At 43.1% G+C, this 288,358-nt stretch overlaps 1 protein-coding gene and 1 pseudogene across 4 annotated transcripts; one reads left to right on the forward strand and one right to left on the reverse strand.

Annotated features, from left to right (window-relative positions):
- The first annotated feature begins 6,342 nt into the window (after positions 1-6,342).
- Positions 6,343-6,460, forward strand: LOC126458995 (5S ribosomal RNA; annotated as a pseudogene).
- A 20,394-nt stretch (positions 6,461-26,854) lies between these two features.
- Positions 26,855-233,178, reverse strand: LOC126458540 (serpin B8-like). 4 transcript variants are annotated; one of them, XM_050095653.1, is made up of 8 exons: positions 117,792-117,851; positions 106,291-106,380; positions 95,599-95,778; positions 92,329-92,533; positions 79,002-79,216; positions 73,779-73,964; positions 61,972-62,110; positions 26,855-27,176 (listed from the first exon to the last, which is right to left on the reverse strand). In XM_050095653.1, exons 2-8 carry the CDS (start codon positions 106,366-106,368, stop codon positions 27,025-27,027), a joined length of 1,155 nt encoding a protein of 384 aa, XP_049951610.1. In that variant the 5' UTR covers positions 106,369-106,380; positions 117,792-117,851; the 3' UTR covers positions 26,855-27,024. The 4 variants fall into 4 exon arrangements, with proteins under 4 accessions (XP_049951610.1, XP_049951613.1, XP_049951612.1 ...); XM_050095655.1 differs by lacking the exons at positions 26,855-27,176; positions 92,329-92,533; positions 95,599-95,778; positions 106,291-106,380; positions 117,792-117,851 and adding exons at positions 35,091-35,446; positions 212,638-212,842; positions 217,425-217,604; positions 225,624-225,713; positions 233,069-233,178; XM_050095654.1 differs by lacking the exons at positions 26,855-27,176; positions 61,972-62,110; positions 73,779-73,964; ... (3 more) ...; positions 106,291-106,380; positions 117,792-117,851 and adding exons at positions 173,589-174,022; positions 180,257-180,395; positions 199,036-199,221; ... (3 more) ...; positions 225,624-225,713; positions 233,069-233,136.
- Positions 233,179-288,358: the final 55,180 nt, after the last annotated feature.

The raw sequence follows: 288,358 nt of genomic DNA on the forward strand, positions 1-288,358 counted from the left end.
TGCTGGTGTTTATTAATATGACTAGAGCATGTTTCTTGTTCTCTATGCTCTGTGAATTCTTGTTTTTCAGTCTATTTGCTATTCTGCGTATTCATTTGTGTGTGAATGCTCAAATGTGTCATTTCTTCACATTAATCATGTAATGATTGCTTCTGTTGTGTGTGTTAGCATTTTCGTTCTACAAGTCTCTCATAAGACTTTAACTGACTGCGCATGAAATGTATTCGCATTCGCTAACATGGACAACCTTCAGTTGTGTAATGGCATGACGACACTGAAAATTTGTGCTGGGGCGGGTCTGGAACCCGGATTTCTCACTTGTCACAAGCAGTCGCCTTCAACACTTTTTTATAACCTGTCAATGTTCTGTTCTGTTTAGTTGGATCTTATCAAAAGTATTTAACCTTAGTACAGAACGAAGAAGACTCAATTTTCATTTTGCAAATTTATCCAAAAATTTTGGCAACCTTTTCGCGGGTCAGCGATCTTGTAAGCTATTTAAAATGAGTGAAAACAGTCTATATCGCAATGGTTATTTCATTTAAAATGACTGGTTTCGGTCTAGTCTTACGCCATCTTCAGAACAGCACCATCACCTGAAGTTGACGATGTCCAGAACAGTCAGAAGACTGATGCCTACTAACTTTTCTGGACATTGTATTGTGAAATAATACTCGATGGTATGTCAGTGCCATTGCATGTTTTCATGGGTACTACCGGGGCGTCGAAGGACATGCTGAAGGGCGTCTCCCGCAGATGTTACAAGTGGTCTCAACGAGCTGTTTGCATTCTAGATGCTGGAGATGTGCGACATTCAGCCTCCATGTGCCACATTCTCTGTTGCTGGAGGGGAACAGTGCAAATATAAGCGATACGATCAGAGAAGACTGCAGGCCATAACTCAGAGTCAAGTGTGGCAGCTGTGGGCCCTGAGAAAACATAGGCACAGAGAAGACGACTCGTTAAATGACTGCTGACTTACTTAAAGCCAGGCCGATAAACATACATTCAGTCCCAAGTGCTGGAAAGGTTTAGTTCGTGCACTAGCATCTTGAGTTCCTGACATGTGGTGAAATGGGGATGTTGGTTGTTCGGGAATAATACGCAACTGAAGTCGCCACCAAAAATAATATCCACGCGGTCTCAGGCGTCTTGTCACGGTCCGTGCGGCTCCCCCCGTCGGAGGTTCGAGTCCTCCCTCGGCCATGGGTGTGTGTGTCGTCCTTAGCGTAAATTAGTTTAAGTTAGATTAAGGAGTGTGTAAGCTTAGGGACCGATGACCTCAGCAGTTTGGTCCCATAAGATCTTACCACAAATTTCCAAAAATAATAAGGTCGTAACGGCCCAGAAACAAAGTAGCGATTTCTACTGAAGAGAATCGTGACCGTTCCCGCCGTCTAGCCATGCCCATGCAAGCGTAAACATAGATGATTCAGACATCTAGCTGAACCGAGCAAGGTGCGCAGTGGTCAGCACAATGGATTCGCATTCGGGTGGACGACGGTTCCGGCCATCCAGATTTAGATTTTCCGTGAGTTCCCTAAATTGCTCCAGGAAAAAGCCAGGATGGTTCCTTTGAAAGGTAATGGCCGATTTCCTACCCCATCCTTGACCCATCCGCACTTGTACTCCGTCCCTAATGGCCTCGATGTCGAAAGGATGTTTATCCCCAATCTTCATTCCTTTCCTTTGTTCCAGAGTAACGACAAGCGCCGGCACGACGGTGAGGAATGGAAGAGCAGAGAGAGCTGTGAGACGACCGTCAACCAATGCTACGCTCCCTAGGACAACACTGAGAGGGGAGCGGCCTCTACACGGAAAGAATATAAGCGCCGCGCCACCTAGGCGTGGCCGGAGTGGAAGAAGAGCAGTCATACAAACGCTACAGTAGTGACTTATAAACTGTATTGTTTTGCTTGTCTTGAAATTTTATGTACCGAACGACACTGATTATTTGCATGCTGCCATTTGCTTGTGACACGTCTTTGCGAATATGCAGTGGTAAGTATTGTCAATTTAACTTTCTGTAATGAGTTCCATTAATGTGATTTGCTTGAATTGTTGTCTAGCGATCAGAGAAACCAGCTTCCTAGGCACCCTGTATTAAACGAGTGGGCAGTGAGCCGCGCACAGCTCACTAACTTCCTGCCTTTCTTGCCCGTGAGCGGCAGCAGCGGCGCGTATCGATAAGTGCACTGTCGTACCATCTCTGGAACGACCGATAGTATTTCCGGGTCGTCGTGTGTCTGGCAGTCAGTTGGAGACGGACCAGCAGTGCAGCTGGCATGCAGCAGCAGTGAAGCGCCGACAGCCAGTGCTCGCCGACCGCTGGCGACACACATGAACTGTCCGACAGAGGGAAATTGGAGCGGGACTTCCGTTGGTTGGTCGTTCGGTTGGTCATCTCATCGGCCGACGTATATCTGGTCCTTTCACTGTTTCCGGGCCTGGCAGTTGGTCGGTTGGCGTGGAGCAGCGAGGAAATCTCCGTGGTGCGTATTTTGGCCGAGGCCGCTGGCAGCGTCCACGCTCGGTCGGAGTGTGTGGTGCTGTTCCCATTGCTACAAGGTCGGTGGCTCACCGATCCTGGACACGAAAGTTGAGTTTTGACTTAATCCATCAGCAAGTCACGACTGTTCACACTGTGTCGTTTGGAATTCGTTGTCAGCTGTTGGGACATTCCCGCGAGCAACAATGTGTGTTTTCAAGCTGGCAAGTTTATACACCCTCCGGTGGACTTTAACTGTACTTGGTTATTTCGAAATGAAGTGCACCAGCGGAATCTGGCTTATGGCCGTTAACGTCCCAGTTACCTGCCCTGGCCGTTGACGTAAATTCAGGCAGTGTATTTTCCTCATTGTGTTGTCGCTATGCAGCACGGTGTGTAGTTTGATAGCTCAATGTATAATTGATTGTGGGTGCCAATACCTTCTACGTTGTTCCATTGAACTCCGTGTTGTGTGCTGGTTGGGTGGGTTCATTGACTGTCTGGCGGTTGGGTTGTCGTCAGATCGAGAATGGTCGGACCGACTGCCTGTCTCACCTAAGCAAGCGTTAGTGTTTGAATTCCAGGCCTACCCTCAGAAACTTCTGAGCGCCGTTGCGTGTACTGCCTTTTCTTATTTGTCCTTTTTGTTTGTATTTGTATGGCTTCTAGCTGATTTTTAAATTAAGGCTGTTTTGTCCTTAAGGCATAAGAATGTTTGGGCCTTCAGCTTAATTAAAGAACTGTTCTAAGATAAGGCCTTTTAAAAATTTATTTTCGTTTGAGTCTTAAGAGATGGGCCTTCAGCCCATTTTTTTTTTTTTTTTTTTAAATTAAAGTTGTTTTGCTCTTAAGGTGCGAGATTGTTTGGGTCTTCGGCCTAATTGAAAGAACTTAGGCCTTCTGCCTATTAAATTTCTGATTTTGGTTTGAGTCTTATGTTATTGGCTGTCAGCCGATTTTAAATTAAAGTGATCTTGCCCTAAGGCAAGATTGTATGGCGCATTCAACCAGTAAATTAATGCTGTGTTTGTTTGTTTTTTTAATTTTCTGGGCTCTTGTAATGTTTGGTCAAATAAATAAAGCTGTATGTTCGAGTGTAACTGACAGCCACTAATTTTGGCCTCTTTCCACAATTTAAACTACCTGTCCTTCCTGCGGGTTTAGCATGGCGTCTCAGGCAGGATACAAACTCCTTATCTCTAGCCGAAAGTATATGAGTCACTTTGCTAACCAAAATGACTTCTTTTAGGATTAGATCCATTCCAGCACCATTGTCAGCACACAGCATAGCCAAGGTAGCCGGAAACATCAGTGGATGAATTTCTTCCAGGAGGGCAACATCAAGGTCCGACACACGCAACATTTTGCGGAGCAACTGTAGTGTGACAGGTTTCCCAATGGTGTTTTTTGTGGAATTGTGACTACTGGGACAGTCATTGAGGCAGGAACAGCTGCGTCGAATACAAGTGTCGTTCCAGCAGGAGGCACATCTCCATAAAGTACTCAGTCGAAAAGCAGTCGTGGGTTGGAGCAGTAATGAAACCTGGTAGTCAAGGGAAGGCAGGATTCGGTTACGATTGTGGACTGGGCTGTAATTAGTTAGTATTTGTTGCCTTTTACAGTTTCACACAATTTATTTTAAACCAGTCATTCCAGACTCAACAATAAATAAAAAATACTACATGTAATTTAATGAAGGAATAAACAAGTTTGTAAATAATAGTGATTTCAGTGAGTTACAATTTAGCAAGTCACCATTAAATACAGATAAAACAGATAATGTTTTGAAAGCAAGCCACTGTGATCTGGGCAGAAGGCCTTACACGCCAGGAATGGCAATAAATTAAGAATTGTTTAAAACTCGCTGCAACTTACAAATTACAGGTATTGAAATATTAAAGGCAAGTCGCCACAAACACAGCAGACAGCATCAGATCCCAGGAAAGGCAGTAAATAAGGTTTTAAGGCTTACTGCTAAAATACAAATACCAAATTAGAATTTTAAGACAAATGACCACAATCACGGCTGAAGACCTTACACGCCACAAACGGCAATAATATAAAAAAAATTTGAAACCTTCTGTAAAACAGCAAATATAATAGCAAAAGTTAATTAAAAAAACAAGCAACTGATCCAGACGGTGCTCCAGGAACCGACCTCTGAGAAGGTCCCGAAACAAACACTTTCGCGAGCGATGAGATAGGCAGCCAAGAGTTGCATTTACTTCACAGAATGGTAACTCAGACTAGTAGCAGTCTAGCGAATGACTAATTGTAATCTTGCTGAAGCTACCTGGCGTCCGATAAACCAAATGCAACGATGAAACAACACGCCAAAGCCGTGACCGGCGGTCTGCACTACGTCCCCAGAATACTGTGCTTAGAGTGCGCGGAACGAGAAAGCAATCACTACCACCAGAGTAGAAGACTCACCAACCGGACCCCAGAGAAGGTAGCTGGGGCATTATCGGCCACCAGGCAAGAAAAATTACCGCTGGTTGTACTCAACAAATATTTCTAAGAGTTCGTGAACTAGTGTTACACAAGATAGGGCATTGTGATAGAACTGTTCGTGGTGTAATAGGATGACTGGAGTGGGTGACGTGGCCGGGGCTGTAGGGTGTGGCACACTAAATTACAGTTTCGCACCACATTTCCTAACAATAACCCCTTGTCCTCTACAGTGGCATCAGAGTCTGTATCCATCAATGGGCTGAACTTTTACGATAAGCATTTCATCTCATTGGGGAAATTCTTCACTTATGACGCAGGTGATGACTTGCATATTGAAACCTATTAGACAGTCTACAGACAGCCTGATGAATTTCGTGTTAATATAAAGGAAGTTGGAATTAATGAGTAGCCATATGAGCAGGGACGTAATCGAAAAACTTTCAGCAGTCACAAGACATTGTACGATCCTTACATAATCTGGAATTATGAAATTGCACTAGTCTGTATCACAAAAGCTGCGCCAATAGGAGCAACATGCTTCCAATCTTATTCAATGTAACAAGTTCCTTGTAGTGGTTCCTTTTGTAAAAGCTGCATATAAATTGCAGTAGTTAAGAACAAAAACGCCTTTTCCGTGCTGAACATGAGCTTTTTCTTTATTTTACTTGTGCACCCAGGCATGTTTCGCCTCATTTACAATGCATCCCCAGTGGGTGCCATATCATCGTCTAATTCATTATTTGTAAGTAATTGGTTGAAAGCTTATAGTTTTTCTTGTGGTCGCTCTGTTTCACTGTAACTGCCATTACCTTTGTCTAGAGACCCTAGACACAGAAAATGGGAGTTACAGCGATATGTTGCGAAAATAGGGTGACCACAAGGAAAACTGCAAACAACTTTCAACCTGTTTTCCACATGAGAGTAAGCTCTTTGGCTTACGAATAATGAATTAGACGCTGAACTGACTAAAGGCGCTGCAGTCTGGAACTGTAAGACCGCTGCGGTCGCAGGTTCGAATCCTGCCTCGGGCATCGATGTTTGCGATGTCTTTAGGTTAGTTAGGTTTAACTAGTTCTAAGTTCTAGGGGACTAATGACCTCAGCAGTTGAGTCCCATAGTGCTCAGAGCCATTTGAACCATTTGAACGCTGAACTGACATCCACTGAAGATGCGTTGTAAATAAGGGGAAACGTGTCTAGGTGCACAAGTAAAGAAAACAAAAAAGAAAAGTTAACCTACAGCATGCAAAATATTTTTCTCTTTTAAACTGCTGCAACTTATTCAATGTTTTTCGACAAGATGCTAAAACAAAATTAGTATCTTGCTGTAGGTTTTGGTCCTGGGGACACTTTGTCTTCCATGGTCCCCATGACCGAAAATAGTACAGCCAATATCCTAGGGGCAACGGCCTTGCCGCAGTGGATACACCGGTTCCCGTGAGATCACCGAAGTTAAGCGCTGTCGGGCGTGGCCGGCACTTGGATGGGTGATCATCCAGGCCGTCATGCGCTGTTGCCATTTTTCGGGGTGCACTCAGCCTCGTGATGGCAATTGAGGAGCTACTCGACCGAATAGCAGCGGCTTCGGTCAAGAATACCACATAACGACCGGGAGAGCGGTGTGCTGACCCCTCGCCCCTTCTATCCGCATCCTCCCCTGAGGATGACACGGCGGTCGGCTGGTCCCGGTAGGCCACTCGTGGCCTGACGGCGGAGTGCAACATCTTGGGGCACGGTCAGTATTTGCGTCAGTGCTCTGACCACTAAGGGTCATTTTATTCTGAGTGGAAACATTCCAGCAATCAGAATCCCATTCTGGAACCAACATCCCTGCTACATTGTCATCCGCATCAACTTTACTATCCGTCAGCAGCCAGTGTGGCCTCTACAAGGAGGAAACGTGTACCCAACGTCAATTGAACTTGGTAATGTTTTTATCGTTCTTGTCATCGGCTATGCCAAACTTAATTTCTTGTGCTCTCGGGACTATAACGTTGAAGTGTCCCTTCCAGACTCTAGTTATAACAAACTTAGTGCAGGAACCATAGTGTTTGGAGGTTTAATGTACTGCGACATTATCAGGTCTTCTACCTCAGATACTATTTTATTGTTGCTTATTGTGACGTTCCCTTTCCCCTTTTGTTGTCGCTGTTGATGTTGAGCCGCTATTGCTACAGCTCGGTCGGTGGACGCGACGCGCAGTGATGGTTGTCCCCGTCGGATAACGTGGAACAGCACCTGAAAATCTCTAAAGAAAATTGTTCCTCGCGTAATGTATGAAAGTCCGTTTGCGAGTCCGCACAGTCTTCTCAGCGATGCGAACTGCTGATTTTAATTGTCTGTTATGGTTTTATGATGATTTGCCATGCCCGGTTAGTTGGTTATTGCAGTATTGAGTGAATCACTCATCACCGGCGTCGTTTCACAGCACTGAAGCGAGGAAAAATTCATTTGCGGTTCAGTATTAGTAGTTGTTACTTTGCTATGCAGAACTGTTCACTACGGCACGACGCATATCCTGAGATAATCTATAATGCTATCTTGCTTTCGTGCGTCGTGATATTATTTCGGCAAAACACTTCTTTCAATGCTCAATATTCATCAAGTCACTCCTTCAATTAAAATGTTCACAGTTAATTAATTTTGATCATCAACTATCACACAGGTCAATTAATGATGGAGCCAACACGTGAGATTTTCAGTTCGGTGATCGTGAGAATTACAACTTTTACAATCGGCGTATTCGTATTATCTTCGTGTCGTCGTATCAATGTTTCCTACTCCAGGCTAATCAGGTATTGCAGTCTTCGATTCTATGTCCATTCTTCGTTGTAAATGTTCACTTTGATGAAGGTTGTGTCCAACAATAATATCTCCAATAATTAAAGTTCATTAACTAGTCGTAGATTATCAGAATATCACTTAAGTTCAAGTTCTCAAGTCAGAATAACTGACAACAAAGTCTGTGCATCTCTATCACACAATATTACTTTTTTTAAAAAAAGAAACAGTCTCGTAGCGTTCCGTTTGTAGTACTATAACAAACGGTGCTCTCTCTCGACTTGATAGCAAGTAAGCTAGCAAGCGACTAACTTTTCCATGTTCGAGCATTGTAGACGCATTGAATTTCCTTTTCACCGCGTTTACAACTCTCTTTCACAATAAATGTTATCTCTGACCAACATATTACTTTGGACATAACTTTCGTCGTACTAATTTGCAGTTATAGCTAAGATGTTTGATTGCTAATTAAAAAAACCTTTCTTTCTGTCTAGCTTTATATCATGACATACTCATTAATTACTGAAATTGGTATTCATCAAAACTTTAAGGTGTTATATTATTGTCAAAGTTGTCGTTCCTGTCAGGATAACACTGTTCCCTTCTTCAAATTATCATGACATTCTTATTTGGGTTTTCGGGTTTCTTGGGGTGTTACAATGTTCAATTTTTATCTGAACTCCCGTTGGAAAAGTCTAGTTTTTTGTGATGCAATAAACTTCACTTTCATTGTATACCTTGAAACTTCCCTTTGAACAATTTATACACGACTGTGCTTAAACTGACACACAATATTTTGTTAGCGCAACGCAATCTGACTTTCAAAATTCCCTACAAAAGAATGGCCCTGACTAACATTAAACTATACCTTTCACAAATCACTTACCTCACAAAAATCTTCGCTGCTCAAGCTACTGCAATACAGCGAGCGCCACTACTGCCAGCTAAATAAAAGATTCAAACTATGGAAGGCACTAACTACTGATAGGGATAGTTAGCAAATGAAAGATATTAATAGAGAACAAACAATGTATTTACCTTGGTACCATCATATATAAATATAGCAGTTCATGACAAATTTCAAAACTCCGCCCTCTCTCTCCCCACATCCACCACTGCTGGCGGCTCACCTCCAACTGCGCAACGCTACGCGCTGTTCACATCCAGCTGCCTAACACTACAATGGCGAGTATTACAACAATGCAAAGCAGCCACAGACTGCACACAGCACAGCCAGTGATTTTCATACAGAGGTGGTGTTACCAATAAAAAAACCTAAACAGCCTAACAGCCTACTTACAACCTGAGTATTTTTCCTGTGGCGTTTTAGATGGACATATTAAAAAGGGCATTAAAGATCTCTGCTCTGTGTTGAAAATAGTAACCTGGACGCAAACAAACTAATTCTGCCAGATTTCTACGTGTACGTGCAAGAAGATAGGAGAGTTAGTGTCACAACAGGAAAATATCAGTGCAGTAACTCACAAGAGAATCAGTGCACTTATCGTAATGTAGTTGGAAGTAACAACAGCAGCTGGTGTCAAAATCAGAGAACTAATTGGTGAAATGAAAAACCCAGACATTACGATGAGAGTTCCCAGCCAGGAAATGGAGTGCAAGGTCAATCAAGGGAGGAGGAAAATGGAGCAGTGGAAATAATCGAAATTCCATATCCAGCCCCAGGCTCTAGTCAACTGTCGTGGCTCAAGAATATATAGAACGCGAGGGCAGACTGAGGACAGTCCTACACTAAAGTATGACGATGTCAGAGACGACTTGGCCGGGATGGGGAACGCTGAAGAAGCGGTGTGTTCCGTCACAGCTTTTAAAATGTTATGTTCTCCTACCTGGAAGTTCTCACTTTCTTTTTCAGGCAGCTATCAACAACAGTACTATGTTTTGAAAATGCATGACACAGTGCTGTACTGTATTCATTTACCTTTACTATCACTTTCCGTCACAACACATCATCTTGGCATGAAAGAATAAATAACACTGCTCAAATGTCTCACTAACTGAGAAATGTAAACCGATTTACTGGTATATCCATTAGACGTGCAATGAATATACCAGTAAATGTGTCTCTGTGTCTCAATGAGGTATTTTTCATTCTTTCATACCAAGATGGTCGCTTATAGCCGTATCTGGTAGCGACAACAAATGAATCCAGTACAGCTCTGTCTCATCCATTTTTCAAACCATAAGTTTTTGTTTGTGTCATATTCCTTTTAATACCTGTGGTTTCCACAGTTTGCACGTATATCATTTTTGAGGATCGATTATGCGTTTCGTTAAGCTGTCCTGCAGCCATCAGTTAATCAATAAAATGTGTGTAATGTGGTGTCACCGCCAGACACCACACTTGCTAGGTGGTAGCTTAAATCGGCCGCGGTCCATTTAGTACATGTCGGACCCGCGTGTCGCCACTGTGTGATCGCAGACCTAGCGCCACCACAAGGCAGGTCTCGAGATACGATATGGCACTCGCCCCAGTTGTACGACGACCTTGCTAGCGACAATACGAACGAAGCCTTCCTCTCATTTGCCGAGAGACAGTTAGAATAGCCTTCTGCTAAGTCCATGGCTACGACCTAGCAAGGCGCCATTAGCCTTACCTACTTTGAGAGTTATAGTATAAATGTCTCAAGAAGAACGCTGTATTCATCACATAATAAAAGTTAAGTATAAAGCAGCTACGTACTTTTCTTGCTACCATTCAATAGTTATCCTGTTCCAGACTTGACGCCCGTCGGCGTGTGTGTACGCGTGCCTTTCTTTCAATCGGCTACCTCAAGTGGCGTAACAGTCTTGTTACGTCACTACATGTAAAACAAAGTCAGTAGTAAAATTATGCGTAGAGCGTTGGGACTTGACGGACTGGCCAATCATTTTGTGGATGTATGTACGCCCATGTTTCCCTATCTCACAATTACGTGGCACAGTAATCCCATACTGCATGTTTTACAAATTTTTTAGATAATGAAATGCTGTCGAAGTGTGTTTTTATTCTCATTGGCGAGCGTTAAGAAAGCAATATGTATTGATCCTCCAAAAAGGTGCTTTACCCACGATACCCCACCTCATTTTCTTTTAACAGCGTTTAACCTAACGTAAGCAAACCTAACCTTCCGTACGTTGCGTGAAACAAGTTTCTTTTTGTTGTTAGCTGACAATTTATTTTTTTTTTTGCAAAAACCATTAATTTCTGCCATTTGTATTAGAGTTTTGAAGGGTGTAACGAATTATGACGTTGGAGATGACTCTAGCATGTGCGGCATGGGGGGAGAGGATTTATGGCTTTTATGTTCTGCGTGGTCACAGATTGCACTAAAGGCGATATTATGAGGTTTTTGGCCCACCGCAAGCTGCAAATTATGCCCTGGGGCTGAGGTGTTTAGAGTTCTTGTCAGATACAGGTTTTTCCAATAGAGCGAGGAGCGATCTTGATCGTATTTATGTTAGGAAGTTTGTTTGCTTCTGTGTCACTTTCGTATTGGCACAGGCCTGTGTTGCTAGAATGTGTCGTATAGTTTGGAAAACGTCACTCTTTCTGAATTTGCTATGCATAGTGCACATGTCGCTTAGAACATCATAATTGCAGGTTCGAATACTGCCTCGGGCATGGATGTGTGTGATGTCCTTAGATTAGTTAGGTTTAAGTAGTTCTAAGTTCTAGGGGACTGATGACCTTAGAAGTTAAGTCCCATAGTGCTCAGAGCCATTTGAACCATTTGAACCATCATACTTGCAGACCTATGATCGAGTACAGGACGATTTTTAAAAATAAACTTTTTGGGGGAACGAGGTTTGTTTAAATTATGTTTAACGAGATTGTTTGGGTCAGTGTCAGCACTTAACGTTTGTAGTGGAGATCGTGTTTTGCTTTGCCTTGATTTGTGATGAAGTAAATTGAGGACAGACATCAAGCTAAAGACCTTTTTATTAAATATTTCACAGTTGCACATCAGCATTAATTTTAATTTTCGATATTTTTGCTTGTGCCTTTGCCCCGCAATGATGCAGGGTCACTATGGTGAATCGGATTTGGCATGGTTAATGTTTAAGGGGTGGCCGGATGCCCTTCCTGCCCCCAGCCCATACCCACCAGGACGGAATTAGTGTACCCCAAATGTCTGTGTCTAGTGTAATCCATGGAATAGTGCGAATGTGTTCAGACGTCTGCGAGCCGTGTAACTGAGGCGGGACGTGGGAACCAGCCCGATATTCACCTAGTGGAATGTGGAAGACCGCCTAAAAACCACATCCAGGCTGGCTGGCATACCAGCCTCAGCCGTTAAGCTGCCAGGCGGATTCGATCCGGGGCCGACACGCCTACCCGTGTCCAGGAAGCAGCGCTTTAGCGCTCTCGCTTAACCTGGCGGGTCATTAATTTTAATTTTCGATGATGGGAAAGATTTAATGTCAAGATTGCCGTGTACCGTTGTGATGTTGTGTACAGTGCAAAACTTGCTAATTTAATCTTATGGCTGTTACTTAAGCGGATGCTCCGTATAGCAAGACATAGAAGAGCCTCGTCCAACGCTTTGAGTAACGGGCCTCCACCCCTTGGAATGACACAGATTTGCGACTGCCTCACATGCTCCACCACAAAGCACAAAGAGCCACTCGCATGCACCTGTTGTCGTCACCACGTATTACTGCCCATTCTGCATGTATGAACAGTTTGTGAGATAATTCTCTAAATAATGCACCTGTGCTCTTACTTTAAATTTGCGAATTTACGTGAGTGTATCGACTCCTAAGACCTCCTATCTAATCGCTGGATTAATTTCGTTCGTCTAACATTTTTGTATTTCGGTATTTTGTTATTCCTTGTGAATTTTATCTTTCGTTGTCTCGTCTCACTAGATACCGAAGCCATTCTGCTGTGTGCATTGTCAATACTGTTGTATTAAGTTTCCTTAATATAATACAGGGTGTTTTCCACATATCCACCATGCGTAGCAATAATATGGCGTAGTCTCTGAATGAAATTACCCGAAACCCTTGACAACGTGTCTGGCGGAATGGCTTCACATGCAGATGAGATGTACTTCTTCAGCTGTTCAATTGTTTCTGGATTCTGGCGGTACACCTGGTCTTTCAAGTGTCCCCACAGAAAGAAGTCACAGGGGTTCATGTCTGGCGAATAGGGAGGCCAATCCACGCCGCCTCCTGTATGTTTCGGATAGCCCAAAGCAATCACACGATCATCGAAATATTCATTCAGGAAATTAAAGACGTCGGCCGTGCGATGTGGCCAGGCACCATCTTGCATAAACCACGAGGTGTTCGCAGTGTCGTCTAAGGCAGTTTGTACCGCCACAAATTCACGAAGAATGTCCAGATAGCGTGATGCAGTAATCGTTTCGGATCTGAAAAATGGGCCAATGATTCCTTTGGAAGAAATGGCGGCCCAGACCAGTATTTTTTGAGGATGTAGGGACGATGGGACTGCAACATGGGGCTTTTCGGTTCCCCATATGCGCCAGTTCTGTTTATTGACGAAGCCGTCCAGGTAAAAATAAGCTTCGTCAGTAAACCAAATGCTGCCCACATGCATATCGCCGTCATCAATCCTGTGCACTATATTGTTAGCGAATGTCTCTCGTGCAGCAACGGTAGCGGCGCTGAGGGGTTGCCGCGTTTGAATTTTGTATGGATAGAGGTGTAAACTCTGGTGCATGAGACGATACGTGGACGTTGGTGTCATTTGGACCGCAGCTGCAACACGGCGAACGGAAACCCGAGGCCGCTGTTGGATCACCTGCTGCACTAGCTGCGCGTTGCCCTCTGTGGTTGCCGTACGCGGTCGCCCTACCTTTCCAGCACGTTCATCCGTGACGTTCCCAGTCCGTTGAAATTTTTCAAACAGATCCTTTATTGTATCGCTTTTCGGTCCTTTGGTTACATTAAACCTCCGTTGAAAACTTCGTCTTGTTGCAACAACACTGTGTTCTAGGCGGTGGAATTCCAACACCAGAAAAATCCTCTGTTCTAAGGAATAAACCATGTTGTCTACAGCACACTTGCACGTTGTGAACAGCACACGCTAACAGCAGAAAGACGACGTACAGAATGGCGCACCCACAGACTGCGTTGTCTTCTATATCTTTCACATCACTTGCAGCGCCATCTGTTGTTGAAAATTGTAACTACTGTAATTTCGAAAGTTTGTCCGCCTGAAAATGTACTGTTGTCCCAAGCATATTGCAACAAACGGTGTATTTCTATCGCTGCTCGTTTAGTTTTTATTGGCGTTTAAAATATACCGGTCATTTTTGAAACACCCTGTACGAACTTAAAGTTATTCTGCCTTTCATTTCTAACGAAAATCACCTCACTTTCATGTGATTTTTAATTTGTGTGACGTATTTTCGGAGTATCGCGGCTGGAACAGATGAGTCGACGGCACATTGTTAGTAGATGTCAACGACCAAATGGTTTCGAATTCAATCATTACTTTGCACTGCGTCTTACCCTATACGTCCCTGAGATTCTTGGACAGGTCATTTTATGTGATTCTTCACACAAGCTACGCAAAGAATGATTCAGCCATTCGTCTACTAACAACGACGTCGTTGCGCGGTCTGCACCAGTAGGATACAGGCCCCACGAATATTGAAAAGTTTGTGATGGTGGTTAATTTCCCCTATATGTTGCATTCTCAGCTTCATGCCGAACAGGGTACGAAACATTGGCTGTATTACCGTGCTGAGCCGTACGTACTGCGGAAGACAATACGCGCAACCACCATCTGGCGGCACCTGCCCTTTTTTAAAACTTATGTTAAATCATTGAAATTACTACTCTTGAATCTATTTAGTATCAGTAACGTGTCAACCCTGTCAGCAAGCACAGTACAGGTAACGACAAACATGAGCCTTTGGCGAATATAAAGCCACAAAGGCAACCATCCTTTCAAGTGAGCATAGTTTTGCACTACAAAAATATGTAATTGAACCGTACTCCGGAAGCGAAAAAGTTTTTACTCTTATTCTGCACATTAGGCCAGAATAAAAACAACACATATTCGTGTAGAACAATTTTACATACAGACATAATTAGTTTATTTTCGAAAACTTGGGACCCACCGAACTGCAAATAATTATTCACACCCATATATTTTGCAATATAAACAAGTGCTATTAATTTTTGTGCCATTCTGTACTCAATACGATAAATAACTCGAAAATAGTTAGAACACATAAAAAGGGCTTTTCTAGAGTAACGGACATAGTACAATATGTTAGAGGACGTTAGTAGATAGTTTATCACGAATCATCACGTTCACAAAGTGTCCTTGTGACACAAATTTCCAGAGATAAGTCTTCCATGTGCCAGATTTGTGCAAACAACCAACATTATTACAGAAACCATGTTATTCTCATGTGGGAGAACATTAGTTTATGAGATCTGATCACGAACACAATAGCAAAGTAGGCTCATAGTCATCCAGTGGAGTGCTTTATATAATCGTTTAAATGATATGAACTCAGTGTAGACTCGTTGTTGATATTTTCATTCCACACAGCAGCAAAAGAGCATTCATTGTAAGAAAGGGAGGGGGGGGGGGAGATCAGGCCATCCCTTCTGGTTGAAGTCTGCACGCAGCGTCAGGGGCCACGAGTCCCAGAGCGCAGGCGCGCACTGGTAGGCTCCCGAGTGTTGCCAACTGTTTGCTCAGTACTCAACAAGAATCATGAAACAAAGTCAAATCTCAACATCAGTGCTTAATAAAGACTCGTTCACACACTGCTGCCAACACCATGTTCTGAACTGACTGCCTGATGCACTTCCTGGTTTTATGCAGAACTTTGATCATGACCCACTTTGCTTTGGACTCGCTTTTTATACACTGTCTGCAATGTCTGTAAGTTGCTGCTACACGTCCTCTGTGTAGGCTCAACGTTTACTAGTCTTCAAAATATGTAATCCTAAGCAAACAACAGTCGTGGACTGTGCGTCTGGTCGCGGCGGAGGTTCGAGTCCTCCCTCGGGCATGGGCGTGTGTGTGTTTGTCCTTAGGATAATTTAGGTTAAGTAGTGTGTAAGCCCGCATCTCGTGGTCGTGCGGTAGCGTTCTCGCTTCCCACGCCCGAGTTCCCGGGTTCGATTCCCGGCGGGGTCAGGGATTTTCTCTGCCTCGTGATGGCTGGGTGTTGTGTGCTGTCCTTAGGTTAGTTAGGTTTAAGTAGTTCTAAGTTCTAGGGGGCTGATGACCGTAGCAGTTAAGTCCCATGGTGTTCAGAGCCATTTTTAGTGTGTAAGCTTAGGGACTGATGACCTTAGCAGTTAAGTCCCATAAGATTTCACACACATTTTGAACTAAGCAAACAACACTGCCTGAGAGAGCGGAAATGCCTCTTTAATTTTAAAGAAAATTATTTACAAATTGAAATTCACTTGCATCTTGAGCAAAGTATTTAACCGTCAAACATTTTTAAAAAAGGGTGTTGTGATAATCACGTTGCATAAAATTAAGCCTGGTGGTCAATGGTCCATGCATATATCTGATTAATGACGTAGATGGTTACTACAACCCTGGTAACTAGCCTGCACTTCCAATCCATACTAAAAATTACCTCTTTGTTTGATTAATATCATGTGGCACAGAGATTCCTGGTGTTATATTTCCATATTATTATTACATTTAACTACTTGTAAGCTTGAGGTGCCATACGAATTCTCATATCATGATATTCTTAAAACCATGATGTTTTGCACATTTTCTGTACCATCGTGATGCAAGACTGTTAAGAGCTGTAAAATGCAGATAAAATACGTTCTGAACCATCCAAAGCTTTTCGCCATTTGATATTCGTTGATAACTAGTATTATACTGCCAATTCTGAATCTTTAGGCTTTATTACAGAGACTATATTTAATATATAATGGATGTAATTGTGTAATTATTTGTAAACGTATACAGCTAAATGTAATTAGATAATGTACAAGATGTCCAACTTTGCTTCCGCCGTTTGCCGATAGGTGGCGACAACAGTAAGTAGCGGCCGAAAGAAACAGATCGCAGACGTCAGGCAGTTAGCTTGGACCTCGGTCGACATGACCTCATTCAAATATTAGTCGACTTGTGTCTGCATCATAAAGTTGTTCTTGACTGAAAATGGCAGTTTACGAGCCTAATTCTCGTCATTTGCGGGAGGTGTTACTGTTTTGTTTCAATATGAACAAAACAGCGGCTGAGTCTCATCGAATGCTCTCAAGTACGTATAGTAAGGTCGCTAATAGTGAAAGAACGTGCCTTGAGTGGTTTCAACGGTTCAAGAACGGTGATTTTAACGTCGTAGACCGGCATAGTGGTGGAAGAGAGAATGTTTTCGAAGATGCAGAATTGGGCACATTGCTGAGTGAAGACTCGCGTCAAACTCAAGAAGAATTGCACGATTAGAGGGATGACACAGCAAGCCATTTCAAAACGTCTCAGGGCTATGGCCATGATTCAGAAAGAAGGAACTTGGGTCCCATGAGAGCTGAAACCAAGAGACGTTGAACGGCGTTTGTGTGCTTGTGTACAGTTGCTTCAGAGGCAAAATCGGAAGGGATTTCTGCATCGCATTGTGACCGGGGACGAAAAATCGGTTCATTACGATAACCCTAAACGCAAAAAATCATGGGGATATTCGGCCAAACCGAATATTCACGGTTCCAAGATCATGCTCTGCATTTTATGGGACCAACTCGGCGTCGTGTACTATGAAGTGTTAAAACCAAGTGAAACACTCGCTGGTGCTCATTGTCGATCGCAATTAAGGCGTTTGAGCAGAGCATTAAAAGACAAACGGTCGCAATACAGCGAGAGGCACGATAAAGTGATTTTGCAGCACGACAACGCTCGGCCCCACGTTGCAAAGGAGGTCAAAACGTACTTGGAAACGTTAAAATGGGAAGTCCTGCCCCACCCGCCGTATTCTCCAGACATTGCTCCCTCTGACTATCACCTCTTTAGATCAATGGCGCACGGCCTGGCTGACCAACACTTCCGATCTCATGACAAAGTCACAAATTAGATCGATTCGTGGATCGCTTCAAAAGATGAACAATTTTTTCGACGCGGTATTCGTGCACTGCCTGAAAGATGGGAGAAAGTAGTGGCCAGCGATGGAAAACACTTTGAATGATACATGTGTAATCAATTTGGCGGGATTAGCCGAGCGGTCATGGACTGTGCGGCTGATCCCGGCGGCGGTTAGAGCCCTCCCTCGGGCATGGGTGTGTGTGTTTGTCCTTAGGATAATTTAGGTTAAGTAGCGTGTGAGCTCAGGGACTGATGACCTTAGCAGTCAAGTCCCATAAGATTTCACTCACATTTGATTTTTTTGTAACCAATTTGCTCCATTAAAGCCTCAAATGTCGGGGAAAAACGGCTGAAGCAAAGTTTTACACTTTGTAGATATTTTAAATTTCTGGATAATCGTCAAGGAAACTTTGTTGGAATGTACCGACAGCAATGACAGCAATGACATTACCTGTGCAGTTGTATATTTTTGCGTAAGGAGAGTCTCAATTGCGGTGCGAGCATCGAGGAAACACAGCAGCTTGAGTCTTGAAAGAGTGTGGAAGAGCTTGTTGGGCGCTCCCGCGGACGAGGTTGTGGAGTTACGAAATGGTTCAAATGGCTCTGAGCACAATGGGACTTAACAGCTGTGGTCATCAGTCCCCTAGAACTTAGAACTACTTAAACCTAACTAACCTAAGGAGATCACACACATCCATGCCCGAGGCCGGATTAGAACCTGCGACCGCAGCGGTCGCGCGGTTCCAGACTGAAGCGCCTAGAACCGCTCGGCCACAACAGCCGGCTTGTGCAGTTACGATGGCTCCAGTGGAGGCGCATCTACTTTATTAACCAGCAAGTATTTGGAGCACGGTCGGAGTGGACAGGCGGAGAAAGCTGTAATTCTAATTGTTTCGTGTCCCATAATTATCCGTGGCTCTGGAGACGACTTGTTCTCAACCAGCAGCAGCAACAGCGGCAGCTGAGCGTTGTCGTTGGCTACATCCTTCGTCGTCCGCATAGCTACGACTTCGTAAGACTGTTAACTGACAGAATATAACTAATATGGTACAGGCATTACGGAGTGGCCTTTCTTTAACAAACTTTAATGACTAACATTCCTGAATAATAACCTGTAATTCTTAATACTTGTAGGACACCTCTTTTGGCATTGTCCTCAGACATAATTACCAAGCAGTGTCCCTTTCCTTTCCATGCAGTCACCGAGTATCGTAGTAGTAGTAGTAGTTTATTCGTCCATGGATCTCTTCTTACAAGGATATAGGACATGTCAAAGTATTTACAAGTTTAGACCAATTTAAAATAAGCTAATTCGTATACACATATATTTACAGACTTCTAGTTAGACATAATCATTAGATTTACTCCTGGTGTACAATATTTTTTTTACAAACAACTTATTAAATAACGTAATGCCACACCGTTCACTCATATCTTACTATCAGTCACTGCACACACTATATGCACATCGTTTCATAACACTTCACTCACTACACACACACACACACACACACACACACACACACACACACTGGTGATCTCTGTGTCATTTTCTGTACTGCAACTTCCCACTTGCTATCCTGAACAACTGAGTCAGCATCCCTCCATAATGAGTGAGATGTTGAGTTCAGAAGGAGGAAGAGGTCTTAGTATTGTGCCATGCATAGCTTGGGGGTAAGTATTTCTAGAAAGGAAAAAAGAAGGAAAAAAACAAAAAGTGAAGGTGTTATGTGGAATGTTGGACGTTTTATAATCATTATTATTATTAGTCATTTGTACAACATTTTTTTATCAAGCCCCTACTCTGTTTTATCTAAATAATCCTTCAATGTATGAAATGTATTGCATAATAGGTACTTTTTAGCTGCCTCTTTAAATAAGCGTATTTTTGCAATTTCTTTAATCTCTTTTGGTAATTTATTGTACAGTTTTATTCCTTGGTAGAAAATGCTGTTAAAACCCCCAGTGTTTTGAACAGATCTTTACAATGAGGTCGACTAGTATTTTTGGTTTCCTTATGGCTCTTTTCTGGAGTTTGAAAATTGTGTTCATATTTTGTGCGTTTGTTCCCCAAAAAAGAATTCCATAGCTATGAATTGAGTGTACATGTGAATAATATGTAACTAAAAGACACTGCATGCTACATACTGATGATAGGATTCTAAGGGCATTGCATGCTGAGGACATTCTGTTTGCAAGTACCTTTGTATGTTCACACTACTTCAACTGCGATTCAATATTCATTCCTAGAAATTTTGCTTTTGTTACGCAGTCTACAGAGGTGCCATCTACATTTCATTTAACATTGTCATTTTTCCTCTTAAAACTGAAGTTCATGGGATTAGTAATTGATGTATATCAGGAATAGTATTGGTCCTAATATGCTACCTTGCAGAACACCTATATTAATGTATTTTTGTTCCGATAAGTGTTTTACTAAATGTTTGCATCTGTTTGAAGTATGTGTTATCTCTACTCTTTGTATTCTACCTGCTATGTATGATTGAAACCTCATTAGCTACCCCTCTTATTCCTAACGCTTCTAATTTATTTAATAGAATCTTGTGGTCGACTGTATCAGATGCCTTAGAAAGATCCAAAAACATGTCTGTGACACACTCATCTTTATCAAGAGAATCAAGTACTACTTTTGTGAATTCTACTATGGCTGACTCCGTATTTTTGCCACGTAAAAATATGAAAACTGACTAACTATTTACTGTCTGTTTTGTTTGTTTGCTAATGACAAGTTTCAATCTAAGTTTTGCTGCCTCAGTAACTGTTGATTCATGTACTTCATAACAGATGTTTAGCTAATTTGCAACTTTGATTGTTAACTTCACTTACTTAAAGTAACGTTTTCACTGGCATAACTAATAACTAAAGATACATCCCTAATTAAGGGTGCGCAATTTCCTTTATTCCGTATTTAGCTTAGCGAGTGACTTCTGCTTACTTGGTCCATATTTACTGTTCTTATGTTAAAATGAAATTAGTTGCTCATTTGCTTAAACTAAATCCAATCCAGTCTGTCAATAATTAAAAGTATCTAGTCCTTTTCCAGTTTTTGCATTACGTTAGGCTTTTATTTTTTTTTTATTTTTTTGCTAATCAGTATTTTTCCTTTTAAATACTAGGTGGTATACCAGTGATTATATGCTTAAATTTCTTTGCCATTACCTTTCCTAGGATTCTGGAGCCCTAGTGAGTTGGTGACCGTTAAATTATCCTTTTTTCTCTTTTGCTAATCAGTATTTTTCCTTTTAAATACTAGGTGGTATCCTTTTCCCTCTGTGCCGTTCGTGAGCAATTGCACTAAATTCCACACGTTTCAAAATTGTTATCAGTATTTAAATTTGGTTTACAATACATTCTTCCTTCAGAAGGGTTTGTTGTACCCTTTCCTCCTACTAATGGGCATAATTCGCCCTCCATAACGACAACCTTACTCACTGTAAAATTTCATTAGGCGTAGGAGATCAAGGTCATTTATATCGCAATCTAATAGACCGATTAGGAAGGCGGAAGTTGCAAAGTCCTTTCCTGGTTGAGTTAGTTACTTTCTGGGATGCCTAAGCCAGGTGATGAACGAATATTGCAATTTTCAGAGGTTTTTATTCTTTGTTGAAAGAGGGATGAAGGTCTAACATGGCTACGCAATATTATTTCATTTCTCTGCCACCATTTCGTGGTTGTTTTATTCACAGGACATATTTGCTTGGGAGGAAATATAAGCGTTTTTCTGACTGGGAATGTGCGCTCCCAAAACGGTCACTAGTTGCTGTTTGTGGCAGTAGGTCGTCAGAGTCTTATCATGTCATCGCAGGAGAGTTGAGCAATTTGATGGAAGTGCGACTGCAGCGCGCTCAGTGCTTTCCTTAGCTAGAGTTAAGGTCTGTCCTCAATGAAGGAAGAGACAAGGATTTCCACTTCTGCCATCCACTGAGAACAATTGAGTACGGCAGGTTTGCCTTTTCTGTACACACGCCAAAGCACGAGACGCCGTGGCAGCACCTGAGCAGCACGAGAAAGTCAGTTGCTTTCGCTCCAAATTTTTGGTGCCTTTATTTAATTAAGTCACCTCTGCCACCGTCTTGGAGTGAAGAGAATGACCAGTCGATGGGATAATGTTACACATCTGTAAAAACCTTCTTTTGTTAATATGAGTTTTGTACACCAAGAGTGGAAAGTTTCTACTGCCTTCCCCTGCTGTTTTCTGAAAGAAGATCCCTTAATGTCCCACAGCTTTTCCATAGTTAGACGACCGACAAATGACATATATAACCTTTTGTATACCTAAGTTGTTGCTCTCACTGTGACAGTGTTTTCGTTGCTTATAGTGGCCAGCTACAACCAACTGTTGGTTGAAGTTAAATAGAGAGCCTCACTATCAGCTTTTTGCAATTATCTCAGTTCCTGAGTTTACATTAGTAAAACACGTGCAGGAGACGACCTGCCATTCGTGAATGTGTACCAGGAGAGTACTTGTCAAGTAAGATGTGAAATTTCGACTGGACTCCTGATGTGTGCACAGGAAGAGCATGCCACCTTCCTGACGCAGTGTTCTACAGTTGTGACAGTTTCCGCTTAGTTTTGATGAGTTCATGTAAAAATTAATATTTTTTATTTACTTGTAAAGTGCTCCAGAGGAACACCGTACCATGAAAAACATTGTACGCAAAAATTAAATAGTTTAGTTAATAAGAAACTGATTATTATAGCGCATTTCTCCATCAGATGGTGTATGATGAATACATGATCATTATCTGTTTAGGTTCTTTTATACTCTTAAATAATTTAATTACCAATACCGTTTTCTAATCATGTTTTCAGAAGACCCCAGTAATTTCTAGAAATCACAGTCCAAGCTTTTTAGGTTGGTGTGCACCTAGTATACACAGTAAAACATTGATAATACCCACAAGAACGCATAAGGTGGAATCTGATCAGAGGTACTCGCCTGCTGTTGTAGTTTCTCCCGTTAGCAATGTCTGACATACACTGAAGTAACAAAAAACGTGGGATAGCGATATGCGCGTATACAAGTGGCGGCAGCATCGTCTGCACGAGGCATAAAGTGGCAGTTCATTCGCAGAGTTGTCATTTGTGCTCAGGTGATTCATGTGAAAATGTTTCCGATGTGATTATGGCCGCACGCTTGGAATTACCAGACTTCGAACGCTGAACGCTGGTTGGAGGTACAAGGGTGGTACATTCCATTTCAAAAATCGTTAGGGAATTCGGTATTCCAAGATCCATACTGTCAACAGTGTGCCGAGAGTACCACCTTTTAGGAAATACAGGGGATAGGCAAAAAAAAAAAATGTAAACACCTGAACTTACTTGGGAACGATTTATTAATAAGGGGTTGGACCTCCATTTTCCCATAATACAGCTGCCATTCTTCTTGGAATACTGGCACAAAATGATTGTATAGTCCCCAGTGGACTGTTACGCCACTCTTCGATCAAAAACTCTTCGCACTCCTGTAGTGGCGAGGGAGGTGGAAATCTGCTGCGGAGTATGCACTCCATTACCGACCAGAAGAGTTTGATAATGTCCAAGTACAGGGATTGTGCCCTGGCTGTGTGAATGGGTGGTGCAAATGATCACCTAAAATGCTCACGCAATCGTTGGCTGTTACACGGCTACTGAGAGTAATGATGGGACCCGCAGAATATCATGATATGGCTGCCCACACCATCACACTTCCACATCCATGCTTATCCGTTGGAATCAAGCAACCAGGATTGTGGGCTTCTTTTGGCGGTCTCCCGACGTAAACTCGGCTTAATGTTCGGAATAACGAAAACACTGACTCGACGGACCATACGACGTGTTTTTATTGATGAGCCGTTCAGGATTTATGCTCCTAACTCCATGTTTTAGGCTTCTTCGCGCTGGCTGTCATCACTTATGGTTTCAATATAGCAGCTCGTCCTTGAATATTCGCTTTATTTAGTTCTCGGCGGACAGTGTCGATAGGTGCGGGTCTCGAAAATGGCTATTGAGCTCTGCAGTCACTTAAGCCGTCGTAGTTTTGTGTTGTTTTGACACAATTTGTGTTAGCGTACGACGATCTCTGCAATTTAGTTTTGATTTATGCCCACTGTTACGTCTACACGATGATGTTTTGTGTAAGCTGTCATGACTGTTGAAACAATTGCTCTCGGAACGTTCAATAAGTTGGCTGTCTTGGTTACTGATGCTCCAGCTAATAGGAACCCCCACAAGCTGCCCTCTTTGGAACTCTGTTACGTCTTTCATTGCACGTCGATCTCGACCTCGGAATGCAAATACGAAGTGTTCACTACTCGTAAACAACCTGTACCCAACGCCTAGTCCGTACTGAACACGCGCAGTCCAGCGCGACACGTGCCTTACCTGCATTGTTGACCGTCAAACACAACCGTCCCAGTACTACCACTGTTCACATTATTTTGCCGGTCCCCTGTACCTGTCACCACGGACAATGCAGTGGCCAACGGCCTTCACTTAACTCCCGAGAGAAGCGGCGTTTGTGTAGAGTTGTCAGTGCTAACAGACAAGCAACACTTCACGAAATAACAGCAGAAATCAGAGTAGGACGTACGGCGAACATATCCGTTAGGACAGTGCAGCGAAATATGGCATTAATGGGCTATGGCAGCAGACGACCGACGCGAGTGCCTCTACTAACAGCACAACAACGCCAGCAATGTCTGTCCTGAACTCGAGACCATATCGGTTGGACCATTGAGAATTGGAAAACTGTGGCCTGATTAAATGAGTCCCGATTTCACTTGGTAAGAACTGATGGCAGAGTTCGAGTGTGCCGCAGTCCCCACGAAGCCATAGATCTACACTCCTGGAAATGGAAAAAAGAACACATTGACACCGGTATGTCAGACCCACCATACTTGCTCCGGACACTGCGAGAGGGCTGTACAAGCAATGTTCACACGCACGGCACAGCGGACACACCAGGAACCGCGGTATTGGCCGTCGAATGGCGCTAGCTGCGCAGCATTTGTGCACCGCCGCCGTCAGTTCAAAATGTTTCAAATGGCTCTGAGCACTATGGGACTTAACATCTATGGTCATCAGTCCCCTAGAACTTAGAACTACTTAAATCTAACTAACCTAAGGACAGCACACAACACCCAGCCATCACGAGGCAGAGATAATCCCTGACCCCGCCGGGAATCGAACCCGGGAACCCGGGTGTGGGAAGCGAGAACGCTACCACACGACCACGAGATGCGGGCGCCGCCGTCAGTGTCAGCCAGTTTTCCGTGGCATACGGAGCTCCATCGCAGTCTTTAACACTGGTAGCATGCCGCGACAGCGTGGACGTGAACCGTATGTGCAGTTGACGGACTTTGAGCGAGGGCGTATAGTGGGCATGCGGGAGGCCGGGTGGACGTACCGCCGAATTGCTCAACACGTGGGGCGTGAGGTCTCCACAGTACATCGATGTTGTCCCCAGTGGTCGGCGGAAGGTGCACGTGCCCGTCGACCTGGGACCGGACCGCAGCGACGCACGGATGCACGCCAAGACCGTAGGATCCTACGCAGTGCCGTAGGGGACCGCACCGCCACTTCCCAGCAAATTAGGGACACTGTTGCTCCTGGGGTATCGGCGAGGACCATTCGCAACCGTCTCCATGAAGCTGGGCTACGGTCCCGCACACCGTTAGGCCGTCTTCCGCTCACGCCCCAACATCGTGCAGCCCGCCTCCAGTGGTGTCGCGACAGGCGTGAATGGAGGGACGAATGGAGACGTGTCGTCTTCAGCGATGAGAGTCGCTTCTGCCTTGGTGCCAATGATGGTCGTATGCGTGTTTGGCGCCGTGCAGGTGAGCGCCACAATCAGGACTGCATACGACCGAGGCACACAGGGCCAACACCCGGCATCATGGTGTGGGGAGCGATCTCCCACACTGGCCGTACACCACTGGTGATCGTCGAGGGGACACTGAATAGTGCACGGTACATCCAAACCGTCATCGAACCCATCGTTCTACCATTCCTAGACCGGCAAGGGAACTTGCTGTTCCAACAGGACAATGCACGTCCGCATGTATCCCGTGCCACCCAACGTGCTCTAGAAGGTGTAAGTCAACTACCCTGGCCAGCAAGATCTCCGGATCTGTCCCCCATTGAGCATGTTTGGGACTGGATGAAGCGTCGTCTCACGCGGTCTGCACGTCCAGCACGAACGCTGGTCCAACTGAGGCGCCAGGTGGAAATGGCATGGCAAGGCGTTCCACAGGACTACATCCAGCATCTCTACGATCGTCTCCATGGGAGAATAGCAGCCTGCATTGCTGCGAAAGGTGGATATACACTGTACTAGTGCCGACATTGTGCATGCTCTGTTGCCTGTGTCTATGTGCCTGTGGTTCTGTCAGTGTGATCATGTGATGTATCTGACCCCAGGAATGTGTTAATAAAGGTTCCCCTTCCTGGGACAATGAATTCACGGTGTTCTTATTTCAATTACCAGGAGTGTATGTTGTCAACAAGGCATTGTGCAAGCAGGTGGTAGCTTCATAATGGTGTCCGCTGTGTTTGTATGAAATGGAGTGGGTCCTCTGGATATTTGACAACTTGGAGACCATTTGCAGCCATGCTGGGACGTCGTGTTCCCAAACAACAATGGAACTTTTTTGGATGACAATGCGCATGTCATCGGACCACAATTCTTAGCGATCAGTTTGAAGAACCTTCTGGACAATTCGAGTTAATGACGTGGTCACTGAGATCGCTCGACATGAATCCCATCGAACATTCATGGGAAGTAATCTGCACAAAGCCCTGCACTGCAACAGTTTCGTCATTATGGACGGCTATAGAATAGCATGTCTCAATATTTCCGCAGGGGACCTCCAACACTTGTTGAGTCTATGACATGTCGAATTGTTGCACTGCGCCGGGGAAAAAGAGGTCCCGCACGGTATTAGGAGTTATCCAATGACTGTCATCATCTCAGTGTAAGGTGCAGAATACTAGATTGAATTTAAGAGCAGAGTTTCTTACTTTTTAGGGAATGCTATTACCTTAACAAGATTCCATAAGATGTTTTGCTACTTTCTCTTTATTACGAGGTTTGATACAATGTTGTACTTAAGTACGTTATCTAAAATAAAATTCAAGGTTACATAAATTTCTGACTGTATGATACATCATATTGAGTGCAATTATTAGAAATATATTAGAAGCACAGAGAATTTAGGTTTCAGCAGCAGGCAAACTCGTGACGTTGAACCAGAGCAGCCTTCTTATGATGGAGGATCGGAGATGCGTCCCGCGAAGAGCACTGCCCTCGTCTTTTGATCCAATATGAAGAACAGGAAGGGATGGTCTGCCTTGAAAACTATTGGAGGCGGAGGTGTCCGGCGTACAGGCGATGGGGGTAATGTAACGACAACGGCTGCAACAGATAAATAGGCGTATCAGATTGCGCCTTACGCAATAAATCATCACAGCTTGTTTTCACTCATGGCTCCAAATCTTTCGTTTTCCTGTGCTAGCCGCTTTCATTCTGTACGAACGTGCTCAGATCTAAAAAATAACTGAAAAAAAGACGGGGTAAAAGATATATTTTATAAGAATTGTGGTCTTCAGTCCGAAAACCAGTTTGCTCCTACTGTACAAGTTAGGCTGTCCTGTGGGATCCTCTTCATGCCTTCATAACTAGTATAACTTACAACCAACGGGCTTACAAACCTGCATCTCCGACTGCAGTTTTAGCCTCATCCTCTCAGTTCCATTAGAAATTTGATTCCCCCGATTCCTCAACAAGTGTCCTGTCAACTATCTCCTGTTTTCAGTCAAGTTGTGAAACGAATTTCTTTGCTTTCCCAATTCTATTCAGTATTTCCTCGATAGTTGTTCTATACGCGCATTTAATGGTTCAAATTGCTCTGAGCACTGTGGGACTTAACATCTGTGGTAATCAGTCCCCTAGAACTTAGAACTACTTAAACCTAACTAACCTAAGGACATCACACACATCCATGCCCGAGGCAGGATTCGAACCTGCGACCGTAGCGGTCACGCAGTTCCAGACTGAAGCGCGTAGAACCGCACGGCCACACCGGCTGGCCACGCATCTAATCTTCAGCATTTTCCTGTAATACCGCATTTCAAAAGCTACCAGTCTTTTCTTGTCTAGACTATCTATCTTCCAAGTTTACTCCCATACAAGCCTACACTCCAGATAAATAGCTTCATAAAGGAATTCAAAACACTCAAATTTTTATAAGTTGTTAACAAATTACTTTCTTCAGAAAAATGTTTCTTGTTATATCCAGCTTGCATGTTATATCCTCTGCACTTCGGCCGAAGTCGCTTATTTTTCTGCCCACATATCAAAGCTCTTCTAGTATTTTTAGTGTCTCACACACCAGTGTTCCTATAATTAAAAGATAACAAACCTCCGGTACATAAACAATGGGCTATCGACGGGACGTTAAACTCTAATCTTCCTTCCTTTTGCAAGTAGTCGCCACAATCAAAGGCTTGATTTAAAATTTGTGGAAACGAACGTTTTCAGTGTGCATCACGATTCAGTCATACAGTCAGACTCAAACACTTTTAATCACAATTTCGAGTTTACAATTAAACTGCATTACCAACAGCTTTTTTGTGTTTCTTAAACAACATGTACGCAACTTCCTCCAAATGGCAGTCTCGTAAACCGTAACATCATTCTGTTACTTAGTTGCAATGTACACTACTGGCCATTGAAATTGCTACACCAAGAAGAAATGCAGATGATAAACGGGTATTCATTGGACAAATATATTATACTAGAACTGACATGTGATTACATTTTCACGCAATTTGGGTGGTAGATCCTGAGTAATCAGTACCCAGAACAACCACCTCTGGCCGTAATAACGGCCTTGATACGCCTGGGCATTGAGTCAAACAGAGCTTGGTGGCGTGTACAGGTACAGCTGCCCATGCAACTTCAACACGATACCACAGTTCATCAAGAGTAGTGACTGGGGTATTGTGACGAGCCAGTTGCTTGTCCACCATTGACCAGAAGTTTTCAATTGGTGAGAGATCTGGAGAATGTGCTAGCCAAGGGTAGCAGTCGAACATTTTCTGTATCCATAAAGGCCATCACAGGAGCTGGAACATGCGGTCGTGCATTATCCTGCTGAAATCTAGGGTTTCGCAGGGATCGAATGAAGGGTAGAGCCACGGGTCGTAACACGTCTGAAATGTAACGTCCACTGTTCAAAGTGCCGTCAATGCGAACAAGAGGTAACCGAGACGTGTAACCAATGGCACCCCACACCATCACGCCGGGTGATACGCCAGTGTGGCGGTGACGAATACACGCTTCCAATGTGCGTTCACCGCGATGTCGCCAAACACGGCTGCGACCATCATGATGTTGTAAACAGAACCTGGATTCATCCGAAAAAATGACGTTTTGCCTTTCGTGCACCCAGGTTCGTCGTTGAGTACACCATCGCAGGCGCTCCTGTCTGTGATGCAGCGTCAAGTGTAACCGCAGCCGTGGTCTCCGAGCTGATAGTCCATGCTGCAGCAAACGTCGTCGAACTGTTCGTGCAGATGGTTGTTGTCTTGTAAACGTCCCCATCTGTTGACTCAGAGATCGAGAAGTGGCTGCACGATCCGTTACAGCCATGCGGATAAGATGCATGTCATCTCGACTGCTAGTGATACGAGGCCGTTGGGATCCAGCACGGCGTTCCGTATTACCCTCCCGAACCCATCGATTCCATATTCTGCTAACAGTCATTGGATCTCGACCAACGCGAGCAGCAATGTCTCGATACGATAAACCGCAATCGCGATAGGCTGCAATCCGACCTTTATCAAAGTCGGAAACGTGATGGTACGCATTTCTCCTCCTTACAGGAGGCATCACAACAACGTTTCACCAGGCAACGCCGGTCAACTGCTGTTTGTGTATGAGAAATCGGTTGGAAACTTACCTCATGTCAGGACTTTGTGTGAATGCTCTGAAAAACTATTCGTTTGCATGTCACAGCATCTTCTTCCTGTCGGTTAAATTTCGCGTCCTTAGCACGTCATCTTCGTGGTGTAGCAATTTCTGTCACACGCGCTTATGCTGCTTCCTAAACCTCATTCCAAGCTTAGGAGACTGCTGTGTTCTAGTTACAGAGGTCGAACAAGAATATGGAAAACAGCGACAAGTGCATATTTGAATATAAACGGAGATGCCAGCCAAGTAAGCAGGTTGTGCTGTTATAATTGACAACGAACGGCAGCTGTACAGAGTCCTCAGTATGTTGCAAGTGTCTGCCGTGGACACAACAGTGTTCTGTGCAGTCGTGAGTGCGTTAGGTCGGAGCTGAGTGCATTCAAGCGTGGGCGGATTATTGGTGCCCGGGCAGTGGGTGCTCCCGTAACCGAGGGAGCAAAGTGTTTCTAGTGTCAAGAGTCACCGTAGCGAAGACTTACGTCTCATACAACTACAGCGGAAAAACATCATCCGTTAGGTCACAGCGCGGACGAAAGTGCATGTTAAGTGATCGTTATGGACGGTCATTGAAGAGGATTTTGACGGAAAGTAAGACGACGACAGCTGGAAAAGCCACTCCAGAACTAACCATCGCACTCAGCTCCAGCTCCAAAAAACACGAAGGGGGCTCCTGTAGCAGGGAATTTCAGAGCGATCTCCAATTTCAAAACCACTCATCAGTGACTCAAATCCCCATAACAGGTAAACGTGGTGCCGAACTCTTCAAATCTGGACTGCGGCACAATGGAAGGACGTCATTTGGTCAGACGAGTATTGCTTCACACTATTTCCAGATTCGGCCGAGTTTACGACCCAAGAGTGAATCGTGGCGTGGTTTTGTTGCTGACTGGGACAGCTATATCGTAGTATTCCACGATCCCCATGGCTACTATGCAAGGTAGCATTACTGCTAAGGATTATGTGACCGTCCAACCCCTGGTAGAGTGTTTTTTCCCCAATGGTGATGATCTGGACGAGGCAACACTACCCCTGATCGCACAGCTCCCATAATCCAGGTCTAGTTTTGTGAGCATCAGGATTAACTGTCGCCTCTTTCCTGGTCATCACAGTTGCCAGATCTCAATATTACTGAGCCCTTGTGGTCTGCTTTGGAGAGAAATGTGCGTTATCGCCGTTACTCTCCAACAACTGAACTAGTCACTGTTTTGCTGGAAAAATGGAATAAGATTACCTTAAAAGCCCTACAGGCTCTGTATGTATCCATTCCGTGACGCCTGGAAGTTGGTTCAAATGCCAAAGGTCTATCTACACCACCTTAGGCAAGGTAATGTGTTGTGCTTATGGTGTTTCCATATTTTGGTCCGCCGCCTGTACATACAGAAACCTCATGCATTGTCACCAACAAGAAGATGGTGCGAAGTGGAACCTCGTGAAAGGGGCTTGTCTGCTGACGTACATTCACCTGTACACATGGACGCCACAAAGTGTGATATACTTGAATACACTAGGCTTTTCATTGTACCTGGTGATCAAAAAGTCAGTATAAATTTGAAAACTGAATAAATCATGGAATAATGTATATAGAGAGGTACAAATTCACACACATGCTTGGAATGACATGGGGTTTCATTAGATCCAAAAAATACAAAAGTTCAAAAAATGTCCGACAGATGGCGCTTCATCTGATCAGACTAGCAATAATTAGCATAACAAAGTAATACAAAGCAAAGATGATGTTCTTTACAGGAAATGCTCAATATGTCCACCATCATTCCTCAACAATAGCTGTAGTTGAGGAATAATGTTGTGAACAGCACTGTAAAGCATGTCCGCAGTTATTGTGAGGCATTGGCGTCGGATGTTGTCTTTCAGCATCCCTAGAGATGTCGGTCGATCACGATACACTTGCGACTTCAGGTAACCCCAAAGCCAATAATCACACGGACTGAGGTCTGGGGACCTGGGACGCCAAGCATGACGAAAGTGGCGGCTGAGCACGCGATCATCACCAAACGACGCGCGCAAGAGATCTTTCACGCGTCTAGCAATATGGGGTGAAGCGCCATCCTGCATAAACATCGCACGTTCCAGCAGGTGTTTATCAGCCAGGCTGGGGATGATGCGATTCTGTAACATATCGGCGTACCTGTTACCCGTCACGGTAGCAGTTCCAAAACCAGAATCACGCATTTCCTCGAAGAAAAAAGGCCCGATATCGGTAGATGTGGTAAATCCAACCCATACCGTGACTTTCTCGTCGTGCAATGGAGTTTCCACGACAGTTCTAGGATTATTTTCGGTAGCCCAAATTCTGCAGTTGTGGGCGTTGACAGACCCTCGGAGCGTGAAATGAGCTTCGTCGGTCCACAACACGTTACTCAACCAATGCTCATCTTCCGCCATCTTTTTAAACGCCCACATCGCAAATGCCCTCCGCCACTAAATCGCCAGGTAACAGTTCGTGATGCCGATGGATTCTGTACGGATAGCATCGGAGGTTACGCCCCAGTGCCAACCAAACAGTAGTGTATGGAATGCCGGTGCGACGTGCGACTGTACGAGCGCTGACTTTCCCGTGCATATACGAACCCGCTACAGTCTCCATTTCTTCCTGAACTGTCTCAGCAGCATTACGCCTTGTGCTCGGTCGGCCACTACGGGGTCTATCGTCTAAACAACCCGTGGCTTCGAACTTCGAAATCACTCTCGCCACAGCTGCATTTGTCAACGGACCTTTACCCGTTTGAATCCCCTTCCTATGGCGATAGGATCGTAACGCTGAACTAGCACATTCCCCATTCTGATAAAACAGTTTCACTAAAAGCGTCTTTTCAGGTAACGTCAACATGCTGCGATTGTTGGCGCATCTGATTCTCTCTCTCTTTTTTTTCCTTCTTTATTGTTATTTTGAAACCTGTAGTACAGGCAGGCCTTCAGCAGCGTACGACGCCGCTCTTTGCCCGCATAGAAACACAGCTATACAAATGAAGACATTTAGAGGAAATTCATGGTGGACATATAGACGGAGACAACAAGATAAAATTGTTCAGACACTTGGACACAGACAGAAACGAAAATTGTCACACGTGAACGAAGGTGCACAAAACGAATAACAGTGAACCACTTAAGCACAAAACGACGGCACACACAGAACACGAGGCGTTGATCTCCGGCGCGTGAATGTTCACTATCCGTGTACGAGTCCGGGGACCTGCCAAGAGAGGAGGAGGGGGGCTGGGAGAGGGAGAGGGGAGAGCAGATGCCATGGGCAGGGGAAATAGGGGGAGCGGAAGCCCGGGGGAAGAGGGAAGGAGGGAGGGGATGGGGAAAAAGGAATGAGAAGGGAGGGAGGGTGACTAATGGAAAGGACACAGGATGTGGGGGGGGAGGATCAAAGTTGATAGGAGGGGTAGATGGAGGGGAGGAGGACATCATCAGGGAGGGGGAGCTGGCGGAAGCCACCTTGGGAGAGGGTGAGGAGGGTGGAGAGATGGAGACCGGGTGGGACGTGGGAATACAGGCGCGGCAGTGGGTGGGGGTGGGAGAGGATGGGTGAGACAAGCGGGTGAGGAGGATCGAGTTTGCGGGAGGTGTACAGGATCCAGATCCTTTCAAGGAAAAGGAGGAGGTGGGGGAAGGGGATGAGATCATACAGGATCCACGTGGGGGAGGGGAGACGGATGCGATAGGCGACGCAGAGAGCATGGCGTTCAAGGATTTGGAGGGATTTATAAAAGGTAGGGGGGCGGAGATCCAGGCCGGATGGGCGTAACAAAGGATAGGGCGGATGAGGGATTTATAGGTGTGGAGGATTGTGGAGGGGTCGAGACCCCACGTACGGCCGGAAAGGAGCTTGAGGAGACGGAGTCGGGAGTGTGCCTTGGCTTGGACTGTCCGGAGATGGGGAGTCCAGGAGAGGTGACGGTCGAGGGTGACGCCAAGGTACTTAAGGGTGGGAGTGAGGGCGATAGGACAGCCATAGATGGTGAGATAGAAATCAAGGAGGCGGAAGGAAGGGGTGGTTTTGCCTACAATGATCGCCTGGGTTTTGAAGGGATTGACCTTGAGCAACCACTGGTTGCACCAAGCAGTGAACCGGTCAAGATGGGATTGGAGAAGGTGTTGGGAGCGCTGCAGGTTGGGGGCAAGGGCAAGGAAGGCGGTGTCATCGGCAAACTGGAGAAGGTGGACGGGGGGTGACGGCGGCAGCATGTCCGCCGTATACAAAAGGTGCAGAAGGAGGGAGAGGACGGAGCCTTGGGGCACACTGGCGGAGGGAAAAAAGGTGTAGGAATCCGTGTTATGGATGGTGACATAGGAAGGACGGCGGGAGAGAAAGGAGCCGATCAGACGAACGTAGTTAATGGGAAGGGCGAAGGTTTGGAGCTTGAAGAGGAGACCGTAATGCCATACGCGGTCATAAGCGCGTTTGAGATCCAGGGAGAGGAAGATTGCGGAGCGACGGGAATTGAGCTGTTCGGCAAGGAGATGAGTGAGGTGAAGGAGAAGGTCGTCGGAAGAGAAGGACGGCCGAAAGCCACACTGGGTAATGGGAAGGAGGAGGTGCTGGCGGAGATGCTGGTGGATGCGGCGGGTGAGGATAGATTCCAGGACCTTGCTGAAGACCGAGGTAAGGCTGATGGGACGGTAGGAGGAGACGGCGGACGGCGGTTTGCCAGGTTTAAGGAACATCAGAATACGGGAGGTTTCCACAGGTCAGGGTAGTAACCGGTGGACAGGAGTACATTATAGAGCCTGGCCAGGGTGGAGAGGAAGAGACAGGAGCTTCACGAAGGTGACGGTAGGTGACACGATCGTGACCAGGAGCGGTGTTGCATTTCGTGCGGAGTGTAGCAATGAGATCCTGTGTAGTGATAGGGGCATTGAGTTCCGTGTGTGCAATGTTGTCCAAGTACTGGAAACAAGGAGCGAGGAGAGGGACAGAGGTGTCAGTTCGATCGCGGATATCCGGGAAGAGGGAGTAATCGAACTGGGGATCATCGGGGATGGAAAACACATCGGAGAGGTGGGAGGCAAAGTGATTGGCCTTACTAAGGGTGTCAGGGAAGGGGTGATCATCATGGAGATTCTCTCTCTCATTACAGCTCCTTTTATACACGTTTGTGATGCGTAGTCATTGACGTTGTGCTGTCCAGCGCCATCTGTCGGACATTTTGTGAACAATGTTTTTTTTTGTTCTAATAAAACGCCATGTCATTCCAAGCATGTGTGTCAATTTTTACCTCCCTATCTACATTATTCCGTGGTTTATTAAGTTTTCAAATTTATACTGACTTTTTGATCGGCCGGTATTTTGTTGTCTTACAAATATGGTGAAAAATTTTAACAAGATACTCCCATTGATCATTCCCCTTTATTCTGAGCCTCGAAACAGTGTTGAACTGAACTATAATTTTTCTTGAATACAATGCAAGGTTACATAAATTTATGATAAACTGATAGATCGTGCTGAGCACAGTTATCAGAAAAAAATCGATGAGTTGCAGAAACCTGACGCGGACTCAGTGGACAAGGTATTAATACTGAACCAGAGTGGGCTTCTTAATGTGAGGGATCGGATATGCGTCCGGCGAAGAGCACCACCCTCGTCTTTTGATCCAGTATGTAGAAGAGAAAGGGATGGTCTGCCTTGAAAACGATTGGTGGTGGAGGCGTGTAGAATACACCTGGCGCTGGAATAAATTCCAGAGCTGCAACAGATAAATCAACCTTTCAGACTAAGCGTAACACAATAATTTAACACAGCTAATTTACAGACATTGTTGAAAATTTTAGTTTTGCATACAGGTTCAACCTATACGAACGTCTACACCTCTGTAATAGAATTGGTGTTAAACTAAAAGAAGACAGTTACACTTTATGAAACTTATAAATAATCGACATTGTTAAATATCTTCAGCTACTACAAAGTGATCCCTTGTATAAAAGCACCATAGCATTTGACCGCAACCGTTTGTATCCAAACAAGCGTTTTCCAAAACTTTGCATTGCCATTATCTACCATATAAACAGGTGTTACTGAGTGCAAGGTGCGCTCGGCTGGTGATATTTCAGCAGGAGACGTTTGTATTTCATGGCACGACAATCCCTGAGAACGTCCGCTTAGTCCGGAAGCAGACCCCAATTCCCCATGTTGGTCGAGCAGAGCGGCTCTCGCATCAACATTCTGTGTTCCCCAAATGAGCACAGCCTTGTTCTTGATGATTATGGATGAATTTTAGTAGTTATGAAAACTATGACATTACAAAGCCAAATATGTCAGTGTACAATTACGGTTAATGATCGATAATGGCCAAGTTACGTTGTACAGTATGAATAACGCCAGAGGAACGGCAATGACACAACGGCGTTTTGGTCTCCTGCCACGGACGTATTGGACTTACGTAGCCTGGCGTTCTTTTAACAGTAATGATTCCAGGGGATGCCAGCAAAAGTTCCGATACAACGGTACACTGCTAGCTTGTGTTCTTGTAGCAATCAATACAGCGTGTGTGCTGTCGGATGCTACTCGTTTAACTCGCCAACATGTATCCGTCACACTAAGCAGAAATTAAAATTAGTAGGCGGACTTTCCTTAACTCCTGTCGGCATGTTTCCAAAATTGGTGGCTGAAGTGCAGTGGCCGTTGCTAATTTGTCGAGCGGCAGCTAAAAATACGACACGACCTACTAACGATAGAAACCCGTCCAGGAGACAGCTGCGTCGCCCGACTGTTCAGACACATGCACAGTGCATGTAATACCATTGAGCGTGGTGCGGAAGACAAGCAATCTATTTGAGTTTGACTGAGGCCAGACTGTGATAGTTAGAAGGCTCGGCAAGAGCATTTCGGAAGCTGAACTTGCCGGATGTTCGAGGAGTGACGTGGGAGTGTCTTCAACACGTGGCGAAACCAAGATGAAACGATATCAAGATGTGAAATTGGGTCGTCACCCGTCATTACAAATGTTGGGCGTCGTAGGCTGGGCAGACTGGTAAAACGGACACGCGGCAAACTGTTGCGGAGGTAACATCAGACTTTAATGCTGGGCAGAGCACAAGTATGTCTGAATACACACAGAACACTGTAACACCTACAGCGCCTCTCGGTGTTGAAAAAACAAAAATAGCTCCCAAATTAGCTCCCATGTCGTTAAAATATCAATTCACAAAATGACCCAAGTCCCTCCAAAAGTAGTAATTACGAAAAATAAATAAAAAACAAATAGATGGAAATATCTAGTATAGAAAGCAAAAGAAAAGAAAAGGAAAATTTAATTATAAATTTTAGAAACATGGGAAGGGGGAAAAACAGTAGAAAATATTAAAATATTAGTTATTCCAATACGTAAGAAAATCAATATTATATTCATATAACGTAGGTCTGGGTCACCAAAGATAGTGTTTATTAAAGTATAAATAGCCGTACGTTGTAATTACGATACTCCAGTCTCTAGTCTGTTCTAGTTCGGAAGTTATTTAGGACGTACAGCTTTAGAGAACAACAATTGGGACTTTAATGGGGATCAAGAATAGATCGTGACGAGATTGTTTTTGAGGATTGTCAATTCAAGACTTTAATTTGGACATTTATCAGATTAGATAAACGGGAAGCTGAATAGTAATCTCTTTGGATTTAATTTCAATTCGTGTGAATATTTGAACGCCTGACTGAATTGAGACTTTTAACCAGATTCGGACTTTGAATTGTGATAGTGGGAAACTTTAACTTCACGCGACTAGTGATTATAGTTAATGACAGTTTGCGGATATTAAATAGAAATAACTTATTTACCGAAAGTGACAGGACATTATCTAACATCTAGCGGGAATCCTACTTAGACATCTAATTAAAGAACTTCTTTGAATGAGATCGTATCAGTGAACCTATTTATTAATAATTCTTGTCAATAAACTGATGTTGTTAATTTGAAACATAATACAAGTCTTGAACATTAATTTAACTTAGATTAATAAACGTTATGCCAAGAACAAACTAGCGATCCGTAACTAAAACAACTGAACGAAAGGTTAAAGTATCGTCGTCTGTAAACATTGGTAGTGAAGCTACTAAAGTTTTTTCTCTCAAAGTTGGGAAGACTATATGTGTAGTGACCCACGTTTAACATTAGGTTTTAAAAGTAATCAAACTGATACTTAGCCGGGACAATATTAAATAAAAGTAAAACCCTTCAATGACAGTCAATGCGTAAAAAATAAAATCAAACTTTCAGCTATTAGACGGAAAAGCGAAAACAGAAAAAGGGCTGCTACAACACTCCCAATGACGGGCCTCCGCTGCTGATGACCCATGCATGTCCCAGTGTTAACACCACGACATCAGCAAATATGGCTGAAACGCGCACGTGACCATCGGCACTGGACGTTCTTCATCAAGTAGATGGGAGGGTGTGAGTTCGTACTCTTCTAGGGGAACAGCTCCTTGACACCTGTACTGCAGGACAGAGACAAGCTGGTGGCTGCTCCTTTACGCTCTGGGGAGCATTCACGTGGGCATCCTTGGTTCACACGGAGCTCGTGCAAGCCAGCAAGGAGTATCACGCAGTGGTTGCAGACCACCTACACCCCTTCATATCGATCATGTATCCTGACGGCAGTGGCATTTTTCAGCAAGATAATTCGCCATGTCACAAGGTCAAGAGTGTGATGGAGTGGTTCGAGGAACGCAGTGCCCATTTCCAATTGATGCCCCCCCCCCCCACACCCCACACCCCCAAACTCGCCAGATCTGAACCCAATCGAACACATCTGGAATGCGATTCAACATCACTTCAGAACTCACCGCCCCCTACCTGGAATTCATTGGAATTAGGTGACACGTGTGCCAACACTCTCCAGCGACCGACCAACGCCTCACTGCTTCCATGCCACGATGCGTCGTCGGTGATATCCGCGCCAAAGGTGGATATATCGGCTATTAGGTAAGTGCTCGTAATGTTCTGGTTGATCAGTGTAGATTACTGTGCAAAATCGAGTGACACTGATAAAGAACTTGGTAGTATGAGCCCACTTATCAGCATGACGACGCACATCCTCCAGCCTCGATGCATGCACTAATTGGGTGAGGTAGGGTATCATAAAATCGTTGTAGCTTCTCCCGCGGCAATCTGGACCACAGCTGTCGCAACTGGTCCTCTATATCCTAGGTATTGGGACAAAACTGACGTCTGACCTGGTCTCAAATGTATTCCATCAGGGACAGATCTGGAGGTCTTGTTGGCTATGGGAGTACTTCAGTATCACACAGGCAGTTTGTAAGTAGGCTGTTTAGCTTTTTTTAATGGTAACGCCACGTAACGCTGTGTATGAAAGTCACTGGCTGTGCTGTGTGCAGTCTGTGGCTGGGTGGCATTGTTGGAATTTGCCATTGTAGTGTTGGGCAGTTGGCTGTTAACAGCGCGTAGCGGTGCGCAGTTGGAGGTGAGCCGCCAGCAGTGGTGGATGTGGGGAGAGAAATAGCGGAGTTTTGAAATTTGTAAGACTGCATGTCATGAACTGCTATATATATATTATGACTTTTGAACAATATTAAGGTAAATACATTGTTTTTTCTCTATCAAAATCTTTCATTTGCTAACTATGCCTATCAGTAGTTAGAGCATTCAGTAGTTTGAATCTTTTATTTAGCTGGCAGTAGTGGCGCTCGCTGTATTGCAGTAGCTTGAGTAACGAAGATTTTTGTGAGATAAGTGATTTGTGAAAGGTATAGTTTAATGTTAGTCAGGGCCATTCTTTCGTAGGGATTATTGAAAGTCAGATTGCGTTGCGCTAAAAAAAATATTTTGTGTCAGTTTAAGCACAGTCATTCATTAATTTTTCTAAGGAGACATCACATAAGTTGACAGACACGTGACACACATGGACGAGCACTGTCCTGTTGAAAAATGGCACCACGATATTGTCGCATGAGGGACAACACACAAGGACGCAGGATATCCACAGTGCACCATTATGACATCAGAGTTCCCTGAGTCACTATGAACTGGCTGCCCACGTCATGATGCTATGAGTAACACGGCAGTGCCTTTTGAAAAACGTTGGTAGAATGGGACTCTCGCCAGCTCACCACCATATTCGCCGACGTTGGTCATCTTGGGTAGCGTCAAACCGCAATTCGTCGCAGAACACGATGTGACGTCATTCACCAGCAGTGAACGCTTGCCGGTTACGGCACCACTGCAAAAGCAGTTGTTTGTGTGTGGCATTAAACGGCAGCCTACGCGTGGGACGTAAATTCCCTAGTCCTTCTACTGACAGTCTCTTACCAATGGTGCATGACGATTCAGAATGTTACAGTGAGTCCATTACTGGTAGCAGGATGGCGTTACGATATGCTTGGTGAACAATATAGCGATCCTACTTTGTGGTGGTCAGACGTAGTCTATCCGAAACTTGACCACGAGAATGGCTGACAACACATTACTATGCTTCCAACACGGGATAACTGTCACACACGAATGCCCCACAAATCTGGGTGTTGGAGGATTCGACCAGCTGGCAAAATCGAGTCCCACACTGAGGCCCTTTTCATACTCTGTCAGGTGTTCATAATTCTGTCTCATACGAGTATATGGCATCTCTGTGTCTTTTACAGTGAACCTTCAACATGAGGTGCTGTTCACTCAGCTTATACACCCTGCCAGGATTAGTAACAACACAAAACACGAACGACACTAATGTTGTCTGATGGCAGCTGTACCTGTCGCAGAGAATTGCTCCTCTAATCATTAACATACCCATTGGTGCTATGTACGTGTATGAACTTACGTCACCATCTGGCTATGAGTCCTGGATGCTGCTTTTTTTGTCAGGCGGCGTACATAAACAACGAGAGACAATCAGTAGTCATCTTGATGAAGGCTCTCATCAAAAGTTTTCAAAACGAACTTTTTCCATTGTGTGTACACCGGCGCTCGGTTATACATGCAGAAGTAAATTACTGAAGCACAGTTTCGAGAATCCAGCTTAGCTTCACCAGAAACTTCTGCGCAGCATTTAAATAAGGCTCAGCTACCAGCCGTTGATGGTTTTCAACGGTGTATCTGGGGTGTCAACGTTCGACACCACGCTAGAGGTTTCGATAATCGACAGCGGTCCAGCACTTGCAACCTCTCTGGACCGGCTGGCGCTTGCACCGCCGCCGTATGGCACGGACAGGGCCTTGCGGATCGCACCGGCCGAGTCAGCTACAGGTCGTTAGCGAAGTCAGATTAGAATAGCCTTCACCTCACTAGGTTCGCGCATGCATTACGCACGTAAAACCGGAATTGTGTTGTCTTGCTTGTTGTATAATCCAGTTAATGTTTGTTAATGAGTCATTTTACTCAAGAAATATAGTTCTTGTTAGTTACGTTCCTGGAGCGCAGTAGCAGGACAAAGTTAAGCAAAAGTTATTTACTAAAGTATTCCAGTACTAATTTTTATAGAATGTTCCAGATTCCTACAGCCACCCCACTCGTGCTAGCCTCTATCATCCCACTACAAATCCCAGGGGTACCGATCGAAAATCATCCTGCATTTGTGTGAGCTCATGACATGCTGCTATCGACCTTCACATCAGTGTCATCCTTCCCTCACTCAAGTCTGTGTGGACTACTGTCGTAAGAGTGTAGTATCACATCCTCCCCAACAGGAGCGGGAGTCCTTTTAATAAATACGAGATAACTTCATTAAGTAAGATGGACATTGTTATTGCAGGCCAAGTAAGTTTAGTTGAATGCTGCATTACGCTGACAAGAGACACAGATACGTGACACTATTTTTGAACATAGTCATTAGGTCTCTCTAAACATCGTCCAGGACTTTCTGCCAATTGTTCAACTCTTCGACGACGGAAATCCGCCACTTGGTGGCGAAGACGTTCCAGAACTGCTTTGTAAACTTCCTCATGAATGGAAAATCTGCGATTGCTGCGAACCAGTACCTGAATTGTCTGGATGTTGTCGTCTGTAGTTCTTCCAAACGGACATCACACTCATCACTTAACACTTCCGGGCTGAGATGCCGTGATCCATACATAGATCTCTCCCCTGACGTTTCGCCTTCGACTGCGGAAGGCGTCCTCAGAGGACAATCGGCGAACTGCAACGAGAACGCGAATGGACTCCGTATATATAAGCCATCCAGGGGGTGCCGCTGTCAATCACATGACGTCGGCTGTGCTATGATCTCTGATATTGCCAACTTTCTCAATTGAAAGTAATCTGCAGAAAGATTCTAACCTCCACCCAAGACATAAAAGAGGAGTGAATAAAACATTGACAGGGCGCACAAAATGTGTGAACCAGCTCACTTGGATGATGAGACTGAACACCTTAGACCGACCTTCAAGAAGAATGGGTATTCCAACAGAGAGATAGATCGTGCACTACACCCTAGACTGACAACCAGGACGGACGAGGATCGGCACCGACCCAAGGGGAAAGTGTTCTTATCATTCATCAGTAAGGTCACTGATCGCATTGGAAAAATCTTAAGCAAGTACGATGTGGAAACTGTTTTCAGACCCACCATCAAAATAAGATAAACGACAACCTCTAGCTACACCAGGTGTCTATAAAATACCGTGCCGTTGTTGAAAGGTCTATATAGGCACAACAAAAAGAAGCGTTAGCAACCGTCTGAGACATATTGATAAATCGGCTGTAGCGGAACATGTGTTTCAGGAAGGTGATCATGAAATAAAGTTTAGTGAGACGACCGTCATAGCAAAGACGTCGCATTATTATGCGCGAATGTTCAGAGAGGCTATTGAGATTGCCAAACACTGCAATAATTTTAATAGAAAAGATGAAGGCATTAAGCTGGATAACATATGAATGTCAACATTGCAGCAACAGCGTGACAATCGATTACTTTCAATTGAGAAAGTTGGCAATATCAGAGATCATAGCACAGCCGACGTCACGTGATTGACAGCGGAGCCCTCTGGATGGATTATACACTACTGGCCATTAAAATTGCTACACCACGAAGGTGACGCGCTATAAAATCTAAATTTAACCGACAGAAAGAAGATGCTGTGATATGTAAATGATTAGCTTTTCAGAGCATTCACACAACGTTGGCACCGGTGGCGACACCTACAACATGAGGAAAGTTTCCAACCGATTTCTCATACACAAACAGCAGTTGACCGGCGTTGCCTGGTGAAACGTTGTGGTGATGCCTCGTGTAAGGAGGAGAAATGCGTACCATCACGTTTCCGACATTGATACAGTTCGGATTGTAGCCTTTCGCGATTCCGCTTTATCGTATCGCCACATTGCTGCTCTCGTTGGTCGAGATCCAATGACTGTTAGCAGAATATGGAATCGGTGGGTTCAGGAGGGTAATACGGAACGCCGTGCTGGATCCCAACGGCCTCGTATCACTAGCAGTCGAGATGACAGGCATCTTATCCGCATGGCTGTAACGGATCGTGCAGCCACGTCTCGATCCCTGAGTCAACAGATTGGGACGTTGGAAAGACAACCACCATCTGCACGAACAGTTCGACGACGTTTCCAGCAGCATAGACTATCAGCTCGGAGACCACGGCTGCGGTTACCCGTGACGCTGCATCACAGGCAGGAGCACCTGCCATGGTGTACTCAACGATGAACCTGGGTGCACGAATGGCATAACGTCATTTCTTCGGATGAATCCAGGCTCTGTTTACAGCATCATGATGGTCGCTTCCGTGTTTGGCGACATCGCGGTGAACGCTCATTGGAAGCGCGTATTCGTCATCACCATACTGGCTTATCACCCGGCGTGATGGTATGGGGTGCCCTTGGTTACACGTCTCGGTCACCTCTTGTTCACATTGACGGGACTTTGAACAGTGGACGTTACATTTCAGATGTGTTACGACCCGTGGCTCTACCATTCATTCGATCCCTGCGAAACCGTACATTTCGGCATGATAATGCATGACCGCATGTTGCAGGTCCTGTACGGGCCTTTCTGGATACAGAAAATGTCGAACTGCTGCCCTGACCAGCACATTCTCCAGATCTCTCACCTATTGAAAACGTCTGGTCAATGGTGGCCGAGCAACTGGCTCGTCACAATACGCCACTCACTACTCTCGATGAACTGTGGTATCGTGTTGAATCTGCATGGGTAGGCCGTTATTAGGGCTAGAGGTGGTTGTTCTGGGTACTGATTTCTCAGGATCTATGCACCCAACTAGCGTGAAAATGTAATCACATGTCAGTTCTAGTATAATATATTTGTCCAATGAATACCCGTTTATCGTCTGCATTTCTTCTTGATGTAGCAGTTTTAATGGCCAGTAGTGTATATACGGCTTTCACTCGCGCTCTCGTTGCAGTTCGCCTATTGTCCTCGGAGGATGCCTTCCGCAGTCGAAGGCGAAACGTCAGGGGAGAGTTCTATGTATGGACCACGGAATCTCAGCCCGGAAGTGTTAAGTGATGACAACACCTGCCATGAAAGCGTTCATTCTATGAACATCACACTCATCTGTGCAGCCTTGGTCACATTGGTTGCACCATCTCACTACGGCTGGAAGCATCGTTGCATTTGGTCCACATACCGCCTAATTTTTGCAAATAGATCTGTTTACAGTTTAGACGTTCTGCCAGCAAGAATCGTAGTGTCCTGTGTACTTCTACTTTTTAATACGTTTCCAGTTGCCACGCCACTTTGGTCGCCTACTGTGACACACCTGTTATCTGTACCGCAGCGGGACTGCGTCTGCAGGAAACCCAGAACATGTAATCCCTTCTGACAATGCATCATTCCTGTTGCGCAGTGGTCTTAGCGTGCAGTGACACATGTAACTTACTTTCTCAAGTCCTCTCGTAATACTGTTTCAGTCCATCCGCATAACTGTTTTTGCATTTACAGCTAGTGATATGGCAGAGATATTGTTTGTGCTGGCTCCCATCTTTAGTGTACAGGGTGAAAAGTATTTAAACCGACAAAATCTGGGAGGTTGTAGGGGACATCAAAACAAATATTTTTCCCTAATGTCATTTTTCCTATGAGGAGTATTATACCAGTAGAGGAAGATTTCTCTGGCGGCAAACCAATTAAACCAACAAACACTTTTCCATTTTTTTATGACCAAGAGACAACAGATTAGCACAACCCAATTTCAATTACAGTAGATTTTCAAAAATGCCTCCATTGACACGTAAACAAAGGTTACACCGTCGGATCATGTTCTGTCTCACACGGGCAAAAATCCCGGGAGTATCCTGAATTGTTCCTACTGCTGCTACTATCCGGGCCACCAGATCCTCTTCTGATGCAACAAGAGTTGCGTAAACTGGGGTTGCGCATCTCTCCCCACACAAAAAAGTCCAGAGGGGACATTTCTGGGGATCGAGCAGGCCATGCTACAGGACCACCTCTTCAAATCCACGTTTCTGGGAACCGTCGGTCCAGGAATCGACGCTCACGACGGCTGAAATGTGCCGGCGGCCCGTCATGTTGGAACCACATGCGTTGTCTTGTAGGGAGCGGGACGTCTTCCAAAAATTCTGGCAATGCTCTGCCGAGAAAATTGTAATGGTGCCTGCCATTTAATGGCCTAGGTAGCTGATACGGCCCAATTAAACAGTCCCCAGCAACACCATTCCAAACATTAACGAAGAACCGCACTAGATGAGCGCTAGTATCTGTGGCATGTGGGTTATCCGCACTCCAAACATGGGAATTGTGAGTGTTGAAGACTCCATCACGCCCGAACTTTGCTTCATCGGTAAACAACACAGAGGATGGAAATGTAGGATGCATTTCACACTGTTCCAGGTACCACTGCGAAAACTGTGCTCTGGGTGGATAATCAACTGGTTCCAGGTTGTGGACACACTGTAAGTGAAATGTACGTTACAACTGCTCTCGAAGCACTGTTCTTACATTCGTCTGATTCGTCCCCATGTTACGTGCAGTTGCACGAGTGCTGATTGAAGGCTCCCACTCCACATGTTGCAAGGCAGCTTCCTCAAATTGCAGCGTTCTTACCGTGCGACGGCGTCTCTGTCCAGGTAATCTGCTAAATGACCCGGTCTCACGCAGACGTTGGTACATAGCAGCAAAGGTCGTATGACGCGGGATACGGTGATTAGGATATTTTTGTTGATAAACCCGCTGTGCAGCTCGTCCGTTGTGGTGCGTTACGTAGCACGCACCAACCATATCAGCGTACTCACTCAAGGTGTTTCGCTCCACTAGTAAACAGAGACAGTGCACTACTGCACTGGTGGACAGCAGATGCCTACAACTGAAGAGCGTAGTATGATCTCTAACAACTGAAGAGCGTAATACGGCCTCCACCGGTTTAAATAATCCTCATAGGGAAAAATGACATTAGGGGAAAATATTTGTTTTGATGTCCCCTACAACCTCCCAGAGTTTGTCGGTTTACATACTGTTCACCTTGTATATCGTTTAAAGAAAGAAACAAAATTAAAAGCAACTAACGTAAACGATGTGTGGCTTGAAATCTCACAGAAAGCGCACGTTTTTTTTCTGTAACGTCCGTTTACACCCGTACATGTTTTGTTATTATACAGTCAATTCAAAATCGTGCACCGCCAGGGCCAAACGGGGAGCCAAAGACCACCGATGCGCCGCCGCCTTCGCCCTCACCGCTGCCCGGGACGCAAGAGATAGCTCCCCTGCGCCCGGCAGTCGCGCCTTCACCGATGGTAGAAGTTGTTCCGTTTCCAGGCGTGGATGCCCACTCTGTGGCTGGTTTTTCAGCCGGTGTTACCGACCATTATCAAGACGGATGTCGGAGCGCGGCACGAGCTCGGCATAGGCTGCAGATGCGGCCCCTGCCTTTTCACTGGCACCTGCGGCTCTACCTCCCCCCCCCCCACCCCCCACCCCTCCATCAAAACGCGTCCCGAGGTTGACAATAATAGAAGTAACAGTCTTGTCAACCTGTGGCCGGTTCGAGTACACACTTTTATCGCACGCACAAATAGCGCCACCAGTCAGCTGGCGTAACATGTCGCAACGACGCCACCGCAGTCATCTACCGGAATCAGCCGGAGCCTCTGGAGTGTTTATAGTAGTTACTCTGTATTTTGATTGTTATGACGAGTAGGCTCTGATTAACTGAATGCACTGTAAATGTTCATAGCATATTTTCGACATCTTCGGAAATGTCATTTTCGGCTTTGTTACGATTATTTTCGTGGTGTCACCGCCAGACACCACACTTGCTAGGTGGTAGCTTAAATCGGCCGCGGTCCATTTAGTACATGTCGGACCCGCGTGTCGCCACTGTGTGATCGCAGACCTAGCGCCACCACAAGGCAGGTCTCGAGATACGGACGAGCACTCGCCCCAGTTGTACGACGACATTGCTAGCGACAATACGGACAAAGCCTTCCTCTCATTTGCCGAGAGTCAGTTAGAATAGCCTTCTGCTAAGTCCATGGCTACGACCTAGCAAGGCGCCAATTGTAACAGTGCATGTATCTTACGAGTCTCATTTGTATAGTCCAGAGAGATGTATCACAAGGAGTAAATAAAGTTAAGTATATTCCAAAGCTACGTATTTTCTTGATAGCAGTCATAACGTATCTTGTTCCAGACTTGACGCCAGTCGGCGTGTGTGTACGCGTGCCTTTCTTTCGGCTACTTCAGTGTGGCGTAAGTCTTGTTACGTCACAACAGATTGGCGACGAGTAAAGAGTTCTTTCTAATTGCTTACATTTACTTGTGTCATGGCTTCGCCAGATGTACTGTCCGAATTTTATCGCTTGCAGAATCAGCAGACGCAGGCGTTATTGGATGCCCTTGGACAGCTCGTCCAGGGTCAACGTGCCATTCACACCGATGCGGCAGCCGCCGCTTCACCGCTACCGCAGCCACAACTCGCAGTTGCACCGCCTTTTAGGAACTACGACCCGGCGCACGAGTCGTGGACCGAGTGGTCCCGACAGTTCGCCTTCCATCTAGCCGCCTACAGAATTCAAGGTAATGAGCGGCAGCCGTTTTTGCTTTCTTGTGTTGGTGTGTCCACCTACCGTGTGATAGTGAAATTGTTTCCCTGACGCGACGTAGCAACTCTGTCCTACGAGGAAATTTTGTCTGCATTAGATGCCTATTTCAAAGAAACAGTTAATGTGGTTGCAAAAAGGTATACGTTCTTTCGTACAAAACGTACGGCCGGTCAAACTAATAGGGAGTGGGTATCAACATTGCAAGGACTTACTAGGGAGTGTTCTTTTGACTGTGACTGTGGCCTTTCTTATTCAGATACAATGGTGCGTGATGCAATTGCACAGCACATTTCTGATGTTCGCATACAGGAGCAAATTTTGAAACTAGTAAATCCCTCCCTTCAACAAGTGATAGACATATTGGATAGACAAGACACACTTGACTGTGCTCAGGAATCTTTTGAAACTTCGCCAGCCGTGTGTAACATTAACCGGCCCGCTGGATGCGCTGCGCGGCCTGGTAACCGGGCCTCGCGCACTTCGACACAGCTGCCGCCGCGCTCTAAGCCAGGTGTGCCGTGCCAGCACACAAATGCGGTGAAATCATGCCCGCGGTGTGCTACTAGACATTCGCGTGAACATTGCCCGTCACGCCAAGCTATTTGCTTTTTCTGCAATAAGAAAGGACATGTTCAAAGTGTTTGCCAGAAAAAGCTCAGATCAGACAATCACAACCATTCCAGGCCCTTTGCTTCGCGCCAGACTCGAACCAAGGACGCTCAGGCTCGTGGACCTTCGCCCATGGACATTCATGTCGTTAATTCCACTTCGTCCAGTGACACTTTCTCTAACAGTGACTGTGTTCGTCCCACAAACACTGTGCGTCGACGTCGCCGGAAATCACGTCAATTAGCAAGTGATTCTGTACCAGTGTCTGTTCAAATTGCACGAGACAGTCGCTCTTGTCGTCAGCAGGACAATAAACTTTTTGTAGATTTGGACTTTCATGGCAAGGTCATACCATTCCAGCTCGATACCGGAGCTGCTGTTTCATTGCTCAATCACGACACGTACAAACAACTGGGCAAACCTCTGTTGCGTGCCGCTAATGTTAAGCTAACAACATATTCAGGACAGAAAATTCCTGTGTTAGGACAGTGCAGCCTTCTTGCAACATACAAGGGACAAACAAAACTTGTGTCGTTTTACGTTCTTCGTTCTTCTACTGCAGTGAACTTGTTTGGTTTAGACTTATTTCCGTTGTTTAACATGTCTATTGTAAATCAGGTCCTATCAGTGAATCAAACTGTGCCTTCAGACAGTGTTTCTCGTCTATGTGACGAATTTGCAGACATTTTTGCACCGGGCTTAGGTTGCGCTAAAAACTATGAAGCACATTTGGAACTGAAAGTAAACGCGCAACCGAAATTTTTCAGAGCGCGCAATGTTCCCCACGCATTGCGTGATGAGGTCGCAAGAACGTTAAACGATCTCGAATCACAAGGTGTAATTGAACGTGTGCAAGCTTCTCTCTGGGCCTCACCCTTAGTAATTTTGCCAAAACCTTCCGGAAAATTGAGACTTTGCGTGGACTTCAAGGCCACAGTGAATCCACAACTAGTGACTGCTACTTTTCCTTTGCCCCGCCCGGCAGATCTTTTTGCTAAACTGTGCCCGGGAAAATATTTTTCAAAGTTGGACCTAGCCGATGCATACTTGCCAATACCGGTGGACGACGAATCCCAGCGCGTATTGGTGGTTAACACGCATCTTGGATTGTACCGCTTCAAAAGACTGCCATTCGGGTGTGCATCCGCCCCTGCATTGTTTCAGCAATATTTACAAACTATTTGTGCGTCGGTCCCTACTGCAGCAAACTATCTGGACGATATAGTGATCTCCGGACAGACAGAAGAAGATCATCTTGCGAACCTACGAACATTATTTCAGGTCTTGCGACAAAATGGTCTTCGCTTGAGGAAGGACAAATGTGTGTTTTTTGCTCGTGACTTACCATACCTGGGACATGTCATTAATGCCCAAGGCATACATCCGAGTCCAGAGCACCTCCGTGCCATACAAGAATTGCCTTCCCCTCAAAATGTGAAGCAGCTACAGAGTGTGTTGGGTAAAATTAACTATTATCATAAATATGTGCGCAATGCCTCTTCCATTTCAGCTCCGCTTCATCGCTTACTCCGTAAAGGTGTTCCGTTCGTCTGGACGACGGAATGCGAACGCGCCTTTCGCCAGTTGAAATCGGCGTTGCTTTCTAATACTTGCCTCACGCCTTTCGATCCCCAGAAACCCCTTTTGTTGATGGTAGATGCATCGGATTTCGGGATCGGTGCTGTGCTTGCGCACAAAGTTGGCTCGCACGATCGCCCTATTGCCTTTGCGTCAAAATTGCTCTCGTCTGCGCAAAGAAATTATTCCCAGATAGAGAAAGAAGCTTTGGCTCTCGTGTTTGGTGTTACTAAGTTCCATGATTTCTTGTATGGTCGTCACTTCACCATCATCACCGACCACAAACCTTTGACATCGCTTTTTCATCCGACCAAGCCTGTACCTCCACGTACAGCGCAGAAATTCATTCGCTGGTCTATTTTCCTCTCGCAGTACCACTACGATGTCTTGTATCGGTCCACTGCTAAGCACGGCAACGCCGATGCGTTGTCCCGTTTGCCTGTTGCTGAGGATAGAGCATTCGATTCTTCCGAACTTGCTTGCCTGTTCATTGATTCGGAAACCGATGAAGTGATCGAATCGTTTCCGATTGATTTTCGTCGTGTCGCTACAGCCACAGCTGCTGACCCTGTCCTTGCTACCGTTTTGCGTTTTGTTGCTACGCAATGGCCTTTGTCAAAGTCTCGGATCGAGGATCCGTTGGTTCGCCGATTTTTTGCTCACAAGGAGAGACTTTTTGTTCGACGTGGTGTTTTGTTGTTGCGTTCTGATAATGATCAGTCCAGAGTCGTGGTCCCACGTTCGTTACAGTCCTCTGTTTTACGGCTTCTTCACCAAGGACATTGGGGTATAGTGCGAACGAAACAACTTGCTCGTCAGCACTGTACTTGGTTCGGAATCGATGCTGCGATTACGAATATGTGTTCTTGCATGGCGTGTGCCGAACAACAATCCGCACCGCCGCGGAAAGTCTTTGCATGGCCAAAAGCCACTTCCCCTTGGCAACGCTTGCACATTGATTTTGCTGGTCCATTCTGGAATGCTCGATGGTTGGTTCTGGTAGATGCTTTCAGTAATTTTCCTTTTGTTGTCCGGATGTCTTCCACGACGTCCTCCGCCACCATCCAAGCGTTGTCTGCTATCTTTTGCATTGAAGGTCTTCCGCAGACTATTGTTTCCGACAATGGCCCACAATTCCTGTCCGCAGAATTTAGTCATTCTGCCAGGCCAATGGTATTAAACATCTGACTTCCGCGCCGTTTTCGCCTCAGTCAAACGGTGCCGCTGAACGATTGGTCCGGACTTTCAAGTCACAGATGTTGAAGTTGAAAGAGTCGCATTCTCGGGAGGAGGCGTTACTGCTCTTTTTGTCCTCGTCTCGCTCTCAGCCCCGAGATGGTCGCTCGCCGGCTGAGTTGCTCCACGGTCGTCCTCATCGCACCTTGATGTCTTTGCTGCATCCGCCGCATCAGGTTCCTGTGCAGCGGCAGACTCCTGCTTTTGCTCCAGGCGACGTTGTATTTTATCGTAACTATCGAGGTTCACGGCGTTGGCTCGCAGGGCGCATTCTTCGCTGCCTCGGCCGCGCGATGTATTTGGTTTTGGGGGCCTCTGGTGAGGTGCGTCGGCATCTCAATCAGCTGCGCCTCTGTCGTCGCACGGGTTCTGCCGCTCCCCGTCTGCTTTCAGCGACGGTGCCGTCCGGTCAGCGCCCTGGGGACCCATCTACTGGCGCGCCTCATCCCCAGGTGTTACCGACGATGCCTTCCAAATAGCCCCATGGCGACGCGCCGCCGCAGCCGCAGCCGCCGCCGGCGCCGCCCGCATTCGACGCTTCGCTGCAGCCGCCAAGCGCCTCCCTGGGTCACGCGCCGCCGATCGCTTCCAGTGACCAGCCGTCCTCCGCCATGGACCTCTTGCCCGCTCCGGACCACATGACGTCATCGCGCGTCGGGTACCCTGACGCAATGGAGGTCGACCCTTCGGCCCCTCCTGTCTCATTACGGGCGCCTACACCGCATGTTGACGTGCACCCTGGACTAGGTTTTCAGGCGTTTCCTAGCTCCCCTCGGACCGAATGGCCGGGTGCGGGTGGCACAGCCTCGCCTGTTGTTAGGCTCCCCACCTCATCGCATACGTCAACATGGGGTCCTCCCCACGGCGGGCGGAAGCTCTATCTCACGACCGTTCGCCGATTTGCGGGGGAGGAATGTGGTGTCACCGCCAGACACCACACTTGCTAGGTGGTAGCTTAAATCGGCCGCGGTCCATTTAGTACATGTCGGACCCGCGTGTCGCCACTGTGTGATCGCAGACCTAGCGCCACCACAAGGCAGGTCTTGATATACGATAGAGCACTCGCCCCAGTTGTACGACGACGTTGCTAGCGACAATACGGACAAAGCCTTCCTCTCATTTGCCGAGAGTCAGTTAGAGTAGCCTTCTGCTAAGTCCATGGCTACGACCTAGCAAGGCGCCAATTGTAACAGTGCATGTATCTTACGAGTCTCATTTGTATAGTCCAGAGAGATGTATCACAAGGAGTAAATAAAGTTAAGTATATTCCAAAGCTACGTATTTTCTTGATAGCAGTCATAACGTATCTTGTTCCAGACTTGACGCCAGTCGGCGTGTGTGTACGCGTGCCTTTCTTTCGGCTACTTCAGTGTGGCGTAAGTCTTGTTACGTCACAACAATTTTAAAATCGGTCTCGGCCAGAAACTAGTCGTCAAATGAATGAAAAGTATAAATTTCGAACTTTGACTGGTTTTACGTTCTACTAAAAGTGATTGAAATAATTAGTGCTAATAATAGACTGACATTGGTAAATAGACCAGAACAATTTAAAAGTATTCACCTAGATCATTTGTTACTAAACCGCTTGTAATGTGACAACGTGCTGTCTAGTGAATGCCAGGCATAGTCAAGGCGCAACGGCAGAGAAAGTGGACGCTTATGCCATCTGTGGGCCAGAATCGAAGACAAAGCGGACGTGCTTCCGCCTGGTGGCAGCTAAATTAAAGAACGCTATGCGGGAGACAGAGTCTGGCCTGTGCTGCGCTCTGACAGCGAAATAACAAAAGAATTAAACTAAATACACTACTGGCCATTAAAAATGCTACACCAAGAAGAAACGCAGATGATAAACGGGTATTCATTGGACAAATATATTATACTAGAACTGACATGTGATTACATTTTCACGCAATTTGGGTGCATAGATCCAGAGAAATCAGTACACAGAACAACCATCTATGGCCGTAATAACGGTCTTGATACGCCTGGGCATTGAGCCAAACAGAGCTTGGATGACGTGTACAGGTACAGCTGCCCATGCAGCTTCAACACGATGCCACAGTTCATCAAGAGTAGTGACTGACGTATTGTGACGAGCCAGTTGCTCGGTCACCACTGACCAGACGTGTTCAATTGGTGAGAGATCTGGAGAATGCGCTGGCCAGGGCAAGCAGTCGAACATTTTCTGTATCCAGAAAGGCCCGTAAAGGACCTGTAACATGCGGTCGTGCATTACCCTGCTGAAATGTAGGGTTTCGCAGGGATCGAATGAAGGTTCAAAAATGTTCAAATGTGTGTGAAATCTTATGGGACTTAACGCTAAGGTCATCAGTCCCTAACCTTACACACTACTTAACCTAAATTATCCTAAGGACAAAAACACACCCATTCCTGAGGAGGACTCGAACCTCCACCGGGGCCAGCCGCACAGTCCATGACTGCAGCGCCTTAGACCTCTCGGGATTGAATGAAGGGTAGAGCCACGGGTCGTACCACATCTGAAATCTAACGTCCACTGTGCAAAGTGCCGTCAATGAGAACAAACACTGTCTCCACATACTCGTACACTATAATTACTCTACCATGCAAACGCTTGGGGTCACACTCATCTGGTATGAGACGTTCCCAGTGGGGTGTCCACTGGGGTTGGGTTGGGTTGTTCGGGGGAGGACACCAGACCGCGAGGTCATCGGTCTCATCAGATTAGGGAAGGATGGGAAAGGAAGTTGGCTGTGCCCTTTCAAAGGAACCATCCCGGCATTTGCCTTGGCGATTTAGGGAAATCACGGAAAACCTAAATCAGTACGACCAGATGCAGGATTGAACCATCGTCCTCCCGAATGCGAATTCAGTGTGCTAACCACTGCGTCACCTCGCTCGGTGTCGACTGGGGGCCAAACCACACAATAACCATGAGTTCGGTGTGGGGCAGCGGTGGGCTGGGTGGCCTGCTGTCGCCTGTTGTGGGGATGTGAACCACTTGGTGCTACGGTGGGACGAAGACTGTCTGTCGTTTCTTGGTCCCTGGTTTAGTAAACATACATGCACACATAAATTTAATTATTATGACGTTAATAAGTCTCCAAGAAAATTATAAACTGTTGAACGTCTTAAAAGGGAACCGTTTTGCAACCGTTTGTGGCGGAAACTAGAAATAATCTGATGAGTCAAAATTCACCAAAAGCTCTATCATAGACATTACGCTGTTGTTTCCACTTTCTGCACAACATTTCGACGACCGACTCAACCGTCTTATCCAGATGCTGTGAGTTTTGCTGTCTAGACCCCAACCAGCCTGTGAGCTGTTACGGCAGAGAATAGTAAGGGGTTGAAAATTAGAAAATTTAATTAAAAGTCATTAACTTGCCACAGTCACAGTGTGGTATCAACGATGCCACGGCATAGTTTCAAAGGTTGGTACTACCATGAGACACCGACGGCAGCACCCTCTAGCTGGTGCTGTGCAGCTCTACAAACATCCCTACAGAGTCAGCCCATTTCATCAGGTGCAGCCAGCCAGGACACTTCGCTTCAACTTCGCACGACCTTGCAAGTTATGTATTCTTGTTGCTTGAGTAAAGGGGATTTAAATTCATACTGCAGTACCGACGTGTTTTACCTTTTCCTGATCCAACCCACGCGCTGCCTTCTAGGCGGGTTACAAAACAGTTATCACGCCAGAGGTAGAAACGGAACCAGGAGATAAGTGGTATGTCACAAATGGGTCCAGCCTCATCACCTTACAACATCCCACCAAGCGAGAAGAGGACGAGCTCAGCAGAAAACAGCAGGGAACAGCAAACCAACGGAAATGTGACATGCATATTCGTTAGCTCACGCATATCCTGTAGCTATTATCAGGGAAGCTGCACAGCAGTTAAGAGCCTGTTAAGCGAATATAGCAGAATGACACATGCAGTCATTATGACCCGAGGATTACGTCATAGCCTCAAGTTAGATCCCTTTAAATACTTGAGCTTTCCAGCTCTCAAGGAGTTGATCACTCGGAACGATGGCGTTCACAGTAACAGCAGTCGATTCCATGATTTCGACACTGTAGCGTATCCATGTCCTAGATACTCTGTTATAGTGTACGAACCCGCCGAAGATGTACTGAGATGACGGTCTTCACCTGATGAACTTCATACCGCTCACCGCCTACCATTGCCGATGGAGAAGAAGACTGTCTTCCAACAACACCATATCTCGGAGTGCGGAAAGCGGCGGCAGGGCCTCGTGGGGTCCACGTTACTGTTCAACACTCGGGCGCCTCCGGTGCTGAAACCTACCCGGCCAGTAGGAAGGAGACCGATGGACAACACGACTTCCAACAACACCACATCGCGGATGGGTCATCGGAGGTCAACAAAGAGTTCGCAGTGGGATCGAACACACTCCGGCAGCTAGTACGACACCATTCGTGCTGGACCGTAGCCGCGTGGGCAGCGCGAGGTCACTCACCCTTCGCCTGGGCCTGCAGACGAGGAGCTGACTCGACAGCCGTCAGTGGGAACCCAACACGTAGCTGAATGAGGCATCAGCTACAAGGCCGGTGTGGAGCTGACTCGACAGCCGTCAGTGGGAACCCAACACGTAGCTGAATGAGGCATCAGCTACAAGGCCGGTGTGGAACAACACAATTGTAAACATGGTTAATAAATAATTGAACTTCGAGAATAATTTACTAGCGTCAGAGACGGTTCACAGGTACCCAGCTGCTATCCTGACTTCACGCAGTGGGAGTCTCCCCTCGCCCCCACACCCCCCCCCCCCCCCCCCCCGGGTAGACCTATTGTTGGTCTCACGTCACTATAGAGAAGTTTGCTTCCTGACGTCCACTGCGCCCTTTGAAGTTCTTTTGTTTCACAGGACACAAACTGATAATCCGTGAAACGCAACTTCCCTCAGCGCTTTCCAACTCTGATGTAAGTGATGTGCGAGATTTCAATAAATTGAGTGCCGAACCCCAATCCTTATTTAAAGTGAAACCTCCATTCCTGTTTATTAGGTTTCCTGATAGACTCTGTATGGAAGCAGCCTACTCACGCCATATAGATTTCATATGCTTTCCATTGTGTGTCAGACCAGACCCCTGAGGGACTGATGACCACAGATGTTAAGTCCCATAGTGCTCAGAGCCATTTGAGCCAGACCCCTGAAACTAGCAATGACGTCACGAATGCTGCGCAATACCTTAAAAGTAAAGAAAATAATCTGAAAAGTTAATAGCATGTCAGGAATGATGCTAAGATGATAATGTGTTAAGTTTCAGTTTAGTAACCTCAACAGTTTTCGAAATTTGGACGTTTTACGTAAAAATCATTGGCGCAACAGGAAGGAGCTAGAAACTTCAAAATTTATATTCGAATTCTTTTTTATTGTTATTTAATGGAAACAGCATGCTGGATCTCACAAAGTAATATTTTGATTAAAATTCATGATTTTCTGCTTTTGTGTCCTAAGAGTATGGAAGCAAGATAGATTAAGTAAGTGATTAAAGCTAGGATGTTTAGATGTAGGTAAAATGGAGATACGCTATAATAACAAAGATGTGAGAAGTTTCAAAAAGGTAGCTATAGAACTATAGCTGTAGCGTCTCTCCAAAGGGCAAGTTCAGAGCTCATCTATTGCGTGCAGTAGAACTAAAATAATTCTCTCGCCAAAAGTATTTAACATAACCACGTCCGAATGAACAGATACTTACCTGTGTGTTGATTGTACAATTAAATTGAGAGCTTCATTGGCCTTCAGCAAATGAAGCAATTAATTATTTAGTAACTTGAAGTGGTGCTTTACTAGCCGAGTGGCTATGTAGGAAGGCAAATGTTGTCGGTTGCGCCTTCGGCGGTCCGCACTGCGGCTATATAAATAAGAGCGCTGGGAGCTAGTCAGGCCCCAGTTCTCCTCTAGATTCGTATCAGCGCGCACTCCGTGTCGGAAGCCGCGTCGCGTCTGTGCAGTCACAAGCAGCAACCTTGCATGCCGTATTATGTAACTCGGTATGCACGTAACAATGAGTTGGCATTGGGGTAAAGTGTTAATTGCGGAACGACTCCAGTGATTTATTCGCAGTTTGCGTATGTCGTATTTTCACGTGTCGCCGCAGGACAGACCTTCTACCATTACTAGCGTGGCGGTTGATGAGTATTAACATCAAATTTTGGCGAGCATTCACTTAGAACATTTACGTCGATAACGGTTATTGAACAATTTCGTTATCTAGGGATAAAAGGATCCGCACAATATATTCTGAACAGCTCTGATACTCCAATAGCTGATAGTAGCATTACTTGGTTAAATATTTATTTGGAACTTTACGCTTTATCGTTTTCAGAATATAGTGAAAATTGTTATAGTAAACTGCATTTTCTGTGAATCCCAGACATCATCCTAAGTCCTCAGAGTAATGAACTTCAATGATCAATAACTTTATTTCTCCATCAGAGTGAGCACAGTGAAATTCAGTTGCAGGCATCACGTTTTTGCTAATCATGTTCTGGACGCCAACATTGTAGTTAGAGAGCCTGTGTTCAGAACGGCAACAATAGAAACTAAATTTTCCATCCGCCACCCCACAACTCCTTAATTATGTTGTCCCTGAAACTTGGAGTCTGCAGCACCACATTAGCCTCATCATATTTCATTTCATGATTATATTCGAGGCAGTGGTCGGCGACAGCTGATTTGCTTCGTTGTTTGAGTCTGGTGGGCCACTGACGTTCCTTGCATCTCCCCTCGACTCATCTGATCGTCGGCCCAACATAAGACATGACAGATTCGCATTGCTTTCAAAGACCTAGTTATAAAGAATGCTTTTTATATAAGTTGAAAGGAGCTAAATACACTGGATTCCACGTTTTCAGAGTATAGCGATCTTTCCGGATATTGGACCACCCTAAGGCAGATAAATAATTTTTGGTTTCTCTTCCTCGCACTGCCTCAATCCCTTTCTCATGTACACTACTGCCCTTTAAAATTGCCCCACCAAGAAGTAATGCAGATGATAAACAGGTATTTATTGGACAAATATATTATCCTAAAACTGATATGTGATTACATTTTCACGCAATTTGGGTGCATAGATCCTGAGAAATCAGTACCCAGAACAACCACCTCGGGCTGTAATAACGGCCTTGATACATCTGGAAATTGAGTCAAACAGAGCTTGGATGGCGTGTACAGGTATAGCTGCCCATGCAACTTCAACACGATACCACAGTTCATCAAGAGTAGTGACTGGCGTATTGTGACGAACCAGTTGCTCGGCCACCATTGACCAGACGTTTTCCGTTGGTGAGAGATCTGGAGAATGCGCTGGCCAGGGCAGCAGTCGAATATTTTCTGTATACAGAAAGGCTCCTACAGGACCTGCAATATGAGGTCGTGCATATCCTGCTGAAATGTAGCGTTTTGCAGGGATCGAACGAAGGGTACACCCACGGGTCGTAACACATCTGAAATGTAACGTCCACTGTTCAAAATGCCGTCTATGCGAACAAGGGGTGACCGAGACGTGTAACCAATGGCACCCCATACCATCACGCCAGGCGATACGCTAGTATGATGTCGCCAAACACGGATGCGACCATCATGATGCTGTAAACAGAACCTGGATTCATCCGAAAAAAAGGCGTTTTGCCATTCGTGCTCCCAGGTTCGTCGTTGAGTACACCATGGCAGCCGCTCCTGTCTGTGATGCAGCGTCAAGGGTAATCGCAGCCGTGGTCCCCGAGCTGATAGTCCATGCTGCTGCTAACGTCGTCGAACTGTTCGTGCAGATGGTTGTTGTCTTGCAAATGTCCCCATCTGTTGACTCAGGGATCGAGACATGGCTGCACGATCCGTTACAGCCATGCGTGTAAGATGCCTGTCATCTCGACTGCTACGAGGCCGTTGGGATCCAGCATGGCGTTCCGTATTACCCTCCTGAACCCACCGATTCCATATTCTGCTAACAGTCATTGGATCTCAACCAACGCGAGCAGCAATGTCGCGATACGATAAACCGCAATCGCGATAGGCTACAATCCGACCTTTATCAAAGTCGGAAACGTGATGGTACACATTTCTCCTCCTTACACGAGGCATCACAACAATGTTTCGCCAGGCAACGCCGCTCACCTGCTGTTTATGTATGAGAAATAGGTTGGAAACTTTCCTCATGTCAGCACGTTGTAGGTGTCACCACCGGCGCCAACCTTGTGTGAATGCTCTGAAAAGCTAATCATATGCGTATCACAGCATCTTCTTCCTGTCGGTTAAATTTCGCGTCTGTAGAACGTCATCTTCGTGGTGTAGCAATTTTAATGGCCAGTAGTGTATTGTTGATTTTTCACTGCATCAGCCTCTCCGTTTGATGCTCTGACAACCTATTGCTTCAGAACGCCCTTCGTTGGTGTTGCAGTTCTGCGGTAAGGCTACCCTTGCCTGAAAACGTTCGATCCGTATGGAGCAGTCTTCTGCATCGACTTTCTTTGTGACGGGTGGTGATGGCTCGAGGCGTGGAGATGCAGGTCAGTGGTCAGAATGTTTAGCTTCTCTGTTTACACGGACCCACGGATCCGTCCAGTCTTAACTAAAACGTCGAGTAAAGGTACTTCGCCCTCTTTTTCAAGTCGCGCCGTAAATTTTATACTAAAATGCACAGAGTTTAAATGTTCCCGGAAGTCTTCGAGCTTTTCCGCACCATGTGGCCTCACGACAAAACTGTCGTTCACATACCAATAGAAACCCGTGGGTTTCAACTTGGTGAATTCTAGTTCAAAATGGTTCAAATGGCTCTGAGCACTATGCGACTTAACTTCTGAGGTCATCAGTCGCCTAGAACGTAGAACTAATTAAACCTAACTAACCTAAGGACATCACACACATCCATGCCCGAGGCAGGATTCGAACCTGCGACCGTAGCGGTCGCTCGGTTGCAGACTGTAGCGCCCAGAACCGCACGGCCACTCCGGCCGGCTGGTGAATTCTAGTGCCATTGCTTCAAAAGCGAAAATGTACTACCTATCGCCATGCCGTCTGTTTGTACATAATATTTCCTCCCGAACAGGAAATAAGTTGTCAGAACGTGCCTAAAGATTCCTGTGAAACAATCGTCTAATTCTTCCGCCTTGAGTTCCGAGGAACCAGAAAGTAAAGAGGGAGACTACATCGAAACTGAGCATTACATCCGCATCCTGGAGCTGCAATAGACTGAGGCGCTGTAAAAATCGGCGGAGTTGTCAATGTGTGTTCGCACTTCCACACATATTTGCTAAGAACGCGTTTCAGGTATCTTACCAACTGCTGTCCAGGTGCACCAGTTTTACTAAGTATTGTGTATCAGTATATCATCATAGGCTATAAGCAGTATCCCTTAAACATTTCTAATGTTTACTTTCTCTTGTTCGTATTTCACTTCCATTAATCGTTACCGGTTTTTGTTAATTGTAACAACTGAGACTTTCTTATCTTTCTATACTTCATTTCTAACATCTTATTACACTATAAACCGTGGATGACCTCTCCTAAAGCCGACCGCGGTGGCCGAGCGATTGTAGGCGCTTCAGTCTGGAACCGCGCGACTGCTACGGTCGCAGGTTCGAATCCTGCCTCGGGCATGGATGTGTGTGATGTCCTTAGGTTAGTTAGGTTTAAGTAGTTCTAGGTTCTAGGGGATTGATGACCTCCGTTGTTAAGTCCCAGAGTGCTCAGAGCCATTTGAACCTCTTCTAAGACCATGCACACAATAAAGTTACACTTTATTTCCTTTACTCTTGCATTATTAAGTGTAAGATCGAAATTTTTTCCCTCTTGTATTTACTTCCCCCGATTTATCGCCCACAATCACTCGAAATATCCTTTCTGTTTTCTGCAAATTATTCTAGTCGGTAGATCTCATGTCTGAGATGTAAAACTTACTGTCTGACATTCCTCTTATTAATGCGAATGTACCTACTTCTTCCTGATAATTCCTTTCTCTAAATTTATCTCCACACTTGTCGGTGAGTCCTGTTTAATATACCTGGGTCACTAGAGAAAGAAAGTCGTCGGTAACGTTGCCCCATCGCCTGTTACTGACTTGTTTTACTTTTCATAATTTATTGCTCAGTTAATCTGAGACGGTACTACTTGGCTCAGGTTTCTTCCATGTCAATAATTAACGTAGTGTTAGTGTGACCTCGTTACGTTATTGCGATCTGTGTAATACGTTTTCTCAATAGACATTCCGGCAGCCAGAAGCAAACTAGTCGCGTTGTCCGTACACAGGAGTAAGAATTCCCTTAACCATATACCTTCCCCATACTATTAGTAATCTCCAAGCCTATGCTATTCTCTAAGCGTTTCCTGGCCACAGAATGTCTTCAGTATATTACTATGTGATAATAAGCTGTATAAAACAGTTCATTCGCTCTCTCGTTCCCAGTATGGGATCCAATAGTGCTTATAACGCTTCTCGTCCATCTCTTTATGTACAATTATAATTAAAGAAACACATTCTCGCATTGCCATTTGGCTGCCTGAAATATGAAACTTAAATTAAATAATTATAGTGAGTAGTTGATAAATTTTAACGATACACAATCCATAACTTGCCATTTGAATTGTAATATTAGCATGTAACTACAACATAATTGTCTGTGTATGTTGGGAAATGTCCACCTAAAAGATAGACAGATAAAATCATAATTACGTTTCAATGAGTAGAAGTCCCAATTTTCTTACCATTTCTTTCTTTTCTGGGTTAGAGAAAAAAGACGTAAGGGAAACGAGACAGTTTCAAAACATAAATATTACGAGAGCTTTTCTGGTTTCTTCTTGGGCAGCAGGTGACTTACCAGTTGCCGCAGCAGCCTCTGTGCCCTCTTCGTTAATCTCTATGAAAGCTTTGTGGTATACTGCATTCACTTTAAGCCGTTTCTTGCTAATTCCAGAAAAATCAGCATCCTCCTCACTGAACATTTCAGTCATTCCAAGCTGAAATTGAAAAGATCATTATTTCAGAGCACGATTTTCGTGTACATTCGTCGTCGCCTCCTTGGATAAGACATGTTATCTGAAATGACAATAAAAGTTGTAAGTGCACTGAAAAATAAGATTAACAAATTTCTGACAATGGCAGATTGTTCAGCAGAGAATACGTCAAACGTTTGCATGAAATGAAAGGATGATATCACTACAATTATGTTCTACTTGCTTAGCAGCGTATTTAGTATATCTGAACCACATCTGCTCGTAGCTTTCACGTGACCAAAGTGGCCATAAATTACCTGTAACTTTTATTGGAATGAGACGTTACGAATGTGGACAATTTTGGCTGTACCGGCGTAGGATTTAAATCCCTCTCTTATCTCATTTTCACAGCACCAGTATTACATACGGAACAGCACTTCACATTGAATGTAATTGAGGAAGAAATTCCTTCTGGGTTGTCAAGCAAACGCCAAGGGGTTACTCAGTCATTCGTGTAGTAGAAAGTATTTCCACATGCAAATCTGCTAATAATCTTTAGGTAAAAGAAATGATAAATGTACAGTACAATAGCTCCGTAGCATTACTTCAAACCAATGCAGACGCCACGGTTCCTTCTCGTAACAGATTCACGTTCACCTTTCCTTTCTTTGAGTAGACATGAACATCATGCCTTGTTGTTGTTGTTGATGATGATGATGATTTTGAATTGGCCTTCAGTCCGAAGACTAATTTGATTCAGCTCTCCATGCTACTCTACACTGTGCAAGCCACCATCTCCAAATAACTACTGCAACCTACATCCTTCTGAAAATCTCTTGATCTCCATCTACGATTTTTACCCCCCATAATTCCCTCCAACACTTTGCTGCTGATGCCTTCATGTTTCCTATTAACTGATTCCTTCCTCTAGTCAAGTTTCTTTTACCCCCAATCTGCTCAGTTACATGATCACATGATTGTACGAGTATTTTCTACGTTCTTCTGTAGTACCACATTGTATTCTCTTCTTGTCTGAACTGTTTATCGTCCACGTTTCACTTTCATGGGAGGTGACACTCAAAACAAATACTTTCAGAAAAGACTGCCCGGCAAATCTATATTCGTTGTTAACAAATTTCTCTTCTTCAGAAACGCTTTTCTTGCTATTGCCAGTCTACATTTTACATCCTCCGTACTTCGGCCATCATCAGTTATTTTCTGCCCAAACAGCAAAACTCATCTACTACTTTTAGAGTCTCGTTTTATAATCTGATTCCTGATTTAATTCTGCTACATTCCATTATGCTTGTTTTGCTTTTGTTGATATTCATCTTATAGCCTCCTTTCAAGATACTGTCCATTCCGTTAAACTGCGCTTCCACGTCCTTTGCTGTCTCTCGTAAAATCACAATGTTATCGACAAACCTCAAAGTTTTTATGAACTTTCATTCATTCTCAAAATTTTTCATTGGCTTCCATTACTGCTCGCTCAATGTACAGCTGAAAAACTTCGGGTCTAGATTACTATCCCACTCCCTTCCCAACCACCACTTCTCTTTCAACCTCTCGACTCTTATAACTGCCGTCTGCTTTATGTACAAGATACATAACTTTTCGCTCTCTGCTACCTTCAGAATTTCAAAGTGTATGTTCCAGCCAACACTGTCAAATCTACAAAAGTTACAAAAATAGATTTGCCTTTCCTTAATCTGTCTTCGAAGACATGTCGTAAGGTCATTATTGCCTCGAGTGTTCTACATTTCTCCGGTACCCAAACTAATCTTCCCCCTAGGATGGCTTCTACCATTTTTCCATCCTTCAGTAAATAATTCGCGTTAGTACGTATTTTACAACCACGATTTTACTAAACTGATGGTTCATTCACACCTGTCATGACGTGTTTTCCTTGGAAATGGAATTATTATTATTATTATTATTTTAAGTCTGAGGAAATTTCTACTGTTTCTTACATGTTGCAAATCAGATGGAACAGTTCTGTAATGGTTAGTTCTCCGAAGGATATAAGTATTTCTGGCTCAGGTCTTTCACTGCTCTGACAAATTTTTCTCGCCGTATCATTTCCCCCGTCTCATCTTCATTTACGTTCTCTTCCCTTTCTATAATACTGTCTTCAGTTTCATCTCCACTGTACAGTCTGTATATATATTCCTCCCACCTTTCAGCTTTCCCTTCTTTGCTCAGTATTCGTACAGCTGCTCCTATTTTTCGAAAGGTCTCATTAGTTTTCCTATCGGCAGTATCTATCTTTCCTTCAGTTTTATGCTTATATGTCTTTACATTTGTCTACTAGCCACTCCTGCTTAGCCAGTTTTCACTTCCCATCAGTCTCATTTATTAGATCTTTGTATTCCCTATCGCCTGCTTTATTTGTCACATTTTTAAATTTCCTCTTTTCTTCAATTAATTTCAATATCTCTTGTGCTACCGAAGAATTTCTACAAGACCCTATTGTTTTACTTGTTTCAGTCTCTGCTGCCTTCACCATTTCAACTCTTAAAGATATCCATTCGTATCCTACTACACTTCTGGCCATTAAAATTGCTACAACAAGAAGAAATGCAGATGATAAACGGATATTCATTGGACAAATATATGATATTAGAACTGACATGTGATTACATTTTCATGCAGTTTGGGTGCATAGATCCTGAGAAATCAGTACCCTGAACAACCACCTCTGGCCGTAATAACGGTCTTGGTACACCTGGGCATTGAGTTAAACAGAGCTTGGGTGGCATGTACAGGTACAGCTACCCATGCAGCTTCAACACGATACCACAGTTCATCAAGAGTAGTGACTAACGTTTTGTGACGAGGCAGTTGCTCGGCCACCATTGACCAGACGTTTTCAATTGGTGAGAGATCTGGAGAATGTGCTGGCAAGGGCAGCAGTCGAACATTTTCTGTATCTAGAAAGGCCCGTACAGGACCAGCAACATGCGGTCGTGCATTATCCTGCTGAAATGTAGGGTTTCGCAGGGATCGAATGAAGGATAGAGCCACGGGTCGTAACACACCTGAAATGTAACGTCCACTGTTCAAAGTGCCGTCAATGTGAACAAGAGGTGACCGAGACGTGTAACCAATGGCACCCAATACAAACACACCGGATGATACGCGAGTATGGCGATGGCGAATACACGCTTCCAATGTGCGTTCACCGCGATGTCGCCAAACACGGATGCGACCATCATGATGCTGTAAACAGAACCTGGATTCATCCGAAAAAATGACGTTTTGCCATTCGTGCACCCAGGTTCGTCGTTGAGTACACCATTGCAGGCGCTCCTGCCTGTGATGCAGCGTCATGGGTAACCGCAGCCATGCTTTTCGAGTTGATAGTCCATGCTGCTGCAAACGTCGTCGAACTGTTCGCACAGATGGTTGTTGTCTTGCAATCGTCCCCATCTGTTGACTCAGGGATCGAGATGTGGCTGCACGATCCGTTACAGCCATGTGGGTAAGATGCCTGTCATCTCGACTGCTACGAGACCGTTGGGATCCAGCACGGCGTTCCGTATTACCCTCCTAAACCCACCGATTCCATAATCTGCTATCAGTCATTGGATCTCTACCAACGCGGGCAGCAATGTCGTGATACGATATACCGCAATCGCGATAGGCTACAATCCGACCTTTATCAATGTCGGAAACGTGATGGTACGCATTTCTCCTCCTTACACGAGGCATCACAAAAACGTTTCACCAGTCAACTCCGGTTAACTGCTGTTTGTGTATGAGAAATCGGTTGGAAACTTTCCTCATGTCAGCACGTTGTAGGTGTCGCCACCGGTGCCAACCTTGTGTGAATGCTCTGAAAAGCTGATCATTTGCATATCATCACAGCATCTTCTCCCTGTCGGTTAAATTTCGCTTCTGTAGCATGTCATCTTCGTGGTGTAGCAATTTTAATGGCCAGTAGTGTATATTCCTTTACCTTGTTGCAGATAATCTTTGCCTAAAGTCCCATCTGAAACTATCAACAATCTCCGATTCTTATCTAGGTCCCATCTCCTTAACGTACTAGATTTTTGGAATTTCTTCAGTTTTAATCTATAATTCATAGCTAATAAATTGTTGTCAGAGTCCCCATATGCCCCTAGAAATTTGTTACACACTAGAATCTGGTTCCAAAATCTGTGTCTCGCTACTAAATAATCTTAAATCTTCCAGTTTCTCCTAGTCTCTTCCTCGTACGCAGCCTTCTTTCATGATTCATGAATGAAGTGTTAGCGATGATCAAATTATGCTTTGTGCAAAATTCTACTAGACGGCTTCCTCTTTCATTCTTCATTTACCTACTATTTTTCCTAGTCTTCCTTTTCTTTCTATCAGATTCCAGCTCTCCATCACAATTACATTTTTGTCTCCCTTGACTACATAAATAATTTCTGTTATCTCATCATACATTTCTTCAATCTCTTCATCATCTGCAGAGCTCGTTGGCATAGAAACTCGTACGATTGTGGAGGGTATTGCCTTCGTGTCAGTCTTTGCTACGATAAGGCAGTCACTTTGCTGTTCATATTAGCATACCCACATTTCTATTTTTTTTATTCATTATTATACCTACTCCTGAATCACCCCTACATGATTTTGTATCTACACCCATGTACTCAGCTGACCACAAGTCCTGTTTTTCCTGCCATTGAACTTAGTAATTCCCCCAAAATGTGGAGTGTCTGTAATCTACGAGGGCGTTCTGAAAAGTAATGTCTCCAAATTTTTTATTCTGTTCTCAATATCGATTGAGGTATTACATGCCATGCATAATACTCGGTTGACGGCCTTCCTTTAGCTGACGTCCGCAGCTCGTGGTCTCGCGGTAGCGTTCTCGCTTCCCGAGCACGGGGCCCCGGGTTCGATTCCCGGCGGGGTCAGGGATTTTCATCTGCCTCGAGATGCCTGCGTGTTTGTGTTGTCATCATTTGATCATCATTTATGAAAGTGCCGAGATTGGCCATTTGTATGGGCTCTGATAACCGTGTGGTTGAGCGCCCCACAAGCCAAACATCATCATCATCAACATGATCCTTCGCTGACGTTAGTTGCTACTCTCTGCCGCTAGAGGACTCCGAATTGTACCGTGTTACACGGCGGTGTGTAACGTAACTGTGTCGGTGCGTGAGAAACAGCGAGCTGTAATCGAGTTTCTAACCGCAGAAAAGTTCTTACTTAGGTGATGTACCCTCCCCTTCAGCACTACAATGACAGAACACACAAGGTTTGCGACGTCTGCAACAATCTGACGCCTTGGGTTTACTGTCGTCGATCATCCTTCATGTGATCATCCTCATCTTTACAGAAATTGAAAAACACCTTCAACGACTCGACTATGATAGTGATGAAGCAGAGGTGAGGTTGTGGCTCCGTCAACAGAGTCAAACATTCAGTGAATGTGTCCAGAAATGAATATGTAAACTTGAAGAATAAAGATGTAGAATGTTACTAAAGTTTATTTTATTTAAACAGCTTGAAGAGTTATCACATAGAAAATTCGGATGCATTACTTTTCAGCACGTCCTCGTAGTACTGTTAATAAAAATAAAATTCTACCAATTTCATTTGAGGGTATAGAAAAAAAATTATAAAATAAATATTAATCGAACCACTAAACTATAGTGTAGTCATAAGAACGCTAGTTTGCAACGTTGACTGACTGAATGCAGATCCCCTGCAAGCGTTTCTTGGATAAGTTTACGGTTACAAGGAGCGATCAAAAAATTTCCGTCTGACAGTGTTTCTGCTCGAATATGCAACTTAGTGCGAATCCGAAGTGGGTTTATAAGCACCGACATGTAAACAATGGATTTAGTGTGGCATTCGTGCCTTCCCAATGTACATGAAGTAATTGAGGAAATGACGTGAATTTTGGCGACGTTATTACCAAATGCGCCCATTCAGGACCAACGTATTGTTATTGTTTTCTTGGCCGGCGAAGGCCAAACACCGGCAGACATCTATAGGGGAATGAAGAACGTGTACGGAGCAGCACGTACGTCGAAAATCAACTTCGACAAGGGACGCTGCTCTTTGATTATTACTGACGTCCTCGTAACGTAAATCTCGTAATGCAGATGTTATGCCAACTTACGTGGGAGACATTCGAGCACCCGTCCTATAGGCCTGATCTCTCCCCATGACGGCTCCGGAGACCTCCAAGGATTGGTTCAACCTGGTGAGTCGGTGCAATGGTTGCCTCAATTCTCACGGCGATTTTGCATGATTGCATTATAGATTCTGAACTGTACGGGTTTCGAACGGAAAATTTTTAATAGCCCCTTATATACGGCTATCAATGAGGAGTTCAACTAGCAATGGAATCGAATGTACGTAAAAGAGAAAATTTTATTTGTGGTCCCCGTTAGATAGCGCTACAGAGATGAAGGACATGAAATCGGTAGCTGAGAAGGGAACGAGACAGAGTTATAGCCTATTCCCTACGTTATTAGGTCTGTACACAGAGCAAGAGAAGAAATAAAAGCTTTAACATTTTAAACATGGCGGCTTGGTTCAGTGACCGCTTATAAATTAAAGTGGCCTATAACATAATTACTAATTCATGGGAAAAGAGAATTTTTATATAAAAGTTTAAGTACTGATTAACAATAAAAGAAAGAGACAGCACTTACATGTCACGTATAAAATAAATAACAGGCCAGAAGGACTTTTGTCACAATTTTTTTTAAAAAGAATGCATGAAGGCGAGCCACTATGGTCTGCTCATATCTATAAAGCCACGGGTAGCATATAGCACAGGTGGAATGGAATGGATACTGTCCTCGTACGAGGCTATAAATTGAGCATCAACAGTGGTAAAACTAATGTGGTGCAATGTAGTCGAATCAAGTGAGGGAATGCTGGCTGTATTGGTTAGGAAATGAGACAAAAAATAATATATCAGTTCACTATTTGGACAGCCAAATAATGGAAGAAAGCTGATACAAACGGGGTTTAATATACACACTCACAACAGCAACAAAACCGTTTCTGAATAAAGATAAATCCATTAAAATCAAGTATAAAAAGTATTTTCTAGAAGTATTTGTCTGGATTGTAGCCTATTAAGAAGTGAATCGTGGACTACCAACAGTAGAGACAAGAGGAGAATAGCAGCTTTTGCAAAGGTTGTTACAAGTAATTCTGAAGATTACATCGATAGATCGAGTAGATAATTAACAAGTGCTGCAAATAATAAGAAGTAAAAGAGATTTCACGATACAGCCCGACTAAAAAAAAAAAAGGAATACGTGGATAGGATACATTCTGAGGCATTGAAGAACGGTTGATCTGGTAATGAAGAGGAGTGCGAGGGATAAAAATTGTGGAGTGGGATCAAGTACCGATTATAAAAAGCGGGTTCCAGTCGACCAGAAAAGTGAAGCGCGAAGAACGGGAGCAGGAAACTGAATGAAACTGTTTGAAGATATGTCATTAAAAAATCTGGAGACATTTATAAATAATTTGGCAGTCTGAACCCATTCATCACTACGACATTGCAACCCTCCTGTCTGGATCAGCTAATGGTAGAGAAATTTTTATGTGATAGACGTGTTCAGTTGTATGTCCACATTCCAAAAATTTTTCAGTGATGTCTGATTTATTAATCACCTGACAGTACTTCCCCCTTGGCTGAAATGTACGCGTTCTACTGATACGTCGTGCAACCACTCAGGTCGTAAAACTGGTTTTCTTCCCACACTCCTGCAGCAGAAATATGGCAGCTTTTTTTTATTTTAAGTAATCTGTTTATATATATATATAATCCCGAAAGAATGTATCACTCCGCAGCGATGTGCTCACTGCTTTAGAACGCGGCCGATTAAAACTGTATCCTGGGTGGGACGCTAACCTCTAACCAACCATACCTTCTGCTGGCAAGTTCTTACTAATAGAGCCAATCGGGCTTGACTCACAACCTGCCTTCACACCTCAGTTTTGCCAGGACCTCTCTCCTACTATCTAGATTTCACAGATGCTTTTTCATAGCTCAGTCTGCCCACACAGTTCCCATGAAAGGAAAGGATCGTAGACCCTAGACTGATCCGGCACAGCGCTTATTTCTCTTACGACACAACCACAAAAGAGCTTCACAATGCAGCAATCGGTTTCGACCAACCTGTAATCATCATCACACTAAAAGCTCATCCTGTAAGCTGTGTCAAGATAAATACTACTATGCACGGTGAACCTGATTCAACCAACAAAATTCTGGAGAGTTTTCAGTGGTATTTCCTGAATATTTTGAGCCAAGGGATCGTTGCTCTCCGGTGGCTCGTATCACAGCAAATACATTTAGCTTGAATTCTTACCCCCATTTACCTTAGCGCTGTATTAAAAATTTTTGCATGACAGCACAAATGTCGACGATATGGGCTTGGTGTTTCGTTTGGAAACAAATTTGTTCCATAGAGTCACCGTATTTACCGTGGTCAAAATTCTGAGGAAGATAAGAGTAAGCTACAGCAAAAGATGGGTTATATAAAATGTGTACAAGAACCAGGAGGAAACATGAACGTAGTGCTCGGATTAAAAACAGTGTAACACAGCGATGTGGACTTTCGCCCATAATGTTCAATCTGTTACATAGAAGAAACAATGACGGAAATAAACGAAAGGTTCAAGAGTGGGGTTAAAATTCGGGATGAAAGGATGACTCGTGGCTGCCGCATCGCGGTCGCGAAGTGGGGTCGAGGCAGTTCCAGATAAGTTTTACAGTCTGACGATAATTTATGGATTTATAGTTTTAGCTTGACGATGTCCACTATGGACAAACGGCAGATACTGTTATTCTGAAGAAGGTGGGGTTATCCCGACTGAAACCTAGGCAAATTCTAGGTAAACGGTGCAACTGAGGCTGTTGATTATTAAAATTAAAATTAACAAGGAGAAGGGACAGGATGATAGGACGTCTGTTAAGACATGAGTGAATGACTTCCATGGTGCTAGAAGGATCTGTAGAGGGCAAAAACTGCACAGGAAGACAGAGATTGGAATACATCCTACGAAGAATTGAGGAAGTAGGTTGCAAGTGGACTCTGAGATGAAGAGGTTGGCACAGGGGAGGAATTCGTGGCGGGGAACATCAAACCAATCAGAAGAATGATGATTAAAGAAAAAGCATCAATCTCTATAATGACGAACGGAATGAGGCTGGAAAGCTGGTCCCGGTCCATGTGACTTGTAAGGCTGAAAATGTTTGTCCCCAGTTAATCGTAGGGGAGGGGATTACCAAGGACACGCTACAGTCGCTGAAAGAGCGGGTTTTTTTGACATGCGGACATTCAAGATCGGTTTGAATTCAGCTTTTTTTCGTATTTTAAGGAAATAGGTTGGAAACAAAGTGAATTACCTTGTTAAGCTACTGTTCTTTTGTGTGTGTGTGTGCGTGTGTGCGTGTGTGTGTGTGTGTGTGTGTGTGTGTTTTCCTACACTCACAAGAAGCATTAGATTCTTCTTTTAAAGATTTATGTCTAAGAGTTTATTTTTTGATGTTTAGTGGGCTACAATTAAACAATCTGTAGCACTTAGAAAGTGTAGATGCCAATAAACCCACTACAACAATGTGACAATCAACAATGGCCAACTTGTGCTCCCAGTCATGTGACACACAAAGGAGTACCCCCCAACCCATACTATAGGAGCTGTGCAGATATTTACATTAAATACTCAGCCTTCCACGTGAAGCGTTAAAGGAGCTACGTTCAAAGAACCTCTAAAAGTGTCACAATGATGGGGAGATCTAAGGTATCTTCGCAGCTAATGGGAGAAAGCATTCCAGCTGCCATTTTATTCGGTTGGACGCTTGGACAATAGCGATAACGCCAATAGTCGGAAAGTGTGCTCAACGATAGCGAAGTCCTGAGTACTTAAATTTTTATTTTATTTGACCTTTGTTGCCGCTGCACCATACTTCCAGTCCTGGATAATACATGCAATCTCACTGGCTGCTGTCAAGAGAGGGGTTGGCCTCTTTTAGCGGTACTGGTGAATAACTGTCGTACCGTTTTAGCTTCTTATCTGAAGAGAGATTCAGCTGTGATTTACGTTTGATATCCTTACCATATGTTTCAGCCTGGTTTTCTCTCTGTTACTCATTCATCATTTGGGCCGGTAATGAAATTTTTCCACGAAAAAGAGAAAAAAATCAGGCCATTGGTACCTCTGTTTACGTTTTGATTCTAACGTTTCATACGGGCTTTCCTGTAACAGCCAGAAAAGAGTTGTGGAACTTCTACATCTACATCCATACTCCGCAAGCCACCTGACGGCGTGTGGCGGAGGGTACCTTGAGTACCTCTATCGGTTCTCCCTTCTATGCCAGTCTAGTATTGTTTGTGGAAAGAAGGATTGTCGGTATGCCTCTTTGTGGGCTCTAATCTCTCTGATTTTATCCTCATGGTCTCTTCGCGAGATATACGTAGGAGGGAGCAGTATACTGCTTGACTCCTCGGTGAAGGTATGTTCTCGAAACTTCAACAAAAGCCCGTACCGAGCTACTGAGCGTCTCTCCTGCAAAGTCTTCCACTGGAGTTTATCTATCATCTCCGTAACGCTTTCGCGATTACTAAATGATCCTGTAACGAAGCGCGCTGCTCTCCGCCAGATCTTCTCTATCTCTTCTATCAACCCTGTCTGGTACGGATCCCACACTGGTGAGCAGTATTCAAGCAGTGGGCGAACAAGTGTGCTGTAACCTACTTCCTTTGTTTTTGGATTGCATTTCCTTAGGATTCTTCCAATGAATCTCAGTCTGGCATCTGCTTTACCGACGATTAATTTTATATGTTCCATTTTAAATCACTCCTAATGCCTACTCCCAGATAATTTATGGAATTAACTGCGTCCAGTTCTGACCTGCAATATTGTAGCTAAATGGTAAGGGATCTTTCTTTTTATGTATCCGCAGCACATTACACTTGTCCACATTGAGATTCAATTGCCATTCCCTCCACCATGCGTCAATTCGCTGCAGGTCCTCCTCCATTTCAGTACAATTTTCCATTGTTACAACCTCTCGATATACCACAGCATCATCCGCAAAAAGCCTCAGTGAACTTCCGATGCTATCCACAAGGTCATTTATGTATATTGTGAATAGCAACGGTCCTACGACACTCCCCTTTGTCGCTGGCATGAGAGTAACATTATATTATTCGCGCGCTGAAAACAGGTTATGTCCATTGATCGTACGTCGAACAACATTGCTGAAGGATTTAACTAAGGTTCCAAGTAGCATACCGACTATACATGTTAAAAAGCGTAGTGCTGCACGAAAAATATGCTCCAGCAAGGGCGCTCAGACAGCCTTGTAGCGGTCCACAAATTAAATTCAACGAAGGACAAGAAAATGTAATTATGTTACCAGCGACAAAATTTATCCACTTCTCAATAACTTAAATATTGACGTCAACTGATATAGAAATAATTATTAAAATACTCCTGACCAAATGTAATGTTTCCCTACGGAATGTTTAGCTATCGGTTCTTCTTGCGCCATATAACACTGCTCATTATTAACAGTTTTACATTTATATGACTATTTTGTGTTTAATGATGCTTACTAATAGAACAACTGAGAAATACAGCAATTTCATGGCAATTACAAACTGTAACGTATCAAAAATTGCAGTCGTTTAATATAATTTTTAGGTATCAGAATTGCACTTACGTCCGTGAGTGGTCCTGAAAGTGATGTTGCGTACTCCATTTTGAATTTAGGTAAATATACGTATACCTCAGGTTTGTACATTCTGGACACTATATCTTGAAGAGACACATACGTAAGATTCTTCTCGACATCTGGTAGGCCATTTAACTCTCTGGGTAAAATTATCAGCATACTAATTCTGTTGGCCTGATGTACGAAATGAAACCAAAGAAGAAAAACGCATTAATACTACATAAATGTCGGAGCATCGCAATCAGCTAGAGAAAATAATTCGAGGGCTATTCGTTTGCTAAGGTCGGACCGATAGCCAAATGGAAAACCACAGCGAAAATCCCCTGAAGCTGCGCACAGATAGGTTGGGCAGTGCCTCTAGTATTTCCGTCGATTGGGTGAGGTTGCTGTTTCCAGTTCTCAGCGCGCTGGGAGCACGTAAAGATGCCTACAAAATAGTGTCTCCAACGTTTTTGATTTTCGCTGTGGTTTCTATTTCCCGACCGATCGGACCTTTATGAACGAACAGCCCTCGTATAATAATAAATATTGTATGCTAAACTACGTAACTTAATTCTTATTTTACTGCTTTAGTCTGCAAAAACCACGTAACTGGACAAATATTTAGAAAGGAGTCGCTATAAGGAGGCTTAAGACATTAATACATCAATTAACCTCATCATAAAACACGGATGTCACTGAGTTTGCTCTTTACAGAGTGTCCCAAAAAGAATTATCCGATTTTAAATACAATTATTTATTAGGAAGAAGGGATTAACACCAAAAAATTGCATACTAAATTACTCAGAAAAGACGTAAGTTCATAAAAATCCATCAAAAATGTTCAATATGTCCTCCATTAGCTGCACGGACGACTAATAGCCGAATTCATCCCAAACTGAGCGTGTCTTCTGTCACTGAAGCTACAGCAGCTGATATTCTGGTTTAAGTTCATCAATCTCACGAGGTAAGGGAGGAACGTAAACACAGGAAGAAATCACATGGTGTTGAGTCAGGGGACCTAGGAGGCCAAGAGTGTAAAGCCTGGTCTCGTGGTCCTGTACGCCCAATCCAACGTTGAGGCACGTTGGCAGTGAGGAAACTGCGCACGTTGTTGTGCCAGTGCGGTGGCGCTCCATCTTGCTGATAAATGAAATCATCAGAGTCAAGTTGTGGGAATAACCAATTCCAGAGCACTGCAAGATATGATTGTCCTGTTATGGTTTCTTCCTCAAAAAAGTAGGGTCCATAAACCTTGCTTTGCGAAACACCACAAAAAACATTCACTTTTGGTGAATCACGTTCGTGTTCAGTTGTTTCATGAGGATTTTCGAGCCCCCATATACGCACATTATAACGGTGAACAGCACCATTAATGTGGAAAGTTGCCTCATCGCTCAATATCAACCGTGACATAAAAGTGTCATCTTCCGTGTCCTCTAGAATAGCATTGCTAAAGTCCACTCGCTTCACTTTGTCAGTACCGTGTCTCCAAGAGCTTATACCAGTTATAGCGGCTGATCTCGGCGGAGGTTCGAGTCCTCCCTCGGGCATGGGTGTTTGTGTTTGTCCTTAGGATAATTTAGGTTAAGTAGTGTGTAAGCTTAGGGACTGATGACCTTAGCAGTTAAGTCCCATAAGATTTCACACACATTTGAACATTTGAACCAGTTATAATCGGTATGGTTTGAGGGCTAAACGACGCCGTAACACACGACGCCACACTGTCATGCGCGGTAACGCAAGTGGATGTGGGAATACAGCGTAGACTTGCGAGGGCTCCGCTCAAATGCTCGTCGGATTCGCTCCACTGTTTGTTCAGGTACGCGTGGCCGGCCAGGACTTTTGCCTGTACAGAGGCACCCTGTTTCTTCAAACTGTTTATACCACCGTCGAATGTTCTTCGGTGATGGTGGTTTAGCACGAAATCGAATATGAAACGCCCGCTGAACTGCGATCTCTGACTGAGTACGACTGAATTCAGTAACACAATAAGCCTTCTGTTGCGCGGACGCCATATTACGTGAGACTGGCTGCACGCTCCAGGTCAGCGCTCGTAGCGACATCTAGCGGATTTCTTCTGAAACTCTAGACCATGCCAATTACATCTAGCGCTGTTTCAGTTACCTAGTGACATTTGTCTCAATTTTATTAGAGGTTAAAATCGGGTCATTCTTTTTGGGACACCCTGTATATTGAGGTGGCAAAAGTCATGAGATAACGATATGTAAATATGCAGTTGGTGGTAGTATTGTGTTCACAGTGCATAGAAGAACAGTACTCAGGTGAGTCATGTGAAAAATCTTCCGACGTATTTACGGCCGCACGACGGGAATTAACCATCCACCTTCTCCAGTGCGCCGATGACACCGCCTTTCTTGCCCTCGCCCCCACCCTGCAGCTCTCCCAACACCTTCTCCAATCCCGCCTTGACCGGTTCACCGCTTGGTGTAACCAGTGGTTGCTCAAGTTCAATCCTTCCAAGACCCAGGCGATCATTGTAGGCAAAACCACCCCTTCCTTCCGTCTCATCGACTTCTGTATCACCATTTATGGCCGTCCTATCACCCTCACCTCCACCCTCAAGTACCCTGGCGTCACCCTTGACCGTCGCCTCTCCTGGAACCCCCATCTCTGGACTATCGAAGCCAAGGCACGCTCCCATCTCCTCAAGCTCCTTTCTGGCCGCACGTGGGATCTGGACCCCTCCACCATTCCCCACACCTATAAATCCCTCATCCGCCCTATCCTCTGCTACGCTCATTCCACCTGGATCTCCGCCCCTCCTACCTTTTACAAATCCCTTCAAATCCTGGAACAGCATGCGCTTTGCCTCGCCTATTGCATCCTCCTCCCTCCCCCACATGGATCCTCTATGACCTCATTCCATTCCTGCACCTCTTCCTTTTCCTTGAACGGATACAGATCCTCTACACCTCCTGTAAACTTGATCCCCCCCCCCTTGTCTCTCCCATCCTTTCCCACCCCTGTCCTCTGCCGCGCCTGTATTCCCACATCCCACCCGCTCTCCATCTCTCCACTCTCCATACCCTTGCCCAAGGTGGCTTCCGCCAACTCCCCCTCCCTGATGACACCCTCATCCCCTCCATCTATCCCTCCTACCAACTTTGATCCTCCCCTTCCTACCCCCTGTGTTTTTCCCAAGGGCACCCTCTCTCCCTTCTCTCTCTCCTCTCTTCCTCCCTCCCTCCTCTCCCCCTGGGCTTCCCTCACCCAACTCCCCTACCTTCTTTCCTTTCTCTCCCCGCTCCTCTGCCACTGGAATCTATACCCGCCCCCTCTCCCTCCTCCCCAACCTTTTCCCCTATGGCAGGTTCCTGGACTCATACACGAACAGTGAACATTCGTGCACTGGAGATCATAGCCTAGTGTTTGTGTGTGCCATCGTGTTAGTGATTCAGTGTTTCGTCGTTTGTGCTCCATCGTTCACGTGTGTCATTTCTGTCGTCTCTGTTCATGTCCGAGTGCAGAACGTTTTTTATTTGGACACTGCACCTGTGAACGGTTTCATGTATTTTAATTTTTTCTGTCTACTGTTGTTTATCCATGTGTTTGTTTCGTTTTTTGATGTCTCCTTTTGTATTGAATGTCTTATCTGTGGCCGAAGAGCGGCGTAGTTTTGCCGCTGCCGGCCTGCCTTGTAAGAGGTTTCAAAATGACAATAAAGAAAAGAAAAACGGGAATTTACAGACTATGAACGCGGAATGGATTTGGAGCCAGACTTAGTGTTACGAGTGTGTCGAGAATACCAAATTTCAGGTTTCTCACCACAGACAACGCAGTGGCTGACAGCATTCATTTAGTGACTAAGAGTAGCAGCGTGCTAACAGACAAGGAGCACTGGGTGAAATAACCGCAGAAATCAATGTGCGTCGTACGACGAACTTATTCGTATCCGTTAGGACAGTGGTGGCGAAACTTGGCTTTAATGGGCTATGGCAGCAGACGACCGACCCGAGTGCCTTTGTTAACAGCATGACATCGCCTGCAGTGCCTCTCTTGGGCATGTGACCATATCGGTTGGACCACAGACTGCAACACAGCAGCCTGGTCAGATGAGTCCCGATTTCAGTTGCCAAGAGCTGATGGCAAGGTTAGTGTGGTGCAGATCCCACGAATCCATGGACTCATGTTGTCAACAAGGCACTGTGCAAGCTAATGGTGGCTCCATAATGGTGTGGGCTATGTTTTCGTGGAATGGTCCAACTGAACCGATCATTGACTAGAAGTGATTATATTCAGCTCCTTGGATACCATTTTCAGCCATTCATGGACTTAATGTTCACAAACAACGATGTGCCATGTCACCCGGCCAGAGTAGTTCACGACTGGTCAGAAGAACATTCTATACAACTCCAGCGAATGGTTTGGCCACCTAGATCGCAGACATTAATCCTATCGAACATTTATGGGAAATAATCTAGAGGTCAGTTCGTGCACATGATTCTGCATCAGCTTCACTTTCGCAGTTATGGACTGCTATTGAGGCATCATTGCTCAGTATTTCTGCAGGTGACTTCCAACGACTTGTTGAGTCGATGTCACATCGAGCTGCTGCACTATGCCGGGCAAAATGAGGTCCGACACGATACTAGGAGGTGCCCCACAAGTTTTGTCACCTCACTGTATGAGAATTGTTATGAACAGAAGCACTCCGACTTCTTATCAATAGTATTGTGTGTATAACTTGAGAAGTATTAAAATGTTGGTGGTTGGCTTAGTAGCTATGAATAATAACGTTACTTTAGATTCTAGTATGTGTTAATCTTATTATTAATTATTTTCACATTGATTGTTAAAGCAGAAATACATTCTTGTTGTCATCATATTAGTTGCGGTACTCGCACAATATGATGTTTTATATTCTTCTTTATTTTATTGCATAAAACTGCATGAAACTGATTTACCAGTAAAAAAATTATCACACTTACAGTGTTGTGTTTTCTTGGACAAAATAAAATACAACATAATGGAGATTTAAGATTCACATTAGTATATGTCCTTTCGGTTTGTCTGTTCAAATTATTACAATTTCTTGAAACTTGCTGCTTTCACTTTGCTTATGCATAGGAAAATATCAACTTTAAAACATTCAGTAGTCCACAATATCTCTTAAAGCTGAGACGAATCTATGTTTCGTATCTTTGTTTGAACTTGAATGAAACTGATTGCTTTATAATTATGTTTTCCTCCTGTCTTCAGACGAAATACCTTGTACGGAAGCAGGAGAACCTGAGAATTAAGTTCATTTATCTCTGCATACATAAAACTGGCCCTGACGAGCATGGTGTCCACATCTTTGGCTGGCTGTGATGGTCGATAGAAAGGCAGAGGTTCTGTGAGATATTTGTTGAACTGTATGCTCCAGTTGCCCTTGAAGTAAACCGCATTGACCAGTACCATACGAGTGCGTTCACCGAGAGCACCTGAAAGAATTGCTTGTTACTGACATTTGAACATCATCCTCTCTGTCATTTATTCACACATAGTGTTCCACAAATTCCGTCTTGAAGGACAGGATTCATAGAAATGAAATACATTCCATTATACAATAATAGGGAGAAGTAGTCAGTGCAATCTATTTTTGTTAACTACATTAATAAAACATTATGACCAGTACTAATATACTCATACTGATGATGTTAACTCTACTAGGTTTCTCGCTTATTTAGACGAGATCGTTAACGTAATGAAATATGCTCACAATTTTTTATTTACTTAAATTTGGCATATTTCGTGACAGTACCTTTTCCGTGAAATGTTTACAAGATGATATTTGTCTTGGCTTCAGTCGTCTAGTGGAAGTATGATTCCACAATGCAGTTTCGTCGGCTGCAGAAATGACCTGGTTCAATGCGTTTGCCTCATTTTTGGTGCTTCAAATACCATTTCTTCGAATGTGGTTTCTTCTTAAAGTTTATATAAAAAAAGTAGTAACATAATTCATTTTTTCCTGTTCACTAGCAAGTTATTTATTACGGCGACCTGCACATTGTTCTACCGTCTACACACACCAAGAGTCCACTGCCAACTGACTACAGTCAAAGACGACTCCAGCGTCAAAGACATTTTACACAACACACAAGCTTCCACTTGTACTCAGTCTCTTTGATATTCTTCGTCAGATCTACTAATAGTAATCAATATGCTGTCACTCTCAAAAATATGAGTAAAATAGTATAAAATATGGCAAATTACAATTTAAAAAATTCTGACAAAAATATAAGAAAACATTAACAACTTCCCACATTAAATTTGGTATCGACAAATCCAGTAGAAAATAACACATCTCCCAGATCCATTACAACTGCTCCCAGTGCTTTTGGTGTTATGAACATATACAACAAAATCCCGACAACACTCAGTAATGGATCTGCATTACACAATTAGTACATTAATGATGCAGTCTGATAACCTCTTCCAAATTTGGACTCTTTGAATCTGTGGACTTGTTACTGGCTGTTGTTGCAATGATTCTTCCCCATCAATCTCATACACAAAAAAAATTCAAGTAAAGAAATTATTTAACATGACAAATATACATGGCATAAAACATACATGAGAAATATTCTAAAATACAGCATACAGATTAAAATTATAGTAAGGTAAAACTCATTTGCTAGAATAAGATATCTACAACCACTTCTTTGGTCACAATGTGCCAACTGGTTCTCATAATTAAATTTTATGTTCCCCATATTAATGTTAATTTCATTTTCCTTACATATTGTACAATAAAAAATGATACTGGACATATACAGTGCAGTGTTTTTTCTATATATTTGCCTTTTATATATTTTTACTTCTAATTTTCTTTTTGAATTTTTTTATGTATTTTTGTACTCATGGTTTTTTTATTTTGTATATATTTTATATGATTTTCTTTTATAATTTTATATTTTTTTACTCATGTTTTTTTTATTTTTTATTTTTTTTTACTTATGATTTTCTTTCTTTTAGTACAGCTAAAGATACATCAGTATTATCTAAATTTTTTTTACAATTATTTATGTTCACTTGCCTCTCTACTACAATATTAGTACAAGTCACATTCTTGTGAAGAGTACTTTCGCTCCCCACAACATCAGTATAAAGAACAATAAATTGCTCATATATCATGAGGATTTATCTAAAATTGGTTTTGAAAATTGTCCTCACATGCATGCCTTCACCCACAAAGAAGACTTAGCTTCCAAAAATTAGAAAAATTCAGAAATGCTCACTATGGAGACTTTTTTTGTAAAAAAGTAAAAATAAATCTTTCTCTCTTTCTTTGTTACAACAGTGTTTTTTCATCACTTTCAATTAACATGTGACTTCAAATTATTTATTTATACATGCAAATATACATACTTGGTTGTACAGGTAGTTTTGTTCCAGCAAGCATATTCCAGTGGAGGACTTTTGTTTTAGATGAAAATAGGTTATTTAAATTTTGAAATCATGATTTCTGTTTATACATTTTCAAAGAGACAACATTCCTGAGACCAAATAATATTTTGGATTTGGGGTATACCAAACGATAAGCATTAGGGTGTGGATTTTCTATGACTTCAAAAGGCCCAATATAGATATTAAAGAATTTTTTAATTTCTGAAGTTAACATTTTTGATTTTTCATGAGATTTGACCAAAACAAGATCCCCAATTTTGAAAGTGGTTAATTTTACCCTATTGTTATGTCTTTTATTCCTCTTTCCCCTTGTTTCCTCATAGTTTCCCTGACAATATCATCTCTCTCTTGCATAGTTAAAGGTGTACATTTAGGAAATTCAATAAGTTCTGATATAAGATTTGGAGGTCTGATATTAAACATAATCCCATACGGTGAAAATCCTGTGGAACCATGTTGTAGGCTATTCATAATATCTTCAAAATTTCGAATGTGCTCAAACCAGGTTGGATGTTTATGGCTACAATAGGTTCTGCAAAGTCTCCCAATTTCCCTCATATATCTTTCTGTAGGATTGGTGGATGGAGAATAAACAGATGTAAGTATATGCTTCAATTTTGGTCTTTCAATAAACTTTTTCCAAATTTTAGAGGTGATCTGTGAACCATTATCTGATAATATAGCTTTTGGTTTACCCACCTGTGCGAAATAATCTCTTTCAATTTTTATTATAATTTCATGGCTAGTAGCTTTTTTCACTGGATATAGTTTACTTAATTTTGAAACTACATCTACCATAACAAATATGTAACAGTGACCACCTTTACTCTTTGGTAACATTCCATATAAGTCCACAGCGATAAGAGCTAAAGGTTTTTATGGAATAATGTTTTGCATCTCTCCACCACATCTTTGATTGCTCACTTTAACTCTCTGACATTTGTCACAGGTTGCCAATTCTTTTCTTACCTTCTTTCCAATATTGTAAAAATAAACATTTTCTTGTATCTTTTGAATGCACTTCTGTATCCCATAATGACCAAAACTTTCATGTATGTAAATAATCAGCTTTTCAGCATCTGCCTCCGGCCAATACAGTTTCCAGTTATCAGAATCTACATCTGTTTTCCGAAATAAAATCCCCTTATGTAATTTGTAAAATTTATCAACTTCCTCATACCCCTTCTTGCCTAAAAATTCTTTGATTAATTTCCAACTTTGATCTAAATTTTGATTTTTCCTAATTTTGTTACACATAGTTCTAATTGTTTTTTTCATTTTCCACCCCTTTCAGGTATCTAATTTTAAATTGCTTTTCCTCCTCTTGTTCAAAAATCTCCTTTTCTCCCCCAATTGGTAACCTTGAAAGTGAATCACCTACTACATTCTCAGAACCTTTTATGTGCTTGATTCCAAAGTCAAACTGTTGCAGAAATATTGCCCATCTGGTCAATCTACTGTGGTATAATCTGCACTCTTGTAAGTAACTCAAAGCTTTGTGATCCGAAAATACTGTAGTTTTATGCCAAATAAGGTAAATTCTAAATTTTGTAAAAGCCCAATGAATTGCCAAAAGTTCCTTCTCTGTGACTGTATAATTTTTCTCAGGCTTGAGCAACATTCAGCTCGCAAATGCTATGGTACAATATATTTTAACTCCATTCTCTACTCTTTCTTGAAATAACTCTGCTCCAAGCCCATAATTACTGCTATCAGTGTTCAAACAAAATGGTAAATTAAAATCAGGTCTGTGTAATATGTGTTGCTTCCTCAACTCTTGCTTAATTTTATCAAACTCTTCCTGACAACTTTTATCCCAAACCCAAACAGTGTTTTTCTTAAGTAACTGACTTAAACATGGTGCATTCAGACTCTGATCACTTATATGTTTTCGGTAATAACCACATAACCCAAAGTTAGTTTTTTAGTCTTAGGAACAGGAATTTCTGAAATTACTTTAATTTTTTCTGGATCTGCCAAAATTCCCTTGTCTGTGACAACTTGACCCAAAAATTTTAATTCAGAAACTGCAAACTTACATTTCTCTAATTTTAATGTCATCCCCCCTTTTCTAAGTTTTTCACAAACTGACTTCAAAATCAAAAAATTTTCCTCCCAGTTTTTCCCTGTAACCAAAATGTCATCTACATAAATTATCAGTTTAGATGCAAGTTCTTGCCCCAGTACATCATCCAAAGCTCTTATAAATTCGGAAATACAAGAATTTAACCCAAACGGCACAACACAATATTGGTAATTCTTACCATTGTACAAGAAAGCAGTATATTTTCTAGAATTAACCGAAAGTGCTACCTGATGAAAACCCGAAGTTAGATCCAAACTTGACATATATTTCATATCTGTAAACTTATAGAGTAACTCATCAATATTTTCGGGATGGTCTGTCTGTCTGAACAAAATTTTGTTTAAGTGTCTAGAGTCCAAAACCAATCTTACTCCACCATCTTTTTTTCGAAACAACTACTAAAGGATTATTATATGCACTGATACTCCTTTCTATTATATTACATCCTTCCATCTTTTTCAGCTCTTTCTCGACATCAGGTATTTTTGATATTTCAATACTGTACAGTTTTATGAAAAATGGTTCATGAGGTTTCACCTGCAGCTCACACTGATAACCCTTTACCCTACCAGGTATGTCACTGAAAACATCACTGTATTCCCACAGCAGATTTTCTGACTCTTGTTTTTGCTCCCCAGATAAATTTTGGGTTTCTGAAATTTTCAAATTTACTAAATTCCCAAATTCAACTTCATCAGTATCAAATCTATGAATTTCAATATTCTCCAATCTATTTTCTTTTAGTAAATTGATACTCTCAAAAATTTCCATTACTCTGATCACCAAGTGTGCTCACAAAATTTATCTGAATGTATTCCCTTTCACTAGTTTCTATCAAAAGTTTTCTTCCAACCCAATCAAATGCCGTATTTAATTTTACTGTCCAATTCATACCCAAAAGAAAATCCTCATTAAATTCCTGAATTATAAAACATCCATGTGTGAACAACTTGCCTTCAATTAAAAATGTCACTAAAGCCTGGCTTTTTACCAATTTACTGCTCTTCCCAGTAGCACCTTTTATCTTTACCCCAACAACTGGCATTTCAACATAATCTTTCCCCACTTTCAATTTCTTGCTTAACCTTTCAGATATTCCCAAGATCTCACTTCCTGTATCAATTAAACATTTACCAATCCATGACCCGATTTGAACTTTTATATAAGGGCTCCAAAATTGATCACTTTTCTCAGAACCTGTATCCTCATTGAATAAATCACTTTCAATTTCCCCAAACCTATACTTACCAGAATCATATGTTATACCATTATATGTATTATTTGTCACAGTTATAAAATTTGCACAAGATACAAAATTGTCATTAGTACTCTCTATTATCTCAAATAGCCAAGAATTTTCATCCAAATCACATTGTTTACTATTGAAGAACTTATCCTTCAGCTTCTAAAAAATAAAATATCTCATCTTTTTCCACCACTCAGGACATATAGTTTCACATACATTAATAAGCATCTTTCTAAAGTTCTTGTCAAAAGAAATAGTTTCACTGTTCAGCCATAGATTCATAAGAAATGTGTGTGTGTCATTAGTATCTGTAAATGTTTCACTTAGGCTAGAAGTTATACATGTGTCATCATTATTTGTGTAGTCAGATGTTTTACCAACAACATCAAAATTCACACTTTCACATACACCCTGCTTGCGAGCCTTATTCATCCTGGTAACATCCCTGGGAATTTCTATAGTATTCTCACTATTTAATCCATTTTCAAGCATGTGTATACCCAACTCACTATTTAAGCTAATGAAACACCTTTCCTCAACATCATCATCAATACCATTACCATCATTATTAACTTTATCATCAACATCGTTATCATTATACATATTCAGGTCATACACATTCAAATTATCCCCCAAAATATTATTTCCCCTTTGTAAAGTTACCAGATCCCTTTCACCAATATTTTCATTCTCACAGCATGCATTCTCTCTTTCATTCACACACATCTCTGAACTACTACAAATTACATCATCTGACAAAGTGTTGTTCTTTTCTGCCCAAGTGTAAAACTCTGTTAAATTAAATGAACCACAATTACTTTTATCTACTATATTTTCTTGTGTACTGGCAGTTTTATCTTTATCAATATCATCGTTATTTTCCTCTTGAAATTTCTTCAATAAGTAACAACTAATGACCTCATGTGATAGCTTAGGTTTGGAACTGTCATGTTTGGGTTTATGATTATCACATCCATTGGTCCTTTCATCATGCTCACCTTCTGCCTCAACCTTGCGGACCATCAAGCGGGTGTCTACTTGTTTTTTATTTCCTGAATTACAACTGGTTCCTGTTTGAACTGCTGATTGTGGTTCTGCCAATGTCTCTGATCAACATTTCTGTTCCCATTCCCATGCCAAACATTACCTGGTTGTTGGTAGTTTCTATTGTACTGATCTCTATCAAAATTTCTGTGATTTTGATCTGTAAAGTGTTCTCTATTTTGTTGATTATTTCCGCGAAAATGTTGTTCTTGTTTTGGATGAAAATTATGGTCCTTCTTTTGAAAATTGTTTTATCCCCCTGAATTTTGACTGACACCATGATAATTGTTTTGTTCCCTTTTTTGAAAGTTATCATTTCCCCAATTTTGACCACTACCTTTCTGAGTAAACCCACTGTGTGTTCTTGTTGTTACCCTATCCAACTTTGCAATATAATTGAGAAACTGCTCAACATTACTATCAGGACAATGAACTAAACTCAACTGCATTGCTGATGGCAATCTTCTCTTTAAGGTATCAATTCTGATCAAGTCATTCAAAGGTTTTGTTAAATGAATAAGTTTTTGAAGTTCACCTTTGCAAAATTATTTCATGTTCCCATCTGATTCTCTATAGTTTCTCCCATTCAAAAATTCACTTTTGATTCTAGTTTGTTTAAGATCATCCCAAAAATTTTCCAGAAATTTTCATTCAAATTCTGAAAAGGTCATCCCCACAGTTACAATCTGGTTTGCCCAAGTCAAAGCTTCCCCTTCCAAGAATTTTTTCACAAATTTAATTGTCATATCATCTGGAGAGTGAGGTAAAAAACAAACCGAAAAGTGGTTCACTGGAATATTAGATACAAGATTGCATATGTTGACATTGTGATTTTTGCTTTGAAATTCAATGTCAAAACTTTCAATTTTTTTGCTAAGTTCTTTGAAAGATTTTTTGTTTTCTAAATCAATGCATTCTACTTTTTTTCTAGAGTAACCAAACGATTGTCAGTTTTTTGTTCTACGTGTTTTACTAAAACCTTTGTGTTCTCATCCAAGTTTTTAATTTCCCCTTTTATCCCATTAAAAACAATTACATTTCTTTTCCTATCTGCCAGTAACTCATTTTTTACAGTATTAATTTCATCGCTCAATTTAGCATAAATTTCATTTACTTTTGCTTCCACAGATCCAATTTTTTCCTCAACACTCTCAACTCTGTTCGAAAGATCACCCACTTGGGTATTAACTGCTTAGACTTGCAACAAAACGTTATCAATTTTTTCTTCTCAGTAAGTCTTACTGTCGTCAACTTCTTGTTTAAATTCTTTCGAGAAATTTACAAGAGAACTTTTTAAATCAAATTGATCGAGTCTTTCTGTATCATTTGGCTTGTCCTGATTTTCGAAGTCTATTAAATTACTATTTTCTACTTTAGGCACAATACTCTCGAAAATCTCATAAGTCATTGTGAAAAAAGAAAAAAAAATTTATACACAACACTACAAAACAAGATAAACATATTGTTTTAACCAAATACGAGGGTTTCGTGACTTATCTGGAACACTCTTCTACTGTTGCAAATCCACGTTTTCCATCCATGTGATTGTTGACCAAAATTCTTGAAATTACTTCTTCTGTCGAAAATTATATTTTTTGCCGAAACATTTCTTCTCCAAAACTTTTACTTCCCAATGAACACCAATACTGTAACACACATTTTGAAAAACTGGTATGAACACAAAAATTTTCTTCTTCGTAGCACTGTTGAAGATCACATGAACACAACATCCCGGCTACAGTCCCCAGTTGAAATATTGGTATCTTGGCTGAGCCCCCAGTTGAAATATACTCACTATTTTTTATTTACTTAAATTTGGCATATTTCGTGACAGTACCTTTTCCGTGAAATGTTTACAAGATGATATTTGTCTTGGCTTCAGTCGTCTAGTGGAAGTATGATTTCAAAATGCAGTTTCGTCGGCTGCAGAAATGACCTGGTTCAATGCGTTTGCCTCATTTTTGGTGCTTCAAATACCATTTCTTCGAATGTGGTTTCTTCTTAAAGTTTATATAAAAAAAGTAGTAACATAATTCATTTTTCCTGTTCACTAGCAAATTATTTATTACTGCGACCTGCACATTGTTCTACCGTCTACACACACCAAGAGTTCACTGCCGACTGACTACAGTCAAAGACCACTCCAGCGTCAAAGACATTTTACACAACACACAAGCTTCCACTTGTAATCAGTCTCTTTGATATTCTTCGTCAGATCTACTAATAGTAATCAATATGCTGTCACTCTCAAAAATATAAGTAAATTAGTATAAAATAAGGCAAATTACAATTTAAAAATTCTGACAAAAATATAAGAAAACATTACTAACTTCCCACATTAAATTTGGTATCGACAAGTCCAGTGGAAAATAACACATCTCCCAGATCCATTACAGTACACTTGTGCAGTGACGCTCGACTAGAAGGTAAGGCGGTTCGAATCCCTGTGGTGGAAAATTTTCACTGCCTTGATTTGGCCGCCAAGGGAAGGAGCTCTTTGCGCCGATGTCCTAGATGAAATTCCAAAGCTCTCTGCGGCGTCTTATGAGATGAGGGAATGTGACACTCTTGATGGTGATCCGTACGTCGCATGTGGACTTTAAGGACGGTGGACGCCTTTTGGTGCTATTCGAGAGAAGTATGTTACATGCCGGCATCGAATTTCACCCTGTCTCTTCTAGTCACCCATACCAACACAGAATAGACCGTACAACCATTCATCACAGTGATCCACATGGCACACACACACACACACACACACACACACACACACACACTTGACACTTCATAGCAGGTCGGGGGAAGGCAACGGCGAGCCACCTCCACTGGGACCTTGCCTTGGGCGGCGATCCCAGATTCCTGTATCTGCTCGCCCTACATTAATTCTCTGAGTGGGTTATACTCAGGCATTTGCCTATTATTTATATACGAATAAGCACATTAGACGGTAAAAGGCTTATTTGAAGAAAAGTCACTGTTCATTCTCTTCTCCTCAGCAACTGTTTCTCTCTAATGCATCAAACAGAGCGTCTATGCATCATTACATAGGTCACTATGAGCTATCTACATAACGGCAAAGTCAACATTAGAGATATGTGGAATTTACATTACCGAGTCCTAATACTCTGAAAAATTGTAGAAGTGGCTAGTTGACTACTTTACTTTGTTTCAAATGTCTTACATCCATCGATAACCTGTTATAGATATTAACAAAAAGATATTATACACCAATCCGAAACCTAAATAAGATACATAGTCTATGCCGACTTTGCTTTTATTTCTAGTATTGTGGCTGTGAAATACAATACATGTTTCATCCTAAATTTAGCTTTGTAGTTAACCAAAAACGAAGTTAGGGAGAATTTTTAGAGGCAACTAAGTATAATAACCCCTAGGTATGTCAAGAGCATTCTAAAATATGACCGCTTATCAGATTTAAGGAGGGTAATACGGAATGCCGTGCTGGATCCCAACGGCCTCGTATCACCAGCAGTCGAGATGACAGGCATCTTATCCGCATGGCTGTAATGGATCGTGCAGCCACGTCACGATCCCTGAGTCAACAGATGGGGACGTTTGCAAAACAACAACAATCTGCACGAACAGTTCGACAACGTTTGCAGCAACATGGACTATCTGCTCGGAGACCATGACTGCGGTTACCCTTGATGCTGTATCACAGACAGGAGCGCCTGCGATGGCGTACTCAACGACGAACCTGGGTGCACGAATGGCAAAACGTCACTTTTTCGGATGAATCCAGGTTCTGTTTACAGCATCATGATGGTCGCATCCGTGTTTGGCGACATCGCGGTGAACGGACATTGGAAGCGTGTATTCGTCATCGCCATGCTGGCGTATCACCCGGCGTGATGGTATGGGGTGCCATTGGTTACACGTCTCGGTCACCTCTTGTTCGCATTGACGGCACTTTGAACAGTGGACATTACATTTCAGATGCGTTACGACCCGTGGCTCTGTCCTTCATTCGATCTCTGCGAAACCCTACATTTGAGCAGGATAATGCACGACCGCACGTTGCAGGTCCTGTACGTGCCTTTCTAGATACAGATAATGTTCTACTGCTGCCCTGGCCAGCACATTCTCCAGATCTCTCACCAATTGAAAATGTCTGGTCAATGGTGTCCGAGCAACTGGCTCGTCACAATACATCAGTCACTACTCTTGATGAACTGTGGTATCGTGTTGAAGCTGTATGGGCAGCTATACCTGTACACGCCATCCAAGCTCTGTTTGACTCAATGCCCAGGCGTATCAAGGCCGTTATTACGGCCAGAGGTGGTTGTTCTGGGTACTGATTTCTCAGGATCTATGCACCCAAACTTCGTGAAAATGTAATCGCATGTCAGTTCTAGTATAATATATTTGTCCAATGAATACCCGTTTATCATCTGCATTTCTTCTTGGTGTAGCAATTTTAATGCCCAGTAGTATATATTTCATTTGCTGAATTGCGAGCAAACAGAAGTTGTAAAGGCTTGTGCTCATACAAACTACTTTTCTCAAAATTGTTCGACAATATTTGATTAAAAAATTATACATTTTAGTCTACAGTTGGAGTTTATTTATTTTTTGCCTGCTGGCTATCGGTTTTGTGACACAGTACCACCCTCAGTGCACCCTCTGGCACGAAATCATTATGCTCTCTTCCCGGGTAACACTGACGTGACGAACGCGTGCCAGGGGGTTTTATAGGGTGGTACTGTTTACCAGAACCGGTAGCCAGTTGGCAATATAAATAAATTGCGACTGAACACTAAAACATATACTTTTTCACTACTGTATTGATTGCTGCTGCACCGACAGGATGTCGGAAATATGTAATACTTGTTTGCTTTGTTTTTCCTGTACTTTTATTTGCAATATTTTGGAAGAGATAATATTACACAGAATGAAATTCTCAATCTGCAGAGGAGTGTGCGCTGATATGAAACTTCCTGGCCGTCTCGTTGTATGATTACATTATGCTGAAAGTAGGGCCACAGCCAGAGCTGGTTTAAGACGCAACCGACAAAAGCGGCCGCTTCAGGCGCTACCATGAGAGGGTACCCAAGGCGCCAAGCTTAAATTTATACACGGGGTTTATCATAATTAGTATCGAAAACTGACACGAACTAAAGTATACGATAACAGGAAAAAAACTTTCTCCCGTAAACACAGGTCAGCAAACGAGACGTTTGAGAACTTCCGGCGCCACTGACTTCAGTATCGACTATTGTCCTAGTTAGAATAAATATATTTTAAATGTAACCTCTTACGTGAATCCCCATCAAATCGGGCACAAATTTCATTAGGCCTAACTGAAAAAGAAGTACCATATTGTTCCACGGGTCACCTTGCCATTTGGTGGTAATACTGCAATGATCTGCTTAGTGAGTCAGGTGTTCTTTCTGCAACTACGCATGTATGGCGCATTTTGAAGAATCAGGTACCTAACCTGTAAAACATCTCACCGGTACCCCTTGGGACAGCCGAATTTACTTCGTCTTGTACATTGAGGCTTTTTGAGAGTAATTGCTATTATCAAGTGCATTTTCATTTCTTTATGGTGGCGCTAAGTGTGTTTTACAAAATGCATTTTAACCGTCAGCTGTTTATTTGTGCCATTACTCATCCACCGGTTTCCTTTATTAACCATCATCCAGGATACAAGCACTCGGTCTTCAGGCCACGAGTGGCGTACCGGGACCATCCGACCGCCGTGTCATCCTCAGAGGAGGATGCGGATAGGAGGGGCGTGGGGTCGGCACACCGCTCTCCCGGTCGTTATGATGGTGTTCTTGACCGAAGCCGCTACTATTCGGTCGAGTAGCTCCTCGATTGGCATCACGAGGCTGCGTGCACCCCGAAAAATGGCAACAGCGCATGGCGGCCTGGATGGCCACCCATCCAAGTGCCGGCCACGCCCGACAGCGCTTAACTTCGGTGATCTCTCGGGAACAGGTGTATCCACTGCCTCAAGGCCGTTGCCCATCCAGGATAGAAGATACAACAAATTAGTTACAAGCATCCCATATTCCTTTAGATCTGAACAATATTGAAATTAGCCGGCCGGGGTGGCGCTACAGTCTGGAACCGCGCGACCGCTACGGTCGCAGGTTCGAATCCTGCCTCTGGCATGGATGAGTGTGATGTCCTTAGGTTAGTTAGGTTTAAGTAGTTCTAAGTTCTAGGGGACTGATGACCTCAGCAGTTAAGTCCCATAGTGCTCAGAGCCATTTGAACCAATATCGAAATTATTCAATGAAATCGTACAAGCGCCTGACATAATTCGCTCCGAATACCGACAGTCTTATCTCATGTCAAATAGACAGACATCACAGGAAAAACAAGACGACCAATTACTGCTTATTGGTTCAAATGGCTCTGAGCACTATGGGACTTAACATCTGTGGTCATCAGTCCCCTAGAACTTAGAACTACTTAAACCTAACTAACCTAAGGACATCACACACATCCACGCCCGAGGCAGCATTCGAACCTGCGACCGTAGTAGTCGCGCGGTTCCGGACTGAGCGCCTGAAGACTGCTTATTGTGTGTGGGCTCCCACATCATACTTACAGCAAGCATAAATAATAATTTCATCCCGAAACGAGTCATGTGCAGTACGAATAAAGTAGAAATTGTACGGGAAGCACAAACCTTTTGGTGTTACAAACAATTTAAAGTTACATAGACTTTTTAAAGTCGCAACAAAAATTTGTAATTGATAAGATAAAATCCGATGAATTTGGATGAAGTCACTTACCCTGCCCGATTACTTGGTTTATTCTTCCATTTGTTATCTCCGATACCAAAGAATTTATAACACCTGCCGCTCCTGGATCCCGAAAATCCATCTCTTCCACTGCGCCCATGAATTTCTTCGCTGACTGCTTGAACCGCTCTTTAATGGTAAAATTCTGCTTCACAAATATCCTGTTCGCTACTCTGAGGATAACATCGTCGGATTCCTGAAGCAAAGTTAATTAGCACTCTTAGCGTATCACATCTCCTTTATTTAACTGCAAACAAGGAAAGAGTGTTTCCTGGACTTTTGGATGATGGAAGGAAAAGAATGGTGATCTACAGGCGGCGATCCTAGAACACCAAACAAAACCTGCGTTAATGATAGCGAAACCGAACTTCTACTGGGAGGGTAAGGCTGTGAAAGATCGTGGTATCGGAAATACCACGCGCCTTAAAACGATTTATGAAGTATTTTAAAAAATTAAAAAATGGTGCTTGGTAGAAGAAAGGTCTCTCTCGACCTTGTGGGAAGCTCGAACAATTTCTCTGTAAATATCAAATTTGTGACACCAGCTTACTCCGTTCGTGATATCCAGAAGACAGCAGGTAGCGGATCTGAGGTTGTTGTCCTGTTCCTTAACGTGGTACATCGTTCAATACAGCTCCCGTCGGTACTTTGTAAAAGAAAAGTACTTTCGGAATACTGGACCAGATATGCGATTGCATCTGAGATTTCCTAGTGAACATAACTTGATTCTTTGCATATACATGGAGGCATAGTCAGCACGGGACCTCATGGTAGAGTGTCAGGACTGCTATTTCTCAAAATTATAAAGATCACGTAACATATAATACTACTAGCTCTCACAGGTTGTTTTTATGCATCGAGTCCAGTACAAAACGATTACACCATTCGAAAACTTATGGATGAAACAGACAGGCAGCTAATGAGTCTGTTGAACGTCCACGAGACCACAATGTCACTACAGCACGTGCTGGTATGAAATAAGGTGGGGAAGAAAATCGGCCGTGTTAGAGCAACCATCCCGGCACTCCTTGTTTCTTTCTATTCAATGGTTCAAATGGCTCTGAGCACTATGGGACTGAACTGCTGAGGTCATTAGTCCCCTAGAACTTAGAACCAGTTAAACCTAACTAACCTAAGGACATCACAAACATCCATGCCCGAGGCAGGATTCGAACCTGCGACCGCAGCGGTCTTGCGGTTCCAGACTGCAGCGCCTTTAACCGCGCGGCCACTTCGGCCGGCTCTTTCTATTCCCTTTGCCGTTTCTGTACTGGGTCGGCATTATTATATATCGGTTTTGGCAGTGTTAGTGGTATTTGGTAGCCGGATGCACCTTCCTGATAGCACCACTCCCCCTCCCACCGCATCCATTGGAAGGAATCTGTATACACCCATCTCTCTGCTTCTAGTATAGATCTCTTATTCAAGTTTGATAACGCTCTAAAAGTAAAAAAAAAAAAAAAAAAAAAAGCGTCGAAAATAGGAATTTTATTGCCCAGATTGCAGTTGACACACGTGCTGGCCTTCCTCAGATCATCGGATACATGAATTACAAAGCCGCTATGCATGACTCTGTAATTCATGTATCCGATGACCTGAAGATGTCAATATAACTTTGATGAATATCTAGTAATCAGGATATGTACCATCTTCGATCTGGGCAATAAAAGTTCTGTTTTCGAAGCTTTCTTAAATTGATATACAGAGCCTTCTGACATTGTCAGGTAAATACGCTTTAAGAGACAGAACTAAAAGTAATCAGAAAAAAATTAGGTATGCCGAAGAAGGAACAAACGGGCTAAAAGCACACTGAAAAAATTTAAAAACACATCAACATTTACTCAGATGTGAAGAAAACGCAGGCTAAAATTCTACAGACATGTTAAAAGACTGGCAATAACCAGATTAACTACACAAGCTGTAAAATTCTATGAACTCGCAGTAGCACTAAAACTGAGACAACAGAACGGATTGCAGCAATAAAACAATGAAAGAGGCATGGACAACGACATACAAAATATAAATAGAAAATTTTGACACACAATATTCACAACTGGACAATTTGCTAGAGAGAAAAAGAGAAGAGCAGAACATGAGTTAATAAAGTATATTACCCAAGTTATACGTGTGACAATTACAGTAGAGTGCTCTGTTGTGTATAATTAAGAGCCGGCCGTGTGGCCGAGCGGTTCTAGGCGCTTCAGTCTGGAACCGCGCGACCACTACGGTCGCAGGTTCGAATCCTGCCTCGGGCATGGACGTGTGTGATGTCCTTAGGTTAGTTAGGTTTAAGTAGTTATAAGTTCTAGGGAACTGATGACCTCAGCTGTTAAGTCCCATAGTGCTCAGAGCCATTTGAACCATTTGATAACTAAGAAAGTAAAAAGCGATTTAAGGTGAAAATGCGATGGAGGATAGAAATAAGAATTGAGAAAAATTTATGACAGTTTCGAGAACTTTAAAATTACTTGAAAGACTAAGAAAACAAAAACTCTGTTGCAGCGTGAGAAGCTGGTGTTTAAAACTTCGATACTCGGCATTTAAGCAGGCCTAAGCGTACATTGCTCTCGATCACACCCAGAAGGATTAAATTCAGAAGAATAAAGTAAAAGAGATACTAATGATGAAATAATGTAGCAACGGCTTAAACGAAAGCACTGAAGGCAGTTCGTTATGATTTCAACATAAATAAGGGAGTAATAATTGATTCGGACTGTCCAGCACAATAACAACACAAACAAAGTTAGGATGCCATAAATGTATTAGTTCTAGAGGATAGAATATTGAAAGGACTAAACATACATACAGGTTGCTTATAAATGAAATCAAGAGAAGATGTAGGAATGAGGGCGAGGGAAATAGACAACGAAAACAGAGAAAGTTTACAGAAAGAATTGATTCTGCAGATACGATACATCGAAAGAGTAGAAGTCTAGTAACTTGTTGGAAGGGGAGACTGAAGAGGAACATGATGTGAAATAGCAGCAGCAGCAGAATCGTGTAACTGGGAAACACTGCATCAAGCAATATCATCAGTCTACGGACGTCAACAAAAGCTGGTGAATAAGTCCCAGGGAGCACAAATAGGACCAACAATCACAGTATCTATACAAGATGACTAGGATGCCCTCAGAAAATTTGTTGACAGTTGTCACTTCGAGCGATTTCTATAGTTTCAGATGCCAAATGAATTAAATTTCCTATTCCTATTAAATAGAACCTTACAAGACTGTATGAAACTTAGAATACAGTAAGTTACACCTTCAGTTGTTGCAGTATTTCACTGAAACCTTCTTCAGTGGCATTTTTATCTTCAAGAAGACGCAGACCTCTCGCCATCTGCTTGGCTGTGTTTCCGCCAGCTCCGAGAAACGCAAGCGCCAGAATTACCTGTATGCTCCAGGGTGAGAAGAATAAATTACCTTGCTCTTCTGCCAATACCTACAAACGAAAACACAAGTTGTTAACAAGCTATCTTCAGTAGATATAAATATTTGTTTTGAAGTGAAAACGTAGATTTGGAAGGACGCACTAGAATAGTAGCTTAAATGTTATCCAGAACGTGAAACATGAACCCGACGTGTATACATATTTATATTTTCTTCTTCTGTCTGTTAAATCTCTATACGGGACACCACTGACTTCTGGTGCTCATACATTCTATTTTTTATTTTCTTCATAGTTTGTCCGTCATTAACACCAGCTCCAGTTGACGAAAAGAGAAGACATTCGCGTTTTCTACCTGTATGTGAATCGCGGAGAAACACAGCATATAAACTTGTGTTAACTGTCTTTAGACTGCGTTTGTGAGACAGAGGGGGGAAACCAACCTGGCAGTTACCATGTACGTGTGGAAACCTGTCTGGGACTCTGCCTGGCTGGTGACTTGGACCAACAGCAATCAATCTGGCCCAGGGACTGACTGCAGATGTGGGTCGCCTCCCTCTTTCGCAAGACGGCGTATTGTGCAATAGTCACAGGGAGCAATTCCGTCTCGAGATCACCAAAAAATACGTGAAATTTTTCTTTACCAATCTTACATCCATTATTTTGATGTGAGAATTTGCGTCAGTGAAATGATATACACACCCTTCGCATTTTTAGTTAAACTTTTATCTACGATGGTAAGTCTTGTCTTTCCAGCTTACATTTTTTTGTGCACGTCTCAAGAGCTTTTCACAATACTTCCTGGTCATCAAGCCCTATAGTAATAACAAAGGTATCAAAATTACCAAGTGTTATTCGCATGTTTTGTAGACACTACGTCTTGCACCTAACAACTACTTTTTTAAAAGGCATTTGTGATATCTTTAAACGCTATGGATATTTACTATTATCATGCTGGATATTTTCGGATATACATCCGATTTTGAACAGTTATGTGAACAAAACCATTATTGTAACATAAGCCAGAGTATTACAAATTCAACAACTTAGAACATAAACGTTTGTTATATCGATGTGTATTTGGTGGCACGTCTTTGTAAGCAAATGAGACCCAAAAACAACAGCTTAAAAAAATGCAGCAGCCACACAGTTGCTGCAAAATACACACATCAAAAAAAGTTTTGTATCACCCCGGTGCCCAGAACTCCTGAAGATAGATGCTGACTGCGGATATTGTATCACAGACACAGTCCCTTTGACTGTTCAGAGATGTAACTAAACCAGCCCAAAGACGTAAACAACCATGCACGAGCAGCGCCTATTACACGGAGGGGTCCGACAGCCGATCACTTCCAGTCATTCCACCAGGAAGGAGGTACACGGCTCGTGTTTCCTGTAGTTAAACCATGCCTAGACGGTCAATACTGTGGTTCGATCGCGTCCGCATTGTTACTTTGAGCCAGATAGGGCTCTCAACAAGGGAAGTGTCGAGGCGTCTCGGAATGAACCAAAGCGATGTTGTTCGGACATGGTAGAGATACAGAGAGACAGGAACTGTCGATGACATCCCTGGCTCAGGCCGCCCAAGGGCTACTACTGCAGTGGATGATCGCTACCTATGGATTATGGCTCGGAGGAACCCTGACAGCAACGCCACCACGTTGAATAATGCTTTTCGTGCAGCCACAGGACGTCGTGTTACGACTCAAACTGAACGCAGTAGGCTGCATGATGAGGAACTTCACACCCGACGTACAAGGCAAAGTCCATCTTTGCAACAACGACACCATGCAGCGTGGTACAGATGGGCCCAACAACATGCCGAATGGACCGCTCAGGATTGGCCTCACGTTCTCTTCACCGATGAGTGTCGCATTGCCTTCAACCAGACAATTGTCCGTGACGTGTTTGGAGGCAATCCGGTTAGGCTGAATGCCTGAGACACACTGTCCAGCGAATGCAGCAAGCTGGAGGTTCCCTGCTGTTTTGGGGTGGTATTGTGTGGGGCCGACGTAGGCTACTGATTGTCATGGAAGGTGCCTTAACGGGTGTGCGATACGTGAATACCATCCTCCGACCTATAGTGAAACCATATCAGCAGCATATTGGCGAGGCATTCCTCTTCACGGACGACAATTCCCGCCCCCATCGCGGACATCTTGTGAAAGACTTCCTTCAGGATAACGACATCGCTCGACTAGAGTGGCCAGCATGTTCTCCAGACATGAACCCTATCGAACATGTCTGGGATAGATAGAAAAGGGCTGTTTATGGACGACGTGTCACACCAACCACTCTGAGGGATCTACGCCGAATCGCCGTTGAGGAGAGGGACAATCTCGACCAACAGTGCTTTGATGAACTTGTGGATAGTATGCCACGACGAATACAGGCATGCGTCAATGCAAGCGGACGTGCTACTGGCTATTAGAGGTACCGGTGTATACAGCAATCTGGACCACCACCTCTGAAGGTCTCGCTGTATGGTGGTACAACATGCAATGTGTGGTTTTCATGAGCAATAAACCGGCAGAAATGATATTTATTTTGACCTCTATTCGAATTTTCTGTACAGGTTCCTGAACTCTGGGTAGTAGGTGACGCAATACTTTTTCTGATTTTTTCTTCTGTTTCCTGATAAAGTGGGTCTCATAATCCTGTATTAATCGTCAAGCTTTTAGTTCCATGCACATTTTGACGTCCATTGCAACACATTTCTACTCGGAAGATAAAATCAGTTTTAGAGGAGCTGATAGGTAAGTTCTATCTGTAGGAGGACCCTACAGCGGTGCGATGGCAGTATGCTGCATTGTTAAAGGAGAAGGTAAGTCGTGACGAAAACTGCTACATAAAATAACTGAGGCCAGTAGTGGTCACCCACTCCCGAGTAATGTCCACATACTTTCAGAAGGTTCAGTGACCATTCATAAGCAACTCTCTATTTCTGAATTCTCCATACTTACTGTACTGTGTTTCTTGTACACGGTATAGGACACAGACTTACTTTGCTTTCATTTTGATGTCTAGTCTAGTTTACAATAACACGCGATATTGGTTACGTGTGTATTTCTATTTGTCTGTAGCTATAAGAAATTTGCCACCACTCACAGGTGGCCTAGCAGTAGCGTTTTTCACTAATAATCAAAGTCATGGGTGCAGGATTGTAGGTTGTGTTCGAAAAATGAACAGCATAGAGATAGATGTGATGACACATTCTGCAGTACTTGACCATCATTTTGCAGGACAATGCCCAAGGACGTACAGTGCAAGCTGTTACCGATTTGTTTGACTGATGGGGCTGCTAAGTGCTATACTACGTACTGCACTCCGCCGACTTAAGCCCTCGTAAGTTCCACTCGATTTCTAAACTGAAGGAAACACTTCACGGCAAATTCGTCGGGCAATATACCGCGCCGCTCGAACTGTCAACACAACTGGCACTGCTAAGAGTATCCTACGACTTCCACATCTCTGGCAACGGGTTATACACAATGCTGGTGACTACTTTGAAGGTCAGTAAAACTTTGAAACGCGTATCTATTTTGTATGAGCTGTAGATAAATAGTTGGCACTATTAAAGTTCCAAGCCTCGTATTTCGACTGATGTGGGTCAGTTGATTTAGAAGGCTGTTTTTAAAAAGCGTCCAAAAGTAAGTTAATTCTCGGAAGTTATTACGTCCAAACATATTATGAAAATTAATAGTGGGTGTAGACTTCAATATATGTTATAAATATTAAGCATTATTTCTAAAAATGTAACCAAAATCGATAAATTGAATCACACAATGGCAGCTAATATAGTAAATGTTAATTAAAATGATTAGTACGAAAAAAGGCAAAAACTGCGAGCAACTTTACTTTCTAGCCTCAGCTGTCTTTTGTGTTACATCAGAAATGTCTTAAAATAAGTGAAATTAAGATTGAAAAGAATGAAACGCCTTGTATCAGACGTGTGACGAATTCCGTAGAATTACTCGTACAACACTTACTATCCAAAGACGTTTTCTGTGACACGCTGAGTAATAATATAAAAACACAGGATGAAGTGTACTAATTGTTAAACATGGATGTTACTGTTTAGGGGAGTTTAAAAGTTATTCAAAATTTTTCTATCATTGAGCTGTGTTGAAATACTCGTACATTGCAAAGGAGTGCCGTAAAAATGAGCAGCTTTGAGACTTGAGTATTAGTTTGTGACAGCAGCACGCTGCAGCTTTTCGTTTCTAAATGCTGCAATGTGGGCGCATATTCTACAAATAGCTCCTTTGCAGTGTGCACTTTCACAGTTCTGCTATTAGTGATGGAAGCAACAAGTGTATGTATTACGCCTGAGCTGATCACAAACCCACTATGTTTGCAGGTAGAAAAGTGTCTTTGTAGATTTCTTGGAAACTTCCTGGTACTGTCGATAAATTTGAAGAGGTAACTAACTGAAGGTAAGTGGATATAAATAATTTATTTGCGTAGAGTGCGTTATATTGGAGTAAATTTAAAAAAAAAATTTAGCGATTAGAAAGCGAAGAAATTATTATTTCCTAGAACCTAGGGCAAACTTTGTGACAGCACATATAGCTGCAGAAACAAATGTGACGATTGAGATTGTAGAAAATAAGTCTCATTAGTGAAATTAGGGACATATTTAAATATTCTAGTAAAAAGACAAAGTTTTATTTCGCTTTGCAATTTTATTTCTAAATATACAGTTGTTCAGAATATTGGATTAAATGTGTCGTAACTGTTTCTTCTTATACCACTGAACTTCTGAGTTTAGTGTCTAACAGTTTGATCTAATTATCTTGCTTAGAATATACTGTGTTAAATGTAAATGTTGTCACCCGTCTGTTTCTTCACCAGTTCTACTAAAGAGATGTGTAACTAAGTGTGTAAAACTTTTGTCTAAACACCTTCCTCAATGAAGATTTTTTCTTATTTTTTATTCTGATTTGTTTCTGTGAGGATAAGCCTATAATTGTTTTGATTTTAAGAAAATTGTAAAAATAAATCTCACTAAATTGGCAAAACATTGTGACAAATGTTTTCTGTTTATTGATAAAACGAAACTCATAGAACTTGCTACATCTGTAACAAAGTTATGACTGTATGTCATAAAAAACAATAGGTCAGCCTATATTTTTAGCAGATGACTTTGCTTTCCCTGTCTTAGACAGGGTCTTCGAATGTTGAATGTTGTCCTCAGTGGAGGGGGGGGGGGGGGGGGGCGGGGGAGATAACTTTGTGACAATTAATATTCGAAATTCTGAATATCTCACTGGTCTTAAAAACTTGATTTCCTTCGAGATTAAAATTAAAGGATAAAGATAATAAAATTGCATGTGTACAGAAATAAAATGTAGCATTGCATACACTCTCAGACAAAAGAAGACGCAGCATGGACGAATTATCCGAATTGGACTGAAATTGGGCCACAGGTTGACCAACGAGTTATTGACTTGCGCAATTTGTGAAGCTCTTCCTCTTGAATAAATCATCCAATCTTTTTCGAATTGTAGTCATTTGTTTGTCTGTACGTATAAGTCACACCTCCCGTTTTCCGTCTAATTCGGATAATTCCTTCGTCGAGCGTCGGGTTTTCTTTTTCTTTTTTTGTCTTAGAGCGTATTTTTGAAGTTATATTACAAAAAGAGCTAAAAGTGTCACAAGGTTGTCCATTTTTATTATAATTAAACGCTTGGCAGTAGAAACATAGGATGTTGGGCAAATATCATATAATAAGAGTGTTTACCCTGTCACCCATACTCGAAATCGAGATGTCTTCACCTGCTTTAAGGAATATTATTTTTCAAAATACCTATATAGATCAAACAAAACTTTAGAAGGTAAATCATTCTACGAATTCTTTGATTCAAATCTACTGTTAGAACAGCGAAAGGGAAACTGGAATCACAGCAAATTTCAATGTAATAAACCAAAACAATTCCAGGATTGACAGGTGTCCAAAGAGAAATGCAGAGATACACACTGAGATAACAAAACCTGTGGGGCACCGATATGCATGTATACAGGTTGCCGTAGTATCGTGTACACAAGGTATAAAAGGTCAGTGCATTGGTGAAGCTGCCACATAAATCATTTAGGTAATTTATGTAAAAAGCTTTCCGACTTGATTATGGCCGCACGACGAAGAATTAACAGACTTTGAACGCCTAGTGGTAGTTGACGCTAGACACATGGGGTACTCAGTCTGTAATAGTCGCCTGATTCATACACCCATGCTGACTGCTGTTCATCGGTTCATGCACCCATGCTGACTGCTGTTCACCGATTGATGCACCCATGCTGACTGCTGTTCTTCGATTGATGCACCTATGCTGACTGCTGTTCATCGATTGATGCACCCATGCTGACTGCTGTTCATCGATTGATGCACCCATGCTGACTGCTGTTCATCGGTTCATGCACCCATGCTGACTGCTGTTCATCGGTTCATGCACCCATGCTGACTGCTGTTCATCGGTTCATACACCCATGCTGACTGCTGTTCACCGATTCATGCACCCATGCTGACTGCTGTTCACTGACGACGAAGGCTGCACGTTGCACGCCAGTGCTGTAACTGGACGGCCGCTGCTTGGTAACTGTTGGCCTTTTCAGAAGAATCACGTTTTATGCTCCACCAGACAGTTGTCTGTTGGCGTGTACAGCTTGAAACGCCTGAAAGTAAACACCCTGCAACAATCGTCAGAAGGATCCAGACCAGAGGAAGGAGCGTTTCGGTCTGAGGTGTGTTTAAGTGGCATTCCCTGTGTGATCTCGTCATTCTGGAAGGCACAAAGGATGAGCACAATTATGCAACTATGTTTGATGACCATGTCCTACATGCAGTATGTTCCTCCTTGGGCCAATGGCACCTACTGGCAGGACAGTGCAAGGTGTCACACAGCTTGCATTGTACGTGCGCGGTTAGAAGAGCATCTGGACGAGCTTACTGTACTCCCGTGGTCACCAAACTCTCCAGATTTAGACCCAATCGAGAGTCTGTGGGACTATCTCGATGGGGCTGTACATGGCATGGGTGCCCAACTGAGAAACCAAAAGCAGCAGACCACAGCACTGGAGTCGGCCTGGCTTCACATCCCTGTCGTCACCTTCCGGAATTTCACCGACTCTCTCCCTGCACATCTTGCGACGGCCCGCGCTGCAGTAGGTGGTTATTCAGGCTTATGACAGATGTTCACATTAATGTGATTAGCCAGTGAAGCAGTATTTCTGTTGTACATTATTTAAAACGGCTTTTATTGTGATGAAACCAGTTTGTATTCTGGTTAATTACATGAAGTCTAGTAATATAAAGCACAAGCCAGTTAGGCATTGATGTTACATAAACTGATGATGATAATACATCCGGATTATTAAGTCCAGTTTACTGCCTAGCACAGCTTAAATAATAATTATCCCTGGCAAGCATCTCATGTTTTAGTGTACATATATCTTACTGTATTAAAGTGTATGGCATGTGTTTAACTTCAGTTTCTGTATACTGTAGTCAAGCGACCCATTGGCACTCGTATCTCGTAAGGCGCACGCACCACCTGCACAGACCTGAACTTACACTGAAGCGCCAAGGAAATTGTTATAGGCATGCCTATTCAAATACAGAGATATGTAAATAGGCAGAATACTGCGCTGCTGTCGGCAATGTCCTTATAACACAACAAGTGTCTGACGCGGTTGTTAGATCAGCTACGGCTGCTACAGTGGCAGGTTATCAAGAATTAAGTGAGTTTGAATGTGATGTTATAGTCCGCGCACGAGCGATGGGATACAGCACCTCCGAGGTATATATGAAGTGGGGATTGTCTCGTGCGACCATTTCATGAGTGTGCCGTGAATATCAGGAATCCGGTAAAACATCACATCTCCGGGATCGACGCGGCCGGAGAAATATTCTGCGAGAACGGGGCTACGACGACTGAACAGCATCGTTCAACGTGACAGAAGTGCAACGCTTCCGCAAATTGCTGCAGATTTCAGTGCTGGGTCATCAAACAGTGTCAGCATGCGAACCATTCAACGAAACTTCATCGATATGGGCTTTCGGAGCTGACGGCCCAGTCTTGTACCCATGATAACAGCACGACATAAAGCTTTACACCTCGCCTGGGCCCGTCAACACCGACATTGGACTGTTGATGACTGGACTCATGTTGCCTGGTCGGACGAGTCTCCATTCAAATTGTATTGAGCGGATGGACATGTATGAGTATGGAGTCAACCTCATGAATCCATGGACCCTGCATGTCAGCAGGGGACTGTCAAGCTGGTGGAGGCTCTGTAATGGTGTGGGGAGTGTGCAGTTGGAGTGATATGGGACCCCTGATACGTGTAGATACGACTCTGACAGGTGACACGTACGTAAGCATCCTGTCTGATGATCTGCATCCACTCATGTCCAGTGTCCATTCCGACGGACTGGTGCAATTCCAGCAGGACAATGGGACACCCCACATGTCCAGAATTGCTACAGAGTTTCTCCAGGAATATTCTTCTTAGTTTCTGACCACCAAACTCTCCAGACATGAACATTATTCAGCATTCTGTTCAGAAGAGATCTCTCCACCCCCTCGTACTCTTACGGATTTATGGAGAGCCCTGCAGGATTCGTGGTGTCAATTCCCTCCAGCACTATTTCAGACATTAGTCGAGTCCACGCCAAGAGTCGTGCTGCGGCTCTTCTGCGTGCTCACAGGGGCCGTACACGATATTACACAGGTGTACCAGTTTCTTTGACTCCCAGTGTATTTGTTGTGTTGATGGGTGCTCTTGTTGTGGAGGAGCTGATTATGAATTTTTATTTCTTTTGAAACCCGACTGTGTATCAGTTCTGCTAACAAAGGAACCTCCCCATCGCACCCCCCTCAGATTTAGTTATAAGTTGGCACAGTGGATAGGCCTTGAAAAACTGAACACAGATCAATCGAGAAAACGGGAAGAACTTGTGTGGAACTATGAAAAAATAAGCAAAATATACAAACTGAATAGTCCATAGAAACATAGGCAACATAAACGAGAGAGTGAGCTCAGGAGCGCCGTGGTCCCGTGGTTAGCGTGAGCAGCTGCGGAGCGAAAGGTCCTTGGTTCAAGTCTTCCATGGAGTGAAAAGTTCTCTTTCTTTATTTTCGCAAAGTTATGATCTGTCCGTTCGTTCATTGACGTCTCTGTTAACTGTAATAATTTTAGTGTCTGTGTTTTGCGACCACACCGCAAAACCGTGCTATTAGTAGACGAAAGGACGTGCCTCTCAAATGTGAACCGAAAACATTTTGATCACAAAGTCATAGGTCAACCGATTCCTCCACAGGAAAACACGTCTGATATACTCTATACGACACTGGTGACGGCATGTGCGTCACATGACAGGAATATGTTGTCGACTCACCTAACTTGTACACTTGGCGAACGGGTAAAAAGATTCTTCTACCTTGCCCGATTTAGGTTTTCTCGTGGATGTGATAATCACTCAAAAAAAAGTGACCGCATCGGACGGACGGACGGACAGGTAATAATTGTCCGAAAATAAAAAATTAAATTTTTTACTGGTGGGAATACTTGAACCAAGGACCTCTCGTTCCGCAGCTGCTCATGCTAACCACGGGACCACCGCGCTCCTATATTCGCATTGTCCTTGATGTTGCTTATCTTGCACATGAATTACTCAGTTTGTATATTTTGTTTATTTTTTCATAGTTCCAGACAAGTTCTTCCTGTTTTCTCGATTGGTCTGTGTTCAGTTTTTCAAGGCCTATCCACTGTGCCAACTTATAACTAAATCTGAGGAGGGTGCGATGTGGAGGTTCCCTTGTAAGTAAGCAAGTATTGAAAGCTGTAACTGAAGTGTGTTACTTTATTTAACTTCTCTATAATTGTAATTGCCTAGTTCCAGCTGTAACTTTTATGCTCACACTTTTTAAATATTTTCTTTTATTGAATGGCCGGTTCAGACTACTCTGTTTAAACAGTATTAAATTAACTGGAATACGTTTTTAATGTGCCAAATTTCGTTTGTGGAGACCTCTGGAAAATAAAAGTAGTTATTGTACGAAAATCTTACACTATTGGCGTCCCTTTCCTACACGTCTCCTGCTCCATGCAGTTGCCACCTTGGTAAGTATATTGCACCATATCGGATATCTTTCATTACAATGATATATCATGCCTATATTTAACTGAATAAACGGGCCAATAGCTAAACGTACACTAGGCTATTCTGATCCCTTCACGAGACCACAAGAGTACCCCTCTCCAATCCTCCTGCACACAAAACCACTCACACATTTCGCCACGCTTTTCTTTCTGACATTTGTTGAGTGCGTCGATTACTCATGTCACCGAGTCAAATACACTCAACGCTTGCTGTGTTCGTGGTGCGACAACATACTTATCAAGACACTTCTTCACAAGAAGTACCTTCATCATCTTTTTCGTTTCACTGCCAAACCAGTATACGTCACTTTTCGATTGTAGCTGTAGACATAGCGATTGTGTAGATTACTAACAATAACATTGTACAATGTAGTGAAGAATGTGAGACATTGCGTGAAATCTTACCCTCAACATGTCAGCTGTGAAGAGATCGTTTGCTCGAGACACCGTCTGCAGAGCATCACTGAAATCTCCATCAGGCATTTTTTCGAAAATCTGGAAGGACAAGGAACAGTAATTTTAAGATTATGCTCATAAGTTCAAACATAATGTGCTTAGATCATATTTTAAAACGACAGGCTCATCAATATACAAAGAACGGTGATCAAACATGCTTCGAATTTTGAAGACAGTTTGACTTGGAAAAATCAGAATAAAAATTTAGCATCGCTGTCGGAATGATTTGAGAAAAGCAGTTAACCAGTTTCCGATACAAATATTAATTAACTACCCTTGGCCATGATTTCAATAATTGTGAAATTGTCTTCTTCAGAAGTACATGGATCTATGGAGGAAAATTTTTACATTATAGCTGAAAAGAATTATTGAGATGTAAACGATGTACAAAACCACTGGATAAAAAAATAATGAACAAAGTTACCTAGACGTAAAATCACATATTCGCGACGACAAATTTCAGAGCAAAGGAGTTCATGTCAACCAACATGGTATGTGTGACCATCCGTTAAAGAAAATTGCCATTGTAGCTGGGTTAAAAGTAAAAGTCTTCACGTAAAAATGCATACGGAATTAAAATTCTGTGAAACGGCCCACATGTGGCAAAATAATGCAAAACATTTTCTTAATACGTCCATTTACTTCTGAAGAAGACAATTTTACAGTTGCTGACACATTGATCAAGGGGTGTTAACAAATTTTTATACTGGCACTGGGTGGCTGATTTTCTCAAATCGTTCATTTACATTCACTGTTGTTGAACAACAGCTATGTTCAAAACATACAGCAGTTACTGATATGGAGACAATAGAATGTGTAACTGTGTGTAAGCTGATCAATATCCCACTGATAAACATCTACAGGATATTTCGTGAAACTATTTTCCTCCACCTGCCTGTCATGGTTAAAATTGGACAGGGAATTTCGAACAGTTAGAATCTCGAACAATCAGAATTTCGAACAGTTACGTGAGTCACTTTATGCACAAATGATATGGTTATTTTTACTAAGCTGATACAGTGACATTAAAATAATGCTCCTGTACAGTCTGAAATAAACCGCGAGGGCTTGCGTCAGGCCGGAAATTTTTGTTCTACAACTTTGTAATAATTGTTTCGAACAATGAAAAGACAAACGAAAGACTGGCAGTTAGAGAAACATAACACTGGTAAAAATTCTCCCGTTGTGTATGATCGGAAGACGAAAGGTTCTTTAAATTTTGAAGACGATGGATTGTTTTATCGTAACGCAAGTCCAGTGACTTTATACCAACAGCATCGATGTTTTCACATCTGGAGAGAGCGAGGAGTGTAAAACAATACCCATTGTTTACGCCACGTATCTGCAGCAACATCTATACTCTGTTAGCTACCTAAAAGATGGTACCATGGGTACCACAATTTTTTCTACCTATCCTGGTGCAGTCCCGAATGGTTACCGGAAAAATACCATAATATAATAATAATGGTCTGACAGTGTTGGTAATGCACTACCGCCCATTAAAATTACTACACTACGAAGATGACGTGCTACAGGCGTGAAATTTAACCGACAGGAAGAAGATGCTGTGATATGCAAATGATCAGCTTTTCAGAGCATTCACACAAGGTTGGCGCCGGTGGCGACACCTACAACGTGCTGAAATCAGGAAAGTTCCTAACCGATTTCTCATACACAAACAGCAGTTGACCGGCGTTGCCTGGTGAAACGTTGTGGTGATGCCTCGTGTAAGGAGGAGAAATACGTACCATCACGTTTCCGACTTTGATACAGTTCGGATTGTAGCCCATCGCGATTCCGCTTTATCGTATTGCCACATTGCTGCTCTCGTTGGTCGAGATCCAATGACTGTTAGCAGAATACGGAATCGGTGGGTTCAGGAGGGTAATACGGAACGCCATGCTGGATCCCAACGGCCTCTCATAGCTAGCAGTCGAGACGACAGGCATCTTATCCGGATGGCTGTAACGGATCGTGCAGCCATGTCTTGATCCCTGAGTCAACAGATGGGGACGTTTGCAAGACAACAACCATCTGCACTAACAGTTACAACAACCATCTGCACTAACAGTTCGACGACGTTTGCAGCAGCATGGACTATCAGCTCGGAGACCATGGCTGCGGTTACCCGTGACGTTGCATCACAGACAGGAGCGCCTGCGATGGTGTAATCAACGACGAACCTGGGTGCGCGAATGGCAAAACGTCGTTTTTTCGATTGAATCCAGGTTCTGTTTACAGCATCATGATGGTCCCATCCGTGTTTGGCGACATCGCGGTGAACGCACATTGGAAGCGTGTATTCGTGGTCGTCATACTGGCGTATCACCCGACGTGATGGTATGGCGTGCCATTGGTTACACGTCTCGGTCACCTCTTGTTCGCATTGACGGCACTTTGAACAATGGACGTTAACATTTCAGATGTGTTACGACCCGTGGCTCTACCCATCATTCGATCCCTGCGAAACCCTATATTTCAGCAGGATAATGCACGACCGCATGTAGCAGGTCCTGTACGGGCCTTTATGGATACAGAAAATGTTCGATTGCTGCTCTGGCCAGCACATTCTCCAGATCTCTCACCAACTGAGAACGTCTGCTCAATGGTGGCCGAGCAACTGGCTTGTCACAATACGCCAGTCACTACTATTGATGATCTGTGGTATCGTGTTGAAGCTGCATGGACAGCTGTATCTGTACACGCCATCGAAGCTCTGTTAGACTCAATGCCCAGGCGTATCAAGGCCGTTACTACGGCCAGAGGTGGTTGTTCTGGGTACTGATTTCTCAGTAACTATGCACCCAAATTGCTTGAAAATGTAATCACGTGCCAGTTCTAGTATAATATATTTGTTCAATGAATACCCGTTTATCATCTGCATTTCTTCTTGGTGTAGCAATTTTAATGGCCAGTATTGTATTTACACTGAAGGCTTCGTAAGCCGGCTAGGGGCTATCCGACTGCGAAATTCTGTAGCTAAGCACCAGACTATTGCTGGCGTAGTATTATCACTGTGGTACTGGTAGAATGTTCCCACATACGCCGTTCTGGAGCCTGGTGGTGACCGCATCACTGGTAACATTACAAATACGTCTACCGGTGGCCTCTCAAGACTTGTCGGGCGCTCTTCCTCTGATGTTTCGACAGATATTTGCCAATTCATTTTCGCAGTTTGTAGCTGGAATGATGCCAAACAAATACCGCTCATCTCATCTTTCATGCGACTCGTGTGCCGCCCTTGCTCTTCCCTGACTGCTACCACCATGCAGCAGCGCTACTCAATCGCTGCTGGGGTACTCGTCATTCTTCCTGTTTACTGTCCTTGTTCATGTATATCGGTAAAAGGAATATTACGCTGCTCTTTCGAATGGGCATTTAAAATTTCGCTTTAAAAATCATTTTGTATGTGACGATAAACATTCTGACGTTTTCCATTCCCACTGGGCGTCGCATCTAACATATGACGAGCAGTATTTGTTTGGGTCAACACCATACACAGCTTCGAAAAACAGAATTGTAAATAACTGCCGAAACATCAGAAAAAATGGCCTGATGACCCTTACTACGTAGTCAACATTTTAGAGTTTTGAGGGAAGACAAAAAGATACACTCTTTTACGTGACAAAACGGTCACTTCCTCCCGCAGTCTATGAAGGTTTAAAGGCTAGTTATGTTCACAGACGGTGTTCAGACTGCTTTGAGGCGAACGTCATTTTAGAGACGTTGCCACACCCTCACATGTGTCTTTTTATGAGGGGAGACAAAGTGTTTGGTGGACGAGACACCGATAGACACCCCAGAAGATGTGGTTCCTCGTTTCGCTAATGCCGCAGCCCTTACTTATACACCAGATGGTTTTGAGCGTGTTAGGCAATCACTTGCACGGAAATACCTGTTGCGCCTTAATGTAAACGGACATCGGAAGTTCACTGAGGCTTTTTGCAGATGATGCTGTGGTGTATCGAGAGGTTCTAACAATGGAAAATTGTACTGAAATGCAGGAGGATCTTCAGCGAATTGACACATGGTGCAGGGAATGGCAATTGAATCTCAATGTAGACAAGTGTAATGTGCTGCGAATACATAGAAAGATAGATCCCATATCATTTAGCTACAAAATAGCAGGTCAGCAACTGGAAACAGTTAATTCCATAAATTATCTCGGAGTACGCAATAGGAGTGATTTAAAATGGAATGATCATATAAAGTTGATCGTCGGTAAAGCAGATGCCAGACTGAGATTCATTGGAAGAATCCTAAGGAAATGCAATCCGAAAACAAAGGCAGTGGGTTACAGTACGCTTGTTCGCCCACTGCTTGAATACTGCTCACCAGTGTGGGATCCGTACCAGATAGGGTTGATAGAAGAGATAGAGAAGATCCGGCGGAGAGCAGCGCGCTTCGTTACAGGATCATTTAGTAATCGCGAAAGCGTTACGGAGATGATAGATAAACTCCAGTGGAAGTCTCTGCAGGAGAGACGCTCAGTAGCTCGATACGGGCTTTTGTTAAAGTTTCGAGAACATACCTTCACCGAAGAGTCAAGCAGTATATTCCTCCCTCCTACGTATATCTCGCGAAGAGACCATGAGGATAAAATCAGAGAGATTAGAGCCCACACAGAAGCATACCGACAATCCTTCTTTCCACGAACAATACGAGACTGGAATAGAAGGGAGATCCGATTGATAGAGGTACGCAAGGTATCCTCCGCCACACACCGTCAGGTGGCTTGCGGAGTATGGATGTAGATGTAGAAACATTTTCAGTTACATCGTTGAAACACTACAAAATTCTCTATACATCTTTTCATTTAAGGCGAATCACCTAAAACTTGCACGGCAAATCTTACGGAAATGGAAGTGCTATTGATGTGCGGTTTTCTAAAAATACTTTTTTCTGCAAACATACACATTTTCAACGGGACAATGCCTACTGACACTAGAAAACTTAAAGCAGGCTTAAGTAGAATGTCAGTGGTGTTTGTTGCAGGAGTCTAGTGCGTATGATTCTAGTGCTTATCGTTTACGAGGTACGATGTGTTGAAAAATCTCCACACCGAAACTTGTTTGTACCATTCAACCTGTGTAGTTGCTGGGACAATACTGTTATGTTTGCTTACAGTGTGCTTGTGTGTTTCTTGAGTGCATTGCGACTTGCTAGTAGTTAGCGCATGACAGTCCAAGCAGTAGTTCGTGAGAGGACGACGGCACTTACCATTGCAGAAAAAGGTGACATTGGTGTACGGAGAGTGTATGACATCTACATCTACATGATTAGTCTGCAATTCACAATTAATTGCCTAGCGAACCACATTTCAGCTACTTCTGTGCCGTTCCACTCACGAACAGCGCGCAGGTTCAAAATGTTTCAAGTGGCTCTAAGCACTGTGGGACTTAACATCTGAGGTCATCAACCCCGCCGGCCGCTGTGGCCGAGGGGTTCTAGGCGCTGCAGTCTGGAACCGCGCGACCGCTGCGGTCGCAGATTCGAATGCTGCCTCGGGCAGGGATGTGTGTGTGATGTCCTTAGGTTAGTTAGGTTTAAGTAGTTCTAAGTTCTAGGCGACTAATGACCTCAGCTGTTAGATCCCATAGTGCTCAGAGCCATTTCATCAGTCCCCTAGACTTAGAACTACTTAAACCTAACCAACCTGAGGACATCACACACATCCATGCCCGAGGCAGGATTCAAAAATGGTTCAAATGGCTCTAAGCACTATGCGACTTAACTTCTGAGGTCATCAGTCGCCTAGAACTTAGAACTAATTAAACCTAACTAACCTAAGGACATCACACACATCCATGCCCGAGGCAGGATTCGAACCTGCGACCGTAGCGGTCACGCGGTTCCAGACTGAAGCGCCTTTAACCGCACGGCCACACCGGCCGGCAGGCAGGATTCGAACCTGCGACTGTAGCAGCAGCGCGGTTCCGGACTGAAGCGCCTAGAACCGCTCGGTCACAACGGCTCAGCGTGCGGGAAAATCGAGCAGAAATTTTTCCGTGTGAACTCTGATTTCCCTTATTTTATTATGATGGTCATTTTTCCATATATAGGTGGGTGCCAAAAAAATATTTTCACACTCTGAATTGAAATTTGGCGATTGAAATTTCATGAGCAAGTCCTGCCTCGGCGAAAAACGCCTTTGTATTAATGACTGCCACCCCAATTCGTATATCAGATCCGTCGCACTCTCTGCGCTATTTCGCGATAATACAGAACGAGTTGCCCTTCTTTGAACGTTTTTGATGTCCTCTGTCTATCCTATATAAGGCGGATCCCAAATCGCGCAGCAGTACTCCCGAAGAGGGCGGACAAGCGTAGTGTAAGGAATCTCTTTAGTAAACCTGTTACAATTTCTAAGTGTTCTCCCAATAAATCGCAGTCTTTGGTTTGCTTTCCCCATAGCTTTATCGATGTGAACGTTACAAGTTAATTTATAAATGACAGAGCGCAGCAATCAGTCGTCCTCTTTTTTTTTCTTTTTTTTTTTTTTTTGCAGGTTTTATTACGCAAATTCAGATTTAGGCTAGTGCCTAGCCATAGTCAATGTACTATTTCTTTAATCTCGATGCATGTTAGTTCCCTGAGTATTCTAGAGTATTCAAAGAACTGTGACTGACGCCCGATCAACAGGGAACTAACATGCATCGGGATTAAAAAATAGTGCATTGATAATGGCTAGGCACTAGCCGAAATCTGGATTTGCGTAATAAAAGCTGCAAAAAAAAAAAAAAGACTGATTGCTACGCTCTATCATTTATAAATTACATAACAGTCGCTGAGTGCACCTACTTTCCTAACGGAAGGTAACCTGATGGTTACAATTTAAGTTATTCGTAACTATAACCGCTAAGTATTTAGTTGAGTTTACAGCCTTTAGATTTGTGTTATGTATCGTGCAACTGAAATTTAGAGGTTCCTTTTAGTGTTCATATGGATGGCTTCACACTTTTCATGATTTAGAATCAATTGCCAGTTTTTACACCACACTGGTATCTCGTCTAAATCATTTTTTAATTCGTTTTGACTACTGTTGGCTTACACGACTGTCAATGACGGCATCATCTGCAAACTATCTAAGAGAACTGCTCAGATTGTCTCTTATATCGTTGATGTAGATCAAGAACAACAGAGACCCTATAACACTTTCTTCGGAAAAGACATATATTATTTCCGTATTACCCGATGACTTTCCGTCAGTTATTACGACTGGAATCAACCATCTGAGCAGTCATTTATGAACCTATTCGATCTGTTACGTGACAGTGGTAGTGTAACACCTAGATAATGTGACGGAAGGGAACAAGTAACGATGGAAGAGGGGCACATTAATGTTCTTGCTGCTGTTGCAGTTGATCCCCACATAAATTCCTGCGCAATCGTACGAAGAACTGGCACTATTTAAGCAAGTGTTCTACGCATTCTCCATCGATATAAGTTCCATTCCTATCACATCTCTCTGCATCAAGAGCTTCATGGAAACGATTATGAGAATCATGTTAATTTCTGTACATGGACGTTAAGACAGGATACACCAGATGTATCACGTGTCTCGTTTAGTGATGAAGCTACATTTACCAACATGGTCAAGTAAACAGCCGAAACATCCACTATTGGTCTGTTGACAGTTCACGCTGGCTTTGTCAGGTGGAGCGCCAGAGTCCGTAGAGTGTAAACGTGTGTTGTTGGATGGTGAACCATCAACTCATAGGCCTGTTTTTGATACACTGAACACTGAACACGCACAAGTATCACAGCCTCCTAACAGACCATCTTCCACGGATGCTAGGAGTCTTTCCTCTGCAGACTAGGAGGAACCTCTGGTACCAACACGATGGCTGTCCAGCCCACAGTGCACGAAGCATGTCTTCACGAATTGTTTCCAAATCGTTGGATTTGGCGGAGAGGACCTGTACCGGCTGGCAAGTTTCGCAAATGTGACGCCGGTAGACTTTTTTCTGGGGGTAAAGCTGAAAGACGCTGCATACAACGATATACCAACTACTCTGGACGACAGGCAACGACGTATTACTACAGCCTGCTCGGACATCTCCGCTGAAATCACGGAAAACCGAAATCAATGTTGGGACGGTCATTGTAGATGCTGGCTGACCCCAGTACGTAGAAGTGCGAGAGGATTCAGGTACGAAGAGCAAATGCCGGGATGGTTCTATTACAACGGCCCGGCCGATATCCTTCCCCACACGACTCAATCCGAGCTTGTGCTCCGTCTCTAATGACCTCGATGTCGACGGGATGCTAAACCCTGAAATTCCTTCCTTCCTTCTTCCACACTTAAGTGCCACGGTCAAACAATTCGTCTATACGATACTCCTGCGCAAGAAAATGGCAAGCAATCATCCTGTTATCTGGCACATAAGATCTGCTCACCTTCATAAATTGTGAAACTGATAAATTGTAACTGAAATGTCTGCAATATAAGTATTATAATGCAATCAAGGGGCTGATATTTGTAAACTAGCCTCCAAATGCATTACATAATTACAGTTGCAGTAAGTGATTTCAAACTGAAAGGTCATTTGATTACCTTTTCTACAGAGCTCAAAAGAGCTCTTAGACAAATGGCGGAATAGTTCCTTCCTTAAACTACGTAACAAATTAAAAGTGAACAGCCGAACATAAGTCAAAACCGGGAATTTCCTTTCCTTACATACGAAAATTCCCTCGCGCACTTAACTGGATAGCAACCGCGTGAGAAAATGTATCGGAGATAAGTGTTAGTCACGGTTGTTACCGCACTGAACATTTCATTTTGCAGCGGAGTGAGACATAACTGTGTGCTGGGCCGTCACGGAAGCACTGTCTATCGCGGAGAATGTTCTTACCGATTGAAAAATCCAAGTTACATTCACGAAGCTCCTGGCACTTGGAAGGATCAGACTAAGACATTGACGCTGATACTCCAAAAGAGATTTGATGGTTTCTAATAACTGAAGGTAAAGTCATCTAGTATGTTACGTAAATCTTGTCATGCCACACTCCAGTGTCATCCACATGACCGACGTTTCGGCCTCATTGCTCGAATCATCTTCAGGATCTTTTAGCGTTCACGGTTAGCTGAAACACTTCGTTATGCATGGACACTAGAAGACGCTGAGTGAGATCCCAGCAGAGGGGTCGAAACGTCGACCATGAAGTGTGATATGACGCGATCTAGAATCCAAAAACATTTGCCTTAAAAGACAACGCTCACGAAGTCTGCAGAGTTACATAATTTCTAATAATCTTCTTGGTGTATTTAATAGCAAAGCACTTACCGTGACTATCCTCCTCTTTCTTAATGTAGCATACATACTGCATCCAATTTTTTAATGTTTTGCCTGCTCAGAAAACAAACCAACCTCGTGGTGCCTTGTTCTACCATACACTTTACAGCATGTGCTTTCAGTGCATCACTTGTCTTGGCTTCTGCAAGTCCCAGCAGGACTAGAGACAGCTGTGTATCGCAGTGTCAGCATTTATTCGTCAAATAAATGTAATTTTAGTTTCTTTTTCGTAATTTTGGACTAGAATATGCTTATAACATGCTGTCATACGCTGATGTACCCTACTCCACCGAGTAAGTGATTTCTCTAATTTACTAACGTAAATGATATTCACTTTGAAAATGTTCTAAAATTTTGGTGACTCACGACATTCTTTTTAAATTTATTATTTTAGTCTTATTTGTCCCAGAACAATGCACTGACCATCAATATAAACTTTTCACACAGTCTAAGCTCACGGATGAAGAAGTTAAGCAAGACTTTGTCATCGAACTACTGTTTTCTCGTTTAAATCACCTGTGATGACAGCGTATTTTCTCGGCAATAACCTTTCCGCACACATCAAAACTGACAGAAAACGTATGTAACTCAATGATTCGAAAAATGTCAAAACGAAGACAATCATTAAATAATATCCCTTTGGTATAAATGACTGTTCTCATATTCACGTCCCACAAGCCATTTTCTACCCGGTGGATTTATCTAGCTACTCTATTCGCTGCTGGAGAGAAACAGGAATGATATGCCTACTATCTCACCCCAATCCCTTTTATACTGTCGAAGCGACACTTTCAAGGATATTAGCATTTGAGACAAAACTGTAATTCTGCACGAACACGGCAAGTCGGAAATGGAAGCCTATATGTGAACCGTATTTCGCAATCCACCCCGCCTTTTCTACCCAATTCGCAAGTTTTACAAGGGTAGAAAGTCTCCCACAATCCCTTGTATTATGTCTTTCCATGATTCTCAAGTAAAATTAAGGGCCATCTTCCTACCGTTACTGAATTCGAATTTACCATACGACTGTTTTGTACGTATACCAAAGACGAATACAGATTGTATAATGCTACATTCTAATTAGCTATCTCTAGTGAAGATTCACTATAACATTATAGAAAAGGTTTTACTCATGTTATTTGAAACATTCATTGTATTTCACATGACTTCGCTTAGTTCTCTGTACTTCAAGCAGCTGAACACTGCGTCTGTATGCATAGTCGATTTACTAACGATGTACTCGTAAGTCAAAAGAAGCTCTCTTCTACCCATTTTACTGAAATTATTCTAATGCAATTGGACTAGGCACTTAAAATATGAAGCGTAGATAGCTTTTTGATCATTGATGACTCCATCACACTTTTCTTTGTGCGAGAAAGAAAGAGTTTAACGTCACGTATTTACACGCAAGTGACACCACAGCTGTTTGGAAAGAGATTTCCATTTTCTTCAAGAAACCAACCCAATAATCTCTTCAAATAATTTAGACACACCCTGAATACTTAAGTCTAGATAGCCGAACGGTTAATTCAAAATGCGAGGTCAGTGCTTAAATATGGAAGACTTCGCTTACAGAAGAAAATCCGTCGCCATCAAGTTGAAATCAGTCTGACCTATTGTTTGTACCAACCACTACCGTAGATGGGCTTGTTACACTGGCTCGTCTTTAACATCTTTTTTTATATTGGTTGTATGTAGTGAATCTGTAACCTGACACATGTCTTGCTATTGGCGCACTTATAACTAGACCAAGACGAAACGAATTCTCAGTTATGTGAATAGAACAATGCCCTGTTTTGATTCAGGGGACAAATTATGAATCAAATAAAAATCAGGAATTTTCACAATCCGATTTCTGTATCCTCTCCAGAGAAGTAACACAAAAAATAGACAAAAATACACGATGGAGGTACTGCACCTCAAACAGATGTAAAAGCAGCTTTGTCCATCCAAGCATATACTTTGCTTGATCGAACAATAAAAATGAGAGTACCATCATGCTTACATCGTATGAGATGAATAATGGTTATTTTGAACGTATTAACAGTTCATTTGGCTCCAGAGTTTTCGGATAACAGACTTTTCAAATACGACCAACGTTATGAAATTCGAATTTGCTACTAGACTCCTAGTGTCGATAGTCGTTGTACTTACTCAATTGGAGTCAAGATACAACACAGTCTCTGTCGTGATGCCAGCCAACTGAAGAGCGTGTGGAGACCGAGATGCTATTTCAAGGACCTGGCGGAACCTTTTTTCGTCTTTTCCAGAACAAGCTACTGACGTAATGCGCAACAAATTACATGTGTAGTTTCCTTAAAGTCGCTGATGCTGAGTGGTACAGCGTTTTTTATATCGTAGCGTCATCCTGCTCACAACAGGTATTTCGCGGTACCGATCTCTGCCCCCCCCCCCCCCCCCACTCTCTCTCTCTCTCTCTCTCTCTCTCTCTCTCTCTCTCACTCACTCAATCTCTCTCTCTCTCGCTCTCTTTCACGTACGCACACACACACACACACACACACACACACACACATCCACTAGAGAAAAAAAAGAAAGTCAGTTAATGTTGCGTAAGGAGCACTGACCGCTAGCCCGAAAACTTTTGATGGTGCTGAACAGCCGTCCTCGCTTCTCCAAAAGCACTGATCGAAGAGAAACAATAATTATTCTTCTTTGCGCCTTTTTCTCGTTGTACCTATTATTATCCTAAGCTTGCAACACGAGGACCATCATAGAATTCACGTGAACGCCTCTATTGCGTGTATTTGGTACGTGCACACATACGCTTACATCACACTCCCTAATCACTGTTCGGTGTGTGGCGAAGGGCACGCGTACTGTAATAATTTACCGCCTTCCTGTTCCAATTGGGGAATGATCTGCGAAAAGAACCATTGACGATACTAATATTTTTACAGCTCATGTTTACGTTTTTAGTTTCATATCGTGGTCATTGCGTGAGACACAAGTTGCCGTCTTTCAGAATAATGAGAGCGACGTTCTCTACGATGCTCAACCCCTTTCATTTTTTCAACGATTCCATTGAAACTTGTCAGTTACTTTTTTGACACTCTTGCACTGACAAAATAAGGCCATTATGAACAGCACAGTTGTATTTTTAACTGATGCCTGTATGCTATTGTATTTCTTAATCATAGCGAAAACAAATATTCTGTAACTATCATGATAGACAACACAGGAGCGTTTGATAATCACTGGTGGCTCTCATTTTTTGCGAGGTTTAAACAGTTGAAGATATCTACACGTTTCTATAAATTCTCATACTATAATGCCACATCAGTGACGTACCATCTCCCCATACCACAGACAAACGAGAGATAAGTAAAGGATGCCATAAGGGATCTTCCTATGGTGTCGTCTGTTGGGATGAAGTGGTTGAACCAGTACTGGAAATGATAGTGTGTACAATGGTCACTTGTGTAATTTCATGATCAAAGCCCATATTCGTTTAAGGAAAAGCTTGACTTCAGACAGAGCAGAAGTGTAACGTAGCTTAACGGATGAAAAAAAAATGGTTCAAATGGCTATGAGCACTATGGGACTTCACTTCGGAGGTCATCAGTCTCTTAGAACTTAGAACTACTTAAACCTAACTAACCTAAGGACATCACACACATCCATGCCCGAGGCAGGATTCGAATCTTCGACCGTAGCGGTCGCGCGGTTCCAGACAGTAGCGCCTAGAACCGCTCGGCCACCGCGGCCGGCTTTACCGATGATATATCAATAAAGTAAAAGCAATAAATTAAAATGGTTCAAATGGCTCTGAGCACTATGGGACTTAACATCTATGGTCATCAGTCCCCTAGAACTTAGAACTACTTAAACCTAACTAACCTAAGGACAGCACACAACACCCAGCCATCACGAGGCAGAGAAAATCCCTGACCCCGCCGGGAATCGAACCCGGGAAGCAATAAATTAAGTACGACTGCAAAGAAGAGCAGATATCCTTGTATTAGATAGTGTTCTGTTTGTAAAAAATTGATAAACCGAGTTTTAGTGCTTTATTTAGACGAGGAAACAAAGTACAACGCACGTGTTTCAAAAGTCTGTGAGTAATCCTCTAAGCGTAACGTCCGTTGTAACCTCCTCACAACAATTTAAAATAAATAATATAAATAAATATCTTCATTCAGTGTAACCTCCCCACAAAATTCTTTCCAATTTGATCTAAGCTCAAAATTCATTCACATTTAGCGTAACCTCAAAACAGAAAAATTCCTAAACCTCTCAACAGTAAAAATTATAATTATGTCGTTCACATTCAGTGTAACGTCCCAATAAAAAAATAAATTCAGTAACCTGGTAATAAAACAATGTAACTAACCTCTCAATTAAATTGTCGCTCACTTATGACTTTTCAGTAATTCACTGTGAATTTAACCTGGTAAATTTTGGACGACAGCAGTGCTGCGTCATGGCCCTGAAAGATCATACTGAATAAAAAAAAGGAAAAATTCTTACCTCAATGAAGTCGCCGGATATATCTGCTCTTACAATAAATTTTTCCGGCACAGCTCTGTGCAATGCTGGCCGACCTATCTGTCATTTATGAAAGGGAGCAACTGATTTTTCTATTGCAATAATCGGGATGATCATGGATGGGAGAAATTAGTTAATTCTTTAAATTGAAATGAATGGTTGTTAAAAGTTACTTTTTATGAGGAAGATTATTATTACGAGAGTTTTAAAACATTTACATGCGACTTGAGATAACATTACTACATATGCGCGAGGCTGCTTTTTACCTTATACAATAATACTCAGGCTCCGGCACCGCTGCACCGCGACCGGGCCAGCCAACACGATACACCAGACCAGACCAGAGCAGACTGCAGACTAGCAACAACTTGCTGCTACAGCTACACAGTTCCTACTACAGTCAACACTGCTCTCTGGTCAGAGATTCTCTCATACCTTGCCTATTGCAGGCAGCGCATGAGCAATACATTGAAATTACATCTGCTCGGACCTCTTACACCTTATAAGGAATTTTGGGGATATCTGGCGGATCCACGAACCGATTCCACTTCGTTTCTACAACAGGAGCAAATACAAATAGTTTTGTGAGGAAACTGGAGCACGTCAACACGCAGTATTCAAATGGCAACTGTCGATTTGGAGACTACTAAAGAGACTAATTTGAATGAAGTAATACGTGCCGAAGGACCATCTATTGCTCTAGATAGAGCAGAAAATGGATAGTCCAAGAAATCGCTACAAATGTATCTGAATCATCAAATAGGTACAGAGCTTGAATTTAGGTTATGACAAAACAGCATTGCTCAATATAATTGCCCGGACAATTACACTGACGCGTGACAATGGTCATAGACGCTTATAGTGATTTTATATCTTTCATAGACAAAGCTGTACTGCGATGGTGCAAGCCCAACAAAGAGAAGGTAAAAGACATGCAACATATTCTCTAGCTCCGGCTCACTGTCAACAGTTTTCTTAAAGGGAATGGTGTACCAGGTACTCATGTTTTGCTGCAGAGCGCCTTGTGTATTCCACGGTCAGAGTTTGTGCAACGTATGCCACCAACAGTTGGGTCAAAGCAGCAGATCAGGAGCTTCTGAACGCAGAAGATCACAGTCATATGCGGTGGATCATACTGTAATACCTAAAAACCCGCTTACTAGAATGAAAATCTGTCCGATTGTAGAAAGCCACTTGTCGGGGTGGGGTAGTGCTCTAAATACGAAGTAATGGGTTCCCTTTGGTAAGTTAGCTATCGTCCTGTGCTGATAATACTACAATAGAATTGTGAGCGGTAATTGCACTTACTATCGTTATGTTACTTCTTTTAGTTTTAATCACTTAATATGTTTTCAAAGTGCATTTCATATGAAAAAATAACAGGTAGTAGAAATAATTGAAAAAACAAATCTGTTCTCTTCCAACTTGGCGTACAGGATGGCAGCCAGTCAATGAATATTTTAGCGAACTGGTTTAAGAAATTTGTTTCAAAGACCCAGTGGAATCTTTACAAGTTTTCTCCCAGAGTAATTCATGCCTTGTCTACGAGACACAAGTCACTTGGCTTTCAAAAGCGAGGCAGTTCTGTCCAGTTAAAGCTGCTGACAGGAGACACCCTGAGATCTCTGCTGAAACTGCTAGCGAATTCACGCTATTGGTTTTAGCCAATAGCGTGCGCGGGATATCGATCACGTGTGTGGACGCTGGAGTGTTCCGCGGTCCAGAACACACTTGCTTCTCTCTCTTATAACCCTGACCTCGAGCAGAAGAGACGTCTTTTTGGAAGGCAGAGCCTCTGGCTCTGCTTTTCACGACCAGCCACCAACGTAAGTTAACATGAACCGCTTCCCCTTCCGTTGCCCATTTTAATTACTTGTTCGACCTCCTAGACTGGCCTAAACCTGCTAACTTCCGAGCCTAGGCGCGCCCTTTGTACTCCATATATTGAAATACATCCTCTTCATTGTACTTAATTTTCTGTTTTGTCATTTAACGGCAGTCCTGGATGCCCACTATTAAATCCTGACCCCTCGACCTCCTGCACACTGCTGTTCTAACATTCTGCGTGGTGCCTGTTTGTTCTAAGTCGTGTCTCCCTACCACTTTCGCGCAACGACGCTCTGAGCGTGTTTTTTAGGGAAATGACTAGTTTGAACCTGGGACCTGTTGCTGGTATGGAGACGCCAGACCACACATGACATGTAGAGTTCAGAAGAGTTCAGTGAGACTAGCGATGATATAATCAATTACTTAATGATTTCAGCGTCAGCTCCACTGCACTCCCTGTAAAAGAATCTTAATACTAACTAAACTTAGTGGAAGGGGTTCAAGGCTTTCCTATTTTTAGTTAGCTGATAAAATAACGTCGAAAAAGCAGTTAAGTTTACCATTGGAATTTTTATTCTACTCACAAAACATTGTTTATAAATTGCGCTATTGATGAAAGGAAATATTTTAATACAGGATGATAAAAACCAACTCGTTCAACAAACATGTGAACGAATATTCCCTGAATGTGTTTCCAAGTTCTACAATGGATCCAAGGATCACATCTATAATCTAGGTTTAAGTTAAGTTTCATAAAGGAGAAAACTATCAAAAATGGTCTACAGTGACCCTCAATTATCTTTAATTAGTTATTTAACTTGTCATAAATTACAGTGGCTGATGTGGCTAACAGAAAAATTATCGCGTTTCAGATTTTAACTTCTAGTAGCAAATGTGAATACCACGAAGTTTAATGGACGATCGACACTAGAATTACGTAAAAATGTGGTGTAACAGATGAGACTTCTGCTTTTCTGAGTGAAGCCTTACGCGCTCTTATGCGGCATCGCGTGCGTTCATTACCTTGTCGGTGGTTAGGCAGTGTCAGGGTCGGCGGGCGGCGCAGCTCCACACACCTCGCCGTCTCGGTAGCAACTCTCTAACTTCTCTTTACTACAATTTACTGAAGTAGGGTTTAAGAAAAAGATATCTGGCTGTATTTTCAACTGAGCAATCGGGGTCTCAATGTTAACCTTAAGCTCCACCTATGCTGTTCTTCTGGAGGGCTCTATCTTTTAACATGGGCTGGGGGTTGTCCTGGCGATCGGCCGGTGATGTGGGTGTCCGTCCCTTATCGTAGGGCCTTCTAGCTTACACGACTCTGCTTTCGGCTTCTGTTCTCGTTTCTCCCCCCGGAACTGCGTCTTTTTCGCGGTGGGAAGGTATGACATGAATTTAAGCGTTCTTGTGTTAGTCTGCGGTATTCCATTTGCTTACTCGTTGATCGTATTACTTTGGTTAATTTAATGTCAGGATTTATTCGGAGCTATGTGGCATACTGCCGGATTTGCAATCATGTCAGGGTTTTCATGGAAGGTGTTGGATTTGCCTGACACCTTACACTGTCAGGAGGCATGTTTAACAACCTTCTTCCCCCTTCCCTACCATTTTGTACACTGCATTGGTGTCAGAAGTTTCTCTCCCCATCCCCTAACCACGAGCTCTTTTACAATTGGTATCGAGAAGTGGGATGTCACAATTACATCCTCCCTTCCCGGCACGTACTCTTTTACATTGGTCAGTGTTTCGGCATGACGCAAGAATTGGTCGAACAAAGGTTTGTAAATGTCCTCCTTTCTGGGTGAAGTACTCTTGCTTGAAATTCTTCCAATGAATCTTAACCCGTCATTGGCATTTTCCGTGTGTGGTTTTTCCAGCTTAAGTAGCTCCGGACAGATAATCCTAGCACTTGCAGTTTGTGAGTGACAGCCAAATGCGTAATCAATCGTTCTTACGTGGTTTTTCCGAGATACGTGCATTATACAGATTTTATCAGCGTCTTTGCACCAAGCGTTGATCTCTTCAAGTTTTCCTCGCCCTCAGCGAAAGAGGCGGCTCCGTAGTTAACACAATCCACACACCACACATCCAGTACGACAGTTCTGCTTTAAGCATGCAGGCGTTGGAGACGATGACGCGTCATTCATCCCGGATGCACTGGAACACGCTTTTGTAGTAATCGTGCTACCGAACCAAATACACTTTCGGCTTCATGAGTCACTAGTACTAACTAGTACTAACAAGGGGAGGCCGCCAATTGTGAAATTCAGATTCGATTCATACTGCGCATAATAAAAGCTCATGGCCAGAGGTGTAATGTGGCAAAGCACCAAGAAGATGCACTTCTCAGCCGTTGTCGAGAAAATCAACAGTTAAAAGAAACCGTTACGGTGAAATACTCTCTACGATTTATAACTTCCTACTGCGTCGTGGCGCAGCGGTAAGCGCTCCGGTTCGTAATCCGAATGTCGCCGGATCAAATCTCTCGCGCAATGCAATTTTTTTTAATATTTGTTTTTGTAATTCAAATATATATAAATATATATATATATATATATATATATATATATATATATATATACACTCCTGGAAATTGAAATAAGAACACCGTGAATTCATTGTCCCAGGAAGGGGAAACTTTATTGACACATTCCTGGGGTCAGATACATCACATGATCACACTGACAGAACCACAGGCACATAGACATAGGCAACAGAGCATGCACAATGTCGGCACTAGTACAGTGTATATCCACCTTTCGCAGCAATGCAGGCTGCTATTCTCCCATGAAGACGATCGTAGAGATGCTGGATGTAGTCCTGTGGAACGGCTTGCCATGCCATTTCCACCTGGCGCCTCAGTTGGACCAGCGTTCGTGCTGGACGTGCAGACCGCGTGAGACGACGCTTCATCCAGTCCCAAACATGCTCAATGGGGGACAGATCCGGAGATCTTGCTGGCCAGGGTAGTTGACTTACACCTTCTAGAGCACGTTGGGTGGCATGGGATACATGCGGACGTGCATTGTCCTGTTGGAACAGCAAGTTCCCTTGCCGGTCTAGGAATGGTAGAACGATGGGTTCGATGACGGTTTGGATGTACCGTGCACTATTCAGTGTCCCCTCGACGATCACCAGTGGTGTACGGCCAGTGTAGGAGATCGCTCCCCACACCATGATGCCGGGTGTTGGCCCTGTGTGCCTCGGTCGTATGCAGTCCTGATTGTGGCGCTCACCTGCACGGCGCCAAACACGCATACGACCATCATTGGCACCAAGGCAGAAGCGACTCTCATCGCTGAAGACGACACGTCTCCATTCGTCCCTCCATTCACGCCTGTCGCGACACCACTGGAGGCGGGCTGCACGATGTTGGGGCGTGAGCGGAAGACGGCCTAACGGTGTGCGGGACCGTAGCCCAGCTTCATGGAGACGGTTGCGAATGGTCCTCGCCGATACCCCAGGAGCAACAGTGTCCCTAATTTGCTGGGAAGTGGCGGTGCGGTCCCCTACGGCACTGCGTAGGATCCTACGGTCTTGGCGTGCATCCGTGCGTCGCTGCGGTCCGGTCCCAGGTCGACGGGCACGTACACCTTCCGCCGACCACTGGCGACAACATCGATGTACTGTGGAGACCTCACGCCCCACGTGTTGAGCAATTCGGCGGTACGTCCACCCGGCCTCCCGCATGCCCACTATACGCCCTCGCTCAAAGTCCGTCAACTGCACATACGGTTCACTTCCGCGCTGTCGCGGCATGCTACCAGTGTTAAAGACTGCGATGGAGCTCCGTATGCCACGGCAAACTGGCTGACACTGACGGCGGCGGTGCACAAATGCTGCGCAGCTAGCGCCATTCGACGGCCAACACCGCGTTTTCTGGTGTGTCCGCTGTGCCGTGCGTGTGATCATTGCTTGTACAGCTCTCTCGCAGTGTCCGGAGCAAGTATGGTGGGTCTGACACACCGGTGTCAATGTGTTCTTTTTTCCATTTCCAGGAGTATATATATATATATATATATATATATATATATATATATATATATATATAATTCCCGGCAATCCGTTGCAACAATTATGCATATAATAAGTTGTTGAAAGTCGTCTGTCGTGGAAAAACTGGCGACTTCGAACATGATTAGTTTTCCGCAAACAAAGTTGTATTTCACAAATGTTATTAATTGTCTTCATAATGTTTACACGTGTAGTTAACGGAAGACGTAGAAACGATATTCCGAAACGAATACTTATAGTGTAAGTCAAACGTTCGAATTAGAGTAGAGACCCCACGATATATATATATATATATATATATATATATATATATATATATATATATATATATATTTGAATTACAAAAAAACAAATACTAAAAAAAAAAAGTTGCATGGCGAGAGATTCGATCCGGCGACCTTCGAATTACGAACCCGAGCGCTTACCACTGCGCCACGGCGCTGTAGGAAATTATAAACCGTAGAGATTATTTCACCTCAACGGTTTCTTTTAACTGTCGATTTTCTCGACAACGGCTGAGAAGTGCATCTTGGTGCTTTGCCACATTACACCTCTGGCCATGAGCTTTTATTATGCGCAGTATGAATCGAATCTGAATTTCACAATTGGCGACCTCCCCTTGTAAGACACGAAATAACGAATGACACTAATTAATGTCTAACAGAAGAAAGATGAGAAAACTTCGGGATGTACACAGTTCTGGAGGCGTTGGCGGTCACATCTTGGTTCTGTTGCTAGCTGGCGCTCGTCTCGAGATCCTCGGCCTAATGACCAGAGGAAGATCTTCAGACGCTGGCTCGACAGGTACATGTAACCACCAACCGCGAACCAGACGCCAGCCACTAGCAGTGGAGCGTGAACATTGGACAGTGATAGACACTTGTGCTGAACAGACATCAGCTATAACACTGTACTAACATCGGCGGAAAATCCTGGAGCTGGCCATCAGGCAAATTTCATCTTCGAGATGCTCGAATCAACATGAGGCGTGCTGGTAAGGAATGGACAAAAACCTGCCTCGGTCACATTATGACACATGTCACAATGAAGTGGATAGAAGTTGTAGTGGAACAGTTTCTTGAGGTCGTCGGCGTCGGAAGTGAGGTAATACAGGCTCGACCTGTGCCAGTATCTTGCGCAGCCATACTTCAAAACGAACACGAAATAGCAGTGCCTTTAGTATTAAGAAGTACAATGATATGTTCCTTCAGACATGCATGCGTGATTGCTTCGTACTTCTTAATAACACAGGTATTACTGTGTCGTAATTGTCTGACAATATTAGACGCTCGACTCTCGATAAATACCGGGTGATCAAAAAGTCAGTATAAATTTGAAAACTGAATAAATCACGGAATAATGTAGATAGAGAGGTACAAATTGACACACATGCTTGGACTGACATGGGGTTTTATTAGAACCAAAAAAATACAAACGTTCAAAAAATGTCTGACAGATGGCGCTTCATCTGATCAGAATAGCAATAATTACCATAACAAAGTAAGAAAAAGCAAAGATGACGTTCTTTACAGAAAATGCTCAATATGTCCACCATCATTCCTCAACAACAGCTGTAGTTGAGGAATAATGTTGTGAAGAGTACTGTAAAGCATGTCTGGAGTTATGGTGAGGCATTGGAGTCGGATGTTGCCTTTCAGCATCCCTAGAGATGTCGGTCGATCACGATACACTTGCGACTTCAGGTAACCCCGAAGCCAATAATCGCACGGACTGAGGTCTGGGGACCTGGGAGGCCAAGCATGACGAAAGTGGCGGCTGAGCACACCATCATCACCAAACGACGCGCGCAAGAGATCTTTCACGCGTCTAGCAATACTTTTTTTTTGTTCTAATAAAACCCCATGTCATTCCATGCATGTGTGTCAATTTTTACCTCTCTATCTACATTATTCCGTGGTTTATTAAGTTTTCACATTTATACTGACTTTTTGATCACCCGGTATATGCTCCCGTGGATGGGAATATACATAAAGTACGAGTCCAGGCTGTGACACATGGACAACGACCTATGGAAGTTGGGTCTGGCCATGATTCGTGCACTGATAGCCGAAGCGGCTAAGCCAACCCCTCGTGTAAAGAAGGGAATTGGGTTCGAGCCCAGGTGTGGCACAGATTTTCATTGTCGTCATTTCAATATACAGTCTGTGGCGTCACCTGGAAACTTATGTAATGTACGAGGTGCATTCAAGTTCTAAGTCCTCCGATTTTTTTTCTAATTGACTACTCACCCAAAATCGATGAAACTGGCGTTACTTCTCGACGTAATCTCCCTGCAGACGTACACATGTTTCACAACGCTGACGCCATGATTCCATGGCAGCGGCGAAGGCTTCTTTAGGAGTCTGGCAATAGCAGCACGGCTGGTGAATGTGCGGCCACGGAGAGTGTCTTTCATTGTTGGAAAACGCCAAAAGTCACTAGGAGACAGGTCAGGTGAGTAGGGAGCATGAGGAATCACTTCAAAGTTGTTATCACGAAGAAAGTGTTGCGTAACGTTAGCTCGATTGGCGGGTGCGTTCCTTGGTGAAACATCACATGCGCAGCCCTTCCCGGACGTTTTTGTTGCAGTGCAGGAAGGAATTTGTTCTTCAAAACATTTTCGTAGAATGCACCTGTTACCTTCGGCACTGGCGGTTACCCGAAATTTTTTTGGTGGCGGTGAATCTGTGTGCTTCCATTGAGCTGACTGGTGCTTTGTTTCTGGATTGAAAAATGGCATCCACGTCTCATCCATTGTCACAACCGACGAAAAGAAAGTCCCATTCATGCTGTCGTTGTGCGTCAACATTGCTTGGCAACATGCCACATGGGCAGCTGTGTGGTCGTCCGTCAGCATTTGTGGCACCCACCTGGATGACACTTTTCGCATTTTCAGGCCGTCATGCAGGATTGTGTGCACAGAACCCACAGAAATGCCAACTCTGGAGGCGATCTGTTCAACAGTCATTCGGCGATCCCCCAAAACAATTCTCTCCACTTTCTCGATCACGTCGTCAGACCGGTTTGTGCGAGCTCGAGGTTGTTTCGGTTTGTTGTCACACGATGTTCTGCCTTCATTAAACTGTCGCACCCACAAACGGACTTTCGACACATCCATAACTCCATCACCACATGTCTCCTTCAACTGTCGATGAATTTCAATTGGTTTCACACCACGCAAATTCAGAAAACGAATGATTGCACGCTGTTCAAGTAAGGAAAACGTCGCCATTTTAAGTATTTAAAACAGTTCTCATTCTCGCCGCTGGCGGTAAAATTCCATCTGCCGTATGGTGCTGCCATCTCTGGGACGTATTGACAATGAACGCGGCCTCATTTTAAAACAATGCGCATGTTTCTATCTCTTTCCAGTCTGGAGAAAAAATATCGGAGGCATTAGAACTTGAATGCACCTCGTATGACGCTATTTATTCAACTGATACGAAAGTAATTCAAAACAAGAACAATAATGCCTGTAATATTATGAGTCATGTTGTCGAATCTGATAATATTTTGTGACAAATAAAGAGCTATGTTGCTCGCCCCTGTCTGTTCTCTCTTTTTCGCCTGTTTGTTCTCTATCTCTCCTGTGGATCAATGTACGTGTAACTAGCTGTCTGTATGAGCTTTAAGGTTACAATATATTGTTAACTGAAAGTATATTATTTTTCCTTTGAAAAATACCTTTCCCTCGTTGTGAGATTTATTTTAAGATAATGATAATATTGCTGTCGATTGCCCATCCGGTTTCGACTGTTTCGGTGGCGCTGAGTTCGTCATTCTGTGTAGTACAGAATATTTCAGCTTTTGCGAGCTTCACTCATAAAGGAAAATAATTCTGAGTGCTTTTATGAATTTTTACACTCTGTTTTCAATACTTAAGTTAGTTAATATTTTTGATAACGAAACTTTTTCAGAGATTTAATACCGCAAGGCTAGGTTAGGCCTCACCTCTGGTTTAAGATATTTTCAGTTAATTCAAACGATTAAAAGTTTGTGGGAGACGCCAGCAGAACATCCGTAGACGCACAGTGAAGGATAGCATTATTCTGTGGCGGCGCGCACAAGGGACTGATTGTTTATTCTTTGATTATATATAATAGTTCTGTTGTTATTGATTCAATGTTAATATGAGCTTTTCGTTGCAATAAAAAAAATATTATAGCCTAACTACTTCGTGAGTCTTTCTGAAGATTGTAATAAGTAGTACGTGGCTAAAGTGGTGGCCTAGTATAAAGAATTTCGTTGTAGACGAACAAATGCAGCCCAGTTCAATTTCGTCTACCAGGAGATCGGCGAGTCCGCGCGGCACACAGAGTGTTACGTATCGGCGTGACGTTTTGCTAAAGAACATTGAGGAATTACGACGCGACTCAACGGAGGAAAGTCCACTGCAACTGACGGGATACCAATTCGATTCTACACAGAGTAGGCGAAAGAACTTGCCCCCTTCTAACAGCCGTGTACCGCAAGTCTCTAGAGGAGCGGAAGGTTCCAAATGATTGGAAAAGAGCACAGGTAGTCCCAGTCTTCAAGAAGGGTCGTCGAGCAGAAGCGCAAAACTATAGACCTATATCTCTGACATCGATCTGTTGTAGAATTTTAGAATATGCTTTTTGCTCGAGTATCATGTCGTTTTAGGAAACCCAGAATCTGCTCTGTAGGAATCAACATGGATTCCGGAAACAGCGATCGTGTGAGACCAACTCGCTTTATTTGTTCATGAGACCCAGAAAATATTAGATACAGGCTCCCAGGTAGACGCTATTTTCCCTGACTTCCGGAAGGCGTTCGATACAGTTCCGCACTGTCGCCTGATAAACAAAGTAAGAGCCTACGGAATATCAGACCAGCTGTGTGGCTGGATTGAAGAATTTTTAGCAAACAGAACACAGCATGTTGTTATCAATGGAGAGACGTCTACAGACGTTAAAGTAACCTCTGGCGTGGCACAGGGCAGTTTTATGGGAACATTGCTTTTCACAATATATAGAAATGACCTATTAGATAGTGTCGGAAGTTCCATGCGGCTTTTCGCGGATGATGCTGTAGTATACAGAGAAGTTGCAGCATTAGAAAATTGTAGCGAAATGCAGGAAGATCTGCAGCGGATAGGCACTTGGTGCAGGGAGTGGCAACTGACCCTTAACATAGACAAATATAATGTATTGCGAATACATAGAAAGAAGGATCCTTTATTGTATGATTACATGATAGCGGAACAAACACTGGTAGCAGTTTCTTCTGTAAAATATCTGGGAGTATGCGCGCGGAACGATTTGAAGTGGAATGATCATATAAAATTAATTGTTGGTAAGGCGGTTACCAGGTTGAGGTTCATTGGGAAAGTCCTTAGGAAATGTAGTCCATCAACAAAGGAGGTGGCTTACAAAACACTCGTTCGACCTATACTTGAGTACTGCTCATCAGTGTGGGATCCGTACCAGATCGGGTTGACGGAGGAGATAGAGAAGATCCAAAGAAGAGCGGCGCGTTTCGTCACAGGGTTATTTGGTAACCGTGATAGCGTTACGGAGATGTTTAGCAAACTCAAGTGGCAGACTCTGCAAGAGAGGCGCTCTGCATCGCGGTGTAGCTTGCTCGCCAGGTTTCGAGAGGTATCGAATATATTGCTTCCCCCTACTTATACCTCCCGAGGAGATCACTAATGTAAAATTAGAGAGATTCGAGCGCGCACGGAGGCTTTTCGGCAGTCGTTCTTCCCGCGAACCATACACGACTGGAACAGAAAAGGGAGGTAATGACAGTGGCACGTAAAGTGCCCTCCGCCACACACCGTTGGGTGACTTGTGGAGTATAAATGTAGATGTAGATGTAGATGTAGACATTGAAGAACAAGAAAACGCTGTGTTAAATTTTTCTGCGCCGTCAAGTAACGGCCTTTCGACAGAGAACAGTAGCAAGATGAAATTACGCCCACCGCAGTTCATGCCTGATAAACCTCAACTGTGGCTTGCAATGCTTGATCTGACTTTCCAGCATCATGGCATTGTAAACGAAGAGACAAAATTTATGATCGCCGTTAGTGCGCTTGACAGTAAAACAGCAACGATCAGCGCAGATATAATACTTCAGCCGCCCGCCACGCATAAGTATACGCGTTTTAAGCAGTTACTCATTGAGCGACTACGTCGGCCGATGGAACAACGTACTTAGCAAGCATTGCACGGTGAAAAAGTCACCTTCGGAATTTTGGCGGCACCTGCGAAGTTTAGTCAACGACACCGAGTTGCCAGATACGACACTGCAACATGTAAGGCGTGCGCAGTTGCCAGAGGCAGTTAGAACGGCTGTGGCGCTCTCAGACGCACGAGATATCTCGTCGTTGATCTCATTAGCCGACAAGGTCTACACCTCATTAGACGCAGCGTATACGTCGAGGGTGATGTTCGGACACAACAGTACAGACTCACAGGAAACGGCGGCGATACAACGACGCCAACAGCCGGACGGTTCTCGGCAACTGGATGACCTACGATAACAAGTTGACGGATTGAAGCAGCAGATATCGACGTTGCTCGGAGGCAAGACAGGCAGAAACAAGAAGAGCAAGGAAGATGACATTGTGTCTAAGGAGCGTATCTGCTGGTACCACCGACGATTCGGAAGCGAGGCGACGCGCTACGCATCACCCTGCAATCACCCAAATGGCGACAGCGGCCGGCGTTAGGCGCCGCCGGTCGCGAGTTCGAGCACCAGCGCCTTCTGTTACGAAGTGAGATCGACGAGCGTCGGCTACGGGTGAGTAACTTTTCTTCTTTACGTTCACCGTCCCATCGGCTGTTTGTTAGAGACATTAAGTCCGGCGGTGCTTATCTAGTCGACTCAGGTTCGGACGTTAGTGCATTGCCTGTTAGAAACTGTGATGTGAAGCTCCCTCCATCTCAGTCGAAACTCACAGAAGCAAATCGGATGTCGATAGCGACTTATGGAAAACGTCAGATAGAGGTAGACCTCGGGTTCCATGAAAGTTTAGCATGGACTTTCGTAATTACCGATGTGTCAGACGCAACATTTGGTGCAGATTTCTTGTCTAATTACGCACTTGAGGTATCTATAAGCTCAGTGAGCATTCGACGGGGGACAGAGTGCATTAGAGGCACCATAGGACGAAGCCCTATGTCCACGTCTGATTGCAGACAAGTAGCAAATGGTTGGTGCTGAGCACTATGGGAATTAACATCTGAGGTCATCAATCCCCTAGAACTTAGAACTACTTAAACCTAACTAACCTAAGCACATCACACAAATCCATGCCCGAGACAGGACTCGAACATGCGACAGTAGCAGTCGCGCGGTTCCAGACTGTAGCGCCTAGAAGCGCTAGGCCACACCGGCCGGCGCCAAGTAGCAAACTGCGAATCCATGTCTGGTGGGCAGACAATAAAGCACAATATGGTGCATCACAACAGGACTACACCCGGTCAACCAGTGTCTCAACGCCCACCCCGGTTGGCTCTGGATCGTTTTGCTGCAGCGAAGGCAGAGTTCGAAGAATTATTGCGCTCGGGAATCGTCCGTTGATCAGACAGTCCGTGGTCATCGCCACTTCACCTCATAAATAAGAGGTGCATTCAAGTTCTAAGGCCTCCGATTTTTTTTCTCCGGACTGGAAAGAGATAGAAACATGCGCATTGTTTTAAAAAGAGGCCGCGTTAATTGTCAATACGTCCCAGAGATGGCAGCACCGTACGGCAGATGGAATTTTACCGCCAGCGGCGAGAATGATAACTGTTTTAAATACTTAAAATGGCGACGTTTTCCTTACTTGAACAGCGTGCAATCATTCGTTTTCTGAATTTGCGTGGTGTGAAACCAATTGAAATTCATCGACAGTTGAAGGAGACATGTGGTGATGGAGTTATGGATGTGTCAAAAGTGCGTTCTTGGGTGCGACGGTTTAATGAAGGCAGAATATCGTGTGACAACAAACCGAAACAACCTCGGGCTCGCACAAGCCGGTCTGACGACATGATCGAGAAAGTGGAGAGAATTGTTTTGGGGGATCGCTGAATGACTGTTGAACAGATCGCCTCCAGAGTTGGCATTTCTGTGGGTTCTGTGCACACAATCCTGCATGACGACCTGAAATTGCGAAAAGTGTCATCCAGGTGGGTGCTGACGGACGACCACATAGCTGCCCGTGTGGCATGTTGCCAAGCAATATTGACACGCAACGACAGCATGAATGGGACTTTCTTTTCGTCGGTTGTGACAATGGATGAGACGTGGATGCCATTTTTCAATCCAGAAACAAAGCGCCAGTCAGCTCAATGGAAGCACACAGATTCACCGCCACCAAAAAAATTTCGGGTAACCGCCAGTGCTGAAAAAATTATGGTGTCCATGTTCTGGGACAGCGAGGGCATAATCCTCACCCATTGCGTTCCAAAGGGCACTACGGTAACAGGTGTATTCTACGAAAATGTTTTGAAGGACAAATTCCTTCCTGCTCTGCAATAAAAACGTCCGGGAAGGGCTGCGCATGTGCTGTTTCACCAAGACAATGCACCCGCACATCGAGCTAACGTTACGCAACAGTTTCTTCGTGATAACAACTTTGAAGTGATTCCTCATGCTCCCTACTCACCTGACCTAGCTCCTAGTGACTTTTGGCTTTTTCCAACAATGAAAGGCACTCTCTGTGGCCGCACATTCACCAGCCGTGCTGCTATTGCCTGAGCGATTTTCCAGTGGTCAAAACAGACTCGTAAAGAAGCCTTCGCCGCTGCCATGGAATCATGGCGTTAGCGTTGTGAAAAATGTGTACGTATGCAGGGCGATTACGTCGAGAAGTAACGCCAGTTTCATCGATTTAGGGTGAGTAGTTAATTAGAAAAAAAATCGGAGGCCTTAGAACTTGAATGCAACTTGTAAGAAAGATAGGACTTGGAGACCACGCGGAGAGTACAGGACACAATGTACTCGTACCATCCACGATCGTTATCCGATACCACATATCAGTGATTCTACGCACGCGCTTGCAGGCACGAACATTTTTAGTGTCACTGATTGCAAAAAAGCGTATCACCAGATACCGGTCGCACCTGCTGATATACCGAAGACGGCTGTCACGACACCATTCGGTTTATTTGAATACCTCCGTATGCCGTTCGGGTTAAAAAATGCGGCACAAACTTGGCAGCGTTTCATTGACTAAGTCCTCAAAGGTTTACCAGATTGCTTCGCGTACCTCGACGACATCTTGGTTTTTTCGTTGTCTGACGAATTGCACGAACTACATCTAAGGACTGTTTACCAACGTATTGAGGCATATGGCATTTCGGTCAATAAATCAAAGAGTTTACTTCGACGACGTCAGGTGCCATTCTTGGACTACTCAGTGACAGCAGCCGGTATCAGCCCACTGCAAGACAAACTCGACCTTATCGAAGAGATGAGTCGCCCCATTGACGATTGCCAACTATGCTGGTTTCTTGGAGCAGTTAACTTCTGCAGACAACATCTGCCTAATGGGGCGGCCTTTCAAGCATCTTTGACGTCAGCACTAGTCGGCAAGGATGCATTAGACAAACGACCTTTACAGTGGACATCAGAGATGCAGATGACATTCCACAAGATCAAAACCTGTCTACGTCAGGCAATAATGTTGGCACATCCGGTTGCTCAAGCTCGACTGGCAATTGTTGTGGATGGGAGCCAGCAGGCAATAGGTGCAGCTCTACACCAGAAGGTGGGAAACAATTGGCAGCCCCTAGGTTAATTCTCCCGCAAGCTTACATCATCACAAGTAAACTGGAGAGCCTATGATAGGGAGCTATTGGCAATTTATGAAGCCATCAGACATCTCCGACCGCAAGTAGAAGGCAAACCATTCACTGTTTTCACAGACCACAAGCCAGTTACCTTCGCCTTCAGCAAGAAGAAGGATGGTTGCTAACCACGACAATTTAGACAACTCGAGTTTATCGTCCAGTTTGCGACAGACCTGCAGCACATAAAAGGAGCTGAGAACGTCGTGGCAGATTTTCTGTCTAGGTTGGAAACAAGCTCTCAGACTATTGACTACAAGGAAATAGCTGCAGCACAGGAAACAGATCAGAAACTTGCTAAATTCTCTCGTGATAGTACGTCCGGGTTACGCTTGCAACAAATACAACCTACGGGTGAACACTTCCGAGTTTGGTGTGACGTATCGCAAGAAAAACCGAGACTGTTCGTATCTGAGAGATTCCGACGACAATTATTTGATATCATCAATGGACTGGCTCATCCGGGAATAAACGCCAGCGTCAAACTAATGACAGACAGATTCGTGTGGCCCGGTATAAATAGAGACTGCCGTAATTGGGCAAAAACGCGCCTGGACTGTCAGAGGGCCAAGGTAGGACGACACGTGCACAAAGCGGTAGGAAACTTCCCACTTACCACACAACGTTTCACACATGTGCACCTGGACGTCGTGGGACCGCTTTTGCCGTCGGAAGGATGCCGTTATTTCCTTACTGCGGTGGACCGCTTCAGCAGATGGGCAGAGGCGATTCCGTTACCGAATAGTTCAGCAGAAACGGTGGCACGCGTATTTCTTTCATCTTGGATCGCACGTTTCGGCTGCCCTTTACATGTCACCACAAACCAGGGGCGTCAGTTTGAATCGACGTTGTTCTCAGAATTGGCCAACCTCTGCCGGTTCCAACATCGTAGCACCACAGCGTACCACCCGGCTAGCAGTGGGATGGTGGAACGCTGGAATAGAACATTAAAAGCTGCATTAATGTGCCATGCACAATGTTGGTCGTCAGCATTACCACTAGTTTTGTTGGGCCTACGCACAGCATTGAAAACGGATTTAGAGGCATCCACCGCAGAATTGGTTTATGGTGAACCATTACGACTGCCTGCAGAATTCTTCACCGATAAAGAAGGGGCACGACAGACCGAATTGCCGTTTGCATTGCAAATGGTACGCGAGCATATGGCCAGACTTCGCCCATCTCCTGTCTCGAGACACGGAGCGGTAAACACGTTCGTGCACTAAGCTCTACGCTCATGTACACATGTGATGCTACGGACGGACGCTGTCAAGTCACCGCTGCAGCCTCCATATTGTGGACCTTACAGAGTGCTCTCACAGGATGAGCATACCATGCAGATAGATCTAAATGGAAAGAGTCAAGTGGTATCATTGGAACGGCTCAAACCTGCGCATATGTTAGCGACTGAAGAGGACACAGAGGTCAGGCACCAAGCGCCACCTTTCACACCACTGGACCAGGATGACACCACCTCACCACCACAAGAGGAAGCGGTACCGTCACTACCAGCAACAGAAGCGGAAGAAGTTCAACCAATGCCTTCAGTACAAACAAGAGCTGGGCGTCGGGTGAAATATAAATACCCCTACATTCCCGGAGCTCTGCTGTATCGGTGGGGGACTGTGTGGGAGTCGCCAGCAGAACATCTGTAGACGCACAGTGAAGGATAGCATTATTCTGTGGCGGCGCGCACAAGGGACAGATTGTTTATTCTATGATTATATATAATAGTTCTGTTGTTATTGATTCAATGTTAATATGAGCTTTTCGTCGGAACTACTTCGTGAGTTTTTCTGAGGATTGTAATAAGTAGTACGTGGCTAAAAGTTAACTCAATTCTTAAAGAGATAAGGTGAAAGGAATTCTTTGAAATTATTTCAATAATACGCAGGTGTTTGTACAATTCTTTCTGTGTAACATTAGATTAGTTTGCTGGGAAAAAGAAATCATTTCGTGCTATATATGATCGCTAGGTTAGTTCAAGTTACGTTACGTTGTCATTCATTGAAAGAGAGCGTAACATTTCCATTAATAATAAATAACTTTTTGTCTGCGTATTGAGATTAAGTCACGTTACGTATATTTAAGACGCATTTACTCACGCTCAAAATACACGAGGCGTTCCGAAAACAATATCCAGAATTTAAACTGCTACGTTAATTACCATAGCTGTAAATGAAACTTCCTGGCAGATTAAAACTTTGTGCCGGACCGAGACTCGAACTTGGGACCTTTGCCTTTGTCGGCCGCGGTGGCCGTGCGGTTCTAGGCGCTCTAGTCCGGAACCGCGGGACTGCTGCGGTCGCAGGTTCGAATCCTGCCTCGGGCATGGATGTGTGTGATGTCCTTAGGTTAGTTAGGTTTAAGTAGTTCTAAGTTCTAGGGGACTGATGACCTAACATGTTAAGTCCCATAGTGCTCAGAGCCATTTGAACCTTTGCCTTTCGCGGGCAAGTGCTCTACCAACTGAGCTACCCAAGCATGACTCACGCCCCGTCCTCACAGCTTTACTTCAGCCAGTACTGTGAGGATATTCAAGGACATTGTTTACTGATCCTGACAATCCCATTCTATCAGTAACGGATATAAAGTACTTGTTAAACAGATTTGCCACACTATGCCCATCGGTTACTAATGTGTCATCTACCCTCAGTGCTATTTGCTCCTGTTCCTTTCTGGTTCTACCTTTCACTATATCCCATATTGTTTTTATTTTGTTCTTTGACATTGCTATCTTCTTCTCGTAATGAATTTGTTTATATGTCTGAATTATTTTTTTTAATATTTTACAGTATTCCTTGTATTTAGCTAACTCATCAGCATTGGAGCTATTCTTGGTCGACAGATACATTTTCCTTTTTGTCTTACAGGAAATCTTTACTCCTTGTGTGATCCATGGTTTTATTATAGACTTCTGTTTAATTTGAGTAACTTTTAGAGGGAAACAGTTTTCAAACATGGTACTGACATTGTTCATGAATGTGTTATATTTTTCATTCATGTCATGAGCACTATAAACATCTTTCCAGTTCATATCTTTGAGCAGTTTTCTAAAACACTCAATTTTTGGTTGATTGAATACTCTCCTGTACTCAGATTTAGCAGTCTTGATAATCTGCTTAGAATTTACATCTAAAACATGTCATGATCTGATAGTCCATTTATTACAGGTTTTATGATATGATTTTGTTCATTTGATTTGTCTATAAAAATGTTATCAATGGCTGTCCTTGAGGATTTAGTGATCCTAGTTGGAAAGTTTACAGTGTGAGCTAGATTGAAAGACAACATTACTAACTGCAGTAAATGTTTACCGGAAGATTGCATTAGAAAATCTGTATTAAATTCACCAGCAATCAAAATTTCTTTGTTTCTTCCTGTTAAATAACCCAAAAGAGCTTCTAGATGATTTATGAATAGATTATAATTTCCTGCAGGCCCTCGGTAAATAGTCACTATCATATAGGATCTGTTATGGAACTCTACTTCTGTTCCATATGCTTCTAGATGCTGCTCTAAACAGAATTTATTAATGTCAATGTTCTTGAATTTATGGCAGTTTTTAATAAAAGTGGCAACTCCTCCTCCATCCATATCTACTCTACAGAAGTAGGAAGCTAGCTTAAATCATGAAATGTCTAACATATCTATACCAGTGGTCACTTGATGTTCAGAGAGGCAGATTATGTCAATTTGGTTAGATGAATTCATTTCATCGAAACAAATGAGTAGTTCATCAATTTTATTTCTGAGTCCCGGAATGTTCTGGTGTAATAAAGATAACTGATACTGCATACTAATGGGATTATAACTGCTTTGGTGAAGATGAACTGGCAGTTTCTGATTACTTTCTGTTAAACATTGTTTAAATGGAGGCTGTATGCTAAAATCTGACTCCTGTTCATCGGTTTTCTCAAACTGAGTGTGTCTGCCAATCTCTCTTAAAACTCGTTTTCTATCCCCCTTCCCTATCCTAAAAAAGGCATCCCTCTGACACCTGTGACCACTGGTATTTTACCACTTGTGACAGTGTCCCCCCTTAAGTTTTCTGCAATCAACCCAGACAGTTCTCCCTTCCCTTTCCTACTGAGGTGAAGGCCATGCCTAGTGCAGTCCCACCTATCAATAGCATCCACAGGAATCAAACCAATATGCGACCCTATATCCGTCCTATGCAGCCACTCCAACTCCAAGTTCACCCTCCCTACAGAAGAGTTCAAATGAGGCCGATCATGGCGTCTCAACACAGACACAAATCCCACACGCGTATGCTTAGTTGCTGATGCTATCTTCACCAGGTCACTCTCTATGGAATATTCAGAGTCTCTGTCAGTGCTATTTCCCGGACCACCCACTATAACCACGGCATCCTCCTTCGTGAAATTCTTGCATAAAGAACCTATATCCTCTGTTACCTGACCCAGATCTGCACTAGGTTTGAAAAAGTTAGTGACCTGGTACTCTGGACCTAGATTTTCCTGCAGTAGTTGGCCAACACCTCTACCATGGGAACTACCTAACAACAAAACTTTCTTTCTCTTTACGAATTTCCCTGCCTTTTTCAAGCCCTTGAAAGCTTGTTGTGCCCTTTCTACAGCTTCAGCTACATGAGGCTCATCCGATTCTGATTGAGGCAACAGGTCAAATCTATTTTCAAGATTTATCACAAAGCTGTCTGATGCTCTCATTTGCCTGTTCCCCCTGTTACCTGTTGCCACTTCCCACCTCTGTTCACCCTTCTCCCTCTTTAACCTGTCCAGATCCTACCTTGCCTTGTCTAGGTCAGCTTGAAGAGCTGCAATTTTCCCTTCCTGTTCCAGCATTTTCCTATCTCTACTGCAGATCCTACAGTACCACTGGTGAGTGTCATTTATGTCCCCGTTTCCCACGCCACTATATTCGCCCCAATGAAAAAAACTACAACACCCATCACACCATACCCTGGAACCAACGATCCTACGGCATGTCACACACTTCTCACTCATGGCAAAAACCAAAATCGTATAAACTGATTTAAGTACTGACTAATACGTAAACAAGGGACCCTAGAAAAATTGAAAGAGTAATGAATAAAAAAAACTGGTGATTACATATAAGTTTAAGTCACTGTTTACTTACGATACGCGCGCGTGAAATTAAGCCTAAAATCTGTGCTATAGGCGCGAGAAGGAAAATAAACTTCTTACCCCGTTTAATCTTATTTAACACTTCACTAACACTTCCACTAATGTAACAACACTTATAATATATTTATTCCAACTGGAAACGTTTGCCTATAAGTTTAATTCACTGCTTACTTACGATTCGCGCGCGTGAAATTAGGCCTAGGATTCGTGCTACAGGCGCGAGAAGAAAAATACGCTTCTTACACCGTTTAATCTTATTTTATACTTCACTAACACTTCCACTAATTTAACAACACTTATATTTATAACGCCTGTAGACGTTTAAAAATAGCTTAATAACAACGCTTTTTATAATTATTTAGTGCAGCAAATACTCGAAAAGTGTTTAACTGTGGGTTGCAGGTGCTTGTACTCAGTGAATCTAACCACTGGTGGAGGCATATTCATCAAGCCGCAAAACAAGTTCGTGCCTTCTCTTCCTACACCCAAGCATCTCATGGCATAACACAATCTTGTATTAGCTTTATACGTTTTCCCATGGAGAGAAGAAGTCTTGAATTGAGCATCATATTTGCAGACGTCACAGAAAAGATGTATATTACTTACAATGCCAATTCATCATACAGTCTGAGGCCCTTGGACCCACAATTACCACATGGACATAAAACATTAATCATATGGGCAAGAATTTCTGAGTCAATTAACCTAAATCCACTACAAAATTCGTCTTTAGCACTGTACACTGCATCATTAATTCCTTCACTGATTTTCTTCTTCGACGAACTTGGCGATTTAATCGGAAACTGTTTTTCAGACAGGAACATTTACAATATTCTTATTTAAACATTCTGTGCTCCTTACACGTGAAATTCTACACTTTCTCACTCTTTTGAATACACGGCCACTGTTACGAACCATTTTAAGCAAAAAAAGCTAATAAATTGCCAAACAACAAACTCTAACACGCACTATTAAAAAACAAATTATGTTAATAGCCAAAGGCACAGGCATGTATAATCTTTGTCACAGCCTTCTAAATAAGTCTGCTGTTCGTTTCGATTGTGTGACTGAAAAATAACACAAAAATATATTTAGTGTCAAGAAGGAGTGGAGCACAGCACAGATAAAGGAGACGTGGCAAGCGCAGTCGGTCGAAGAAATTTTTTTATTTAAATAGTTCTAGGCAGATTTCGATAACGAAACTTTCAGATGTCAATCTTAAAACATCATCCTAATAAATTATGTAATAAAAAATCGATTTTTTCACTATTTTGCCCTACGTCTGCCCTTATACGAAATAAAAAAATTAATTTTATACCACAACAATTACGCAGAAAGGAGGTAATGGTACAAGCCGCTGTTGGTCCATATTAGCAACTGAGAATACATTTTCGGTATACCTCAAAACACCTATCCCCCCTAAAATTGCCATTAAAGTATCGGTGCAACAGACATTTATGCAACAGATAAAAAAGAACACATAAAACATCACAGAAAACAAAACTTGTAAAACAAATTCTAGGAAAAGCTGACGCCAGATTGGAAGATTCTTAAGAAAATCTAATTCATTCACTAAAGAAGTGGTTTACAAGGCTCTTATTGAACTGATTCGTGAGTATTTTTCACAAATTTGGGACCCTTGCCAGGTAGGACTGAAAGAAGAGATGGTTAAGATGCAACGAAGAGCGGCACGTACCGTCCCGGCATCGTTCAGTCCGCGCGAGAGGCTTATGGAAATGCTAACAAACTAGTGGGAAACGCTACAGGAGAGTCGCTCTGCATCACGGAGAGTTTTCCTGTTGAAATTTCGGGAGAATGTTTTCCAGGAAGAGTCAGGCAACATATTACTTATTCCCACATACGTCTCGCGAAATGACCGCAACCAGAAAATTCGAGAAATTGCAAGAGGGAAGGAGGAATCAGTTTGTGGTACCACAAGTACCTTTCGACACAGGCCGTCAAGTGGCTTGCGAAATGCAGATTAAGATGTAGAAGTTTTACCACCGTCAGCAGGTCCATTTTATTTTATTAACATCGCATACTGATCTTGTGTAGCTGTCTGTTGGCTACAGTACAGCTGATATTTTGCTGCAGCTGCAGTTGCTCATCTGCAACATGTGTTGTTTCTACATAATGAACCTGCTAATAAGTAACAACGTGGGAACAACAAATATTGCAGACGACAAACTGCAGCAAAATATCACCTGTACTGTAGACTACAGACAGCTATGTGAACATCAGCTTTAACCGTTTAGTAATTAGATCAGTCCACCTTATTTTCAACATCTATGACACCACATCTAGTACGCCCTAATTTTCTTCAAGTTCTCCCAGAGCCCATGATTCACATTCATGTAATGTTTTGCTTCAGAGGTACTTTGTCAGAAAGTGCTTTCCCATAAGAAAGCCGGTGCCACTGGAAGAATCCTTCTGGTCAGGAATAACTTCTTCCCTTGTGCTAGCCTGCTTGTTATATCCTCCACGCTTCCTAGGTAGCAGATCCTTCACCTATTTCTGTTTCCTGGTCACCAGTTTTTCTCTTATCTCACTTCTGCGACTCCTGATTAGTTTCGTCTTCTTTGGTTTACCATCAATCTGCAATCGTTAAACTATTCATTCTATTCAACAGGTCCTGTGATTCTTTTTAACATTCACTGAGGATAGCAATATCATCAGTGAATTGTACACTGATGGCCATTAAAATTGCTACGCCACGAAGATGACGTGCTACAGACGCGAAATTTAACCGACAGGAAGAAGATGCTGTGATATGCAAATGATTAGCTTTTCAGAGCATTCACACAAGGTTGGCGCCGGTGGCGACACCTACAACGTGCTGACATGAGGAAAGTTTCCAACCGATTTCTCATACACAAACAGCAGTTGATCGGCGTTGCCTGTTGAAACGTTGTTGTGATACCTCGTGTAAGGATGGGGGAGAAATGCGTACCATCACGTTTCCGACTTTGATAAAGGTCGGATTGTAGCCTATCGAGATTACGGTTCATCGTATCGTGACATTGCTGCTCGCGTTGGTCGAGATCCAATTACTGTTAACAGAATATGGAATCGGTTGGTTCAGGAGGGTAATACGGAACGCCGTGCTGGATGCCAACAGCCTCGTATCACTAGCAGTCGAGATGACAGACATCTTATCCGCATGGCTATAACGGATCATCCAGCCACGTCTCGAACCCTGAGTCAACAGATGGGGACGTTTGCAAGATAACAACCATGTACACCAACAGTTCGACGAAGTTTGCAGCAGCATGGACTATCAGCTCGGAGGCCATGGCTGCGGTTACCCTTGACGATGCGTCACAGACAGGAGCGCCTGCGATGGTGTACTCAAAGACGAACCTGGGTGCACGAATGGCAAAACGTCATTTTTTCGGATGAATCCAGGATCTGTTTACAGCATCATGATGGTCGCATCCGTGTTTGACGACATCGCGGTGAACGCACATTGGAAGCGTGTATTCGTCATCGCCATACTGGCGTATCACCCGGCGTGATGGTATGGTGTGCCATCGGATACACTTCTCGGTCACCTCTTGTTCGCATTGACCGCACTTTGAACGGTGGACCTTACATTTCAGATGTGTTACGACCCGTGGCTCTACGCTTCATTCGATCCCTGCGAAACCGTACATTTCAGTAGGATAATGCACGACCGCATGTTGCAGGTCCTGTACGGGCCTTTCTGGATACAGAAAATTATCGACTGCTGCCCTGGCCACACATTCTCCAGATCTCTCACCAGTTGAAAACGTCTGGTCAATGGTGGCCGAGCAACTGGCTCGTCACAATACGCCAGTCACTACTCTTGATGAACTGAGGTATCGTGTTGAAGCTGCATGGGCAGCTGTACCTGTACACGCCATCCAAGCTCTGTTTGACTCAATGCCCAGGCGTATCAAGGCCGTTATTACGGCCAGAGGTGGTTGTTCTGGGTACTGATTTCTCAGGATCTATGCACCCAAATTGCGTGAAAATGTAATCACACGTCAGTTCTAATATAATATATTTGTCCAATGAGTACCCGTTTATCATATGCATTTCTTCTTGGTGTAGCAATTTTAATGGCCAGTAGTGTATTATTGACTTACTTTCACTCTGAATTTTGCGTTGTGTGGCGGAGAGTACTTTGTGTATTACTGTCACTTTCCCCCTCTCTGGTCACGAATGGTTCGCGCCACGACTTCCGGTAAGCGTCCGTGTGGGCTCGGATCTCTGTAATTTTATCTTCAATTTCTTTTCGTGTGATGTACGTAAGACAAAGCAAAATAGTTAATGTCTCTTCTAGGAAAGTACCGTGTCGGAACTTAGCACTAACTGTACAGTGATGCACAGCGCCAGACTTTTAGCGTATGCTACTGGAGTTGGTTGATCATTTCCAGAACGCTTTCGTGCTTACTAAATGAACCTGTAACAAAACACGCTGCTCTTCTTTGGAGCTATTTCCTGTATCAATTCTACCTGGCACGCATCCCAGGCTGACGAGCAGTACTGAAATACTGGTGGAACGAGGGTTTTGTAAGCTGCCTCCTTTGTTGACGCACTGTATTTCCGGAGGATGCAACCAATAAATCTCGGTCTGGCATCTGCCTTTCCTGCGATTCGTTTTACGTCGTCGTTCCACGTAAAATCGCCCGGACGCAAAGTCTTAGATACTATATGGAAGTAACTGCTTCCAGTGATTGTTCTGCAATCGTGTAGTCGTACAATAACGTCTATGATAACGCAATACTTTGCACCTATTTCTGTTGAAGGTCAATCGCCACTCCCTGCACCAAGCGAAGATCATGTGCAGGTCTTCCTGCATTTCGTCACGATGTTCTAGCGTTCCTTCTCCGTGTAAAACAGCGTCATCTGCCAAAACCCTCATGGAATTTCCGACGTTGTCTACTAAGACATTTACATGTATTGTAAAAATTAATGGACCTACAATACGCCCTTGGGGTACGCTCGAGTTATTTTTACGTCTGAAGACTTCTTTCCGATGAGAATGATACTGTTTGATAGATACTCTTCAGTCCACTGGCACAGATGGTCTGAGATTCCGTATGCTCGTATTTTGTTCATTAGGCGGTAGTGCGAAAGGTATCAAATGTCTTACAGAAGTCAAACAACACGGCGGTCTACCTGCGCGCTCGTATATTCTGCATTCAGACTCCCGTGGGCGAACAGAGTGGGACTGATTTTCCCACAACCATTGATTAGATTAGATTAGATTAGATTAGATTAGATTAGATTAATACTAGTTCCATGGATCATGAATACGATATTTCGTAATGATGTGGAACGAGTCGAATTTTCCAATACATGACATAATTAGGTTAATTTAACAACATACTTAAGTTAATATAACAAATTTATTTTTTTGTTTTTCTTTATTTTTTATTTTTATTTTTTTTTATTTTTTTAATATTTTTGTTTTTTTTCTTAATTTATATCTAAAAATTCCTCTATGGAGTAGAAGGAGTTGTCATTCAGGAATTCTTTTAATTTCTTCTTAAATACTTGTTGGTTATCTGTTTTCGAAATTCATGTTGAGGAAATTCTCGGATTCCAGAAATGTAATACGCGAGCGTAAGACATGTTGCAAAATTCTACAGTTCACATACGTCAGAGATAATGATCAATTGTAAAAATGTGTATGAACTGTGTTTCTTTCGAATGCCTACGTTAAACTACTTGCGGCTGGGCGGGTTCTGTCGGTCGTCCTTTCGTCTCCTTACCGTCTCTCTCGGTCATTTTCATCGAACAGTTCACCTACCTCTATATTTCTTCCTTCCGATGTCTTTTCACCCTGTAGTAGGAGATACGTACTAGGCAGTGTAAAGCAGCGTTGGTGAAACCACAACCTGATACCTACCACACAGAGGCCGCGTAACTCAAGTTGCATCCCCGTAGCGCTCTCGCACCAGCTAAGCGATCCTGTGACGATATGTGACGTTCTCCGGTGTATCTTATCTATCTCTCACGGCTGTCGAACCACGGTGCGTCTTTTCTATCCCTCACAACTTTACTCTACACACACTTTTATATATATATCGCGTATGTTCCTGAACTTTGTCCATTGATGAACATTGTCAGTAATCAGTAATATACACTGGAGTCCAAAATTAAAGCAACAAGCGGAAATGTTGCAAGGTTGCGTGTATTTTGCCACAAAACAGAATAAACATGTGTAAGAAGGTAAAAACAATGTAAAGATTGCAGAACGTAAACAATTGCAAAATGCATAATGGTAGACAAAAAACGTTCTTCGTTTTTTTTTCAACTTGTCGGATCTGCACACACATTGAGACACGTGGTTAATGTACTCAATATGGGATGTGACCACCTCTAGCAGCAATATAGGCCTGGCAAGAACGGCGCAAAGTCGAAACTAGGTAATCACAGAAATTAAATAAGGACCATTAATATGCAGGTTACAACGGAACAGTTTGCATTTGTAAAATATTAAATATTTATTGGCAATTCCTTCTACCTATCTGAGACTGTTAACTTCACATGTTCAAAGAAATTTCAAATGACAGCCTAGAGAAACTGTTACTAAATGTGTCTTTTTCTCTGGCTAAAGTGTTATGGTTTTGGTCACCTGGCACCTTACCACTTCTATCTCCTAGCTCGCTAAGGCATATGCGTAAGTTAATAAACACTAGTTTGCAGAGTAAAATACACTGGTACCATTCACTTTCTTGAAACTGAATCTTTGGAATTATGGAGATGACATTTTTCGGAAATTATGATGATACGTGGCCAGTCTCATGCATTCTATACACAAAAGCTAATAGTCGTTTTGTTACCACTTCCCCCAATGATTTTACAGAATAATACTGAGTAGAGAGTAAGTCGCGTAACATATACTCCGTACGGGAGCTTGTTGTCGTATGTGCAGACATCAGATGGTAGGTGTGGAATACGAGAAAATGGCAAGAGGTGAGACAAATGAACGGCTTCACCTGCTATGGGTGGATGGAATTTTCTCTATTCCTTCTGTCTTATTTGATCCTACGTCGTCCAAGGTGATTTTAAATGATGATTCCTATCCCTCTCACACAGAGGCCTTCAGTGTGCACTTTCCATTTATCCCCTCTTTGCTCTGGATTCATAATATTTACGCCTTTCTTTTCAGTATCACCAGAGATTTCTTTCACTTCTTTGTATGCTGTATCTGTCTTCCCGATCGCTGTTTCTTCTTAGATTTTTCACGTTTCTCCTGCAACAATTTCACTTTCTCTTCGCTGATCTTCGTATTAATTTCATTTCTAGGTGCCATAGTCCTGTATTCCTGTCATTTTCTGAATATTTTCTTCGGTTAATTGAAGTATTTCTTCTGTTACTCAAGGTTTCTTCGCAGTTATCTTCCGTGTCCCTATGGTTGTCTCTTCAACTTCCGTGACTGTCCTTTTGTGAGGAACATTTATCTTCTTCTTAACTGCCTATTGCCGGCCGCGGTGGCCAAGCGGTTCTAGGCGCATCAGTCCGGAACCACGCGATTGCTACGGTCGCAGGTTACAATCCTGCCCCGGACATGGATGTGTGTGATGTCCTTAGGTTAGTTAGGTTTAAATCTACGTCTAGGGGACTGATGACCTCAGCTGTTAGGTCCCATAGTGCTTAGAGCCATTTGAACCATTTGAACTGTCTATTAAGATATTCATTACCGCAGTATTTCCAGTCTGGGAGAACTCCTCCTGATAATTCCTCAGTAGCTCAGCACTTCTTAATACAGTGGTTCTACCAGACGATTCCTTTAAACTTCAGAGTACTCAGGAAAATTAATAAATTTGCTCCTGCGAACGCCTTACAGTCCACTACACGATTTTGGAATCTGTCTGACGTAATCCAGCTGCAATGTTACCGTGACTCCAGGCTTGTTCCAAGTCTACCTCGTCCTCTTGTTGTTTTTGATCAATGTATTCGCAGTTACTAGTAGAAAGTCATTGCAGAACTCAACTAGTCTTTCTCCTCTCTCATCTCTGCTAACGAGCCTACATCCTTCTGTAATCCTTTCTTTTATTCCCCCTATCCCATCCCCAAAAACACGACGTTCCAGTCCCCCATGATTATTAGGTTTTCAAGTGCCTTTATATACTGTACGTGTTACCCGTTCTCTCTCTCCTGTGATGGGTCTTCGCTTAGAGACGCAAAGGAGGTTGTAAGAGGTCCATGACTAAGGAATTTATTGCTAGCGCACTCGAGCAGATGTAACTTCAACGGATTGCTCACGCGCTGCCTGCGATATGAAAGCTATAATAGAATCACAGACCAGAGAGCAGTATTGGCAGCAGTGGTAGTAGTAGCTCGCAGTCGGGCGGTTGGGCCGGTCGTGGAGAGCGATGGAAGTGCCTGAGCGATGTTGTTGTTGTGGTCTTCAGTCCTGAGACTGGTTTGATGCAGCTCTCCATGCCACTCTATCCTGTGCAAGCTTCTTCATCTCCCAATACGTATTGCAGCCTACATCCTTCTGAATCTGTTTAGTGTATTCATCTCTTGGTCTCCCTCTACGATTTTTACCCTCCACGCTGCCCTCCAATACTAAATTGGTGATCCCTTGATGCGTAAGACCTTGTCCTACCAACCGATCCCTTCTTCTAATCAAGTTGTGCCACAAACTCCCCTTCTCCCCAATCCTATTCAACACCTCCTCATTAGTTATGTGATCTACCCATTTAATCTTCAGCATTCTTCTGTAGCGCCACATTTCAAAAGCCTCTATTCTCTTCTTGTCCAAACTATTTATCGTCCACGTCTCACTTCCATACATGGCTACACTCCATACAAATACTTCCAGAAACGACTTCCTGACACTTAAATCGATACTCAATGTTAACAAATTTCTCTTCTTCAGAAACGCTTTCCTTGCCATTGCCAGTCTACATTTTATATCCTCTCTGCTTCGACCATCATCAGTTATTTTGCTCCCCAAATAGCAAAACTCCTTTACTACTTTAAGTGTCTCATTTCCTAATCTAGTTCCCTCAGCATCACCCGACTTAATTCGACTACATTCCATTATCCTCGTTTTGCTTTTGTTCATGTTCATCTTATATCCTCCCTTCAAGACACTATCCATTCCGTTCAACAGCTCTTCCAAGTCCTTTGCTGTCTCTGACAGAATTACAATCTCATCGGCGAACCTTAAAGTTTTTATTTCTTGTCCATGGATTTTAATGCCTACTCCGAATTTTTCTTTTGTTTCCTTTTAAGGTAAAACCAAGAATTACTATTCAAACCCGCGCGCATATGTAATTTGTAACAACCGATTTTGTACTATTGTTATATCAAGTCCCATGTAAATGTTTTTAAAAAATCTTTTAATAATAATCCATCTTATAAAATAACCTTTGACAATCATTCATCTGAATTTAAAGATTTTAATAATTTCTCCTATCCTTGGTTATCCCGATTACCGTAAAGAAATTCTTTCTTTTTATACATGACAAATCTAGCGGCCAGCATTGCGCTGGGCTGTGCCAGAAAAAATTCTTATAGGAGCAGATATATACGCGTTGTACGGCGACATAATTGAGGTAAGAATTTTCAGTTTATTCAGAATGACTTTTCAGGGCCATGACGTAGCATTGCTGACGTCCAGATTTACCAGTTTATATTCACAGTCAATTAATTACTGAAAGGTTATATATGAGTCACTTTTTCATTGGGAGGTTAGTCACCCATTATTATTCCGAGACTACGGAAGTAAACTGTTGGGAGGTTACACTTGGCGACAGCCGGCCAGGATAGTATTCTCTTTTTTGTGAACTTCTTAATTAGCTAATGTTAAATGTAGTTTGCATCTGGTGCAACGGATTTACTAATTTGCCACTCCTTCTTTCACAGATCATCAGCAATTTATTGCTCTTTGTTGTTATTGTATTTGTTCCATTCTCGCTTTGACTTTGTTTGATTTTGTGTTTACCTTGGACTTGTGAAAATGCCGTGAAAAACTGTCAACAGTACATCGTGATGCGTAATGAGTGAAAAAGCCGACTTGAATAATTTGACTGATAATACTAGCGACACTCAGTGTCATAATGATAATCCTCCAGTTACAGATAATCAGTGCGTGCCGATCACCAGTAATGATTCTAATCTAAATAATGAGCAAACAAATACGATTATTTCCACAGTAAATTTAACGATAATTGATGACACGGCACGTTCCGCTACAATGAACGCTGCCCAGTTTGATAAAACCTTTTCAAGAGTCAGACAATGACCAAATGGTTATACAAAACGTGACAAATGCAGATACACCATCACACAGCACAGAGAATAGAGTCACTAATTTTGGCATGGCTAAGTTATGGCAGTGTTGCTACAACTTAATAAAAATCTCAAACAGTCGAATGAAAAACAAGACAACAATTATAAACAACTTACTGAATCGAACAAACAACTTAATGAAAACACGACAACCTTAATGAAAGTTTCAAACAGTCGAATGAAAAACACGACAGGTCGATCAAACAAATTAAAGACAACATTAAACAGATTAATGAATAGATTACAGCCGTTGCCGTGCAATGTCATGATACTAAAGAACAATTACGTGAGGGAATTAAGGCTTGTGCTAGGAATAGTAGTGAAGAAATTAGATCCGTTGCACACGAATTAGGTAATACACATGCAACCACATCAAAATTACTTAGAGGTGAAATCAGTACAGTCGCTAAATAATGTTCAGAAAACGCTACACAGTTACGCGACGAGTTTAAATTAACGTCAGCAGAACTTTCACGCACACTGGATGCGAAAGTAGACAAGAAATTTGAACAACAGAACAGCAAAATTGACGAACGTATTAATCACCACCTACAAAACAGTGAAACGCGTTACTGTAAATTCATACAGGAATAGAACAAAGTGAAGAAACAAGTCATGGAAACAATTACTACACAGAGACAGGAAGACAAGCGTAAGTTGTTTATGAAAGCAAAAACATACGTAGACAACAACAATGCTACAGTATCAGACGAAATCAATATTATCAAACGGTTGAACACCGAATTGCATGGTGAAATCTCCGATCTAAAAACAAAAACAGACACTAATATTCAGACTCTGGAAAATAAATACACAGTAGACTTTCAGACAGTGACCAGCAGACTTGTACAATTGGAATTAATACAAGATCCCGATGCCATTAAAGCAGACGTTAAGAAATTAAATAAAACCACACGTAAAATGCAAAAATAATTGCTGGCTGTGACACTAAAAATGACGATCAGGTAAAAGCACTGACTGAAACATTTGATGAATTGGTCAGTCGTATTGACGTTATCGAAAATAACAATGACACCAAATCAGACGATACATCACCAGTTTCGTTCAATCAAACACCCGAATCCAAAATATACAGCAGACAATCAGTGAGATAGGTGCAACCAACAACTCATTGTGTAGAAAATTGTCATCCTTACAGCAAGAAGTGACAGAAATGAAAAATCTTTCAGCCTCTAACAAGTCACAGCATATGCCACATTCAGAACATTTGTCACACTCACACAGCCAGTATAACTTAGGTAATTTACAGAGAGTACATGACTTAGATTCCGAACAGACACTGACAAACAGATTCTCACATAATCCTGACCTGTTCAGACATTCAGAGACGATAATTTTGATTATAAGTACTTTCTATCAGTAAGAAAATTTAAGGTATTTAAAAATGACAGAACACAAATACACCCTTTGGACTCGATACAACAATTTGCTTTTGCATTTCCACCGGCTTGGCCTGTAACGCAGAAATTAAAATTTATTTGCAGCTTTTGACCTCAGGGGATTCATTACACTTCGATGAATATCTGACGTAGCGCGCACAGGGCCCCGAGCCGTAGTAGTGCTATTTCTCCTTTAGTTTTCTGCACTGTTGCCTACGCTTTTACTATCCTTTGTATCTATCAAAACAACTCTTCAACTACCGATCTATCTAGAATTCGGAATGAGTAAAGAAAACCTGATATGACAAGTTTTACCTGAAAGTGACAGTTTTGATAAGACACCCGAGATGACAAGAACTACCAGCAGAACTTTAATGACAGAATTTTAATTATCACTATCGTCAAAATCATCAGCAACAGCAAAAAAATGGTTCAAATGGCTCTGAGCACTATGGGAGTTAACTTCTGAGGTCATCAGTCCCCTAGAACTTAGAACTACTTAAACCTAACTAACCTAAGGACATCACACACAGCCATGCCCGAGTCAGGATTCGAACCTGCGACCGTAGGGGTCGCGCGGTTCCAGACTGTAGCGCCTAGAACCGCTCGGCCACTCCGGCCGGCTCAGCAACAGCAGACACATTTTGGCAGCAATAGAGGGTTTTCCACACAACAGCAACAAAACCAACCAGTTGGCATGCCTAACCAGCAATGTGCTTTGCAAGGTCAACCAAGCTTTAATGTTTCGCCGCCTACACGTATAGCGTCGGCTCCGCCAAATAGTAACTACAACAACAAGGAAATAATGTATATAATGTAGATAATGTCGGAAGTTCCATTCGGCTTTTCGCGGATGATGCTGTACTATACAGAGAAGTTGCAGCATTAGAAAATTGTAGCGAAGTGCAGGAAGATCTGCAGCGGATAGGCACTTGGTGCAGGGAGTGGCAACTGACCCTTAACATAGACAAATGTAATGTATTGCGAACACATAGAAAGAAGGATCCTTTATTGTATGATTATATGATAGCGGAACAAACACTGGTAGCAGTTACTTCTGTAAAATATCTGGGAGTGTGTGTGCGGAACGATTTGAAGTGGAATGATCATACAAAATTAATTGTTGGTAAGGCGGGTGCCAGGTTGAGATTCATTGGGAGAGTCCTTAGAAAATGTAGTCCATCAACAAAGGAGGTGGCTTACGAAACACTCGATCGACCTATACTTGAGTATTGCTCATCAGTGTGGGGTCCGTACCAGATCGGGTTGACGGAGGAGATAGAGAAGATCCAAAGAAGAGCGGCGCGTTTCGTCACAGGGCTATTTGGTAACCGTGATAGCGTTACGGAGATGTTTAGCAAACTCAAGTGGCAGACTCTGCAAGAGAGGCGCTCTGTATCGCGGTGTAGCTTGCTCGCCAGGTTTCGAGAGGGTGCGTTTCTGGATGAGGTATCGAATATATTGCTTCCCCCTACTTATACCTCCCGAGGAGATCACGAATGTAAAATTAGAGAGATTCGAGCGCGTACGGAGGCTTTCAGAGAGTCGTTCTTCCCGCGAACCGTACGCGACTGAAACAGAAAAGGGTGGTATGACCGTGGCACGTAAAGTGCCCTCCGCCACACACCGTTGGGTGGCTTGCGGAGTATAAATGTAAATGTAGATGTAGAAACCACTACGCACAGAAGGCACATCATTTCAACTCCTATCGCAACGCGCCGTATAGTAATGACTATCATGACAGACGTAAAAGTAATGAGCACATTTTCAGCGCACATTCAATAACAGCAGGTTTTGTCAGCAGCAGAATCATCCACAACAACAGATTATCATGAATGAACCAGACAATCGATATCATCCCCAACCTAATACGTCAGGACGAAATAACAGAACAGTACAACTAATCGAAATACCACAACATCCTCCTGCAAATAACAGCATTTCAGAAAGAATTTGACTAGATACAGTACAGGTTGCACCTTCCAGCAACGTAAGCAATACTTTTGATACACAGAATATTGTTCACGAAAATGTTATTACTTTTGACGACATACGAGACACACTTTTACATGAAAAATCAGTTATACAAAAAACCATATCCCACCCTGTTATTGAAGTAAGGATTGGATCGACCACATTTTCAGCAGTAATCGATTCTGGATCACCTACTTCAGTTATAAATGAAGAAACTTTCAACGAATGTAACAAAGAGAACACCTATCCTACGTTACCACTAGGCAAAACTAGGTACGAATTTTTTGGTACAACACGACGCACTTTCAAAATTCATGTTTAATGTTAAAGGATGAATAGGTACAATTGGCACTAGAATTTCAGCACGCTTTATCAGCAGAAGAAGAGCTACTTAATCGGACAGAGCTCATTTCTACATCGCGTAACACAGACTGTCATTCCACATTGTTCACAGATACGTGTGTACACAACTACAATACACCAGACGAAGCCGACTATGTCGTTATGCAAATGATTTCTGAGAAGGTAAAACAGAGCAGTGCAAATACAGATGACGAACATACTCAACTACGCAATATCCTTTTACAGCAAACTCCGGTTTTTGACAACATTCCTGGTACTATGTCCGGTTTTGTGTATGAATTTCAAGTTAAACAGCACGACACGTTTAAAGCCAAACATTATCCTATTCCATATATCCACAGAGAACAAGTCAAGAAAGAATTGCAAGCGATGCTTGACCAAGGTATTACTGAACCGGCAGTTAGTCCGTACATAAACCCGCTCCATATTGTTACGAAAAAGGATGGCTTACTTCGCCTCATACTTGATTTCTGTCACGTCAACGACATTATTATTAATGAAACAGATCGCCCACAGACACTAGAAGAACTTCTACAGAAATTTCATGGTACTGCTGTTTATTCCACATTAGATTTAAAATCGGGATTTTGGCAAATTCAACTCCATTCGAACTGCAGGAAGTATACGGAATTTCTCTGTTTTAGTGATTGTTATCAATTTTGCAAATTACCGTTCGGTCTAACAATTTCTTCAGCAGCATTTATTCGCGGTTTGAGTAATATACTTCCGACAGAAATTAAAGACAGAATCACAACGTATGTAGACGAGATCCTTATCGCAGAAGCTAACTGGTCTGAACACAATTTGATTCTTGAACAACTGTTGCAAACTTTTCGTGCACAAAGACTCACAGTTAATCTTAGCAAATCACACTTTGGCAAAACTTCCATAATCTTTCTTGGACTTGTAATTTCAGCAGAGGGCATTGCGCCTGACCCGGAAAAACTTCAAGCTTTACGTGACATTACTGTTCCAACGACTAAGAAACAACTACGCAGCTTTCTGGGGTTAATTAACTTTTTCCGTAAATTTATTCATTACTCTGCTTTAGACACTCCTAGATTATGTCAGTTGACGGGTAAAAACGCTATTTCGTCCCGGGATAGCCAAGGACAGTCAGAGTTTGTTAATCTGAAACATGCCTTGTTAAACGCACCACTTTTATCACACTCAGATCCTACCAGTAATTTTTCCATTGCCACCGACAGTTCTAAAACCGCTCTAGGCGTACACATTTTTCAGGAAATTGAAGAAGATGGTACTACAGTAAGGAAAAACATCGCGTTTGCAAGTCGCATTCTGTCACCTGCTGAACGCAATTATTCTGTTACAGAACTTGAAACATTATGTGTTGTATGGGCATATACCAGATTTACGCATTTTCTTTATGGAAGACATACTACCGTTTATACAGATCATAGAGCTATACAGTTTTTACTTTCCGCTTAAATCACACATGATAGGTTAAGCAGATGGAAGCTGTATTTACAGGAATTTAATTTTACAATTGTTCACATTCCCGGTACACAAAATATTGTAGTAGACGCACTATCCCGTTCTCTCAGCAACAATCAGCAAGACATCGCAACCGAGTTCTGCCAAGCAAATTTTAGCCTCATGTATATTCAACAAGCTGCATTTGAAAATTTCCTTTCGTCGTCATTACGAGACATAGCACAAGAGCAGAGCAAAGACAGCGTATGGAAAGAAATTAAACAACTTTGACAAGATAGGAATAACGTTACCATTAGAAACGATTATACTGTACGCAACAACATTCTGTTTCGCCGCTCTCACCCTGACAGCAGCAACTGGTTATTATGTATTCCTGACGAGCTTGTTAACAAATTAATTTGGTATACTCATTTAAGATATGCACATCATAGAGCCAGAAAATGTTTTCTTATACTGAGACAGAACTGTTGGTTTGCCAACATGGAGAATCCTGTTCGACGAGTTTTAGCGTCATGCAAAATCTGCCAGAAAGCTAAATCAGACACGACTTCACATATTCCTCCATTGCATCCCATTGTACCCATTAAATTGATACATATGGCCGCTGTAGACATTTTTGGACCGATCCCCAGACCTAATAGAAGTTTTTGCTACATCCTTGTTGCTGCTGAACTCACTTCTAAATTTGTTACCTTCTCTCCGTTACGCAAAGCTACTGCTAAATCTATTTCGAATGCATTTGTAAAACATTTTCTATTTCATGTAGGGCGTGTATTGAAAGTAATTTCCGACAATGGATCACAGTTTCAATCTGCTAAATGGACACGTATGTTACGAGCTAGAAACATTTCTCTGATCTATATATCCAGGCATCACGCTTCTTCGAACCCTTCTGAACGATTGATGAAAGAAATTGGTAAACTATGTAGAACATACTGCCATAAAAGACATATTGATTGGGACAGACACATACTCTCATTCCAGGATGTAATTAACTCCATACCAAATGAATCTACAATGATATCTACGACTGTTATATTGAAAAATGTTGAACCACTCCATAAAATTAAAGAATTAATATCTTTTCCTACATCTCGTCGACTACGCCACCATGAAATAGTTGACATTGCGCTCAATAACATCAACCGTGCTACAGAGCGCCACAGAAGACAGCAAAAACAGGTTTGTACATGCCGTGAATTTCGCATTGGACGGAAGATATTAGTACGCACACATTATTTATCCAACAGAGGAAAGAGTAGATGCAGTAAATTTGAGCTTCTGTAAGCTGGTCCATATAGCATTCGCAGTATTCCTCTCCAAAATGTAGTACACGTCGAAACTTTGAGAACCAGAAAAACCAAGGGCAATCACCATATTTCCAATATTAAACCCTTTATTGAATAAACATACCTTATGACTTATCACACTGTAATGCCATTTCCAGATATTTATATGACCACTTATTGATGATGATTATATTTTTTCTTGGCAAGTGCCCCGCAAGGTGAGGTTAGAAGGTCGCTTTTGTTGTCATTATATATCAGACTGTACACATTTTCCATTTCTTTATGTATATATGATGGTTTCCTATCGAAAGTAGAATTTTCTCTGTATGCACTATGAAATCTTTAGGAGATAACAAACACCAGTTGACTTTGACATTTTACCTTATGATATCCCAATATCTTGACTATTCTACATTTTTTTGCTACCATATTATGATATTGTGTGTACATTTCTGCACTTGAAAATTGTCTATGGTTTTTACGTAATACGTTTCCGTCATGCTATGCTGTATGCTTAGTCGTATCACGAGAAACAAGTTTTCATTTAATGGGTATATGAATTAAATGGAAGATATTAATCCATATTCATCATTTTCAGAAAGGAATACCGTGTAAAAGTAATAAATTAAACAACCACAGTGATTTACTATCAAATAGAAATTTATTATCAGAATGAAAGAAAGAAGATGCAATACCTTGTTATGAAAAGTAAATGGATCAGAATTAACAAGCATTAACTAGAATATACTATACACACCGTATGATAGCAGTCTTGACTAATTATTTTCCTTTCAGAATATGAGGCGATTGTGCAGGCTGTCAGACAAAACTAAACATGTTAATTTTAGTGATGAAATATGAAGTAATGAATGATAATGAATAGTTGTATGAAGTAAATGGTAATATCAATAATGAAGTGTCTATTTTTTGCAGATGATAATAAATGATGATGAATAGTTATATGAAGAATATGGTAATATGATAATGAAGTTTTTCTTTGCAGATAATGATAATGAGAAGTTTATATATTTTCTATTAGTTAAGAGATGCTGTGTAGTTATTTAAGTATTTGTTTCAGTTCGTTTTGACAGTATGTAGCATGTCTCATAGTATAATGACTGAATGTTTTGGGAAAGACAGCTAGAGTACATACATATTAAGTACACGTTTCATTACCTGTTAATTCGAAGTTTACACCTTTCAGCATAATATGAATACATTTCTTCTTTCAGCTCAATAATCCACTTTGTATTTTTTCCAGGAGAGCTTTTCGTGATATTAGCATCATTTCTGAAATATGTCCTTATGTTATACGCTACAGGCACTTAGTTATTAACCTGTTCTAGTACTTGGATTTTTTTTACCCAGTTGTCTCTATCATTCATGAATATGATCACATATACTCTACTTGTTTGATGACCTTGCTACAGCTGACTCATGACGAATGACATTAATAATCCTTATTTCCAACAATCAGTCAAAAGCAAATATTTTCATGCCCCAGCAATTGACTGTTGATCCCAACACAATGCATTGCTAACAAAAAAAACTATTACTAGTCACAACTATTACCAGTATACAACTAGATAATGCTACCAGTTTAAGATATATCTCTAGTCCTAAATATAATGCAAATTTTTCTGATGTATTGATTCCATTATGTATATGTAGTATTGGACTAAACACCTTGGGTACTGCTTCCAGTGTCTTACATTTTAAATATGTCTTATGTCACTTGTATGATATCAAATACAGTCACTAACAGCTTGTTGCTGCACGCAGTAACTTCTGAACAATGTATAATAAATGCTTTGTAACTGGTCAACGAGTGCCAATAATTACTGTAATGAGATGACTTATGAATAATGTTTTGTAATACTCTATAAATGCTATGCCAATAATTAATGTAATGAGATGACTTATGAATAATCTTTTGTATTACTCCATACACACTACATAAATGCTTTGTAACTGGCCAATGAGTGTCAATAATTACTGCAGTGAGATGACTTGTGAATAATGTTGTAGAGTACTCCATACATGCTTTGTAACTGGGTAATGAGTGCTAATAATTGTTCAAATCGGATAATACACTAGTGTAGTTCTGATTGACGACTAGCATAGGACTTAATGCATCCTTCACCTTCTGACCTAATTACCAACAATTACTGCGATATCAATATGTCCTGTCCATCCTCATGATCATGGAGCACTCTGTTTGGTTTTTGCACTAATTCTACGTTGATGTAAGAGTATGGATTCTACACGAATGTGGTGTTGACATCAAGCTGTCCACCACCTTGAATGACAGAGATGTTATAATGGATCTGCTGTTTAGCGTGCCTAATGTACTACCAAAATGATAACATACAATATTAATCCAGCATTCCAGTGTCTTCGCTACACTGATAAATACTGCAGGGAAGAGAACTTCGGATTGTCTCACTTGGTGTTGTGCTTCTTTAGAAAGATATGGACTTTTATTGCAGCTATGTGCAACCCACTGTGCTACAACTATGTTGCTATCCTTCCCATTCCTTTCCTAGTACTTGTAAAAATGCTAAAGACTTTTACAGTGCATGTGCACTTTATTTCATTCCTCAATGTGTTTAATTCTTGTAAAACGCTAAAGATTTATGCAGTGTGTGTGCACTTCATTTCATTTGTTAATATGATCAGTTCTCCTAAACATGCTAAAGACTTTTACAATGCATGTGCACTTTATTTCATTTCTCTTTGTAACAACTGATTTTGTTCTATTGTTATATCAAGTCCCCCGTAAATGTTTTTAAAAAATCTTTTAATAACAATTTTTATTATAAAATAACCTTTGGCAATCATTCATCTGAATTTAAAGATCTTAATGTTTCCTATCCATGGTCGTCCCGATTATCGTAAAGAAAAACCAGTTGTTTCTTTTTATACATGACAAATCTAGCGGCCAGCATTGCACTGGGCTGTGCCAGAAAAATTTCTTATAGGAGCAGATATATACTCGTTATCCGGCGACATAACTGAGGTAAGAATTTTCAGTTTATTCAGAATGTCTTTTCAGGGCCATGACGCAGCATTGCTGACGTCCAGATTTACCAGTTTATATTCACAGTCAGTTAATTATTGAAAGGTTATATATGAGTCACATTTTCATTAGGAGGTTAGTCACCCATTATTATTTCGAGGTTACGGAAGTAAACTGTTGGGAGGTTACAAGGTACTTCACAGTGAGACACGAGAGCATGCGTTTCACTTTGAGAGGGGACAGTGCGAACCTCGATGATACCACGACGACACCAACGCAGGCCGCCGCTCTGAGATTCTGCAACTGGCTCCGGCATTCAGCCACTCCGCCAACAGTCCGATTTCCGCCTGGTAAATGACATGCATACGGCACTCCTATCAACGTCCATCTGTCACTTTCGTTCGTTTATTTGCAAACAGGATAAAAACCCTAGTAACGACCAGAGCAGCTTTTTCTGTTGATAACGGGCAAATTTTATCGTAAGTGGTGACGATTTTGTAAAAGTTTTCATAGCAGTGATCTGATATATTTTCGAGTGTGACTACAACTACATTCATGCGGATTGCGCTCACAGTTCCTTTATTTCCTATGTGTATGCTACATTCAAGTATAAATTAGATGTTTAATTTATAAATGTCAACACAAAATTCAGTCATTGAAAGATGTTCTGTCACACCTCAAGAACGGCAACCCACAGCTGAAACACTCATGGGAAGAATTGGCATCTTTGCAGTACAAAATTTTGTCTTCAACAGCATTCGCGTCCTCGAAGTACTCTGGATAAGACGCTTATTTTGTGTGAAGTCTTACTACCGGAGCTCTATCAGAGCAAGAATGGTTTTTGTGAGCGTGGGTATTCTCAATTCTGATAAGGCTCTTTTATTAGTAATATGTATAACAAACGCAATGTGTTCCGTATCTTCATTTGTTATTGTGTGCGTGTAAAAGTCTGCTCAAGGCCGTGTGTTTTCGAAGTGAGTGCTACTGATAAGGTTGGAAGGAAACTGCCAAAAAATAGTTCATATTGAAGAGTGAATAGGATCACCAGTAGTGTCTAGACTTGCACGATGCAGAACAGAAGGTCGAAGATTGTGGCCCTTGTTCCATTCAGCCGTCAAGAAAGTCCGTCAAGAAACTGATTGGTAAGATAAATCTAATTTTTGCAGAAAAATCTTTTGTGAATGTGTGTGTCCTCCATTCTCATAAGGCTCCACTGAAGCACGAAAGAACCTGGTATAGGCATGCGTATTCAAGTACGGAGATACGTTAAGAGGGAGAATAGGGCGCTGCGGTCGGCGTCGCCTACATAAGCCAAGTGTCTGGCGCAGTTGTTAGATCGCCTGATGCTGCTACAATGGCAGGTTATCAAGATTTAACGTTTCAACGTGGTATTATAGCCGGCGCACGAGCGATGGGACACAGTATCTCCAAGGTAGCGATGAAGTGGGGATTTTTCCGCACAGCCATCTTATGTGGTACCATGAATATCACGTATTCGGTAAAATACCAGATATCCGATATCGGTGCGGCCGGAAAAATATCCGGCAAGAACGGGAAGAGAATCGTTCAACGTGACGAAGTGCAACCCTTCCACAAACTGCTGCAGATTTCAAAGCTGGGCCATCAACAAGTGTCGGCGTGCGAAACTTTCAACGAGACATCATCGACATGGGCTTTCGGAGCAGAAGGCCCACTCGTGTACACTTGCTGACTGCACGACACAAAGCTTTACGCCTCACCTGGGCCCGTCAACGATGACATTGGACTGTTGGTGACTGGAAACATGTTGCCTGGTCGGACGAGTCTCGTTTCAAACTGTATCGAGTGGATGGACGCGTGTGGGTATGGAGAGAACTTCATGAATCCATGGACCCTGCGTGTCAGCAGGGGACTGTTCAAGCTGGTGGAGGCTCTGTAATGGTGTGGGGCATGTGCAGTTGAAGTGATATGGGACCCCGATACGTCTAGATACGACTCTGACAGGTGACATGTACGTAAGCATTCTGTCTGATCACCTGCATCTGTTCATGTCCAGTGTGCATTCTGAGGGACTCAGGCAATTCCAGTAGGACAATGCAACACTCCACACGTCCATAATTGCTACAGAGTGGTTCCAGGAACACTTTTCTGCGTTTAAACATTCCCGCTGGCCACCAAACTCCCGAGACATGAACATTATTGAGCATATCTGGGATGCCTGCTGAACGTGCTGTTCAGAAGAGATCTCCACTCCCTCTTAAAGGATTTATGTACAGCTCTGCAGGATTCATGGTGTGAGTTCCCTCCAACACTACTTCAGACATTAGTCGAGTCCTTGCCACGTCGTGTTGTGGCACTTCTGCGTGCTTACGGGGTGTATCACTTTCTTTGGCTCTTCAGTGTATGTTCAACTAAGGCAATAATCTTCGAAATCTTACCTATTCGGGCTTCCTGTCTTGGCTTGTTATTGTGTGCGTGTAAAAGACTGCTCAAGTCCATGTGTTTCTGAAGAGAGTGCTACTAGTAACGTTGGAACGTAACTGCCTAAGAATAGTCAATATTGAGGAGTTTGCTGTCATACGACAGTGAAACGTGATAAACGACAACCGTGCCGTAGATCGAAAATCAAGTTAAGTTTTTGTCATAGGACGCATTTTGTTTTGCCAATTCATTGTTGAGGAAGTATTTTGTTTTCCCATTTCAGTATTGCCCGTAATGAGATAATCCTAGACCGAATCACAGTGACCCACCGGTAATAATCATTTAGCATAAACTGACCAATTTTAAAAATTCATCAAATGGCAGTCTCCATACCGCTAGGACTCTAGAAAATGATGAGACGTCAGGTTGAGAATCAGTCACAGAAAATGTCATAAGCTATGTGTCTGTCACGTAGCTCGATCTAAATCCCAAGCAACATGGTTTTCTCCATCGCAAACTCAACTGTAAACAAGATACCACCACAGACAATATCAAAAGAGTTCAGTACAAAATCTTTTAAAATAATCCTACGACTAATTTCAACATTTAATTTTGGTAAATCCCTCGACCCTGTAATCGCCAGGTTTGTCTGAGACTTCGTGACATGACAGTTACATATCACTACACCTTTATCTGCCTCTATTTCGTGATTTTTTTATTGAGAGTACTGGGCATGTTTCCTTGGGAGGGGAGATTTGGGCGTTTTTGTTCCTTCCATTGTGCTCCCTAGTTCCCATTTGTCAGCAGAAGGTGGTCAGTCAGTCTAATTCGGGGGGGGGGGGGGGGGGGGAGGGGGCGGGACTGAGTGTCCCAAGGGAGTTGACCAGTTTCGCAGAAGTCTTCTACAGCCAGCGCCTGCCCTTGATGAGGACAGAGACCGCCTAGCCCTCACTGCCGATCTAGAGAAAAATTGAGCGCGGCGTTTTGCCTTTTCTGTGCGGATATCAAAGGACGAGTCGCTGTGCTACCCGTCGTTTGTTTTCGCGCCAAATATTTGGTGTATCCAGTCGAAAGAGTCGCTGCCCCCTCCGCCTGATCCTCCCAACGTGCTTTGGTTCAAATGGCTCTGAGCACTATGGGACTCAACTTCTGAGGTCATCAGTCCCCTAGAACTTAGAACGAGTTAAACCTAACTAACCTAAGGACATCACACACATCCATCCCCGAGGCAGGATTCGAATCTGCGACCGTAGCGGTCTCGCGGTTCCAGACTGCAGCGCCTAGAACCACACGGCCACTTCGGCCGGCTACGTGCTTTGTGTGAAGAAGTTGACCAACTGGCGGGACACTGCCCCAGGCCGGTACCAACTCCCGCTCGTTAATGCGCAATTTCTTATGCGTAGAATGGAATGTTCCTACTGCGTTTCCAAGTTTTTTTGAGGTATAAGTGATATCCTGGTTTGGCACACTGGAAATAGCACTGAGTCGCCCTTCCACGTGTAGCTGTGTTTTTGAAAATTGGAAGCAAAGGGCGGAGAAGAACTTTCTGGCCTATTCTCCTCCCGGCAGCCATGTGGTCCTGATTGCCATACCCTAGCTGATTTTAAGGGGAAATGTAAGTGTCGCAGTTGCGGTAATGAAGTCCATCTTCGGAGCAGCTCACAACTTACTTCTTATGCCACGCAAATTGTGTTGCCTAATCATAGAAATCTCATTTGTCTCTTTAACACTGAATTTTCAAGTTGCCCAGATAAAGATATCTTGCTTACCCGGACACTGATAGTGTCATTTTGTGGAATTGTTATTCAGATTGCTCTAAGTGCATCATAAAATGCAAATAAAAATCTTTTACACGCAGACTTGACTTGGACTGCAAGATCCCAGAACGTAGTTTTGCTCAACAGAAAGATGTAACGGAGCTGTTTCTCAGAGGGGGAGAAATGTTTTATTCCTATTCTGCATATTAGACCCACATAAAAACAATCCATTTTTGTGGAGAACAATTTTATGTACAGACATAATTAGTTATTTTGGAAAATTGTGGAGCCACAGGAATCCAAATAATTGTTCACTCTCTCTTATTTTCCAGTGTAAACAAGTGTCAGATGCCATGTTTGAGTTCAAAATGGCTCTGAGCACTATGGGACTCAACTGCTGAGGTCATTAGTCCCCTAGAACTTAGAACTAGTTAAACCTAACTAACCTAAGGACAACACACACATCCATGCCCGAGGCTGGATTCGAACCTGCGACCGTAGCGGTCTCGCGGTTCCAGACCATGTTTGAGTGATGCAATATTCGCTCACATATACTACCCATCAGGTCGTATTTACTAAATAAGTACTGCATTTGGCCAATTGAGACACAACTAGATTTCATTCTTGAAACTAATTAATTTTTGTGTCTTTCTGCATACAGATATGATAAATAGCTTTTAAATAGTAAGAACAAATTAACATACTTTTTCTAGTGTAATGGAAATTAAATACCATTTTAGAACATATTAGTTGACAGTCTCTCATTAACCATGAAGTTCACAACATGTCCTCATGAAATTTGTTACAGACAACTCTACCTTGTGTCGCATTGCAACATTATTACAGCTATCACGGTATCCCGATGTGGGAGAACATTAGCTCAACAGTTTCTTTAAGGGAAAGCAGTTCGAAGTTGAATTTCATTTGTATTTTGAACAAAGTATCTGACCATCATGTATTTTTTTTAAAACGAGAATATTGTGATAATCATACAGCATAAATTTGACACTGTTGGGCACGCAAAATACATATTACACCCAGATTTTGTGTAATGTAACACAAATATCTGAATAATGGGGTAGATCAAAACTATGTTCCTAGCAAACCCAGTCGAAAAGATAACTTTAAGAATATTTGATATACAGAGTGAGTCTATTGCCATCTACAATAACTCAGAAAGCATGATAGTAGCTGAAAATATGTGGGACAGATGTTGCATGGTACAACGGGGGCCATAATATGAAGGTTTTTTGTTGCTAGGTGGGGTCACGACAGAGGTATGAAGGTCAACTTTGTTTTTTTTAAATGGGATGCTATAGTTTGGTATTTATTTTCTGATAGCGGCTGTAAAGACGAATCCAATGATATGTAACAGTAAGGTCTTTGAAGGTCAACCAAAGTCAAAAAGGTGAATGTCCATCTACAGAAGATGTTCGAAGTAATGACCATTGGTATCAATGCAAGGCTGCAATCTTCTTATCATGGATTGAGTGGTATTCCTTATCACATCGGAACTTATCGAAGCACATGCTCTGACAATTCTCTCTCGTATATCCTGCAAATACTAAATATTCGCCGAATGCGGCGTATCCATCTAACCTGTACGGACATGTAAACACCATACGACGGGTTCGTAATCCAACACTAATAGGAACGGCAATACTAATACCGCTGAATCAAGTTTGTGTGAATAATGTATTCCCTCGAAGAACAGATCGATATGCTTATCATTTGCGGAGAATGCCAATGAATGTTAGTGAGAACTAGAGACTTATACGCTGAAAGATGTCCTCAACGTATTCACCCGACACGTCGTACATTTAAATATGTGTATGAAAAATTGAGAACAACTGGATCTTCAACGCATAGGAAACATAGCTGGTAAAGGAAAGTTACTAACGAGGAAACGGAAATCAGTAACCTTGCCACACAGCCGGCCGAAGTGGCCGTGCGGTTAAAGGCGCTGCAGTCTGGAACCGCAAGACCGCTACGGTCGCAGGTTCGAATCCTGCCTCGGGCATGGATGTTTGTGATGTCCTTAGGTTAGTTAGGTTTAACTAGTTCTAAGTTCTAGGGGACTAATGACCTCAGCAGTTGAGTCCCATAGTGCTCAGAGCCATTTGAACCATTTAACCTTGCCACTGCGGTGTTAGTTCGCGTCAAATCGCAAGGGAATCTGGCATGAGCCAGAGTAGTGTTGTTCGTCTTCTGCATCGCCATAAATATCATCCTTACCATATCAGTCTCCACCAAGAATTAACTGGTACGGATTGTATGCGTCGCATTGAATTCTGCCGATGGGCTCAACTTCAGATTCACAGGGATGACACATTTACTAATTTGATTGATTTGATTTTTATTTTCTGACGAGGCTATATTCACGAACCATTTGAAATGTTAATTTACATAACATGCATTATTGTGGAACTGAAAATCCATGTTGGCTGCGGCAAGTTGCACACCAAAAACCGTGGTCGGTGAATGTATGGTATGGGATTCTGGAGGAACAGAAATATAGGACCCTATTTCACAGAGGCAAAAATCACAGAAAAAGTTACCCAAAAGATAAGCCTTATAATGGAGGATTTCACGAAGAGTGTAAAGATCATGATAAAAGGAAGAAATTGCGAGTTCAAGACAAAAGATGCCAAAACCGCAGCAAATACCCAACACCGCAAAGAGAGAAACCGAAAATGCATTTCACACAAAAGAAGACGAAACACCTACAACACGAGAATACCAAGCAACGGAAACGAATGCAAATGAAGAACACTGGACTGAAGTTACCCATAGAAGAAAAAGAAGACCAACTAAACAACAGGAGACGCTGACTGGCGCTGGACCACGAGACGCAAGTCTACAAGCTGCAGAAAAGACGGCCTGGCTCTATGTAGGACGGCTTAAACCTGAGACAACACCGGACTCAATAAAACAATTTCTCAATAAGAAAAGAATAAAAGAAAACGTGAAATGTGAAGAACCGGCAACAACAATAGTATGAAGTCTTTTAAAGTAGGCATCGCCTTTCACAACTTAGAGCTGGCGAATAAACCTGAATTCTGGCCAGCAGGAATCACCGTCAGACACTTTCGTTTTTCCCCGTTTTTTTTCGAGAAAACAGAGGGATACCTCTTCCATAAGACACAAGAATGCAGCCCAAAAGAATGCAAAGAAGAAGGAGCAGTAGGAACCTTTAAGATCCTCCTGTGGAATATAGAAGGTCTAAAAAGTGCAACCAACACAGCTCCAACAGACTTTCTGCAGGGATATGACATAGCAGTCTCAACAGAAACATTCTTAACCGAAGACTGGTAACACCCAGAATTTTATTATACTCATCTCCATGCAAAACAAGGCGACAGAGAAAGACCCAGTGGAGGAATAATTGTACTCATAAAACCGGAATTAACGCCAATAATTGCAACTATCAAACAAGAACATACACTCCTGACAGAAACGAAACACATTACAATAATATCAGCATGCTTCCAACCGAGCAAAACATGTATTGATATAATAGATGAAATAGGCCAGCTGATCACTCAGAGTAAACATAATAAATATTGCTGGAGACTTAAATTGCAGAATGGATGTACAAAATTACAAAGCAAAAGTAACAGTGGAAAAGTTGCAGGAAGAAGGCTTTATCCTGTTAAACAATCCCACAACGGCAAAAGTACAATAGACATTGCGTTCATAAGGGGACCAATCAGGGGTAATGTATCACCTCTCTGGACTGCAGACCACACACCACTTCGGAAACATATCCCTCTGGAAATAAGTATCCAAGGAGCATGGCGAAAAACGCATGAAAAGGAGGAAGAATCACTCTCGAGAACAATAGACGTCGGGAAAGTGGAAGCAGAATCCGATCATATAAAACAAGTCGAAATGTTAATAGACAATTCGCGACTATAGGAAGCAACAGAAGAAATAGGAGAACTCCTAAGACAAGCCGCCAACCCCAGATACAAAAGAAGAGCGAAAAAATGGTTCGACACAGAGTGTTACAGTCTAAGAAAAGATGTACTATGAAGCCTACATCAACTAATACTCAGGAATTACGCCGCAAAACGAAGCATCTGTAAGAAAACTCTAAAAGAAAAGAAGAGATCATTCTGGGCAAAAGAAGGAAAGAAACTAGTGGAAGAAGCCTCAAAAGACCCATATATTGTGCTACGCCCCAGAAAACGAGCGGAAACACATTACATAGACATGAAAATGTGGGAGACGCACTTCGATAACGTACTGAATAAGGAAGGACCAAGAGGGAGACAGGAGGGCAGAGAGGATACAATACTGCAAACAACTGTGGATTGGATCCCATTGACCACGGAAGAGATCAAAGATGCCACTAACAGTACCAAGAGTAAAAAAGCTGCAGGCCCCGACAGACATTATAGCGAATATATGAAAGACACTGCCCAAATACTAACGCCAATGTGGACAAAACTCTACAATAAGTGTATAGAAAAAGCCTCCATTCCGGAACAGTGGAGACAGTCAACAGTAAAAGTGCTTTATAAAGGAAAAGGAGACTCCCAAGGACCCTAGCAAATACAGAGGCATAGCCCTTGAAAACTTACCTTTCAAAGTGTTCACAAAAATAATAACAGAAAGAATAAAGCAAATAATCGACAAACACCTCCCCGAAAGCCAAATGGGATTCAGAAAGGGAGGATTAACTCTGACAGCAATAGGACTCCTGCTAAAGAGCGTATGGGAATCCCTTGAAGACAGATAAAAGTTCTATGTAGTATTCATAGATTTTACAAAAGCCTTTGACTTTATAAACAGAAAATTAATGACCAAAAAACTAGAGGAAACCCTGGGAAAAAACAACATCTGGACACGAGTTATAAGCGCAATACTGCAATGGAACGAAGTAAGAATATCAGACAATCTCACCCTATCGGGCCGCTACTCCAATCAAACGGAGTACTACAGGGAGACCCACTGAGTCCTCTGTTATTTATCCTTGCAGCGGAAGAAATTGTAAGAATACCCCAAAGGGAGGGTGCAGTCTCATATGCATATGCAGACGATATTGTAATAGGTGCAAAGAATATTGCAAAGTTACAAGAAGCGATAAACGATATGGAAGATTGGTGTGTCGAACACGGCTTCGAAATAAATGTGGCGAAAACAGAAATGATGGTACTCAGAAATGGAGGAAGAACACCTGCATCAGCTGAGATCTTCATACGAGAGAGAAAACTGAAGATTGTACCGGACTACAAGTACCTAGGGGTCACAACACAAACAACTGCAAAATGTTTCACAAAACATGTAACAGAGAAAGCAATGCGAGCAATAATGGCAATACATGAAATACAATACATCAGATCCCTTAGGCTAAAGACAGCAATGGCACTATTCAGAGCCAAAATCTTCCCAATACTGACCTACGGCATAGAAATTATTGGACCACATCTTACAGTGAACAACCTAACAACACTAGAAAGAGTGAAGGCGACCTATATAAAGAAAGCAATAGGAGTGTCCAAAATAACACGATCGAGACTTGCATACCTGCTGGCGAGGGAACCCTTCCTCATTGAAGACTTTCGGACAATCCTGATGCTACCCAATAGCAGCGCCTTGGAAAGTCTACTTAAAACATTGAAGGAAAAACGGAAAGACTTACCTCCAGAATTTTACAGCACAGGTGCCATGATTGACCGAACATGGACAAAGGAAAACTTAGAAATGAGACACGTGTTCACCAGATTGGCAGTCCATGGTTTCCACCACCTTATTTGCAACAACACGTCACATCATGAACCAAACGAAATGTGTGAGTGTAAACTGTGTCACCAAATTTGAAAACGCTACCATATAGGGCTCTGTACCAAAAGGACACGAACAGTAAGTGATATGCAAATCACAATACGCGAAATTTCTAATTTATCTTATTATTATCACTGTACATTGAATTTGTAAGGCTATTTGGCTGCAATAAACTTATTATTATATTTCATCGAAGGAAATTTTAATGGTAGGAAGTACAGCATGTTCGTGCCAGAAACATTAGGTCTGTTATTGGAAGAAACACCTTTAGGAACAAGGAACAGAATGTGGTATCAACACGACGGGTGTAAGGCCTATTTTTCGCTGATGGCTAGAAATGAGTAGCAGGGACGATTCCCAAATCGTTGGATTCGACGAGGAGATGTGTCGTGGCCAGCTCGTTCGCCAGACTTGACGCCTCTGAATTTTTCCTTGTGATGATTCGTAAATTGTTTATAAAGACGTTGCAACTAAACCTGAAGATATGCAAGAGAGAATTATCAGAGCATGTGCTTCAATAAGTGTCGATGTGATAAGGAATACCACTCAACCCATGATAAGAAGATTGCAGCACTACATTGATACCAATGGCCATCATTTCGAACACCTTCTGTAAATGGACGTCCATGCCACCTTTTTTACCTTCGCTGACCCCTACAAAGACCTTACTGTTAAACATCATTGGATTCGTCTCGATAGCCACTATCAGAAAATAAGTACCAAACTATAACATCCCATTTATATATAAAAAAAAGTTGACTTTCATATCTCTGACGCGACCCCACCTAGAAACAAAAACCCAACGTCACATTATGGCCCCCGATGTCCCATGTAACTTTTGTCCTACCAACGATTCAGCTACTATCATACTTCCGGAGTTATTCTAGGTGGCAATAGTTAATGACTCACCTTGCATATCATGTTGAATGGAGACTCCTGGTGTTAATGTTTTGATATTAATAAAACGTTTTAACTGTCAATATGACACCTCAAGTTCATACTTTTGAACTATGTACAAGCCTGAGGGATGATATTAATTCACCTTTGTGCCACTGTTTCGTGATTATTTTATTGAGAGTAGTGGATGCATTGGAAAGAAAGATTTGCGTTTTTTCTCAGTGTTGCCCCTTGTTGCTGTTTGTCGGCAGAAGGCAGACAGTGAGCCTTACTTGATGGGATCAGCATCTCCAGGAAGTTGAACAGTTTCATGAATGTGTTGCCACGGTCAGCTGAGTGCTTTTGTCGGATAGAACTGGTGCCTGTCCTTACTGAGGGCAGAGACCACCATGTCTCAACTGCTCTCCCCAGAGAGAAACTGAGAATGGCATTTTTTGAAATTTCTAAGTGGACGTCAAAAGATGGGACGCCATGGCACCACCTGAGCAGCATGAGAAATTCAGTTGCTTATCCTCCAAATTTATGGTGTATCGAGTCACAGAAGTCACCTCTGGCACCATTCTTGGATCGAAGATGACGATCAGTGGGTTGGACATCAGACCACTATCAACCTCTTGTTTGTTTCACCAGGAGTGGGACGTTTATGTTGTGTTCCTCTCTTTTTTCGTGAAAAAAGAAATGTTCTCTTCCGTCACTTTGGCAATAGCATTGAGTCATCCGCTACACTTGGAGATTTTTTAATTACTTTTTTAAATTGGAAGCTGAGGACGTAGAAGAAGTTTCTAGGCTATTCATCTCATGGCTGCCATGTGGTGCTGACTGACGCACCCTAACTTGCTTTTGGCGGAAATGTAAGTGCTGCAGTTGTGGTACTGCGATCCGTATTCGGTGCAGATAAATCCTATGACACAATGTTTGTTCCCCAATAGTGATGCTGTTTCCCGTGAGGGTACGTTATCACACAGCTCCTGTCGTTCAGGACTAATTTTGTGAGCATGAGGGTAAACTGTCGCATCTCCCCTGACCCAGACAGTCACCAGATCTTCGTGGACTACTCTGGAGAGAAAGGTGTACCATCACTATCCACTCCATCTCCGTTACCTGAAGTTACCATTGTTTTGCGGGCCCCGATAACATGTTCCATGCGGGATGGGATCGACGCGTATAAGGCGCGAATGGCGTCCCGTTGCATAGCCATCCACGCTGCGTTCACCTGGTTACACAGCTCATCTGTGGTGGTTTGCATTGGGTCACAGCGCTGCAACCGTCTTTCACCATATCCCAATGGAATGAGATTTGCTCCAAAATGCTACAGGAACTGCGGTCATCCATTTCGAGACGACTGGAAGCTGTTTTGGATGCCAACAGGTTTACTCCACCGTATTGAGCATCGTAATGTGTTAAGTTTATGGTGTTACTGTTGTGGACTGGCAAGACAGCCAATCCACTAGGAGGAAGCCGAAAGGCACGCGTTTAAGCTCACGCAGGCTGGCGTGAGGTCTGAAACAGGACACGGAAATGAGAATAGCCAAAAACGTACGTAGCTGCTGGAATACTTAACTTTAATCCATAATTGGTGAACATCGCTCGTGACGGTACATGTTTTACAGCATCAATAGTAACTGGTAATGGCGCCTTGCTAGGTCGTAGCAAATGACGTAGCTGAAGGCTATGCTAACTATCGTCTCGGCAAATGAGAGCGTATTTTGTCAGTGAACCATCGCTAGCAAAGTCGGCTGTACAACTGGGGCGAGTGCTAGGAAGACTCTCTAGACCTGCCGTGTGGCGGCGCTCGGTCTGCAATCACTGATACTGGCGACACGAGGGTCCGACGTATACTAACGGACCGCGGCCGATTTAAAGGCTACCACCTAGCAAGTGTGGTGTCTGGCGGTGACACCACAGTTACCATATTTTTTGTCCGCTATCTGCACATATAGCAGAACTCATGCATTGTCAACAACCAGAAGAACGTCGGAAGTGTCATTCAGAAGACGCGCTTGTCTGCTGATGTACTCTCACCTGTACACAGAAATTGATGCAGTGTGGGAAATATTAGAATACACAAATTTTTTATTGAATTTTGTAGTCTGACAACTGTAATGCAAAGTTGTAACAGAATTATTCTACATGTGTATTAATCATTTTCCTTTATTTAGAGGTTCGAAACAACGCTAAAGTGATGTATAAGTTTTCTTGAATACAGTGCAAGGTTACATAAATGCATGATAAACTGATAGACCGCACCGACTACAGTCACCAGGAAATATCGGTGAGGTGCAGAGAACTGGCGTGGTGTCAGCAAACAATGTGTTCATACTGGACCACAGTAGGCTTCTTAATGTGAGGGATCGGAGATACGTCCAGCAAAGAGCACCGCCCTCGTCTTTTGATCCAGTATGTAGAAAAGAAAAGGATGGTCTGCCTTGAAAAAGATCGGTGGTGGAGGCGTTGTAATTACACTTGGCGCTGGGACAAAATGAACACCTGCAACAGATAAATCAACATTTCAGATTCCGTGTAACTCAATAATTTACCATACCTAATTGCATTGATGGCTTAAAACTTGTTTTTATTTTTTATTTTGTACCCAAGTACAGATCTACTTTACTGGCCATTAAAATTGACACACCACGAAGATGACGTGCAACAGACTCGAAATTTAACAGACAGGAAGAAGATGCTGTGATATGCAAATGATTATCTTTTCAGAGCATTCACACAAAGTTGGCGCCGGTGGCGACACCTACAACATGCTGACATGAGGAAAGTTTCCAACCGATTTCTCATACACAAACAGCAGTTTACCGGCGTTGCCTGGTGAAACGTTGTTGTGATGCCTCGTGGAAGGAGGAGAAATGCGTACCATCACGTTTCCGACTTTGATAAAGATCGGATTGTAGCCTATCGCGATTTCGGTTTATCGTATCGAGACATTGCTGCTCGCGTTGGTCGAGATCCAGTGACAGTTAACGGTTCAGGTGAGTTCAGGAGGGCAATACGCAACGCCGTGCTGGATCCTAACGACCTCGTATCACTAGCAGTCGAGATGACAGGCATCTTCTCCGCATGGCTGTAACGGATCGTGCAGCCACGTCTCGATCCCAGAGTCAACAGATGGGGACGTTTGCAAGACAGCAACCATCTGCACGAACAGTTCGACGACGTTTGCAGCAGCATGGACTATCAGCTCGGAGACCACGGCTACGGTTACCCTTGACGCTGCATCACATACAGGAGCGCCTGCGATGGTGTACTCAACCACGAACCCGGGTGCACGAATGGCAAAACGTCATTTTTTTCGGATGAATCCAGGTTCCGTTTACAGCATCATGATGGTCGCATCCGTGTTTGGCGACATCGCGGTGAACACACATTGGATGCGTGTATTCGTCATCGCCATACTGGCGTATCACCCGGCGTGATGGTATGGGATGCCATTGGTTACACCTCTCGGTCACCTCTTGTTCGCATTGACGGCACTTTGAACAGTGGACGTTTCATTTCAGATGTGTTACGACCCGTGGCTCTACCCTTCATTCGCTCCCTGCGAAACCCTACATTTCAGCAGGATAATGCACGACCGCATGTTGCAGGTCCTGTACGGGCCTTTCTGGATACAGAAAATGTTCAACTGCTGCCATGGCCAGCACATTCTCCAGAGCTCTCACCAATTGAAAACGTCTGGTCAATGGCGGCCGAGCAACTGGCTCGTCACAATACGCCAGTCACTACTCTTGATGAACTGTGGTATCGTGTTGAAGCTGCATGGGCAGCTGTACCTGTACACGCCATCCAAGCTCTGTTTGACTCAAGGCTGTTATTACGGCCAGAGGTGGTTGTTCTGGGTACTGATTTCTAAGGATCTATGCACCCAAATTGCGTGATAATGTAATCACATGTCAGTTCTAGTATAATATATTTGTCCAACGAATACCCGTTTATCATCTGCATTTCTTCTTGGTGTAGCAATTTTAATGGCCTGTAGTGTATAACAGAATTGAAATTAAACTGAAAGAGAATCGTTGCACTTTATAAACCCTACAAATAGTCGTCACTGCTAATTACTTTCAGCTATCACAAGGTGATTGCTTATAATGAGAGCACTGAAGAGATTGACCGCAACTAAAACTCGTTTACTTATTTTCCGTGTTCTTTCAAACAAGTTTCTTTTTCAAAACTTTGCCTTGATATTAACTGTAAACAGACGTTATTGGTAGCAATCTGCGCCAAGTTGGTGGTTTTTCAGCACCTGGCGCTCCTGCTTCACGGCGCCACTGTCCCTGACACCGTCCGCTTAGCCCCTAAAGTGGCCCGATTAATTTCAGCGCGTTGGTCGCGCAGAGCAGAAATCGTTCCATCGCTGTTCAGCATCCAACATACACCATAAGGAGCGTTACAGACAATGGTAGGCACTCCTTTCAGAATGATACGCTGGCAGATATTAATCCGGAGATTCTCATGTGCATTACCTGCTTGCAGCACCTACCTTCTTTGGAGAAAGCTTTTCATGTGCCATAAGAGTACCTCTACGCGTACGTATAACTACTGACGACCGTGGGAGAGCCAGTCCTGACAAAACTCTACCATCTAGTGAGCAAGATGTATGAGACAGGCGAAATACCCTCAGACTTCAAGAAGAATATAATAATTCCAATCCCAAAGAAAGCATGTGTTGACAGATGTGAAAATTACCGAACTATCAGTTTAATAAGTCACAGCTGCAAAATACTAACGCGAATTCTTTACAGACGAACGGAAAAACTGGTAGAAGCCGACCTCTGGGAAGATCAGTTTGGATTCCGTAGAAATGTTGGAACACGTGAGGCAATACTGACCTTACGACTTATCTTAGAAGAAAGATTAAGGAAAGGCAAATCTACGTTTCTAGCATTTGTAGACTTAGAGAAAGCTTTTGACAATGTTGACTGGAATACTCTCTTTCAAATTCTAAAGGTAGCAGGGGTAAAATACAGGGAGCGAAAGGCTATTTACAACTTGTACAGAAACCAGATGGCATTTACGAGAGTCGAAGGGCATGAAAGGGAAGCAGTGGTTGGGAAGGGAGTGAGACAGGGTTGTAGCCTCTCCCCGATGCAATTCAATCTGTATATTGAGCAAGCAGTAAAGGAAACAAAAGAAAAATTCGGAGTTGTAAAATCCATGGAGAAGAAATAAAAACTTTGAGGTTCGCCGATGACATTGTAATTCTGTCAGAGACAGCAAAGGACTTGGAAGAGCATTTGAACGGAATTGTCAGTGTCTTGAAAGGAGGGTATAGGATGAACATCAACAAAAGCAAAACGAGGATAATGGAATGTAGTCAAATTAAGTCGGACGATGCTGAGGGAATTAGATTAGGAAATGAGACACTTAAAGTAGTAAAGGAGATTTGCTATTTGGGGAGCAAACTAACTGATGATGATCGAAGTAGAGAGGATATAAAATGTAGACTGGCAATGGCAAGGAAACCGTTCCTGAAGAAGAGAAATTTGTTAACATCGAGTATAGGTTTAAGTGTCAGGAAATCGTTTCTGAAAGTATTTGTATGGGGTGTAGCCATGTATGGAACTGAAACGTGGACGATAAATACCTTAGACGAGAAGGGAATAGAAGCTTTCGAAATGTGGTGCTACAGAAGAATGCTGAAGATCAGGTGGATAGATCACATAACTAATGAGGAGGTATTGAATAGAATTGGGGAGAAGAGGAGTTTGTGGCACAACTTGACAAGAAGAAGGGACCGGTTGGTAGGACATGTTCTGAGGTATCAGGGGATCACAAATTTAGCATTGGAGGGCAGCGTGGAGGGTAAAAATCGTAGAGGGGGACCAAGAGATGAATACGCTAAGCAGATTCAGAAGGATGTAGGCTGCAGTAAGTACTGGGAGATTAAGAAGCTTGCACAGGACAGAGTAGCATGGAGAGCTGCATCAAACCAGTCTCAGGACTGAAGACCACAACAACAACAACAACAACAAGCGTACCTCAGGGGGCTGCAATGCGTTAATTATGTAATGGGAAAAGGCCTCCATCTTCATTATCTTGGTATTTGAGCAACGTCTCTGCTCGCATGATAGATACAAAATACGTATGCATATTGATATTTTTCACTGCAGTTGGTATCTAGTGCAGAGTCCAGTATCTGCTAAGATAATAAGAACTAATGAACTTTTATAATGCACCAAGATTGTTAAATCTCTGGAGTGATGTTCTCACTCTGTAATGGAGTTTGTACTGACATGAAACTTCGTGGCAGATTAAAACTGTGTGTAGACCGAGACTCGAACTCGGGACCTTTACCTTCAAAGCAGGTGGTCTACAAGTTGAATTATCGAAGCACGACTTACGAACTGCCTCACAGTTTTACTTCTTACCTTCAAAACTTAACAGTTCTCCTGGAAAACTTGCAAGACTAGCACTCTTGGAAGAAAGGATATTGCGGAGATATGGCGTAACTACATGTTGTGGATAATTTCCTCGTATTTTTGGACCACTGTCGTATGATAATGTTTTTAACGAGATCTCCGCGATTCGAACTTAGAGATTTCTTCATTTCATATTACTGTCATGATTTTGGCTTTAAGTCGTTATCAAATGCTATAATGTTGGGTATAAATAGACCTTGCTAAGTGAACTCATCGTCAAGATCTATTGATCCGAGTGTCCCAGCGTGTAGATAATTACAAAATCACGTAAATGTATGGCAGATGGGTAACAAATATGTTCTCCAACGATAAAACGATTGAGCTTAGAAATGAGCGTCAATACTTTCGTTACACTTACAGTGAACATGGTCTGAAAATATACTATGGAAGTTATTGGTTTACTATCAGTAACTTCCAATTACGCTTACAAAATTCGTCTACCATCTTTCTGCTATATACCATTAGTATTAAATGCAACACATTGCTGACATGATCATCTGAGTATCTGGAATCTGGAAGATAAAGAATCACTTTGAGTAATTGGTACATTTCAGTGATACATAATCCACAACTTGCCAGCTGAATTGTAAAATCAAAAATTTCGTCTTTTGCAGCTGAAATTTATTCTTGACTGCAGGCATGTTCCGCCTATTCATGTTCGGCATCCTCAGTGGTCTTCAATACATATAAAATTATTTAATTATATATATTTTGATGTAACATATGTGGTGATTTTTGAAATTTGTGTAGCTCTAGCTATTTCTATTTGCAGTTATTGTGGTGTCACCGCCAGACACCACACTTGCTAGGTGGTAGCTTTAAATCGGCCGCGGTCCATTAGTACATGTCGGACCCGCGTGTCGCCACGGTGTGATCGCGAACCGAGCGCCACCACAAGGTAGGTCTCGAGATACGGACTAGCACTCGCCCCAGTTGTACGACGACTTTGCTAGCGACTACACTGACGAAGCCTTTCTCTCATTTGCCGAGAGACAGTTAGAATAGCCTTCAGCTAAGTCCATGGCTACGACCTAGCAAGGCGCCATTAGCCTTACATAGTTTGATCGTTATTGTATGAAATGTCTCATCAAGAACGTTGTAAACCAATGACGGAATAAAAGTTAAGTATAATAGCAGCTACGTACTTTTCTTGCTACCATTTATTACGTATCCTGTTTCAGACCTCTATCTAGCCTAAGTGAGATAACGCGTGCCTTTCGGTTACTTCAGTGTGGCGTAGCTGTCTTGTTACGCCACAACAGTTATATGTTTGTGTTTTCTACTCAGATTCATTTTTGTGATCTGTTCATCCACTCGTCTGTAGTTTTATAGGCGCTAAATGTACATGGTACAGGTTTCTTCAAGTAAATACTTCTGTGCACATAACCTATACTGTAGAAAACTGCACATGTTTGTACTCTTCTTGGTCATATGCTATGATTCAGGCAGAGTGAAATGTCGTGCCGGGATGGGTATGGGGAAAGGGTGTGATGGAAAATTGTCCGTGTGTTTTTGTGTGTGTGATTGAGTGCGTAAATTTTTATTTATTATTTATTTAAGTGTTTAACAATTTTCATGTTAGATTGTGGATTAGTTTGAATGTTGATATTCTGTTGTCATTCTTTTTGTCATTGAGAATATCTTCATTTTTATTTATGGCCTTCTGTATTAAATATTCTTTCAGTAGAGTGAGCATTCCCTTCTTTTTGTTGTCGTTGCCCAAGATTGGGAAGTCTGTTTTTAACCCAGTGTGACGGCGATTTTATTTTATTAGATATTCAGCATATGTGAAGTTCATACATCCATTCTTCGGTACTCTTATGTGTTCTTTGTAGCTGATGTTAAAATTTCTTGCAGTCATCTCAAAATATTTAAAGTTGCAGCTGTTACACATTAATTCGTATATACCTGAACTGTTGTATTTAACTTTCTTTTCTGTCACAGCTTCTTTTGTATTGTGCTATTTATCTTGGAGGATATATTAATTTTATGTTTTTTGAAGATGTTACTAATTTTGCGTGTGAGCTGATTGTTGTATGTCGTGGTATGCCATTTTTCGTTGAGAGCTCTGTTTTCTGGCGTGAGTGTGAATTGTGTGTTACTGTCCGCGTATTTTGGGAAATGTTTATCTAAAGAAACAGGGATACAATCACAATAATGTTTGAACAACTAGAGGTCCCAATTTTCTAATTTTTTTTTCGTCTCTGGGGCAGAGCAAAGTGACGTAATGAAAACCACGCAATGAATAATACGGGTGAGTTTTTGGTTTCTTCTTGGGCAGCAAGTTACTTACCAGTTGCTGCAGCAGCCTCTGTGCCCTCTTCGTTAACCTCGATGAAAGCTTTGTGGAATACGTCGTCCACTTTAAGTCGTTTCATGCTAATTCCAGAAAAATTGGCGTCGTCATCATCGAACATGTCAGTCATTCCCAGCTGAAATTGAAACGACGTTTAGCTTAAAACACGATTTTCTTGTACATTGTTTCTTGTTTCCTTAAATAATATATATTATCGAAAATTACAATAACAGTTCTAAGTGCATTCACCAGCTGTGTTGAAAACAGTACTAAGAAATTTCTGACAGTGACAGACTGCTCACTAGAGAATACGTTGAACTTTTGGAAGGGAGACTGAATGAAATTAATACGCTGTTCACCGCTAAATATGTTCCAACTTCTTAGCAGCGCATCTACAGTCCCTCTGAACCACACCTGTTCGTAATTTTTGCACTACCAAAGAGGGCATAAATTGCTCTTAATAATGGCACGCTTAGAACACGAATAATTTGGTTTTTTCTCAAGAAGAGCAGCAGAAATCCTGGTGTTCAGTTTGAACTCCATTGTTCCCTAACTTGAGTAGCAGCAATATTACATACAGAACAGTGCTTCAAATTTATTGTAATTAAGAAAGAACTTATGTCTGGGTATTCGGCGGCTTCCGCGTGCCTGTGCCATGCTGACGGTAGCTAGCGGATAGATACATACATGACACATTGTTCTACCACGACAAATGTGTTCTTACGATGTAGCAGTGCCTAATAGATAGTTACGGCTGCGGCCGAAAGGTGTCAGCATCTTACGGACCATGAAATAATGAAGCCAAAACCAGTATTTAGGAAATGAAACTTTCCCTGCCGTGTATATTACGACTTCAGTTAATTATTGTTGATTCAATATGTTTAGTTATTAGTGTGAATGAAGTTGTGAATGCAAAGTCATATAATAAATAAATACGGAGTATATGTTAGCATGAGAACTGTGTATATACAGTGTGTGAGCAGTATTCTCAGGGTATGGTTTGTAAAAAGCAATTAGTTTATGGAATTGAGGAACATGAAACATTTTAGGATAATTCAGTTATTATCGAGGGATCTATTATGGATTTGTAAATTTGTTCTTTTAATAAACTGCTTATCAAAATACGTAAGTTGTGATTGGTTAAGTGTATAGGACGCGGGGTTGAACGGTGTAATAGTGTTATCGGATCGGCTGTGATGTATCTCAGCTAATCCGAGGACAATACCTTCGCGCGTAGATTGTGCGCCAGAGAATTGTTTTGTGAAGTCTTAAGTTCAGTTCGGAGCTCAGCCTTAAGAAGCGCCCGAAAGAACCTCTGACTAACGTGGTAATGTAGGGAATTAAGCGTTTGTCTTAACTGTGGAGATCCGCAAAGTAACCGCGAGCGAGTGAGAAACACGAACACGCGAAATTCCGATTTTTCTATATAAACTGCGACTTTTGAATTATCCGAAAACCGCGTGGTATGTTATACAAGTTGTGACCGCAAACTGGACATTCATAGTGGTCAATTTATGTAATATTCGAACGAGCATTCAGTCACAAACCCGTTTTGTAATATTTCCGGTAAAGGTTGGGTTAAATACTATAAGCTGGCTATTATGAGTGATTGTAATAGTGTATGTGTATGTGAAGTGCGTGTGTGGGTGGGTGGGTGCGTGTGGGTATGTGTGTCGAAATTGTAACTTCAGACCAGTAAGGACTTGACGGATTCTTGTACCAAACAAGTAACAATATATCGACGCTTTCACCCATTGACTATCTATCCGTTAATAGCTGAGTTAACCCGTAACCTAAAATATTTAATGCGACCTACAGATATAATTGGTGTGGTTGGTTCTACTATAGGTTGTCCAGTCGAGCAACACTGATTTTTTCTAACAGGGAAGGTGTGTGGACTGGACTGAATCAGGAGATATCACCGAAAATTGAGTGGGCATTATCTGTAGGAGAAACAGTTGACTGCCCCGGTGCAGATAAGCGCAATGCATCACTCAGTCACTGGTGTTGCAGAAAATATTTCCAGATGCACATCTGTTAATAGCCACTAGAAAAAAAACAATTGTTCAGTACAGTAGCTCCGTAGCTTTACTTCCGCTTGTTCTCTGTGCGGGCTCGAATTCACTTTTCTCCTCTACGAGTAGACAAGTGCACCATGCATATGGCGGTTTCATTCAACTGACATATATTTGGCAAAATACACGAATCATTGTAACTGAGAATTCCTGTGACACCAACATTCGTCATTTAGTACTTTTGTCGTCACTGACCCGATGGATTTCTTTCTGTGACAGTTTGTGAAAAGAGAATTATAAGGCAATCGCCTGGCCGGTGTTAAAAATTTGCGTTTCCGGATTACGTCAGAGATACGGCTGGTCACATCACCACTTGTGAATGTGTGGCAGAATGTCGATTATCACCTAGCCGGCGCTGCGCTATCAGTAGAGGTCACAACGAAATTCTGTAAGGTATTTTTGCCAGGTGAATAATCCCCAGCGAAACAGACGCAACAATTTCCAAGATATGCATCTTTGTTTTCAGTCTTTTCATTCCCGAACACCCTGCATTTCCCTGTAAGCTATGCAATACTCGTAAGGCTTTCAACAAGAGAAAAGGTGTTCACGTATGGTGACAAGGTTTAATTGCCACAGGTACCTTTACTGACTAGCAGATTCATTGAATCGTATATTTCTGTGTATTATATGAGAGCCACCCAATCCGTTTTCACATATACAGGGTGAATCACCTAAAACGTGAACCACATATACTACAGAAATGTAATGCGCCATTGGTGTGCGGTTTTCACAGAATGGATTGGTAGTCAGGGGCTCGTATTGTTAGCCAATAAACAGATCTGAATAATATTTAGAAATCGTATTATTGTGTAAAACTACACCTTTTTAAGTGGAGCCATCTCTATTGACACTAAGAAACTAAAAGTAGGGTAAATTAGAATGTCAGTGTGTTTGTTGCATATTCTATTGAGAGTCGTTAACGAGATATCTTATTTTGCAAAGTCCCACTCCGACACTTGTACAATACCTATGCTAGCACACACTGACCAACAACACAAGTGCATACATTAGCTATGTTGGTTCTGACCAGTAACGAGACAATTGACCAACTGACCATCACAAGTTGTGTTCAAAATGACTACCGGCAGATGCAACACAAGCTTTCAGTCTCGTAAGGCACGACTGCTACATATGTGCTGCCATTTCAGTGGAGATGTCAGAGCAAGCTCCGGTAATACGTCATTGCATATCATCGGGTGTAGTTGGTACCTCCTTGTAGGCAGTGTCTTTCAGCTTTCCACACAGAAAAACGTCTACAAGCGTCAAATTCAGGGGCCGGCCTTTGTGGCCGAGCGGTTCTAGGCGCTTCAGTCCAAAACCGCGCTGCTGCTACGGTCGCAGGTTCGAATTCTGCCTCGGACATGATGTGTGTGGCGTCCTTAGGTTAGTTGGGTTTAAGTAGTTCTAAGTCTAGGGGACTGATGACCTCAGATGCTAAGTCCCATAGTGCTTAGAGCCATTTGAACATTTTTTTCAAATTCGGGGGATGGGACGGCCAAGGTACAGGTCCTCTGCGTCCAATCCAGCGATATGGAAACAATTCGTGAAGACGTGCTGTAGTACTTCGTGCACTATGGGCTGGACAGCCATCATGTTGGTACAACAGGTTCCTCCTAGCCGGCAGAGGAACGTCTTTTAGCATCCGTGGAAGATTGTCTGGTAGGGTGCTGTGATACTTGTGCGCGTTCAGTGTTCCGTCTATGAAAAAAGGATCTATAAGCTGATGGTTCACTACCCCACACAACACGTCTACACTCCATAGATGCTGACGTTCCACCTGACGAACCCAAAGGGGATTGTCAACAGAACAATAGTGCGTGTTCAGGGGGTTAACCTGGCCATGATTGGTAAATGAGGTTTCATAACTAAACACGATGCAAGATACATCTGAAGTAACCTGTAGTGGTGCCCATGTACAGAAGTTATCTCGGTTCTCATAATCGTTTCCACGCAGCTCTTGATGGAGAGCGATGTGGCAGGGTTGGAACCTATCTGGATGGAGAATACGCGTCACTTCCTCGTGCAGTTGCGCGGGAGCTAACGTGCGGATCGACTGTAACAGCAGCAAGAACACTAATTTGCCCCTCTTCTGTCATCACTTGTTTCCTTCTGTTACGTTGGCTAGGTGTTACACTACCACTTTCACGTAATTGTTTGAAGAGGTTGATAAATACACTACTGGCCATTAAAATTGCTACACCACGAAGATGTCATGCTACAGACGTGAAATTTAACCGACAGGAAGAAGATTCTGTGATTTGCAAATGATTAGCTTTTCAGAGCGTTGACACAAGGTTGGCGCCGGTGGCGACACCTACAACGTGCTGACATGAGGAAAGTTTCCAACCGATTTCTCATACACAAACAGCAGTTGACCGGCGTTGCCTGGTCAAACGTTGTTGTGATGCCTCGTGAAAGGAGGAGAAATGCGTACCATCAAATGGTTCAAATGGCTCTGAGCACTATGCGACTTAACTTCTGAGGTCATCAGTCGCCTAGAACTTAGAACTAATTAAACCTAACTAACCTAAGGACATCACACACATCCATGCCCGAGGCAGGATTCGAACCTGCGACCGGAGCGGTCGCTCGGCTACAGACCGTAGCGCCTAGAACCGTACGGCCACTCTGGCCGGCTGTACCATCACGTTTCCGACTTTGATAAAGGTCGGATTGTAGCCTATCGCGATTGCAGTTTATCGTATCGCGACATTGCTGCTCGCGTTGGCCGAGATCCAATGACTGTTAGCAGAATATGGAATCGGTGGGTTCAGGAGCGTAATACGGAACGCCGTGCTGGATCCCAACGGCCTCGTATCACTAGCAGTCGGGATGGCAGGCATCTTATCCGCATGGCTGTAACGGATCGTGCAGCCACGTCTCGAAAACTGAGTCAACAGATGGGGACGTTTGCAAGACAACAATCATCTGCACGAACAGTTCGACGATGTTTGCAGCAGCATGGACTATCAGCTCGGAGACCATGGCTGCGGTTACCCTTGACGCTGCATCACAGACAGGAGCGCCTGCGATGGTGTACTCAACGACGAACCTGGGTGCACGAATGGCAAAACGTCATTTTTTCGGATGAATCCAGGTTCCGTTTACAGCATCATGATGGTCGCATCCGTGTTTGGCGACATCGTGGTGAACGCACATTGGAAGCGTGTATTCGTCATTGCCATACTGGCGTATCACCCGGCGTGATGGTATGGGGTGCCATTGGTTATACGTCTCGGTCACCTCTTGTTCGCACTGACGGCACTATGAACAGTGGACCTTACATTTCACATGTGTTACGACCCGTGGTTCTACCCTTCATTCGATCTCTGCGAAACCCTACATTTCAGCAGGATAGTGCACGACCGCATGTTGCAGGTCCTGTGCGGGCCTTTCTGGATACAGAAAACGTTCGACTGCTGCCCTGGCCAGCACATTCTCCAGATCTCTCACCAGTTGTAAACGTCTGGTCAATGGTGTCCGAGCAACTGGCTCGTCACAATACGCCAGTCACTATTCTTGATGAACTGTGGTATCGTGTTGAAGCTGCATGGGCAGCTGTACCTGTACACGCCATCCAAGCTCTGTTTGACTCAATGCCCAGGCGTATCAAGGCCGTTATTACGGCCAGAGATGGTTGATCTGGGTACTGATTTCTCAGGATCTATGCACCCAAATTGCGTTAAAATGTAATCACATGTCAGTTCTAGTATAATATATTTGCCCAATGAATACCCGTTTGTCATCTGCATTTCTTCTTGGTGTAGCAATTGTAATAGCCAGTAGTGTAATTGCCTAGATGGTTGGCGTCCGTTGAGATATCCTTCCGCATACACCGTACAAGAACGAACTGCATTCTTCCTACACTCCTCATATACCATGAGCAAATCGGCTATTTCTGGACTGGTGAATCCAATGGTCCACTAACGACCTACTGCGTGGATGTCACTCACTAACTGACTAGCAAGTCGCATTGCAAAATGTATGAATTCCTAAGGGGTCAAACTGCTGAGGGCATCGGTCCCTAGACTTACGTACTACTTAAACTAACTTATGTTAAGAACAACACACACACCCATACCCGAGGGAGGACTCGAGCCTCCGGCGGGAGGGGCTGCGCAGTTCGTGGCATGGCGCCTCGAACCGCGCGGCAACTTCGCGCGGCTCGCATTGCACTCTAAGCAAACATAACAACATCGTGCCTAGTAACTATGCAGGTTGAATGGCACTAACAAGCATCGGTGTGGAAACTTTTCCAAATACAATGCCTCGTAAACGACTCGCACTAGAATCCTGCAACCGACACCACTGACGTTCTAATTTACCCTACTTTCACGTTATTAACGGCAATAGGCGTTCTTCCATTTAAAAAAGTGTATGTTTTGCAGAAAATATACGCTTCGTAAGTCGTATTACAATCTGCTTATTGGCTAACAATACGAGCGCCTACCATCGACCCATTCTGTGAAAACCGCACATCAATAGCACATTCTCTTTCTGCAATATCTGCAATGCACGTTTAAGGTGATTCACCCGGTATATGAATATTTTTTGTGGTTTACGCTGGCAACTACTTTAATCTGAGCCTCAATATTTGTTTGTGAATGAACATGCTTCTTCCCTGTCGTCAACTGTGAAAAATAAAGTATGACTGTGGAGCTTCTACAGTGTAACACTGTTAATAAATTTTAAATTCTGCCGGTTTCAAATTGAGGGTATGTAAAAAATAGATGTTAATCGTGTGAGTGAATTGCAGTGTACAGCCGAAAGAAGGCAGCTCTGTCACATCAACTGATTGAATGTAAGATCCCTGTAAGCATTTTAAAGACATTTAAAATTATATGGCTGTCAGTGAAGAGTCCCGGGAGCCAAGGGATCGAATGTATGTAGATGGGAATATTTTATTTGTCGTTCCTCATCAGAGAGCAATACGGGGCTCTGTACTATTGAGGCGCTGCCTGTGGGAGAATCCAGACACCGCCGTAAGCAGCGTTCCCATTGCGTCCCGTAGGCAAGACGTCTGGCCATTGGCCTGCACTAAAAGGGACCGGCTTTGCAGCTCACAGCAGGTATGGACACCATGGTCGCCATCGATCGCGTCACCTGCTGTGTCGGTATCGACATACGTGAGCTACACACCTGAAACAACCCATCAACTTTGCTCTGTATACCCATTAATAAACACGCTTAATTTACACGTAGAATAAATCTTGATTTTTGAGATTTAATTTTTATTGATCGAATTGGGGGAATAAGGAGGAGGACGTACAAGAGCAGTTGCACGTATTGGAACGGACAGTACAAGAATATGGGATGAAATTTAGTATAAGTAAGAGTGAGATGATTATCGTAACAAGAAAGAAGTAGAGAGGAACAACTGGAATAACAATTTGTGGGGAACGATTGAAGAGAGTGGAGAGTCTCAAGTACCTAGGAAGCCTGATACAGGAAGATGGAAAAAACGACAGAGAAATAAACGAGCGGGGGAGAAAAGCAGAATCATTTCGGAAGAGTGTCAGAAGCCTTATATGCAGCAAGGATGTACCCCAAATCAGTAAAAAGATTATAACCCGGTCATATTATGTCCCGATCCTGACATATGCAATCAGAAACCTGGGTTATGAAAGGAAGAGAGAAAAGCAAAGTACAAGCTAGTTAGATGAAATTCTTGAAAAACAGTATTGGAGTGACAAAGATAGACAGGTTAAGAAATGAGAGGATCAGAGAGTTAATGAAGGTGGAACCATTACAGGAGGAGACAGAGTAATCAAGGCTGAGATGGCATGGACACGTTAAGAGAATGGAGGAGAAAAGCATACCCAGGAGGATACACGAGACGAAGTTGGAAGGAAAGAGACCAAGAGGAAGACCGAGACAGATGGCTGGAAGGAGTAGAGGAATGCGTCCAGAAGAAAGAAGAAGACTGGACCAAGGTGAAGATGGAGAGATGGTGGCAAGACAGAAGACGATGGAGGGGTCTATGTTCCATACAGAATCGGCCAGAGGCTGGAAACTGTCTCAACTGATGATGATGAATTTCTGTTGATAGTAAATTTTCCATGCAATATATAATAAGAGCCGAGAAACTAATTTGTATGTTGGCGTGGGACTGATGACCTCGCCGTTTACTCCCATAATCCCCTCAATGACACTGATGACCTCGCTGTCTGGTCTCCTCCCCCACACCAGCTCAACCAATCCCCTCAATCAATTAATCAGTCAGTCATCATATTGGCTTGTCATGACTATGAGCCATCGCCACACAGCCAAAACAGCACTGCCGATGGCCTACCACTTGACCCCTGCAGAAGGCCAGCGGCTGTAGGCGAGGGTTCGCCTAATTTCAACGGCTAGCGCCAGATGATCCCAATCGGCGCATGCACCGCTACTTTCTTTGGGGGAGAATGTCGCACTACATTTTGCTTCCGCAAACACATCGCGCCGCCAATAGGAGTCCTGTGAGCGTCCAACACCAACGTATTTTGGGTCGCGATGGTGGCGCCACAAGCAGCGTCATCGCAGTCAGCTTCTTGACGCCCAACGACCAAACAGCCACTCATCTCCAGACGCTCCATCTAGCGCTCCTCAAATGATCAAATGTGTGTGAATTCCTAAGGGACCAAATTGCTGAAGTCATCGGTCCCTAGACTCACACACTACTTAAACTAACTTATGCTAAGAACAACACATCCCCATGCCCGAGGGAGGACTCGAACCTCCGGCGGGAGGGGCCCCGCAGTCCATGACATGACGCCTCAAACCACGCGGCCACTCCGCGCGGCCCGTTCCTCATGAGCCCACTTTTCCAGGGCGCCGTTCTGTTGGAAGTGCTGCGCCTTATCAGAATTTGATTTTGGCCGAACGGATCGGTGGACTGTCTCAATCAGTTGTACTAGTGAACATTAGGTTTACAAAGGCACTTAACTGCGGACTTTAGTTTTTGGCAGTATTATTCAGACTTCTCCTTATACAAGGAGCAAGGTTATATTTCCTTGAACAAGCCTAAGGCTTCTATTGGATCATCATCATCATCATCATCATTTAAGACTGATAATGCCTTTCAGCGTTCAGTCTGGAGCATAGCCCCCTTCTAACATTCCTCCATGATCCCCTATTCAGTGCTAACATTGGTGCCTCTTCTGATGTTAAGCCTATTACTTCAAAATCATTCTTAACCGAAACCAGGTACCTTCTCCTTGGTCTACCCCGACTCCTCCTACCCTCTATTGCTGAACGCATGAGTCTCTTGGGTAACCTTTCTTCTCTCATGCGTGTAACAAGACCCCACCATCTAAGCCTGTTCGTCCTGACTGCTACATCTATAGAGTTCATTCCCAGTTTTTCTTTGATTACCTCATTGTGGACACCCTCCTGCCATTGTTCCCATTTACTAGTACCTGCAATCATCCTAGCTACTTTCATATCCGTAACCTCAACCTTATTGATAAGGTAACCTGAATCCACCCAGCTTTGGGTCCCATACAACAAAGTCGGTCGAAAGATTGAACGGTGCACAGATAGCTTAGTGTTGGTACTGACTTCCTTCATGCAGAAGAGAGTAGATCGTAGTTGAGCGCTCACTGCATTAGCTTTGCTACATCTCGCTTCCTGGTCTTTCACTATCTTGCCATCCTGTGAGAATATGCATCCTAAGTACTTGAAACCGTCCACCTGTTCTTACTTTGTTCCTCCTATTTGGCGCTCAATCCGTTTATATCTCTTTCCCACTGACATTACTTTCGTTTTGGAGATGCTAATCTTCATACCATAGGCCTTACATTTCTGATCTAGCTCTGAAATATTACTTTGCAAACTTTCAATCGAATCTGCCATCACAACTAAGTCATCGCATATGCGAGACTGCTTATTTTGTGTTCACATATCTTAATCTCACCCAACCAGTCTATTGTTTTCAACATATGATCCATAAATAATATGAACAACAGTGGAGACAGGTTCTATTGGATGTCTTTACTAATAGACTGCCTACTGGGCAGTGATTTGCATCTGAAGTAGTGATCCAAGAATTAGCTAACTACCGAGCGGGGTGGCGCAGTGGTTAGACACTGGACTCGCATTCGGGAGGACGACGGTTCAATCCCGCGTCCGGCCATCCCGATTTAGGTTTTCCCTAAATCGCTCCAGGCAAATGCCGGGATGGTTCCTCTGAAAGGGCACGGCCGACTTCCTTCCCCATCCTTCCCTAATCCGATGAGACCGATGACCACGCTGTCTGGTCTCCTTCCCCAAAACCAACCAACCAATTAGCTAACTGCAATAATTGGATACGACAATTTCTTTTCATTTACAAATTTCCAGAAGAGGGATTTTTCTCTGCTCCATTTTCAACTTTTTTTGTTTTTGGTGCAGTGATAAGCTTTTACTTACCAGTTTGTACCTCAAATATTCAGAACTGAAACTTAGGAGTAAAATGTGTTGTGTCTGACGGAGACAGCCTTGCAAAGGAGGTGGAACACCTACAACCAGTGTTCAAAGGTAATGGATATTATCCACATCAGTTCAGAACCGTTTTAAGGAAGAAGAAAAGTGACCACCCACAAGATCAGGAGGAGAAAGAGTGGTTCAAGCACAGGGCGTTCCTCCCGTACGACGGCAATACTTCATCGCAGTTGGGCAGGCCAATGGCTGAAAGAAACGAAGTCATCGTTGTTGGTATCAGTAATCCCGACTTTACTGTTATACCACAAATTTTGCATTCAGTGTAGCTCGGTTCACTCTTTTTTCTGGCAGTGTTAATTGTACGTTAACAGTGGTACACTACCGGATGGACAGTTTTACTGATGAAGAATGGCCGACATGAATGTTGCGCGTGGGTCCACTGTCTGCAAAGGAAGTCCTTCACGAAGACGCTGATTGTTCCCGCAACGGTGACAACCGCAAAGTACAGGTGTTTCGTTCGAGATTTCTTGCACTACGTTGTATGCTTTGTTGATTGTGTATTACAGGTTGTTTCCGTGTTCGAAGTTATTTTAATAGAAACAAAGATATTGGGAAACCAGACCGATTACACTGTAGTCACATTACCACTCAGCACCGTGCCAATGGATACCGCAAACTAAATTAAAGAAATACAGCAGCACATCTTAAGAAAATTTTTGGTGGCGGTCGACTGTGCCCTGTATATACAGCTGCTGTTACCTTGTCACAAAGCGACTTCTCTCTGTAAAGTGCTGCCGTACCTGAACCATAACACCCTCATTGATGACGCGCAGCCACTCAAAGCGCTATTCACCACACATATATTCATGTGTTTTCCATTACTTCGATTAAAGAATGTGAAGCATATGACGCCAAAAATTATTTCACGACCTTTGGTAACTAACGAGTCTGCGAATTTCATATATAATTTGTGTGCGATTCAATGGCGACTACGAGGCGGTAAATACGTACCGATGATACCTGTACATATGTGTAGAGGTATTTTTGCATTATTTTGGTCATTACCAATTTGCTTCAAAAAGTTATTAACTACTGCCAAGATAACGATTTCCGTTAAAAGCAAGTCTTTCTAGCAATTTAAACGCTTACCATGCCATGTGAAGTTGGTTCAGGTGTCGCTAGTGCCTGGCAACGTACCAGAGTGGTCCTCATTTTAAGTGCTGCAAAATACACAGGTTTACCATAAAATGTGGTGCACTTTGATGTCTCTAGTGTATACCATTGGAGCCTGGAGTTTACTTTACGAGCTGAGGGTCAAAATATCACATAATGAGAGCAGTGGCTCTCGCTTTATGACTGCCAGGAAGTAGTAAACACGCCATTCTGCGATGGACATAGTTAGCTTTCAGGCCACGTGGACCAGTAGTTCAGACGCCATGTTGTTGCAGCGTTCATGAGTGCTGAATCCACACAAGTATGAGGATCACTGCCGGTTTTCGCCAAGCAGCCTGTTTTGCTATCTTGTTGCTCGCTCGTCGCATTTCGATTAGCAAATATTACGATAAAAGTTCGAAAATATGGCTGCAACCAAGCTATACAATCATCCATGGTGCCGTTCTTGTGACAGTAAACTTTCTACTATTGTGGTAGCATCATTTGACAGAATCTTTCGCTCGCCTTCATTTTCTTGTGCGTAACAATAATCCTTGTTTGTGGTTTTCAACTGTTGACTAAACAGTGACTGACGGTGTAATAACGTGAAACTTCCTGCAGGTTAAAACTGTGTGCCGGACCGAATTCGAACTCGGGACCTTTGCATTTCGCGGGCAAGTGCTCTACCATCTGAGCTACCCAAGCACGACTCACGAACCGTCCCCACAGCTTCAATTCTGCCAGTACCTCGTCTCCTACCTTTCCCCAGGCTGTGGCTAAGCCATGTCTCCGCAATATCCTTTCTTCCAGGACTGCTAGTTCTGCAAAGTTCGCGGAAGAGATTCTGTGAGGTTTGGAAGGCAGGAGACGAGGTACTGGCAGAATTGAAGCTATGGGGAGGGGTCGTGCGTCGTGCTTGGGTAGCTCATATGGAAGATCACTCGCCCGCGAAATGCAAAGGTCCCGAGTTCGAGTCTCCGACCGGCACACAGTTATAATCTGCCAAGGAAGTTTCATATCAGCGCACACTCCAAGGCAGAGTCAAAATCTCATTCTGGTGTAATAACGTGTTAAGTTAATAGTTTAAGCAAGCTTTTTCACTTATTTCAGTGCTACCACATTCATTAGCTGAACTTCTTCCCTGCGGCTATGCCCACGTAAACTCGTTACAAATTTGGGAAATGTCGTTATGACCGCCTTGAGTTGCTGGTAAAATTCTTTATTTATACAACCAGTTTCAGTCGTATGGCCGTAATCACGTTCATAAAAATATTCACAGCATCACGTTAGGCGCCGGCCGGAGTGGCCGAGCGGTTCTAGGCGCTACGGTCTGGAACCGCGCGACCGCTGCGGTCGCAGGTTCGAATCCTGCCTCGGGCATGGATGTGTGTGATGTCCTTAGGTTAGTTAGATTTAATTAGTTATAAGATCTAGGGGACTGATAACCTCAGAAGTTAAGTCCCATAGTGCTCAGAGCCATTTTTTGTAACCATCACGTTAGGCGAAATATAAAATCACTATCATCGGATGATAAAACATTGAATCAGTTCACAGCGTTAACGCTGATTACAGTTGTAACACGAATGCGTATACTACCTAGCACAGTTTTTATAGATTGACGATTTAATTTATGTTACGATATGTTAACTGTACAATTCATCGTTTTATCGTCTGACGGTAACGATTTTATATTTCGGCTAACGTTACGCTGTTGATATTTTTAAAACCTGCTGATAATAAGACGACTGAAATTGCTTGCATAAATAAACTATTTCACCAGTATATCAGGACGGTAATGCGACGTTTTTCAAATATATAAGAGCTATTGTGCACCACCACCAGAAAATACTTGTTATAGACCTTCAGGGATGAGTCGAAAGTCATAAGCGAAAATCGTTCTGGTATCTGTGACAGTGCAATACATGTACAGGTACTGTCGTTGCTGTATGATAGGCAATTTTCAGAGGTGGAAGTATGGACCAAAACAAAAAAATAATGTGCAGTAAATATTGGCTCTAAAGTGCATACCTCAAGATCATCTTCGCTAGCGTGAAATGCGTCTCCTCCAGTGAGCAAGTGCCCAAAGCTTTTAAGATACGCATTTTAGAGCCCATATTTATTGTACATTTTCTTTTTGTTTTGGTGTATACTACCTCACCCAATAATATGGAAACCAAAGAGCTTGCAGTAAAAGAGATGTGGTTCGCAGTATCGATGATAAACATGTGAGAGCACTTAAGGTATGCGTAATATATATATATATATATATATATATATATATATATATATATATATATATATACAGGGTCAGTCACCTAACGTTACCGCTGGATATATTTCGTAAACCGCATCAAATACTGACGAATCGATTCCACAGACCGAACGTGAGGAGAGGGGCTAGTGTAATTGGTTAATACAAACCATAAAAAAATGCACGGAAGTATGTTTTTTAACACAAACCTACGTTTTTTTAGATGGAACCCCGTGAGTTTTATTAGCTCATCTGAACATATTAACAAATACGTAATCAGTGCCGTTTGTTGCATTGTAAAATGTTAATTACATCCGGAGATATTGTAACCTAAAGCTGACGCTTGAATACCACTGCTCCGCTGTTCGATCGTGTGTATCGGAGAGCACTGCAACATACATCGCGTTTCTACAGAATGATCTGCCAACGTTGCTCGAAAATGTCCCACTGGAAACGCGTCGACGTATGTGGTATCAGCATGATGGTGCACCTGCACATTCCGCAATTAACACTAGGCTGACCCTTGACAGGATGTTCGACGGGCGTTTCATAGGATTTGGAGGCCGCATACATTGGCCAGCCCGTTCTCCTGATCTTACACCTCTGGACCTCTTTCTGCGGGGTACGTTAAAGGAGAATGTGTACCATGATGTGCCTACAACCCCAGAGGATATGAAACAACGTATTGTGGCAGCCTGCGGCAACATTACACCAGATGTACTGCGGCGTGTACGACATTCATTACGCCATAGATTGCAATTGTGTGCAGCAAATGATGGCCACCACATTGAACAGCTATTGGCCTGACATGTCGGGACACACTCTATTCCACTCCGTAATTGAAAACGGAAACCACGTGTATACGTGTACCTCACCCCTCATGGTAATGTACATGTGCGTCAGTGAAAAAGACCAATAAAAAGGTGTTAGAATGTGGACGTAATGTGCTGTTCCAGTCTCTTCTGTACCTAAGGTCCATCACCGTTCCCTTTGGATCCCTACGTAATTCGGTGCTCTCCGATACACACGATCGAACAGCGGAGGAGTGGTATTCAAGCGTCAACTTTAGGTTACAATATCTCCGGATGTAATTAACATTTTACAATGCAACAAACGGCACTGATTACGTATTTGTTTATATGTTCAGATGTGCTAACAAAACTAACGGGGTTCCATTTAAAAAAACCTAGGTTTGTGTTAAAAAACATACTTCCGTGCATTTTTGTATGGTTTGTATTAAACAATTACACTAGCCCCTCTCCTCACGTTCGGTCTGTGGAATCGGTTCGTCAGTATTTGATGTAGTTTACGAAATATATCCAGCGGTAACGTTAGGTGGCTCACCATATATATATATATATATATATATATATATATATATATATATATATATATATATATATCGGGTATAAAACCCGGGGCTTCGAATGCGGACAAGTATGTCATGTACATTGAATATATATACAGTATATATGATTCTGTCGTGTTTCATACCATACAAGTCTAAAGCGGGAATTAAATTTATCTTTGGTACTCAGCCGTGTGGTCCTGAAACATATTGACAGAATAATTGGCTCACTGCAGTACTCATTCTCTCGATCAGATCAGACAAGCATGGGTAGCACGGTAACAACTTGATATTCCACGTATTCGTGTCCTTTATCGCAGACCTACCTTGAAACCTCCCAACCATGTAACAGCGTCCCAATCCCAACTATGTGACACCCACGGGTTTTGACAAGCATAGCTCCCTAGCGTCAGTGGTGGTCAACCTAAAGTTTCCGAAAAAGTGCGCGCAAGTGTCTGGAAGAGTTGAAGCAGATTCCACGTGGTATCTGCCTCAACTCGATGCTTCCGCACGTTTACAAAACTTAGTGCGAGTTGTTCGTGTGTTAAAATGATTAATACAGACTCCTCTGACTTCACCATACTTAGTGTCCTGAGAAACCTGATAAGTTTGTATGCTCATCTCTACAATATCAGCCACAAAATCCGAAGTTTGGCAATTTGAATTGATCGTTCGCTCAGGTATTGTTGCCGTTTATAAAGAAATTAGATGTTGGGTACTTTTCCAATTCTTTGACATTTAGGTGACGTATCTTTGTGTTCATTACTACCGTAATGGCTTTTTGTGTGTAGAACAAAGGCGGATAGTCGGCAATATAAAAAATTTTCACCAGAATTGCTGGAAAAGATCTTGGATTGCGTGAAGAGTGAGAAGATCACAGCTCACCAAGCTAATAAAGGGTATAGAATACATCGAAATGTGATTCATGAAAGGATGAAACTGAAAAAGGAAAAACGATCTTTGACCTCTCACAACCTTGGCAGTCAAGGAGGACTATCAGAGCTTGAAGAGAATATAATCTGTGGCCATGTAATCGCTCTTACCATCTGTGGTTTTCCAATTGATACATTCGAACTGCAGCTGATTGTGAAGCATTATTTAACACGAGCTGGTCGCACTGTTCCTGAGATCAAGGATAATCTGACAGAAGAAATTGGGATGACATGTTTTTGGGAAGACATGGGAAGTTGAGGGTGAGAGTGTCAGAGAGCATTTCGCGATACAGAACAAGGATCAATGCTGAATGTGTTTTTCGATGATCTGGAAACTGAATAGCAGGGCGTCTCTGCAGGGAGTATTTGAAGTTATGACGAATGAGACTTAACAGACGAACTAGCTTCTACGAAAGTCACAGCAAAAAGAGGTTGCAAGTACGCAGAAATTATTAAAAATGCTACTACAGTGTGAATCTGTATAATGATGTGTAGCAGTGCGACGAGAGAACTGGCCCCATTTTATCTGACTTACAACGCTGAAAATGTTAATCCTGGGTTAAAGTAGGGGGGAGGGGAGAGGTACTACGAACACGCTACAGTCGGTCAAAGAGCGGGTGATTTGACATGCGGACGCTAGAAGATTGGTCTGAGTCCAGTTTGTTGATTATTTTAAGGAAACAGTTTGGAAATGAAGTGATTTTCCTTGTTCAGTTCCCGTTCTTTTACGTGAGTATGTGTGTTTGTACCTGTTCTTACAAGAATCAAGATTTGTTTTTAAGATTCCTATCAGAAAGTTTATTTTTGGATGTGTTGTGCGCTAAAATTTAACTGTTTTTAGGAACTGGAATGCGTTAATTCCGATAAACGCACTACAACAATGTGACACATCCACTGTGAATGATTTTTCCCCGTGAGATGAGGGGTGTCACATAGCTGAGTGACTTGCGCTCTCAATCAAGTAACACACACACAAGAAATTCATCCATCCCCTCCTATAAGAGATATATCTTTTAAAAAGACAGAATTCAAAAGAAGAGGCGTGTGGTGTCACCGCCAGACACCACACTTGCTAGGTGGTAGCCTTTAAATCGGCCGCGGTCCGCTAGTATACGTCGGACGCGCGTGTCGCCACTATCAGTGATTGCAGACCGAGCGCCGCCACACGGCAGGTCTAGAGAGACTTCCTAGCACTCGTCCCAGTTGTACAGCCGACTTTGCTAGCGATGGTTCACTGACAAATTACGCTCTCATTTGCCGAGACGATAGTTAGCATAGCCTTCAGCTACGTCATTTGCTACGACCTAGCAAGGCGCCATTATCAATTGCTATTTATCTTGTGATGCATGTACCGTCAGACCGATGTTCACCAATTATGGATTAAAGTTAAGTATTCCAGCAGCTACGTACTTTTCTTGATAGTATAATTACTTTACCTGTTCCAGACCTCACGCCAGCCTGCGTGAGCTTAAACGCGTGGCTTTCGGCTTCCTCCAAACCCCGTGGATTGGCTCCTGCCAATTCACAACAAGGCGTGTAGCTATGTTGAGTAAAATCCTCAGCCTTGAACATGAAATATTACGGGAGTTACGTACAAAATACCTAAAAAAGTGTCACAGTGTTGGGGAATTCTGTGGCGTCATTGCAGCTGATGGGAGAGCTATTCCAGCACAATGGCGATAGCGCCAGTGGTCGTCAAATGTCAACGACGGTAACGACGTCCTGAATGCGTTTCTTTTCAATTTTATTTGGCCTTTGTTGCTGCTGCACCATACTTCGAGTCCTGTATGATACACACAATCTCTTTGGCCTCTCTCAACAGAGGGCATAGCTTGTTTTGGCGGTGTTGGGTACTTACCGTCTGCATAGCATATTTCAGCCTAGTTTTCTCTCTGTTACAGATCATTTGCGCCATTGATTGGATCATTATGTTAGGTTGTGGTTAAAAGTATAGCACTTATTTCCACAAAAGAGAGAAATAGTCACCCTCTTGGTAGTTCTGTTTAAGTTTTCGTCCTAACAGTTCATAGGGGCTTCCTTTTATAGCCAGAAAAGAGTTGCGGAACTCCGTAGAATAAAAAGGGATTATACTATTCGCACGCTGAAAACAAGGGATGTCCATACCTCGTACGTTGAACAGCATTGCTGAAAGATTTTACTAATGTTACAAGCAGTATACCGACCCTCCATATTAAAGAGCGTAGTGTTGCACGAAAAATGTGCTTGAGCAAAGGCGATCACATAGCATATTAACGTTCCACAGATTAAATTAAGATCAACAAAGGAGAAGAAAATATAATTCTCATACCACTGACAAAATTTATCGAGTTCACAATAATTGAAATACTGGCGTCAACTGTTATCGAAATAATTATTGACATCTGTTCATATGGATATGCCGTTCACCAAATCGAATATTTTCCTAAGGAATGTTAAGTTGTCGGTTCTTACTGCATCATAGAACCCTGCTCCTTATTATCAAATTTAAATTCATGTGGCTAACGATGCCGGTTAGTACAACAATTGAGAAATACAGCATTTTCATGGAAGTAAAAACTGTAACACGTCAAAAATCGCCCTCCTTCAGTATTATTTCTAGGTACCAGAATTACACTTACTTTCCTGAGTGCTCCTGTAAGTCCTGCTTCGTACTCCATTTTGAATTTAGGTAAATATACATGTACCTCGGCCACGTACATTCTGGAAATTATTTCTTGAAGAGATACATTCGTAAGATTCTTCTCGACGTCTGGTAGGCCATTTAATTCTCTGGGTAAAATTATCAACATACTTATTCTGTTACCCTGATGTAAGAAATAAGATCAAAAATCACAATTAAACTGATATTACATAAACTGGGCAGCAGAGCAATCAACTAGAGACTACAAAAATATGAGGGCTATCCGTTTATTCAGGTCCGAAATATAAACCACAGTGAAAATCCGCAGAAGCTTCGCACTGATAGGTTGGGCAGTGTCTGTAGAGTTCATGTCGATTGCGTCACCTTCCTCTTTTCAGTTTTAAGCCCACAGTGAGCACGTGAAGATGCCTAGAAAATAGTGTCTCTTGCCAAGTATGACTGCCTGCTGACAGATTTCGCCTGATTTCATGCACCCCACAAAATATAACTGTCATTCATCTCCTTCTTCGTGATAACTCTCGGCCGCTTACCGCAAAGGCAATAAAGAGCTCACGTGAACCGCTGGCTACGAAGACAATATTTTGACACAGAACAACGAGCTGCAGACCAGCGAAGACAATTGGTGTAAAGCACAGGAGGCTGCCTTTTATGACAAGGATATTGGAAACTTGACTACGCTACGACAGAACGTCTAACTCGGAAAGGCAACTGTATAAAGTAGTAGCTGGAAGGTAGAGCTAACTGTTGCAAATGAAAAAAAAAATTGATTTTCATTATGGCCTCCATTTTGCAACCGATCGGACCTTAATAAATGAATGCCCTCGTACCTTGTGAAACATTGTATGGAACTGTGTAACTAAATTCCTATTTCACTGTTTCATGCTGTAACAAATATGTAGACAAGGAATCATTTAAAATTCAAGGGGCTTATGAGATTAGTACATTAATTATTCTCACCATAAAAACATGGATGTTAGCTCTGTATGACAATTATTATGAAATGAAGCAGTAGTATTTTTTTCAATATTACTGTGTGTATAACATGAAAAGTATTAAAATGTTGGTGGCTGGCTTAATAGCTATGCAAAATATCGTTACTTTAGACTTCATTACTTGTTAATAGTATAATACATTATATTCATACTGATTGTTAAAACAAGGATAAATTCTTATTCTCATCTAATTAGTTACGATATGGACAAAATATAACGTCTTTTATTATTCGTTTTATTGCTTAAACCTACGTGAAACTGATTTAATAGAAAAATTTGTCTTGGTGTTGTTCTAAAACAAACATACAACGATGTTATTTCCAGAATGAGATTTTCACTCTGCAGCGGAGTGTGCGCTGATATGAAACTTCCTGGCAGATTAAAACTGTGTGCGGACCGAGACTAGAACTCGGGACCTTTGCCTTTCGTGGGCAAGTGCTCTACCGCACAGTTTTAATCTGCGAGGAAGTTTCAACGATGTTATTTCTTGCAAAAAACGCAATACAAGCTAATCAAGACATAAGAATCTCATTACTGTATGTTTTCTCGATTTGCATATTAAAATAATGTACCAGACCGCATCGTCATAATTTTAAAATGTGCCAACGTTTCGGCCAGCGTTGCAGCTAGCCTTCATCAGGGCCTTACGTTAACTGCTAAATGAACACACTTGGATTCCTTAAATAGCTGCACGAGAAAACCGTGTCGTTACTTGATTGGCTGTACTAGGAGGAGGAGGAGGGGTGAAAGGTATGCTTTATTGGTGTTTCCTTTATTATCTGTCATTGGCTGAAATAGCTGTTTTCTATTGGTCTTTATATTAATCCACCCCATTGGAGGAGACGGACGAATAGCGAACAGGTGATGGCTGTGACGTCACACTGTTTCCATGCTGTCCAGAAGCCGGCTGCGGCGTGCCGTTGCTTTGTGTGCTCGCGACCACTACTGCGGCTCTCCGCGTGTCTGCATGGGCCGCCACGGCTCTGCCGCCGCTCCGTAGCCCTGCTATTGCAGGCAGCCAAGACCTCGGAAGCTTGTACCCGTCCTCTCTATTCATGTTGGCGGGTCTTTTGGCTATTTCTATCGCCTCTCTAATCTTTCTTTTGAAAGTGAGAGGCTGTTTCGCCAGGACGCGGGCTTCTTGAAAAAATATTGGTTTCCCGCACTCGTCTCGGTGTTCCGCCACTGCTGACTTAGTGTGTTGTTTCAGGCGGATATATCTTTCATGTTCCGAGAGCCTAGTGCTGATCGGACGTCCCGTCTCACCTATGTAAACTAATCCACACGCACAACCAATTTCATACACGCCAGCTGTGTGTAGTTTGTCAACTGCATCCTTGGTAGAACCGAGCATGTCTGATATTTTGTGTCTGCTTCGGAAAATTGGTTTGATGTCGGCTTTTCGTAGAATTTTGCCAATACGTTCGGTGTGCTCGCACCGAGACGAGTGCGGGAAACCAATATTTTTTCAAGAAGCCCGCGTCCTGGCGAAACAGCCTCTCACTTTCAAAAGAAAGATTAGAGAGGCGATAGAAATAGCCAAAAGACCCGCCAACATGAATAGAGAGGACGGGTACAAGCTTCCGAGGTCTTGGCTGCCTGCAATAGCAGGGCTACGGAGCGGCGGCAGAGCCGTGGCGGCCCATGCAGACACGCGGAGAGCCGCAGTAGTGGTCGCGAGCACACAAAGCAATGGCACGCCGCAGCCGGCTTCTGGACAGCATGGAAACAGTGTGACGTCACAGCCATCACCTGTTCGCTATTCGTCCGTCTCCTCCAATGGGGTGGATTAATATAAAGACCAATAGAAAACAGCTATTTCAGCCAATGACAGATAATAAAGGAAACACCAATAAAGCATACCTTTCACCCCTCCTCCTCCTCCTAGTACAGCCAATCAAGTAACGACACGGTTTTCTCGTGCAGCTATTTAAGGAATCCAAGTGTGTTCATTTAGCAGTTAACGTAAGGCCCTGATGAAGGCTAGCTGCAACGCTGGCCGAAACGTTGGCACATTTTAAAATTATGACGATGCGGTCTGATACCCTGAAGAATTTTATTGAAGAAGACAACGGCCGCGGAAGCCTACGCTTACATAAAATAATGTAATTCATGTGTCTTCAGACGGAATACCTTGTACGGAAGCAGGATGACCTGAGAATTAAGCTCATTTATCTCTGCGTACATATATCCATTCTTGACGAACATGGTGTCCACATCTTTAGTTGGCTGTGATGGTGGATGGAAAGGCCGGGGCTCTGTGAAATATTTGCTGAACTGTACGCTCCAGTTGCCCTTGAAGTAAACCGCATTGACCAATACCATACGAGTGTCTTCACCGAGAGCACCTGAAATAATTGTTCGTTACTGACATTTGAACATAATCCACTCTGTCGTTCATTCACACACGCCTTCATGGAAGTGAAACTCGTTGCATTATACATTAATAGACAGAAGTAACCATTGCAAGCTACTTTTGTTAAGTACATTAATATAACATTATGACTACTACTAATATACCGACCCGACGACTTATCTTAGAAGATAGATTAAGTAACGGCCAATCTAGGTTTCTAGCATTTGTAGAATTAGAGAATGGTTTTGACAATGTTGACAGGAATACTCTCTTTCAAATTCTGAAGGTGGCAGGGATAAAATACAAGGATCGAGAGGCTATTTACAATTTTTAAAGAAAACAGACGGCAATTATAAGAGTCGAGGGGCATGAAAGGGAAGCAGTGGTTGGGAAGGGAGTGAAACAGAGTTGTAGACTATCTATGACGTTATTCAATCTGTATATTGAGCAAGCAATAAAGGAAACAAAAGAAAAATTTGGAGCAGGAATTAAAATCCATGGAGAAGAAATAAAAAGTTTGATGTTTGCTGACGACTTTGTAATTCTAACAGAGACAGCATAGGACGTGGAAGAGAAGTTGAACGGAATGGACAGTGCCTTGAAAGGAGGATATAAGATGAACATCAACAAAAGGAAAACGAGGATAATGGAATGTATTCGAATTAAATCAGGTGATGCTGAGAGAATTAGATTAGGAAATGAGACACTTAAAGCAGTAAAGGAGTTTTGCTATTTGGGGGAGCAAAATAACTGATAATGGTCGATGTAGAGAGGATATAAAATATAGATTGGCTATGGCAAGGTAACCGTTTCTGAAGAAGGGGAATTTGTTAACATCTAGTCTTTTCTGAAACTGTTTGTCTGGAGTGTAGCCATGTATGGATGTGAAACATGGACGATAAATAGTCGCTTTCGAAATGAATGCTGAAGATTAGATCGTTAGATCACGTAACTAATGAGGAGTAGATGAATTTGTGGCACAACTTGACTAGAAGAAAGGATCGGTTGGTAGGACATGTTCTGAGGCATCAAGGGATCACCAATTTAGTGTTGGAGGGAAGCGTGGAGCGTAAAAATCATAGAGGGAGACCAAGAGATGAATACAGTGAACAGTTTCAAAAGGATGTAGGTTGCAGTAGTTACTCGGAGATGAAGAAGCTTGCACAGGACAGAGTAGCATGGAGAGCTGCATCACACCAGTCTTTGGACTGAAGACCACAACAACAACAACTGATATACTCATACTGATAGTTATGTTAATTCTACAACATTACCCGCCTCCTTAGAAGAGGTCGCTTGTGCACAGGCACTCGACTGGAAGGTAAGGCGGTTCGAATACTTGTGGTGGAAAATTTTGACTGCCTTGATCTGGCCGACAAGGGAAGGAACTCTTTGCGCCGATGTCCTGGATTAAATTTCAAAGCTCTCTGCGGTGTCTTATGAGGTAAGGGAATGTGACACTGTTGATGGCGAGCCGTTCGGCGCATGTGGACCCCTTGGTGCCATTCAAGAGAAGTAGGCTACGTGCCGGCACCGAATTTCACCGTCTCTGCCAGTGATCCATACCAACACACAATCAACTGTACAGCCATTCAACACAGTGATCCACACGGTACACACACACACACACACACACACACACACACACACACACACACACACACACTTCACACTTCATAGCAGGTCGGAGGAAGGCAACAGCAAGCCACCTCCACTGGGACCTAGCAGTGTAGGGCGATACTGGATTCCTGCATCTGCTCCCCCTACACTAATTCTCTGACTGGAGAGATACTCTGGCATTTGCCGATTATTTACATGTGATTAAGCTGTATTAGAAGGTAGAAACCTGATTTGAAAAAAAGTCGCTGGTCACTCAGCCTCTATTTCTATCTAACACTTCAAACTAAGCATTTATGCAACTTTGCATAAACACAGATAATCTGTTATACATTTTTAACGAAAATACAGTGAAGTGGCAAAAGTCTTCCGAAACCTCTTAATATCGTGTCGGAACGTCTTCCGCCCAGTTCAGTGCAGAAACTCGACGTGGCATGGGCTCACCAAAGTCGTTGGAAGAGCCCTGCAGAAATATTGAACCATGCTGCCCGTATAGCAGCCCATAATTGCGGAAGTTTTGTCGGTGCAAGATTTGAACTCTCGATTACGTTCCATAAATGTTGGATGGGATTCATATCGCTCGAACTGTCCAGAACGTTGTCGTGGACAATTTTGGACCGGTGACATGCCGCATTGTCATCCACAAAAATCCCATCTTTGTTTGGGTTTGTGAATTTAATGAATGGCTGCAAATGGTCTCTAAGTAGTCGAACATAGCTATTTCCAGCCAATAATTGGTTCAGTTGGAAGAGAGGGCCCAATATATTCCATGTAAAAACAGCTGACACCATTATGGAGCCAACACCAGCTTGCACAGTGCCACTTTGACAACGTGAGTTCATGGCATCGCGGGGTATGAGCCACACCCCAACCCTACCATCAGTTGTTACCAACTGAAATCGGGTCTCATCTGACTGGCCACGGTTTTCCAGTCGTCTAGGGTCCTAGCAATATGGCCACGAGCGCAGGAGAGGAGTTGCAGGCGATGTCATGCTGTCAGCTGAGCATTTGTAAATGGGCGATTAAAAGAGGATTATACGTGTGTGGAGAAGACGTCCATACCTGTACTCATGGAGATGAATCACGATCAAACAATTGTGAAATTGCTCTTTGACGAAGCTAGAGGCGCTGTCAGCATCTTCCTACATCTGGAAGGCTATGATAACATGCTGAGGACCTATTATTATTCCTCACTTAGGCCATACTCGAGTTTGTAAATTCATCACTCAGTGACGTCACACACAATATAATTGACAATGCAGTGATCTGAATGAACTTTAGTTGCATTTTTGGCTGTGTGCTGTCTCGAGCTAAAATCTTCTCCTCTTTCCTGAGTTAAAATTATAATCATCAGCCACTGTTGTTTCAGTATTCCTACAAAGAAAACATATTTTTTCTGCATTGTGATTTCATTCCCCTGCCCCATATGGGCAGGGAGGGGCTGGCAACGGCAAAATCCGCCATTCTTCTGCTGAGTGACATGACAGCTAATAAAAGAAAAAAATTATAGATATAAAGACGATGAATAGGTGGACATAAAAACAGAGTAAGGGGAGACAATGGAGGGAAAATACACACTGACACGAAGACATTCATTGGGGGACAATTAAAAAAAGTCTACATGAAGTTAAAAAATACATTTGGCGATTCATAGAGCACAAGAAAGACACTGAAGTCATATGCACTGGTTAAAAGTTGGCCACTCCAGAACAAAGACACCTTAAAACCCTCTTAAGATGAAGCACACACGACAAACATTAAAAACTGCCAGGATGGACCTGCCGAGGGAGAGGCCTGAGAGGAAAGAAAAAGAGGGGAGAGCAAGGTGCAGTGGGAGAGGGGGCAGGATGAAACGAATAGGGGGTCAGGGGTTGTACCAAGAGGCAGCAGACAGATAGGGTGGGAGATGAAGAGGTGAGACAAGGCAGGAGGGAGTGCAGAGAGGCTGAAGGGGAGCACAGGAGAGGGGGAGGGTGTATCAGGGGGTAAGCCATTCAGGAGAAGTGAGGGAGAGGAGAGGGAGCCCTTAGAAGGAGGCAGGAGGGAGGTGGGGTTAGAGTTGGTAGGAGGGGTAGACGTCAGGGCGAAGTTCATCATACAGGAGGGGTAGGGTCTGGAAGTTGTGTTGGAAAAGCAGGTGGTGGGTGTGGAGATGGAGAAAGGGTGGGACACAACGGTAAAGGCGCGGCAACGGGCTGGGGGTGGAGAGGAAGGGGGACACCAGGGGGTGGGGGGAGGGATCGAGTCAGCAGACAATATAGAGGGTGCAGATGTGTTCAAGGGAAAGGAGAAGGTGGGGGAAGGGATGCGGTCATAGTGGATGCGTATGGGGGATGGAAGGAGGATACAGAAGATGAGGCAGAGTTCATGTTGCTTGAAGATTTGGAGGGTGTTACAGAACCTAGGAGGGGCACAAATCCAAGCAATGCTGGCGTAACAAAGGATGGGGCAGATCAACGATTTATAGGTGTGAAGAAAAGATAAGTTAAAATCCATTTACATAATTACCAGTTCAAAATTCTGTAAGCAGTTACGTTACATTGTACCTGGCCACTTTCATTTTTCTGCCACAACATTGCAGTTCAGTAGATGGCATTGTTTCTAATTATTCACAATCAGTGTGATATCCGCTAGCACATGGATTAAGTGTAATCGTGCCAATTTCGGTTGAAAAAATTCGGGATTGGTTGTGGGACATCGTGGAATATTTTCGCTGCAGCCACTGTAGTTTCGTGAAGCTCCGATAGGTGGCGGAGAAATACGTAGCCTTCAAAATGGTGTCAGTAAGAGGCGTGCGTTCCAAGCAGAGAGCTGCCACTGAGTTTCTTTTGGCGGAAACCAGAGCATCGCAGATATTCTTGGGCCCTAACGGAATGTCTCCGAAGACCTGGCAGCGAACAAAAGCACAATGAGTCGTCGGGTGAAGTGTCTGTCATCATCGGAACAAGTCTGTGCAAACCTGTCCCATATCCATCGCGCCGGCCAGCCGCACGCAGCTGTGACTTCAAATGTTGGAACGTGCGGACACTCTCATTCGAGGTTATCGACGCATCACAGTCAAACACCTCGCTGCACAACTGGACGTCTCTCTTGGTAGTAAATTTGTAAATTCGTGGTAAGATCTTATGGGACCAAAATGCTTAGGTCATCGGTCCCTAAGCTTACACACTACTTAATCTAACTTAAACTAACTTACGCTACGGACAACACACACACCCATGCCCGAGGGGAGGACTCGAACCTCCGATGGGGAAAGCCGCACGGACAGTGACAAGACACCTCAGACCGCGCGGCTCTCTTGGTAGTGTTGACACACTTGTTCACCTGTTGGGATACTCAAAGGTGTATGTCCGTTGTGTTCCTCGCAACCATATAGACTATAAATACCATAAAGAGTGATGAAGGAACATGTGTGCGGCATTGATTGTGCGTTACGACGCTCATCGTTACCATTTTTGTCGAACATCATCCCAGGCGACGAAACATGTGTTCATCACTTCGAACCGGAAACAAAACGGCGCGACACCACAACTCCTACGAAGAAAAGTTCGAAACCGCACCCGCAGCCGGTATAATCACGGCAACAGTCTTATGGGACTCTGAAGAGATTATTCTGTTTGGTGCCCTCTCTCACAGCGTGACGATCAACTCTGAAGTGTATTGTACTACCCTCAGGATACTGAAGAAACTGAAGAAACAACGCAAGGCTTCACACAAGTATGTGCAACCGAGAGGAACTCACAAAACGTCGTTGCACTGTTCTTCCGCATGCACCCTACAGCCCTAATCTCGTACCTTCCAACCTCCATCTGTTTGGCCCGATGAAGGATGCACTCCAAGGGAAGCAGCACGTGGATGATGATGAGGTTATTGATGCAGCAAAATGTGGCTCCGAGGTCGACCAGAAGAGTGGTAACATGTCGGCATACAGGCCTCCCAGGAAGGCCGTTGCATTGAACAGATTTCGAAAAATAGGGTTTTGTAGCCAAAAGAGTGGGGAATAATATGACGTATTGAAATCCTGAATAAAATCAACCTGCTTTCAAAGAAAAAAAATGTGTTGCATTACTTATTGAAACCCCCTCACAAAAGTGAAAGCGTTTTTGTTCTTTTCGATTTACTGCTATATTTCTGTTGCTCCGTTGTGAGGAAATCGTCGTTGCTCACTTAAATTACATTCTTGTGAAAAGTGTTTGGCAAAATTTGTTTGATTTGTTTCTATATGTTTCCAAGATTTTTGAGGAGATAATATTATACATCTTTTGCGTCTTGTCTTATTACATTCTGGTGAAAGGCTGGGCCACAAGCAGGGCCACTTTAAGGCACACGTGGCTGCTTGGGGCACCAAGTGTAAAATTTGCACACAGGGTGTAATATAATTAATAGCGGATACTGACAAGGGTGAAAGTGTAGGGTAACAGAAGCAAAAACATTCCAGTAAACACGGGTGCCCGAAAGAGCCGTTTGCGAACGTGAGCCACCACTGACTTCAGTATCGAGTACTGTCCTAGTTAGTATAAATGTATTTTAAATTTAACCTCTTAGAAGAAGTTCCCATCTAAGTGGACACAAATTTTTGCCAGGCCTAACCTAAAAAGAAGTACAATATTGCTTCCGCACGCTGTGTGTTACAAATAACTGTCCACTCTTACCAGTTTAAGAACAACTGATTTAGTGCACCATCAATAAATGTTATGTCTTTTATGTAGTGTTGTTAATGGTATCATTGAATGGATATAGAACGTTGGTGACTCTAGCATAGGGAAGCTGTTTCTTTGGCACATTTGGTACTGTTTCACGTTTGATTATGCAGGGTTATTACAAATGATTGAAGCGATTTCACAGCTCTACAATGACTTTATTATTTGAGATATTTTCACAATGCTTTGCTCACACATACAAAAACTCAAAAAGTTTTTTTAGGCATTCACAAATGTTCGATATGTGCCCCTTTAGTGATTCGGCAGACATCAAGCCGATAATCAAGTTCCTCCCACACTCGGCGCAGCATGTCCCCATCAATGAGTTCGAAAGCATCGTTGATGCGAGCTCGCAGTTTTGGCACGTTTCTTGGTAGAGGAGGTTTAAACACTGAATCTTTCACATAAGCCCACAGAAAGAAATCGCATAGGGTTAAGTCGGGAGAGCGTGGAGGCCATGACATGAATTGCTGATCATGATCTCCACCACGACATCGGTTTTCCAATCTCCTGTTTAAGAAATGCCGAACATCATGATGGAAGTGCGGTGGAGCACCATCCTGTTGAAAGATGAAGTCGGCGCTGTCGGTCTCCAGTTGTGGCATGAGCCAATTTTCCAGCATGTCCAGATACACGTGTCCTGTAACGTTTTTTTCGGAGAAGAAAAAGGGGCCGTAAACTTTAAACCGTGAGATTGCACAAAACACGTTAACTTTTGGTGAAATGCGAATTTGTTGCACGAATGCGTGAGGATTCTCTACCGCCCAGATTCGCACATTGTGTCTGTTCACTTCACCATTAAGAACTTTTGGTGAATTGCGAATTTGCTGCACGAATGCGTGAGGATTCTCTACCGCCCAGATTCGCACACTGTGTCTGTTCGCTTCACCATTAAGAATAACTGTTGCTTCATCACTGAAAACAAGTTTCGCACTGAACGCATCATCTTCCATGAGCTGTTGCAACCGCGCCGAAAATTCAAAGCGTTTGACTTTGTCATCGGGTGTCAGGGCTTGTAGCAATTGTAAACGGTAAGGCTTCTGCTTTAGCCTTTTCCGTAAGATTTTCCAAACCGTCGGCTGTGGTACGTTTAGCTCCCTGCTTGCTTTATTCGTCGACTTCCGCGGGCTACGCGTGAAACTTGCCCGCACGCGTTCAACCGTTTCTTCGCTCACTGCAGGCCGACCCGTTGATTTCCCCTTACAGAGGCATCCAGAAGCTTTAAACTGCGCATACCATCGCCGAATGGAGTTAGCAGTTGGTGGATCTTTGTTGAACTTCGTCCTGAAGTGTCGTTGCACTGTTATGACTGACTGATGTGAGTGCATTTCAAGCACGGCATACGCTTTCTCGGCTCCTGTCGCTATTTTGTCTCACTGCGCTCTCGAGCGCTCTGGCGGCAGAAACCTGAAGTGCGGCTTCAGCCGAACAAAACTTTATGAGTTTTTCTACGTATCTGTAGTGTGTCGTGATCATATGTCAATGAATGGAGCTACAGTGAATTTATGAAATCGCTTCAATCATTTGTAGTAGCCCTGTAAGGCAGTCGCCAAGTCATTTCAGGGAGGACCTTGTGCAGATTTTGTTACAGCCACCTGGTGGTCTTTCATGAAATACTAGTTTATCTTTCATACTTGGAATTAACAGGTACCTGTTATACATATCATACTGACATTTAGAAGTACTATTGTATTCGGCTTTGTAGTAAGCTGCAAGTTGTTTCTGCATCTGTGGATGCATGGGATATTTTGAAGAATCAGGTATCTAATGCGTAAAACCTCTCACCTGCACCCGTTTGGAAAGCCGAATTGGCTTCGTCTTACACATAGTGTCTTTCCGAGAGCAATTGTTATTATCAAGTGCGTTTTCATTTCTTTATGGCAGCGGTTATTGTGTGTAGGCCGCCACATCTTACATACGACAAGCATAAATAATGATTCCCTTACGAAACGGGTGACGTGGAGCATGAATAAAGCAGAAATCACATAGGTAGCGCAAGCTATTGGATGTTAAAAACGATTTAAAGACATACTGACATTATTCTAAAGTCACGACAAAATGCAGTAAATGAAGCAGGCAAAAAGGAATACAAACGTCTCAAAAATGATATCGACAGGAAGTGCAAAATGGCTAAGTAGGGATGGCTAGAGGACAAATGTAAGGATGTAGAGGCTTGTCTCACTAGGGGTAAGATAGATACTGCCTACAGGAAAATTAAAGAGACCTTTGGAGAGAAGAGAACCACTTGTTTGAATATCAAGAGCTCAGATGGAAACCCAGTTCTAAGCAAAGAAGGGAAGGCAGAAAGGTGGAAGGAATATATAGAGGGTCTATACAAGGGCGATGTACTTGAGGACAATATTATAGAAATGGAAGAGGATGTAGATGAAGACGAAATGGGAGATAAGATACTGCGTGAAGAGTTTGACAGAGCACTGAAAGACCTGAGTCGAAAACAAGGCCCCGGGAGTAGACAACATTCCATTAGAACTACTGATGGCCTCGGGAGAGCCAGTCATGACAAAACTCTACCATCTGGTGAGCACGATGTATGAGACAGGCGAAATACCCTCAGGCTTCAAGAAGAATATAATAATCCGAATCCCAAAGAAAGCAGGTGTTGACAGATGTGAAAATTACCGAACTATCAGTTTCATAAGTCACAGCTGCAAAATACTAACGCGAATTCCTTACAGACGAATGGAAAAACTGGTAGAAGCCGACCTCGGGGAAGATCAGTTTGGATTCCGTAGAAATGTTGGAACACGTGAGGCAATACTGACCTTACGACTTATCTTAGAAGAAAGATTAAGAAAAGGCAACCCTACGTTTCTAGCATTTGTAGACTTAGAGAAAGCTTTTGACAATGTTAACTGGAATACTCTCTTTCAAATTCTGAAGGTGGCAGGGGTAAAATACAGGGAGCGAAAGGCTATTTACAATTTGTACAGAAACCAGATGGCAGTTACAAGAGTCGAGGGGCATGAAAGGGAAGCAGTGGTTGGGAAAGGAGTGAGACAGGGTTGTAGCCTCTCCCCGATGTTATTCAATCTGTATATTCATGGAGAAGAAGTAAAAACTTTGTAGGTTCGCCGATGACATTGTGATTCTGTCAGAGACAGCAAAGGACTTGGAAGAGCAGTTGAACGGAATGGACAGTGTCTTGAAAGGAGGATATAAGATGAACATCAACAAAAGCAAAACGAGGATAATGGAATGTAGTCAAATTACGTCGGGTGATGCTCAGGGAATTAGATTAGGAAATCAGACACTTAAAGTAGTAAAGGAGTTTTGCCATTTAGGGAGTAAAATAACCGATGATGGTCGAAGTAGAGAGGATATAAAATGTAGACTGGCAATAGCAAGGAAAGCGTTTCTCAAGAAGAGAAATTTGTTAACATCGAGTATAGATTTAAGTGTCAGGAAATCGTTTCTGAAAGTATTTGTATGGAGTGTAGCCATGTATGGAAGTGGAACATGGACGATAACTAGTTTAGACAAGAAGAGAATAGAAGCTTTCGAAATGTGGTGCTACAGAAGAATGCTGAAGATTAGGTGGGTAGATCACGTAACTAATGAGGAGGTATTGAATAGGATAGGGGAGAAGAGAAGTTTGTGGCACAACTTGACTAGAAGAAGGGATCGGTTGGTTGGACATGTTTTGAGGCATCAAAGGATCAAAAATTTAGCATTGGAGGGCAGCGTGGAGGGTAAAAATCGTAGAGGGAGACCAAGAGATGAATACACTAAGCAGATTCAGAAGGATGTAGGTTGCAGTAGGTACTGGGAGATGAAGAAGCTTGCACAGGATAGAGTAGCATGGAGAGCTGCATCAAACCAGTCTCAGGACTGAACGCCACAACAACAACACGACAAAATTTGTAAATGATAAGATAAAACCTGAAGTCACTTACCTTTTCCAATTACTTCTTTTATTCTTCCATTCGTTATGCCTGCTACCCAAGAATTTATTGCTCCGGCCGCTCCTACATCCTTAAAATCCATTTCTTCTGCTCCAGCCATGAATTTTTTCGCGGACTGCTTGAACCGCTCTTTAATGGTAAAATTCTGCTTCACAAATATCCTGTTCGCTACTCTAAGGATAACATCGTCGGATTCCTGAAGAAAAGTACGTAAACATTAGTTACTGCTCTCAGCGAACCACGTCTCCTTAAAAAACAACAAAAGGGGAAATGCTGTTTCCTGGAGTTTTAGATGACTAGAGGAAAGCGGCATTCGGAGAACACGAAACAAAATTTTCGTTGATGATTGCGGAACGGATCTTCTGCTCGCAGAGGACAGCTGAAAAGATAGTGGCACCTGAACTATGTTCCGACCAGCACCGTAAAGTAATTTGCAAAGTATTTAAAAACTTAAAAAAATATTGCTCGGCAGAAGTTGGGTCACTGGACCTGGTGGGAAGTTCAAACAATTTCTTTGTAGGAGTCAACTTTGTGACACCAGCTTGCTCCGTTCGTGAGATCCAGAAGAGAGCTAAGGTTGCGATCGTGTTCCTCGATTTCGTAAATCCTTCACTACAGTTCCACACCGGCACCTACTAAAACAAAAGCATACACGAAGTATCTGACCACGTATGCGATTGGATTTAAGATTTTCTAGTAAACAGAACTCGATTCAGCAGCGAAACCTAAGGCAGAGTGACAGGACTGCCACTTCTCAGACTTTATGAAGAGGATGCAGCACATAATACGACGAGCTCTCTTAGGCTGTTTCAATACAGGACGAGTCAGCTGCCCCTAGCGATGGGTTTCTTGCAAGCAACCCACAACGCCTTTTAAAAAATTTAAAAAAACCATGATATTTTATATTCTCTCGCTCGCTATGTGCAAACTATTAGTCCTACAGAAAAAAATTAGAAGTACTTTTTGTAGAAAAATTAATGGAGTTGAATTATTTCTGTGATACGTTATCGCTGGAGGCCACTTTTGTGCGTTTTTCTTGAATAATACGAAGACTAGCCGGCTGCGGTGGCCGGGCGGTTCTAGGCGCTTCAGTCCGGAACCACGCGGCTTCTACGGTCGCAAGTTCGAATCCTGCCTCGGGCATGGATGTGTGTCATGTCCTTAGGTTAGTTAGGTTTACGTAGTTCTACGTCTAGGGGACTGATGACCTCAGATGTTAAGTCCCATACTTTTCAGAGCCATTTGAACCAATACGAAGACTACGGTCTGTAGCGAAAACGTGTCCCACCTCAAAATTTAACTACAATAAATTTCTAACAAAGAGTTTTTTCTTTTCTTTTTTTTTTAAAAGGGAGAGAGTGAGAGAGAGAGACTAATGGGTTGGTTGTAGCAAGCGTGAGAATCTGAAAATAAAATTTTGCGCGTACTATTTGAAGACGTTGACGGTTGCATAAAACCCATCGGCAGGGGCAGCTGGATCACCATGTATATGGCAGTAGAGTGCATGAGGATTACATTATTAGAAAGGTGTTCTTTAATTCAGAGATATTTCCAGATTACTACCGACTGACGCGAAAACTGGGAGTAAGAATGGATATTGTTGAATGTCCACTGGACGACGAGATCGGATTAGACAAGGAGAGGAAGGAAATAGGGAGTGTTAGAGGAACCATCCTGGCACTCTCATAAATCGATTTGAGACTTGTGAAAACCCAAATCTGAGCGAGCGGACAGGATTTGAACCCCGCTCTTGCGTAATTCAAGTGGGCTGTCTACTATTGCGCCATACCAATTAGTGCAAAATGGTTCAAATGGCTCTGAGCATTATGCGGCTTAACTTCTGAGGTCATCAGTCGCCTAGAACTTACAACTAATTAAACCTAACTAACCCAAGGACATCACACACATCCATGCCCGAGGCAGGATTGGAACCTGCAACCGTACCGGTCGCTCGGCTCCAGACTGTTGCGCCCAGAACCGGACGGCCACTCCGGCCGGCCAATTAGTGCAAAAGACTGCCAGAACCAATTAGTGCAAAAGACTGCCAGAAGATATCCTTTTTTTCTTTCTTTTGGCGTTTCTCTACAGGACCAGCATTGTTATGTGTTGGTTTTGGTAATGTCAGTAATATTTTCTGGCAGGGTGCACCTTCCTGACACCACCATTCTCACCCTGAGAAGGTGTACCCCGGCTGCCTATGCATAGTGTAGATCTCTCGTTCAAGTGTGATAATGTTTTATAAGTGTTTGCAAAGTGTGTATCTAAGGTGAGACATGGGTATCACCCCGTTATTTACCTGTCTGGAAGTGAGAATCCGCCTAAAAGTCAAATACAAGTGCGTGGCAATGTGAGTAAAGAGACGAAAAGATCCGACGTCGGTTTATTACGCTGTCGATGATCAGCCGCTGGACTCAGTCACAGCCGTTAAGTATCTAGAATTTTCTGTCCGGGTAATTCAGGCGGAACGACCACACACATCTAGCAGCGAAGAAAGCAGATAAAAGGCTCAGATTTAATGGAGGAACATAAGAAAGTGTAAGCCATACACAAAAGAGGTCATTTATAATTTCGTTCGACATTTTCTTGAACACTGGAACTTCCTAACAGATTGAAATTGCATGTCGGACCGACATGAGCGACTGAACTATTTTATTTTGCTTTTTTCTTTATTTTTTCAGTTGTTTTCTTTTTCCTTCTCTCTTTTCTTTTTTAATATTAATTCTGGAAATTAAAATTCTTTGTACTTAATCCCTTCTTCGGGATTAGGATATGCTTCCTGCTCCAGAAAAGAAAAGCGTTTCTGAAGAAGACAAATTCGTAAAGATCCGATGTAAATTTATGTGGTGGAAAGTGTGTTCTGTAGACATTTGTCTGGAGTGCAGCCTTGTACGGAAGTGCAATGTGGATGATAAACAGATCAGACAAAAATACTGCGCTACAGAAGAATGCTGGAGGTTAGATGGGTAGATCGCGTAATTAATGGGGAGGTACTGAATAAAACTGGGGAGAAAAGAAATTTGTGGAATAACTTGAGTAAACTGAGAGACTGTTTGATAGGACGCGGCATGAGACATTCAAAGTATTGTCAGTTTGGTTCTGGAGGGAAATGTAGGGAGTAAAAATTGCAGAAGGAGGCCAAAAGACGAGTACAATAAACAGGTTCAAACAGAAGTGGATTGCACTAATTATTCGGAGATGCAGAGATCTTCACAGGATAAAGTGGCGTGCAGAGCTGCATTAAACCAGTTTTCGGACTTAAGACCACAACAACAACAACGAAAAGAGAGACAATGAACTCTCCGAGAGCGTAGTAGGTCCTCGTCGATTTACAGCTTGCATTTCTCGTTAAGGCAAACCGGGATATGATGACTACAAACTTTTGAAACTTTTCACTGTACTTTCTGCCACACCTTTGTCGCTTATAGACTACCACTGTAGCTGCTGTGGATAAGATTGTAAGTCCAGTACATCCGGGGTGGCTATGGTTACTTAGTGGTACAGTGCAATGGGCCACATACCAAGTATACAACCAGTGTTTGTTTCCTGAGCACTTGTGCCAATCCAGCTGGAAAAAATGACGCATAGTTTTTTGCCCCTGGCGAATCTGCATTTGGATCTAAACAAATGTATATATGTGCAACGCTGTCCGGTAACATTCTCTACACAAAGGGTACGATATTAGATTGATGTTGGATTTCTTGTCTCTAGTTTGAGCCTCCTCACAGATTACATCCAACTCTTATAAGACACGGAATATACTGTACGTAAACGTTCATAAATTAATAAAGTACGTTACCCAAGAGATAAACTTATAGTTACAGTAGAGTGCACAACTGGAAAGCAGAATTGTTGATGAACATGCGACTGAGGATACAAATAAGAATGAAGGAAACTTTAAAATTACTTGAACAATCAAGAAAATAAAAACTCAGCTGCAGTATGCGTAGATGGTGTTTAAAACTTGGATGCTCGACCCTGAAGTATCACAGCCCAGTAGTGACAATCAAAAATATTAAATTCATAAAAATAAAGAAAAATCGATACTATTCTCGAAATAATATAGCGAAGTTGAAATTTTCAGCGGCAAGTGCTTACACAAAAGCACTGAAGGTAGTTCCTTACGATTATAACTTAAGTGAGGAGGAAGACGTCCGGCATAATTTCAACACAAGCAAAAAAAAGCTGCCACAGATGTCTTAGTTCTATTTCGCAGAAGAGTGTAAGGACTTCAGACACTAAACATGAATACAGATTGCTTATAAATTAAATCAAAAGAAGATATACAAAACCACAAGAAAGAAATATAAAAAAAATGAAAACAGAGAAAAGTTCCAGAAAGAAGTGATTCTGTGGATATGATGCGTTAAAAGAGTTGAAAAACTGTTAAGTTGCTTGCTGAAAGAGGAGAATGAAAAGGAACACGAAATGGAAGAATTAGTGTGAAGAAGCAAAACTTGTTAGTTGCAGAGGGATATCTAGCAACTGGAATGGTGTTTAGTGTTGTGTCTGGAATCGTGTAAACAGTGAAAATAGTATCAGATTTCTACGAAAGTTTCAAAATTTAACGAAACTTGACGAATCAGTGCAAGAGAGCACTTATAGGACCAACACTCACAATATCAAAATAAGACCTCTGAAATTTTGTTGACAGTTGTCACTGCGATTGGATATAGGAAGAAATGCTTTCTATTGTTTAAAATGTCAAATAAATTCAGGATCCCACTGGTATTAAAAGAAACCTTACAAAGGTACGAAGTTTATAATATAATCATTTTCACCTTCAGCTGCTTCAGTATTTCACTGAAACCTTCTTCAGTGGCATTTTTGTCTTCAGGTAGACGCAGACCTCTCGCCATCTGCTGGGCTGTCCTTCCGCCAGATCCGAGAAACGCAAGCGCCAGAATTACTTGTATGCTCCAAGGTGAGAAGAACAAGTTACCTTGCCCACCGGCCAACTCCTAGAAACAAAAACATAAATTGTTGACAAGCTATCTTCAGCAGATAGAAATATTTCTTATACAGCAAAAATGTTGATTTAAAAGGACGCACAAGAAAAGCAGCTTAAGTGTGACCCAGAATTTGAAACAACTACCCTGTGGGCGTACGTATTAATATCGTCTTCTTCTGCCTACTAAATCTCTACACAGCGCGTCACCTGCTTCTCGTGCTAAGTCTGTTCCTTGTTTTCCGATGTCATTCTACAGTCATTCAACTTCGACGCCTCACCGCACATCCCAGCACCATCAGTAAACAACAGAAAGTTGATGTCCACCTGGTCAGCGAAATCATGCATGTACAAGGTGCATTCAAGTTCTAAGGCTCCGATTCTTTTTCTCCGGACAGGAAAGAGATAGAAACATGCGCATTGTTTTAAAATGAGGCCGCGTTCATTGTCAATACGTCCCAGAGATGGAAGCACCGTACGGCAGATGGAATTTTACGGCCAGCGGCGAGAATGACAACTGTTTTAAATACTTAAAATGGCGACGTTTTCCTTACTTGAACAGCGTGCAATCATTCGTTTTCTGAATTTGCGTGGTGTGAAACCAATTGAAATTCATCGACAGTTGAAGGAGACATGTGGTGATGGAGTTATGGATGTGTCAAAATTCCTTCGTGGGTGCGACAGTTTAATGAAGGCACAACATCGTGTGACAACAAACCGAAACAACCTCGGGCTCGCACAAGCCGGTCTGACGACATGATCGAGAAAGTGGAGAGAACTGTTTTGGGGGATCGCCGAATGACTGTTGAACAGATCGCCTCCAGAATTGGCATTTCTGTGGGTTCTGTGCACACAATCCTGCATGACGACCTGAAAATGCGAAAAGTGTCATCCAGGTGGGTGCCACGAATGCTGACGGACGACCACATGGCTGCCCGTGTGGCATGTTGACAAGCAATGTTGACGCGCAACGACAGCATGAATGGGACTTTCTTTTCGTCGGTTGTGACAATGGATGAGACTTGGATGCCATTTTTCCATCCAGAAACAAAGCGCCAGTCAGCTCAATGGAAGCACACAGATTCGCCGCCACCAAAAAAATTTCGGGTAACCGCCAGTGCTGAAAAAATGATGATGTCCATGTTCTGGGACAGCGAGGGCGTAATCCTTACCCATTGCGTTCCAAAGGACACTACGGTAACAGGTGCATCCTACGAAAATGTTTTGAAGAACAAATTTCTTCCTGCACTGCAACAAAAACGTCCGGGAAGGGCTGCGCGTGTGCTGTTTCACCAAGACAACACACCCGCACATCGAGCTAACGTTACGCAACAGTTTCTTCGTGATAACAACTTTGAAGTGATTCCTCATGCTCACTACTCACCTGACCTGGCTCCTAGTGACTTTTGGCTTTTTCCAACAATGAAAGACACTCTCCGTGGCCGCACATTCACCAGCCGTGCTGCTATTGCCTCAGCCATTTTCCAGTGGTCAAAACAGACTCCTAAAGAAGCCTTCGCTGCTGCCATGGAATCATGGCGTCAGCGTTGTGAAGAATGTGTACGTCTGCAGGGAGATTACGTCGGGAAGTAACGCCAGTTTCATCGATTTCGGGTGAGTAGTTAATTTGAAAAAAAAAATCGGAGGCCTTAGAACTTGAATGCACCTCGTACATAGAGAATAAAAGCGCTCCTGTCACGTTCCGTGGAGCACTGCTGACGATACCCTTGTCTCTGATGAACATTGGCCGTCGAGCCCAACATATTGGGTTCCGCTACGTAAAACACTCTTCAAGCCACTCACATATCTGTGAGCCTGTTCTATATGCTCGTCTCTTTAACAGCTATCTGCCTAAGGGGCTCCATTGTGCACCTAACGTTGGAGCTCCCGATAACTAGTAAATCCCTCCCTCCCCCTCCCCCCCCCCCCCACCCTGTGTGCCTGCTCCGAACCTGCTGAAGGAGCGGCCACTTGTCCCTCGTACAGGGTAGCTGGGCGTGGCTAGGAGACCAGTGTCCACAATGACCCTCTGCCTCGAGCTACGCAAGCGTATTGCCACCTGTCACTTTGAGGGCGGATCCACTAGTGACTAGGAGGTGCCTCGGCAGCAGAGCCTTTGAGCAAAACAAGCGATACCTGAGATGTCTCCGTTGCGACGCGCTAGACTCTCCACCACGGCTACAACCCCAAGGCATCAGAATGAAAGTGACCGACTGGCGCTAAAAGCGCATTCAGTTGTTCCCGAAGTGCGGACCGAGCGAAGTGGCGCAGTGCTTAGCACACTGAAGGGCGCAGGTTCAAACACGCGTCTAGCCACCGTGATTTTCATGATTTCCCCAAAATTCCATCAGGCAAATGCCAGGATGGTTCCTTTGAAAACGCACAGCCGATTTCCATCCCCATCCTTCCCTAATCCGATCGGACTGGCGACCTTGCTGTTTGCTCCCTCCCCCAAGTCAACCAACGAACCAACAAAGTGCGGCCAGCTCCTCCTGCGTCCAAACACAACATACACACATCCTACCCACCCTAACTAGACCGATGGATAAGGTAAACTATAAAAGCAAGCAGACTCCTAGATAAGCAACTTGCTACCCTCCTAACGTGTTATAAAGGGATGCTGATGCCTCAGTGAGCTATGTAGCTTGCTGTTCAAAAGAAATGAAAACTGCACTACAAACTGCACGAATTTACACTTCAAAATGCGACCTTACACCTCTTAAGTAGGCATGTTTCTTACCAGTTAGACTATGTTTTTCATCAGCCCAGTACCGGAGCTCCCTTTTTAAAAAGCTTTTCTTTCTTGTGCCATGTGCTTCTGTTGCTGCTTTGATTAGTACTTCCTTTATATTATTCCGTTCCTGGTTGATGTCATCGGCCTTTATATTTAAACGTGTGTATTCTTAAAGTCTTTTCTGGTATAGCAACCGGATATTGTCGTTTTGAAGTAAAAGTACTTCAAATATTGCATCATCATTATTTAACTTCTGTTTGGAAGATATCTTCCATCTTTGAATTAGTCATGAGAGGTAATGCCTGAAATCTGGTATTCTAGGCACACTATTGACAATGTAGATCTCGTAATATTGAATTCCCTAACGGTTTCCGAAACGGAATGTCCAACTACCATTCCGCGATAGAAGTCTGTTAATTGTCAACGTACGGCCATAATTACGTCGGAAACCTTTTGCACATGGATCACCAGAGTACAATGACAGCTTCGGCAGTGCAGTGCCCTTTCATACCTTGTGTAGCCGATACTACCGCTGCCCTTATATACAGGGTGGTCCATTGATCGTGACCAGGCCAAATATCTCACGAAATAAGCATCAAACGAAAAAACTAGAAAGAACGAAACTCGTCTAGCTTGAAGGGGGAAACTAGATGGCGCTATGGCTGGCCCGCTAGAAGGCGCTGCCATAGGTCAAACGGATATCAACTGCGTTTTATTTAAATAGGAACCCACATTTTTTATTACATATTCGTGTGAATGTTTTAATTGGCCCACTGTTTTCGCTTTGTGATAGATGGCGCTGTAATAGTCACAAACGTATAAGTACGTGGTATCACGTAACATTTACCGAGCGAGGTGGCGCAATGGTTAGACACTGGACTCGCATTCGGGAGGACGACGGTTCAATCCCGCGTCCGGCCATCCTGATTTAGGTTTTCCGTGATTTCCCTAAATCACTCCAGGCAAATGCCGGGATGGTTCCTCTCAAAGGGCACGGCCGACTTCCTTCCCCATCCTTCCCTAATCCGATGAGACCGATGACCTCGCTGTCTGGTCTCCTTCCTCAAACAACCTAACCCAACGTAACATTCCGCCAGTGCGGACGGTATTTACTTCGTGATTCATTAGCCGTGTTAAAATGGACCGTTTACCAATTGCGGAAAATGTCGATATCGTGTTGATGTATGGCTATTGTGATCAAGATGCCCAACGGGCGTGTGCTATGTATCCTGGACGACATCATCCAAGTGTCCGGACCGTTCGCCGGATAGTTCGTTATTTAAGGAAACAGGAAGTGTTCAGCCACGTGTGAAACGTCAACCACGACCAGCAACAAATGATGATGCCCAAGTAGGTGTTTTAGCTGCTGTCGTGACTAATCCGCACATCAGTAGCAGACAAATTGCGCGAAAATCCGGAATCTTAGAAACGTCGGTGCTGAGAATGCTACATCAACATGGATTGCACCCGTACCATATTTCTATGCACCAGGAATTGCGTGGCGACGACTTTAAAAATCGTGTACAGTTCTGCCACTGGGCGCAAGAGAAATTATGGGACGATGACAGATTTTTTGCACCCGTTCTATTTAGCGTCATTCACCAACAGCGGTAACGTAAAACGGCATAACATGCACTATTGGGCAACGGAAAATCCACGATGATTGCGACAAGTGGAACATCAGCGACCTTGGCGGGTTAATGTATGGTGCGATATTATGGGAGGAAGGAGAATTGGCCCCCATTTTATCGATGGCAATCTAAATGGTCCAATGTATGCTGATGTTCTACCGATGTTACTACAAGATGTTTCACTGCATGACAGAATGGCGATGTACGTCCAAAATCATGGATGTCCGGCACATAGCTCGCGTGCGGTTGAAGCGGTATTGAATAGCATATTTCATGACAGGTGGATTCGTCGTCGAAGCACCATACCATGGCCCGCATGTTCACCGGATCTGACGTCCCCAGATTTCTTTCTGTGGGGAAAGTTGAAGCATATTTGCTATCGTGATCCATCGACAACGCCTGACAACATGCGTCAGCGCATTGTCAATGCATGTGCGAACATGAAGGCGATCTACTTGCTGTTGAGAGGAATGTCGTTACACGTATTGCCAAATGCATTGAGGTTGACGGACATCATTTTGAGCATTTATTGCATTAATGTGGTAGTTACAGGTAATCACGCTGTAACAGCATGCGTTCTCAGAAATGATAAGTTCATAAAGGTATATGTATCACATTGGAACAACCGAAATAAAATGTTCAAACATATCTACGTTCTTTATTTTAATTTAAAAAACCTACCAGTTACCAACTGTTCGTCTAAAATTGTGAGCCATATGTTTGTGACTATTGCAGCGCCATCTATCACAAAGCGAAAAAAGTGGTCCAACTAAAACATTCATATTTCTTTACGTACTATGTAATAAAAAATGTGGGTTCCTGTTTAAAAAAAACGCAGTTGATATCCGTTTGACCTATGGTAGCGGCTTCTAGCGGGCCAACCATAGCGCCATCTGGTTTCCCCCTTCAAGCTAGACGAGTTTCGTTCTTTGTAGTTTTTCGTTTGATGCTTATTTCGTGAGATATTTGGTCCGGTCACGATCAATGGACCACCCTGTATATGCACACCGCTATCCCACGGCTTTCCCTAGGAAAGGCAGGGAAATAACATATCAGGCAACAGACTGAAGTGGAAATTTGAAAGTGGTTGTTATCACAGTGGAATGGAGATTGGCGGCGCGCAGAGCACAGCATCCGACCGGCGAAGGCCCGTGAGTCGCCCTCGTTCGCCACGGCTCGCTGTACACTCCGGTTTAACATGGGCTAGTGCGCGAGTGCGGGGTAACATCCGCACAAGAATACACAGGGGATAGCACATCACAACGAAGCGCGCGATGTAGCGCTCAGTGAAGGAACAGCATCCTGCCTGCGCGCTCTGCAGCTCCACAGCCTATCAACCTATGTGGAAGAATATACGCCCCACTGAGATCCGTAAGGTCACAGCCGCCCCATAAGTGGCTGTACCATCGGGCCAGGTAGTGTGAGGCGATCTTCAGCAACTTCCCCCCAAATTATGTGAACTTTGTTCGTCTTTATCTCGAGCACCACAGCCGCACAAGAGCACGTGGATCAGCCGCGCGCCTGCAGGGCTTGATAAACATATGTGAAATTGCTTCGATCGATTTCAAAAAGAAATTTCCATATACAGTTTCCCGTAGCTTTATAAACATTACTGAAGTATCTTGTGGTCTACAGAAATTAATTTTACGCCGATGAAAGATATTCTGCTCATATCTTCTGTATTTTTTTATGTGGCACTATTAACCGAGTTATCTAGATACAACTACTATCTACATCTACATCTACATGGTTACTCTGCACCTAAGTGCCTGGTAGAGGGTTCGTCGAACCATTTTCATACGACTTCTCTACCATTCCACTCTCGAATGGCGCGTGGGAAAATGGAACACCTAAATCTTTCCGTTCGAGCTCTGATTTCTCTTATTTTATTGCGATGATCATTTCTCCCTATGTAGGTGGGTCTCAACAAAATATTTTCGCATTCGGAAGAGAAAGTTGGTGATTGAAATTTCGTAAATAGATCTCGCCGCAAAGAAAACCGCCTTTGTTTCAGTGACTGCCACCCTAACTCGCGTATCATATCAGTGACACTGTCGCCCCTATTGCGCGGTAACACGAAACGAGCTGCCCTTCTTTGCACTTTTCCGATGTCCTCCGTCAATCCTAATTGGTAAGGATCCCGCACCGCGCAGCAATATTTCAGCAGAGGACGGACAAGTGTAATGTAGGCTGTCTCTTTAGTGGGTTTGTCGCATCTTCTAAGCGTTCTGCCAACAAAGCTCAGTCTTTGTTTCACCTTCCCCACAATATTATCTATGTGGTCTTTCCACTTTAAGTTGCTCGTCATTATAATTCCTAGGTATTTAATCGAATTGACAGCACTTAGAGCCGGCCGGTGTGGCCGTGCGGTTCTAGGCGCTTCAGTCTGGAACCGCGTGACCGTTACGGTCGCAGGTTCGAATCCTGCCTCGGGCATGGATGCGTGTGACTTCCTAAGGTTAGTTAGGTTTAAGTAGTTCTAAGTTCTAGGGGATTTATGACCACAGATGTTAAGTCCCATAGTGCTCAGAGTCAGAACAGCACTTAGATTTGTGCGATGTTTAGTATATCCAAAATTTATCGGATTTCCTTTGTGGATGTGGATGACCTCGCACTTTTCTTTGTTTAGTGCCAATTGCCACTTTTCGCACCATACAGAAATTCTCTCTAGATCATTTTGTAATTGGAATTGATCGTCTGATGATTTTACTAGACGGTAAATTACTGCGTCATCTGCAAACCATGTAATGGGGCTGCTCAGATTATCACCTAGACAATTTATGTAAATCAGAAACAGCAGAGGAACTATGACACTACCTTGCGGAACGCCAGATATCACTTCTGTTCTACTCGATGATTTACCGTCTATCACGACGAAGTGTGACCTCTCTGAGAGGAAATCACGAATGCAGTCACACAATTACGCTAAAACTGTAATTAAGCGACTATGTAAAAAATATCCTCAATCGCAATGCTTTGTCATAGCTACACTTAACTGAATGCACGACCCAGTAGCTAAATACTAAGCTATTTCGATCCCTTCACATGAAGACGCACGTACGCTTCAAATGGCTCTGATCACTATGGGACTCAACTGCTGAGGTCATTAGTCGCCTAGAACTTAGAACTAGTTAAACCTAACTAACCTAAGGACATTACAAACATCCATGCCCGAGGCAGGATTCGAACCTGCGACCGTAGCGGTCTCGCGGTTCCAGACTGCAGCGCCTTTAACCGCACGACCACTTCGGCCGGCAAGTACGCTTCCCCCCTCCCCTCCCCCCCCCCTCCCACCGCTAACCCCACCCCACACAAAGATTCATTAGACCTCTCTCTTTCTTCCGATATTTGCTGAGTGCGTTTGAGTTCTCTCAGAGATCTGTTCTGATATCCATCATTGCTGTTGCACACACGTCAGTGGGTCAAGGTCCCTCAACATTTGTTATGTTGGAGGTGGAGTTACATGCTTGTCAAGACTCTTCTCTACAATCTCATTTCAGTTCCCACTTCCTGCTTTACGCTTCCTCGCACAACCAGAATACGCCATTTCTCGATCTTAGCTACAGGCACAGACAGTATGTCTCCTAGCGTACTAATAACAAGAACACAGCGGAGGTGGCAGCCTTTCGGTGTAGTGAAGAATGTGAGACATTGCGTGGAGTCTTACCCTGTACATGTCAGATGTGAAGAGGTCATTCGCTCGAGACACTGTCTGCACAGCATCACTGAAATCTCCGTCGGCCATTTTGTCGAGAACCTGGAAGGACAAAGGACAGCAATTTTAAGATGATACATCATAAGTTCAAAATTACGTGCTTATTTCATATTATAAACAACACAAATAGGTGGAAAAACTAAAATCAAAGAAATAGAGAAACAAGAAAGGAAAATTCTCAGGAAAAATTTTGGTCCGATACAAGAGCGAGGAATCTGGAAGAAGAGACCAACATCAGAATTATATAAATAAACAGACAAGCTTTCGGATACAATAAGGAAAAGAAGAATGCAGTTCTACGGACATATCCACAGGATGAATGAAAACAGAATTTCAAAGCGAATTGTTAAAGTCATTAACTTAGGCAGGGGAAAAACAAAATGGATAAAAGAAATTGAAGAGGACCTCAGACAAGCACACATAACAGTAAACGATGCAGAAAATAGAACTGAATTCAGGAACATCATCAAAAAACATAAATTTGACACCACAACACAGAAGAGACCAGGATGCAAATGGACAGCGGAGCGAAAGAAACAACGCAGTGAACACATGGAGAAATAAAAATCAAAGGATTGAGATTTCGTGTCATGATTTAAACAGGTACGTGAGTCGCATCATGCACAAACCACATGGTTATTGTTACTGAGTTCAGACAGTGACGTTAATATGATGTTCCTGTCTAACCTGAACTGAGCAGTGAGAGTTTGTGCTAGTCCAGAAATTTTTGTTCTGCAAATTTGTAATAACTGTTTCTAATGACAAGACAAACAACAGACAGGCAGTTAGAGAAACATAACATTTGCAAAAATTCTCCCATTGTTTGCGATCGGAAGATGAAAGACGCTTCAGATTTGTAAGATGAAAACTTGGAGATCTGAACCCTGTCCTTCTTAATGCAAGTCAAGGTGCTTAATATCCGCAGCACAAAAAGCGAGCGCAGAGCGCGAAACAATCCCCATTATTTATGTTGTAACGCCGGAAATGCATATCCTCCTATTTCCATCTGTTATACTATAAATTCTTTTCCTTTATTTGTTACCTGAAGATATGACATTTCTGTGTCTTTATATATTGTAATTATTTACTATTTGTGTATGCATTCATGTCGATGTATAATTGGTTTGTTTTGTAAATATTATTTGTATTTTTACGCTGGGTCTGGCCTAGGGAAAACTATGCTATCGAACGATTACATCGATAGGTCGTGTGGAGAACCAAAGTGTTTAGGATCTTTGGTAGTGTGAACTCTGCCGCAAGGAGCGCGGGCAGAGCTGAGTCTGGCTGGAGGAGGGCAGTGGAGCACGTGTGTTGTGTGACTCTTCCGCGAGTTGCCGCGCTTTCGGGGTTTGGCAGCATGTAATTGCACTCGACTTGCTACGATAGTTTCTGACACGGTGTCGCGGACGGGAAGCATTAGCTGGCGCACATCAAGAGCCCGTTTCGCCTGGTGACCGTGTCGAGAAGAAGGCGCGCCAACATCCAGCTCCTGCAAACAGCGACGGCCGACAATGAGTGACTGTCGCCACCTCCTCGATCGACGACTTCAAACCTTCAATCAACCAACAAGGAAGAGTGGAAGCACGTAAAGTTTTAGAACTGTATGGCAGACCTCAGCTTTTCAAACTGTTTCAAAATTACAGCAACGTAGCATGAACCTTTGTTGCTCATTGTCCCAATTGTATTACCAAGCAGGGTCCCTTCCTTTTCCGGAATGAACCCGAGTGTCGTTGAAATTCAAACGCCAGCATTAAAGTAGTATCATTCCATTTCACTGCTTTAATTTCAAAATTCAGCTTAAGTATTCATAGCTGGCTAGAATATTTAGATTACACAAGCACAAATTAAGAGTGCAAGTTTTGTTACCGTATTTTAGCTTACCTGTGACTGCAGCTCAGCTTGGTATGCACTAAATTTTACTATCGTTAATTGTTCATAATCATTCAATTCAAGTTCAAAGTTAAATCTCTTATTTCTAAACTGCGTAGCTTCAAGTAGCTTTTGAAATCATTGTTGAGGTAGCCCAAGACTAACCTTATTTTACTGAATTTCGCAGTGCTTCAGAAACAAAGCTCACTATTAATTTCAGTCACTAAATTAACTTTCAATTTTCCGGTTTTATTAATTCTTTTGCTAAATTAAGTCAGAGTGTAGCGAAATTTGTTACTTCTGACAAACATTCAGTTTTCACACAACACGTGTCAACCTTCAGTTGCCACGCTTTTAGTGCTAATTATATGTGCAAGTAGTTGTCCATAGGACTGGCGACCGTAATTTTCTCCAAATCTCAAATGTCTAATTAACGCCAATTAATTGTTAACGTAACAGCCGCACATTTACTTTCTTTATTTATTTTACCCTTTTCTCAAAATCAATTTTCACCAATTTCATTTGCATTTTTCCTTTCATTTAGATGTAACCCTTTCCTCCCTCTTTACCGACAAATTAACTTCGGTGACGATTGCTTTTCCCAAATTTTCATTAGGTACACGGGGTTTAATTTTTCACTGTCATTGAGGTGGATAAATGAGGGGGAGGTTACAATGTCACGTATGTACATGCACATCTGGTACGTGGGGATGCGCTGGCGCCACTCGCTTTCTCCGTTCGATTCACCCGGATCCATTGTTTCCCTCTGCGGTTGCTTACCTTTGCCTCGTTGGCCGGTGGTGGTGCTGGTGGGCTGGCAGGGAGACTGGGTTTTGGCTTCGGAACGGCCGGTACGTGTCGCTGCTCAGAGAGAGATACTTGTGTTTGCGTGGAGTTAGCTGGATTTGACCGGTGTATGTGGCCCGGAGTGCGGAAGCGGTCCTGTTGTTGCAAGTTCTTGAGGCGTGACTGGGCCATGGTCTTCTACACAGGACGCTGAGCAATGTGTTATTCATTTTGGCTAGTGGAGTTGAACTATGTGCCACGCAGCTGTCTACTGAAGAAGTAGACATTCAAGCTTTCTAGTTTTGCACTCGGGCCTACCCGTGTTATCACTAGCTTCTACCTTTTCTTATGAGTGCCAATACTGTATTGGAACTGCGACGCACTGGTGTAATAACAATATGCTTTGTCTTATCGTTGCCCTTCTATAAAACTAGTCTGTTTGTGCTGGGGCAATTTTACATATTCTGAAATTTGAGGTCTACAGTTAATTCTTTTAACCATTTTTAATTTGCCTTTGTCTTGATGTGATCTATCTTTGTAGAATTTTATCTGACTTTATTCTGGGGCTGTTAACATTGTTTCTTTTGGCGACACCTTGGCCGGCCAGTACGAGAGGGAACGGGAGGTTCTTTTGGCCGCGGTGAAAATGGCGACCGATACGGCGGCCACTGAGTTCTTCGGGTTGCAGTGAGTGGGGATCTTGCATTAAGTTAAGTTTCCTCTGCATTGGGACGCCAAGGCATCTGTTCCGTTTGCTATACTGCTGATATACATGGTGTTACAAAAAGGTACGGCCAAACTTTCAGAAAACATTCCTCACACACAAAGAAAGAAAATATGTTATGGACATGTGTCCGGAAACGCTTACTTTCCATGTTAGAGCTCATTTTATTACTTCTCTTCAAATCACATTAATCATAGAATGGAAACAAACAGCAAACATAACGTACCAGCGTGACTTCAAACACATTGTTACAGGAAATGTTCAAAATGTCCTCCGTTAGCGAGGATACATGCATCCACCCTCCGTCGAATGGAATCCCTGTTGCGCTGATGCAGCCCTGGAGAATGGCGTGTTGTTCACAGCCGTCCACAATACGAGCACGAAGAGTCTCTACATTTGGTACCGGGGTTGTGTAGACAAGAACTTTCAAATGCCCCCATAAATGAAAGTCAAGAGGGTTGAGGTCAGGAGAGCGTGGAGGCCATGGAATTGGTTCGCCTTCACCAATCCATCGGTCACCGAATCTGTTGTTGAGAAGCGTACGAACACTTCGACTGAAATGTGCAGGAGCTCCATCATGCATGAACCATATGTTGTGTCGTACTTGTAAAGGCACATGTTCTAGCAGCACAGGTAGAGTATCCCGTATGAAATCATGGCGGTGAACTGAGGAAGTACAGTACATACTGACGAAACTAAAATGAGCTCTAACATGGAAATTAAGCGTTTCCGGACACATGTCCACATAACATCTTTTCTTTATTTGTGTGTGAGGAATGTTTCCTGAAAGTCTGGCCGTACCTTTCTGTAACACCCTGCATTTACCTTCAAAACCGTAAAGGAAAGAGACTAGTGTTCTTAATTACACCTTACGTGCACCCGAAGTTGAACTTATGTACATGTTAAAGAGAATACTTGATTGGTAGCGGAAAATTGGAAAATATATGAATTGTCTTATTGCGCTTGCCCAAGTGACCTATTTAAAAGAAACTTATTTCACCTTTATTATTCAAGTGCCCTTTGCTAAATGAAACTGATTTTACCTTTTATTGTTGCAGTGCTTACAGTTAGTATAGAAGTTATAAGAAGTTCTTGTTTGCGCCTAATTCAATTAGAAGGGTATTGTGGAATGTTTTTTTCTGACTTGTGAATAAGCGACACTTGTAGAAAATTTTTAGTAAATTCTGTGCCCTTTGGGTTAAACTGTTGATCAGTAATAAATTAGTTGTATCTTGCAAGTCCTCTGTACTTCTTATTATTTCACTTGTCACCGGTTTGCACGCAAACTCCACGTTGCAACATCTATACACTGTTAAGCTACCTAACAATGTATGACAGATGGCACCACAGGTACCAGAAAAGTTTTCACTATTTCCTGCTACAATCTGGAATTGCTTCCGGGAAGATACCGTAATTTAATAAGAGCAGTTGTGTTGGTGTGATTCACAGTGAAGACTTCGAACCCAGTCAAGCAGCAAGGAGCCAGTCGCCTGCGACATTCTGCTGCTGAGATCAAGAATACTGCTGACGTAGCATTCTGCGATACAGCTATCTACTGTAGTGATGGCGAATTTCCAGATGTTGTGACACAACGCTGCACTGCATCAGAGGAGGTAGGCTCCTACGTAGCTGGATAGAACGGCTATAAACATAATTACTCTGCAATTCACACTTCAGAGCCTGCCAGAGAGTTCATCGAACCACATTCAGACTATTTCTCTATCGTTGTACTCTCGATCAGAGCGCGGGAAGGACACTTAAATCCTTGTGTGCGAACTCCGATGACCATATCTCCCTATGCAGGTAGGTCACAACAAAATACTTTCACAATGTGGTGTCACCGCCAGACACCACACTTGCTAGGTGGTAGCCTTTAAATCGGCCGCGGTCCGTTAGTATACGTCGGACCCGCGTGTCGCCACTGTCAGTGATTGCAGACCGAGCGCCGCCACACGACAGGTCTAGAGAGACTTCCTAGCACTCGCCCCAGTTGTACAACCGACTTTGCTAGCGGTGGTTCACTCACAAAATACGCTCTCATTTGCCGAGACGATAGTTAGCATAGCCTTCAGCTACGTCATTTGCTACGACCTAGCAAGGCGCCATTACCAGTTACTATTGATACTGAATCATATACCGTCAAGAGCGACGTTCACCATTAATGGATTTAAGTATTCCACCAGCTACGTCCGTTTTTTCTAAATTCTAATTTCCTTGTCCTGTTCCAGACCTCGCGCCAGCCTGCGTGAGCTAAAACGCGTGCCTTTCGGCTTCCTCTAGTAACACGGTGTTGGCTCTCCTGCCAACCACAACACACAATCTGGAGTGAAAGTCCGTGATTGAAATTTCGTGAAAATATCTCGACGCAGCGAAAAACGCTCTTGTTTAATGATTGCCACTCCCGCTTGCACATCGTAGCCGTGACAATCTCTCATTTGCGATAGTACAAAAGGAGCTGACTTTTGATCTTTCTTGATGTCCTCGGTCTTATCTGTTAAAAACACATTGCCGCGTAGTGCTTGGTAGTATTCTAGAAAAGAACGTACAAACGTTGTGCAGGCAGTCTCTTTAGTAGACCTGTTGCATCTCCTAAGTGTTCTCCCAATGAAACGCAGTCTTCGGTACTGCTTCCCACAACAATTCCTACGTGATTGTTCCAATTTAAGCTATTCGTAACTGTAATTCATAAGTATTTAGATATATTAACAGTTCATACTTTTCATTGTATAGAGTCAAATGGTTCAAATGGCTCTGAGCACTATGGGACTTAACTTCTAAGGTCATCAGTCCCCTAGAACTTAGAACTACTTAAACCTAACTAACCTAAGGACATCACACACATCCATGCCCGAGGCAGGATTCGAACCTGCGACCGTAGCGGTCGCGCGGTTCCAGACTGTAGCGCCTAGAACCGCTCTGCCACACCGGCTGGCTGTATAGAGTCGATTGCCACTTTCCGCGCCATACAGATATAGATATTTTCTCTATATCATTTTTCAGTTGGTTTTGATATATATATATATATATATATATATATATATTAATTAGGAACAGCAAGCATGAAGGTTTTTACATCGTAGTCAAGTGAACCATTCGTCATTCGATTGTTTTCTCCTTGCCTTAAATCCCCTGTAACAAAAGCTTCTTATTTCTGTGATTTGCTTGAAAATACGGTTTTTTCGTCACAGGCCATGATCCCAATAGCGACTGGAAGCGTATGGAACACTACGATTCGAAAACTGACAAAACGAAGACAATCATGAAATAGCATCCCTCTGTCATAAATGACTGTTTTCAATTTCTGGTCCTATAAACCACTGTCTTCAACACAGTTGACTTATCTAGTTGCCAATAGAGAGAGAGAGACGAGAATGGAATGGCTCATTTGGTTCAAATGGCTCTGAGCACTATGGGACTTAACATCTGTGGTCATCAGTCCCCTAGAACTTAGAACTACTTAAACCTAACTAACCTAAGGGCATCACACACATCCATGCCCGAGGCAGGATTCGAACTTGCGACCGTAGCAGTCACGCGGTTCCGGACTGAGCGCCTAGAACCGCTAGACCACCGCGGCCGGCAATGACTCGTTTCTCGCCCTTATCAGTTTCATACCATCCCAGTGACAATTACAAGAACACTACCATTCAATAGACATTTTTAAATGCATCATGAATACGGCAGGTCGGGAAAGAAAATCTATATAACCATACTTCGCAATCCTCCACATTCCCTCCTCCCCCAAACCTCCTTTACTTTTAAGTTCTTAAACTGCACAGGGGAAGAACGTCTCCAGGAAGTCTTTGTACGAGTTCTTTGAAAAATTCCCACGTCAAATTTCGGGACACCTAACGTTACTGCACTGAATAAAAAGCTGCTCTGAACTCTAGCAGACTCTTTGAATTGCAGTTATCCGTGAGACAGTTTTGTATTGATATCAAACACGAGCACAGCTTTAAATAATCCGGGGTTTTTTTATAACTAGTAGGCCTCTAGTATCAATAATCCACGTACTTACTCAGTAGGAGTCGGGAAGCCACACAGTCTGTGGTGTGACGCCAGCAAACTGAAGAGCGTGTTGAGACCGAGATGCTATTTCAAGGCCCTGGAGGATCTTTCTTTTTCGTCTTTCACGGAAGGCGTAATCCGCAACAAATTGCCCGTGCAGGTTCCTGCACGTGGAGAGGAAGGAACCTGACTGGTTTTTATATCGCATACCCATCCCGGTCACGACAGGTATTCCGCAGTATTACTCCCTCCGCCCAGCCAAGTCCCCCCACCCTTCTCTCTCCCTCTCCTTCTCCCTCTCCATCTCCCTCTCTTTGACGACCCCTCCCCCTCACACACACAAACGAAACTGAAAAAAAAGGTACTCAGTTAAAGTTGCTTAAGTAGCACTGACCATAACTGTGAAAAAAGTTAATGACCCTAAGCTGTCGGACATTAAGCGAAGAGGAATAATAATTATACGAGGTGCATTCAAGTTCTAAGGCCTCCGATTTTTTTCCTCATTAACTACTCACCCGAAATCGATGAAACTGGCGTTACTTCTCGACGTAATCGCCCTGCAGACGTACACATTTTTCACAACGCTGACGCCATGATTCCATGGCAGCGGCGAAGGCTTCTTTAGGAGTCTGTTTTGACCACTGGAAAATCGCTGAGGCAATAGCAGCACGGGTGGTGAATATGCGGCCACGGAGAGTGCCTTCATTGTTGGAAAAAGCCAAAAGTCACTAGGAGCCAGGTCAGGTGAGTAGGGAGCATGAGGAATCATTTCAAAGTTGTTATCACGAAGAAACTGTTGCGTAACGTTAGCTCGATGTGCGGGTGCGTTGTCTTGGTGAAACAGCACACGCGCAGCCCTTCCCGGACGTTTTTGTTGCATTGCAGGAAGGAATTTGTTCTTCAAAACATTTTCGTAGGATGCACCTGTTACCGTAGTGCCCTTTGGAACGCAATGGGTAAGGATTACGCCCTCGCTGTCCCAGAACATGGACACCATCATTTTTTCAGCACTGGCGGTTACCCGAAATTTTTTTTGTGGCGGTGAATCTCTGTGCGTCCATTGATCTGATTGGCGCTTTGTTTCTGGATTGAAAAATGGCATCCGCGTCTCATCCATAGTCACAACCGACGAAAAGAAAGTCCCATTCATGCTGTCGTTGCGCGTCAACATCGCTTGGCAACATGCCACACGGGCAGCCGCCTGGTCGTCCGTCAGCATTCGTGGCACCCACCTGGATGACGCTTTTTGCATTTTCAGGTCGTCAAGCCGGATTGTGTGCACAGAACCCACAGAAATGCCAACTCTGGAGGCGATCTGTTCAACAGTCATTCGGCGATCCCCCAAAACAATTCTCTCCACTTTCTCGATCATGTCGTCAGACCGGCTTGTTCGAGCCCGAGGTTGTTTCGGTTTGTTGTCGCACGATGTTCTGCCTTCATTAAACTGTCGCACCCACGAACGCACTTTCGACACATCCATAACTCCATCACCGCATGTCTCCTTCAACTGTCGATGAATTTCAATTGGTTTCACACCACGCAAATTCAGAAAACGAATGATTGCACGCTGTTCAAGTAAGGAAAACGTCGCCATTTTAAGTATTTAAAACAGGTCTCATTCTCGGCGCTGGTGGTAAAACTCCATCTGCCATACGGTGCTGCCATCTCTGGGACGTATTGACAATGAACGCGGCCTCATTTTAAAACAATGCGCATGTTTCTATCTCTTTCCAGTCCGGAGAAAAAAAATCGGAGGCCTTAGAACTTGAATGCACCTCGTATTTCCCTGCGTCTGTTTTTCAGTTCATCTGTTGTTATCCTAATATTCAAATGCACCTGAACGCCTCTGGTGCATATGTGTGATACGTACACCGCATGATGACACACATGAGTATATTTACATCATATTCCATAATTTACCGCATGGTGTGTTGCAAAGGACAATGCCGTACTAAAATAACTTCCCCCCCCCCCTTTCTGTTCTAACCGCAGCTGATCTGAGAAATGCCGGCCGGTGTGGCCGAGCGGTTCTAGGCGCTACAGTCTGGAACCGCGCAACCGCTACGGTCGCAGGTTCGTATCCTGCCTCGGGCATGGATGTGTGCGATGTCCTTAGGTTAGTTAGGTTTAAGTAGTTCTAAGTTCTAGGGGACTGATGACTTCAGATGTTAAGTCCCATAGTGCTCAGAGCCATTTGATCTGAGAAAAGAAGGACTGGCGATTCTAATATGTCTACAGTGTAATTTCTTTAATTCCACCCTCGTGCTTAGTACGTGAGATACAAATTGAAGGGAGTAAAATGTTTCCTAGCTCGTAACGGAATGCCGTCTTTCAGAATACGTTCACCGCTATGCACAGTCACCATTTTTGTAAAGATTTCCACTGAGCTTAGCTACTTTCCTGGCGCCCTTGCACTGCCTAAACACGCCCATTATCTTTGCCTCTTCCATGTGCGATTGCAATTATTGGTAATAATGATAAAAAATTTAACTGTTATGATAGACTCCGGAGGAGCGATTGATAATCTCTAATGCCCCACATTTTTCGCAGTATTTATACACCTGAAGGTATCTAAAACTTTGTATAACTTCTTCACATTATCACGATACATTAGCGAGATACAAATTTCCTCATACCACAAATAAAAGAAGATGATAAAATGATGCCATAAGGGATGGTCTCATCTTCTGGCATGTGCTGATAGATTCACTACTGCAAATCACAGTGCGTACAATGGTCACTTCTACAAGTGCATCAACATTTACCATATTCGTTATTAGAAATGCTAGACGTCTTTTCACCAACCTCTGATCTCTTCAAATCTTCCTGCACTTCACCGAAAGAGATGGTACGTCTTTAACACAAGAGGACGACCGTTCTGTTTTAAGCGTGCATTTGCTTGAGACGGCAAAGCAGCATTGCTTCAGTCATCTCGGATGCACTAGAACATTTATTTGTGAGAACAATTCTACCATGTCAAATGCACATTTGCCTTCAAGAGTCACCAACGCTAACCAATACTGACTCATAAAACAACGAGTGGCACTCATTACTGCTTATATGACACAAGGAAGATGAAAGGTCTGCTGGTTGTGCACAACTGTTGAAGCTTCGGCGGTCACTTCTTGATTTTGTTGCTAGTTGGCGCTCGTTTCGAGATCCTCGGCCCAACGACCACAGAGAGTTCTTCAGATGTTGGCGCGACAGGAACATGTAGTCTCCGACCATGGACTCGACTCCAGTTAGCCACCAGTAACGGAGGATGAATCTTGGACAATGCTAGCCTGTTGTACTTGAAGAGACGTCAGAAGAAATATTAAACTACCAATGTTGGAATATCTTGGGATGAGCGCCATCATGTAGATGTCATCTTCGAGATGCATGAATCAACGTGACGCCTGTTGACAATAAGTGGACTGAACCGTACCTCAGCAGCATTATGACACGTTTCACAACAAAACTGGTTTAGACAGACTGAAATAACAAAAAACCGATGCCTCAGATATGAAATTCCGCACCTATAGCGGTTAAAGATGTTATAGCATTAGTGCCCTTGCCAGGGTTACACGTGAAGAAGGTCAACGGTTTTGAAAGTGGCAGAGGATACAAAGCGTCAAAGTGGAAGAACTGTCCTCGTATCTCATTACCTGTAGCGTCTGCATTCCAGAGGAGCGGCTAGAAAAGGCGTCTGTTCTCTGTGTTAGTTTGGCCTAAACCTATGCTGGCAGTAGCTCTAAAGGGACTTCAGGAGCGCCACTTCATTGTAATAATAGCCTGTACATGGAACTGTGTTACAAAACCAGCCTTGGAATACGTCGTGATGTACCCCTCCAGGCGACGCAGACGCACATTGCTTCGGGTGTTAGGGAACCGAAGGTGGGCAGCATTCATATGATGATCCTGACTGGGAAGGTAGAAGAGCTAATAGACTTCATGGAGAAGGAGACTGCATGCTGGGGCTTAGCGAAATCAAGTGGAATGGAAGAGCAAGGAAGGAAATGAGGAAAGGGTACACACTTTTTTGGAGTGATGGACTAGAGAAGAAAAAACTGAAGTGGGCATAATAGTAAAATTACTCCCAGACGAATATGAGGAAGCAGTAGAACACACAAGTGACAGGATGACGAAGATTCAGCTGAGGACAAGTAATAGAGTCGACTTCACCCAAGTATATGCATCACGGACTGGAAATAAAGAGGAGAACATTAAGGAATTCCTAGAGAAATTAAAGAACGAAATTAGAGTTGTGGAAGCGATAGTGATGGGTGATATAAATGCACAAGTGGAAAATGAAAGACTAGAGAAGGAAGTAATAATTGGTCTGTATGTATATGGGGAAACCGAGGAACTAGGAAAACTGGCTGATTTTTTGTAAAAGAAATGGTTTGACTATGGGCAACAAAGCATCAAGAAGAAAAATAGCCAAAAGATAACGAGATATGGTTTTGGAGAGAGAAGCACGAAGATAGTCACATTCTTGTGGGAGACCAAAATCGTACACGGTTAATGGATGTAACATCGCCCCGAGAAGAAGTTTTCGATGGAGACCATCAGGTAGTGTTGGGACAGATTGGAAGGGGTAAAACAGAAGAAAAATAGGTAGAAAACTAGAAGAAAATAAAAAAGTGGAAATTAAAAGAAAGTTACAAGAAAAGCTTAAAATCTCACGCACTGAATGTGGAAATGTGGAACAGGACTGCGGTATGCCCTGCAGGGAAACCTGTGGCAGAATGTCTGGAAGGGTAAATGGTTCAAATGGCTCTGAGCGCTATGGAACTTAACATCTGTGGACACCAGTCCCCTAGAACTTAGAACTACTTAAATCTAACTAACCTAAGGACATCACACACATCCATGGCCGAGGCAGGATTCGAACCTGCGACTGTAGCGGTCACGCGGTTCCAGACTGAAGCGCCTAGAACCGCACGGCCACACCGGCCGGCTGGAAGGGTAAAGAGACTCCATGATGGAATGAACAAGTAAAGGAAGCATTATCAGGAAAGAAGAAATCATGGCAAGAATGGAACAGAGACAGAAAGGAAAATGGAATAGCAAGAAAACAAAGAAAAATTAAGTAAGTGCTATCAGAAGTAGAGAGGAAAAGTTGGGAGGAATTCACACAGGACCAGAAATAATATAATATTTGGGATAAAATGACACTTTACGTAGGAGTGAAGAAATACGACGAAGTAAAGCACTTACACAAAGCTGGTGAAAGGGGAAAGTGAAGAGCTAAAACGCAACCATTGGAGATAAGGAAAATATGGAAAGAGCACTGCGTCACACTACTAAACATGAAAAATGAAAAGGGAATAGAGGTACAGCAGGTAGGACGTACACCTGGAAGATGAGAAGGATATTACGAGGGCGGTTCAGAAAGTAACCTCCGATTGGTCACAGTGCGGGTTGTGGGGGGAGTAGCGACGCCATCTGTGCGTTCACGCACTCAACAGGTCAGTCGGCATCAAGCCGTGGTCGAGTGAACGTCGTACCTGCGCTAGTTTAGTTTTTGTGGCAGTTTGAAATGTGTGCTGCAATAGAAAACCCCGCCAAATGTGAAGTGCGTGCTGTCATAAGGTTTTTTACAGCCAAAGGATATTCTGCAGCAGCTATTCATCGTGAGCTTTGTGCCGTGTACGGACCAAGAGTTATGAGTGAAGGAGTTGTCCGTGAATGGGTACGATTATTTAAAAGTGGACGAGAAAACGTTCATGATGAAGAGAGGAGTAGTAGACCATCATTGGTGACTGACGAACTCGTTCAGACAGTTGACGCAAAAGTTCGTGAAAATCGACGTTTCTCAATGTCGGAGTTGTCTACTGGTTTTCCATAGATTTGTAAGACTCTCTTGTACGAGATAGAGACAGCAAGATTGGGTTACCGTAAGTTCTGTGCACGATGGGTGCCCAAAATTCTTACCGACCACCACAAAACTCAAAGAATGGCCTCTGCATTAGACTTTCTGTCACGTTATGAGGACGAAGGAGAACCATTGTTAAACAGAATCGTGACCGGTGACGAAACCTGGATTAAGTACGTGAACCCTGAGACAAAAGAACAATCAAAGATGTGGGCACATTCAAATTCGCCTACCAAACCAAGAAAAGCCTCGCAAGATTTTTCTGCCAGAAAACTGATGGCAACGGTGTTTTGGGATGCCAAAGGGGTGTTGTTGGTTGAATTCATGGAACGTGGTACGACCATTAATCAAGACGTGTACTGTGAAACAATAAAAAAGTTACGACGGGCTATACAGAACAAACGCCGTGGTATGCTGACTTCCGGTATCGTTTTTTTGCACGATAACGCCCGTCCTCACTCTGCTCGCAGAACAACGGCCCTTCTTGAGTCCTTCAAGTGGGACGTTATCAACCATCCACCTTACAGCCCAGACCTGGCGCCAAGTGATTATCACCTCTTCATGCATTTGAAGAAATGGCTCGGGTCACAGCGGTTTGATGACGATGAAGAGCTCAAAGATGCGGTCACAGGCTGGCTCCAGGCACAAGCGGGTGATTTTTATGCAGAAGGAATTTGAAAGCTTGTGAAGAGATACGATAAGTGCCTCAATCGCTATGGAGACTATGTAGAAAAATAGTGCAAAGATGTAGTTGTAAGATGTATATATTAAAATATTTTTATTTAACTTGGTGTACTTTTTTAAATCAACCGGAGGTTACTTCTGAACGGCCCTCGTACATTGAAGCGCCAAAGAAAATGGTATAGGCATGCATATTTAAATACAGAGATATGTAAACAGGCAGAATACGGCGCTGCTGCCGGCCGCGGTGGCCGTGCGGTTCTAGGCGCTTCAGTCCGGAACCGCGTGACTGCTACGGTCGCAGGTTCGAATCCTGCCTCGGGCATGGGTGTGTGTGATGTCCTTAGGTTAGTTAGTTTTAAGTAGTTCTAAGTTCTAGGGGACTGATGACCTCAGATGTGAAGTCCCTTAGTGCTCAGAGCCATTTGAACCAAATATGGCGCTGTCGCCAGCAACGCCTGTATAAGATAACAAGTGTCAGGTGCAGTTGTTAGAGCAGTGACTCCCGCTATAATTACAGGCTATAAAGATTTAAGTGAGTTTGAACGTGGTGTTATACTCGGTTCACGATCGATGGGACACAGCATCTTCGAGGTAGCGATGAACTGGGAATTTTCGGGTACGATCATTTCACGAGTGTACCGTGAATATCAGGAATACGGTAAAGCATCAAATCTCCAACATCGCTGCGGCCGGAAAAGATCCTGCAAGAACAGGACCAACGACGACTCAATAGAATCGTTCAACGTGACAGAAATGGAACCCTTCCTCAGATTTAATTGCTGGGCCATCAACAAGTGTCAGCATGCGAACCATTCAACGGAACATAATCGATTTCGGCTTTCGAAGCCGAAAGCCCACTCGTTTACCCTTTATGACTGCGCGACACAAAGCTTTACGCCTCGCCTGGGCCTGTCAGTAGCGACATTGGACTGTTAATGACCGGAAACATGCTACCTGTGTAACGCCGGAAATGCATATCCTCCTGTTTCCATCTATTGTACTACAATTTTTTTCCTTATTTTGTCACCTGAAGATATAACATTTCTGTGTCTTTGTATATTGTAATTGTTTTACTATTTGTATATATATATGCATTTATGTCGATTTATAATTGGTTTGTTTTGTGAATATTATTTGTATTTATACGCTGGGTCTGGCCTAGGGAAAACTATGCTATCGAACGAATACATCGATAGGTCGTGTGGAGAACTAAAGTGTTTAGGATCTTTGGTAGTGTGAACTCTGTCGCGTGGAGCGCGGGCAGAGGGGGAGTCTGGCTGGGCTGGTGCAGTGGAGCAGGTGTGTTGTGTGACGCTCCCACGAATTGCCGCGCTTTCGGGGTTGGGCAGCATGTAATTGCGCTCGACTTGCTATGATAGTTTCTGACACGGTGTCGCGGACGGGAAGCATTAGCTGGCGCACATCAAGAGCCCGTTTCGCCTGGTGACCGTGTCGAGAAGAAGGCGCGCCAACATCCAGCTTCTGCAACAGCGACGGCCGACAATGAGTGACTGTCGCCACCTCCTCGATCGACGACTTCAAACCTTCAATCAACCAACAAGGAAGACTGGAAGCACGTAAAGTTTTAGAACTGTAAGGCAGACCTCAGCTTTTCAAACAGTTCCATTTTCATAACTAAATTACAGCAACGTAGCATGAACCTTTGTTGCTCATCGTCCCAATTGCATTACCAATGAAGGTCCCTTCCTTTTCCGGAATGAACCCGAGTGTTGTTGAAATTCAAACGCCAGCATCATTCGATTTCACTGCTTTAATTTCAAAGTTCAGTTAAGGTATTCATAGCTGGCTACAATATTTAGATTACACAAGCACAAATTAAGAGTGCGAGTTTTGTTACCGTATTTTAGCTTACCTGTGACTGCAGCTCAGGTTGGTACGTACTAAATTTTACTATCGTTAATTGTTCATAATCATTCAATTCAAGTTCAAAGTTAAATCTCTTATTTCTAAACTGCGTAGCTTCAAGTAGCTTTTGAAATGATTGTTGAGGTAGTCCAAGACTAACCTTATTTTACTGAATTTCGTAGTGCTTCAGAAAGAAAGCTCACTGTTAACTTCAGTCACTAAATTAACTTTCGATTTTCCGGTTTTATTAATTCTTTTGCTAAATTAAGTCAGAGTGTAGCGAAATTTATTACTTCTGACAAACTTTCAGTTTTCACACTACACGTGTCAACCTTCAGTTGCCACGCTTCTAGTGCTAATTATATGTGTAATAACCTTTCTTTTTCAGTTACTATAGTAATTGTCCTTAGGACTGGCGACCGTAATTTCCCCCAAATCTCAAATATTTAATTACCGCTAGTTAATTGTTAATGTAACGGCCGCACATTTACTTTCTTTATTAACTTTACCCCTTTTCAAAATTAATTTCCACCAGTTTCACTAGCATTTTTCCTTTCATTTAGATGTAACCCTTTCCTCCCTCTTTACCGACAGATTAACTTCGGTGACGATTGCTTTTCCCAAATTTCTATTAGGTACATGCGGTTTAATTTTTCACTGTCATTAAAGTCGATAAGTGAGGGGGAGGTTACACCTGGTCGGCGAGTCACGTTTCAAATTGTATCGAGCGGATGGGTGTGTACGGGTATGGAGACAACCTTATGAATCCGTGGTCCCTACATGTCAGAAGACGACTGTTAAAGCTGGATAAGGTTCTATAATGATGTGGAGCTTGTGCAGTTGGAATGATATGGGACACCTGATACGTCTAGATACAACCCTGACCAGTGTCACGTATGTAAGCATCTGGTATGATCTCCTCATCCATTCATGTCTATTGTGCATTCCGACAGACTTGGGCAATTCCAGCAGGACAAAATGACACGCCACACGCCCAGAACTGCTACAGAATGGCTCCAGGAACACTCTTCCGAGTTTAAACACTTCCGCTGTCCACCAAATTCCCCAGACATGAAAGTTATTGAGCATATCTAGGATGCCTTGCAAGGTGCTGTCCAGAAGAGATCTCCACCCCCTCGTACACTTATGGATTTATGGACAGCCCTGCAGGATTCATGGTGTCGTTTCACTCCAGCACTACTTCAGACATTAGTCGAGTCCATGCCACGTCGTGTTGCGGCACTTCTGCGTGCTCGCCGGGGCCCTGCACGATATTAGGCAGGTGTACCAGTTTGTTTGGCTCTTCAGTGTACAGTGTTACATGGGGAACAAGCAGTGAAAAGAATCAAAATAGAAAAAGCAACTGAGTTAAAAATAATTGTGAAGACGATAGAGCTAGCTCGACCTATTAGGTTACAAGGGTTACACAGATTGCTAAGATGCATATCGATGCAGAAAAGTGTGCCTGAAGGGAGAGAAAAAACTATGTAGTAACTATTGAGGAGTCACACTCACATCGAAAGGAACAAAAATAATGGAGAGGATACTGGAAAGAAGAAAGGGAAAAAGTTGAAGGTCAGTTAGAAGAGGAATAGTATGGCGTTAATATGAGACAGGAGTAGTACGGCTTTCGACATGGTAGGTCAACACTGAACACAAGCTTTAGTATGACACAATTGACGGAAAGGCATTATGAGAGTGAAAAATTACGGGAAAAAATCGCAACACTAAGAAGGAGTTGTGCGATATAAACGAAAGTTGGTAGGCATGTTTCTGTAACAGTCTAACAAGGACGTTAAGCAATGAGATGGCACAATCAAGATGTGCTAGTGAAGGACTGGGTAACAAGTTGAACATTGTTTCTTTTTAATAATATGTAAGCCGGCCGCGGTGGTCTAGCGGTTCTAGGCGCGCAGTCCCGAACCGCGCGACTGCTACGGTCGCAGGTTCGAATCCTGCCTTGGGCATGGATGTGTGTGATGTCCTTAGGTTAGTTAGGTTTAAGTAGTTCTAAGTTCTAGGGGACTGATGACCACAGATATTAAGTCCCATAGTGCTCAGAGCCATTTGAACCATTTTTAATAATATCTAAACAAAATTCATTACCACAATACAGTTCATCAATATATGACAAATATTCATAAGTTCCTTTCTTTTGGCGAAAAACCATCCACTAGCTGAGATAATTAAATTTTTTTCTATTAAAACGGTGAAACATTAGGAAAACTACCGTTACCACAATTGTGAATAAATCAAGAAGGGGTATTACAAGGTGAACGCGCCCGGGACCACTTGGAACTATTAAAAACTCGGACTATTGAAACTCAAGAAACGAAACGATACTGAGAAGAATACAGGAGTCAAAAAATGAACTATACTCATACGAAGTGCATTCACACTGGCAGAACAGAAGTTTGCTAACAGTTTACTTCATGAAATAATGGTGGAGTGTGTTTTGTTTGGTGAAGCTGCGACGATTCCGTGCGGTTGTATGGCATCACCGTCTGAAGAGCGGGGCCCTACAACGAACTTGTGACGTCACACTAGTCAGCTGGTCCGTAGCACTTTGCGAACGCTCGCCCCGGCAAGGCCCACGGGTAATTAATATTTAATTGAAAACGTACCCATACAAGGTCCTACGTTTGTCGTGTGCTATCGAGAACTTGCGTACAATTAAACGCACAGTCAAGAATTAATAAGCTCGCAAGAAATAGTTACTAGCTCCCCGCCAGAGACGGCTGCGGGCACGCATACGAGCTGCAGTGTCACCTGCTGTGATGTACGCACTGCGGCCTGCCTCTCTCGTGGCCCTCGTTGAGGAGCTGCCTTTATACGAATACAGGGTGTGCGTTCTTTCGGGCATGTCCGAAAGAACGGACAGCACGCGTTCTTATAATTGATTGACCTAGATGGGCAATACATCTATCTTATTCAGTGCGGATACACAAGTAAGTCAGACCTCTATCTACATCTACATCTGCGTGAGTACTCTGCTATTCGCAATAAAGCGCCTGGCAGAGAGTTCAATGAACCATCTTCAAGCTGTCTCTCTACCGTTCCACTCTCGAACTGTAGGTGGGAAAAACGAGCTACTTAAATTTTTCTGTGCGAGCCCTGATTTATTTTATCGTGATGATCATTTCACCCTATGTAGGTGGGTGCCAACAGAATGTTTTCACAATCGGAGGAGAAAACTGGTGATTGAAATTTCATGAAAAGATCCCGTCCCAACGAAAAACGCTTTTGTTTTAATGAGTGCCACTCTAATTCACGTATCATATCTGTGACACTATCTCCCCTATTTCGCGATAATACAAAACGAGCTGCCCTTCTTTGTACTTTTTCGATGTCATCCGTCAGTCCCACCTGATGCGCATCCCACACCGCACAGCAATACTACAGAATAGGGCGGACAGGCGTGGTGTATGCAGTCTCTTTAGTAGAGCTGTTGCACCTTCTAAGTGTTCTGCCAATGAATCGCAGTCTTTGGTTTGCTCTACCCACAATATTAGATGTGTGATCGTTCCAATTTAGGTTATTTGTAATTGTAATCCCTAAGTATTTAGTTGGATTTACAGCCTTCAGATTTGTGTGACTTATCGCGTAATCGAAATTTAACTGATTTCTTTTAGTACTCATGTGAATAACTTCACACTTTTCCTCATTCAGGCTCAACTGCCACTTATCGCACCATACAGATATCTTATCTAAATCATTTTGCAAGTCGTTTTGATCATTGATGACTTTACAAGACGGTAAATGACAGCATCATCTGGAAAAAATCTAAGACGGCTACTCAGATTGTCTCCTATGTTGTTAATATAGATCAGGAACACTAGAGGGCCTGTAACACTTCCTTGGGGAACGCCGGATATTACTTCTGTTTTACTCGATGACTTTCCGTCTATTACTACAAACTGTGACCTTTCTGACAGGAAATCACGAATCCAGTCGCACAACTGAGGCGATACTCCGTAGGCACGCAGTTTGGTTAGAAGACGCTTGTGAGGAACGGTGTCGAAAGCCTTCCGGAAATCCAAAAATATGGAATCAATTTAACATCCCCTGTCGATAGCACTTATTACTACATGAGTATAAAGAGCTAGTTGTGTTTCACAAGAACGATACTTTCTGAAACCGAGCTGACTATGTTTCAATAAACCGTTTTCTTCGAGGTAATTCATAATGTTCGAACTCAGTATATGTTCCAAAACCCAACTGGAAATCGACGTTAGTGATATAGGCCTGTAATTCAGCGGATTACTCCTACTTCGCTTTTTGGGTATTGGTGTGACTTGAGCAATTTTCCAGTCTTTAGGTACGGATCTTTATGTGAGCGAATGGTTGTATATAATTGCTAAATATGGAGCTATTTTATCAGCATACTCTGAGAAGAACCTGACTGGTATACAATCTAGACCGGAGGCCTTGCCTTTATTGAGTGATTTAAGCTGCTTCGTTACACCGAGGATATCTACTTCTATGTATCTCATCTTGGCCGTTGTTCTTCATTGGAATTCAGGAATATTTACTTCGTCTTCTTTGGTGAAGGAGTTTCGGAAAACCGTGTTTAATAACTCTGCTTTAGTGGCACTGTCATCAGTGACTTCACCGTTGTTATCACGCTGTGAAAGTATTGGTTTCGTCTTCCCCCTGGTGTGCTTTGTGTATGACCAGAATCTCTTTGGGTATTCTGTCAGATTTCGAGACAGAATTTCGTTGTGGAAATTACTGAAAGCATCTCGCATTGAAGTACGCACTATATTTCGAACTTCTGTAAAACTTTGCCAATCTTGGGGATTTTGCGTTCTTTTAAATTTGGCATTCGTCTTTCGTTGCTTCTGCAACAACGATCTGATCCGTTTTGTGTACCATGGGGGATCAGTACCACCACTTATTTATGTATGTGATATGTATCTCTCAATTGCTGTTGATATTATCTCTTTGAAAACATTCCACAACTTTTCTACACTTACGTGATCGGATCGGATCTGAGGATAGCGAGCAAGGAGGAAATGGACAGAGGTGGCTCTCGGTGGGAATGTGGGTCGGCCGTGAGGCGTGCCGAGATAGTACGCGCAGTTGCGATAACACAGTGTCCCGGATGGCACAGTGGTTAACGCACCCGCCTGCTTAAGCACGTGATCCCGGGTTCGAATCCTGGTCCCGCAGACATTTCCACTCGTCGCTGTTGATTCCGCGTAAGGACCCCATGCACCTGACGTCAATAATCACTTTCCTCTCCTTTCCTTCCTCTCCCCCTCCACCTTCTAACAATACCACCACTTGCAAAGTAGGTTAGAAATCAGATTAATAATGTTGCTCACACAGCATCTGTTCTCTTTATCGGGCAACAACAAAGTTATTGACTGTGGATGGTATCGTCAGAATGGAAATAATGAAGTCACTGTAAAAAAGTCATTAATTTTGGCACTTATCTTAAATGGATTCCCACGTAGATTTCGTCGAAGTTGTTATGGCTCATCTTGTTGATTCTAGGGTGATTCCACTTTGACTGGTAGAAGGTCCAGATCTGTATTTTAGCAATATTTGAAGACCTAACAAATGCGTTTTTCAGGAAATTCTTAATGATCAAACAATCCCAGATCAGAACAATGGTATGGCAGAAATAATTTTTGACTTGGTGTTCACGATCCACATTTTTATTAAACTTCTTGGAAATTCACATATACTTCTTCTTAATTGTCACATCATCTAGAAAACAGTTTTGTATCAATCTTCATACATTTAATTTCCACTTTAACCAAACACAAGACTGGACTGTTCTTTTACAAAGCGAAATAACAACTTAATTTCTGCAAAGTGCAACAAAGACTGCTCTGTGCGCATTCGCGCCAAAACGGTTACAAGTAAGTCAAAGATTATGACAGTCTCACAGAAATGAATACACACAAGAACCATATCACTGTAATATATCAATACATCGGAGTACCTATACATTAATAAAACCAAATGTGAATATTGCCACAAAAATACACTCCTGGAAATTGAAATAAGAACACCGTGAATTCATTGTCCCAGGAAGGGGAAACTTTATTGACACATTCCTGGGGTCAGATACATCACATGATCACACTGACAGAACCACAGGCACATAGACACAGGCAACAGAGCATGCACCATGTCGGCACTAGTACAGTGTATATCCACCTTTCGCAGCAATGCAGGCTGCTATTCTCCCATGGAGACGATCGTAGAGATGCTGGATGTAGTCCTGTGGAACGGCTTGCCATGCCATTTCCACCTGGCGCCTCAGTTGGACCAGCGTTCGTGCTGGACGTGCAGACCGCGTGAGACGACGCTTCATCCAGTCCCAAACATGCTCAATGGGGGACAGATCCGGAGATCTTGCTGGCCAGGGTAGTTGACTTACACCTTCTAGAGCACGTTGGGTGGCACGGGATACATGCGGACGTGCATTGTCCTGTTGGAACAGCAAGTTCCCTTGCCGGTCTAGGAATGGTAGAACGATGGGTTCGATGACGGTTTGGATGTACCGTGCACTATTCAGTGTCCCCTCGACGATCACCAGTGGTGTACGGCCAGTGTAGGAGATCGCTCCCCACACCATGATGCCGGGTGTTGGCCCTGTGTGCCTCGGTCGTATGCAGTCCTGATTGTGGCGCTCACCTGCACGGCGCCAAACACGCATACGACCATCATTGGCACCAAGGCAGAAGCGACTCTCATCGCTGAAGACGACACGTCTCCATTCGTCCCTCCATTCACGCCTGTCGCGACACCACTGGAGGCGGGCTGCACGATGTTGGGGCGTGAGCGGAAGACGGCCTAACGGTGTGCGGGACCGTAGCCTAGCTTCATGGAGACGGTTGCGAATGGTCCTCGCCGATACCCCAGGAGCAACAGTGTCCCTAATTTGCTGGGAAGTGGCGGTGCGGTCCCCTACGGCACTGCGTAGGATCCTACGGTCTTGGCGTGCATCCGTGCGTCGCTGCGGTCCGGTCCCAGGTCGACGGGCACGTGCACCTTCCGCCGACCACTGGCGACAACATCGATGTACTGTGGAGACCTCACGCCCCACGTGTTGAGCAATTCGGCGGTACGTCCACCCGGCCTCCCGCATGCCCACTATACGCCCTCGCTCAAAGTCCGTCAACTGCACATACGGTTCATGTCCACGCTGTCGCGGCATGCTACCAGTGTTAAAGACTGCGATGGAGCTCCGTATGCCACGGCAAACTGGCTGACACTGACGGCGGCGGTGCACAAATGCTGCGCAGCTAGCGCCATTCGACGGCCAACACCGCGGTTCCTGGTGTGTCCGCTGTGCCGTGCGTGTGATCATTGCTTGTACAGCCCTCTCGCAGTGTCCGGAGCAAGTATGGTGGGTCTGACACACCGGTGTCAATGTGTTCTTTTTTCCATTTCCAGGAGTGTATGTCTGTTACTTCGCAGAAAAGTAGTACGATATTACTGGTATCGAGAACTGGGGTTGGAGTGTCGTAATGGTCACGTAAATAAAGAACCATTACAATCTTCACGCTCAATTTACGTATGAAGAGCTGCATGTTGGTTGGCGTCGCCTCAGGCTGTTGTGCCACGTCGCGCATGACAGCCAAAGGTGTGGTGTAGCCACCGTGTGACTCGTCACTGGTAGTTTCGGCCTCGACATCCTCATCACCCACATACTGTGTAGCAGTATTAACCATGTCAGATATAGAGGAGTCTGTAACTTCCAACACTTCGTCTGAGTTTACTCTGTTGTTTCCACGTCTTCTGCTTCTACACAGCCTGGCAACCTCCTGATTACACAGCAGCTGATCATCCTCGTAGCCAGAATCTTCAGTTTCTGTGTTAGGTCTACTTTCCCGTAAATTTTTTCTCCCCAGCATAGAAATTGTATCTGACTGTATCTCGCTCCCAGACTCTCAGATCCAATACACAACTTCCTTCAGTCACTTTCTTTAAAGCTCCTACAATGCTTTCATTGACCTTCGAATGGAAAGCTGACTGCAGCAATCGCCGACGATACTTTCTTCTTCAGGCATTCCAGAATCCTCTGATCCATTGGTTGAATCAAACTGATAACGTTTGATAGGAGAAACTAGACACCGATCCTGCCGCATTGCACTGGGAGGTGAAGACGGGTTATCCATTGTCAAAATAACTTTGCATGGCAATCCCTTTCCTTTTAAAAAAAAAAATTTTGCACTCTGGTGCAGATAAGTTCAGAAACCAATTCTTGAAGATTCCTTGATACATTCAGGCACTATTTTCGTGCAGGAGCTCAAAAACTAATTCTTGAAGATTTCCTAATTAATTCAGGCACTGTTTTGATGCATGCAGATAAGCGGAACAGCCCACATGGTTACATTTCTAAATGCTCTTGGACTGACAGATTTCCCATTCACAATAAGATTTAGTTTGTGGTTACCAGCTGTATTTGAAGCTGCCATGTCATCCGCTCTTCACTTTATTGTGCTCAGGAACACTTTTTTTCTGTACGAGAAGTAAGTGCTTTTGCCGACAACGTTTTAGAAATTCAATCCTGTCTCGTCGCAGTTGTAAATTTGTTCATTGGATCACTTCTCTTCAGTTCGATTTGTTTATACTTTACAATAAATTTGGAAACGGCCTCAGAGCTTCCACAGAGTTTTTCTACGTATTTAACGCAGTGTATAGCTCTTCTTCCACTAGACGAGACAGTCCACAATAGCGGCAAAATGATCATCTCACTCCCGCAGCCAGTTACTAGAATCAAAGTTTTCCCCTGCAATTTTGAGCCAGAAATCGGAGCCCCCTTCTGTCTTTGTTGCGTAAACCACATGAACAACAACGACTCACTTACTTCGTCAAACTCCGATCTTCTTCTTCTTCTTCTTTATCGTCGCCTTGTCCCAAGTCACGTAGGGTCGGCGTTGCTCTTCTGGATCCTTCTCCTCCATAGTTCTCTATCCATTGCCTCTTCCCTCCTCCATCCTTTCTCCCTTAGATCCCCGGACATCTTATCCTTCCACCTCATCTTCGGTCTTCCTCTCCTTCTCGCTCCTTCAATCTTTATATCTTCAATTCTGTTTCCGATATACTCTTCCTCTTTTCTCCGTAAGTGTCGGTACCACCTTAGTCTGCTCTTTGTATCTTTTTCCCCATGGGTCCCACTTTCACAGCTCCTCTAACAAATTCATTTCTAATCCTGTCCTTCCTTGTTACCCCACTTAGTCAAACTCCGATATTCTTCAGTTTTTCGGTTAAGAGATTTTTCAAAACATTTCTTTGAAGAAAACTGTTCCAATTTAAGTACGTTTCCTCACCAGTCACCCACGGTAGCTTCGTCGATACCGCATTTACGAGGAAATTTTTACAATGTTTCTCCACTTTCAAATCGTTTCAGTGCTTCTAACGTAACATTCATAGGCACAAAGGCATAGAAATAAATACAGTCAGCAAACTAAACTAAGCACGACATTGTATCGTACCGACAGTAATAGACCTAAAACACCGTTTTCAACAAAAGGTTTGCTCGTGAAGACAATTAGAAAGGTGTTCTGTTGCGACCGGGTTGGAGAAACGGATCGAGTATCGATACGCTGTACAGGAGGTCTTTGATTTTTTATTTATTTTTTTGCGGGGCTCGGATTTATGGGAAATTCGTAACTCAAGACTCGAAAACTTGAGACTACCGTAGATGCACATTGTGAGCTATAAAATGGGAGCGAAAACTACATATATGCCGGCTGAACTGGACTTGGAAACATTCCTTAGTTTCGAGAAGGGAATAGATCCCACTTTTTAACCTGGCCCACGCTCAAAGCTGTGGTCACGCTAACAAGTGGTGTTTGTATATGCTGTTCAGCTGCTCAAATCCTTGTGTTTGCGGCGCATCAGAGTATTGTTTTGCGTCTAATTTCTGATTTCTTATTTTAAATATTCTTCATTAAAAGTAAATGAATAACAGTTATTGACATATTAACTATATTAGACGTTTTGAAAGAATGTTAGTTTGGCATTCCTAAAGTTATGTCATGTTTATTGTTTTAGGCCTGTTACGTTACAAATTTTGTCCTCAGAACGATGTATGTTGTACTTGTAAAGAAATAACTGCAAAGATAAATAGTTCACATTTGAACATCTATGCAAATCGAGTTACTGCCTCCGAAAAGATCATTCATGTTCGATACGCTTAGAAGTTTTATGAGAAAGAGAAAGAAATAAAAAACCTTTGTCTAACGATCCGAAGGTTAGAGCACTTGTATTTCTATGCAAAACCTCCCTTTACCAAAATTGCCTTTTTCAGTAAGTGATCTATCTGACGAAACTCAGGTTATATCTATTCTGCATATACAATATGAAAACAGATTCTACCTTTTTCTATATTTATCTGGACCTGACAAAGTATGTAGCATCCCTTTGGCTGAAAATAAACAACATGGACCATGAGATTAAAGAACTTTACCTTTCCAGTAACACTTTAGTGCGCTTTCTCCTTGCATTGGTTGCTACTTGGTGATTTACAAAGATTTATCGCTACTTCCCATTGCGCACGGGCAGTCCTTTCTTCAATGGGACTGAGAAAGGAAAATCAGACGAGTAGATGCAATTTACACACCATAACAATACACTGATTTGATTCATTCCTCAAGGATGACAGGATTCAATGTTACTCAAATCTCCTCTGAAAGTATCTTGGATGTCAAGAACTGGTGGCCTACGTTCTACAGAAATCCATGGAAAAGTCCTAATTTATTTCCAAGTCCAGGGAATTAGAATACTTTTTAACGAAATGTTATTTAACCACGTCTGATTTCACTGATGGTGTGGTGAAATACACTTTCTTGCTGCAACAGAAATGGCGTAGAAAAACAAGATGTACGCGAGGTAGTTACATACATTCGATATGAGTGCAGACCATGTTGTGAGGAGGTGTTGATGAGACCAACAACGGCTACTGCAGAGGAGAGTGAAAGTGGAGATCAGTAATGATTTTCAGAGTAAATTCTATAAAACGTGTAAGTAGTACAGACATTACCTGTGTATATTGTATTGTTAATGTTATAAGGAAATATACCTATTTCTGATATTTAATAAGAAGTTTTAATATTTAATTCACAATTAGTTTGAAGAAGGGAACAAATCCTCGGTTTTTTAATATATTAATGCATTCTTCAGAGCAATCCAGTTCAGCTCTCCTTGATAATGAGATAGGAATTTGATGTAAAGAATCTCTTATAACTGTTTGGTTAGTAAAAAAAACCAAAAATAAGAACAGGAGAAAGGTTTTTGCATTTCCCCACAAAAAGAGGTTTTACAATTCGTTCCCTTCTTCAAACAACCGATTCAAATATTGGTATGACTATATTTGTTGTACAGAACTGAATGCATTTTTTTTCAAAATTTAGGGAGATTTCATTTTCGGAGTACCACTTGATAATTCTTTCGAACGTACGATAGACCAATTCATCTGTTGGTTTGTCTCTAATAGGATTTATTATAACAGTAGTAACGTCTGCAAAAAGTGTCAGTTTTGCTTGTTGAATGTTAAGTGGCTCGTCATTCACATATGTAAGGAATTGAAGTGGATCCAAAATTGAAAACTGAACCCTGTGGGACTCCCTTTGTGATTTTTTTTCTTTTTTATTTTCCTCAGTCACACAACTTTTCCTGAGGACATGCAGCTTTACTGTATGATTAAATGATGATGGCGTCCTCTTGGGTAAAATATTCCGGAGGTAAAATAGTCCCCCATTCGGATCTCCGGGCGGGGACTACTCAAGAGGACGTCGTTATCAGGAGAAAGAAAACTGGCATTCTACGGATCGGAGCGTGGAATGTCAGATCCCTTAATCGGGCAGGTAGGTTAGAAAATTTAAAAAGGGAAATGGATAGGTTAAAGTTAGATATAGTGGGAATTAGTGAAGTTCGGTGGCAGGAGGAACAAGACTTTTGGTCGGGTGATTACAGGGCTATAAATACAAAATCAAATAGGGGTAATGCAGGAGTAGGTTTAATAAGGAATAAAAATATAGGAGTGCGGGTTAGCTACTACAAACAGCATAGTGAACGCATTATTGTGGCCAAGATAGACACAAAGCCCATGCCTACTACAGTAGTACAAGTTTATATGCCAACTAGCTCTGCAGATGATGAAGAAATTGATGAAATGTATGACGAGATAAAAGAAATTATTCAGGTACATCTACATCTACATCTACATCTACATTGATACTCCGCAAGCCACCCAACGGTGTGTGGCGGAGGGCACTTTACGTGCCACTGTCATTACCTCCCTTTCCTGTTCCAGTCGCGTATGGTTCGCGGGAAGAACGACTGTCTGAAAGCCTCCGTGCGCGCTCTAATCTCTCTAATTTTACATTCGTGATCTCCTCGGGAGGTATAAGTAGGGGGAAGCAATATATTCGATACCTCATCCAGAAATGCACCCTCTCGAAACCTGGCGAGCAAGCTACCCCGCGATGCAGAGCGCCTCTCTTGCAGAGTCTGCCACTTGAGTTTATTAAACATCTCCGTAACGCTATCACGGTTACCAAATAACCCTGTGACGAAACGCGCCGCTCTTCTTTGGATCTTCTCTATCTCCTCCGTCAGACCGATCTGGTACGGATCCCACACTGATGAGCAATACTCAAGTATAGGTCGAACGAGTGTTTTGTAAGCCACCTCCTTTGTTGATGGACTACATTTTCTAAGCACTCTCCCAATGAATCTCAACCTGGTACCCGCCTTACCAACAATTAATTTTATATGATCATTCCACTTCAAATCGTTCCGCATGCATACTCCCAGATATTTTACAGAAGTAACTGCTACCAGTGTTTGTTCCGCTATCATATAATCATACAATAAAGGATCCTTCTTTCTATGTATTCGCAATACATTACATTTGTCTATGTTAAGGGTCAGTTGCCACTCCCTGCACCAAGTGCCTATCCGCTGCAGATCTTCTTGCATTTCGCTACAATTTTCTAATGCTGCAACTTCTCTGTATACTACAGCATCATCCGCGAAAAGCCGCATGGAACTTCCGACACTATCTACTAGGTCATTTATATATATTGTGAAAAGCAATGGTCCCATAACACTCCCCTGTGGCACGCCAGAGGTTACTTTAACGTCTGTAGACGTCTCTCCATTGATAACAACATGCTGTGTTCTGTTTGCTAAAAACTCTTCAATCCAGCCACACAGCTGGTCTGATATTCCGCAGGCTCTTACTTTGTTTATCAGGCGACAGTGCGGAACTGTATCGAACGCCTTCCGGAAGTCAAGAAAAATAGCATCTACCTGGGAGCCTGTATCTAATATTTTCTGGGTCTCATGAACAAATAAAGCGAGTTGGGTCTCACACGATCGCTGTTTCCGGAATCCATGTTGATTCCTACATAGTAGATTCTGGGTTTCCAGAAATGACATGATACGCGAGCAAAAAACATGTTCTAAAGTTCTACAAGAGATCGACGTCAGAGATATAGGTCTATAGTTTTGCGCATCTGCTCGACGACCCTTCTTGAAGACTGGGACTACCTGTGCTCTTTTCCAATCATTTGGAACCCTCCGTTCCTCTAGAGACTTGCGGTACATGGCTGTTAGAAGGGGGGCAAGTTCTTTCGCGTACTCTGTGTAGAATCGAATTGGTATCCCATCAGGTCCAGTGGACTTTCCTCTATTGAGTGATTCCAGTGAAGGGAGAGGAAAATTTAATAGTCATGGGTGACTGGAATTCGTCAGTAGGAAAAGGGAGAGAAGGAAACATAGTAGGTGAATATGGATTGGGGGGGAAGAAATGAAAGAGGAAGCCGCCTGGTAGAATTTTGCACAGAGCATAACTTAATCATAGCTAACACTTGGTTCAAGAATCATGAAAGAAGGTTGTATACCTGGAAGAATCCTGGAGATACTAAAAGGTATCAGATGGATTACATAATGGTAAGACAGAGATTTAGGAACCAGGTTTTAAATTGTAAGACATTTCCAGGGGCACATGTGGATTCTGACCACAATCTATTGGTTATGAACTGTAGATTGAAACTGAAGAAACTGCAAAAAGGTGGGAATTTAAGGAGATGGGACCTGGATAAACTGAAAGAACCAGAGGTTGTACAGAGTTTCAGGGAGAGCATAAGGGAACAATTGACAGGAATGGGGGAAAGAAATACAGTAGAAGAAGAATGGGTAGCTCTGACGGATGAAGTAGTGAAGGCAGCAGAGGATCAAGTAAGTAAAAAGACGAGGGCTAATAGAAATCCTTGGGTAACAGAAGAAATATTGAATTTAATTGATGAAAGGAGAAAATATAAAAATGCAGTAAATGAAGCAGGCAAAAAGGAATACAAACGTCTCAAAAATGAGATCGACAGGAAGTGCAAAATGGCTAAGCAGGGATGGGTAGAGGACAAATGTAAGGATGTAGAGGCTTGTCTCACTAGGGGTAAGATAGTTACTGCCTACAGGAAAATTAAAGAGACCTTTGGAGAGAAGAGAACCACTTGTATGAATATCAAGAGCTCAGATGGCAACCCAGTTCTAAGCAAAGAAGGGAAGGCAGAAAGGTGGAAGGAGTATATAGAGGGTTTATACAAGGGCGATGTACTTGAGGACAATGTTATGGAAATGGAAGAGTATGTAGATGAAGATGAAATGGGAGATAAGATACTGCGTGAAGAGTTTGACAGAGCACTGAAAGACCTGAGTCGAAACAAGGCCCCGGGAGTAGACAACATTCCATTAGAACTACTGATGGCCTTGGGAGAGTCAGTCATGACAAAACTATACTATCTGGTGAGCAAGTTGTGTGAGACAGGCGAAATACTCACAGACTTCAAGAAGAATATAATAAATCCAATCACAAAGAAAGCAGGTGTTGACAGATGTGAAAACTACCGAACCATCAGTTTAATAAGTCACAGCTGCAAAATACTAACGCGAATTCTTTACAGACGAATGGAAAAACTGACAGAAGCCAACCTCGGGGAAGATCAATTTGGATTCCGTAGAAACGTTGGAACACGTGAGGCAATACTGACCTTACGACTTATCTTAGAAGAAAGATTAAGGAAAGACAAACCTACATTTCTAGCATTTGTAGACTTAGAGAAAGCTTTTGACAACGTTGATTGGAATACTCTCTTTCAAATTCTGAAGGTGGCAGGGGTAAAATACAGGGAGCGAAAGGCTATTTACAATTTGTACAGAAACCAGATGGCAGTTATAAGAGTCGAGGGGCATGAAAGGGAAGCAGTGGTTGGGAAAGGAGTGAGACAGGGTTGTAGCCTCTCCCCGATGTTATTCAATCTGTATATTGAGCAAGCAGTAAAAGAAACAAAAGAAAAATTCGGAGTAGGTATTAAAATCCATGGAGAAGAAATAAAAACTTTGAGGTTCGCCGATGACATTGTAATTCTGTCAGAGACAGCAAAGGACTTGGAAGAGCAGTTGAACGGAGTGGAGAGTGTCTTGAAAGGAGGATATAAGATGAACATCAACAAAAGCAAAACGAGGATAATGGAATGAAGTCAAATTAAATCGGGTGATGCTGAGGGGATTAGATTAGGAAATGAGACAGTTAAAGTAGTAAAGGAGTTTTGCTATTTAGGGAGTAAAATAACTGATGATGGTCGAAGTAGAGAGGATATAAAATGTAGACTGGCAATGGCAAGGAAAGCGTTTCTGAAGAAGAGAAATTTGTTAACATCGAGTATAGATTTAAGTGTCAGGAAGTCGTTTCTGAAAGTATTTGTATGGAGTGTAGCCATGTATGGAAGTGAAACATGGACGATAATCAGTTTGGACAAGAAGAGAATAGAAGCTTTAGAAATGTGGTGCTACAGAAGAATGCTGAAGATAAGGTGGGTAGATCACGTAACTAATGAGGAGGTATTGAATAGGATTGGGGAGAAGAGAAGTTTGTGGCACAACTTGACTAGAAGAAGGGATCGGTTGGTAGGACATGTTTTGAGGCATCAAGGGATCACAAATTTAGCATTGGAGGGCAGCGTGGAGGGTAAAAATCGTAGAGGGAGAACAAGAGATGAATACACTAAGCAGATTCAGAAGGATGTAGGTTGCAGTAGGTACTGGGAGATGAAGGAGCTTGCACAGGATAGAGTAGCATGGAGAGCTGCATCAAACCAGTCTCAGGACTGAAGACCACAACAACAACAACACAACTTTTCTACCTTTCCTTCACTGTCTGAATTATTTAGCACCACGCTTTGCATTCTGTTGCATGAGTGAATGTATAAATAGCATTCTCAGTGTTTTAATCACTGCAACAACTCGCTCTACACCCTTACAGTAAATGTATACTACGCTGAACTAACAGGCAACACAGAATAAGGACAGTAAACGATAGTACATGTAGCAGTAGATTCGTTCAAGATATGGAGCTTCGCTACGGGAAATTTAAAGTAATGTGGAGAGACTATCACGAATAAGAAGCTTTACTTACCTTGCGAAAATGTAGCTAAGGAAAGACGAGGCAAATATCGCTTATCTCCTTTTGCGTAAAAACTCAAGAAGCATATAGGAAGCATTGCATTAAGATAATTGCGTTAATCAGATTAAGTACTGAAGCATATAAAAGATATGATAGCTCAAGTTTTCTTGGCGTGATTCGATAATAGTGTACCTACGGACGTCTTGCCAAATTGTTGTTCCCATTTTATGCATAATATTTCGACGAGGACCAAATTTCTGAGTGCGTACGCTTGGAACACAGCATTGTATGACAGTGAGACATGGTCTGTGGAAAATCCAGAACAGAACGAAATACAAGGATTTGATTATACGAATGTGTGATGTCTGTTCTGTCGGTAAAAATGGGATTGAGTGTTTGGCCTCATTGGCCGGGAGGCCCCTGCACTATGGGACTTAACATCTGAGGTCATCAGTCACTTAGAACTACTTAAACCTAACTAACCTAATGACATCACACACATCCAGGCCCTAGGCAGGATTCGAACCTGCGACCGTAGCGGTCGCGCAGTTCCAGACTGAAGCGCCTAGAACCACTCGGCCACACCGACCGGCCTTACGGAGCAGGTCCGGCCGCCTTGGTACAGGTCTTATTACATTCGACGCCACATTGGGCCACCTGCGCGCCGTATAGGGATGAAATAATGATGAGGACAACAGAACACGCAGTCCCTGAGCGGAGAAAATCCCCGACCTAGCCGGGAATCTAACCCGGACCCGTAGGACGGCATCCGTCACGCTGAACACTCAGCTATCGAGGCGGTCTGTTCTGTCAGTGATGTCCAAAAGAACAGAAACCAGGAGGAATCCGCAACTGTGATACACATTATGTAAATCGAAGGTGAAAGGTGGAGAAAGGAAAGGAAAGGATCTAATGATATCAGCTGAATAAGGGCTTCATGAGGACTCTGCAGTGACAAGTGAAAATTTTTGACGGAACGGGATTCGAATCCGGGATCTCTTTCTGATTAGGCATTTGCATCAACCATTACGCGATCCGGACACAGTGTTTATCGCAAATGCACAGACTATCTCGGCCCGCTCGCTAGCCGATTCACATTACCAACTTGTGCCCCCAAATCGCAGTTCCCGTCCATGCCCTCCACGCAGGGACTGTGGATAGGTGGCGCGAGGATGTGATGTGAGCCGGAGCATGCCGAGATAGTCTGTACATTTGCCTTAAACACTGTGTCCAGATGGCGCAGTGGTTGACGCAACTACCTAGTAAACAGGAAATCATGGGTTCGAGTCTCGGTCCAGCTCACATTTTCACTCGTCACTGCCGATTCCCCATGAAGTCTGATACAGTTGATATCATTAGTTCTTTCCCTATCCTTTTCTGTCTCAGCCCCCCCCCCCCCTCCACACCTTCAATTTACATAAGAAGCATTTGAGATGTGATGCTACAGAAGGATGTTGAAAATTAGGTGGACTGATTGGGTAACGAATGAAGAGGTCCTTCTCAGAATCGGAGAGAAAAGGAATATATGGAAAACACTGACAGGAAGTAGGTACAAGATGATATTACATCTGTTAAGACATCAGGGAATAACTTCCATAGTGCTAGAGGCAGCTGTAGAGGGTAAGAGCTGTAGAGGAAATAATTGAGAGGTAAGCTGCAAGTGCTACTCTCAGATGAAGAGGTTGGCAGAGGAGAGGAATTACGTCGGACTGCATCAAACCAGTCAAAAGACTGATAACTCAAAAAGAAATTCGACGACGGAATCAGTCGTCTTCTTCACTTGCTGCGAAATGTGCATGAAATGGAAACAACAACGTCTGAACATCTTGGAGTACACCACTAAACGTAAGAACAATTATTTTTGGTGTGTTCCAGCCGAGAATAAAATGGGAAAGCTTAACAATAAGGTGTAATGAAACCTACTGTGTGTGAAACATACAAATGATCTGCATATTTTATTATTTAGAATGGCTGTCAGATACACAATTTTATCAACAAAGTTACTGCAAATGAAAAGAATTATTACGACTAAATGTACTTCCTTGTAGTGAAGTAGTCCCTCTACACAAGTCGGAAAGAAAGATAAGCACTGTGACCTAACATTTCGTGACTTTTGATCCCAGTGATGAATTTATAAATGGCCGATACCTCTCGGAATTTCCGTTCTCTAGTTGTCTAACACACGTTTCTATTACTTGTCTCTTTCTTGCTTGTTTCATTCTATTTTCAGATCTCACCAAGACAAACTCCGTCTCAACGTTAGAAATAAGACTCACTGCGTACATTGGACGTCATAAGCACTTCGACGCATCACTGCACTTCCGCGAATTCACTGGCGTCAGATGCGCTTTAAATGTCCTTTCAGTCTTCGTAAATAAGCTTCTTCCTTCCTCCCATTCTGCAAGACCTAAGTTTAAAATGTTATCTGCTGACCTTTTCGATTTCTTGGAACAGGATATGGCACTCTTATAAGTACAGCAAAGATTATACTGGAGTTGAATGCGCAAGGTAACGTAATGGATTAATTCAACCATCAAACTTGACATTTCAGAGTGAACAGATTTAACCATGCTTTATCGCAAGGTATTCGCGCTGTAATAATTGCAAGTATTTTGTAAAAAGTAATGTAGAGTGCATTGAAGTCTCTTGTTCTATTTCCACTGATGAAATTTCATCTACATCCATATCTACATACCTACTCAGCAAGCCACAATACGGTGCACGGTGAGGGATATCTTGCACCCATACTAGTGATTTTCTCTCCTGTTCGGCTTGCGAATAGAACGAGGGAAAGAGACTGTATATATGCCACCGTTATTTATTTATTTATTTATTTTCATCAGTCTTCTGAGGCCACGAAGTTCTCTCTTGTGCCAACCTCTTCATCTCAGAGTAGCATTTGCAACCTACGTCCTCAATTATTTGCTGTATGTATTCCAAACTCTGTCTTCCTCCACAGTTTTGCCCTTTATAGCTCCCTCTAGTAATGTGGAAGTTATTCCCTGATGTCTTAACAGAAGTCCTATCGTCTTGTCCCTTCTCCGTGTCAGTGTTTTGCACATATTCCTTTCCTCTCCGATTCTGCGTAGTACCTCCTTAGTCCTTACCTTCTCAGTCCACCTAATACCACATCTCAAACGCCTAGATTATCTTCGGTTCCGGTTTTCCCACAGTCCATATTTCACTACCATACAACGTTGAGTTCCAAACGTTCATTCTCAGAAATTTCTTCCTCAAATTGAGGCCCATGTCTCATACTAGCAGACTTCTCTTGGCAAGGAATACCCTTTTTGTCAGTGTTAGTCTGCTTTTTATGTCCTTCTTGCTCCGTTCGTCATCGATTATCTTGCTGGCTAGGTAGCAGAATTCCTTAACTTCATCTACTTGGTGCCCATCAATCCTATTGTTAGGTTTCTCGTTGTTCTCATTTCGTCTTTCTTCGATTTACTCTCAATCCACATTCTGTACTCATTAGATTGTTCATTCTATTCACCAGATCCTCTAATTATTCTTCAATTTTACTGGGGATAGCGATGTCATCAGCGAATCGTATCATTGATATCCTTTCACTTCGAATTTTAATTCCACTTCTGGACCTTTCTTTTATTTCCATCATTGCTTCTTCGAAGTACACACTGAACAGCAGGAGCAAAACACTACACCCCTGCCTTAAGCCTTTTTAATCCGAGCACTTCATTCTTGTTCGTCCACTCTTCTTATTCACTCATAAGAACGTGTCTTGATTTTTCTTTAGTCTCGCTTCCATTATCAACCGCAACTTCAGAACTGCCTCTCTGGTGCCTTTACTGTGGTGTCACCGCCAGACACCACACTTGCTAGGTGGTAGCTTTTAAATCGGCCGCGGTCCGGTAGTATACGTCGGACCCGCGTGTCGCCTCTGTCAGTGATAGCAGACCGAGCGCCACCACACGGCAGGTCTACAGAGACGTACTAGCACTCGCCCAGTTGTACAGCCGACGTTCATAGCAATGGTTCACTGACAAATACGCTCTCATTTGCCGAGACGATAGTTAGCATAGCCTTCAGCTACATTTGCTACGACCTAGCAAGGCGCCATAGCTTTGATAATTAATATTATGAAGCATGTATCATCAAGAGCGATGTTCTACAAACGTGGATTAAAGTTAAGTATTACAGCAACTGCGTCCATTTTCTAAGTTCTCATTTCCTTTTAACTGTTTCAGACCTCACGCCAGCCTGCGTGAGTTTAAGCGCGTGCCTTTCGGCTTCCTCTCATTGTGTCTAGGCTGTCTTGTCTAGATACAACATTTACCTTTCCTGAATGCAAACTGATCGTCATCCAACACATCCTCAATTCTCTGTTTCTTCCGTCTGTATATTATTCTTGCCAGCAACTTGGATGCATGAGCTGTTAAGGTGAATTTGCGATAATTCTCGCACTTGTCAGCTCTTGCAGTCTTCGGACTTGTATGGATGATATTTTTCTGAAAGTCAGATGGTATGTCGTCAGACACATACACTCTACACTCGTACATTCTACATACCAATGTGAATAGTCATTTTGTTGTCACTTCCCCCAATGAGTTCAGAAATTCTCCCTTATTTGATCTTAAGTTCTCCAAAGCTCTTTTGAATTCTGATTCTAATACTGGATGCCCTATTTCTTCTAAATCTACTCCTGTTTCTTCTTCTGTCTCATCAGACAAATCTTCCCCGAAGCCTACACTCTTTCCACCAAGCCGTCCTCTCCTCTGCATTTAACAGTGGAATTCCCGTGGCAGTGTCAGTGTTAACACCCTTGCTTTTTAATTTCGCCATAGGATATTTTGACTTTCCTATATGCTGAGTCAGTCCTTCCGGCAATCATTTCTTTTTCGATTTCTTCAGATTTTTCATGCTGCAATTTTGTCTTAGATTCCCCGCACTTCCTGTTTATTTCATTCCTGAGCGACTTGTATTTCTGTATTCCTCAATTTCCCTCAACAGTTTTGTACTTCCTTCTTTCATCGATCAACTGAAGTATTTCTTCCGTTACCCCTGGTTTTGTTCACAGTTATCTTCTTCGTACCTACGTTTTTCTTTCCAGTTTCTGTTATTTCCCTTTTTAGACATGTCCACTCCTCCTCAACTATACTGCCTACTGAGCTATTCCTTATTGCTGTACCTATAGCTTTCTAAGTTCAAGAGTATCTCATCGTTCCTTAGTACTTCCGTACTCCACTTCTTTGCATATTGGTTCTTCCTGACATCTCTTAAACTTCAGCCCACTCTTCATCACTACTACATTCTGATCTGAGTCTATATCTGCTTCTTGGTAGGCCTTACAATCCAGTATCTGATTTCGGAATCTCTGCTTCAGTCTGTAACAGAGCGACCACTACGGTCACAGGTTCGAATCCTGCCTCGGGCATGGATGTGTGTGATGTCCTTAGGTTAGTTATGTTGAAGTAGGTCTAAAAGTCTAGGGGACTGATGACCTCAGATCTTAAGTCCCATAGTGCTCAGAGCCATTTGAACAATACCTCACATAAAAACAGTTTTCCTAGTCAGGTCTGTGTTTTCTGTAAAAAACCAGTTTTCAAGTCTGCTGCTGAAGGCATCACCTAAAAAACCTGAAATGGCATTACCCATACTGCGTCCATCTGTATGAAAATAAATTTCATTATTAAACCTGAAGTAATTGTACTTTAATGTGATGGCCAGATGTCAATGAATTCCTTAATCTCGCCTTGTGACATTTTATTTTGCAATAGAAAGTTGTTTTCAATCACTTCAACTCATTTATTTCAATATCTGCATGTAAAATGACAATACCTAAGGACTCGAATTTCATTCCAGTTGCTACTAGTATATCCCTTGTAAAATCGGCAAACTGCTTACTATTTTTTATACAGTACTGTTGTCTGAATTCGTAACCTTGTTTTAAATACAGACAAGGATTTCCAGGATACCTTACTAAAGGGGCTACCGGTCCCGTTCACAAGCAATCTAACTGGAAAACCATCTTCACGTAGCTTACGCTGTGCTCTTAGAGTCGAAGCGTGTAGCTTCATTTCTCGTAACAATTGTTTTTCAAAAGGTGAAAAAATGTCCCTGTTTTTAATTTTTAGTTTAGTTTTTTATGTGTCTTCCCTGTTAGATGTGTCTCAATCCTCTCAACACTGTCATGAGCAAAAATATTGTATGGTTTTGCTTAGTCAAATTTTCTTACAATAACTGCCGTAAGGTTCTTATCAGATTTTGTGATAATGGCATTGCATACTTGAAGTTTATCATTTATGCTGTATACAACACTTTTGTGTTCAAATAATTCTTGTTCGGTTCACTAGATTCTGTTCAATTGTGGTAATTTTTAATCATCCTATTGCAAATTTTGTATTAGTTAAGGTGTCTTTAATAGATCTCTTATTGACTTTTTGACTCACATTATAGTTTAAAGCCGTACGTACCGTTTGTTGTCCAGTATGCTAAATTCGATATCAGTTAAGTTGAAGTTAGATTCTTTAGAAGCGCGGGCAGCATAAGCCTATCCCACCAACTGCAGGAACTTGTTATTGTGCCTTAAGCGCACTTCGCAGGTGATCTTTTCCACCATTTCCCTTATATGCACACGCAGACAGTCAAACATTAATGGAGTTACAAGCTCAGAGAGTTCCAAACGGAAACGAAAGACAGCACTATTGATTGCTTCTTTCTTAATGGAATGTTGCCTAATTTCTCTCCGCATGGCGATTTCTTCACTCTTCCACTTATACGTGGCGGAGCGACCAGTTGTATAAATGTTGTTAAACACTGTCTGTAAGTATCTTAGTGTTACAATGTTGTTAAAACAGCGTTTAATGAAAGCTTTATGCTGGTTAGTGTTTGTAAGTACGATTATCAGCTTTCCGTACCTGTAAAAGGTAGGACCTGCCCCACTGGGCAGAATTTTATTTATGCTGGAGTCCGTAAGACCCCGTTGTGCAGCGACCGTTGGATTTACAGGAAGAAAGATTAGCGGTCAGTCGTGAACAGTCTGAATTTTATTGCAGACCGATCTCTACTATGGAATAGTCATCATCAGTGCTAAAAATAGTACAAAGGACAAAGAATCACTGGCGCTTACAATCAGTTTCACACTACCATTCAAGGTATAAGCAAAAGACAACACACCATAAAACCACTGTGTGGTCACATTGGCAAGAAGTTGAATACGAAAATACATATAGTAATCATTGCAAAACATACAGCTAGTGGAACCAAAGTGGTCGAGCCTTGTCATATGGCACTGAATAGCAATGCAGTGGGATTATACAATGCAGCTAAATCCTCTGAAATAAAAGTGGGAAAAAAATAAAAACACTCATTCAGTCACCTGTACTGCGTTCAGACATACAAATGTAAATTACAGCCTGTAGTCATAGTAATCGCTGCAATCATGTAATGATAGCTCATCCACGACTATGCAAGCGACGGCCAATTGTGTTAAGCAAAATACTCGTAATGTAATGCGGCGTAAAACAGTATTTAAACAAAGTGCTTTCTTATACAAGGGTAGCAGTAATAAGTATTTTCAAAGTTATAAATTCAGCTTCTGTGAATTGTTAATAGCAAATATGGTTTCTGTTCTTATTGACTGGTATAGCGGTACTCCAATGTATCTCGCATGACACTGCGTTCCGTGGGCGACAAAGGTCAGAATTCAACGGTACTTCTTCTCTGACCACTTTGAAAGCGTTTAAAAGTATGTGGTAAATGGTCCAATTAATAATTTTACATGAATAACTTTGACAGTATAATTTTAAGCACAAAATAAATCAAGTTTTAAAAACCGTCAAGAGCCAAAAAGTACATGCGACACTTTATTATGATGGGCCAAGCAATTTTTATTGAATGCTGGGCTACACTCCAAAGTGACACAGATACATGACACAAGTTTTCAACATAGTCACCAACTCTCTATAAAACAATGTTTGGCAGGTTCTACCAATCGTCCAGTTCTTCGACGTTAGGAGTTTCCTCCTTGGTCAAGAAGCTATTCGAGAACTGCTGTGTAAATGTCCTCACAGTCGGAAAATCTCCCCCCAAATGCAGCCAGCAGAAAAGATAGAAATGGCACAGTACGGGATCTGAACTGCATGTCGATACTTCCAAAACCTAATCAAAAAAAGAGAAGCAAAGTTTCTGTTGTGCGCATCGTGTGGGATGCTGTGTTGTCGTGCAGGGGAACAATGTATTTGCTTAATTTTTCACACCCGTTGTTCATTATGGCGTTATGCAGCGATGTCAGTACAGTTGCGGTGATCACGGAACCCACCATGAGCGCAGTTTCTGATAATGCAAACGATCTCGTACGATAGAATGAGCACTGCCTATAGAAGTGGAGAGCAATGTCTGCAATAATCACTCTGCAGTTGCTGCGAATCAGTTTGCAACGTTCTTTAAAATTAATGAAATACTTAAATGAATGCCTGAACTGGGAATGCGTACAAAACTGCAATTATCGTGTAGCGTGTTGTAACTGCAAGTGGTGTGCTTACTTTGTGTTATTATTGTTAGCAAAACTTTATACGAACCGAATGGGCAATGCCACTTCCAATACCAATAAAGAAATACAGTCACTGCAAAATACTTTCAGCCTCTTAGGTACTGAATCCTCTGGGCCTGTTCAAAACTGATAACTTTGGTCGCTGAGCACAGAACAAATAAATAAATACGATTCCAGAATGAGATTTTCACTCTGCAGCGGAGTGTGCGCTGATATGAAACTTCCTGGCAGGTTAAAACTGCGTGCCCGACCGAGATTCGAACTCGGGACCTTTGCCTTGCGCGGGCAAGTGCTCTACCATCTGAGCTACCGAAGCACGACTCACTGGAGAACTTCTGTAAAGTTTGGAAGGTAGGAGGCGAGATACTGGCAGAAGTAAAGCTGTGAGTACCGGGCGTGAGTCGTGCTTCGGTAGCTCAGATGGTAGAGCACTTGCCCGCGCAAGGCAAAGGTCCTGAGTTCGAATCTCGGTCGGGCACGCAGTTTTAATCTGCCAGGAAGTTTCATATCAGCGCACACTCCGCTGTAGAGTGAAAATCTCATTCTGGAAACATCCCCCAGGCTGTGGCTAAGCCATGTCTCCGCTATATCCTTTCTTTCAGGAGTGCTAGTTCTGCAAGGTTCGCAGGAGAACTTCTGTAAAGTTTGGAAGGTAGGAGGCGAGATACTGGCAGAAGTAAAGCTGTGAGTACCGGGCGTCAGTCGTGCTTCGGTAGCTCAGATGGTAGAGCACTTGCCCGCGCAAGGCAAAGGTCCCGAGTTCGAATCTCGGTCGGGCACGCAGTTTTAATCTGCCAGGAAGTTTTAAATAAACACGATTGTCTTACCTCTAAAGCAGATACGGTGGGTCGCGTTATATACTACTCTTTCATTAAGAAGAATAAAGTACACTAACTACAGGCTCAGCGTGTGCAATGCTGGCCGTAATACTTCGAAATATACGTGAAATTCTTTTCGCTGAGAAATGAAAATATTTAAGAAAAACTGGTCTTTTACAAAAAGATATGACCTGGACAGGGAGGGAGTAGTGATTTGGGTGATTTATTAACACTGGCTTTTTCAATAGTGAAGTTATATTCGAAGTTAAGTTTGGGTTTTCAAAACATGACTATTGAAATTACATTACTGAGAAAAATTACATCTTTTTTAATGAATGAAAACCTTTTTGCTGATGTAGTAACAAACAGTAATATTTGTACAGCAAGTATTATCTAACATCATTAAAAAGAAGATTACGTATACATTTGTTAACAAATCTTAGAAACATTACAGGAGGAAAATATCTAACTAGCCTATACATCAAATCTGTTTACGTACATTCAGGGGTTACTCAACAAAGAACTCACTGTTACCAATTATCAGCCAACTCATTTACACCAACGCGCTGGCAAAAAGAAACTAATATAAAGTTAACTTCTTTATCTTAACTGCGAGAAGACTTCTGCTTCCACATTTATGTTTCCAATAATACATGTACTCGTAAAGCTTCTTTATAATATATGTCCAGTAATTCTTTCTTGCCACAATTAAATTTGCATTTCATCATTTCACTTTATATTCCATTATATAATGACTACAGCAGAACTGTGTCTACAGAATACCCAGAACATGAAATCTCTTCTGCTAATGCGCCATTATCGTTGTGCAATGTTAGTGAGGTACGACGAATGTAACTCACTTTCCAAAGTCCCTACGTCCAAAGCCACAATAAAAAAGATATCAATAGACTAACAAGTCACAAACACCGGTTCCTGAACCTATGCACCTTTTTTGCCAGATAGTGATACTATCCACATGCAAATTAACTTAGATTTTTCTACATTTTTATCCTACCTACTAGTAAATTAATAGAGACAGTGACAATCCGTGCTGTGCTCAGGTCTACAAGTTGGATATTTTGTTTCCTACGTTGGACAGTGTTCACAAACACTTGATTTGTTGTTTTAATCGTTGACCGTGACTTGATGTAGTTATCCATTGCAATAGCTTGCCACCAATCCACTCCAGTACAACTGCTGCAACCCACATAATTGATGATGTACCATATACACTGATCAGTCAGAACGTTATGACCAACCACCTAATAGTCGGTATGTCCAGCTTCGGCACAGATAACAGCGGCGACGCGTTGTGGCATGGAAGCAATGGGGCTTCAGAAGGTCTCTGGAGGGCGTTTGAACTCGCCACTGTGTTTCTCGAACCACTCCATCACACTCCTGGGCTTGTGACATGGCGCATTATCTTTTTGAAAAATGCCACTGCCGTCGGGAAACGTGACCGTCATGAATGGGTGTACTTGGTCTGCAACCAGTGTACGATACTCCGTGGTCATCATGGTCCCTTCCACGAGCTCCACTGCATCCATGGACGCATTCGTGAATGTTCCCCAGAACATAATGGAGCCGCCGCCAGCGTGTCTCCGTCTGGCAGTACAGGTACACTACTGGCCATTAAAATTCCTACACCAAGAAGAAATGCAGATGATAAACGGGTATTCATTGGACGAATATATTATACTAGAACTGACATGTGATTACATTTTCACGCAATTTGCGTGCATAGATACTGAGAAATCAGTACCCACAACAACCACCTCTGGGCGTAATAACGGCTTTGATAGTCCTAGGCATTGAGTCAAACAGAGCGTGGATGGCGTGTACAGGTACACCTTCCCATGCAGCTTCAACACGATAGCCCGCATCTCGTGGTCGTGCAATAGCGTTCTCGCTTCCCACGCCCGGGTTCCCGGGTTCGATTCCCGGCGGGGTCGGGGATTTTCTCTGCCTCGTGATGGCTGGGTGTTGTGTCCTGTCCTTAGGTTAGTTAGCTTTAAGTAGTTCTAAGTTCTAGGGGACTGATGACCATAGATGTTAAGTCCCATAGTGCTCAGAGCCATTTGAACCATTTTTTTCAACACGATACCAAAGTTCATCAAGAGTAGTGACTGGCGTATTGTGACGAGTCAGTTGCTCGGCCACCATTGACCAGACGTTTTCAATTGGTGAGAGATTTGGAGAATGTGCTGGCCAGGGCAGCAGTCGAACATTTTCTGTATTCAGAAAGACCTGCAACATACGGTCGTGCATTATCCTGCTGAAATGTAGGATTTCGCGGGGATCCAACGAAGGGTAGAGTCACGGGTCGTAACACATCTGAAATGTATCGTCCACTGTTCAAAGTGCCGTCAATGCGAACAAGAGATGACGGAAACGTGTAAACAATGGCAACCCATACCATCACGCCGAGTGATACGCCAGTATGGCGACTACGAACACATGCTTCCAATGTGCGTTCACCGCAATGTTGCGGATGCGACCATCATGGTGCAGTAAACAAAACCTGGATTCATCCGAAAAAATGACGTTTTGCCATTCGTAAACCCAGGTTCGTCGTTGAGTACACCTTCGCAGGCGCTCCTGTCTGTGATGCAGTGTCAAGGGTAACCGGAGCCATGGTCTCCGAGCTGATAGTCCATGCTGCTGCAAACGTCGTCGAACTGTTCGTGCAGATCGTTGTTGTCTTGAAACGTCCCCATCTGTTGACTCAGGGATCGAGATGTGGCTGCACGATCCGTTACAGCCATGCGGATAAGATGCCTCTCATCTCGACTGTTAGTGACGCGAGGCCGTTGGGATCCAGCACGGCGTTCCGTATTACCCTCCTGAACCCACCGATTCCATATTCTGCTAACAGTCGTTGGATCTCGACTAGTGCGAGCAGCAATGTCGCGATACGATAAACCGCAATCGCGATAGGCTACAATCCGACCTTTATCAAAGTCGGAAACGTGATGGTACGCATTTCTGCTCCTTACACGAGGCATCACAACAACGTTTCACCAGGCAACGCCGGTCAACTGCTGTTTGTGCATGAGAAATCGGTCGGAAACTTTCCTCATGTCAGCACGTTGTAGCTGTGGCAACCGGCGCCAGCCCTGTGTGAATGCTCTGAAAAGCTAATCATTTGCATATCACAGTATCTTCTTCCTGTCGGCTAAATTTCGCGTCTGTAGCACGTCATCTTCGTAGTGTAGCAATTTTAATGGCCAGTAGTGTATCAAGTAGATGTTCCTCCGGAAGAAGATGGATTCGCGCCGTCCCATCTGCATGGTGAAGAAAGTATCGGGATTCATCAGACTACGCAAAACTCTGCCACTGCGCTAACGTCCAGTGCTCATTTCAGTCGTAGTGTTAACACTGGCAACATGCTTGAGTCGTCGGCTGCGGAGGCCCATTAAAAATGGGTTCAAATGGCTCTGAGCACTGTGGGGCTTAACTTCAGAGGTAATCAGTCCCCTAGAACTTAGAACTACTTAAACCTAACTAACCTAACGACAGCACACACATCCATGCCCGAGGCAGGACTCGAAGCTGCGACCGCAGCGGTCGCGCGGTTCCAGACTGTAGCGCCTAGAACCGCTTGGCCACCCGGGCCGGCCGGAGGCCCATCGTTTGGAGTATTCGGTGCACTGTGTGGACAAGCCCAGTATTAAAGTCTGATGTTAGTTCCGCCACAGTTCGCCGCCTGTCCTGTTTCACCAGTTTACCCAGCCTACGACGTCCAACACCTGTAATGAGGACGACGTCTGGACGTGGTTCCACCTTGGTTCCGCCACGTGTTGAAGACACTCATCACTGCACTCGTCGAACACTCGACAAGCCGTGCAGTTTCCGAAATGCTCGTGTCAAGCCTCTGCGCCATCAAAATCTGCCCTCAGCCAAACTCAAATAGATCGCGCACCTTTACCATTCTACACACGGACAACACACTCACTGATTCTACGTACATCGCGCGTGTGTCTGGCTAGCAACCATTCCTCGCCAGGTGACGATGCTATCGCCTGGGGGGGTTTATATCCATCGTAGATCGGTGGTCGCAATATTCTGGCTGATCAATGTACACACCTAGGTCTGCCTCTGCAATTGTTTCCTTCCATTATCCTTCAACTTCAGTTTTCACTGCGACAAATGTCGTAGTATGGGCCAGACCATTCCTCTTCGATACCTCGTGTTTTTTTTTTTTTTTTGCTATTTCCAACATGTATTTATTAGGTCGCTTTCTTATTTGCTTGTTCGTTCGGTACAGAGTTTGTTATTGATTTCAAACTAACTTCCCAATGAGCTAGACACTAGAAATTTTCAACATCCAGAAATTCAGTTCACCATGGAAAATGACAACAAAATACCTTTCTTGGATGTTTTAGTTATGAGGCAGACCGATGGAAATTTGGAATATAATGTTTTCGAAAAATAACGCACATGGACAGATATTTTCACAAGATCTCTAATCACTATCCACAACAAAAGAGAGGTATCATTAAAAGTCTTGCCGATAGAGGCACAAGGGTTTGCATGTCGAAATACATGGACGCCGAATTAAAACATCTAAAGCAGGCTTTCAAGAGAAATGGCTACTCGGGGAAAGAAGTAAACAGGATTCTACGACCATATAACGGAAGGGCGAAGGACAAGCATGAAAAAAAGATGGTACAATATGTTTGACTCCCTTTTATTAAAAAAGTAACAAATCAGATGGAAAGAAATTTTACAGAAACATGACATTACACCGGTTTTTAGACCAACAAAGAAAATAGGTCAAGCCCTCCGATCTGACATGACAATCATGTTAACTTGCTTTCACGTCTGGTGTGTGTTCAAATGGTTCAAATGGCTCTGAGCACTATGGGACTTAACATCTATGGTCATCAGTCCCCTAGAACTTAGAACTACTTAAACCTAACTAACCTAACGACATCACACACATCCATGCCCGATGTAGGATTCGAACCTGCGACCGTAACAGTCGCGCGGTTCCGGACTGAAGCGCCTAGAATCGCTCGGCCACCGCGGTCGGCTGGCGTGTGTTGGATGGTACTTCGTTTTCCTGTCTGTTCGGTACAAATTTTGCAGTTGATTCTGAACTAACTCCCCAATTAGCCAAAGCATTGAAACTTTCAACATAGTTCAGAAGAGGATGACAATGCAGACTTAACTGGCATTCTTGCGTGATGAGTGGCGGAGGATGCTTTTTTCGGCCTGGCTGTCTGTTTGGTAAACATTTTTCAATTGGTTTCAAACTAACTTCCTGATGAGCCATAGACCTGAAACGTTCAGCATAACTCGGAACTGAATGACAATGCAATATAAACTAGCTTTCTTGTCTTGCGTCTGGTGGAGGGTATTTTGTGTAACACTGCCAATTCCCCCTTTCCCTGTTCCAGTCGCCAAATCTTCCCGGAAAGAAAGATCCCTGACAAGCTTTTGCGTGAGCTCGCTCTATGTTTTACCTTCACGGTCTTTTCGCTACATAAACATAGGACAAAGCAATATACTGGTTGACTCAGGTGAAGAGAAACTGAAAAAAATGCGAAATTTACATCATACTCTGTAGTAATCTCGTCAAAACGTTTGAAATCGACTGAAAAAGTCACACACACGCATCAAGACTAAAATGCAGAAAATAATTATTTGAATAAAAAGTTTTTTGATATACACATTTTTGAAATTTGGTAAGAAGAATAAAATAACGTCTCCTACTTCCACACATATTTCTTACCTAATACAGACACCCCAGAAAATTTGTGTTTGTCAAATTTTAGTAGTTGTGACAATACTTGTGAAATTTACAATGAGAAACATGACGCTCATGCAGTGGATAATAGTAAAGAGCTCAGTTAGCAGCTGTCGTTAAAATAAATCACACAACAGTTCATATTATTTGCAGTTCCATAAAATTATTAGTGATTGAGGTGAAGTATTCAAATATCAGTTATCTACTGTATGCACCCCACATCTTTTGTTTTAAATTTTTCAGGTATGGCCATAGGTACTAAAAATTCAAATGCACGAATTTTCAGGGCTGTCTGTATGGGCAAAAATTTTTAAGGGCTGTATGTATGGGCTTAGGAACCTGTATGTGGCTGGGAGAAATTGTTTTATACTTTTTAGTCCGTTTTAAAAACGGGTTATATCAAAATATCAAAAGCCTTTTTTATTTAAATAATTATTTTTCTCGATCTCTCGTCGCAGGATGTCTTCATGTTTAACTTAATGAATTCGTGTGGTCTTAAAAAGCCAGGGGAAATTACAGTTCTGACAGCAGTAGTAGCTAGGGATACTATACGGATTGCTGCTGGAAAATCTTTCGGGTTATCAGGCAGTGGTCCATGAAACTCTTCTGTTCCTAACGTTTCGTCCAGAACAACGCTGGACATCTTCAGAGGCGTTGTTCCACCGGTGAGTCCTGCCGACTGACAAGTGGCACATCTGAGAGCGACATATATACTGCAGAAATAGGGGGACCGTCCGGAAATACACGTGACAAGCAGAGATTACCATCGGACCTCGTCAAAGATAAAACTTAACTCCGACTGTCGTCTTGTCAAAGATAAAAAATCTTTTAGCTATTCCCCAGAGCTACTGTCTGTATGTTACTAAGTTTCATGGTCTCTTCTTTCGTATTAAAATTATATGGTTGTATATTTCAATTTCTTCTCTACATAGCAGTGGATAATAGTTCGTCGTCGTAGACAAAATTTTTGTTTCAGAAAACTTCACTTCGTGACTTTCTAGCTGAAGATCATGCTCTGTTACAGTCGATTTGTCTATCTTCCCTAGTCGGCAAAGACTTTGTGTTCCTTTAGTCGTGCATTCACTCGTCTCTTGGTCGTTCCAATACATTCTTTACCACACGTACACGGAATTCTATATACGCCACATGCTTACAGAGGAGGAGTGCTTGTCCTATTTTCTTTGTTTGTCTAAAAACCGGTTTAATGTCACGTTTCTGCAAAATCGTTTCGAACTTATCTGTTACTTTTTTAATAAAAGGGAACTGCATTCTTCCATTTTTTCATGCTTCTGTTTACTTTTTCCCTCCGAGTAGCCATTTTTCTCGAAAGCCTGCTTTAGATGTTTTAATCCGGCGTCCAGGTATTACGGCATGCAAACCCTTGTGGCTCTATCGGCAAGACTTTTATTAATGATACCTCTCTTTTCTTGTGGATAGTGATTAGAGATCTTACGTAAATATCTGTCCGTGAGCGTTGCTTTCCGAAAAATATTATATTTCAAATTTCCATCGGTCAGCCACATAACTAAAACATCCAAGAAAGGTATTTTGTTGTCATATCCCACGGTGAACTGAATTTTTGGATTCATATACAGATTTCAAGAATAGATGCAGTCTCAGGTTGGCAGACCTTGGCTTGTCAAGGCTTCCAAACGAATAATCTTCTGAATTGTGCTGCTGCAGTTGTTAATAACTTAAGGTACATGTAAAACACTACGTCAGCTCCTGTTAAGAAATGCTGTAATTTCCACCATCGGTTGTATTCATTGATATCCTTTGGTGTCACAGATCAAGGACCTTACCAAGGTCCGTAGTACACATAAAGCACACATGCTACTGAAATTGTTTTCACGTGCACAACGTAACGGATGGTGTAAATTAAAGTAGTTCTTAACAGACCTCAGATGGTACTTTAAAGGTACCTTAAAACTTTCTTATCGGATTTATTTCTGTCTTCCTCGCTGCTCATGTTGCGCACCCGTACAGAAGTATACTCCAATTATTTGTCAGGAGTCTTTTCTGGGCTCAAGGACTATCCCCTATGGAAGCGGAAAAATTACAGCGTCAACAGCAGCAGCTGGAGACTTTCTAGTGGTCGCATCAAAAGTAGCTTCTGCCCGAAGTTAACAAACCGCAACAGTGTCGCATTCATTTCCTGAGACTTCTGCATCATTTAATGGAAACCGCAGAAGACTGAGAAATTTATTTCTGAAATTTAGGCATCCAGATTGTCCATATAATATTAGCAGATATTCTGTCGGCGTTTTTTATTTCCTTATTTTCGCTAGTCGTTTAGTATTTGTTGAGGCAGTTCATTCACGTTTTACCGCTAGACCACAACGATCGACTGGTTATAACAGCTGTAAATTGTAACTCTCTATTTATTATTTTTTATTGTTGTATGTAAACTGCTGGCTTCCTATTCTTTAACTTTCGTGTATGTCTTTGCTGCATGTGAACTTGAACAATGCAAATCGTGTGATTACGTTAACGATATTTGATAAAAAGAGTCGCCAAATCCATCTGACATTGTGTAATGCTATTGCAATTAACTCTTACCAAAAATAATTACAACTCCTAAAACTGTATACAAACTAAGAAATCTTGTCTAATTCTGTTTTGTACAGGGCAGTGAATAATACTATAATGCATGACGTCACAGTATGCGTCTTGTAACACACGAATCTGACAGAGTAAGAATTCTGCATAAAATTACGAGCTGAACTTCGAAAGAGTAGCTGTCCGAAATGCTGCTATTAAAATGCCCTGTAAATTTACGTACGCAAACTGACTGAATAAAATTCCAAACATTAAACGACACACATGCGAACGTAAGACTGCGCTGTAAGAATTTCTGCATAAGAAATGAGATCTGAACTCAGCAGTACCTAATCTGAACCTCATGATGATGTTCAAATGCAATGCATGACTGTGAACGACTTTACTGTGTCGTGACTGTGATGTTAAACAGGCTCTAACAAATTTCGTGACTTACCTTGTGGCAACGGAAAATTGGTACTGCTCGAAAGAAATGGATATTTAAATACAGCGCCGCAGCAAATCAGCTAAACAAAAAATCTCGCGAAGTGCAATCCAAGGAAAAACAGCTGTGATAAGCACATCAGGCTTTATGTTTTGAGCAACTGTGTTCCGCTAAGTGTATGAAACGTCCCCTTAGAAGAATTATACAAGACTGTGCTTTAACTGACACACAATAATTTTAGCGCAACGCAATCTGACTTTCAGAAATCCCTACAAAAGAATGGCCCTGACTAACATTAACCTATGCATTTCACAAATCGCTTACCTCACAAAAATCTTGGTTACTCGAACTACTGCAATACAGCAAGCGCCACTACTGCCAGCTAAATAAAAGATTCAAACTACGGAAGGCACTAACTACTGATAGGCATAGTTAGCAAATGAAAGATTTTAATAGAGAACAAACAATGTATTTACCTTAATAGTCATAATATATACAGCAGTTCATGACAAATTACAAAACTCCGCCATCTGTCTCCCCACATCCACCACTGCTGGCGGCTCACCTCCAACTGCGCAACGCTACGCGCTGTTAACATCCAGCTGCCGCTGCCCAACACTACAATGGCAGACAACAATGCAAACTAGCCACAGACTGCACACAGCACAGCCAGTGATTTTCATACAGAGCGCTACGTAACATTGCCAATAAGAAAACATAAACAGCCTACTTACAAGTGCAATGCGCCGACACACAATTAGGAAATTGGAAATTGGTGGTAAAGTCTTACGGGTCCAAACTGCTGAGGTCATCGGTCCCTAAGCCTACATACTACTTAATCTAACTTCAACTAACTTACGCTAAGGACAACACACACACCCAGCCGAGCGGACCGTGACGAGGCGCCCCAGACCGCGCGGCTACCCCGTGCGGCACACAATTAGGAAATAAAACTTTCTTGAAGATACGGAGCTAGAAACTGAATTAACTGAATTATGTAGAAGGGATTAGCGTTCAAAAACTGTGTTAAGAATTACGAAACGCATTCCTTAACAATTACAATAATCTTTACAAACTACATGTCTTATTAATGTATACACTCCTGGAAATGGAAAAAAGAACACATTGACACCGGTGTGTCAGACCCACCATACTTGCTCCGGACACTGCGAGAGGGCTGTACAAGCAATGATCACACGCACGGCACAGCGGACACACCAGGAACCGCGGTGTTGGCCGTCGAATGGCGCTAGCTGCGCAGCATTTGTGCACCGCCGCCGTCAGTGTCAGCCAGTTTGCCGTGGCATACGGAGCTCCATCGCAGTCTTTAACACTGGTAGCATGCCGCGACAGCGTGGACGTGAACCGTAAGTGCAGTTGACGGACTTTGAGCGAGGGCGTATAGTGGGCATGCGGGACGCCCGGTGGACGTACCGCCGAATTGCTCAACACGTGGGACGTGAGGTCTCCACAGTACATCGATGTTGTCGCCAGTGGTCGGCGGAAGGTGCACGTGCCCGTCGACCTGGGACCGGACCGCAGCGACGCACGGATGCACGCCAAGACCGTAGGATCCTACGCAGTGCCGTAGGGGACCGCACCGCCACTTCCCAGCAAATTAGGGACACTGTTGCCCCTGGGGTATCGGCGAGGACCATTCGCAACCGTCTCCATGAAGCTGGGCTACGGTCCCGCACACCGTTAGGCCGTCTTCCGCTCACGCCCCAACATCGTGCAGCCCGCCTCCAGTGGCGTCGCGACAGGCGTGAATGGAGGGACGAATGGAGACGTGTCGTCTTCAGCGATGAGAGTCGCTTCTGCCTTGGTGCCAATGATGGTCGTATGCGTGTTTGGCGCCGTGCAGGTGAGCGCCACAATCAGGACTGCATACGACCGAGGCACACAGGGCCAACACCCGCCATCATGGTGTGGGGAGCGATCTCCTACACTGGCCGTACACCACTGGTGATCGTCGAGGGGACACTGAATAGTGCACGGTACATCCAAACCGTCATCGAACCCATCGTTCTACCATTCCTAGACCGGCAAGGGAACTTGCTGTTCCAACAGGACAATGCACGTCCGCATGTATCCCGTGCCACCCAACGTGCTCTAGAAGGTGTAAGTCAACTACCCTGGCCAGCAAGATCTCCGGATCTGTCCCCCATTGAGCATGTTTGGGACTGGATGAAGCGTCGTCTCACGCGGTCTGCACGTCCAGCACGAACGCTGGTCCAACTGAGGCGCCAGGTGGAAATGGCATGGTAAGCCGTTCCACAGGACTACATCCAGCATCTCTACGATCGTCTCCATGGGAGAATAGCAGCCTGCATTGCTGCGAATGGTGGATGTACACTGTACTAGTGCCGACATTGTGCATGCTCTGTTGCCTGTGTCTATGTGCCTGTGGTTCTGTCAGTGTGATCATGTGATGTATCTGACCCCAGGAATGTGTCAATAAAGTTTCCCCTTCCTGGGACAATGAATTCACGGTGTTCTTATTTCAATTTCCAGAAGTGTATATACTTTGAGTTGACAAAAGTCATGGAAATTCTCCCACGATCGTATCGGACCTCATTTGCCCGGCATATTGCAGCTACTCGACGTTGCATGGACTCAAAAAGCCGTTGGAAGCCCCCTGCAGTTTTCTCCAAACCAATCGCGAACTGTTGTAACCCAGTGACATGGCGCATTGTCATTCGCAAAAATTCCATCGTTGTTAGTTAGCTAGTTAGTTAGTTACGTGTTTCACTGATCAGTCTCACGGTAACCGTTATGATGTGGAACATGTCAAGTGCATAAGAAATGCACACACGAATCAAGGCTTTTTTTTCATTTTTAAGCTTAAATTTGTTATTATCTACGCCATTCCCTTAAATGGCACAAAATGCATGTATTATACCTATAAATTTATTTATTCTAATTCAAGAATTCATTTTCCGTATAGTACGAGTTTGTCAAGGATAAATTATTTCAATTTATTTTTGAAACTATTACTGCTGTCTGTCTGACATTATATTTCACATGGTAATTTATCGAAATTTTTTACAGTAGTATATCTTAACCACTTTCTGTTACAAAGATACGTTAAGTAGAGGATAGTGTAAGTCTTTCTTCCTTCTGGTATTATAATCATGAATGTCACTGTTGTTTCTAAACTGGTCCTTGTTGTTGAGAACAAATTTCATTACTGAGTAAATGTACTCAGATACTGTTGTAAGTATTCCTAACCTTTTAAACAGATGCCTACAAGATGTGCGGCTATGAAACCCGCACATTATTCTAACCACTTTCTTTTGAGGAGTGAATATTTTTTGGTTAAATGTGGACTTACTCGAAAATATTATACCGTATGACAACAGAGAGTGAAAGTATGAGAAGTATGTGAGCTTACTAATTTCTATATCCTCAAAATTTGCAATTATTCTGACTTCAGAAGTTGCTGAACCTAATTGCTTCAGGAGATCCAAAACATGAATTTTCCAATTAAGATTCTCATCTACATGTACGCCAAAACACTTAGTACGCTCTACGCTGGCTACTGACTTCTGTTGATGAGTCATATTTATTGAAGGAACTGTATTCCTTGAGCATAAGTTTGGATGTACTGGTGGTTTTTCGAAGTTCAAAACAAGCCCATTCGTAGAAAACCAATGAATAACTTTTCCAAAAACATTATTTGTATCATTTTGTGTTGGAGTTTGTTGTACTGGATTAATAATGATGCTTGTGTCATTAGCAAACAGTGTCGGTTTAGCTTCTTGTTTCAGATAAGAAGGGACGTCATTCACATATATCAAGAACAGAAGGGCGCCCATGATCGAATCCTGTGAAACACCCAATGTAATTTCATCCCAGTTAGATGAAGTGGCAAACTTCCCTGAATCACTTAAACCATATAAAGAAACTTTATGCTTCCTGTTCTCTTGCGCCGGCTGGAGTGGCCGAACGGTTCTAGGCGCTACAGTCTGGAACCGCGCGACCGCTACGCTCGCCGGTTCGAATCCTGCCTCTGGCATGGATGTGTGTGCTGTCCTTCGGTTAGTTAGGTTTAAGTAGTTCTAAGTTCTAGGGGACTGATGACCTCAGAAGTTGAGTCCCATAGTGCTCAGAGCCATTTGAACCATTCTGTTCTCTTGCCATGACTCAAACCACTCATACGCTCTTCCATTTATACCAGACAATTGCAATTTCTGTAACATAATGTCGTGGTTCAAACAATCAGATGCTTTGGATAAGTCGCAGAAAATTTCTATTGGTGACATTTTACTATTTAAAGACTCTATTATGTGGGCAGTGAAACAGTGTATTGCTGTCTCAGTGGAACAGCAGTTTTGAAATCCGAACTGTGATTTACTAAGTATCCCTTTACTGTTGAGATGGCTAACCACTCTTGAGTACATTACTTTCTCGACGATTTTTGAAAATGCTGTAAGCAAGGATAGTGGCCGGTAATTATTGTTGTTTTGCTGCAGACGGTCTGCAGAAGCCAAACTTAAACACTTCCAGTCAATGATCGATTCAGGTAGACCAAAGGACCCAGTCCGTTTCATGTAAACACGGGCCACACCTTAATGAAGCCACCACCTGCTTGCACACTGCCTTGTTGGTAACTTGGGTCCATGGCTTGATGGCGTCTGTGCCACACTCAAACACTGCCATACCTCTTATCAACTAAAATCTGGACTCATCTGGCCAGGTCACGGTTTTCCCGTCGTCTATGGCCCAACCGTTATGGTCACGAGCCCAAGAAAGGCGCTGCACGCCATGTCGTGCTGTTAGCAAAGGAACTCGCGTCGGTCGCCTGCTGCCACAGCCCATTAACGCCAAATTTCACCGCACTGTGCTTCGTCGTACGTCCCACATTGACTTCTTCCATTATTTCAGGCAGTGTTGACTGTCTATTAGCACTGACAGCCGTTCGTTATGGCCGAGCGGTTCTACGCGCTTCAGTCCGGAACCGCGCTGCTGCTACGGTCGCAGGTTCGGATCCTGCCTCGGGCATGGATGTGTGTGATTTCCTTAGGTGTAAGTAGTTCTAAGTCTAGGGGACAGATGACCTCAGATCTTGAGTCCCATAGTGCTCACGAGGGAACCTCCCCATCGCACCCCCCTCAGATTTTAGTTATAAGTTCGCACAGTGGATAGGCCTTGAAAAACTGAACACAGATCAATCGAGAAAACGGGAAAAAGTTGTGTGGAACTATGAAAAAAATAAGCAAAATATACAAACTGAGTAGTCCATGTGCAAGATAGGCAACATCAAGGATAATGTGCGCTCAGAAGCGCTGTGGTCCCGTGGTTAGCGTGACCAGCTGCCGAACGAGTGGTCCTTGGTTCAAATCTTCCCTCAAGTAAAAAGTTTAATATTTTATTTTCGGACAACTATATCTATCCGTCCGTCCGTCCATCCGTCCGTCCGATGCGAGGTAACTGCGCCGTAGTATGGGGACGCTACACCTAAACAAACATCGAAACACACGACGTCAGTCGATTACAGCGCACGGAAGAGAGAGTATTCCTGCTAACGAGGCTCCCTGGCTGGCAGTTGACTGTTCGCTACTTTGGACGAGAGTGTATTAAATACCTGAGATGTATTCCGTGGGCAATATGAATCCAGCAAATATAGCTTGCGACTTCAATAACAAGGTCAATGATAATAATTGTCTGAAAATAAAAAATTAAACTTCTCACTCGAGGGAAGACTTGAACCAAGGACCTCTCGATCCGCAGCTGCTCACGCTAACCACGGGACCACGGCGCCCCTGAGTCCACATTATCCTTGATATTGCTCATCTTGCGCATGGACTACTCAGTTTGTATATTTTGCTTATTTTTTTCATAGTTCCACACAACTTCTTCCTGTTTTCTAGATTGATCTGCGTTCAGTTTTTCAAGGCCTATCCACTGTGCCAACTTATAACTAAATGTGAGGGGGGGGGGGGGGGCGATGGGGAGGTTCCCTTGTCAGAGTCATTTCAAAAAGCACTGACAACTCTACGCAAACGCCGCTGCTGTCGGTTGTGAAATGAAGGCCGCTGGCCAATACGTTGCCCATGGCGAGAGGTAGCGTCTAAAATTTTGTTTTTTGGGGACACTCTTGACACTGTGGAGTATTGAATACCCTAACCATTTCCGAAATGGAATGCCGCATGCGTCTAGCTCCAACTACCATTCCGCGTTCAAAGTCTGTTAATTCCCGTACTGCGCCCATATTCACGTCGGAAACCTGACAAGGGAATCTCCCCATCGCACCCCCCTCAGATTTAGTTATAAGTTGGCACAGTGGATAGGCCTTGAAAAACTGAACACAGATCAATCGAGAAAACAGGAAGAAGTTGCGTGGAACTATAAAAAAAATAAGCAAAATATACAAACTGAGTAGTCCATGCGCAAGATATGCAACATCAAGGATGGTGTAAGCCTAGGAGCGCCGTGGTCCCGTGGTTAGCGTGAGCAGCTCCGGGACGAGAGGTACTTGGTTCAAGTCTTCCCTCGAGTGAAAAGTTTGATTTTTTATTTTCAGACAATTATTATCATTGACCTTGTTATTGAAGTCGCAAGCTATATTTGCTGGATTCATATTGCCCACGGAATACATCTCACGTATTTAATGCACTCTCGTCCAAAGTAGCGAACAGTCAACTGCCAGCCAGGGAGCCTCGCTACCAGGAATACTCTCTCTTCCGTGCGCTGTGGTCGACTGACGTCGTGTGTTTCGATGTTTGTTTAGGTGTAGCGTCCCCATACTACGGCGCAGTTACCTCGCATCGGACGGACGGACAGATAATAATTGTCTGAAAATAAAAAATTAAACATTTCAGTGGAGGGAAGACTTGAACGAAGGACCTCTCCTTCCGAAGCTGCTCATGCTAACCACGGGACCACGGCGATCCGGAGCTCACACTATCCTTGTTGTTGTATATCTTGCGCATGGACTACTCAGTTTGTATATTTTGCTTATTTTTTCATAGTTCCTTACAACTTCTTCCTATTTTCTCGATTGATCTGTGTTCAGTTTCTCAAGGCCTATCCACTGTGCCAACTTATAACTAAATCTGAGGGTGGTGCGATGGGGAGGTTTCCTTGTGAGTACAAATGACAGCTCCGCTAACGCACTGCCCTTTTATACCTTGTGTATGCGATACCACCGCCATCTGTATGTGTGCATATCATTATACCATGACTTTTGTCACCTCAGTGTGTTGCTCTGCCATACAATACGTTACTGAAATGGTAAAGGAGTGGTGAATGTATGGCTCTGAGTACAAGGCATCTGAACAGATAACTTGGTTTAATCACGTCTTGACAAACAAACTAACTAACCCAAACCAATAAAGAAAAATCATGCTACAAATTTGTCTTCCTCAAACTAATGATAAATTACGCGAGAACATGTAATGCAGTGACAACATTACCTAAATATCTTCACATTTTTCAAATCAGTATTTACAAAATCATATTTCCAAAATGGAACATCTTCTGCGTTTGCCTCTCTGTGTTGTGCAAGTTATTTCCAGACCGCTCAGCAGTGTGACGAACATCCGTCTGGGAGCAGACTGGTGGGATAAGCCTCTCACGGTTTGTCAGGACTACAGACTAAATAAACAGTTTATGAGCTGGAAGCCTTGGCTGTACTATTTTCGCCGGCCGGAGTGGCCGAGCGGTTCTAGGCGCTACAGTCTGGAACCGCGCGACCGCTACGGTCACAGGTTCGAATCCTGCCTCGGGCATGGATGTGTGTGATATCCTTAGGTTAGTTAGGTTTAAGTAGTTCTAAGTTCTAGGGGACTGTGACGTCAGCAGTTAAGTCCCGTAGTACTCAGAGCCATATGAACCATTTTTGTACTATTTTCCCCTGAGAAATTCCGTATATACCTGGAACACCGTTCATTTACTCTAGAAATTGATAACCAGGGCATGAGTTGGGTGCTGGGAAGACCAAAGCGGACAGGGTAGATCGCCAAAGGACAATTTGGGGTTCCGCCTTCTAGTGTAGAGTGCGCCATATACGCGGTGGGGATAATGTTGCTGGCAGTCTTAGTCGTATGTTTAGGGGAAGAGGGTGGTGGACCATCTGGTGAAAGAAGCGTTCAAGGTGGCAGTCAGTACGAAGTAGAGTTCATTGGGGCTGTGCTGACTCATCTCTTGGGGTTATTTAAGGACACTACGGAACATGAAGATACTAATGTCTGCTTAAGGAAAATTAAAGAGAAGATAAAGGGGGAAAAAAGGTGAAGCCCTGCCGTTTAAACGGAAAAATTTTGTGCTGTCCAACCATGAGAAGTAAACGAGTCAAAGTAGTTTTGCTCCCAGAATTAGTACCATTAATCTGTAAATATTATCACTAGCCGTCAGTCGATGGACATTTAGGAATATTTAAAACTCGAAAGAAGGTTCGCGAAAATTTTATCTAGCAGGGCATGGACAATGAAATTAAGGGGTGTCATACAACGTCTGTTCAATGAGTAAACCAAGGACGAGCACATGGCAGGAATTGCTGGTTTCTGAGACGGTAACTTTACTTATGGAAAGGTTATACATAGATTATGTAGCCCCTATGTAGCGGTCACGAGGTGTTAATAGGTTTATTTTGTTTTGTATGGATAGCTATACCCGATTGTGCTGGTTATTTCCGACCCATGATATGACCACGCAAGGTACTATAATTAGTTGCAGTCCTTGTTTGGTACCTACGAGCAACCTCAATAATTCGTATCTGATAATGCTGCAGTATTTACATCGAGACTGTTTCGTGGGTTCCTGTTTCGAGAAGGAAACTTCGCATACAACCACAACGCACTATTATCCTAACCCTTCACTTGCGGAACGGGTCTCCCGCAATTTACGTCTCCCCTTCTAGCATACAACCGTGATGATAATTCTGACTAGTCACCTCATTGGTTGGTTTTTGCTTCATTACGGTGGTACATGAATCCCACAAATAGACCGCCGCTAGCCTCATGTTTGCACATAAGCCCAACTCGCCGCTAGGGAATTTGTGGACACTCTACCACCTGCTGGCTGAGAGAACTGATGCAACACAGATCCGATACCACTGGAAGTGGGAGAGAGCGAATCTTAAACGTAGTCATGAGAGAGAGGAGCAACATAACAACAAAGGCAGGAGTCCTACTCAACTCAAACCGGGTGGAAGATTGGGTGCAGACCTTCCAGTATTAAAGCCAAATATAAGATAATGCACAAGTTGCTGCCTAAGTTTGCGATGCCAGTGCGAAAACTTCAGTCTAACTCCAGTCACCCTACTGGCCAAGAAACCGCAGGTCAAACGAATCTTCCGTGAGCATTTCTCTCAAGTGAAACATTATACATGGTCCAGTCACAACGCCCGTCTACGTCAGTACCCAATAACCACGCACAGATGGCAGTTGGCAGCACTGGTACTTACGGGTATATAAAGCGTGTCGGGGGCACGAGGAATACAGCACAATCGTTGTCGTATTGCGGAAACGGAACGTCTTATCTGGCGTCAAAAAAGACATTATCATTGGCTTTCGGGCCAAGCGTGGAAGCATTTCCGAAACGGCTAAGTATGTTAACTGTTCGTGGCCGCCGTGGTTAAAGTACACTGTGGATGACAAAATGGCGCTGTCCGAAACTACCATCGGGCACTACGGGCCACAGATGACATGGTTGAATGAAGGCTGCGGAGATGTGTACGGGCGAATAGAACTGTTGAGCGGCTGACTGCTCAGATGAACAAGGGCTACCAACAGTGTCTCCTCAACAACCGTTCAGCGAAAATTGCTGCGTATTAGCCACCGCGGCAGGCGCCATGCTGAGTGCAGTACATCGGCGACGAAGGCTGGAATTTGCAAGTTGGTACCGCAACCCTCAGACTTCAAGAAGAATATAATAATTCCAATCACAAAGAAAGCAGGTGTTGACAGATGTGAAAATTACCGAACTATCAGTTTCATAATCCATGGCTGCAAAATACTAACACGAATTCTTTACAGACGAACGGAAAAACTGGTAGAAGCCGACCTCGGCGAAGATCAGTTTGGATTCCGTAGAAATGTTGGAAGACGTGAGGCAATACTGACCCTAAGACTTACCTTAGAAGAAAGATTAAGGAAAGGCAAACCTACTTTTCTAGCATTTGTAGACTTAGAGAAAGCTTTTGACAACGTTGACGGGAATACTCTCGTTCAAATTCTAAAGGTGGCAGGGGTAAAATACAGGGGGCGAAAGGCTATTTACAATTTGTACAGAAACCAGATGGCAGTTATAAGAGTCGAGGGGAAGCAGTGGTTGGGAAGGGAGTGAGACAGGGTTGTAGCCTCTCCCCGATGTTATTCAATCTGTATATTGAGTAAGCAGTAAAGGAAACAAAACGAAAAATTCGGAGTAGGTATTAAAATTCCTGGGGATGAAATAATAACTTGGAGGTTCGCCGATGACATTGTAATTCTGCCAGAGACAGCAAAGGACTTGGAAGAGCAGTAAAAACTGAATGGACAGTATCATGAAAGGAGGATATAAGATGAAAATCAACAAAATCAAAACGAGGATAATGGAATGTAGACGAATTAAGTCGGGTGATGCTGAGGGAATTAGATTAGGAAATGAGACACCTAAAGTAGTAAATGAGTTTTGCTATTTGGGGAGCAAAATAACTGATGATGGTCGAAGTAGAGAGGATATAAAATGTAGACTGGCAATGGCAAGGAAAGCGTTTCTGAAGAAGAGAAATTTGTTAACATCGAGTATAGATTTAAGTGTCAGGAAGTCGTTTCTGAAAGTATTTGTATGGAGTGTAGCCATGTATGTGAGTGAAACATGGACGATAAATAGTTTGGAGAAGAAGAGAATAGAAGCTTTCGAAATGTAGTGCTACAGAAGAACGCTGAAGATTCAATGGGTAGACCACATAACTAATGGGGAGGTATTGAATAGAATTGGGGCGAAGAGGAGTTTGTGGCACAACTTGACAAGAAGAAGGGACCGGTTGGTAGGACATGTTCTGAGGCATCAGGGGATCACAAATTTAGCATTGGAGGGCAGCGTGGAGGGTAAAAATCGTAGAGGGAGACCAAGAGATGAATACACTAAGCAGATTCAGAAGGATGTAGGTTGCAGTAAGTGCTGGGAGATGAAGAAGCTTGCACAGGATAGAGTAGCATGGAGAGCTGCATCAAACCAGTCTCAGGACTGAAGACCACAACAACAACAACAACAACCGCAACCTGATGGCCACTGAGCGACAAGTGACCTTTCCATATGAATCACGTTTTATGCTCCATAAAACGACTGAAAAGAAAAGAAAAACACCCTACAGCTATCGTCGGAGGGGTCCATGCTGGAAGAGGGAGTCTTATGGTCTGGCGAATATTTTCGTTGCATTCCCTGGGTGATCTCGTCATTCTAGAAGGCACAATGGATCAGCACAAATATGCTTCCCTTAAATGAAGTTTTCCTCGGTACGCCGGCCGGAGAGGCCGCGCGGTTCTAGGCGCTACAGTCTGGAACCGCGCGACCTGTACGGTCGCAGGTTCGAATCCTGCCTCGGGCATGGATGTGTGTGATGTCCTTAGGTTAGTTAGGTTTAAGTAGTTCTAAGTTCTAGGGGTCTGATGACCTCAGAAGTTCAGACTCATAGTGCTCAGAGCCATTTGAACCATTTTTCCTCGGGACGATGGCAAATACTAGCAGGAGCACCCAACGTGTGACACAGCTCGTTGTGTGCATCCATGATTCAAATAGCATCAGGATGAGTTTGCTATAGTCACCTGGCCACTAGACTCCCCGGATTCAAACCCAATCGAGAATATGTGGGACCACCGCTATCGGGCTGTACGCGACATGAATCCTCAATCGAGAAACGTACCACAGCTGGCCACGGTGCTCCAGTTAGAATGACTGCACATCCCTGGAAATACCTTCCAGAACCTCGCTGACTCTCTTCCTGCACGTCTTACAGCGGTCGGCGCTACAAAAGATGGTTATCCAGGCTTTTGACAATCACACCAATGTGACTGGATAATGTAGTGACGATAAGAGAATTTAATTGGTAAACTGTACTAATTTAAGTCTGTAGCGCTGTGGTTAGTGACAAGTGTGTTTATGTCCATATCTAGGTTAACTTTTGTTTTCTCGAAGAAGACCTTCTGGCTATTCTGACTATGTAAGATTCTACATAAACTATTTTCAGTTTAATTCTCTATTAAGGATAAAGCTACTAACATTGTCCTCCTTTCACAGTTCCTTACACTGAGGGCTACTATCCCAGGAATTACCGTGATGGACACATCATAGTTTCGTGGTTTCCAGTGGCACCAATTTGAATTTCCCGTCCTCGACCCGAGCGCCGCCAAGGCGCTAGAGGACGCACGCAACGACCGCAGGTTGTGTAGCAGCGATGCATTCGCACAG

Source organism: Schistocerca serialis, chromosome 2, assembly GCF_023864345.2.
Source record: "Schistocerca serialis cubense isolate TAMUIC-IGC-003099 chromosome 2, iqSchSeri2.2, whole genome shotgun sequence".
Taxonomy (NCBI): domain Eukaryota; kingdom Metazoa; phylum Arthropoda; class Insecta; order Orthoptera; family Acrididae; genus Schistocerca; species Schistocerca serialis.

Coding starts and splice junctions, on each gene's coding strand:
- LOC126458540 (XM_050095653.1), bottom strand. CDS start 106,368: ATGCCTGATGGAGATTTCAGTGATGCTCTGCAGACGGTGTCTCGAGCA. Junction 79,217..92,328: donor AAACCAAGTAATCGGGCAGG/GTAAGTGACTTC, acceptor CAATTCTTTCAG/GTGCTCTCGGTGAACGCACT. Junction 73,965..79,001: donor TTCTCCTGCTTCCGTACAAG/GTATTTCGTCTG, acceptor TTCGTACATCAG/GCCAACAGAATTAGTATGCT.